Raw genomic sequence first — 288358 nt, 5'->3', positions numbered from 1 at the left:
ATTTTCTGGCAGAGAGTTACTATGGTCTCTGTTTTGCAAACAGGAAACTGGAACTAAACTGCAGAGCAGATCATCCAAGTAAGCCATAAACAGAGCAATACATTAAATTCTTCCTTGGTCAATCAGTAAAGTCCTACTTGGAAGAGCACTTCAGGAAGTGCGTATCTGGTTCTCTCTCTCCTTTTTCCCCAAACACACTTCCCCCCCCCCCCCCCCCCCCCATGGAGCACAGTATTACAAAAAGGATTTTTCACTTGGCCTGGCTTGATAGTGTTTCTGTTCAGGGGCAGATAATTAAGTTTCAGAATTACATGTATTTATATGTCAAAAACAACTTTATGAAAAAAACAAAATGAAGAGCTAACCATATGCCATCTTCTAGTTTGTGTTTTTAGAGAATGTATTTCCAAGAGCTCTTTGAACTTGAGAGCTAACATGCATTTTCTACTCTGCAGATGTTCCAGCAAACTATAACCCAGCACTGCTTCTCTGGAGTGTGGTGTACTGTGACTTTAATTCAGCCAAGTACAGCATGTCAAATGTCAGCTTGTTATGACAGCAATAAACTTGTGATTCCCTTGAAGCAGATGTTTTAATTTGTTAGGTGTTTTTTGGGGAAAAAAGTCTGCTTGCATTTAAATAGATGTTCAGATTGAGAATGGAATTTTCTTGAAAACATTTTTTCCACCTGTATGAAAACTTTATCGGGGAGGCTTATGAAACATATGTGAAGCAGTGCAAGAAATCATCACAAAGATGGCCAAAGTACAGAAATCTCCTTCACACCTGAAAGATGACTTTCTGAAGTCACTTCAGTATAGGAGTCAGAGCTGGACCATGGAGAACCCGGTTTAATGCATCTTATATTGCAAAAGAACAGGGAAATCCAGAGTCTGCTGAGGTATCTTCCTGAGGTGGTCCTAGCTGCTATGAATTACCACCATATTCTTCTGATCTTTCCCTTTTTAGTGTGCTATTGGTTTTACCCCTTTTTTTGTAGTGATCAGTGAGGACTACAGTTTTAAAGCAAGTGCCAAAAGGAAAACCTTTGATGGTTTTCAAAGACAGGGAAGAATTATGCACCTGTTTGAGCTTCAGGTAAAGAATGTTACAGCTGTGGGAACATTATTTCAAATAATTAATTGATCTCACTTTGCAATGAAATATTGGACCTTACTCTGTCCTCAGTAAATGGTAGGATTTTCCCCAGGCATAAATTTGACATTGAAGTTCATATCTTGCTGAATCCACATGGAAAGCAAAAATTTAGGTGACACTTTGCCACATTAAACAGTACACAGATAGATGAACTCAAAAGTTCAGTCTAGAATTCCTCTTTCCTGGGATTCCATGCCTCACATGTGGTCGTTATTGTGTCATATGTGTTGGCAGTTTACATTCTTTGCTCTAGTTCTTTACATGAGCTGGTGAAGCCCCAGTTGCTGAGGGACATATGTTGTTTGAATTTCAGATTTTTTTCCTTCCTAAAATCTGGCAACTACAAAGAAAGTAGGAAAATTTAAGCATAAAACCGGGCATGGACTTTTGTATAATTTCCTTGAAAGAAACATAAAACAAAACTAAACCCTGCTTTGTTTAATGAGTCTCCTCTCTCTGATAAAATTTTTAGGAGTTCACTCCAGTCCACCTAGGGTTAAAACAATTCAGCAGAAGCAACTGTGCAGAGTTAAAGCCCCACAAACTAACATAATTTAGCCCAGCATAGACTGATCCCAAAATCACACACTCAGCAGCATTGCAGGGGCAATGTGGATCCATCAGCAGTGGGAGTACAAAAATTTTTCCACATTATTTTGATTTATCTGTTGATATGTCTGCCTACTAGATACTCTAATAACTAAATAATTGGCCAAGTTACCAAGCTGAATATCTATTTTTTTATGTTTAAAAAAATTCTTGCATGTTCTTTTTATCTCAAAACTTCTGACCATTCATACTTGAAAGGGATAGTTAACTCCTGCAGCAACAGCCACAGAGCCAGAATAGCAGAAGCCTTTGAAAAGAAACTTACATTTTTCTTATTTTGAAACGTGTTTTAAAGAAGAATTTGAGTAATCTGCAGCACTAATATTAACTTAATGCCAATTTGCTTTGGAAACTTCCTTTTCACCACACAGTATGGTTAATAATATGTTTCCAAAGACAGCAGACTTGATGAGAGACAGATTTTAAGGAGAGGGAACTCTCTCACTTCTGCTTTCTTCCCTACCCAGGGATGCCCACACATTTGTGGGAATTTGAGGATTTTGAAACTTTACTAAATGGATGGCATTGCAGATCCATGCATCATTGCTGCTTTGCTGTTAGAGTGTTTATAATTAAAAATCATGACATGTGACCTTTAGTCCATGGCCACAGCATAATTATATTCACCTTACCTTATTTATGAATGCAAATCAGGCCAATTTAACTCAGCATTGTGTTTACTCTGCATATTTTATAAGACATTTCTTGCCACAGCATGTCTTTCTCCCAGCCTCCTGCACTTTGTGGTAATTGCAGAGCATGCTGTCTTGCTGGAATTGCAGGTATGGATAGTTTGAGTGGTGATGGAGTTTGAGTGGTCTGGGGATGCCTCAGATCCATCAGCAGCCAAAAGTGATGAGATAATTTGAATAGCACAGCTTTTTCTTCGAAAAAGCTTCTTGGCCAACAGTACTCCAAAAGAAGCTTTAATGAAACCAATCCACCTTGGCAATAAAACAAATACATCTCAACTGAAGTTATTTGTGCCAGTCAAGGATCTAACTCCCAGCTGTTATACGAGCAAGGAGACTGCAGGTTTCGGAAGGCTCTGCCCCCAGAACTTGTCTATGGAAAGCCATTCTTCACTGTGCCTTTGAACCCACACCATGCCTTGAGGTAAACTCCTCCCAAGTGCCAGTGGATTAAATAACCCTTGTATGGAGGTACACAGGGAGAAGCAAGGGGAATTTCAACTGGTCATTATCAATCACAGAGCACAAACAGTTTGGAGAAGTAATCAGTCTCTCTGTCCTTCATACAAAGAGGTTTACAACACCAGAGGAGTTTATTATTATTGCTGGCCTAAGATCATCAAAGTCATTTTGTTTCATCTTGAACAGTAGTCAGAGGGGTTAAAGGGAGGTTAAACTGCCTAAACAAAATGGAAGCAATTACACAGTGGGATCATGGATGACTGTTTGCTTTAGCCCTCACTGACAAAAAAGGTACTATAAGAAAAAGTTTCCCGACTCTTCACAATCATTAAAAGCATCTGTCTATTTATGTTCATGCCAAGCTTCTTCACCTAAGTCTTCGGGGGAATGTCACTGCTTTAAACACTATCAGCTTCCTCACAGTTCCCCACACAGCCCCCATTGAGTGTCTGATCTTTGCAGCATTGTCATCACTTTCCAAGCCGCTGTGCAGGGCAGGACTTACACGGTGCTAGCAATGTGCCTGTAAAAAGCTATGACTTAGCGTTTCTACTTAGAGACTTGGCAGGAAAAAGCAAAGCTCTGTGGAAGAGCAGTATGATGGGGAATGCAGATTTGGCCCATCTCAAACTTAAAATTGCAAGAGGAGAAATTGCTTCTTCTGGTCCATTCAAGGTTATATCACAGCTGAGTTGTCAAACTTGGCCTTCCACTGACCTGCATCATGTGAGGGGATGAGATCTTCCCCTCACTAGTTTTGTTTTTTTCTGTTCCTCAAATATGGAAAGTAGTAGTGCAAACAACTTTCACATGCAGCATGAACACTGCTGTATTGTGGGGCTAAATGGAGCCTTTATTGAAGTCTATTCCCTGTAGCTCCACCACTGTTAAGGATAAAAACACATTAAAGAGTCCTGGAAACATGACGTGTTTAAAGAAAGCATAGGAAAAATGTTTTAATTCCATAAGCAGGCATTGACACAGTGTTTACTGAAACTTGTCTTTCTGAAAGGTAACTAAGGCTTCTACAGATAACCCAAATGAAGAATTACATACCTAATTTTATCATTTTGTAAGACACTTGCAAAATGTACCCTGGAGGAGTGTTGCTGAAATTGCTTCTTTATTGATGTAAATCTTTGCAAAGTTAATGGTGAAATATTTCTGTGATCCTGTGTCACACCTCCAAACATGAGGTGACTCCTTCAAAGAGCTCTTTGTATCCTGTGAAATGTTTATCTTGTTTGAGCTTGTTGCAAGGCTTAAGGAGAAGATCATCAGGGAATAAGATAGGAGGAAAGCACTGGATTTACAGTTTGTAAAAGAACTTGTAATTATATGGCATATCCTCTGTTGGAAAAAACAAACACCTAAACAACAAACAAACAAAAAAACCCTCAAACCAAACTTTTATTTTTAAATAAAGAGAAAACAATGAAAACAGCTTGTCGGCGGAGCCAAAATGTTCAAGCACAAAAAAAGATTTAACGGAATCACAGTCATAGAAGGAGGTTGCACAGAGATGAATCAGGCTCTTACTTCTCAAAACATTACTGTAAATGGTAAAGACTAAATAATATTCTTAGACAAATATCTGTGCATCTCTGATAATTAACCACAGCTTGCACATGAAGGAACATATTTCAGTCTGTCTTGCTTCAGATTTAAAGGAATGGAAAGCTGTCAGAGTCAATGGGATTATTCTTTGTTTAGAACTCTAAAGCTGCATTGTGCTATTAGAACAGAGCTTATCATTTGTGAGCATCTGCTGTGAAAAGGTTGAAACTATTAATAAAAATACAGGTAAAGTCATCTAAAAGGCCGCTGATTCGGCTGAGATTCCGAGTGGATGGAGGGAAAGATTGGCACCTGTTCTAGGTTATATGCTAAAGAAAATAAGAATATGATTTTTTTTCTGACTTGTTTGAGACAAAACAGTACGAAGGCCTAGTGGAAATGTGCTTTCTGTCACAATTCAGAAACACTTGAACGTGAATAGTTAATACTAAAACATCAGTTGACTGTGTAACAGCAGTGTAGCATGCCACTCGCTTAATTAAGTAAATTTCCTTTCCTTCCCCCAAATTAATAGACTACTGGACCATGCCATGATTTATGCATCCTCTAATGCTGGCTGCAAGAAGGACACAAATGTGATAGTGTAGGCATTGTTTTACAGACAAGCTGACAACTAGATATGAGAACACAAACAGGAAATGCTTCCAGCGTATAACAAACCTGATGTCAAGATACTTGTTTTCATGTCATGCCAGTGTAGTGTAGGGGAGAGCCTTATTCTTTTTTCCTCCAAAAGCAGAATATCCAAAAAATGTGTGAAACTGCACCTGAGCTGGGAAACCTGCACAAGCTCATATTCAGCAGCTTGTTTAATCACAGGATCTTTATGTCACATTTCTATCAATGCTTTTTCCTTGTGCAGTCCTAAAATATAAATTTTATTAGCCAGAATAGAACTGAAGGCAATTCAGTCTGGTAGGGGTCAGTGGTGCTTAGTGATGTTCAGGGTGTAGCTTATTGTCACTGTCTCACTGCTGACAGCAGAAAAAAAAGAGCTACTGAATTGCCCTGCGTCTTCCTGTCACTGCTGTAAGTCCTTCTGCTCAACCCACCTCCCTAGTGCTGCCTTGTTTAGGTAAAAGACTGCTGTAAATTATTGTGCTGTATGAAATAAGCTTAGGTCAGAATAGGATGCACCAGGAAATGCTGTTGTACAGGCTAAAATTCCTGGCAGGAATCAATTCTTGAGGCAAAGATCATCTCTGAGAACAGAATGTGGGTACTGTACTCTAGCCTCACAAAGATGAAATTTCACAAACTTTCACTGAGGAAAGCTGCTGGGTATCTGATGCTGCAAAATTAGGTTACTAACACTGAATGTTACTAATTTTGCTGCTCTGTATGAGCTGGACATCCAACTTCTGTAAGCAAGAGATCAGAGTGGTGTTCTGCATTCAGGATGAGGGAAATATTCTTGTCCTTCATTCTAGCACAAAGAGGATGGATTTATTTAGCAAAGAAAAAGAAGGAGTCACTTTATCATTTGGGTCTTTATTAGTGAGGTATACTACTTTGTGCAGAGAGGAGAGATGAGACTTTTGGACTGCACCCCAATAATTTGTTGGGATTTCATTCTTTCCCCTTAAATGGACAAGGAGGACAAGACTGATAGATATTTGCATGGCCACTGCTTTAAATTAACAGTTTCAGTAGCAGCTATTATAAACAACCAGTCTGAGCTAGGATTTCTGATCTCACTTTCTCTTTAGAAGCTCTGAGATCAGCCAATTTTTTTCTTATTTTCTTTTTCTTCTTTTTTTTTTTAATTTTGTTTCCTTTCACAAACCAATTCCAAAAGATTCCTAAACTATAAAAATGAAATTGCTCCCTATAAAATATAATTGGAGCTGCATTGTAGTTCAAGTGACAACCAGACGCTGGAAAAGAAACCAACAAACTGTCAGTCCAATTATATAAGTTTCTTAGTGCTCACTGCACGAAGTCTGGTCCAAAAAAGATTTGCTGCTGCTAAGACCTTGCTGGTAATTTTTATTCATTCTTAACAGCCTTTTTGATAGCTTTTCTCCTTCTGTATCTACATGTCTTCTCAATACACAGACAGTAAAAAACTCGTGTGTGTTCTGTAGGCTGGGAAGCAAATTCGGAAGTGCAATAGGTATGAGAGCAGTTTATATAAAAACAGTAATGCCTGCTACAGGTGCTGTATTCCCACCATCCCTTAAAACACATAAGCTACCTCACCAGGTCAATGGATTTCCATCCACATCTAATAAATGCAAATTAAAGAAAATCAAGTCACTTATGTTTGCAAATCTGCATCTTTTTATTGAGTAAAAAAAAATGTGGGTTTCTGCTAATTAAATACGGTGGTGCTTGCTTTTGTGTTCTGTGAAGAATTCCAGTCTCTGTCTTTGAGAGGCTGCACAATCCACACAAACTCTGTTAGAATTTATCTAGTGACTTAAGGTGAAAACAGAGTTAGAAAATTTGCCAGGTGGTGGCAACAAGCTGAGTAAAATGGTTGCCCTGACATTTTTAGCATCACTCAGCTGGTGGCAAATTTTTTTCCCAAAGATTTGGAGTTTTTATGTTCAGTTCCAGCATTGGATACAGATATAACAGAAGGCAGCTGAAACAGAGATTTTTTGACTTCCTGCTGTCTTTCTTACTCCAAGTTCTTTCCATTTGGTCATTGTGTGAATTAGTAACTTGAGCAAGGTTAGTGAAGGGGCTGTAAAAACTAGACTCAATTTAAGTACTGGGAACATTTTGATGAGATAAAGCATTGGACAGACATGGGATTAGGCTCTCGCTGCCCATGTCCAATGACAGTCCAACTGAAAATAAATGTCCTTTCTTCAAGTGATAATTTCAAAGTCATGTCTTCCAAAGTTCAGTAGACTTTATCTCTGTTTTTGAATGTCTGAATGTTATGATAGATACTCTAATGATTTATATAAAATCCCCATTTACAGAGATTGTGGGTTTTTTAATTTTTTAATCTGTTAATGAAAGTATTTGTGTATTATGTTTTTTTGACGTTCAGTAACAGAAATATTTCTCACATGACCTAAGAAAGTATGTTTTTTTCTTTGGAACCTCAATACCTCCTTCTATTTTTTGCAGGACAGCACTGTATAAATGACCAGGCTTCTCCAACAACTGGTATTGCCTAAGGTCAAAAATATAACATAAAAGTATAGCCTGGAATACTTCAACTTGTACTTAGCGATTATCAAAGCTTCTTCTGCATTAAATATTTCTTGTACCACTACATTAGAGCAGTTTCAGAGTGCTTCGTAGGCATAGTCAGAGATGAAGAGCTCAGCAATAACTCAGTTTTAAGTCAATATAGACATGAGTAATGGTTGGATGGTTGGAATCCCAAAGCAGGTGTCACATCCTGTGCCTGTGTTAAGCATGTGTGTGCCCTTTGCAACCACTACTCTTTGGATATAGCAGTGCAGTTTGCTGTGATCAGTGGGCAGGTTCAAAGTCCTCTGGAGGGCTCAGGATTCCCTTCTTCTCATTAACTGAGCATTCATACAACCCTCCTGTTTCTCTTGAAGCACACAGAGGTGACCACAGCATCTTTCAGTCCCAGCATGCCTGAATTTAAAATTTTTACTGAGAGAGGAGAAAATGTTAAAAATGGGTGAATGTAAAAAGAGCCTTTGGATGTTTACCTTGGGCTACTTTTGAATGAACTTTAACAACCAGGACTGCAAAACCACAAACATCAAACTAAGAATGAAGATAAATCAGAACCACTTGTTTTCTGGTGACTGAGGTGACTTGGTATCTACTCTCAGAAGTAGCATTTAAACAGGCAGGAAAAATAATTCTAAAAAAAAAAACGCAGAGAAAAAACAAACCAAGAAAAGCAAACTGCTTTGAATGGCCAGCAATGTATGTTTCTTTGCAAGTGTTTATTATCTATATGATATACACCATCTGCAACATGAGGTGAAAACAAACAAATGTAAAATCAGGAATGCAATTGCTGTGTTTTTAACAGTATTTCCTGAGTATTTCTTTATTTCATAGTCCTTGATTCTTTGATCTGAGCAACTTGTAATCAGAAGTGCAGACCAACCTAACCCTATCAAATACTGACAGTGCAAAGGCATCGTGTGTCCAGACATACACACCCTCTGTACCTGGACCTGTCTTCCTATATCCCTCCAAAACTCCATGAGGTTGGAGCTATAACACATTAAGCAATGTGACATACTCTTCATGTCCCTGCATAATTGCCAATGTGTCCCTGGGGATATATCTTCTATAAAACTCCCTCTCATGGTAAGGGTGACTAGGGACAACATCCAACCCCCTTTGGGGGTTGGACTAAATGATCTTTAAAGATGCATTCCAACCAAATCATCCTACGTCTCTTAGCAAACAAAATCAGGGAACTTGGAGTATTCAAAGCAGAAATTGTGATTTATTTTAGGGTGACAGCATCAGCACCTGCATCTGGCTGGAAGCTGGAAATTTATATGTGGAAAAGGATCTTGCTTGACAAGATTTAATGATCATTCTGTTTACTTCCTTAAAGTCTCAGTGGTGAATGGTGGACCTTCTTTTGTTTGTCTTTTCTGATTCCAAATGCTGCTACTGTCTTCAGCTTTCAGGCAAAAGCAACTACTTGCTTTGATATCTGTAGGTCTAAAATAAAAAGTCTCAGTTATGCACTAATGGTTCAGAAGTTTGTATTGCAAATTATTTGGGGCAGGAATTCTATATTCCTTGGTGTGTGTAACATCTGAGTCTCTGAGGACCCTGGGTCTCAGCATTCAGTGAAAACAATTGGAATATAATATTTTGCTTAACTGGGTTTTGGATGAGGCTGTCTTGTTAACTGAAATGCAAAATACAAATAGAATTACTAATTCTTTTTTCACTCACCCTTTCCTAGGAGTGACTATAATCAGAATGTTCTTTGTCTTAAAGTCAGTCATAAATTTTATGACAGCATACATGCCAGAGAGCTTTGCACATAGACACATTTCTCTGTTGTCAATAGTGGTTTATGTCACAGTGGGAAATTTGACTGCTGTCTGAAACACTCAAATATAAGTGGCAGAATCACAATTCACAGTCATAATTTTATGAATAAATTTACCTTCTCTTCAGATCTCAGGGAAATTATTTATCTTGTTTGGACTGAGCACCAGCTCTTTTGGATGGCTTATATTTAAATTCAAGACAGTTCATTCATATGCAAATACTGTGCCAGGGGCAAGTAGAACAAAGTAGCTGAAGTCCTGTTTTGCTACCCAAAGGCTGGTCCATGAGGCCATGTTTCCATTCCTGCTTAACAAAAGTGTTCCTGTAGCACTTGTTTCAGAAGTGAGCATGCCATTCTCATGCTTGAAAAATACCTGTATCCTTCCCTACATTCTGATATGAACCACATGCCATGGACTGATGGCAATCCTCTACACAGGTCATCCTGAAATAAACAGCTTTGGAAAGCCACAACCTTGTCCTTTCCATCCCATAAACTCATAGTGTAGCTGAAACACAGAACAACAGAAATATATCATCAAGATGGTTGCGATTGCCATGAAATACAAAAATATCTTGGTAAGAATCTACCCAGGATCATTTTTTCCCCCTCAGACATTCATGAATGCATCAGATAGGAACTCTTTCAAGTGTTTGCCAAGGGAATATAAATATGAACATCTGAGGCCAGGGAGGGAATCTTTCCTTTTATTTTCCCCTCTGTTATGCATCAGCATTTGATTGGTTTGTTTATCTGGTTTTGGGCCTTTTGTTTTGCTTGTTTGTAGACATATGAATTTTAATGAACAGAGCATTCTGGTATGAACAAAATGTCTGGAGCCAGCACAGAGCAGTGGTTAAGAGACAGTGTTGGTACTCAGGTTGTTTAGTTCCCATTTCAAGTCTTTTCACCTCTAAAAAATCTCTTCATTCTATTATAAGCGTGTTCCTATCACCAGTCTTTGATCTCTGGTTTTGATCATCATGTTTTTGACAATTCTCTTTGTCTGTACTTTTTGCTACATCTTGTTCCACTATTTGGCCTTTTCTTGCCATGCCCAGTTCAAGTATTTTAACCCAAAATGGTATAGAAAATTCAAATTTTGCATAACCTAAGGCTTAGGAGACCACAGCAAAATTGACAGCTAACACACCATTTTTTAATGAGGTATCTTATTGCACAGCCAAAAAAAGACATAATTTGAAGTCCAATGCGACTGGATTTTGAGCCAAATAGGTGAAGAATAAGTGGGAAAAAGCAAAAAAAGATATGGAGATCAGCCCTATCAGCTGTGCCCTCAGAAAATCTGATTGTACTCTGCTGGGAGGATGGTTCCCTTTTTCTTTCCATTTTTCTTATAATATTTCCATAAATGTCTACTGATGTCTTCCACAGAGAGGAATGGGGCTCTTGATCTGAACAGCTATGGCAGCTTTAAAAGTTTAAAGTACAGGAAGATTAGAGAAAAAAATGCAATGATCAAGGTGAGGAAGACATTCGATCTTCATTAAATAGCTATAGGAAGAAATCTTGCAAGAAAAACAAAGCAAAGGAAAGAAAAATTACAAGGCTCCACCACAAAATATTCCAGTTGTCTTGTCACATACCCGGACAACGGTTTAGAATTATTCCTGCCAATAAATTTCTTATAAAGAGACCAAACTGAAACACAGATGTCCCATCTCATCAAATGTATATCATGACTGGCCTTAAGCCATGCTAGAGTCTTACTCATAACTGACTGGGCATTTCAGAAATCCCTGTGTCTCAATTGGAACAAACAGCTTTAGGAGGAAGAATGTGCGTGACCGGGATCTGCCCTTCAAATACGGCTGCTGGAGTTTTTCTTACAGTGTACATGTGAGGCCAACCATAGCCTGAACCTAAAGGCACAGTACAGCTAAAACCTGGAAGTTAAAACCTGCACAGCCCTGACGAAGCTGTGCCTGGATGGTGGAGTTCGATGTCACAGTACTTTTCAATGATAGGTATGAAAATATGTTGTTTGGCTTTCCCTGTCTTTGCTGACGAGTATTTCAGAGAACTTTTTCTCACTCCCACTCTTTGCATAAGCTGGGCCTGAAGTACACAGCTGACTTAGTGGCACCTATGACTTCAAATGTCTTACATGAGGCTATACAGGAGGAGAAAATAATTTTTTTCCCCTTTTTTTCTGAAGTAACGTGATTATCGGGGTGAACTTCGTAGTACAAATAGTGCTTTTGTGGGGATAGAAAATGCCCCAGTAGGTTTCTCTAATCTTTCTTGAGAGAGACATCCTGGGGCAATCAACTCATTTATGCATTCTCTACATTTTTCCCCCCACTTTTTGTTGAAGAAAAGGGCTGGTTTGCTGCCAAGACCTGTTTAAGTGGTAACCTATGCAATTCATTCTAAAAACACTCATTTATCATACCCAAATTAATCTTGTAACAGGATAGCTGCTCTTATTTTCATTGTCATTTTGCCCTTTGGATAAGAGATCACAAACACACAGATATCCAACTCAAAGATTCTAAAAAGCATATATAAAAGAAGGAAAATAGGAATGGCATTACTATAATTATAAACAGAAACAAGTAGCCATACATCTTCATTTCTCACGTATCACATCTATTAATAATAGAATGAAATGTAATTTGTGCTGAATATTGCTCAGAGTCTTGTGCCAGAAGCATAATTGTTTTCAATCAGATTGGTAGTTGGAAGGAAAAGGCTTTTTTTAAACCCACAGTAAACACAATTTATGCAAAATGATTAAAATATGATATATTCCATTTTTTTCTGGAACACAGAATGCATTTTGACATGAAAAATTATATAAACAATGAAGAGTTTGGTATGAAACTACCGTACAGAATTTTAAAACCATATATGCACACTATTGTGAATAAAACATAATAACTTGGCACTGGCAAGAACAGCTTGCTACAATGAAAAAGTTATAGATGTAACTTTTACTGCAAGCACACAGCCTTTTTAAACCTATGTCTTGTAAAAGCATTGCAGACAAATTTAAACGAAGGGTCGAGGTTTCTGTGGCAGGTTTGGACTCTCGATTCTTCCTTTTTGGGGGGTGGGTGTAAAATTTTATGGGTTCTGCTCACACACTTAGAGGCTTTTCTCTCAAAGGACTTTCTTGTAGAGGAACACACTGCAAAATGTGTGATTTCTGACACCTCTCCTGTTCCCAGCAGCACAGGCCTAAATTTATGTTCTCTGTCCTGCATCCCACTCTTCAGGGACATGAAGAAAATAATGTCTTATTTTTCCTTCATTTCCCCACACACCCCCTTTTCCCTTATGCGCCAACATATCTTTTCAAACTGACTTTCCTTGTCTGTGGATATGGAATATCTCTAAGTGTTTTGGAAAGATGGTCCATCTCCTTGCATTGTTGATAGGGTTTGAAATCGTGGTTTTTCAAACAGACTTGAAAGTGGGAAGCATTCATCAAACCCACTAAACTGTGATTCTTTCCATTGACTACAATGAGCTTCAGACAAAGACCTCGATCTTCATTCTTCATCATTAATTTCTTTTAAAAATGAGTTTCCTCACTGAGCTCTGAGTTGTGATTCTTTAAACAATTTGTGCAAACAAATTTAAGCGCGTGGATTTTTTTTTTTTTAAGTGAGAATTTGCTTTCTTTCTCCACCACTGGCTGCTCACTGGTTTGTCTGTGATGGGTCGCTGAGGTCAGCGGTACTTTTTCTGCTCCATGAATGGAATGACTCAAGTGTTTGAAAGAGACTAATGACTCTAATAGCCAACAAAGGATGAATTTGCTTATGTATAAACATCTTTGTTTGTGTGCCAGTTGGGACATTTATGCACAGTACAGCTATTCTTCCAGCATAGGTGTATGCAAATTGAAATAAAGCTGGGGGGGAAATGGCAAATGGAGCTTGCATTTCAGATGGAGAGACTTGGGAGCAGCCCAACTCCCTGGCGTGGTACAGTAGGCGCCTCCGGTCCCCTGGTCTGTGCACTGGGTTTCCCACAAAAGAAAATTGCTGCAGGTCCCATCCAGTCCGCATGTCCCAGCAAGTCCCTAGTTAGGGTGTTTGGAGCAGAAGGACTGCAGGGCACAGCACCACACAGGCCCACAGGTCACATTATAATGAGCTGGAGATGATCAGAGAGATATACTGGACAACTCCAATTCCCGAAAACAGCTTGAGTGTGTTTCTGATGTGCATTAGAAAAAGAAAAAACAAGCATAAAAACAAAAGTCTTTAGAAGTCTCTGCCATACCTCCAGAGTTGCAAATGCTATAAAACATATTTTCCTATCATAAGAGTCTACCTTTCAGTACTTTCTTCATCTTCTTCTTCTGAGCCTTCTTTTTTTACTTCTCTCATAAGAAAATGATCACAGAAACCTTGAAATTTAAAAACATCATCAATACAGAGACGCTTCTGTGGAACATCTTAGTTTAAATATGCTAGCATATATTGACTAAATTTTTTGGGGTGAAAGTGTTCCAATTATATGTAAAGGCAACCTTCTTCCAAAATTATTTTTCAATTGAAAACATTGAAATTATCATTTGTCAGTCTCTTGTGGGTTATTTTCTTCTGTCTTTGCATTGTTTGAATTACTTGTATTGGTTTGTTTGTTTTCTCAGACATCTGATTTCTTTTAATAAGTGTATCCATGCAAAATTACATAAAAAAAAGAAAAAAAAGAGGAAATATCTTACTCTAGACTGGAGGCAACACTGGGGACAGGAGGTAAAATTAAACTTCAAATTATTGCTGCATGTCTGAGGCACAAGCAGCAAACAAAACATTAAACATTTTCTATTGAAAAAAGTATTTGCAGCTATTCTGCGTGCAGTGCTTTCTGATATGTTTTTGTCACATAACACACTTCCTTTGGTAAACCACAAAGCAGTTTTTGGAGCTCACATCTTAGGGGCACACAAAGCTGAAGTGGAAGCAGCAGTGAAGGACTTGCTCAGGTGAGAATATGCCATACCCAACCTCCCTTCATGTCATCAACTGAGGGCAGCCCTGCTGAGGGCCCTTACAGAGGGAAAAATTATGCTTGTTAGTTCTTAAGGTCAAACCTGCCACATCCTAAGATCTGTCTGAAGTCAAACATCTCTTTGGAGCTGAGCAGAAGCATTTACTGAACTAAGCAGGAGTGCCAGGATCTGGGAACATCCTCTCTTCTGTTTCATCAGGATGTCTGTCTGTGTTCGTAGCACATCCGAGCCAGTGGGCTCAACACTCTGGAGCCCATAACTCCAGTCCAGGGAAAGCTTAATGTAGATATTACCATAGAATGTCTTTTCATTCTTCAGTCGTAGTGCTTCCAAGCTTCCACCCACAGCCTGCTTTAATGACAGTACTGTGGAGGACAGTGACGCCCACAGTTTGCTAAGTCTGCTGTCAGCTCTCAAAGTTTCTCACAGAGTTTAGCTCAGCTATTTAGGGCTGATGAGATCATGCTCTTTAATAGACCAGAGACCACATACAGATGATTTACCAGCACTCTGGAGAACCACAGCTTGAAAATTGTTGAGCACAGCTAATCCCAGGACTTGATTCTGGCAGGTAAGATCGGTCACTGAAATTGCTCCTGTCTAAGAGGTGCAAAAAGCCTTGACTAAAGCAGTATTTTCTGGATTTACTTCTGTAACACTGTTATGACTTCGTTGTTGCCTGCAGTAATGTATGGGAAGGAGTGAACAAAACCAACCATGATTACCAACATGATTACTACAGATCCTGTTCTTGGCACTGGTGCTTTCAGAAATCTACACTTCTTGTTCAGTAGCTGTTCTCAGTTTCTCTGAAGATGTCTCCTACAAGCCTCTTCTGTGCCTTGTGTATTAATGAATGGAACTGTGAATTCCCCACAAGAAGGGATCTATCCCTCCTGGCTATGATCTATAGGAGTTACTGTGGTATAGGTGATTTCTCACAGCTCACTGGGAGTGCTGGGTCATGCTGGGTGTTGAGAGAAGGGGATCTGACTGGCCTAATTCTTTCTTGCCAGCTGTCAATGAGCCCCATGGATGTTTCTGCAAGAAGATCAGTGCAGGTACCTGCGCTCCTGTGGGTTTCCTTGGAGAGGTGTGAGGGCTGGTTGCACATAAAGCCACACAGCCACTGTGTTTGCCTAATTCTGCTCAGTGCAGATCCCAGCCAGGGCTTGGATTTGTGGCTGGGCTTGGAGTCTGAATAGCTGAGGATACAGGATTTGGCCTGCATCGGTCTGTGTATTTATATAATGACAGAAAAACCAAATTCCTTACAAGCAAATATGAGTCAAAACAAAAACATTGTGAAGGTCAGATGAGCACAGCAATGAGATGATGTTATCCCAGCCACTCTTCAACTCTTAAACTGCCCTACCAGCCAGAGGGACTCCTGGGCAAAAGTTCTGAGAAGGTGCCAGCTGGGAAACCACCCACTGACACCCAGCTGGCTTCTCAAAACAATTGGAGCCTCAATGTTTGATACTCTGCTCCAGGCACAGCTGCAGGGCATAGCCCAGCCACAGAGCAATACCAAAGGTTTCTCGGTTTCTCATCAAGTATTCCAACAGAAATATTGGACATGGGAAACATTGCTACAAATCCTAATTGGTAAGGATTTCCTTTTTGAAAAAAAAATGAACAGCAACATATTTAAGGCTATTTTTTTTTAAACTAGCTGGCATAATATTAATCCAGCAAGTCAAACTCTGTTTTAGGGCCGGTTGGTTTTTTTTTTGCTTGTTTTCTTTTTTTTTCTAAAAGTGCATTGGTTAGCATCTCTCTTTCAGCCAAGATACTATAAACAATTCACAGACACAGATCCAATCCAGAGTTAATTAAGGTTGATCAAAGCTTATGTGCAGCCCTCAACTCCTAGTGCTGAGGATAAAAGCAGAGGTCTTTGTTAAGGATGTGGTGTCCTTGAAAATATATATCCCCTCCTTATTTGTTTGGAATTAATTTAATTTCATTGTAACCTCGTGTCTATAAACGCCCTTCCATTAAGTAATAATTTCTATGCAGTTCTTCTTGGAAAAGCTTTGAAATTATCTGGAGGCATTCACCCTAAATGTGTATTTCATTTTTAGGGATGTAGTAATGTGTTTGCTGTAGTAATTTCGAGAAGTTACATTGCATTGTGATCACTTTTCTTGTAGAAAGGTTCCAGCTTTGACCAGTTTCATTGAGTTAAGACACTGCACTTAGATACAATATTTGGAAAAGTTTCAGGCTATGTGAACAAGACAAGCAGGAAGACCTGTGCACATTCTACCAACTGAATGTAGAGACATCAGGGCAGAATCTAGAATTAAAATCTAAAGTCCTGACAATTGAGCTGTCTGCCCACCCCCCTCCCCCCTTCCATTCCGGGGCAAAGCCTCCATGTGCACCAGCCACCTACACTTGTGTTTTTCAGGTGAATGAGAACCAAACCCAGCAAGGGGAGGCGAATTTAGCAAACAGCAGCTGTTGCAAATAATTTGCAATTTGCATGCTACATATTTGCCATTCTGTTTAGAGAAAGCCAAATCAGTCAAAATCTGGACTTCTAATAATACCTTTGTTTCTTCAATGGCAGATGGAATAAGTTGGTCAGTGCCTCCAGTATGCACCAGCTTTGTCTCTCAGTTGGGTTGCTTTTAACAGACAGAGATTCTTAGTGCAGATGATAGGGCACTGCAGAGTCCCAGGTAACAAATTTAAGTTGTTTTACTTCCTCATATTTGCAGGAAGCATTACCAGAAGCCAATAGCCTCTGCATTTCTGCCTAAGAGGTCCTAAGCCATGCTCATCTTTATGACCTCCAGACTGTTCTGGGCCTAGGACAGGTTTGCTCCTGGAGGGCTGTACACAGAGAATGAGCATTCTCTGCTCAGGGGAGTAGATTTCTCCATGAAGGCAGAATCTGGCATGGAAAATCCATGTGCCCCATCCTTCGAGAGGACAACCTCTCATGTCCAATAGCCCACAAAAGAGCTCTTTTGTGCTATGTATGACTATGTACCACATATTTTACCCTGACAAAATGCAGATCAGGTTCTGTTCATGCTTACGTTGCCGGACAGATACTCATTAAATTTGTGTGATACAAAGTTAATAACGGTGGCTGCATATAGACCTCTCACAGAAATGGAAAATGGAAAGTTCTACATCCAGCCTTGCTCACTCCTTGCAAATGGGGCAGGAAACCTCTCCAAAGACAGCAAAATTGGTCCATTTTTCTTTTGTGCCCATATGCCAAATTACACAGATATTTTGCTTTATTTTCCTTCACTTTTTTCATGTATGAGTTTCTGCCAATTCAGTTATCTTCTTACAGTAACTCTCCTTACTGTACAGCATGGGTAGTTCCTCACAGCACTTCCATCATGTATAGGGGTAACTAAGTACTCTATTCCTACTATTGAGATTTTGCAATTTGCCCCTGAGGGCTTGATAAACATCCCCAGACTTATTCCAATCAGCACATGGGACCCTGAAGGCCATCTCTAGCCCAAAGCAGACTTTCCATTTGGAAACTGCATATGTTTTTGAACTGGGAATCCAGAAGCTGAAGGATTTTAATTTCTATTGTTCTTAGCCTTTCATTGGTGTTCAATTAGTCTTACTGTCAAGCGGGAAAAAAAGAATATGGTAAAGTATAAAGCAAAATGTCAAATTTTATTTCCTGCCAGGTTATGCTGCTGTAATGGAAGCTGAAGAAATTGGTAATGGGTCGAAGCCTTGTGCTCATAGTTACTAGAGAGACAAAAGTATTGGCCAACTTTGTGTTCTGCCTTAAAAATCACTCTTGGCTATGTGGCTACTATTTTATGTTGCTGTGTAGAAATAATTTCTTTTCCTTAACTGTTAAAGCAACAGAAGTATTCTCCTCTTCCATGGGGAAAAAATTAGAACTATTCCATCACTTTGTTAACATCAAATCTTAAGTATTTAATAAATTTAAATATTTCCCTAAGGTTATATTTAAGAAAATAAACCAACTCCTTGGGTTTGGATTAATTTGCACTTAGAAAAAGTGATTCTATTATCTACTGCATCTTATTCTGAAGACAAGTGAAAAATCACTAGTGGAAACATGACACAACAAAATATCATGTCAAGTTTCAAATTTGAAACAGGAGAAAGTGCCATTTTGTCAGCAGATTTTTTCCATCTAGATTTTTCAGGGAAGACATTTTCTGCTGACTTTAAGGATAATTTCTGGTTTAGTTATCCATTATAAATTACTTATTATCTATTAGTCCTCTCTTCCCCATAATCTCTGAGAACAGCTCTACATACATGTAAATTCTTCTGGTGTTTTAATTGGATGTGTCTCCAGTGTGATACTATAAGTCTCATTTAGCATCAGTGGTTTAACATCCTTTGGAGCAAAGCGAACCAATGACTTAATTAACTTCCACTTGGGCAGTTGTCTGCTCTGGGAACCTGCAGGAAGTATTATCCTATTTGAAGGTGACAAATGAACATACATGAGGTACCACACGCCACCCAGTGGGAGATCTGACAAGAAACATAATTTATTTCATTAGTGGTGCCAAAATGGGCTTTCAAGCTGAAAGCCTAAATATGTAGCAGTGTCTTAGAAGAGGAAACAGCATGGGCTTTGTCTGAAATAATTGATTGTGTACAGTTCACAACATATATTTCTATGGAAAAGTTTAAGTTTTATGTCAGTCTTCATCCATCATACTGTAGTTTGTTAGGTGTCAGCCTAAGTGGTGTATAAAATAAACAGTCATAAATACTTTTGGATTTAGTAATACTTATCAATTACATTATGAAATACAGATTTAAAAGAATATAACTAGCCTTGATTCAGAATTAACTTTGGGGTTTTAGAACATATTTATAATTGCTCTGAGTACTGTAGATTTCAAAACATGGCTACAATCTCCGACATCCTTGGCTTTCTTCAGATTTATTGTAATTTATAGAGTAAAAGTTAGTGGCAGCCTCTAATTACCCACAGAACCAAAGTTTCCTGAATAAAAACTTGAGATCAAAGGGCATGAATAATAGCCTTAAAGGCATCTCCTCTTACACAGGCTACTCTTAGCCTCTCTGCTGTCCTTTGGTATAAATTAAGCACCTTAGGATGAATAAAACATGAAGCACAGAAGGTTTAGATTTCACAGAAGATGAATGGTTGGATTATTGATGGGAAAAGGAGCATGGGAAAGTATAAACCATGTAGATCTAAAAATTTCAAACTCTGTAAGCAATCACCTTTGCTTTAGTAATTTTTTAAAATTTATTTTTCGTCATTTTGTTCAAGTCCTTTCTGTTGATAAGGCTGGGTTGTTCTGTGTCACTGAGCTGCACTTTTAAGCAAGCTCAGAAGCCTTTCACAGTTCATTCTGTTGATTTCAGTGGGCGTATGACCAGGCCATAAAACCACAAGAGCAATCACTGGTTGTTAAAAACCATACAAGCACTTACATTCAATTATAATGAAAAAGGTGCATACCTCTTGTGTCTCATGAAACTCAGACTTGAAGGCTGTTTGATTCCTCATATATATAGCATGAACCCAGTTCCTTCCTGATGTAAAGTTCATTGCCTTTCACTAGTGTTACACAGGCTGAATTTAATACATTTCATATCCCATCATCATATAAATGTGCATAACCGTAGGAATTAGGAAAATAGGATCAAAGCCCTTTCTAAGTACATGTTTACTCATAGACAAAGATTTGCCAGGATGATTGAGTGCATGAGGCAAAAGCCGTGTGTTTGTTTTGAACAAAATTCTGTATTTGGTTTCTATGAAGAATGTTTTCTTTGAAGGAGAAAAAAAAAATGTACAAAAAATCAGTAACAGTTTTGGGAAATGGTAAAATAAAATGTTTCTCCATGAGCTGTGAAAATGGCTGAATCTTCATCTTGGCCTTAATTTGTTAAGAATCAAAACATTAACTTTCTGAAATTTGGACATTTGAAAAGGTATTTATTTTGTGTTTACCTGTATTGAAAGCAATCAACGAGAGCAGTCAATACCCAAACTACCTTCCTTTGTAAACCAGAGAGATGTATATTATATCTCAGTCAATCCTGCAGCCTAGGCATCACAGCAGTCAAGCAAACCCAGGAAAAGGGGCTCACATACTCCTTATACTTCATTAACATCTGGGCTTTGAACAAAGCTCATCTGGTTTCCAGGAGCTGAGTCAGGCTTTGTCCCTCACCTTAAGGCTGTTCCACTTTTTAGAATAGCATTAAAAATTCATTGACCTGGGAAGGGAACCCAAGTGTCTCACATCCCCTGGGATGCCTTATACAGTCATTTTCATGCTCTCTTGCCGTCTCAATAAATATTGAAGTATTTTATGCAAAATGAAGGACCCTCTGTATAAGCAAAGGAGAAAAAATACATTCAAAGTCTACTGTAGATTGTGATTGTTGCAGCAGCCTTAAGGAAGGGGGGAGTCCTTCCTTTGACCCTTGCCTTGAACCAGGAAAAAAGAAGAAGGAACCTATCCCTCCTCATGTAGGACTGTGCTTATTTTTGGAAACTGGATTAAAAAAATGGAAATTTAAACAAAAATGTGGCCTTCAAAGATCTCATGCTATCTCTCTGGCTTTCCTGATTCCAAGTGCAGAAAAAAATAACATTTAGAAAATTGTAATGGTAAGGCTAGGGGTGTGGATTTTATTGTTCTGGGCATGTTGGAATTTGGCATAAAATTTTTTTCAGTCCAGTTTAGGCAAAAAAGTCCTACAGTAACCTAAATAATGCTTCTTCACATTTATATTTGTTTTTCTTTTAAGAAAATAAATGTGTATTCAACTAAAAAAATAGATCAATAATGTTCCCATGCTTTTTATAAGATTTTAAATTTTTTTCTCACATCCATTTATTTGAAGGAAGAGCTGTGAGTCAAAGTTTTTTTTATTATAGCCAAAAATTGTGGGGTTTTTTCCCTGTGAAGTATGACTGGGAAAAGTACCATTTTTCAAGTAGTTTTAATCTTATCTCTGAATAGGTGTAGTTGTGCTTAAATTGTCAGGTTTTGTGAAAACTTTGAGCTCCCAAAGCTGATCCAAAGCCCTCTGAGTATGTGACAGTCTTCCTGTTGACTTAAACTGTCTATAGAGGGGAAGCTATCTGAGTTAAAACTTACACATTGAGAATTTGTGCCTGTGTAATCCAGTTTATTAGGACAGAGGTTTACAGGAAGGAGCGATACCTCAAAGTTATCTTAATATTGCAGAAATTTGATTAATTATGCTTTGAAGTAAGGATACTTTTATTTATTTTGCTTTTGTTTATTTGTTTTTTTTTCTCCCTGCCATATTATGGGTGTAACATATTGATGGTGAGGACACTGTAGAGGCCAATGAATTCCAATCAATGTGAACACTCAGAAACCCTCAGCGGTCAAAGAGCTCTGGCAAGCAAAGCCATTTTATAATGCATTAGCACAGACTTCACATTGCCCTGAGGAATTGAAAGGGTAGTTAGTTTAGGCAATCATGAAAAAATAAATCTCGAGGAGCAAATATTCTCACTTACAACAGTTTTCTGACAATGTTTCTGACGGGAAGGGAGTTCACAGGTCGTTCTTATTGAGTGCTTGACTGATTTATTTTAACACAACTCTCCCTTCTGCTGGAGCTGGGAGAACTGAGGTGTATTTTTCCTCCAGAAAAGCCTACTAATGTTGTGCTGGGCTGCTGAGTGGAAAGGGTGAGTACTGCTATCCCATCGTACCAATTGCAGTATGCTTCCATCAATGCAGCCAAAATGCTCCAGAAGAGAGAGTTCTGCAGCTTGAATCCACTCCCTGACTCACCCTGACCTCTAGAGTTTGCCCTATTAGAAACAGTTAGGTGGCAGTTGTGCTTGTCCTTGCAAACTGGATAACATGTTACCTCTACCCGCTGCACTTTCCTACAATATTTATTTAAGGAATAAAGAGCAGCCCAAATCTCCCTCTAGAAGATGGAATTTTAAACTTTGCCTTAAAGCATTTGTGATCTTTCTCAAAACCAGACTGTACTGAATATTAAAAACATTATATGGGGTGATATTCCTCACTCATATTATGAACTATATCTTTTGGGACTCCAGCTTTGCTTTTAATTACATCATTACCCTAATTATCTTATTAACATCCATCCCTTTATGGAAGAATAAAATAAAGGCCTTTTTCTTTGCCCTTGCAGCAGGCTCATGATCAAATATTCAGAAACTATTACACTGATCATAACCATTTCACTGTTAGCTTCCACTTTGCCCGTCTGTTTGCCCACATCCACTTGCTTCCTGCCATAGCCTCAGACTGTCAGCTCTCTGAGCAGGGTGTCTCACAGAGCTTGGCACAGTGCTGGTTTCTGGCTAGGGTGCATGGGTGGTAGAACTGTTATAGTGATAGATTCGTTTTCCAGATTATCAGTAACATAATTGCATTATATTAGGTTGTAATATTTTTGCCAATCTATTTTCTTACCTTATAATCCTGGAGTACTGTGTAGCATCTCCAAAACAATTGGGAGTAGCAATCTATTTATTAATTAAACAGATTGATAATTAGCAACTAAAGCAGTTTGGGTACAATAAAGGCAAATGTTCTGTCCTTTAATCATAGGAAATCATGAGTTCAACACAGAAATGAGATAGGAAACAATGAAAAGAGAATTTGATTATGTGTTGTCACTCCAATTCATTCTTCTCACTTCTCACAATTAGTTTAGGTCCTTCATCTATTCATGTCATGCATGTAACGTTTCTATGCTTGTTGTTTATCACCTCCCTCTTTTATTCCTAGTTTGCAAATGGGAAATTTTTGCAACGTTGCTTCAGAGGAAATTATAGATCAGACTTGACAGTCACACTTCTTTTTTATTTCCTTTCATTTTTAGCAAGAAGATATATGAATTGAAACCCATGTTCATCAAAGACAGCGTTGGGTTGAGAACACTGGATGCTGGTTGCAGTAGTAAAGGAGTACAAGCTGAAAATATGATACAGCTGTGCAGATAGCTTTGTGATTATTTTGAAAAGCTGGCTATCTGCCCCATCTGACAGTCTGTGAACATGGCAAATAATTTAACATTCACACTGCTCCTGTTTTGGCACTATATAAATGAATCATGTGGTCACCACTTTCCAAATTGGTAGTAGATCAGAAAAGAGTTAATGACTAAAGTTTTGGTCATGACTTGTTCCATTGTTCCATAATAAAAAAATAAAACATTGAAAATTGAAATATCAAGGCTTAAAGGACATTTGTGTCATGACTCACAGGTCATGAAGAGCTTTTTTTTTTTTTAAGCTACATCTTAAGGAGTTATTTCTGACTTTGGAAGTTTCCTGAAGGGTTGATCAAATGCTGAATGCCAGGCATGGTCCTTGGATTCTTTTTTGACTCCATAGGTTTCTACACCCCCAAATAACCAGACATTTACTATCACTTCTATGAGCTGGAAGAGAATGTACAAAGTTGTATTTCATTAAAAAAAAACCAAAAAAACCCAGAACAAAACAAACAAAAACAATCCACCCACACACACACACACAAAAAAAAAAAAAAAAAAAGAAAAAAGAAAAAAACAAAACAAAAAAAAAGCAAACAAAAAAACACCCTTGTTTATAATTTGCCTGAGGTTTGGGTTTGGGGTTTTTTTTTGTGTAGCTGAAATATGTGAAAGGGAAGCCTTCATTTAATTACATGGTGAAAGGATGGTTTTTATCTTGATGGCTTTATTCTCTTTGCTCCAGCAAGGAGGTGGAGGCTTTTTGTTACACTTACACCATTTGTGTTTAGCAGGTTTGAGTGTGAAAATCCCCCTGTGGAGTACCACTCTTGATCCTAAACCCACCTGGGCACTGTGCTTATGTGCATGTCACTTTGGAGCAAAGATGATAATATAATTAGATTAATTAGACGTGCTGGGTGGTTCTCAATACAGCAGTGAGCCAAATCCCCTCACCAGTTCCTCCTCCATGATTCAACATTTTCTCTGAGCACATGGGTGACCACAATAGCTGTCTTGAGGTGAGCTTCTCTCTATCAGCATCAAAAAATTTGCCCTCTTAGAAAATAATGAGTGTCTGCTTATCTGAATTTTAGCTTTAGTTCTTTGTTATGGCTGAACTAGCACAAGCAAAAAACAGGGAATTGTGTGAAGACAGAGCTAAAGTTAGACTTACTGCCAAGTAAACGGAGTTTTCAGGGCAGGGGAAGCACAAAAGGAGAGTGAATACTGATCCAGCTATGGGAGACATGGCCGGTACCTCTGTGCTTTGCAATCAGGTAAGTCATAAGAGCATGAGAGAATATCACATTTACAAACAGGGGCAGGAATAGGTTATCTCTATACCCATTAGTGCAATATCAAATTTCTTTCCTTATCTGTCCTAGAAAGGAGCAAACTCAGTCCATGTTCTTGAATGCATAGAGAACAAGGAGGCAAAAATAGTGTCACCAGCCTTCCTAGACCCCATGGAAGAGCTACCCTGCGTTTCAGACTAAATCTTGTGAGCCACTGTGCAACAGCCTCTTCAAAGGCACTGTGGGAATTTAGATACTGTCTCATCACTACCCAAATACTTGTCTGCTTATTTTGTCACACAAGGTTCCTAGCTTGCTTGCTGTTTGTGCAGAACACATGGGTACACCTGCCAGACTTTTCACGTCAAAGGCATCGTAGAGCTTATGTTCCAAAGCAAATATGCAACTGATAGCAAAACACAGCAATCAAAAGCAGACAGTTCTTCAATTTGATGCAATGTAAGAAACATGAATTTGTATGAACTACGCTGATTTTATTTTTGTCTTCTACTGCTGTACAAGAATATTCTTTTGATGATAATATGAGCAAAGAAGAAGTCTGTTGAAACTTCTGTAGCTAGAATAGCAGGAATTGGATAACAATTTTGGCTTGTGGGGTTGTTTGTTTGTTTGTTTGTTTGTTTGTTTGTTTGTTTTAGTTACTGGTGGCAACTGGAAATGTTCATGTTACCCAAAGTGACAAGAAAAATTGTCAGCATTGCAGACAATTGCAAATTACTGTGCAGCAGTACCCATTGCCCCCCTCCATGAATGAGAACTCTCTCCTTAGCCATCTGCAAAAATTCAGCTTTGATTGGAGATTTGCAAAGCCAGTTGCTTAGGATTAATAACGTTCCTAAGGATTGCATGTGAGGCTTGGAGTCCTTGACTCAGACTTTATCCACTTGATATACCAAATCTGTTTTACCTCTCTCTACATTGAAATTTATCTTCCGTATCTAGGATTAAAATAACTCCTGGGCCATACAGTAGACATTAGAAAGATTTTAACAAAACTGGAAACAACCTAAAATTTAAGGGAATGCTTTAACTTCCTGCTGTAGCAAATTCTATGTCTGACTGGAAGGTTAATAAAAGGAAATAAGGATTTGCATCTTAAAAATTGAACAGTTCTTTGAAGTTGTCTTTGCATGGGGATTTTTTTTTAAATTCAGTAGTTAGCTCTGTCAACATTTTCCTTCCAAAACATTATATTAGTGTGAAAATAGCAAGGAAAAAGGCACGATAAAGCAAAGGTTTATTGCTGTAAAATTAATCTCCATAAAAATATGGAATTCCCAGCTGAAATGAGTAAGAAATCAATAAAAGTACTGAAGTGATAAAACACAATTGTCAGGGCAGGAGGTCTTGAAGTGCTATTTAGTCACTGTAGTGGGATTTTTTTTGTCTGCACAGAGCAGTCAGATGAAAAAGGCTCTATACTATAGATGAAATGCAATTCGTTTCATCTTCAATGTACTGGTTGGTATATCATTATCATACATGCACGCATTAAACTGTAACCAGATCATCTTCAAACACAGTTTTGTAACCCTGGTTATACAGCAGGAGAATGAGGATGATATGGCTTAACCACAGACAGCAACTGAGTACCATGCAGCTGCTTGCATGGTAATATTAAGAACAACCAACAATAAGTGTAAAGAAGAGGATAAAGAGAGAGAAAGAAAACCCAAGACAAGTGCAGCACAACACAAGTGCTCACCATGCACTGACCAATGCCCAGCCTGTCCCAAAGCAGCTCCGGACCAACTCCCCCCCAATTTCTGTACTGGGCATGACACTCCATGGTATGGAACATCCTTTGGGTCAGCTCAGGTCAGCTGTCCTGGCCATGCTTCCCCCCAGCTTCTTATGCACCTCTTCCCTGGCAGAGCCTGGGAAACTGAAAAGTCCTGGATTTAGACTAAGAATTACTTAGCAACAACTAAAACATGAGTGTGTTTTCAACATTTATTCTCATACAGAATCCAGAACACAGCACTGTACCAGCTACTAAGAAGAAAATTAACTCTATCCCAGCTTTGTTATGTATGAAACCAAGATTGGGCAAAAATTTTATTAATGGTCTAAGGAAGAAAAGTAAGAGGTTATCAGTGATACTTCATGAACAATGGGAAAAAAACTCCAGTTATGTAAACTACAGAAGCTACAACCTGAGAAAGTACTTTTGCTGTGCTTACAAAACAGTTGAGATGATGATGATGATCATGATGATGGAAGTAGCATACTAGCATATTTTACTCTTAGACTAAATGCTTATCTTTTAAAAGTTAGATGTAGCTCAATATGACAGTAAATGAAAGGCCTGAAAACAATGTATGAACCAAGTGTAGCCATTCTGGGAGAGATGTTTCTGTATAAAATTAGTGTCTTGAAGATTTATTCTCAGGAATATCAGAGGCAAGAATCTATCCAATCTACACTGCCAGTAATACTCATCAGTGGAATTTAAAGAAGCAGAAACTGATTCATCCTGCACCAAGCAGTTTATCCTGCTAATGCTAATGCTACAGAACGGCAGCTGGAAAAACAATATACCAGGAGTTTGCTAGGGAAGTCAAAGTAACATTTTTCAAATGTTTTCAGAAGCAATACTAAATATTTCTAAAGTTATCAAGGGTATAAGGATTTTTTTTGGATAAGATTAGTTATCTGGTAGACACTATGACATTTTTATTTTCATGTTGCCCTGGTTCCTCTATGCTAATGTTTTAACCATGAATTTGAGTTTGCTGATCTAATGTTTTATGCTTTTCTTAAAACTCACTCTCAGATGGGAAAGACATGAGAAATTATATTGCCCCACCTCTTTATAACTTTGTTACTGATGTATTCCTTCATAATTGCCCAGAGTCCAGATATTTGAGTAAAGCATGCATTATTTAGCTCCAGATATTTTGAACTGAGCAGTACTACTTGTATCAGACACCACGTAAATTTAGACTTAGCTCAACATACATGTGAAAAGACTTATTGAAAACATAGAATCTCATTTCTTCATTTCCCAGAAAAACATTAAAAACATCAAAAATCATCATTAAAATAATTCAGGATTTCAAATGTATATAACCCCCTTTTATTTATATTTTATTAATTATTTGTAAATTATTCAAAGTGACCTGCAGCCTTTGACATGCTGTCCCAGAAAACTTCATGCCTTCCCTTTGGGACCATCAGTTCCGTTTATTTTTGGTTATGCCATGCCCACAGGTTTCATTGTGTCATTTTTCTGCAACTCTTATTCAAGTGACACTTCCTTAGGGAAAATGACCTTTTCAAACATCTCTCCAAGAATTGTAAAGACATAACCCTTTCTCTAAAGTTTGTGTCAGTTTGGTCGTACAGTTTCGCCCACTGGTGACCGTCTAAGTCTCACAACATATTCTCATTTCATTTTAATAAAATGGTCATTTCTCTTGATGGTACCAGGTTGAAGTAAGTTAGCATTTGCATTATTTCTACTTTTAGTGTTGGGTCTGACAGCCTATGAATGTCTTCTATTCCCTCTGGAGGAAATAACTCTTCATATGGCAGACTCATAGTAGCACCCCACAAAGTTAGTCATCCTTGGCATGGTTAGGAGCATGACTCCACAGGTTTTTTATTAGTTTCGAGGGTTTGGGGGTTTCAGTTTGGGTTTTTGGGTGTTGTTGGTTGTTTTGGTTTTTTTTTTTGTTTTTTTTTTTTTTTTGGCACCAGTTTCTTGCTTACTTGTAATATTAGGGATTGCATCAATTAGGGGTTGCATTCTATACCTGTAATGAAACTGCTTAAAATAACATTAACTAAATTCTGGGGGAATTTACTATGCAACATGTTTCTAGTGGATGTAGAGCTGGTTTAGCAAAAACTTACTTAGTACGTGTGGCTACATGTCCAGCTGCAGTATTTTCTGTGAACATCATCTCTTGAGCATCAGAATTATATTCTAACACAAGTATATTTATCCTTGACAACTTAAGAAATATAATCTATGTGTGTTTTCCTTCAAGGTGCTGATTTTCCTTTATCATTAGCAGGAATTTATCACTCTTTCACTTTGTTTTGGGTCCTGTGGTAATCCCTGCCAATGTTCTTTATTTCACTGTTCACTGTGGGCTGTTAATAAAATATTTTTGCCCTTCCTCTAAGGTGTTTTTGGACCAGCACACGACTTTTATGTATCCTTTTGAATACATATATTCCTGTAACACCCTAGAAATTATAAGGTTGTTTCCTTTTACCAAAAGCCCATCTAGAATTGAATAGTCTCCCTTGCAAAGCTCTTGGAAAATTCTGATCCTACCATCCCATGCTGGTAACTTGGATGATTTCCCATAGTTCTGTCTCAGATGTAGTTCTGGCAATTTCAGTTCTCATCTATCCCGAGACATGAGTTTGTTCATGTGTTGGCAGCTCCATAACTTAGTTATAGACATTGTTCCACTGCGTGCTTGCCCCTACAGTGCTACTGTAGTTATGAGGTAGTGTAGTTATTAAATCTTTCCCCTTTTTTTATCAGTTTGACTACGTAATTTTGTATCTGAAAAACTAATCATTTTCAGGTTCGTGAACACTTTTCCAGATCCCCATCTGATAGCAATAAATAATGGCTGACCGATTTCATTTTAAAAGGGCACACAGAGTTAGAAAGAATGAGTTGAAGTTTCTCATTTACATTTCTTAAGGTCAATGCCTTCTATTGAGCAGACTGAATCTCAGTTTTGGTGAGTGGTTACTGTGGTTAGTGTGATTCATGAGCCATTTCTGATCATTTTCAATCACACTACTGTAAGCAGACTTTGCCAGAGCCCTTCTTAGAACTTTCAGAAAAAATTAGATTTCTGCTTTCTGGCATAGCAGCTAGGTATTTACAGTGTCTTTTAATAAACCCATCGGTTTTAGAACCTCTTTAAACTTCTCCTTGATAGTCATTAGATTTTCTTTGTGGAGTTTAAGTTAGTTAGGAACACTTATCACAAATTTCCTGGTATGATTTAGCATTGAAGAAAACTTGGAAAGCTTTGTGTCGCATCAGGCATTTTAGTGATGACTTCATCTTTATTATAAACTGCACATATACCTAGTTGTGTTAAGATCTAGTTGTGTTAAGATATGTCTAATTATGAATATTCAGATTTGGGCCACTATCTCCGTTTCTTTTCAACATTCCAACAGGTCAGAGCTGTTAGTCATGGCTAATGTTTTGTTTTACTTTTCTAAAGCGAATATTACATGGTCAGGCCCTAGTATTGCTTATAGCATGGATGTAAAATTTGTACTGCATAAACCAGCTATGTATAGCCAAAGGAAATATATAATTTAGTCCCTGGCCCTTTATATATTTTCTCTTTTCCAAGATAAGCTGGTAAAAGTCTAATGTGAGACAGAAGGATGTCCCAGATGATGCACTGGTCCAGGTCCCTACCTTCCTCAAGAGTCTCTTAGGTCATTCTCTCTGTCACATCATTTAATATGTGTATAATGAATATAATTACTTTTTTAGAAGTGTTCTGTAAATCCATTTTTGGTCAGAAAGGCCAGTTTTAATGAGGGTGAAGCATGCTTTGGTTCTGCATTTATATAATAAATCTGATATTCCTGGGAAGAGTGTACAGAATATCTGGAGAATAAGCACAGCAAACTGAGTTCTCTCATTGTTCATCTTTTAGGAGCAGGTGCAACATCAGCTCAGTGGTGACAGGACATATATTCAGATGTATCTAAGAAGACAGCAGGGGAAGCAGGCAGACAGCTCCATGACTGTCACCGTCTCAAAAAACCTACTTTTATTGGAGTTATTCTTGTAAGGGTGAAAGGGGAATCATTCTATTTTCACTAAGAAAGTTGATTTTTGCTATCCCATGCCTCTTTGGGGAGGAAATGTTGAGCCAAGCCTTTAGCAACCAAAATATATGAACTCTGATATCAGTGTTGATTATTCTGCTAAAGTTAAAAATGTAGATTTCCTTCCATGTTTACATTGAAAAATGCCCCCTCAGTTTGAAAGTTTTGTACTTTTGCTGCAATATACACGTTCAAATGATTTGTGAGTCTCACTGTGTAGGGTGGGAACATTTAATGTGAAGCCAGTTTAAGAACTCTTCCTTCCTGAGTTTACCCACACCCAGATTTATTCAGCTACTGGAGCTGTTCTGCTTATAGTTATTCCATATTTCTTTGGCTCCATTACTGCACATGATTCCTTTATGTCACGGGATTTAGGGTGTAAGTAAATGCAATACACAGATTATTCAGGGCAGCTTTAGAAGCTCCGTGGTGGCTGGGAGGTTGCCTCTACCTCTATCCTCAAAAATTAGAGGTGACTGAGAGGGCAGGGGGCCTGTTGGATACTGATGACACTATGTATCACAACTTTGATTTTTTTTCTGGTGTTTTTGGTCTCCTTTTCAGGTGTCACGGTTTCCTCTTAAGGCTACTGCTCCTGCATATGGCAGGTGCATTATTTCTCCTGAGTGTAAATAGGATCAACCTTCTAATCCTGCTGTCTTTTATATCCATATCTCAGAGCCATCTCCACATACAAATGAATAGACTGTCCATCTGTTTCTCAAAGTAAAACTGTAAAACAGCTTTTACTCAAGAAGTCAGATTTCCCTGATATACATTATTCATCACTATTTTTCATTGCTTTAGGGTGATACATAGAAATGCCAACCTGACAGTAGTATTCTTTTTTTGTTACATTTACACATGTGCTGGTTCATAGCAAATAGTTCACGCAGCATTTTGCTCTAGTCAGTAGAAACACCAAACAGAAACAGAGAAGCTGGGGCAACATAGGAAGAGAGAATCTATATGTGTTTTTCTTTTCTCCTGAACTGATTCTTCATGCTCCTGAAGTATTGAGGAAACACTTTTACTTTTGACTAATAGGCAAAATGGAGAGTGTGAAATATTCTTCCTAGAAACAAATTCAGTGAACCTAGCATAGTTTTTGAAAGGGAATTTATTACTCACTGAAGAATAACATCATTTTAAATATGTAGTAAGAAGCAGCAGAAATATAGATAGCAGTGTAAACACTGAATCTTGTCCTGTCACGAAGTGTGTTGTGGATGCATCACCTTCTGCTAATACAGCATGAGATTGTGTTTAGGCTTGTGCAGTTATTGTTTCTCCTTTGACAATCAGCCAATCAGTTATAGAGATTTTTGTTGCTGTTGTTGTTATTGTTGTTGTTGTTGCTGTTGTGTGAATTGCTGTCACAGAAAACGCAGAATAAAATCCTTTAAATTATAAACTCCATCTGCTTTGGCCACACTGTAGCTGACTGATGATCTGTAACCCATACTATTGGCTGTTCTTCTGAGTTGAAGTTTGTATTACTTCTTTGTCAGTACATTAACCTGTCCTGTTTCAGACACTGCTGATATTCTCCTTTCCATGTGTATAACAAAGGCTGCCTTCTGGAATGAGAGGAGTCCCAACACAAATTGCTGAAATTAAATTGCAGCATGCCCACCAACTCCCAACTGCTGTAAAGGAGGCAGAAGCCTCATTTTCTCTCTAACACAATTTTCTTGGTTCCTGAAATAATCTTTTATTTGATGCTAACTCTGGTAGCAAAAATTCCAAGTCGGCAGTGGATCACAGCCAACTCTTCCACTTGTACACAACATAAGTATATCATTAACTATGTCTCCTAAAGTTATTTATCTTATGGAAGCAAATGAGTTCAAAGCCTTCCATTTACTGTTAAGTAATTGTAGATATCTGCTGTCAAGTCTTCACTGGTTAAAGCTGGGCTCTTAACAGGGACAGGAGCAGAGTTTGTACTCCAGTATAGTCCACAAATATAGGTTTTATGCAAACTAATATGGTAGCTGGTAAAAAATGTATGCCCTCTTCCTCTTTTTTTTCTCCTCACTCTCTAGGTATATACAAAGCACAGTATCAGCAGCAGCCCTCTCCTGTACAGGTATGTGTCCTGGCATTGTGCTTTCTTCCATCAACCTGAGAGTTCTCAGAGATCCAAGATGGACCAATTCATAGAATACTCACATTGATTTGAGTTTATAGCATCTCATGGGAGAATTTCTTCATCTCTGTTTTTTCCATCATCTGTCTCTTTCACACTTTTTCCTCTTAGAGATAGGAGGATATAGTACAAATATCAGCTCAATGCCATTACAAACCACAACATTCTCCAGAAAGAGCTTCAATTTCTTTTTCCAACACTTGGTCTCGGAACATAGCAAGCTAGGTTTTGGGGATTTTCTTTAATTCCTTTCTGAATCATCTTCCCTTCTGTTTCTGATGAGATTTCCAACCAGACTCCTCAGTGATGGGTAAATTTCTTCTGCACTGTGCTGCATTGACAAGAGTAAGGCTTCAGCAATGAATTGTTACCGTGCAGTAAAGGCAGAAGAAATGAACCCAGAGGTGGTTTTTTTGCATTGGTACCAGAGGTATGAGCTCACACATTTTTACCATGAACTAGGCACAGGCTGTGTTCACATAGTCAGATGATGCATAGCTACTCACAGTCACACAGCACTGTACCTCAGCCCTACAGTCTAAGCCCCAAAACATGCAACCTGCTGAGTAGCCTAAAATGTTCCATATGGCAGAAAAATCACCTATATATAACTATTCCTGTACTAAGCTACCTGTTCTGCTCCCCAGGCTGTTTCCATACACCCAGAGCTGTTCCTAGGCAGGTACTATAAGTCCCATTAAAGCCTGATGTTCAAAGGAGCTTGCTGCACCCCACTTGGAGTGAAAAAATACCCCTGATGGCCCTAAATCTTTCCATGTCTTGCTTTAACCTCAGATTAACTTTTGATAGGCCTTTGGTGCTATAGCTTGCATAAATTATAGAATCATAGAATGGCTTGGGTTGGGAGGGACCTAAAAGATCATCTTGTTCCAATCTAGTTCCACCTGCTGTAGTCAGGGACCCTTTCCACCAGGTTGCTCAAAGCACTATCCAGCCTTACCTTGAGGGGATCTGAAAACTTCTGTGGGCAAAAATCACTGCCATCATAAAGAACTTCTTTCTGATATCCAACCTAAGTCTATTCTCTTTCAGTTTAAAAAAACATTCATCCTTGTCCTACCACCACATACCCTTGTGACAAGTCCCTCTCCAGTTCCCTTGTAGCCCCTTTTGGCACCAGAAGGCTGCAAAAATGTCTCCCTGGAGCCTTCAGTTTTCCTGACTGAAGAATCCCAATTCTCCCAACCTTTCCACACAGGAGAGGTGCTCCATCACCCTAATCATCCTTATGGCCTTCTTCTGAACCTGCTCCAACAAGTCAGTGTCCTTCTTGTGCTGAGGACCCCAGAGCTGGATGCAGCACTCCAGGTGGGGTCTCACAAACTCAAAACAAGGAAAGTTACAAAAACAAAGGAAAGGTTTCCACACAAGGTCCCAAGAGTCCATAGAGAAATACGTATATGTAATTTCAGGTACTGAAAAGAAGACCCTTCCTTATTTCTCTGGTTGCATACAGAGACCCCATAGGACAGAATTTTAAATACCTTAATTCCCCAAATTTAAAACCATATTTAATGCTTTCCAAGAGGTTTCCAGAAATGGTAGCTAAATTTATTTGGCTCCAAATGTAACTTTGTATAAAAAACAGTTTTTAGAACACCCGTTATTCCAAATTCAGGATCTTTTAATTTGGTTCAGATGGAGGCACTCAGAATTAATACATACTTTTGAAGATGATGGTACATATTGCGCAAGAGCAGATGTGTCAAGGGGATTTATGTAAAACATTTCTCAGTTGCCAGCAAGAGGATGTTAATGATATGATTGTCAGAAACTACAATGTTTTAATGTATCTGCTCAGGGATTTTTAGATGTAATATGGTAGGTACAACCATTAAAAATGCTAAGCAAGAAAAAATGTTTGAAATAACAATAACAGTAACGATAATAATATCACTTCAGGTATCTTTATTCCAAAGTCATGAAAAGATAAGATCTTTTCTAGATCACACACACACAAAAGATCTAAAATGTTTAATAACACAAATCAGTGCAAGACAAAATTGGGCTCAAATGTGAAAGGAAGAAATAGCGTGCACAGAAACTTGCAAACTATTTCCTTGTTTCCAGACTTGAAAATGGCAGAGAAGAACATGTGGCAATTACAGAACCACTTTTATTGCTTTCAAACAACACAGTTTAATTGGTTTGATATAAACACTGGAGCATATCTCAACTATGAGCAAAGCAGTGTACTCAATCATGTTACTTTTAATGGAAATAGCCCTGAAAATAGATTGTATAAGGAGCATTTGTCATAATGGCTGGTCTAGCAAATCACGCGAGCTCAACTAGATGAATAAGGTAATGTGTCCTGCTGCTTGTAACTCAATCCCCCAGTGTATTTCATTAGGAGGATCTTAATTTTCTTCTGAATGTCTCCGCCTTAACGAGAATGAGACTTGAGTTTGGCTGGAACCCAGATCAATTTCATGCAATAACAACAGTAACCATCTCAAACTTTGCCTTTCCAGTAACTGAACTGTATAATATGTTAAAAAAAAAAAGAGGAAACACGCAAACAAGAGAACAGCTTAATCTCTATCCTAAACTATACTTTAAGACCTTTGTTTCAGGAGTCTTGAAAATGAGATCAGTGAAGAAATACAGCTTTTGAGGCAGTGGCTGTTTCAGATACAAAATGTTGGAAGAGATTAGTGAAATAGCTTTTGCATTTTTCATGCTGATTTCACTGGAGATGTGCTGAAAGCCATAAAGATATGCTTCTTTCTCCAACTCATTTATTTCACATATACAATAATTTGCGGTCAATAAATCTAGGGTGGATTTGCATGGTAAGGCATTGGTGTGGCAAACAGAATGGATAATAACTTTATCCATAATGTGGTTGCGGTATTTTTATAATCAGTTTTGTAATGTGATATTACTGGAGAGTATCATCAACTAGTGTTCAATATGAAACAAAGTTTTCCAAAGCAACACATGCTATGTACTAATTCATGTCATCAGAGATCCATCTTCTGGTCTGTGAGATTCATCTTGTGTGCACATGGCTTTCATGGAGATGATAGCACAGAGAAATTTGGTTTAACAGTTCTATAGCTGGGCATTCGAGATGGATCATTTTACCATAGCAGGACATCTTACCAAGAAGAAGATAATTCTTTCACAGGCCACAGTTCTGTTGATTTTGCAAGATAAAACTTGTGGAAGGGTGGAAACTTCTGAGATCTTTAATGAGAAAAAATAACTTAAAAATAACTTGCAGTATAAATTTTTAATAAAGAAATAGTTTACTTCTTTCATGTGTTCATTTGTACGCTTAGTGTCTTACAAAAAGTGGAATATTTAAATTAAGGAAGTAATTTCTTTAGAAATATCTGTTATAGAAGGAAACATTGAAATCCAGTCCTTTAAACAAACCAGAGTTTAATATTTGTAAAAAAATAATTTACAGTTCAAATCTCAGTATAATGGTCTACTTAAACATGAAACTTTGAGATTCTAGAAATCTTGGTCCTGCATCTAGCTGAGTTAGTAAGCAGGCTTAAATTTAAGCACGGTCTTCAATTTTCAAGCGCTATCAGCTGTCAAAAGGTAAGGTTTTGTTTACGCAGCATCTGATAACCTGCTTCCCTGGATACCTATTTTTCCCAGAGATCCTTCCTTGAAGTCTGTAAGTGTGCTAGAGGAGAGAATTTGGCTCTCCCTGATTCTGGATTGTGCTGTCTGTCCCACTCTTTATAAAATTTCAACACACATGGGCGGAGATCCAGCAAGCCATGTGCATAATTTGAAACCCAGGAATAACTCCAGTTAAAGCTGCCAAAGATGGTAGGATGAACAGAGAAACCACTGAATTTCAGAGCAAAAATACAGGATGAAACTGTATCCTCAAACATAAGACTGCAAACTTCAGAAGGGTACTCACTCAGCACTTGTCAAGAAGGATGTTGCTTTTCAAGTTATTCACATAAATCACTATGGTATCTGAAATTCATTGAGCAATTCATGAGAAATATATTTGCATTTGATTTTCCTTTCCTTAAGCTTCTGTTTATTGCAACTTTTAACTCCTGTTGAAGACTGGACTGAACTGTATATGCAATGTTTTCTTCTCCAACAAAATCATTAGACTTGTATCACCAAGCATTGGGCAGAAAATGGAAATATTTTTAAAGGACAAATCATAAAACTGTAAAGTCTGGAGGAATTTTTCTCTAGGGAGTTATACCAAATGTACCACTCCCTTGTATGAAAAGTTAATTGATGTCACTTGGTTGAAATTCGTATCTCTTGAGACAAAATTTGATATGACATTATGTAAGGTATCAGAGTAAAAGGCATTTTTTGGATCAGATTTTTAAGCCCAGATTGTAGAATCACAATTGTTCATTGTAAAAATGATTATTATATCACAACCAGAGGATTATGATGTCAGGTGGGGAATAAGTGCAGAAGCAGATAAATTCTTAGGAAACAACAGTGATTCTGTTTTAAAATACCGTCTTCAGAAAAAAATGACCAGAAGAAAATAAGTACAGGGAAGTAAACTGCACAGAAGTGTGCTTGTTTCCAAATAAGATATTTCATAAGTTTGCCATAAGGTGACAGCTGCTTTTTAAAGCACCACATTCTGCTCTCTGTTACATCAGTGTGAATCCAGAGGAATTGCACTTGAATTGTTTTGCTAGGGACTGACATCAGGGTAACTGACAGTAAAATTTGGCTTTAATACATTTTCTCAGAAATAGAACCCATTTATTCCTTTCAAAATAGAGAGGGGAGAATTACCACACATCATATGATGTCATGTATCATTCAACACTTCAGAAGAATAATGGAAGCAAGATTCATTTGAAGTATGGGGTACGGGTTTTTTTTTTCCTGTTTTCCTTCCAAATTTTACAATTTTTTGTGAAATCCCCTGTTGCTGAAGTACAAAATAGACCTTTTGGGCACAAGGCCCCTCTCCTAACAGTCAGTTCTGCCGCCACAATAAAACCTCTAAGGGCACTAATTCTAGACTTAGGCACACTTCCCTGTTAGCCACATCACAGAAGTAGTTTCAAGGGTCTTTATCAGTTAAAAGGGTGTGTTTAGAACAAAATTGTCATTGGCAAACTAAAGTCTGCATAGAGCACTGCTGTAAATGGGTAAAGACTTAGTTTTTGCATGTATCACATTTTGCAGTTTCACGTAAAGTAACCTTCCAGAGTGACAGTGTTTTCCTTAACTTTGTCCTGTGGTGGAGGGGAAGAGGAGTAGAGTGAGGTTTCAGTCACTAAAAGCAAATGACAAGTAGCTTCAGAACCTAAGAACTCACACACCAACCTGCTGCCTTCATTTGTATTCAGCAGATGCCTTGATTTTTTCCCCCTCACTGCCTAGTCTGTGTTGATCAGTATAAACAATGGAATTTTTTGGCTTTATGATGAACATATTTTTGTTCTGTTTCACTTGAAGGTAGTGAGAAACATTTAAATAAAAAAGAAAGAAAAGATAGAAGAAAAGCAACCTTCGTAGACACATTTATAATTTTAAAAGTTGATATGTAAAACTTTAGGAAAGAATTCAGATATTTAAGAATTTGGCTGAGAGATTCATGAAACTAGTACATGATCTAAGATTTAAACAGAAAGGAGAAAAAAAGCAACAAAAAAGAAAATTTGAGGGATTAGTCTGTGAGATATTGTAAAGGGCCAGGGAAAATGAAAATGGCTAACTATACTAATTATGTTCTACCACCAATATGGAACATGTATTGTCTTCTTGTGTATATATAGATACGTAGTGTGCCTATACGGGTCCAGCCTTTTTCCATTATTATTTTGGTGTAATACAAAGTATCTAAACTACTTGGTATGCACAGAGAAGCTGGCTTGTTAGTATATATATTTTTTCCTTCCTAGTCTGATCACAAGTCACTGAGGTGTTCCTAATTCTGGTCCAGAATAAAGAATTTTCACTGCTGTGGGAAATATTTACTGGCAGTACCGGCATCTTTGTGTTTCCCTCTCCTCAGCTGCAGGGAACAGGGCAGGCTCTGAGAGAGCAAAAAGATGTTACCCAGTGTCAGCAGGTCTCTGTTATCATACTACCCCCAGCAAGGGGTCAGGCTGGCTTGGTGCAGCACTCTTCCCTACATCTGGCCATATGTTCCCTTTCCTTTGCCACTTTTACACCTCTACCACTGCTGCTAGTCCCCAGGCACAGGGTGAAATGCTCCAGGGAGTTCTGACCAGCTTCATATCCTGCCTGGAGAGAAAAGAGGGAAGGGAGACTGCAACTGTTCAGATTTGGGTTTGGCTGCACTTTCTCCAAGACTAAGTACTGGTGTAATAATCCTCCTTGTGGAGTCAGGGATGTTTGTTTTACTACCTGATGCTGTTTTTAGTTATTTTCTCTGAGTGCACATACAATTGTCACAGTACCAAAGTGAAGTTTTGAAGTTTTTCTAGAATTCCTGAGAAACAGAAACCAAGCTGGGTTTCCAGTCATTTTCCTAGAAAATTGCTCTAATGGTATATGTATGTACATGTGTCCAACCTAAGTTTGGATTTCCACAAACAAGATTTGTGTGACTGACTGGTTCAGCTCCATCATAACTTTGCTTTGGATTTCAACACTTCAGGAGAGAGAAGGAATCTTTCTTTCCAATGTCTATATTTACCTGCCTAAAATATCATAAAGTCTGATGTCAGAAAAGCAAATAGAAAAATAATGTAGTGTAAAGATTTTCTGAAATAGTCACCAATGCAATCTAGAGGAGGGATAAAGTTCCCATCCCCTGCTGAAATCCCTATTCACTGGAGATTCAGAGAGGGAAAGAGAGTTTAGTTAATGCTTTCTTAGAGCTTGTTTTTCTTTGAATTCCCCTCTCTCCTCCTCCAGCACACATTTGTACATATTGCTGACTCTAAAAGCATTCCCAGAGGTCAAATTATTGAAAGCCCAACCAAGTTTTCCTAAGCTATCACAGTTTACTTACTGTTCCCAGTTTCCACAGGCTATCTGAGCAGTGATTAAATAGCTATCAGTTTTGGAATCATAAGCTATAAACTGACTCTTTAGCCCCTATGTTTGTGTGATATTGTTTGATCTTCCAAAGACAATTTGCACCCACATGCTCTGTTCAACAGAATCTGACTTGCAATTCATCTGTGAACTAAAGTATCCTCATTAAAAAGTTTACCAGTCTAGAAAGTCAAATAGGAAAGGAAGTATATATGAAGAGATGACAGTTGGTGGTTACTTTTTTTTTCAGTTTGAATCTTTGTCATATACTAATGAATCTCTCAGCACAAGAATTAAGGAAAAAAAAAAATTCCAGAAAAGAATTACAATCATAGTAGATGCTGCACATGCTTTCTGTTTGTGGCTTGCTGCAATTCACCTGGACTATTTAAAAACCTGTGATGAATGGGTGGCACAAAAGATAGTGTTGTGTCTTTCAAGCCTTTGACAGTAGGCATTAAATGTAACTAAGCAAAATTACATAGGGCCAAAAGGTTGGGCATGATGGATTCCAGATACAATACAACTGGGGATTTTCTGTATACGGAGTGATAAGGAGGGACTTTTTAGGACTGACAGGAAGGACTTGCATAGTATGACAAATGAAGAGGTAAGGATGTGGCTGTTTGCATAGTACACGAGAAATGCAGGATCGATTTCTTGTCACGTTAAGGTTTTAGTGTGCAGCCTTGAGGAAATCCCTTAGGATCAGACCTTGAAAGGTGTACAGGAGCCAAAAGATGCAAATCAGAATGTAAGATGACTTTCAAAGACAAGCAGAAAATTCTGACCTAATTTGTCTTATTTTTCTGATCACAGTGGTTTGTTGGGTTTTTTGCAGGAAAATATTTCATGTATCATCAATTATTCCAATTTGTGAAAAAAGTGATAAAAGCCAAAATTGGATTTTAAGGCCAAAGTAGCTGAATGTGTAATACATTTGTGTATAATACACCTTTCAAGTTGTCTCTACAGCCAGTAGTGGAGAAAAGGACAGAACTGGTTTGTAATCTATCTTTTCAGTGATCCACCAATCGTTATATCTGTTGGGATAGAGGAGCAAGTGATTCTGCATCAAGTCGTTTGTGAGGAGACCTTCCAGTTTGATTAGACTTCCCCCAACAAGCTGCTGCTTCTTTGGTTTGCCCTTTCCCTTTTCCCTTCCACTTGATTTTTCTTGAATTGGCTTTTTTTCTGAAGAATTAGAACATCAAATATTTCTTTGCATTTCCCTCATGTCCTGTAAAAAAAAAAAAAAACATATGTCCAGTATTTCCTCAGCAAAGGCCCAAAAGCCAATAAGCATAAGCAATTAGAGGGACAGAAGTCTCTGTGCTTGGAAGTTAAAAGACTTAGAAGTTTTGTTGAATTTGCATGAGTACCCTGGAGTTAATCCATTGAAAACAGAAGCTACTGACCCATACCAGGAATTGGGGGAAATAAACTTTTTGTAACTCTTATTAAAGTCACATGCCTGACACTGAACTGTTAAGGTGGGTTTCTTACCATGGCTCTGGATATCACAGGTGCTGTACATCTGTGTCTGAGATGAACATCAGGCAGCAGAGGCCAAGGGAATAGAAAATATTTGTTTAGGTTTGAAGAGAAATCTGAAAATGTTGCTGTTCAGACAGGCATGTAACCTGTCTACAGAACAGGATGCAAAGAAAATTTTTGAAGAATTTAATGAGGTGTTTAATAGACCTGAATGCATTGTGAATAAAACACATCATACAGATACAGATCCCATTATGCTGCCAAAAGTACTAGCATCACACAGAGTACAGTCTCATTAGTTCTGAGAAATGAAGGAAAAGTTGATTGTGACAAGATGGTAAGATGCAGTGTTATTGAGAGAACACAGACACTGACTGGTGTGGTTAGCAACCCAATCACATTTAATAATAAGAAATGTTACGGATTTATGTAGATTGAGGAGATTTGAATAAGGCTACCAAATACTATGTAGCCCAAGGGATACCTGGGATAATACATGTCTAGACTTCTAAAAGCATGACTATTTCCAGATCTAAATGCTAGCCTTTGATTTTGGCAACTCCAGTTTGACAAAATTTTAAACTCTACGCTTGCACATCCCCTTTTGCTGATGCCTTTTTAAATAACTTTGCTCTGTGATTGCTTCAGAACTCAAAAAGTGCCACTGAGCAGAATTTTAAATCCACTAAAAAACAGATGGAAACAGATACTTATAACTGCTTGAGTTAATGTGACAATCACCAGCACTGAGAAAATAATAGTTGATATCTGGTTATGCAGGTCTCGCTACCAGGAGCATTTTTTTTCCCTGTATAGGGATTTTCTAGGTTTCTGTCTTTTTGGTTTTTTTTTTTTCTTCCATGAGAAAAAGAGATCAACTGTGTCAGCTTTTTTGTAAACCAAAAAGCTTTGTGTCAAATAGATTCCAGGTTTAGATTCCTGTCTTACATAGGCAAAGGACATGGATTTCAGAGGTAGAGCTTCATGACATGTTTCCTTCAGGAAAGAGGCCAACATCAAAAGTTCCTCTGCATTGTTGCTTTTCCCTAGCACCACTTCATTTTTTTTTACTCCATTAGCAGGTGCATGCACTGCAACTGTGTGAAAAAAACACCCCTTTCATATTCCCAAAAAGGATTATTTTTAAACATTCTTGTTCACCATGTTTCCAGACTGTTCCCACAATAAATTTGTAGCATCGCACATGAGAGAGTGGCAGCTTGTGGCATAAGGGTAAAATGTGGTAGATGATATCTGGATATTTGTACAGGAGATTTTGCTTCTAAAGTCATTAGGTTGTGACACCGCATTCTGGGTCTCACACACATCACATAAAAAATGAAATTAAAATTGTTTTCTAGACTAAGCCTCCTTTTGGACCAATAATAATTCAGTTATTTGAAAGCACTTTCAGAGTATCATTATATATACAACTGGAGAATTTCAAAGGGACCCTTTGCAGAACTGCAAACATTCTGCTTATCAAGCAATTCACCTGCTATAGACAAAAATAGCAGGGAGTGTATCTGAGTTATGATTTCACATTTCCTACATGACTGTGCTCTCTAAGGAGGTTTTTTAGCAATCAGATGCATAATGAAAAGTTTTGGGTTTTTTTACGATTTTAGAAAAAAAGTTGTTGCTTTTTATTTTTTTCCCCCTGATTTTAGCCAGAAATTGCACACTCAACCCAAGAAATCTTTGTCTGAAAGATTACTGGATTAGTACCAAGTGTCAAAACTGGATTCTGGTAATTCCTGTGTAGTTTTGAGAAGGACCTGATCACATCCATATAAACAAGTAATGACTCATCCAAAACACAGGAAACAATCCTGAAAACAGAAGTACATTTCCAAAGCACACTAACAACTTTCTTAGAGCAGTTAAGCTTTCAAGAGCTTCTAAGCATAAAAATCACAGCAAGCAGCAAGGTTTGAAGTAATCATGAGTCAAGTAATACTATTTCTGTAATGAGAAGCACTAAACGATGCCAACTTGTGATTGTTAGAGTAATTCTGCATGCATGGTCAACAGTGAAAGCCCAGAACCATCCAAGTATAACTTTTTGCGAGATCTATCAATGTGAAGTTGCTGCACATATTGTAAGGTGGCATAAAATACCTCAAAATCATAATGCAACACAGCACAAGAGCAGAAATGTTAAACAGAGCCCACAAGGGCCTATCTGGGGTTTGAAACATAAAACACTATATAGAATGTCTTATAAATGCCATTACAGAAAATAAAATCTACAACAAATATGGGAAGAGGTGCAGAAGAACTGTTATTCCTTTTGAACTTGCTTCCCAATAATGGAAAAATTCATTAAGCTAATAAACTGTGGTCTTCATTTCTTCAGGGGAGAAGGGTATTATCTGAAGATCTGAGAAAGTTTGGATTTTACTTTGTTGCCTCTCTCTAAATTCACCAGCTTTAAAAAGACCAAAGAAAAAAGGTGAATAGATTGCTTTTTGAGAGTGAGTTGTTGCCCACCCTAAATTCCCAGAGCTGACATTTCTGGCACTGGCTGTAAGAGCGTTGGCCAAATCATTCCTTCCAAGCAGAGCCCAGTTTTGCCTTGGCAGAAGCACCATATGGCAATGGATGCCTTTGAGATATAAAGCCTCTTCAAGCACCACTGAAGTGCTGCCATTGCCCCTCTCCTTATAAGGGGGTGTAGCATATGCTCTCCTGACTAACTGATTAGCACTACTTAGAGCTAAATAGCAGAAGGATCAGGTTTTACCCTTCCCTATGTCTTTGGACTGTATATCCCACAGAGGAAGGCAAAAAATGAGTGGTCTCTCACATGAAGGATGCAAAAAGTCTTTCTCATCTCTCCTTCAATAATGCTGTAGTATATGTCTCAGATGCAATCTTGGATAACTTAGTATTTATTGTACCTAATCCACACATTTTCTGGGGAAAATATATATCGACTGGGGATGTGGTTTGTTTATTTGATTGATGTAAAATAATCTGGAGTGTTACACTTTCATTCTACAGGAGAAAGATAGGTTTTTAGTCTTGTGCTATCTTCTCCTAATAAGAAAAAAAAAGAAGTAGCTGTGCCTTCTTTATGCAACTAGAAGTAAATTGAGTGTAACAACATCATCGTAAAATGATGTGCTTTATAAAGCCCTGAATATGGTGCATCTTTTGTGTTTTGTTTCTAATGTTTGCTCAATACAAAAGGATAATTCATTAGGCCAATTCTCCAAATAATCTCAAAGTGACATGAATTCCTTTGCAGAGTGAATGTCTGTAGCAAGCACTCCATGGAAAACAGGCAGGCGTCTCTTGTCATTTTGGAGCTCTAATCCACTGCCTGGAGCATGAAAATGCTCAGGATAACAAGTGTGGGAATGACCAAAATCAACATTATTTTTTTATTTTCTTTTCTTAACAATGCTGCTGATCAATAGAATTGCTGAATCTGGCAGATACAATGCCACAGGATTAATGAATTAAGCTCAGGAAGCAGAAGAATTTGTTAAAAGGGAGAGGGGAAAAGCCCCTTCTTTTCCACTGGTGTGTGAATATCAAGCAATGAAAGCAGCAATGACAGAATTTTTAGCCCTTCTTTTACCATAGTACCAAGCCTTGTTCTGCACGAGTCTTTACATTTTAATTAGAACCATACTGACACCCGCTTTTTCAACTATGAACTTCACTTCTAAATTGAAAACGGTTTCCTGAATGCTGGTTTAGCAGCTAGGTCTGAACACAGAAGAGAGATGCTGTGTTTATGCAATTCAGCATGTAGTGTGGTCACCATCAGTGACACTAGATAACTTTTTTAAACCACAGTAAATAGTGGTAAAAGCAAAGAAGAGACTCTCACTGAAATGGCAAAGAGTGTCACCATAAAAGCACTTTCATGCTCTGGAAAAACACAGAATGAAATACAGAGGGGTCATCACACTTCTTTGATGATACCAATGTTTTACAAAGGTCGATTGCCAGTGTTTCTGTCAATACTGCATTAGGAATGTAACACAGGGTACGTATCTGTGTAAGACACCACATTCCAAAATACACATTACATTGATATTCAGCACAGCATGGAGATTTGAATAAACCATCACTCACTAGAAGGAGTTTGTTCAGCTATGTGGGAGGGGAGAGCTTGAGTTTGCTTATGTGTTTGTATTTACAGTTCCTTAAAGACCTCTGGGGATTTTGTGTGTCCTTTTGTCTAAACAAACAAACAAACAAACACAAAAAAAAAATCTTTATTTAGTTTCATTGCACACACATATATTACAATAATCACACAGTCCTAGAAATTGAAAGGTTTGGAACATTTTCAACTTATAAGAACACTTCAGAGAATACTCCTGTGTAATTTATGAGCCCCTATAGACCTGTCCATGTCTTGAACTGATTGTTGAAGTGGGCTTTACTAGGAATTTCTCTTCCTGAATTGGAGTAGTGCTGGAGGTGGAGAAGGAGGGAGGGTTAGAGCAACCTTCCCTAACAAGGCTTTAAAAGCTTCAGTGGTAAAGTTATGCTGATGGGAGACTTTGATACTTGTTTTTAACTGGGAACAAACCGAAGAGGATTACGCTATGGGTAGGAGCTGCTATTTCAGTGGGCGGCAACGTCGTGGGCTGTGTTGTGCTGTTGTTGTTTTTAAAGTAGGACGTGCATCTTTTGATTAGAACTGTTAAATGATTTAAAAACAACAACAACAACAAAAACAAAAACAAAACAAATAAAAAAAACCACAACCAAAAAAACCCCAACGCCCCCCCCCCCGAACAACCAACCAAACAATCCCCAACAAACCCAAACCAAGCAAAACCAAAAACAACAACCTGGACAACGACATGTAACAGCTGGTCAAATGTCCAGCTCCGTGCCTTCCCCAAGCGCTCGGCGGAGCGGAGGTTTCTGTTCTCTCATCTCTGCCACGACGTGTTTCTTCTTCTTATTATTATTTTTTTTTTCTTTTTTCTTTTTTTTTTTTTTTTTACAGTCCTTGCATGTGCTGTGACAGCCGGGGTGGAGGGGGGGGGGGGGTCGCGCCTGCCGGCGCTCCCATTGTCAGGCGCTCCGGGAGCGCGGGCAGCGCCGCCGTGCCCCGCGCCTGGCGGAGCGCGGGGAGCCGGAGCAGGAGCCGGGGCCGCCCCCGCCCCCGGGACCCGCCCGCCGCGCGGGGAGCGAGCGGAGCGGAGCGGAGCGGAGGGGAGCGGAGCGGAGCGGGACCGCCCCGCCCCGGCCCGGCCCGGCCCTGCCCGGCCCCTGCCCCCGGCCCGCGCCGCCGCCGCCGCCCGCACCATGCCGCCCCCCCCGCGCCGCACGCCGTTCGCGCCCGGGGGCTGCCTCCCTTTCCGGCCCGCGGCGTGTGCGTGAGAGGGGCTTGAAGTTGCCCCGGCGGCGGCGGCGGCGGCGAGCGGGGAGCCGGGGCGGCAGCGGCGGCAGCGGGGCGCGGCGGGCGCGGAGCGGAGCCCACCCCCATCACCTGTTACCTCCGCTCCCCAGGTTGCCTGAAGTTCCCCGGCGGCGCCCGGCAGGACGGGGAGCGCCACGGCTGCGGCTGGCGGGGACCCTACAGTGGCTGCTGCAGCATGGGCTGGCTCAGGGGGATTGCCTTGCTTTCCTTGGGAGTATTACTAGCAGGAAGAGTCAACTGCCAGAATGTGAAGAATAATGTGCCGAGGCTCAAATTATCGTATAAAGGTAAGTCTGTTGTTCTCTCTTATTCTCGGTTTTCCTCCGAACCTCTTTTCTCCTTGCCCTGTCTCTCCCTCCCTCCTCACCTTCCTCACTGCTTTTCCTCATCTTCCAAAGGAGAAACTGACATTGGGAGAAATTTCTGAAAACACTTACTTAAAAAAAAAACAAACCACCCCTCCGTGCTGCGATCGGTACCAGGCAGTTTAGACCCAGACAAAGAAGAGTTACTTGCGATTGCAGACGAGGACTCCGGATCGTGCTGATCCCTGTTAGAGCATTTTTCAGTCTTGTGCTATTTCACCGGACTTTACTCTTCAAAACGATGAGTCGCGTTTGGCCACCCAGCTCACCTCACCCTTGCTGGGCATGCAGTGCAGCCACAATTTCAGATCTGCTTTAAATATCGTGGAATGGATAAAGATTTCTATAGATTTTTCATTATATTTTATATTTTAGGCATGAAGTGGTTAATTTTCAAGTCATGAATATTCAGTTCGTACAAATCTGACAATCAGATGCCTAACATAAGCAGTCGATGGTGGGTTTGCCAAGAAACTATAAACTGAAAGGAACAGATCAGTCCAGAAAAGGAGGAGAGGACTGCTAGGCACCAGAATATGCTGCCTATGGATGTTTAATGCTGTGCGATTTATTTGAACCAGGGTTGTTTTCGGTGTAGTCTGATGTGTGTCATTAGAGATCACAGGGAAGGTGTAACTGAAGAAAGAGAGCTGTGAGATTACGTGTATGTTTGAAATTGTGTAATGCCACTCACACTGCAGTTGTCAGTAATTAACTTTTGTATAATAGTGTCGGTATTAAAGGAGAACAGTGAAGTAGACGGGCTCTTCTCTTTATCAGCATAGTTCCACTCTAAGTACATTTTCAGAAGAATTCATCAAATCTGGAGACTGTACAACTGGGAAAGAAGTTTAAAATGTAAGAGCTGTAGAGTATTTTTTTTTTTTTTTTTTACAACGGAGAGCTATACACCTAGGTACATACACATCTCTCTGAAGAGCTGCCTCCTCATAATTCTCAGGTTATTGATGGCTGAGAGAAGGAGCTGCAGCTACGGTTCTGAAAGGAGAGAGGAAAAATAACACAATGCTTCTGCAGAGGGGGAAAAAGAGAACATGTGTGTGCATGCCTGGTCATAGATGTCAATCTCAGTTTACAGCATAGCGTCAATACTACTCTTGCCAGTAGAAATACATTTTCCTTTTTTTTTTTCATCTTTCTCATGCTGCAAATGAGGGGGGGAAAGTCCTCTCTGATACAGGGCAGGCGTCATTTTCACACTCCAGATGAAATAAGGAATTAAGCACCTGCAAAACTTGGATGCTCTGTGTGAAATAAACGCGTGTGCTGGGTTTTCTTAAAGAACACATATGTGCATATTTGTGTGTATTTAAACTTGAAAATATATGAATGAAAAGAACAGTTTAAGGGATTCAGAGTCTGTTAATGAGAAAAAAAATTGTATTTAAAACAAAATTGATTATTTTGAGTAATAGAGTCTGAAGAAAGCTTCTACAGTAACTACATGTCATGTCAAAAAACTCTTAATTGCTTCCAAACTTCTACAATTATACTGAAACTCAGATTAGTATAGAGAAGCATAAATACTATAAAAATATCCTGTAAAGGGGTTTACCGGCTAATTAATTATTGTTTATTTTTCTCACCCTTTTAAAGTTTATCTGTGGCTCAAGTCTGCTACCCCTGCACATATTGGCTAAATGTACAGAAACTAATTTCAAAGAGTTGCCAAATGTGACTGATGGTGGTTTTCTTTTTTTCTTGTCTCTTTTTTCCTCGTATTATTTTTTTCCCCCTACCCCGCTGGTGCAGTATCTATGGACCCTTGAAAAAATATTTTTTCTACTCTGCTAATTGGTTGTTTTCCAATTCTGCTCTTGCTGGAATGAAGAGTCTAATTTTCATTTTTTTAAAATATCAGATATCAAATTTTGCTATATGGTCAGTTCTATATGAGCAAAACAGGAAACTGAATTGAACATCAAAACTGTTTTATACTTGGTGGATCATTGTGCAACAAAAATGATTTCAAATGGTGAGCAACCCTGTTTCCTATCTAGTGAAGACAGTAAATGCGCACTTAATCCAAAGCAAGTTGAAGTCTGAAGACTTACAGGAATTCACACTGTAGCCTTTGAGTCACATATTTGACTTCAAGCATGTGTAACTCTAAAAATCAGATCAGACTGCTCTCATGGTGAATGTTAAGTACCGGTGTAAATGCTTGGCCAGGTCAATAGGAGAGTGCTGCTGCACTGATCCCCAGGTATGGGGATATCATTATTAGTCAGGGAAGACTAAGTCTTGTCAGCTGATGCTTTTCCAGTCAAATTTTGCTTCCAGCACAGTAGTCAGTGCACAGATCAGTGTTAACACCTTGCGTAGGAACATCCTTAAATGCTGTGGGTATTGAAAATACATCTTTTAGGCACTGACAGAATACCTCACATGCTAATACTTATCTCTTTGGATATACTTCACCGCCATGTGACTACGTGATACCAAGTGATTCATCTCTATTTAAACTGCTTGCAAGTAGAAAAAGAAGCTACTCAGTTACTTACCCATTCTTCATCTCCATGAAGAGATATGGTTGAGTAAAATCAACTTATATTAAAAATAAAAACAAACCCAAATATGCAGGGTGAAAAGAATGACCCAGGTGACTTCACTTTTTGTCGTTGTGCTTTCTTTTAAGACACATGCTTGTTGTTTGTCTGAACAAATACCTGGGAGCTAATTGACGGTACTTTATTTCAAAAGAAAATCAAGGATGTATTTTAACTTCTTGTTTGTCTCGACTAATTACATGTCAAACATGGTTTAAAATCCCAGGCATTTGCTATAAAAGTTAGCAAAATGAGCCATGAAGGGTTAAATCCCCGCCAACCTTGATTTCCTATGGTCACTTACTTTCAAAGGCCTAGTATTAGCTCTGCCATTTCCCCAGTTTCTGGACAGAAGTTTGGTGAACTCCTGTTCTTACTTCCTCTTCTCGCCGTTCAATCTCACAGAAGATTAGAAGCATCCTACTGGGCATGGTATGGATAGGAAATGGCAGAGAAAGTGTATAAATGCACACGTTAAGGCCACATCTGTGATCTGAAAAGGTTTTTTATGTTTATTGTGAAACAGAGTTCTGGCTCTTTGGTTTACATCACCTTGATTCTGCTGGCATGTTGAAGAAAGGAAATTTGAGGAGAGCAGTAGGGAAGTCCTTGTCCATCTGAAATCTGTGGTGAAGCTCCTGTTCAGTAGCTTCTGGGTTTTGTTCTATACTTTATAAAGTTTCCAATAATTTTCATCTTTGTACGTGAATTGGAAAGTTTTTGATCAGGTGATATACATCTCCTTATTTCATGAGAATGAATTAATATTGTTAAAAGCCTGATCCAAAGTTCATTGAAGTCAAGAAGTGCTGGATCATAGCCTGAATGTGGTAAAACCAGCCATAAAATTGAAAGCTCACTTGAGCCCTTCGACCACTGAGCTCCTCTTTTTGTGTCCTTGAAAAACTTTGAGTCCTTATTGTAGAGTAACAAGAAATGTCATTGTTGATATATCAAAAGTAAATGAATCCTCCCTTAAAGAGTGTAGGGACCTTTGTTCTTGCCTATTTTTGTTGTTGTTGTTGTTTTTTGTTGTGGTTTTTTCCTAATCTCATTTACTCCAGTTCTGATGTTGGTTGTAAGTGTCTATATTGTGTCACCAGGTCACAGATTCTTTTCAGGAAACTCCTATTGAGCACAGAGTTCTCAGAAAGATGGTGATCAAATTGAGTGTGCAAAGTTTAAAATAATAAATATATCCTGAACTCCAGATGGATTTCTTGTATCGTTTGTTGTTTTGTATTTTCTTTTGCTGTCCTCTGTATGGGAAGGTAACAGCACAAACAGAGATGGAACCAGCTAAAGTATACTTTAAATATAAACAAATAAGCCCAATGAAAGTTTCTATTAACAATTCCTTGATTTGCAGATTTTTTTCATAAAGCAACCCTGATTTTTGCCTCCACATGAATAAATCATGTCAACCCAACTTTCTCAAATCCATCTGTCACGTCTTATTTGTCTATTGAAAATTACTAAATGCTGCAAGTATGTTTTGCAAGAGTACATGTGTGGTTCTCCTTTGTTATTGTTGCTCAATTGGATACATATTACTTGAGAAGAAGTAAGTGGAAAAGCATTGCACACAGTTTTAGCTCTATTACTCCCTGGCTTCAATTCAAGCCATATTAAAAGTAAGTGTCTTGTTTAAAGTTGCAGTGATAGTGACAACTACTCCATCCTTGATGTGCAGTTGATTTACAATTTTATAGCATGGATCTTTATCCAGATGAAATCCTGGCCCTAGTGAAAGCAATGGCAAAACTTCTGTCTGTTTCAATCTGTCCCTCATGGGGTGATGAGGGAGGAATGGCACCACACTGAATTACCTGCATGTACACTAATGTAAATATGATACCTGGCTTGCAGTTTGTTCACCCAGTCTGGTTGTAGTTGATGACCTGCCAGTGGGTTTGATTGTGGTTTTTCCTTTCCTTCAAACTTTGTAACTCACAATTCAATACCTCTGCAATTGGGAAAGCAGGACAAAGTGGGAGAAGGAAGTGGGGAGAGAAATATTGGCAAGGGAGCATGTTTCTCTTGAGCTGGGACCAGTGTTGGAGTTTGTCTCAGATTTCAAGGTATCTGCTTAAAAACCTCTGCTTAAATTATCTTGTGAGAGTACTGTCTGAGGGCAAAGCCTCTCTGACATGCCTGAAAGGGAGAGAGCAGCCCTAACTTAGGAAGAAGACTGTGAAGGAAAGTAAACCAGGGACATTTACATCTCTGCCTTCCACCATTTGTGACAAAATTTCTGCCTCAGACCTCAAGGTTCAATCAGTGCAGGAGGCTGCAGGACAATGAAGGTACCAGATGCATCCACAGCCATGTCAGGGTCTTTTTTTTTGTTTGTTTGTTTGTTTTTCTTTTTGTTTTGTTTTGTTTTCCCAAAATAGTGAGTCTTTCAGGGAAGATCTGTGTGTTGCTCTTTCTATCACTGGTTGATTGGGGTCTTCCCAAGACCTGGGAACTCTCGGGGAGATGGTAGGACTACCCTGCCTGGCTCTGACAGCTCACAGGCTGACAGGAGGGAGAAGCTGATGAAGGAAGTGCCTAAGCTCAGATCTTGCCTATATAGGGAAATTTTCAGCTAGCTAATTAGGGCCTGAGACAGGCTGTGTAATTGGAACAAGGAGGGTGAAAACCTAGCCCAACATTCTCATTTTGCATTTCCAACTTTGCCATTTAATTCCAGTGGAAAGAGTGGTTTCTGAATTACAGAGCCTCCCTTTTCTGAGAAGCTGGAGTTCTCTATAATTATTTTTACTGTACAGTTTGCAAATGACTGAATTATTCATGGAAGGTGCTTTATTGACAGCTATGGAAACTCTACTGTTTTTCTGCAGACAAGGTGTGCAGCACTTATTAGTATTGTTTGTAACAGCATCTTTAAAACTCTAACCTAGTGGGGGATTTAAATACCCATAGTTACACTGGGCTCAGTGAATCTTCTGATATGTGAAATCTGCCTTCAAATTTACTTCTGTGCTTGAAGCTTTTGATCAGGACTGAGGTATCTATCTATTTGCTTAGGGTTTGTTCAGATGTATGCTTATTCCATAACATCTAGAAAAACAGTATTTAAAATAAGAAACCCAGTCACAGCAGGTTGTTGCAATGTAGAAGGGTTATTTTTTTATAATCCCTCCTGCATGCAACTCTGTATGCACAGAAAGCATTACCTTGGAGTTCTCACCTGAAAAGAAACCATGAAATGACTTGTATTTTTAACTCGTCCTTTTTTCTTGGAAGTGTTTTTCAGTTTTAATTTAATGCATTGCTATACCATGATGCTTTTAATACGTTTTTTGTTTGCTTAATACACTGATTCTGAATATGGCCTTTAATGCCCTCACAGTTGCTGCTAGGGAATCTCCTTTATTTACCTCCTCTGGCCCATGAGACTTTTTTCCCTCATGTGCATCCCTGGAATACTGCAATGGAAGCGCCTGCAATACAAAGTTGTTCCAGTATTTGCAACCTTTTCCTCATCAGCTGGAGCCTGAGTTGACCCCAGTCAAATCCGAAGCAAATTCACATCTTCACCTGAGGCAGTGCCTAAGTGACTGAGAAGAAAACAAATCCTTCCAAATGGTGTCAATGGTTGTGACATTTTCCAGTTGTTTGAAAGCTAAAAAAGGATAAAATTGTTTTTAGGCTCCCACACACTTATTTTTAAGCAAATGTGTGGGGTGGACCCTGGGAGCTCTGTGTCAAACTTTTAAAAGGAGGTACTGTAACCTGTTATGGTGCTCTTGTTAACTAAGGTTACATGTAAAAATTGTTGCTGCTGTTGTGCTGGTGGGCGATTCAGCAAATTCCTTCCCTTGCAGGATTAAAGCTCCCTTCTGAAATGTCTGCAAGTTCACAGTCCTCCCACATACAGCCTTCATCTAGGTTAGCTGCTCTCTTCCAGTAACAGCTGTGGATAGTGAGAATAACTGTGGGGATACTACTTTTACTTGACTTTTCCTATTTTTTCTAACTGGGATAGTGTCTGAATATACGAGAGAGAAAAGGATGGCCACAGCTGTTGAGAGCATCAGAAATCTTAAGAGTCTTGTAACCTTTCTCTTGCACCACAGGAGGTTCTCTGTGGTGTCTTTCTCTTTCTTTGTGACTGACACAGTCAGCCACTTTAGGCTCTTTTCACTGTCAGGGGAAGGAGAGGTACCTCCAGAGAGCTAACCTTGGGTTAGGCAGACTGAATGAGGCTTTAAGGGTGCTCATCACTTCTCATTGACTGTAACAGGAATTAAGCTTCTTGTTCATTTATTTAGTTTCTTCCTCTCTGGGAATGTATCAAAAGAAGGTACTAATTAACTGCTAAGGCAGAACTTAGGTTGTATTCTGATCCAAATCTTCCTAATTTAAGAAACTGTTTTTGCCTAAATGAGTATTTAAAACAGTGTAAAAATCAAGCTGATTAAACATACATATGACCTCACCATCTGCCATCTTGAGGTCACCTGTGGCTCTGTCCAAATTTGCACCAAACTTGCAGTATAGAAAGAAATAAACAGTTCTGCTACATTTTTCATATTCTTAAAACAATTGCCTAATTTACTTCTCACATTTCCCATGTCTCTCCTCCTTAATAAGCTCATCCTAAATCCAGTGACACATGCTGGAAGTGACTGTCTGGGGCTACAGAGCTTTTCTAATTTAATGACTTAATCATTTAGAGCTTTCAATAAGCTGCTCCCTGGCCTCCAATAAGCTGCATTACCTTCTGAATGTTCCTGCACTTTAAAGAGAAAAACATATTTAAGATTCAATTTCTTAGAGTGTAGTTTGCAAATAAAAATCTGTGTGTATTTGTGCAATTCAAAGGACAAGTGTCTTGACCCTGAATCTACACTTTTTCAGCTGAACTATTTCAATAGTGAGAGTGGGAAGAAACCTAATTTATTAATTTCTAAAAATTCTAAATAGATTTACCATTTGGGGTTTCTTTTCTCCCTTTGGGGATTACAGATCCCCCTTGAACTAGACATATCTACAGCAATTCCTTGAAATGTGTGAGCACAGCTCTACTTTTTGTCATATACAGTTTTCATCCTTTGCTGTTTGATAGCCAAACACAGTAAAGTCAGAAGTTTTTGCCATTCTTCTAATGCTTTAAAGTTGTTTGACATTTATTGGGCTGCCTGCTTATCTCTCCAGCTGGATGTTGCAGAAACTTTAGAAGCAAGCAGTCAAATAAAATTCTCATCTCTTATAAATATTTTCATGCAAAGTTGGATCTTGCAGGGAACAATCTGAGGAATGAAGTAGTTGCTTGCTTTCATCTAACTTGTGGAAGGAGGAAAAAGAAAGCCCTCCTTTACTCCTCACTCTAATGAAGCAAAGCTGGTGCTGGTTCTGACGGCCCCTCTTGGCTCCCTTTGAAATTCCAGCCTTGTATGAGAAAAGGACACAAAAAAGGTCTGTGAGATAATTTAAAGGATTTAGAGCTGCCTTTCAAGGGGCATGGGTTGGTGGCCTTTTCTAGAGGAATCACATGATAAATACAGCTCACAGGCATCCAAAAGAGCTGCAGAGAGTGCAGGCTATAGCTTTCATCTCCAGCTGATGCTGGAATGGCAATAACTCTCCTTTGCTAGACACAGATCCCACGTGTGGGCAAGGCACAGAATGAGGTCCCTTCAGACGAAGTGATGATTTCAGGGTGTTAATATTGCTTTGACTTTTTAAATGGATTTCGTAGTGCAACATCATTACTTTTGCATGAACGTGTTCTCTGAAATGGTTCTGACTCCTAAGGGAGTTCTTTTTCTGGAAGCACAACAAAGGTCATACCAGTAATGATTAGCGTTGCTCTGTAGTATCTGTAGGCCAGCTTTGTCTCCTCTCCACCACACCAGGTCCTTTCCAAGATCCCCATCCTACTAAGCCCATGTGATAAATCCAGTTTGTGTCGAGTGATAGGAGAGACAGCAGAAATGATGTCTGAGGATCTGGGAAAAGCAACTTTATCTTCAAGATTACATTTCCCCCCATATTCACTTCTACTACAGCAGATTAATGACTCTATCAAAACTTCTTGCTCTGATGGCCTTGTAGACAACAACATAAATGTGTTCCTGAGGCACCTGCAAATTGCACAGTTAGGAAATTGCTTCATTCTGAATTGCTGCTCTTCCAAGAAGTGTCAAGAGTCCACCCAACAAGACCTAGTGTATATTCATTTGGACAGGAAGGTGTGATAGCATTTTCAAAGAGCTCTAGCTGGCACTTCTCTGCAAGGTCACAAACATCAGCAAAGCAGTATCCCAGGGTGTTGGCTGTTGGGTTATCAGTATGGTAAACCTCAGTCTATATTTTTGTTCCAAATGTGTATCACCACTTGTTTGTTCTCTAGCTGTAGAAATTGACCTGCACCAAGTTGGCAAGTGAGATTTCATCTCAAGTGTAAAGATTCAGGAATCTGTTAAAATTGAAGGAAACTTTTCATAGCTCATTTTAAAGGAGTTTTATGAAGTATTAACAGTAATATTATATGTTGAAAATTTTGCTTTTCTCTGCAGCCTGTAGTATTGAGATAAAAAAATTACATTAATTTCTAATTCTAATTGTTCAGATATTTTTTTTCTCATGTGTAATGGGAAAATACTGGATATTCCACTTCCTTTCTTTTTTTGGCATCCTTTTACAGTTTTATGTGTTTCATCATTCTTTAAACCTGCGTTGTGACTCAGTTCTTTACTGGACAATAGTCATGAATCGGGATAGTTTTGTTAATCTCACCTACATCACCTACAAATGTTAGACATTAACAGAAACCCAGCACCACAGCTGATGATACAAAGGAACTCTGTCCTGTAAAGAGAATCAAAGAAAGTACTATAAATGTGAAATCCTATTAATTCCTTGGCTCTTCTCTGTCAGCTTCTTCACCTGTTAAGTGGTAATAAGTGATTTCATGAGGAATTGCTGGAGGTCAGAGACTTGCCATGCTTATTCAGAGCTGTATTCTACTCTCAGAATAATCCCATTAATGTGTGTATTCAAAGTTCAGTCAGAATTTATTTTTGATCAACATAGAAAAGCCTAACAGGTACTTTAAAGTGATTATAACAGTAATATCCAGAGCTGTGTATGGCTGTGACATGAAACACATCCCTATTATCCAGAAAGCATATCTAATTTAATTCCATTTGGATATTCCAGACAATTTTAGACAGGAGCCCTTCAAACTGTTTTTTTGGAGTATGCACCTCTATTTCAAACTAAACACACAGTGAAGGTGATTACAGATGGCTCTGGAGAAGACCATTTGTGTTTAGTCTTTTCAGTATTGTCTGCCAATGTAGGTGAGTGCTCATGAGATTTTGGCCAATTTCTCTGAGTTTAAGCTAGGATTTTTTTTTAATCATGGCTGATAGTCATATTTTAAAAGTAAGAGGAAATAAAAAGTTTTTTCTTTTGTTTTGTTTTTTTGTTGTTTTTGTTTTTTTCCCCCTTGTGCTTATCAGACAAAATTAAAACCTCTCTTGGGGAAATTTCTCCCTTTCTACTCAGTCTGAACATACCTTACCAAGCCACTGGTGCTAAACACTCCCTGGCTCTTTCAAGTGTATGTGTTTCCCTCCTCAAGAGATTCTGGACAAAAACCTTCTCTTTCTTTGGGCACACATCCTTTTTTTCTGATTTTCCATTCCCTAAATGTTCCCCAACCTTCTCTAGGATGAGGGTAACCTTTCCTAGACACTTGGGGAAGTGCTCAGTAATCAGTTGAGTCAGTTATAATTGCCTATCATTTGTGACTCACTCATTGGAAAACTGTTGCTTGACAGCTCTAGTTCAGACCTAATAATGAGGATAAACTGCTATAATAAATTCATAAGTAGAATTTTGCATCTCAGAAAGATTCACATGCTCATTCCTAAAATAAGTAAGAAAGCACCTGTTCCCTTTGTCAGCCTGGCCTATGAAAATAAAATTGGTGTTTCATATATTCCACATACCTTAAATGCAGCATTTAAATGTTATCTTCAGTGCATTATCTCAAGGAATGCTTTTCTTTGCTTTTATACTTCCTCATGCCACTTACATGAGTAACTGTTGTTTTGAATAGCATTCTTTTTCCATAGTAAGCTAACCATTTTCATACCATTAATTAAGAAATGCAGGAAAAATATACGTTTTGGTGTGATTTTGATGTACTTTTGAACTTCAGACACAAGTTGGTAGTTTAACCTGTTAAGCCATGGTGTCTTACTTGACCACATGCTACATAGTTTTCCTACAATTTTGCAGGTGCTAGAAGAGTGAAGTTCAATTCTTGAGGCTGGCAAACAGACCAGCTGAGAGCAATGGTAAAGGTCCTGTTTACTGGTGTTAAAAGGCTTTTTCTTATGTTTTCAGAGTGACAAATGTCAAGTGTCATGTGTAGTGTTATTTTATATTAGAAATTTTAAGCAGTCATGAACTATTCTGGTGTAAACCAAATGTAACATCATAACTGTGACTGCAGTGCTGCATGTTTAGACCCCTGATTCTGCTAATAGACATTTTACCAAAGGGAATGAGGACATGTCTGAGCAATGCAACTTGTAGCTTTTTAAATACTGTTTCCATAGCTGAGACCATAAAGAGCCCCTTAAGGTTGTTTCTCATAACTGCCACTCTCTTAATTTTTTTTTTTTTTCTGCCAGTATGTAGGAATATGATAAATGATGAATTTTGTTTCACTGTAGGTTCCCCCCCATTACTATGCATAGAAACTATTTTACCTTATGCCAGACATATGGAAGTGATCAATATATGTAAATTGTATGAAGAGAGGTGAAATACAGCTTTCTAGACAAGGAAATGTGTACTTGTTTCTGATTATAAGATACTGAGAGCACATCAGAAAAGACTTTAAGTCTTAAGACAAGTTTTCCTTTAAAAATAACGATTGGTGAGAGGGTAGAACAGTGCTAATTTTTGTTAATCACCATGAAACCACAGTTTTGTCCTGAGCTGAACTGCCCAGTCAGATCTCTTGGACAACAGGGTTTAAGAGGCAACTGCTTGCATGTGCAGGGCCAAGCTATGGATCTCCTCTTGAAATGCAGAGGTGAACTCTTCTGAGACCCACTGTGCTCGGTAGTACAAGTCAAGTTTCTTCAAACAGACTTTAACTGGCAGGGCCATCTTAAATGTCTGCTTTTCATTTTCCTCTTCTGATGTCATGGTGCCCATGGTGCAATGACTTGAGCCTATTCCAAAAATCAGGTTTTGAGGGGCTGAGTTGTTCTTTGGAGGCTGGGTGACCACAAGAGGAAAATCCAAGAGCTTAAGTCAGTTATGCTTTTCAAATGTGTTTTAAACTTACTGTCCCCCAGATGGTGACTAAGAAATCAATACTTATTTTATGACTAATAGGCATTCACCGTGCTCCCCAAATTTTACATTCCAATAAAGTTGGATTCTTTTTTTTTTCATATTATATATTGCAGAATAAGAAACTAATCTAGAGTCTGGCAGGCCTTTATTCTAAGGCATTGTCATATCTTTCATTTTAAGTTGAAAAATGGACAGATCATTGGGTTTCATAAATGTGTGGAGGAGCTGTCAAAGTTCTCATTTGCATGTGAATGGTCAGCTGAGGTAGGAAGGGGGATATGTAAATAATTCTCTAGCTAGCTCCTGGCAAAGATCATTGCATTTCAAAGTACTGTGAAAAGCAGCACCATAAAACTTTAACCTATTCACCGGTATGGAAACTCCCACACCTTAAACTGAACTCTAATAATGACCACTTGGGGGAAAATGAATCTTAAAAAGCAATATCAGGCCTCCAAGTACTATACATTTTCTGCTTCTTTTAATATTTCATAAAAGATAAGCTAAAAAAGCCACTCTTCCTTCTCCCCAAATGAAGGGGGGGGTCGGGGGTGGGCAAAGGGAAAAAAGCAGGAGATCTAAGCAGTAAGCAGATGCAGACATTGAAAATCGGGCAGGTAAGTGTGATAGGAGTGAAAGAAGTGTAAAGGATTTGGGTATTATTCTGTATTATGTCAGTATCTGACCCAGGAAGCACCCAAAAATATCATTGCTGTAATCTTCCTTACAAACTGCCCAGCGTTTCAGTATTTTGTTCTGCTGCCGTACTTCAATACACGCTCAGCTAGATAAAGCTGAATGTTATAGTTTAAAACCAAATGTGTCCTTCAAAATACACAATTCTTCATGTATCCAAAAAGGCAAAAAAAGTAAAAGTAAACAGAATAAAAATTAGGAACACAGAATGAAACAAAATCTTAATAGGCTCGGAGTCAGTTTTCTACATATTTTATTGTGCTCATATCTGCTTAGATAGAATTGGCATGTGTATATATGGAGAGATAATGATTTACTAAGCCCTTTATGCCTGAAACACCTCCAAAACCTGTGATTAGGGAGGCACAAGGACTAGAAAATGTTTCCAAAGTAAAGTTCACCTCCAAAATTGATATGGGTTATGTACCTACCCCTTAATAATGAGATAGCTTGGGACTATTGCTGTAATTTACCAATATAATTTCCTTGGTACGTTTTTGTAGTCTCCATCTAATTACCTCAAAATACCGTGATGTATTTCATTCAACCTCTATATTTCAGAAAATAATTCATGTCACCCTTGTAACCACTTACTGCACACTCTCACAAAACTTCTGTGCACTAATTTGTTCTGGTTACACTGTTCCAAAAAACCTACAATCACTAAATTTATAAAGGACAGTTATTCAAAGGCTCTTGGATTTTCTCTGTCACATAATATTCCTCTAATGAAATATGATTTGTCTTGGCATTTACCACGAGAATAAAAACAACAAAAAACCAGGACTGATCCTACAATCTCCTACTCACATGAGTAGTCCTTTTGATTTCAATGTACCTGGCATTTGTGGTGTGAAGTACCCTTTGGAGAGGCTATGCAAGTTATTCTTCACTTAGAAAATAATCAACCAACAAACCCAAGCAATTTAGGGATCACTTGAAATTTTTGAGCTCTGCCCATTTAAAGGGAAGAAATGATATGAAAACTGTTCAAAATGTAGTTCTACTCAAATTTGAGTTTTCATTCAGTAATCCCTCTTGATCTGTCTTATCCCATGTTTCTGCTGTGCTCTACCACAAGAAGAGCATTCCTTGCCTTGCTGTGGTTCATTGTATCCTCATGTTCAGTGGGACAAAACATCAGTTAAAGTCACTATGAAAGACCCTTAGTCTGGTAGATATTTGAGCATTAATATTAAATAATATCTGATTTTTTGAATGGCCAGGCAATTTTAAACTGAGTTTTTGAGGAAAGGAATGTCATCTCTTGTCCAAGTCTTGTCCCATTTTCCCTGTTAACAGGTCTTTCCATTAAACCCTCTGTGTGCAGAAGCTCATCTGTGTTACTGTACATGGAGCACACATTAGGCAGTTCTACTGATTCAAGAACCGTAACTTTTGATAAAGTAATGGCACAATGTTGGAATATGGTTTCCACAATGCAGCAGTTCTTTTTCAATACCCCTTCCCATCCATCAAAAAAAGGACACAGCACTGTGGAAACTTTTATCCTTTACTGGAGTATTACTTATTTATTGTAGCTATGAATCCAGGCACTTTGAGTGAAAGTTGCTCTGACTGCTTCTCACATGAGCTGGTTGCCGAGAGCCCAGGAGATCTCCCCACAGCAGGAGACTCCAGAGCTTCGTTCCTGCCACTCCAAATAGCTGCTAACAGTAGTAACTGAGCAAGGAATCCCTGCTACTTTTCAAACATCAGTCTGACAAAGTGGGACAGCGAGCACGGGGCCATGTGCTCCCTCACCCCAGACATCTTGTCAATGGGCTCTCAGTGCTCTTTGCAGAACAGCATGAGGAATCTCAGATTGCAGCTACTCAGATGTAGCCACTTGTGCAGACACTTCTATTACCCTAAAATTTATTGTGGTCTGTGTCACATGTTAAAGCAATGCAGGAAGTCTGAAATGCAGCAGAGGGTGGTGAGGTGATTAAAATTTTTCATATTTTATGATAGGTATGCATTTAAAGAAGGAAGCAAAAATAATGTTTTCTATTAAAAATAGAAGCAGAAACCATTTGTGGCATAGAATCCAATAGGAAACACATTTACACAACTTCTGGTTATGGTGCAGTTGGCTGTGAAGTTCTTCAGTCGGCTGTAAGGGGCATAGATTCAATTAATGGGAGATGTTACTTAAATTATGTTAGCAATCAGTGAACAACCCATGGAGTAGCTCATTAGTAAGTCGATGATGTCTTGGAACAGAGGCATCCTAATTCTTCTCTAATGCTGGCCATGGATGGTGCTGGAAGGCAGAAATTGCATTATATATTACCATACATACAAAAGATTCATATATAAAAAAGGCCACGTGCTGTAAGGGAGCCCCTGAGCCTGTTCAAGTGATAACTAAAGGACAGGTGACCACAAGACATCTGTCCAAAACTGTCAGCCCAGTGGGATGATGGAGTACATCACCAGGGTACATGGAGCATACATGCAACATGAGAAACTCTTTCCTTCTCCTGTTTTGTCCTACTGAGACCAGAAGCTTTCTCCCACTTCACTGCTCATGCAAAGGGATTTTTTGGGTCTGTCTGGGATCAGCCTATCCCTCTGTGATGCCAAGCATAGGGAAGAAACTTACCAAATTCTGAACTGTGGAAATATCCTTAGGTGCATGCATGCATTTACCAACATAATGTATACAAATATGAAGCAATTTACTTGGCCCAGATCCACAGACAGTGCAAAATTATGCCACACCTGGCTGCAAGTTATTTTTAGCTCCTCCTCGATGTAAATGTGTAGTTCATAATTAAGTTTCAAAACAATGAATGATGTGTTTTGTGTTTCAGTGGGTATCAACGTTTGTGTTGCATAGAGAATGATTTAAGCATGAAGGGTTCCTAAATCTGTTACAGGATGTGGGTGGGAGGTGGATCTTTGCTCATACCAGGAAACAAAGACTGAATGAATATTTGTCACGATGTTTCATCAAGGCAAAGTTACTGTTAGTTGAAGATACATTGTGGCAAGACTGACAGCTTTCTTACCATGAATTTTTCTGAAAACCGGGATATTTTAGTGTAGCCACCCAACCATGAGCCTTGTGCAGTAGGCAGTTAATTAAGCCAGAAATGAAGATGAAATGCTATTAAACCACCCCCTGCCCCCCCAGAAAAAAAGCCAAAAATCAAACTAAACCAAAGAATAAACTAGAAAAACAGCAGCAAAAAACCTAAATCAAACTAAAACACCCTCAGCTGAAAAACCAGCTCAATTTTCTCCTCATAAGGGCTGCCAGAAGCCCTTCTCTTGTCCTCATGTTCTTTCCTTAATCATCTGTGGCTACTCTTCAGTATTATGGTGGCTTCCTCATGAGGCTGACTTTTGGTCTGGCTGGATATCCCTGTTCTGATGTTCCCATCTCCATGGATATTTTGCCATAAGTTCAAGATTTGTGCTCAGTCCTGTACCTAGAGACAAGATGATCCCCTGTATACCTGCTAAAGAGCAATTGCAAGACCAATTGCAAATAAAGGAAGAAAGAAAGAGCAAGAAAGAAAAGGAAAGAAGGGAAGAAAGAATAATAAGAAGAAATAAAGAGTTGTTTTCTTCAGCAGCATTCATATGTCTTAAACTGGAATTGTAATGGAACATTATCCTTACGTGCATTGCAAAAAACAGTACAAAACAAAACCCACAACAACAAAAACCCCAAGGAGAGCTATTTCTAATAAAAACATTACTCATAGCCCTGACCTTACATTTATTGGCATAAATGCGAACTTAGAAAGCTGTGTGGATGTTTGCCATATGCAAATCCATCCATCCATAAATCAGCATACAGTCTGGAGACTGCACAGCTGAAGTGACTGTAATGGTAAATGAAACCTTTCACCACCAGGTCAGATGCAGTTCAGTGTATGTGGTAAATGGAAAAGCACTATCATCTAGGAATTGATCTGCAGTGTGTGTGAAACAAGTGACTGACCAGTTCATGCTGTTCACCACCACAACAGGCTTCCCAGGCTGGAGCTGGCAGATAAGTTGGAGCTGCACTGGCAAAGCAGTGAAGCAACCTGGCAGAGGATTTGCCTTAAGGGACTGTCTAGTAGTGCATTACAAGGATTAGGCAGGCGTTTTTCATCATGAATTGTCAATGAAAAAGGAAGTTTCCGTTTAATCCAAATTTTCCACCAGTTCTATCCAAATGAAAACATTACTTTGGATTGTGGTGCTGATCTAAGGCACATAATATTATATTCATCTGACATTAACCTCTGTGTGTTCAGGGTAGCAGCAGGGTTTGTAAAGGCTGTGCGTGGTTTTCCTCGTTTCTTGCCCATTCTTTTCTGAACAGGACAGTCATCTCCCATTGAAATACTTGAGAGTGCTCAGAGATCAGCATAAGGCTTATATGATAGCAGGATAGCAAACCATATAGCTCTGTCTCAAGTCCTGGGCAAGAGGTCCAAATCAGGGATGAGGCAGGTTTATCATTTGTGTAAGGCACTGCTCAGTGTCAGAGGGTGCCATGTGAGACAGGACACACCCAGAAGCAGTTCCAAGCTTCTTGATTCTGGAATAAGACTTGGCCACAGCTGAACTGTGGAGTGTATTTTTCCTCTTTACAGCCTATGGAAGTTGGACACCCTGTCCAGAACAAACATAGATAAAATGATAAAAAGCAAAAGTCACACATTCCTGGATTTATTTTTTTCCTTGGTTGTCACTCTGAGAAGTTCAGCATTTTGACTATTTGACTTAATTTGAAAGCAGATGTTGGAATATTGTAATTTCTCTTGAGACAGAAAAAAAAAAAAATCCTTACTTAGCTTTCCTTATTTCTGCTATGAAACCATGCTGTCACAGAAAAACAGTGCTTCGTAAAGCTCCTGTGTGAGTTGTGAAGCTCCAAACCAGCTTGACACGTTCAGCTATGTGTTAATGTCAAAACATTCTCAACATTTATTGCAGCTAAAACAGCATTAAAAATTTATGTCTGATTCTCTGATATAATTTAATACGTTATTTTAAAAATTAATATTGTTATTGGTTATATTTTGCTTAACAGAACATTTGCTCTGCTTTTAAAGAGTAAATCTTTTAAGACATTGATAAGTTGAGGTTTGTGTTTGTCTTAATGTTTCAAGGATGTTAATAATGCCAGGGTTGGTCTTGCAGCTAAATGTGTGAATAGACCTTCTTCAGCTCCAGGATCTTACTCAAACATTTTAAGTAATGACAGACAATATCCCTGTGCCTTGGTTTCTAATCTGTACAGGCTTTTTGTACATTGTTTTATTTTCAGTGACACTGTATGTGTTCTGAAGGCAAGGACTATGCTCTTGTGCAATGAAATTCTATCTGGACTTTTCAGAACAAGAGGTACAACTGATAAGTAATAGAATTATTTAGTTCAAGGCTCAAAACAAAGATCTGAACGCTAAGAAAATGCTTACTTTTGTCTTGTGGTATAAAGAAATTTTTTATAAAGTCTTTGAAAATCCCTTACCAGTGTAATCAGTTTAATTCCAGAAATCCAAGAAATTTAGTTACTTTAGCAGCTTTAACTACGTTTGTTGCCTGATACCTTTCTGACTGCATTGTTTTTTCCACTGAGAAGTGAATGTCTTTAGGAACCTATTCCTTTGGGGGGGTGGGGGAGGGGGAAAGAGGAGTTTTTAGTTAAAAAAGGTCGTTTTCCTCCTGTCTTAAAGATTCCTTAAGTGATAATTCCACTACGTATAAAATGCAAAATACAATTTTCCTCCTCAAAATTTTTCACCTTACATATCTTTTTCATGTTATGCAATTCTCTGGATGTAAAGGCTGCAAAATTATTCAAGTTTGTTGCACACATACATTCATTCCAATATGAAGAGATATGTCTGTCTTACATTTCTGGTGAAGAGAAGTAGTTCCCATTTCATTTTGACTGGTGCTGAAACACTTTGTTTGTGCATTTTCTTTTTTCCCCCCCCTTTTTAATTTTAATCTGTGGTTTCAGGTGTAGTTTGTCATGTCAATTGACTGGAACACTATAGATTATCAGGGGACTTCCAGGTGTCACACAAGAAGAATGACTGTTTTCTAAAACTAGCTGTGTAGTCTTCTAGGCTCTGGCATAGATGAATATGTGAGTGTTACTAGGCATAGAAAGTTCTGAAAAGGTAATCCCATGTTGAATTTGAATGTTAAGGAAACCATCTAGTCATTCTGAGGGACTTAACCTTTCTTCAGGAGGTAAGTCTGGAACAATAGTCCTTATTTACAAAAGGTTTCCTTTATTTTCCATAAGGAATACAAAACCAGAATTTCTCCTGTGCTGGAGTTGCTCTTTCCTTGCTGTAAGTGCGCATTGCTATTGTTGATTCATTCAAATACAGATTATTACAGTAATAATAAGTGACAAGTTATGTGCTATTTTGAAATAACATGCATTATGGTTCACATCATGTCTTCAGAGACCTGAACGATGTGTTGTTTCACGTTGACAAATGCTAGAAAGTGTTTGCACTTATGAATAAAATATTCTCCACGCATCTTGACTTGCAAGTGTGCTTTGTGCAAGAGCATTAGGGTGTGGCCTCATCACAGGCATCCCAAACCTCTGTCGCCTCCTGCCTAGATTACTTCTCTCCCTTCTGTGAGACTTGTTGCAAGCTTTTGGAAAAGCACCAGTGGACTTTGATCAGTCCTTTAAAGTGTTGTGCCTCTGCCTTGGTCTGTTTGAGGTTCTGGATGGGGTTCAAGTCCTCAGTGCTGTTCTTCAGAGGTGCAGTCTGAAGCCTATTGAATTCAGTAAGAATCTTCCTATTGATTTTGGTGCCTTGTAAACCAGGCCAGAGTATTTAGTTAAAGCTGATGTTCCAACATGCCTTCTGCTTCTGAGCTCAACCCCAAGAGCTTGCCTTACCTGCAGGGACAGCCCAATGTGTGACACTATTTGCTTGCCTGGGCTTTCTGACAAAATCTTTTAGGTGATACATCAACAGCTATGCAAGCTGGAAAGTGCTTTAACATACAAGAATGATGCAAGTGCCAATTTTTGCACATTCACTTGCCAGCTGAATGCAGCCCTTGCTTTGTTCCCCTCAAACTGAGCTATTAGGTGTGTGTGACAGCTGAAAATTAAGAATGGTAACATAAAGCAGTTCAGGACCTGGTGTTACACAAGCTACCTCAGGCCTGGAGTGAACTGTGTTGTGTCACTGTGTCTTTCATTAGACTGCTCAGGATGCTGCAAGTCTGCTGGGGCAGATCAACATTCAGTCCAAGCATGGCCAGCGGAGCCTTTTCCATTGGACTGCTGGTGAATTTGTTCTCACACAAGAAATATCCAGGACTGTATTTTGTAGCAAAATCCAGAAAAAATGTGAATCAAATCATCAGCACATCTTTTCCCATTCCAGTACAATTTACCTCCTACATACTGTTTCGAATATAGAAAGCATTTCAAGAGGAAAATCTCACATGGATTAATGTTTATTGGTTGCTAAGGCAATAGTTTGGAGACCTCTCTAGCACAAAACAGATAATATTATAAGCAGAAATAGATTAGTATGAGGACAAAATGTATTGATGTTAGGAAAGACAATGCTCTGAGTGTCTGTTATACCTTTTAGAGATCATATTAATTTTGCTTTGGTCAGTTTTCCACTCACTGCCATACTTCTGTGCTGTTACATGAATGTCAGGAGAAATTAAATCTCTCTATGAAGTCTGGATGCCACTGTACAATGGAAAACCTGACCGTCCATTTAACAAGTCAGCCCCAAGGTAGGCTGGGAGCTGAGATGCTCTTGAAATAATGGTCATGCCAAGGTGACTCCTTGGGAGACATGGGAAAAGGACACAACCACATCAGTCCACCAGTTATTCAATTTTGAACGGTCAAAAACTAAAAAACCTGAACTCAACCAAAACCTTAAAAAAATTACCCATCTATTTTAATTAGGAGGAGTAAAACATTAGCAGATGCTACAGAGATTGAAAGCTAACAAAAAGCAGTTGATATATAAAGATGGAAAATAAACTCTGAGAATGTATGAATTTATTTATTGTTAGCAAATTGTGTCTTTAAACTCTCTTCTATAAACATAAAAGAGCATTAGTGTATTGAACTTTTCCTAACCAAACATGACCAGGGACCTAACTGAAAGAAGGCATCAAAACAGCATTCACTCTGAATCATTTCATGCCAAGCAAGAGATTACAAGGGCATTTCTGTCAGGGATGGGAGCTGTATCTTGCACAGTTCTGTTCCAGAATATGTCTGTACCAGCTTTTCCTCCCTTTTTTTTTATAGCCTCCCTACCATCATGATCCAGTGCATGTTATAGAAGAAGGTGTAAAGTAACCATGTTCCTTTATAGCTGAATATCCCTGACTCCTTGCCAATTACTGCTTGGTTTTGTCTCTGCCATCATACCTCTGTAGCTCCCTTTACAATTCTTCCAAGCAAAGTCAGGACAAAGTGATAATGAATTTTTATATTCTTTGATTGACTGATTTCAAATTATATTCAGTTTTATGTATACCCTTTGATATTTCTAAAGCAGCTTGGAAACCCAGTTTTTCAAAGGTAGCTCATCAGCAGATGTGTTGGATGTTTAACGCCTTTGAAAGCACTGTCTTTTGAAGGGCAAACCATATCAAAATAATATTGTTCATTCATCCTTTAAAAGTTATATGTTCTTCTCATCTTGGCCCCACACTATAAATTTTTAAAATCAAGTCCACAGTTCCTAGATCACTTCTAATCAGATGTCCCAGTAGTCTCTGTAACTTGTAATGCATATATGCATGTTTATATTCTGATATATATATTAAAAAGTAAGATAAAAATATTGCAAATACATTGTATTGCAATGTCTCCTGGATACTAGAGAGAGGTAGAAACAAAAAAAGAATAAAATAAAAAAATTATCTTGAGCCTTTTGCCAGAAATCCAAGCCAAACTTTTCAGACTTTGAAACGTATGAAGTACAGTTTTTTCTCCTGTAGTAGTTTCTTTAACTTGCCATAGTGGTTTTCACTGACCTGAAGAAGTAGGCCATACCAGTTTTCTAATATTTTTCACTCCAGTGGATCAGAGGGCCGCTAATCTCTCTTGCCATGAGATTCTATTTGCATCTCAAGTAAGACTTTTCTGTCTTGTCATTTTAATTATTTACCTGAGAGAATTTCAGGTGATATCATCTCACTGCCTTCATCAGAGACATCTGGCAAGGCGCTAATGTTGTCTAGCATTTTCCAAGGATGATGCACAGACAGTATACAGAGTCTTAACACGTTTTGATATGTAATTGTCAGAGAACTCAGATATGGGATGCTTTCTAACTCAAGAACTAAGAGTTTTACAAATTTTATTCTGTAAGGAGGTTTCTTAATTGTTCTTTACTGTGGTCCCCTACTCCTCAACTGTAATTATGTTGCACCAGTGGTGTTTGTTTTCTCCTGCTGCTTCTGCCCCAGATGAATTTGACACATTTTTCCCTGGAATGCCGGTGGCTGTTTCTGTTTCCATTGTGGGTTTGGGTCAGGGTCATATTTGGTTAATCAGGAGACAGTGGCACCAGGCATGTACTGAAACTAGAAGTATTTGCACTGCATAACCCAGATGTCCTATCCCTAATCGCAATACTTTTGTTAGAGGAGCCTCCCAGCATGAATGTCTGTTTTGGATTATGACTATTCAGTTTTTTGCTGGACAAGTAAAATGGTATGAAGGTCACAAGGATTTCAGACAGGGCTGCCAGAAGAAACCTGCATTTTACAGTGGTCTGGGAAAGCAGTTTGGTTCAGGATCTGCTCAAGCTGCTGTTAAGATCCTGTGTGTGCAGTGAACATTTTATTTTCTTGCATGAGGAGTAGAAAATTACCCTAGATGTTAGTCTGTCATGCGCGGTAGGAAATGTATATAGGCATGTTACAATATTCCCTGTGATCACACAACTCCCAGGAAATGTGTAGGATTATGCCAGCTGCATTTGGTGCAGCTGCAAAATGTACTCAAAGATCAGCCATGAGGTTACCAAGATGGCTCATACAATTGTCAGGATGTTTTTTGACTACAAAATGATCAAGAATAAGGAACTCCTTCTACTATTCTTTGTGTGAGCAGGCATACTAATCCAAGAGTTTTGGAAATTATTACAGTTATCCTGGAATGGTGGTCTCTGATGAAGTTGACTAATGGTTAGGGCTAGCAGTACATATGGACTGACATTGATTACCCCATCCCTGTGGGGCATGAGATAAGGAAAAGCAGCAAGAATAGGCACCGGTGATCTGCAATAAGATATACAGGCCTAAAATATTCCTATGGATATGAACATAGTTTTTCTACATAGGTCCTGAAACAAAATAATTTTTAAGAAGTAGAAATGGGTAGTGTAAACCTTAGGAATATGGTCCTATACTGTAAAACTCCAGAAGAAAGTGAAACTAGACACTGCATTCTCCATATCTCTATTAAAAGCAAGTGCAAAAGGAGTGTGTGGGCTTTACAATATGAGTTTTCCATAGAGGTTAAAGCAGCAGGCTCTCAGAAGCAGAGTGCAGAGCTTCAGAGCAGTTTTCAGGAAGAGGAGCCAAGTCTCAAACCATGATTTTTACCTTCAAAACCAAATTATACTTCATGTTTCAACTGTTAAGTGTAGCTAGGGTTACCAGGTCATCTTTGAACGATCTCTGGAGGCAAAAGGGTGAAAAGTATTGATATTTTTAATAATAAATGATTACAATAGACATTACAGAGGATTTGTCTTCACTAACTTAACTAAAATTCTCTTGAGGCGACTACACTGATATTAGACTCTGTTTGCCACATAGTGTTGCAGTTTGGAGGAGCACTAAGTTAAAGAAAGAGTAGAACATTGTGAAGCCAAAGACTTTACAATATCTGAAAATTAAACTTCTCTACCACAATTGATGAAGTGCCAAAGTGCCTGCGACCTAACTTTTGATCAGATCACATTAAAAAAATGAAAATATTATTAATGAAGAGTTAAACTGTGAAGTCATGAAAAGTTATGTATCTCTTTACCAGGACAAAGTTTGTCATTGTAATTTTGAAATTAATTGAAAATAGGGGTGCCTTGCACAGCATTCACATGAACACATCTTACACTTTTCTCTGAAATGCATTGATTTTTAACAGTAACAATTTATTGTTTCCGAAGTCTAAAGATATAAACAAACCAAGTTCTTGACACAAAAGAGAACTTCTTTAAAAAAACTGGAAGAATTGGAAAATTATATTAAGGCTTCAGCCACACACATAGACCTTCATATCTGCAGTAGGAAATAAGGATTGTTAAAAAAAGAGAAGTATGAAGGTTTTGATTGATTTTACAATACTATACATTTTAGAATATTACTAGAATATCTGGCTTGTGGATGAAGACTATGAAAAGGGCACATTTTCACTTTTTTTGCATCTCTTTAACATTGCCTTGGATTTCTGTTTTGAATTTGTGTCAGGATCTGTATTGAAAATAGAAGCTCTAAAAAATAGAATATAAACCAAAATAATCAGATATTAACTTCAACAATATGAACCTCTTATACTGGGTGTAAGAGCCTATTTAACAGGATTTCTGTTCATCATGCTTTATAATTCAGTGTGATATTGTATTCCATCACCAGCAGCTTAATTTATTTCTTTCACCATCTGCTCTTTTTTTTTTTTTAATTCTTCCATGCCAAAAACTCAATAGCACTCAATGAGCAAAGCGAAACTATTCTGTATTTCAACTAAACTGGTTTTATGCTGTTGTTATTCAGAATATATTGGCCTATTTCTTACACTAGTTTTGTTTGGCTAACCAAGCCTTTTGTTTTCTAAACCTGCAAAATGTGAAACAGTAAATACTGTGTGAGCTATTAGTGCCAGCACTTCTGTAACCGTTACTTTTTGAGACAAATATCAGGCCAGTTGGTTTTTAATTACAGGCAATAGCTGAAGCTTAATAAGTGTGACTGTCCTTGCCACAGCTCTATCCAGCCCATCCCTTGCACAGAGCATGCCGAGCCACTTGCACAAACACAGACCAGTAGCCAAAGCACTCTCCATGCCAAGCCATGTTAATCTATCAATATCTCAAAATGTCCTTGTGTGTTTCCTGAGCCGCCAAAATAATTATGTAAGTTTTGTGAGCTCCTAGGACTACAACTGTGCTTTCATTAACACCTTCTGTTCCTGGGGAGATAGAGAGATGTACAAGCTTTCAGAATACAAAGTTTTAGATCAGACCACTTTGCTTAGTACAGGACCAAATGAAAACTAAAATCAGTCACACAGAAACTTTCTTGGAAGTTTGAAATAGAGCAGTGGTAAGGACCACATCAAGGTGCTGTCCATCCATCTGTGATAGGCTTACATAAAGGGTTTCATGCCACATATTGCAAAGAAAGGATGGAAAACTAGTTTAGAAACTTTGCTTTGGAGCTTCCAAACTATGGTGCTGTTCTGGTCTAAATTGGAGTATATTGTATCTAGGTCATTTAATCACTCATGTCCCACAAAACACTATAGTATTTAGGCTGGGTTGGACTTTAAATTCTGTAATCTTAATCTTGTTGCTTCTTTCACATAACATGATGCCATTAAATTTTACATCACATTGTCTTTAAAGTTGGTACTTTTAGCTGACTAGTTCTGGATGACATGCAAATGATGGAGTATATGATCAGCCAAAAAACGCCATGGCAAAACTCTCATAGTTCTTCAAAGATAGGACTCATGCTCTTTTGTATAAGAAACAAAGGATAATAAAATATGTTTTACTAGGGAAAATAGAGCTAGCTGCACAGAATTCCTTTCCACAGGCACTTATAATTTAATACAATTCTTTCTTCTACTAAATACTATTACTATAATGCCAGGAATTATGTTGGATTTTGGGTTCATATCCCAACTGTACAATTCAGGATATGCTTCAGACCTGTTTATTCAAATAATTTTATTCAGACTGTGGCTAAAATAAACACAGAAGCAATTTAAAGAAACTTGACGCAGGTTATTCTGAAAGTCTAGCAGACATTATGATTAATATTTCCAGGAAGGCTGATGATTAGACAAAATAATGATATAGAGAAGAGCTTTCAGGAAAAAAAAAGGGGGGGGAAAAGACGGAAAAGTACTCTTACTAAAAATTATTGGTAACCTAAACCACCTGAAAAAATAGTGTTTGCAGTAGAAGCCCTTAAAGTTGTAACAGAAGTGAAAATAATACAATTATTAAATTAAGGATAATTGAGAGATAAAATAATGTGATTGATAAGTGTCTGTTGTTTTTCCTCTCTGGTTTCAAACAGAGCACAATATTAATTTAGGATTCATCAAATACATGTGATGAAAGACAAAGAATTAGTAGGAAAAATATATCATGCCTTACACAGTCATCATTATAAGATGCAGCTCTTTGTCAGCTACCAATTTATCAGCACTGATAGTGCTTGCCTGCTGCACCTAACAACATCCTCATGCCAACAGTGCTGTTTTCTCTTGAAGTCTCATTTATCTTCCTACACAGGTCATTAAAGTTTGAACCTGCTTGCTTGAAGTTGTGTCTATGGTTGCCACTTTCTCTGCATACACCCCCACAGTGTTCTTGTACTCCTGAGATATCTTTATTTCAACAACAGCAACAGCAGCAAAATTACTGCCATTTTCACTGACAGAAAACTGGGGTAAGATTTCATGTTAGTTTTATCTCAGTTTGCAATTTTAACTAGTTGCAACAGTTTTCTCTGAACTACAAGATCTCTATTTTAGGGGACTTGATCAACTTAGATTTTCTATTCCCAGCTGCATAACAAAACACACGGCACACACACACTGCTATTGTCTTGGGTGTTTTTGCTTGTTTTACCCCACTGATTCTGCTTTAGGTGCCTGTGTGCTCTGACAGAAAACCCTAATTCATCATTGTACTTGTTCCTTCTTACTCGAGGAAAGAAGTTTACCATGTAGACTCCTGTAGAAGTTGGGGGATATATATTTTAAAAATATAAAAATTAATGCTTGTGTGAAAACAACAGCAGCTGTTAAAAAGAGGATATAAGTAAGAGCCTTTACCCTTATTGATGATGACAGTGGGCAGTTGTACCATTACAAAATCAGAGTGATTTAGTTGGAAGGAGCTGCTGAAAATCCTTGGATTTAACATCCAGCCCCTGCCCAAAGCTGACTAAATCAGGTTGTTCAGGGCTCGCTCCAGGCAAGTTCTGAGTATCTTCAAGTTGGAAATTCTACAGCCTCTCTAGCCCTCTGTGCCAGAGGCTGACCATCTTCATGCTGAGGAAGCTTGATCTGGTTGCTGTTGACTCTTACCACTGGGCACTTCAGGGAGAGTCTGTGTCAGTCTTTTCTGTAGCCTCACATTCAGGAGTTCAAGCCAGCAATATGATGTTGCTATAGTAGACAACCAGTGTATGTATTTAGGGATCAGTATTGCAATATAGTCTAGCAGAAAATAATTGTAAAGATTACAAATCAGCTAGTACAGAAAGTGCCAGCCCAATTTCTGTCTGGGAAAGAATAATTATACATGTTCTGTACTGATACGCTGACTCCTGGATAACATACAAACTAAATTCCTTGACTTAAAAGCAGACAGCATTCTAATACAATCCTAATATATATATTTTTTTTAATAAAAAATGTAACTGGATTCCTGTAAAACTTATGTATTTGACCATTTTCCTAGTCCTCCCTTGTTTTTATAGACACAATGTGTATTTTGATTCCATGCTTTTTTTCCTAGTATTGTGCTACTAGAGTTGTTCCAAATGACTGGCTACCTGTATTCCATCTCTGGATCACATATACTGTATATATGAGATCTGATTATTCTGGCACTGCTGGGACTGCGTCTGGCTTCTGGGTAACATCACCTCTTCCTGAACATAAATTGTATGGAGTGAAACCAACAGTCCCTCAGTTCCTTCATGCTGTCATAGCTCATTTTGACTTCTCTGTCTGCAGTGTTACTTTTGATACCAATACCTGCTGGGTAGACAGTAGGGTTATTGTAGCTTATGTGTCTAGTGTGGAGGAGCTTAATTCGTACAGTTTTCTCTTTTACTGCACTGCTTAGTTAGGTAAAATGAAAATAAATCTTATTAATAGTAGAGACAGGTTTGTTTCTCATTCTGGCTCAGTGTTCTGGAGATGCTGAAGGAAGACAGCTGGTGTAGACATACACTCCAGTAAGTCAAGGAATTGAGGAAGAACATCTGTAGGAGATCCGAGAATATTTGATTTCAACGAGGCAGACATAGCAGTGTCATCTACTCTTCTTAGCCAAATGACTTAAGAAAAATTTGAGAACATTACTATATGTTATGCCCTTTGGAACAGTATGTAGGAGTATTTCAGAGGAATCTGAACAGGCAAACTGAGTGCTCTGCTCTCCTCCACATTAATGCTTTTTTAATTACAGGTTACTGGAATAGGCAAAAATGCACAGCAAAATCCAGCTTCTGTGGCACATGTCTTTAAATGTGGTAAAGAGGAGCTCAGGTGTGCCTTATTAGAGCTCTAAAAATACTACATACTCAAAGCATTCCAAGATTTCTTGGCATTATGAGACCACAGTTGGCACACATCACATGGAGTCAGGCTTTATTTCCTCCTTCCTTCATTTGATATCCTTTGTTCAGAAACCCAGCCAGGAATGCTCATCGCTCCTGGAACTGCAGTGAAAATTTTTTTGGTAAAAGAGTTTTTACTCTCTAGCAGTTTGCTTTTTTAATACCATGTATTCATTGGGATTTCCTTTTTAGTAGGTAAAATTATCACTTGAAGAGCTATGGAGATTCCTAGTTTCTGCTATGATTCTAATGATGATGTTACTCCATGCTCTATTCTATTTCCCAACAAAAAGTCAGAGGTTTTGATTTTTATTGGGTCATATACTTCACATTTTTTGCCACAGTCATGGAACTTACTTCCCCGTGGGGAAATCAGACAGCAAAATTGTATTTATTGTTAAAAATAGTTTAAAATAATAAGACATCTTGAGAGCTTCTTCAGATCACTCATACAAATCAAGTTGATACAATACTGATGAAGTACGGCTTGATTGCATTTATTCCAGGCAAGGCTAGAACTGTGAGGGCTCACATTTTGAGAAGCCACTGTCTCAGAAATTTTCAGGGGAACTCTGTGTGAATCAGTCCTTTCCACCTGATATTGTGCATCATCAGATCCTGCAAGCTTTAAAAAATTTCCTTAGGATCCAGATTTCCATTGTGAGGATTTGCTCATCACCAGAACCACTGGCCATGGAAAATGACAGTAGAAATATTTATTAACCTTGAATGAATCTGTTTCCTTCAAAACATGTATCTCTAACTGTTGCTCTGTGCCCTGCTTCCACTGCTACAGAATCTATCTGGAGTCTGAACTGTCAAAGGAATTTAAGACTGGTTGAGCCTGCTCTTCCCTGTATACCTCTGTGTGTGGGAGTCAGGAGAGAGTGAGATCATTCAATGCACAGCAGAACCCCAACAAAGACTCCTGACTTGCAGGGTCTGAACTGACATTTGTGGGTCTAACACACACCCCAGAGTGAAACTTCGAGAAACAGTCTCTTCTTAGCTTCTTTTGCTAAGTGATTCTTCTTTTGGTATCTCTAAGGTAACCGGAATCTTCTTGTGCTTCTTATCTTCTAGCACATCAAATATATCAGATAATAGTTAAGTCAGAACAATAAGAGATGATATGCTGCCTCAGCGTGTGGGCTGCAAATGGAACAAAAGAGTTTTCTTAAATTCAGTACGTTCTGAAAGTACAAAGTAAGTGGCAATGTTCAGCCATGCAGTAGCGGACCATTAACGGAGAAGGAGTTACTCTTAACACTGCAGTTCTTTTGTCTTTCTGTGTCAACATTCCCTTGTTTTTTAAATAGCCACAACAAATTACACTCTGAACTCTAAGTACTTTCATTATTTCTTCCAGACTATTATTCTGCAAAATAGACTGTGAAGCTCTGTTTGTTAAGTCTCATTGTGTTCTTTATGGCTGTGGTGCACATGGTGTCCAGCAGCTGGAGTGAGATTTGAGGAATGCTGAAGTCAAAAGGACACAATTTTTTTTCAGTATGTTGAGATTGTTACTTAATCACCATTAAGGTGATGTTTACCTGTGCCCTTTTTATTTGCTATTTACCACATTGTCTCATGCAAATTTATCACAGGGATCTTTAATGAGGTCATGTAATAATCACAAACAGCACTAACACATAAAGGACTATTTTGTGGAAAATATCAATCCAGAGGAACTATTGCCTGTTCATGTTTTCATGTTTTAGAAATGCTGTTACTTAAAAAGAGATTGTGTTGGGAATATATGAGGGTACAGCAAATGAAAACATGATAAGTAGATTAATATCTACATATCTGTATTACCATCTATTATGCTATTTGAGAATCTGGCCAAAACTGCATCTGAATTCCTGTGTTTGACATATCTAACACGCATAAACTGCAATACATTTTACATTTCAGTCATCTGTCTTTTAGGGAAAGCTCATTTGCTCAGTAAAGCAGAAGCAGTAGTATTTATGCTCCACTGTAGCCCCCAGCTGCTTTACAAGGACCAAAGTGTGCCATATCTCCTGTTTCCCATTTGTTTGCTTTCTGCTCTTTCTTACTGTAAGGGAATTCTTACCCTTGGGAATACCTCAGGAAAATACCTCAGCTTTAAGAGAGATTAATAAGTTTTGGAGAATTTTTTGGTTTGTTTTAGTAATAGGAGTAACTTAGCAATGATGTCCTATTTTTTTTTTTTTTGTTAGGTCCTAAATCAATATATTTAATGCATAGGGGGGAAATTATGATTTGAAGGTTCTAATTCAACCTTCTGCTCAAAGCATGGCTATATTCATAATTAGATTGGGAGTTTTGTGTCTGATTGTGTCAAATTTTGATGGTATTCAAGGGTGAAGACTCTGTAAACTCTTTGGTTATTGTTCCAGTTAAGAATTTTTTCTGTGTATCTCATTCAGTATTTCCCCTGACTCAGCTTGCGCATGTTATCTCTTGTTCTTTCACTGTGCCCAACAGGTAATCAAAGACAACACTTAGATCACCCCTTAGCCATCTCTTTTTCTCCACAGACATTACTCACTCAGGCTCACTAGGTTCCAATCTTCAGGTGCTGTGTCAGCCTGAAATGGCACTTGGTTTTTGTGGTTCTGCATGGTTTAGGTCAGCAAAATTTCAGGAGTTTTTTTTCTTCATGTCATGGAGATAATCCACAATTAGGATAGTACAAGAAGGGTTTAAACCATTTATTTCCATCTTGAAACTCTTCTACACCGCCCAAATAAGTGACTGACAGTGAGACTTGTGTCCTGTTGTTTATTAGATTGTGGTTAGATCTTTGCATGAAGGGTAATGCACAGTGTAATTAGTATTATTAACTGTGAAAATACAGTTGTTTACTAAACTGGCATCTAATATACCTGGACTATAAATTATGCTTTCTTTCTCTCACACAAAATTCTCATCTTCATATTTACACTTAATGGGTAGTGGTAGTACAGATAAACATTTCATTGAATCAGACTCTGGAGTGGAGGGATTGGACACAATTAGAGTATTAACTTTAGACAGTAATTACCAGCATAGTTAAATGTTGGTTTATTTAAATATAGCCACCAAATTATAATGGGCTCTAATGCATGGGAATGAATCGTAGTCTTGTTATGTTCAGTGAATACTTAGCTATATCCTTTATGTAAACATCCTACTCACAGTAATCCAGTAAGGACATAAGGTAGAGTCTGTTTATTTCAAGAGGTAAACCACTCAAGGATTATACAGGAATTAGGATGTGTATGCATATATGGAGGTTTCTGATGTGTGGAAACTACAGGTTGTCCATTTCACTCTGCTTTTGCTCCATGGTAAAATGTGGAGTGTGTTCCCATAATTATCAAACATTCCATATTCCTGACTTGCAGAAACATTTTAGTGTGTAAAATCTAAATCAGGATTTAAATTCTGAATTCAGAACAAAGGTACGTTAAGTAAGTTTTAAAACTAGAAATCATACATTTCTTCACAGTAAATGTTTTATTATTTGAACACTAATTAACTGCTGGGTATTTCCCATGATAAATTGATGATTTTAGTTTCTCAAAATGTGTAGCACTCTGGAATGAAAGTTTGTATGGTGAGTGTCTTGCTTTTTTCTATTTGGAAATTTTTGGCCAACACATTCACTTCTGGATGTTAATCTGTGCTGCAGAGCCTGGACTACTAATAAGTCTGAATTCCAGAGAGGAAGCCTTTCTCTCCTCACACAACTGGCGAATTCAGCAGCCCATTTCATATGCAGAAGTACCTTGCAACCTTTAATTACACATTTTTCCCTGTTATTTCTATGGCACTTCTATATCTCTTGAGGAGAATGGAGCTGAGTAAAGCAGCAAGATGAGATCTGTTTATAACACCCCTACTTAATTTAGTGCAATCTGTGTGATGGGTGAGACAGGGGACAAACAGATTCCTAGTATTCTCAAAGATCAGGGTTTGATGAGTCAGATCAAATGCCAATTAGTTTAGGGTACTTTTGTTTCCTCTCTTCTTGTTCCTACATAATTTAGGAATCAGAACAGCTTCTTTTTAAATTGAAGTGTTTCTGACAGAGATTTTTACCTTAGTATAGGTGAAAAGCAATGTAATAATTCCCCAATCCAGACCAGCATTTGAAGGCTATGTTGTTATTAGGAGAAATACTGAAAAGCTCACAAAGAAAGATGAATTTGATGTTTCATCCATTCTGCTCAATGAACAAAGTAAGGATAACATAGAAAACCCCATGCATTTTAATCTGTCATGATAATAAATGAATACCTACATTTAAAATTCTGCATTCCGGCTTAATGCTTAGGTCTCTTTTTGCAGAATAAAATGGTAGTTGATTAACTTATGTTCTTAAATATAGGCTGATTTGATCTCTTTGTGGAGATTCTCAGGGGCACCTCACGATTTCCACTGACCTACATTAACACTTATTTTCAGCAAACTGCTTTGTGATATAACTAAAACTTGGGCCCAGATCAGGTATCCAGGTTAGGTGTAGTGCACACCATTTGTTATTTTAGCATTATTCTGAAACAGAGTTCTCAGCATGGCAGAGAGTGGGACATGCAAAGTTCTACATGAACCAACACCAAATCCTGCTTCCTAAAGCTCAGATGAGTTGGACTAAGGCAAAATAGAAAATTCCTACTGCTTTTATTTTTCCTACAGAGATCATTGCAAAGCATGTCAGCTTGAACATTTAATCACAAAATAAGGAATGTATCTGGAGCTCTGTGCATGAGTGTTACCTAGTGACATCCATTGGGACCCTGTGTTTCAGCTTAAAGTACATACTTTAAAAAAAAATGTTTCTGAGGTTATAAGGGTAAATGTTTTGGAGGAAGTTCCTGAAAACATAGGTCCTGTAGGAATCATACCCTTAATCCATTGGCTTGATGCAGTTTTCAGCGCAATCAGTAAAATCCCACTGCCTTTGCTTGGCTTTGGATTAGACCTCAGGGGTCACAAACTGGTTGAACTAAGCAGTGGAGCAGATGCGAGCTTCCTCAACTTGCAGACCTTTCTACCAGATTCCTGTTCAGACTTGTTAGCATCTGAATCTCAGGAGTGCTTTCTGGAATATACATCTGCAGAAACCAGCAAATGTGTAAATTATTCTCTTAAATCTCAAAGTTTTACTTCTAAAAAGGGCAAAAGTAACTTTCCTTTTAAGGAACTCAGTAGTACATTCACTTACACCTCCAACTTGAAGACCTCCTCTTTTGTGGGGTGTTTATGCACTCCTTATGCAGCTGTCATACAACATTTTAATTAAGCAGTACTCCACTTAAACTGCAGTCAGCCACTATGGCCAGGGTATGTTTCCTCTGCCCACTGCAGAGAGTTGGCTGTTCTAATATCATTTGTTCAAATTAATGTGTTAACTCCCTCTGAGGAGGTAAGTAGTGTGTCACAGCTTGAGGCAGGACCTCTGCACACAAATCCTTTTAGTTCATAGCAGGATTCAGGCATGCAAATGTTGACATTTTGAAATTGTTTCCCCAGAAGGTCAAATTAGTATAACTGGCTACAAAAAGAAAACACATCTACCCTGATGCCTTTCATAATTAGAGTAGCTAGAAATAAACCCAAGTGTTTGCCATTATACTCAAAGCCATGTCAGCTGCTACTGGAATTACATTTGTTTATGGAAAAAAAAATAAAACAAAAGACTTGATTTTGAATATTTATTTGACCTTACAGGAAACAAATGGTTGAAATAAGTTTTGAAAACTTTGTAAAAAGTAGTGTAATTTTGTACACTGATGGGTAATGCACCGTTTTCAAGACTGTGAGATATGCATTCCAGAAGGTTTTCAAATATGTATGCATCAGTAGGAAAACTCTTCTTCATCAGGACAAGGAGTCATTTTCCCAGCTATCTCAGAAGTTGAACATTGTCTGCAACAGAATGTCATGGTGCTGCTTTGTAATGTCTTTCTAGGGTATTACTTAGTCTTCAAATATTATAAACAGGCAGGAACTATACCATTGCATCAGTTTATTCCAAATTTAACCAAAACCTTGCAAGACGATAAGAAGTTTTAGACATGTTTAGTACATTTCACTTAAAGTGTTTAAGTTATATCCACATCTGCTGTAAGTTAATTTGGGTGTACTAAAAGCAATAAAGCAATAGAGCAATCAGTTTCTAGTCTGCTGAAATGTGTCTTTAGAACTTATTTAGAACTACCCAGTGCTACTTTAATTTGGAAACACTGAATACAAGTCCTGTTCAATTTTAGGTGAACTATAACTTCAATTTTTAATTTTCCCCCCTTCCCCCCCCCAAATCTCTGGAGTGTACCATTAACCACAATGTGTTAGTATATGAGCATCAAGGAAAAATGTGAGTTCTCCTTTAACTTTCAGCAGGGATTTTGTGTGAATGTTCCGCATCTGTCAACAGTGAGTCATGGTATCTTGGATCAATGTGGGCATTTGGAAGCCTGTGTGGCAGTTGACATACACATGCACTTGAATATTGCACCCAAAGGAGCGTTCTTTTGGAGGGAAATTAGTAGAGTAACCAGTGGAGCTGCCGAGAATGAATAATATCATTGGGTCTGGAAGGGGAACTGGAAAGTTCCCTGCCTTTTCCCCCACAACATTCCAAGTTTTAACGCACCCTTTACATGAACCAAACTTACACTAAGGCTACACAGTGTGTGTAAGAAATTAATTAAATTCACATTGTGCTAGTGTGGCAGTATGGTGCCAGTGGACAATGTTTCCTAAATCCAGGTGAAAAATGGCCCTGCTTCAAAAGCACATGAAGTGCAAATAAATGCAGACTGTGGAAAAACAAACTAGGTTAAAATTTGCAGTCCATTTTGAAAAAATTGTTACATTTTGATAATTCTCATTTTACATAGTGAAGATAAGAAGGCAAACCCTGCTTTCCATTTCAGTGTTCCTGGACCATTTCACTGATACCCTCAGTCTACAGATCATTCTCTAAAGGTTTCTGTTCTGACAGGGACACAAAGTAAATGATACGAATGTGATTGCTGATTTCTGTTCTGGTAAGAAATGTGCAGTTCTCATGACTTGAGCAAAAATGATATAATGATTCTCATTTATATTCCACTGGAGCTTCAGAAGTAAAAACTTCCATTATTTTTTCTTTCCTGTTGCTAACACTGAGGATAATGATGCCATTGTATTGATGCAAGAAGAGCTACCATTTATTTAGACTGATGAAGCACCTTGGATCAGTGGTGTAGACTAGATCACACTTCTACTAGTTGAGAGAGAGGGGAAAAAAATAAAACTTCTGGGAAAAGGTGGATATTTAGCATGGCAGGCAGCCACACCAGTTTTTTCCCTCTCCCCTTCAAGGTGATTTTGTTGAACGTAACATTACTTGGTTTTTGTTACTTTTGGAACGGTATTTTCATTTTTTCAGTTCTAATTTGTGTGCTTGTCACCTCCCTCTTACTGACACTTGCTGCAGAAGGTGGGAGGAGATGTGGCTGGACATGCTGCAGTTGGGCCATGTCATCTGAGAGCGGCCACCAGGAACCTGCTATGAGCCAGTTCAGGTGGGACTGGCCAAGTGGTCTTGGAGTCAAAACTTTGTAAAGTTACTTTCAGCTCTCTTTGGATCCCCTTCTGAGGCTGCTCTAAATAGAGGCTGATGTACCACATGATTTGTTGTTCAAATAAATCCAACTGTATTTACATTGACATGTCTTTGAGCAAGTGAACCTGTGCTCTGAGGTCAAGTACCCTGAAGTTGGATCCAAACCTCATTGTGCATTAAGCACAGCCAGACAGGAGGTGCTACCTGAGTGCTGTTGATAATCCTCTCACTTTTCCACCTCTACTGGAAACTGCTGATGGGTCTTTCTGAAGTTCACTTAAAAGATTGAATATAGACAAATTACTTCAAAACAAAACATATTTAGAAGGAACTAGGGGTTGAAATGCTGTTACAGAAACTGAATTCGGTCAATGTGAAATAATGCTGTTTGCAGATATTTCCACTCACCCAGGGAGGCCCCAAAGGCTTTGAGGAGGGGAGATGGAGTGGGAAGGAGGAAGGGTGAGGGAGGCACCATGACCAGCTGAGAAGGCAGTCACAGCAGTCATTTTGCTGAATTAGATTTCAAGTTTTGCATCTTTGTTTTCCTTGTCAAAACTCAGGTCATGCCTGCACTTTTATCCACACACAATTAGGAGGGGAAATATATTGTCTCCAGCCACAGCCAAAGCAAACACATAATATGGTATTTCCATAACCAGGGTTCTCCATAGAAGAAGATAGCAGGGATAGGTCAATCAGAGAGTGAGAGTTCCCCAGAATACTCTCTACATTTTCTACAATTTGAATTTCTGGAACTTGGTGAGCAAGATTCTGTGTCTCTAAATTTAACAGCCTCTTGTAGATTTCTCTTCTTTGTTTTTGCCACTTTGCCCCTTGAAACCATAATCAATTTTACCATTTAAAACCGCCCATGTCAAGAATTTCTACAATGTAACTGTGTAGTGGGTGAAGTGCATTAAGACAAATTTTGGGTAGTTTTAAAACTAGATAAAGCTCTTCATGCTATAGTTTCTTGGTGTTATTAGCATTACAGTTGCAAATTTGCTTCTATGTAGTAAAATTGTTGGTAGAAATGCATTCCTCCCAGCCCCTTTAGAGTATGCTCAGAATCCAAAAAATGAATGTAAGAATTTTATGTAAGGTTAATTTCCATTTTGAATGTAGCAGTTAATTATAAATTTCTTGTTTCTTATTTGAGTGTGTAATCATTATAAAAATAGGGAAAGTAGCTCTAGTTAGGTTTGTGTAACTTGAAAGACATTTAAAATTTTGATTGATAGAGCAGTATCAGGCATGAGAGAATTCACTTTGATTTGAGAAATGGGGGGTTTGCTGCTGAATCATTAATTATTATGTTTATCACATTTGGATGGAAAGGAAAAACTGGAAATTATTTTTTGATGCACAGATGATTGTGGATGCAACTGGAAACATTTGATAAGTAATGTTTACTAATTTGTTCTAATAAACAGTAAATATATTACACACATTGCAGAACCACTGCAATCAGAATCTTTTATCCATGGTGTAAGTCCATGGATTTTCATTAGGATGATTTAAGAGCAAAATTGTGCATTATCATTTTATTTTGGTATGGAAGTCCATGCAAAGGAGGGTCAGGGGTTAGAAGTCCCTGCTGTATTTTGCTGCAATTAAATTGCACAGCAGAGCTGTGTGTTTCTGTATGTGAGCTACACAGGCTGCTTAACTGGAGTTGTTACTTTCAGCCCCTTTCTGAAACTCATCCAAAACCTCACTTACAGATTAGAAGAAACAAGAAGAGAGAAGGATGTAAATCCAAGCATGAATTTTACTCATCCATTCTATTAATATTAAAAGACAATTCCTCAAAGTGCTGGATATGTGATCCAAGTGAAGGGTGGAACCATTCTTGGAAAAACAAAATTTTAACAGAAGGAGTGTTGATAGCTCTGTCTGAAATTAAGAATATGAGGTCACTGATATGTACCCGTATACGAAAAACTGGACACAGTCCATATAAGCCAGCTGCTATATAAATTATAATGATTATAATGATTTACCTACTAGCAGGACTAACCCAAAGCCCTTTTTGCATCTTATTAATTAGAGGACTTTGAAGAGTTGTTACACAGATAGAGACAAGAGTTTCACACATGATTTTCAAGCATAAAAAGACCTTTTTTTGAAGCAGGTCAGATGCGTTTTCCATCACAAGTCTGCTGAAAACACAAGTGTTACTTATTCTATTTTGCAGTTTTGCAGATGCAACTAAATTTCCAGGGAAGGTTCCTAATCCTATTGTTCATATTAAATAAATCTCCTTAGTAAACAATTTGTGCAGGTTTATATTGTCAGTTCAGTAATAAAAATAAAATACATCAGAGAAAGCAGAGAAGGCAACTTTATAGAAGCATAGAATGGTTTGTGTTGAAAGGGACCTCATAGGTCATCTAGTTCCAAGAGTATGGGACACCTTGCCATGAGCAGAAACAACTTGCACTAGACCAGATTGCTCAAACCCCCATCCAACATGGCCTTGAACTGTTTCAGGCATGGGTCATCCCCATCTTCTCTGAGCAACCTGGGCCTGTGTCTTACCACCTTCATAGCAAAGAATTTCTTGCTCCTATCAAATCTGTACCTGCCTTCCATCAGTTTAGGCCTTGTTTAATTTCAGATCAAATCTACCTCTGCTGGATTTCCTCCATCCCAGTGTTTGAAGCTGTAGAGCCACTCTCCCTTGCAGCCTGTTATGCCAGTGAAAGCACTGATACTCTCACTGATGGCTCAACCTCTGCAGGTCACCCTCATTCTTCTCGTGTCTCAATTTTGACATCTAAATCCTTTACAGACCTACCCCATTAGTTTTTCCAAGAGTCAATGGTAACTTGCTTGTCAAACAACAAAGTTACACTTGAAAATAAAACCACTAATCTTTTTTAAAAATTCCTCTGATATCCCTATGAAACTTAACAGTTCATATTTGCTAGTTCTTCTAAATGAGCTAATTTATTTTTGAAGTACATTGATTTAGTACCTGAAAGCAGGATTTCTTTACAAGTTAAAAATACTTTAATACTTTTGCCCTGGGAAAGGGATACACTTGCATGAGGAAGGGTATTATCATAACTGCAACTCTAGTACACATATGGACATTGTTGTTACTTTTGACTCCTAATAGTTCATGGTGTGTAAATCACAAAGACACTGATTGGATTTTTGACTTTGAGGTTCAATTGTTAGGAGGTTCCCTTTTCAGAAAGGAATTGTCTAAAACACCATTGTATTTAAGTAGTTTTTTACATAATAGTCCTCAAACTTCATGACAGCTTCTGGCATTATTCAGTTTTTCTCTCATTGAATTTTTACTCAGAAATAATGATTCTTTGGAAGATGAACCGACTTTAATGATAATTAAAAAATAAACTTAAAACTTCTTAAATTGTACTTGTAAAAGATTCATCGTGTAGACATTTTGTCCTTGCATTGTGTATCTCTGACTTCTATTGTCATGATTATGACAAAATATAATCATGTCTTTTGAGCTAACTTCAAAATAGCTTGCCTGAGTGTTATAGTTTGGGTTTGCCAATTTTTAATAAATTTACCTTTTGTTGTGAAATGGAATTAGGAGTAATAGCAAAGCAGGCTTAAAACTTAACAGGGGATAAAGAAAAACTTTATTAATAACACAAGGAAAAATAATAATAAATTCAGTGCAGATCTTCAGACCAGTCCCTTCCTCTTTTTCATATCGTAACAACATACAGAGACACTTCAGTCAATTCCTTGCTTAAATAATCTTTTTCAGTTCACTTTATGGAGAGGAGGTTCTTCTTGTTTTGCTAGAAGGATCTTTTTCAAGAGAGGAAATAATCAGTTCTCTCCTGACTCCACTTTTTTCCACGAATAACAGTCATCCAGGATCTGGAATCATGAAGCTCCTCACACCTTCACAGCCTTCCCAGAGCTGTGCTTGTGGACCATGTTAAAGTCATGGGGTATTACTTTTAAGGATGAGCTACTCAAAGGCAAAAGTTCTCTTCAACTCACTTCTCTCTGTTCATACTGCATTCCCAGGAACAGAGATCCCCCTTTTTCCCTCAGGGCAAAGGATTCTTCAAACACTTTACACCACACCCCACCCCATCATGTCTTTCCCCATGGTTTAAAGGAATTTTTTTAGTGTAGTACAGTCTACCCCTATAACTTACAAAAAAGATTTTTTCAGCCAACCTTCATGGCATCCCCTCATTCTTCTTCCATCTAGAAACTTAGCTTTTACTTCATTGACTTTGGTGTATACTGTCTGTTCTTCCTCTCACCCAAGGAAAGATGGAAAGTCTGTAAGTCTTATCTGAGCATTGGAAAAGTTAAAATCTTACACAGAAGTTGCAGGAGTTGGACCAGGTCAAGCTGGAGCTGTGTCAGGATCTCAGGGGCAGGACGAGAGCTGCAGAGTCCATGCAGAGGAGAAATGGGTGCCAAGGCCGTGTGTCCATGGCTTTCCCCCGGCGCTGCCCGCCCCCAGCTCCAGCCGCAGCCCGGGGGTTCTCCCTCTGCCCTGCCCAGCACACAAAGCCCTGGGGGCTCTCCCGAACCGGGCCCGGCTGCCTCCCCCCAGCCCGTGAGGGCGGCCGGGCGGGCTCGGCCACCCCAGGGCTGCTCCGAGCCGGGGCAGGGCAGGGCAGGGCCCCCCGAGCCACGGACACACCGGGAAAAGGGCCAGGATCTCAGCAATGGGCTCGGCTTCTTTTGGTTATCGGGGCTCCTGGTTGGAAACGGGGCCCGGCAGCTCCCGAGCCCAGCCTTGCCTGGTCCCACATGAGAGGGGCCCGGGCCAGGCCGGTGTTACCTTGTAAGAGGATGGAAATGAAAGAGGTTTTTCCTGGCGTTTACTTGCTTCAAATGTGATTCATGGAGCGAATTGACTTTTCCAATTGGCTTCTCAGGCTGTCAACAACTAAACCAGCCTCCAATTGGTCCCATCAATCCACAGAGGATGTTCTCTTGGAGAAAAACTTCCTAGTACAACCCCCCCACCCCCCAGGTAATTTCAAGGTAAAACCAGCACACTGAGAAAACATCCTAATAATTCAACATGCAGCTTCACTGAGTAGCAATTAGATGAAGAGCAAAATCAATTAATCTTTGCTGGCTTCTTGGCTGGTGTTGTTGGACACTGTGAATACAAAAGTGAGTTTCAGGGTAACTCGGGTGCATTTACACTGCAGTATGGTCAATGCCTGGAGCACGTACCTGTGCCTATAGAGAGCAGCAGCTCTTTTCCTGCCTTGCTTTTGTTCTGGCACAAAAAGCTCATGAACTGGAAATCTGTGTCTTGCTTTATTTGGGAACAGTCAGTAAGTAAGAATTGTGGTCCATGCTATACTTGGACCCTGCATGTAGCTCAACCATGCAGAGGATGGGTTGTGACAGTCTTCCCACCTCATTCCTGCTTGGCCAAATTAAATACATCCCAGCTCTGGCAAAACAACTGTCTCTGTGTTAGTCCCTGCAAAGGTGTTTGTGCCTCTGCAATAATGATATTTAATGAGCCAAGGCCAGTACTTTCTATAGATAAGGTAATCAACTCCTTGAAGTTACAACTAACCACAATTTTACTTAATTGATAACCAGTACCAGTTCTGCTTGCTGGAGACTAACTTCATAGAAGTATCATAGAGAGAGGTGAAAATTTGATTCACTTCTAACTAGATCTGATAACCAAGTTATTTAATTAATAGGATTTAGCTTAGGATTTCGCTGGCTGTTTACCTGTGCTAGCTCAGATGGTGCAATTTAAGGTCACACAGTGGCACATTGGGCTAACCAAACTCAGAGGGCTGAGTTAGTATGTCTGCAGCGTTTTTAGTATTTGTGTTAGCTCAAATACTGTTTGTAACCTTTGTTTTAATCTGTTTTACTATTTGTAAACTTTGCATTCGATCATTATTTTGCTGTACTATTGCCACATTTTAGAGAACCTTCATAGTTGTAGATCGCCTTAAGAACTGGGTGCTCATTAGTATGATGCATCACTTTAATTATTTCTCATGAGCAGTTCTTATACCAGCACAAGTGTGAAGTAGCAAAGATGTTACATACTCAAATCTCAAGAGAGATGAATTTTCTCTTAGACAGGCAACATCTTAGTAAAACCAGATTATGGTCTCCTTTTGCCATCATGTATTCCTATCTGATGCATCACACACACACAGAAAAATGCTCTAGGTAGTATGGGTAGTGGAAGTCTGTGATTTTGTAACAATGTTGGGCTTAAATACTTGTGAAGTTCATGGTTAAATGTGTGCCATAACCTTTCTCACAAAGCCAAATTCATAATATGAGATGTTACAATAATTTTACAAATGTATGAGATCAAGCTTTACAAGTCTTTGTTTAGCTCATAGGTTAATATTTCTCATGTTTTATAAGAAAACAGCTCAGCAATAGGGATAATCTGGATTCACTTTCAGAGACCTAAAGGGCAAATAATACAAATAATAAAGGGAAAACAGGTTGGTTTTAAAAATCTAAATGTTTTATATCTTTGAAATATCATGTGACCCTTTCAATTACTCAAACCAAAAACACTTTAAGGGCTGTCATGTAGCTAAATAGTGCTGACATTAATGAGCTAAAATCTTCTCTCAGTTTTACAGTATAAAAAACATATGCATCAGTATTTTGAAGTCAAAAGATTCCATGCTTATACTGGTGCAACTGAAAGAAAACATGGGTGTAACATTCCTCCTTCCAGGTATCTGGTTTTAATCAAACTATACTCCTGGCCCTCAAGTTTTCTTTGCTGCAGTGGAAGGTAGGCAGGAGTGTTTCATTTGAAATGCTTGTTTTTTATCAAGATTGCACAAAAATCTGTATATCTTGTCCTAGCTACCTCTAACTGAAAAATTGTAATAGTTCTCTGAACTGTGTTTCTCAACTATGTCTTCTCTCAGAAGCAAAAGTTTTGCTCAAAAACAAGTACTTTACTGTGTTTTTCTCCTTTTAGCAGAGTTCAGTGAAACCAGGTGGTTGGCAACTGTTCCAATAAGGTAGTTGAAGAGGATGAAAGCTAGGACTGATTGAACAGCTGTGAGGGGCTCTGTTCCAATTGTATTTTGATTACTGATAAGATAACCTTCCCTTTTTTCCCAGTGATTTATCTCATTCAAATTACAATAACACTGAATTGCCATCAACAACAAATGCTGTGTAGTTTCAAGTTTCTGTGACTAGTGTAGCAAAAACCCAAAGGTGCTGATTACAAGTTTTCATGTTACATTTCTAAAAATGGATAAATCACTTATTGCACTATGTGATCTCATATACTCCATAAGCCTGTTTTGTGTTTCATTTGAGATAAAACTGATCACTTTCTGGTATTTCCAAGCAGCATAATTCTAAAATTATCTGAAAGCATAAGTTGTTGGGTTTTGGGTTTTTTTTTTGGAGGGGAGGTTGTTGATAATTTGTATGTCTCTTTATTCTTCTGCGCCTAATATGATATCAAAGACTTACTGGTGAAAAGAGTTTGGAGATATTGGAACAGTTTGAATATGACTGAAAGCCAAATAATCTCACCAGTTAAATTAAAAGATGTAACAAAACAAATGTTTCTGCAATTATGTCCCGTTCCCTCCCCCACCCCCTTTTCAGGTGAAATGCTAAAAGGACAAAAAATAAAGGTTAATTAATTTTCCTTGTTTTGTTTCATTATAGAAGTTTGAATTATACCACAGACTGTTAGCAAGTTATTTTTAATTAGGATGGGTGACTGAACCATCCTCCTCACTAAGGGCTAGATCCTAAGGTCCCAGTGATGTCTGAGGTGTCAATGAAAGAAAATAATTGTGGCAAAAAGTAGTTAAACCCTGGATGGGGGTAAAGGAGTTGCTATTCTTCAGGCTATTGGCCATTTTACTAAGCATTATACCTTGCATGGGGTCGAACTAACCTGATTTCAGATTAGTGTTTCCCATTGTATTTGGAAATACTCCATTGAAGTATCTCACTGTTTGACAAGGCCGTTGTCATGTCTGGGTGGGGACTGGACTCCCAACAAGTACAGTGCCTGTTCCATGCTTATATTGCTGGTTTTGCCACATAGCTCTGCTGGCTCATGGCTTTGAGGAATTTCTCTTGATTTCCTGCCAGTCCCTGCCTTTTCCATAACTGTTTGACTGGGGCAGAAGTCACCATCTGCACTCATAGCAATGAAATGGGGAAGCTACAGGAGAAGCTGGAAGTTAAAATACCCACTCCTTTCCTTGCCTGTATCTAAGAATTCAGCAAATAATTACTCAAAGAGTAATGACTAATTTACACCTGGGATTATTTAGAAAAAGATACACATGCTGATACACCGAACAGGCACAATATGCATCTGTGTAAGCAAGAAATGCATGTGCAAACATGCAGCCACCTGATCCTCTGTAGCCAAAGTAGAGGCCTGGCGAGAGAAAAAGGAAATGTTCTAGCATGACGTTGTGGGAGGCACTGCTCACAGTTCGGCAGAATCCCTGTTTGATGGCATAATGGCATTGACTCATCTTTTATCTACTGCTGGGAGACCTACAGCGAGATCTTATCGCTGCTGGCAGAGGAACGCAGGTCGAGAGTTTTGTGCAACCAGCAACCCACTCATTGGCTTGGGGAGCGTGTTGTGACGAGCAGCACTGCCTGTATGAGCCAGTCACTGTGCAGAGTCACCAGGAATAGGACAGGGCCAGATCTGAACCCTGCTGAGGGAACTAGGAAACCTTCCCCCTGGTTTTTAGAGAAATTGATGTGCCCTTTTGACCCTTATCAACAAAAACAGTCTTGGTGTGTGTCATTGTGAAGTCTATTACAGGGATGTAGGCCAAAGCCCACAAATTTTCTAAGTTGTTACACAAACTCCCTCTTGCTAAAAAGATTAAAGATAGTTTGCCTGCTAGTAGATAAGTGAAAAATAAGATGGTTTTCTTTTGTTATGTTCTCCTCCTGACAAACTCCGCTGAGGGATCACAGACATAAAACAAGATTTACAGTGGAATACATGGATAAAGCAAACTTCAGGATCTGCAAGACTTTATTCATCTCAGCTATAGCTGTGGTTTTCTGGCTTCTTCTTAAATAAGGAAGTGTGATAAAAATAAACCAAATCTACATTCCTTGCACATGCATATCTCCATGGATTTCACAGCAGGAATTTGGCCCTCTGTGTGTATATATACTATTAAGTTACAATTCCATTAGCAAATTAAATAACCACATATTAAAATGAAGGCAAGAGTTGGGGACTGGTTTTCTTCTGTAAATTTTCCAACTCTGTCTGGCAAAGTGAATGTTCTGACACAAGTCAGACTGGATCAACAGACACATCAGTTAATAGAAGCCCATGCAGGGTCTACAGAAAAGCACACTGAAAAAGGTCAAATACTTCAAGCTTGGACACTGGCAGAGAAAGGAGACTAAGATGGAGCAAGTAAGTCAGGAATGTTAATTAAAGCTAGTTGAAGTGGTTATTAGGGGCATCTAGCCCACAAACCCTGAGAAATTCAACCTCCGTCTTGTTTCAGCGATCATCACATTCATTATATTATGATTCATTTTAAGATATGGTGCATTTGAAACACAGGGTTTGGGTCTCCCGAAACACTTAATAAAAGTGGGAATGAAGCAGCAATAGCAAAAGCAATGACATCTCTTTTACCTTCAAAATACTACCACCCATTTTAAATCTACCTCATACAGCATTTCATAGTTACAGTGTGCAGTGGTTAGCTGTATAGGTCTCATTCATTCCTGTTCAAAGCTACAGACGTGACTTCAGCTGAGGATGTGTCAAAAGGAAATGAAAAAATTATCTCAGGGCAATTACTGAGGAAATTCTCTGGAAAATTACTGAAAAAACAGTGGAGTAATATTAAATCTTTGCAATAAAAATAACTGCATAGATCACAGAGGAAGTAAAAATAAAAACAAAACAAAACAAAAAACTTTAAGAACACAGGCACAGGTCATGGCTAGGCCAACATTTAATAATAAGGAAAAAAAGGGAAAATATTTAGGCTATGCTAGTAGACAGTATTAATTTCATTGGTTGATTGAATGCATTCATCATTTCCTCTTGTCATTACAATGCAATCTTTGTTGCAAATCTTGGTTTATGTTATCACTGATCATCCACAAACCTTGCCAGCATGAATGATCAACTCTTAGTAGAATTGATGAATGCCAGTGCCCTTCTGGGATTGAGCCCTGTCTTTGCTCTTTCTCTCTGCAATAGTCACTCATTGGATTCTGAAGACACTGGATAGTAAACACTTTAAAACTAATGAATTTGAGGAAGGGGAATACTTAATTAGCATTGATTGTGCAAATGCCATTGCTTTGCTCTTCAGCACCCTGTTCCATAATGGCCTGTAAAGCCACATTCATCACTGAATGAATACATATATGTTAGAATAAACAGCAGAGGAACTGCAAAAATATTTAAGATTTCACTTCCTACTTGTGATGTAGCTCAAACCTACTTAAATTAGTAGTGATTGAGAGTCATTAACACACAAATGACATTTTTCTCCTCAGCCCATACTCTCAACCTGATTCCTGACAGCGAGAAACCTGATGTCACATGATTTAAAATACACTGCTTGGAGCATGTCTAGGCATACTCTTTTGGGCAACGTGACCCTGGAAATCCAGTTGTCCTCTGAAAAAGTCAGTAATGTGACAATATGACACATACTGAATTGAAAGAAGAAATATCCCATTCTTTGAGAAGGCAATAGAATTTAGTTTGACTTTGACTTTAAATTGCATGTTCATAAAAAATCCAACAGTGTTTGTGTTGCATGCTCTGAAAGTCACAGAAAATTAACAGAACAAAACCCTTTATATATTTCCCTGCACAGCCACACCTGGTCCTTTTAAGTTTTACTGTGGAGACTTAGGAACAATGAACATGATGATGTAATTTACTCTTGGCCATAATAAACCTTAGACTCCAATGCTCTGATCTCACATTTTTCATGAATATTAGAAAGAAAAGAAAATGTCAGTCACCATCAGTATATGTGAATACTTAGAACTGTGCATTAGCAAAATCATATAAGGCTTCTTTTAAGCCAAGTAGCTATGTGTCTAACTGATCTCATTTTCATTTTTATCAGTTTTACCTTTGTGTAATGTCGACTTCAGCAGACAATTGTCTTTACACTGCAGTCACAAAGGGCAGAATCATACATATACGAGTTCAAACCAACAAAGATGAAAAAATTACAAAGGTTTTTGACAGCTGTATTATAAGAAAAATGATCAGATACAGATGACAGCAGAGCATTTCTAGCCAAGAGAGAGTTTTAAGACAAGTTAAGCAATCAATCATCTACATCACTCACTATTCAGTGAGTCGACATTCAACATCTGAATCAGTCATTACAGAGTAAAGAGAATTAGTAAAGTCTCTTACAAAATGCAAATAAGTGAACTGGAGGACAATAGAGTCAAATTCTAGAACTTGGCAGGAAGCCATAAGAATTATTTTGACAAGTCTGCTTGAGGTAATTTGATTGTTACATTTAAAAGAAAAATAATTTTTTAAAAGTGAGCTTCAGTGTTGAGCAGTATAAGTTTGTGATATAAATGTACAGTTGTATTTAATGACCAAAAGTCTAGAATAAGGAACAAAATATGGTGTCTGGTCTGATGCTTTGCTACACTGCTACTATTAACTATTTTTGGTGGTATTAAGAGTTTTTCCAAATAAATACAAAGAATGCTAACACTAAAAGTTATCCCAAATGGTATGCAACTAACAATGTTTGTCTTCCTTGAGTATGTTGCCTACTAATGTTTTTGCAGAGTTTCAAACTGCTTCAAAATCCACCTGGTATAAGTGAACATCAAAAATAGGTTTAACATCTGCAGAGCTACAAAGCTGCAGGTGTGAAATTCTGTAAAATCCTAAGCATCACTATTACCTAGGTCCAAAAAAAATCCCCACCTAACATTTTCCTTGTTAATACAAAAAATAATGAGTTAGAAAGAAAGAAAATGAGTTGAAAATTAGGCAGAAACTTTTGTTTTAACAGTGGTTTCTCCTTGATTTCTGTCAGTATATGGTATGGAATAATGGTGGAAAATGGGAGTGATCTTACTGAAAACTGAAAAGCCATAGAAGGTAGCTGCACTGTTAGGTGAATCCTAGACATACAGGCATTTGACATGTGGTCTGAGAGGAGTTACATACATCTTTGGCTTGCACACGTGGCAGAATTGATGCAGACATTACATACCCGAAGCTCAGGCCACGCCCTCTGGCCATCAGCCCTCGGATGTTGATGTTTTCACTCCCTTTCTCGTCTGTCTTCAAGGCTCCATCAATGGAACTGCTCCTGCTCCTGCTCCTACAGCTGGATGTTTGCCTTCATAATTCACAAGATCACTCAGGGCTTGAACCATGTAGTATTTGTCCTCACCAGGAAACTTTCTTATTGGTGACTTACAAGTGGAGACATGCCTTTAAATTATAGAGATGGTTTGGTTTTGGTCCCAATATGAATATACATAGGCATAAAGAAAGCGCGTTCTCATGAATATTTATACTTTTATGGTCTATATTAATTTATGGTAAACATAGTTTTCAGAACAATGTATATGACTTTGTTAATGTTTGAATAGCCAAGATGATTCTGTGGATGCTTGTACTTAAAAAGATCCTGTCCATGGTAAATGAAAATGAAGAATATCAGAACTACAAAATAACCCTAGAGTTAAAAAAGAAGCAAGGTTACTTTCTCTAGTTAAATTCTTGTTCCCAGAAAGGGAACAACATGCTGCCTGTGTGAGAAAGTTCAGAATATAATACATTTAATAATAGGTGCTACATTTTATTTTATCTCATCAGCTAATCATTCTTATCCCTTTTCTCATAACTTACAGATCTTTATGAAATAGTTTCTTCTGCTGGAAATAGATTTTGTGTTTAAATGTGGTTATCGCCCAGGTATCCCTAAGTTTATCCTTGCAAATCTCATTGATTGCACAAAATTGAACTCTGACCGAGAGTTGATGAGCTACATGAATAGAATTTTGCTACCTAAAAACTAGGTTTTTAATTGATTTCACTGTTGTTTTGACCCCTTTGTAGAGCTGAATCTCGCAAGCAGTTTGGGTGCCTGAAATAAAAACATTCAGAGGCCCAGCATTCACTTGTTTCTACACCATAAGCACAAATTCTTAAAATGAGATCTGTATAAGTCAAAATACAAGTCTCTATTTCATTTGACCATATTAACAACAAAAGTATTACCTTTATCTTACAGAAATGTTGGAATCCAACAATATAATAAATTTCAATGGACTAGCTAATAGCTCCAGTTACCATACTTTTCTCTTGGACGAAGAACGTGGTCGGCTGTATGTTGGAGCAAAGGATCACATATTTTCTTTCAACCTGGTTAACATCAAGGAATATCAAAAGGTATGTTCATTCATGTTCTGTACAATGTAAATATGTACTTTGAATTTTAAAGACTTGTTATTACTCAGACTGTTGTGCACTGTTATGTAGTAAGTATTTGGATGTCAGGAATACTGTTACGACAAAAATATTTGCTGACTCTATGTAAAGAAATTTATAACAAGACTGTGACCTTTGACTATCTAATCTACAACATTTTTTTTTTCAGACTACAAAAAAGAAGTAAATGATAAGTGAATAATCCAGCTATTCCCCAAACAAGACATACTTTCATGGCAACTGCTATAAAAGCCAAGCATCTGTTATGACAGTTTAACCAGAAAGGCCTTACTGCTCTGTATTTGCCTGCAGATAAAAGGAGCTATTTGGGAGTCCAAGTTTTGATTTTTCTTCTTTAACCCAGAACTTGTAGGCACTCTGTTCTGCTGCTTTTGAACCAAAAAAGTTCTAGTATTAATAAAAGAGAAACAAGTCCGTAAAACATTGCTGTTCTTGATGGAGATTGTAATTTTCCAGTAAAAGTTGATGACTAATTAAAAGCTGTCAAGTAGTTTAGTGTCATTCTTCTGCTGGAGTGCAAATAAATAATTTTCTTTTATTTTATTAAGACAAAATGCTAAGAAGGTAAACAATGAGATAGAGGTTTGATTTGTTATAGTAATTATTTTGATGGCACATTTTAAAATCTCCCTTTTGTGAGCGATATATTGCTTCGATACCCAGGGATTATTTTTTTTTCTTAGTGTTCCTGACCTTTTGGCCGTTTGACTATTAGCTTCCTAAGATGATAGCAATAAATACCTTGTGTTTTCTGTTCAGAGAGAAGACAGGCTATTCATTTGTATTCTCTAAGGATAAGAGGATAAAAGGAAAAATGAGTATTTTCTTTTCTATTCTCTTTAGAGCAGCTATAAAGGAAACTAGCTATTTATTTGAATTCTCTGAGGGATCAATAGCTTAATGTGCAAAACATCTGGAATAATTAAAGGAAAGAAGGTGTTTCCATTGCAGAAAACAGCTCTGTAGAATGGGAGTGATTGTATTTTACATACTTATGTATCTTTTTAGAACACTATTTGACTTTATATACAAATATTAAAACATTAAATAAAGAATTGCTGTCAGTAACATGGAAATGTGTGTTAGCAACAGACATAGAGAATTTAGACTAGATTTAAGAATAGGCAAAAGACTTTACGAGTTTGGGGATCTGTTTATTATAGACAGGAGAGTCATGTAAGAAATTTCAATCAAAATTACAGTGCAGACAGTACTGCACTTGAGCTCAAACTGGACTGGTTGTTGCTTCTACTGTATAAGAAAACTCCTCAGGTTTCTGTCTAAAAGCTGATGGCAACATCAAAACTCAAAAAGCCAAATTTTTCAATGCACTTAAACCAGTTTTACTTAGTTGTCTTTTAAACCGAATTAGAGGAAAACATTTTACTGTGAAACTAGAGAAAAAAGAACATCCGGCTTGAAATACATCGGTTTGAAAAATACTGAGATTTTAGCCCAAAACTTGAACTAAACTTGAACCGGTCCTTTTGGGATATCTGAGAAGTTTGGTTAATGTTTTTCAACCTAGTAAATTTAAATTTTCACATCTCTGCACATTTTGAGTTGAGAATAGCAACAGGAAGTAGTGAGAATCCTCTGAGAGAGAATGTGCTCATAAAATTTTCAGCTTTATTTTATAGACTTATGATGTTCGATTGCTGTTTGGATTTCATTAAGAAAATTTTATATTTTAAAAATGGTGCCAACTGTATTTTCAAATATCATCAACAGCATTTCCTTTGGCCCCTTCACTCATCCAGATTCCATTTCTTTTTTATTATTATTTTGCCTTTTGCTTTCTATTAACAAACTATATTGAGCACCAAGACTATAATCCAGACTTAAGGCCATTCATATTGCATTATCTGAGGCTCCCAAATGAATAGCCTGGCATTTTATGGGAAGATCATGTTTTATTCTATATGTAATTCCTAAAAGCTTTTCGAAGAAACATGAATAATTGACTGTGAGGGTCTCTGGATTTTCTCTGTATGAGGTGAGATCCATTTTCTGTTAAGCAACCACTACAGAAAACTTAGGTTTAAGATTAGTTGTGTTAGGGTGGTTCTATAGGAACAGCATAAATATTTCTAGTTTGTTGGTGCGATACTCGTCAAATACCATGGATCCTTTTTTATTATTTAACTGAACTAGCAAAAGAGTGAACTAGTAGATACACAGAAGAGGCAAACACCTAATTTCTGATGTGAGATTGTATTTCCATTACATGAGATTTAAAGGATTAAAGGAACACTCAGTCAATGGAGAGTCAACCCTCTTATCGTTAGGACTGGAGATTCACAGCTGAAATTCACAATGCAGACTTCAAGACTATTTTTATTATGATGCCTATTATTCCTGCTTTTATTCCCAGTATTTCATTTCTTTGCTGTCAAATTTTAAGAAAGAAAAGGAAATAAGGAAAAGAATGGAGGGAAGATAAACTGGATAAGGGGATTCTCTAAGCATTTGGCCCGCAATTTGTGAATGCTGAAGCATGAAATAACACAATGTGATTTTTGTTTTATGTCTTTAGATTGTTTGGCCTGTATCACATTCCCGAAGGGATGAATGCAAGTGGGCTGGAAAAGATATTGTGGTAAGTACAAATCTTTTTAGCATTTTTTTTCCTTTTATAAAACATTGTAAATATTTTATTATGTCCTACTCTGTTAATTCTTAAAGTATTTTTCCTCCTCTGTAAGGTCACATGTCTGATCATAACTTCACTCTTGAGTTTTGTCAGTGATTTTATATTTTGTCTTCATTACCAAGGGTTTCAATTTATAAATGGAAATCCTGCAAATGAAATAGAATTTGTATACCAAAGGAAAAAAAAATCAGTAAGAAAGAAGAAATATCAGAATGAGAAACATTAACTCTTGCATACTCCTCTACTGATGAGGAGGTACATCATGCTCTGACACATTTTTGCCCTGCTCCAGGTCCCAGTGCTCAAGGGAGTTCCATGAAGTGCTTTCTCTTTGTAGCATCTCTCTGGAGCCAGTGAGTTCCCCAGAGCCCTTTCCTGCATGGAATTCATAGCAATATTGAGGTCAAAGTGGTGTAAACATTCTGCATCCGTTTTGGTGCCTCAGGAAAGACACTGCTACACCAGGCATCATTTTCTGAACATTCTCCCTCTTTCCTTTGTACATCGTATTCCTTGTATTTATGAGGTAAGAGAGACATAGGCAGTAGCCCCCAAACAACAATCATTCCACACTGACAGTAACTGTCATTATAGGAACAGTGTGGGAAATAGGGCTGCAAAAGGGGGAAAACAGATAAAAAATGCATGCATGCAATAAGCCAAACAAATACTCGCACAGCAAAGCCAAATGGGAAATCATCGTGGTTGCCAAGGTATAAGTGAGAGTGGAACTTGGCCCCATGTGTGTATGCTATTGGCCTGATTTTCAGAGATGATTCTGTAAAATATTCATAATGCCAACTATATGCCTCTGGAGAGCTCCATTTGAATAATTTCCTAGGTCATAATAAAAATAGTCTCATCAGTCTTTACTTAGGCCATAGAGGACAGTTGTCTTCAAAAAATGCCATCTGGGAGCAGTAGAGGTAGATTGGGTAAAAAGTAGGAAATATGGGCTAAGCTAAATATGTGATGGGACAGCTGAAATGCCAGATACCTAGGCTATCTCATTACACAGAAATAATGCATTTAAAGTAATCCATGCTCATGTCCACAAATAATTTTCACAAGTACTTTGCAAGGTGAAGCCTAGAATATCTGATATTCAAGGTTAAAAAAGGGGCTGGTGTTAAATATATGAGCAAATTAACTAACCTTCCTACTTCATCTCATGTGAAGCATTATGATATTACATTAAGTAGATTTCTTTCATGACTGGAGTAAAAACCTAGAAAACTAATAAGAGATTCAGTACCGAGCATGAAAGTATATTCATGTTTTTAATAATTATTTTTAGAAATTCACCATAGTAGGAAAGAATATGCTTTATTCATTTCACCAAGCTAATTCTAATTCAGCTTAGTTGTTTAAAATTGTAGAGACACACATTCTGGAGTAAGCTGGGAAGGTCAAGTCCCCATCTGACTGGGGTGAGCTTCAGAGGACTGCTTATACTGTAACTTTTATTCACCTTGATTCTTTTGTTTGCAGTGATACTAGAACAGCTATACCTTCTGATCATGAGTAGGTGAAGCCCACACCACTTTGAGTGCAGTGTGTGGCCCTGGCAGTAGGTCCTGTAATGTTGTTTGGGGTGGGGCTTTTTTTGTTTGTTTTTGGGGGTTTTGGGGGGTTTTGTTTTGTTTGTTTTTTCTAATTTTAGAGTTCTCTATAGGATTAAGTGAGAAATAAAATAAACACTTAGGTGACTAGAAGGGGGAATACGTATCTTGATGTGATCAGAAGATGTCTTTAAATATTTACATCTACCTTGCCATAAAACAGTCCATTACAGGCAACATATTTAATGCAACTGCTTTAACTCTTAATACAGATGATTAAAAAACCCCTTATTATTCCTCCCTTATTTATTCCTTAAAGTCACTGTCAGTACTTGGGAGTGTCAAATATAAAGGCCAACAGACTCTCATTATAGGAAACAAGAGAAAAAGAGGACAAATCAAGTGACATATAAACCAGGCTTTATATAATACTGTTTTCAGCATGTACCACTGCTAAGATATTATATACTCCTCACTTGTGATGGGTCAAAACTTTCTACATGACAGCCTATACTTCTGCATTGAGGTCTTTTTTTAAAAATACCCTCCTTTTAATTATTGATCTCCAGGGTAAGTCGGTGCTGAAAATACAAGTCCCCACTAATGGGCCAGGTGCACTGCAGCAGCTGCAGCACGAGCACAACCCCAGCCCTGCCCCACTGCTAACCTCAGCTATGACCTCTGAGATTTCCTCTCATAATTGTGAGAGGTAATTCAGCCTTGTTTTCACTCCTTCAGAGGGATTCCTTATCCTGATGCTGTCAGTCATGTCTGTCCCAGCACAGCAGGTTCATGGCTCAGGATGGTCCACACGGGATTTGAGGAGAGCAGCCAAGGGGGCCTGTTCCTGCTCCCTTGCTACCCCTTTGTCACTTAAACAGTCATTTCAATTTCTGCTTTTAAAGGGCTTAGTATATGCTAATTACTTAAGCTTTACTCACTATTTAGGTCGATAAAACTTTTAAAGTGTGCTTTGGAATTTTTTTCCGCATGAGTAAGCTGAGAAGAATTGCTGAAAGACTCCTCCCCAGCTATGCAATATTTACTTAGAGCAGGACCTCTGAAAAAGGTTAACTGCTATGCTTTCCCTCAAAATGTAGATTTTTTCCAATAAAATTGTAATTACTGACCCATGTAAATACTTAGTATTACAATATATTTCCATTTCCTCAGTACAGAGTATCACAAGCACCAGAGTAACATTGTTCATGAATAATTAAAGGCTATAAATAATAAATAGGATATTTGCTTACGTAATTCAACTAAATGAGCAATTCTGTGAGGATTTCTTGCTATTCTGGACTTCAGTGTCTTATTTGATCTATTCTGGTTTCTATTAGTCCTGTGAATATTTCTCATGATTCCTGGCCAAACCTTGCTAATGATCAAAGAAGACAAAGTCTCTACAGAATAATTCTCAGCTTTTATACTAAGCTTGCACAACAGTCATGCTGTTAGTCCTATTCCTCACTGGTGAGCCTCAATATTTCATTTAAAAATAGAAGAGTCACCAGGGCCCCTACAAATGCACATGGCAACCTCTGCATTAAATGTAGGATAAATAACAGGTAACTAATAAGAAAAAAAGAAAGTGGCTACAAATCCATTCTGACATTCCTGTGATAACATGAATCAGCAAAGGTAATCTTGGTGGTTTACAAAAGTCATCAGAAACACTAGTTCGTTTTTCAGGTAGGCATTGGGCAAGGTATGTTCCTGGTAGGAAACATCACTGAGTCCTTAAACTGTTAATTTGCTGTTGCTTTGAAAATTTTGGTGCTTTGGCTGTTTAGTCAATACATCTCTGAATTATATTTGCACTGTAGCAGTAGTTCATGAATTACACAATTAATCAGAGAAATTCCTATCAAAGGGTAAAATAGGTTTCTATGACCTGAAAGCTTAAAAAACATGTTTCTGAAGGGCACCTTAGGATGTTATTTTCAAGTGTGATTTGGCTATCCAATTTATTTAGCCACTTTTAAAGATTCCAGGTCAAATTAAATTGTCGAAACAGTCCCTTCTGCCCTTGACATGTATAAATGTATAAAATTTCAGTAGGTGCTTTGAAAAAGTCACACAGGACAAGCTGCACAGTGGCAGACACACAGTTTGCACACTGTAAGATATCAGCTTCTCCCTGGGTGTTTCTGGTGAGAAATATACATGGATGCACAAACAGATACGAAGAGTTCCGAGTACTTTTACTTGGCACCAGCAAGTTTGTACATCTTCTCTGTCACCTGAACACGTTACTCCGTACAGGTTCCAAAAAAATTGCACTTCTGTGTGCACAGCTGAAGCATACCAGCACATTCCTATGTGGGTAAGCACTGACTGCATTAAAATTTATAGGAGATAGGCATCTACCTGGGCTATTTAATTGCAATTATATTTTACCTAGTTATTATTTCTCACCTGATTCCAACTGTGCTTAGCTTTTTTATATCTAATAGTTCTCTTGACAGAGATTTGTAATCACTTTAGATCAGAAACCTATTTCCAGTGACAAAGCAGCAAGGCTCTTTACACATATTTTATGACATAGCCACATTCTGTGCATGCTTTTTTGCATTCAAGTGTGGCTAGCACTTAATTATTCAATTTATCGTTCATGCAAATAGAATCACATGACTGTAATTTCATTCACCATTTTTTACACTAATATTTAAAGCAAAAATGTTCATATGCAGTCTTAGTTTGTGCTTTCTTTAAAGTTTTCCATCCCCTCCCTAAAATACAGGAAGGCAGAGCATTGGTCTGTAGACTTGTGGATCTATCAGTGTGCAATGATTTAATTTGAAAAGAATGAAAAAAGCAAAAGAACCCAGAAGGTAAAAAGTGACTCAATAAGTGTCCTTCAGCCATATCTGCTGATACTTTGGAAAAAACATAGTTGGCAATAATTGAACATGAGTCCCTTTATCTCATGTTATTACTGTTGTTGCCTTAGGGAAAAAAGAAGAACATAGAGGCAGAAAGTAAAAGTAATTATTTTCGTCTGTTATTGTAAACAAAGATCTGAAGAGGGAATCTGAAAATTAAATATACAACGCTTGGCTGGATCTAGAAAGCATGTTCTAAAATCATCTGACAGGCACAGTTTTTCCAGTCAAATTACTTCTGGCCCTTTGGGTGTGCCAAATACAAGTTCATTCCTTTCTGTCAAGGTCCTTCTTTTGGAGGACATCTACAGCCACATTTCCAGCTTTTCTACCCCCAACCTTCATTGCCATTCCTTTTTCCTTTCTGGCTTCCTGCCTCCAGCACAACAGTAAAATTCTTTAGAAAAGCCAAAAGACCCCAAAATGCCCATCCAGCCTGGGGAAAAGAGAAAGACAAATATCTTCTGGGAAAAAGGGGAAAAGGAGTAAAAATCCAAAACAACAAGTCTCAAATGAGTTTGGGGACAGAATTTACTCTCAGTATGACATAATACAAGAAGAAAAGTGTTTTTTGTGACATGTGTAAGATAAAGAGTGCCAGAGCAAATTCCTTCTTACTCTATCAACTGTCCCAGTTTTAGTAAGCTGAGTTTTTCAGCTTGAGGGCTGCTCACACCCCTTCTTCTTGTCTGTGGTTTTTAATGTGGGCACAATTTCCTACCGAAGCATTCCTTACCATTTTGGAGATGAAAGAGTGAGACATTTGTAAGCAGTGAGCAAATGTAATGCTGCTGCAGAGAACTGCTGTGCATAGACTACAAACAAAAGAGAAAGATGGGGGGGAGAACCCTTAAAACCTGCAACCACTTCACTCAAAAGTGAACTGGGCTTGGTGAAAAATGAGTTAAGGACATTAGCATCTTTCAAACTCCTATGGAGCTCTCAGACAGTCCCCCCCAGAAACTTCTGGTTGTGCCAGCTCCAGTTTGTGGATGGACCCCCACAAGACACCAGCATAAAGCCTTATTTATGGCATATTTCAGATGTTGAACCTACAGCTTGTATTCATTTAGGCATTTGCATATATTTCTTTCTATGAACTGACCAAGGAAAATCAGTTACTGTAAGGTAATAACTTGCATCCTTATACAGAGTAAGAATTAAGTTGGCAGTTCTTCATATTTTCATTTTTTACCCATTTATGTATCATGGGAAGTCATTTAAGTCTTTCAGTATGGGGGACAAATTGATATAGATCAAGGAGAAAGCTAATTTTCCAATTTTGGGCTCATTTTTAAGTTATAGGTGTGACTATAAAAATTTGCTCCTGAAGGAAATATAATATTCAGCAGATTTAACGCAGTCTTGCAGAAATGTTTTCTTTGTTGCTTTTGAAATAGAAAGAGTTAGAAAAAGGGAAGTAAAAGAGACATGAAGGACAAAAATCTTCCCAAAATTATGGGGTTTAATTTTCTATCAATATGTGTTCCTCATGAGCACTCATTTGGCCTTGGCAAAGTCTGAGAATTATTTATGGCCAAGTTTCCAGCTATTGCTATTTCAAATGCTGTTGGGTAATTCCATGTTATGATTTACTGCACCCCAAGATAGAGTAAATTTATTCTTCATACATTTCTTTCCAGAAAAACACATTAACTGGATGACTGGTAGAAATGATAGATATGTTTAGTCCCTGCTTTGTTTCAGGGCTTCAGTCTGAAGCTCATGAAGTTAAAGAAAAGCCTTTTCTTCGGTGCCACTCCCTAATTGTTCCCTTAAATTTGTTTCATATTATGTTTATTTTCTTTGTGATTATCTATTGTTTTAATAAAAGTTAATTTAAAATTAAGGCTAGGTCTGCTCTGAAAGATCACATATCACAATTCCTCTACACTCAAGACACAGTCACTATATAACTATTAACCTAGGCCACAACTAATATTTTTGGTAGTTCTCTTGCTTGCAACTACTAGAAATAGGTCTACCAAATCTCTCCCTGCTGCACATAAGTTAAAATATTGTCTCTTTTCTTTTGGAGTAACTGAGAGAACTAAAGGTAAAGTTCTTAAAATATCCTAGGAAATAATATGGTATGTTTTTTCTTACTTTTTTTGTTTGTTCAGTCTTCTTCTGACTGGATGGTGGAATCTCTGCTGTTTTAAATAGTCTATTCATCTCTTATTCCCTTAGTTAATTCATTTTGGATTAACATTTTCCAAAACCTGTGGGTTACTATACATGTATCATAAATAAATAAATATATATAGACAGAAAAAAAAAATCCAACCAACAAAAAGATTAAAAATCCTCACCAAAACCGTTCAACAAATTCACATTTCAGCAATTTTATTTGAGTGCCAAATTTTTACGGAGTGGGAATTTTAAGCGTCTGTCACTTAAGTTTTCTCTGGTTCAGCATTTCTCTGTGATGTGAAAACAGTTTAATATCCCCACAGAAATTTCCAGCTTCCCACAGTAAGGCACATGTAACCTCCTAGAACAGCTTACACAGGGTATTTATTTACAGTCATACACACTGCTAAACAACTGCCCCTTGAAGATGCCATGGTCTTTTATTTAATTTCAACACTTCATTCATGGGTTTACCTTCACTTTCAGCACACAAATTTAGAGTATACTTATCTGAGATGGTTGTGAGTGGGAGTCATTAGAGGATATATCTGTACGGTGAGGGGAAGTGATGGAAAGAACGTGGGCGGCGAGGGGGGGGTGGAAGGGGGGAAGAAGAAAAAAAAAAAAAAAAAGAAGGCAAGTTGACTAATCTGGAGCCTTAGTATCTGAGGTGCCTGTAACAAGCTTGGCAGCCCCTTTGTCTGAAATACTCCACCCAATTAGCAGGTGTTGATCCAATTCGGAAAGGCGGGGTGTAATCTGATTTCTTCAGAAGACAGGTGATTACTCCTCCCAGATGGAAGACATAGATGAGAGAGACTCCTTAGATCTAGACTGTGGTTGCAACTTAAATTGCTGCTGGGCATAATGAGACTGCCTGAGCTGAAACCCAATGTTAGTGTTCATTTCTTTGCTAATAAAGCTGTGCTCATATTGTGGAGCAAGTTTATTCTATGGAGCAAAAGAGATTTTTAAAAGTTACAGTCAGAAAACAACTGGCTTCTGCTTGACCTCAAAGCTTCCCAATATTTTGAGTTATTTCTAAAATAAAGGAAGTGTGCTAGAACTCATGGAAAGGTTTCATGTACAACAGTCATCCTATGCCTGCAAAACTCAAAAACCCACTTGCTTGCTGGACTGCATCCACAGAAGACTTTGGTTTGTCTTAACTGTGCATGAACCAGATATAAAAAAATATGACATAGCCATTAAATCGGGCATTTTGTGCTGAAGCCTTTTCTTGGCATCCCTCTAGCTGTTCACAGGTCTGGAAAATTTATTATGTGCATCTTCTGAATAAAAATTTCAGAGCTTGAAATATGTCTTGTAATCTGAACATATTGAATGCAGAAAACATTGTAGAAATTTTACTTCCAAAGATCACTAGGTCAAATGGTTAGTGCTAATGACAAAGGTTTAGAGGTCTGATGTGTCAAGGGAGGCATCTACAAAGAATGGCTTCTAATGACTTCTTTTAATGGCTTCTGGATTAAGATTGTTTTCAGGATGGACCCAAGGGAATATCCCACCCTGCTCAGCCACCTCCATGCTTAGCCTTAGTGGTAAGCCCTGGGCCAAATACCAATACTGACCCAGATTTGCAGGTGGGTAGGTAGAGAAGCAGGGAGACATTTGGTGTTTTGCCCTCACTAACACAAAGGCAGAACCAGAGAAGCTTTCCATCTGCTGTGCAAGTGTGCTGACAGTACAACTGTTTGCTAATATGGCTTGCAGTCTTGTGGCTTGAAGAAATCAGGATATATCTGCCTTTGTTTTTTTGCTGGCTTTTTTAATCATCTGCTTTCTTCACTTCTCTTTTTCTTGTCATTGCTTTAATGGTTTAAATTCATGCAGACATCCTGCAACGAGTAAATTATACACTTTAAATATTCTCAAGAACTCTTGTCATATCAAAAAATCAGACAGATAACAGGCATAACTTAATTGGAAAGATAACTGGAAGCACAGTAATCTGTACTATGCAACCAAAAATGTCTTATCAACTCTCATCAGTCTGAAGTTTCTCAGGGCATAGCTTGTCAGCAGAGGAAAATTTAGGTATGAAACTAATCAATGGTTCCTGTGCAATTTTGGCAGTGGTCACCATTCATAAGAGTAGAGTCATTTATGACATCTCCAAAGGAGTCAGATTCCCCAAATCACAATACCATATAAAGTCCTGTAGATCACAGCCCTGCATAAGGGCCACTGAATCTGAGGATCTGTCAGCTTTGAAAACTTATGTGTAATCTTGGTTTGTATTGGATTTGTGTGTGTGTGTGTGTGTGTGTGTGTGTGTGATAAAATGCATGCCGCTTGTAAGGCTTTGAAAAATGGGGGATGGAACTACCAAGAAGTAAGTTAATAGTGACCCCTTTCTGTAACACAGACCCCAATACTTCAACTGCTCAACTTGCTTCACTCAGCACTGCAGACTAGCTTTTGCAGAGGGTAAGACTATAAAACATTGATCCTGATAATTGCAAGGAATAATAATGACATAAAGGGGATGTAAATGATGGTATTGATCCCAGCTGCAAGAGGTACACAGTCATAAATCATGGTTTGCAAACATTTTCATGCTAGCTGTCCTCCCCCACTCTAAAAATCATGCACCTGCCTATACAGGTTCAGCTGGAAGGTTATCTCCTGGAGTACAGGTGCCAGGCAGGATTTCCCCACCCATTAGGGCTTGCACACAGCTCCCAGTACTTGGGGACTTTCCTGTTCTTAATATTAACACAATAGCTTTGCAGCACTGTTGCCAACCAGCTTACTCCAATAAAATAAAATTTTAAAAGACCATTTCATTTTAACAGGACCCAAATAATTTGTTTTGTTTATTCTGGGTCTGTTTAAACCAACTGTGCACTTGGACCAGTATTTTCCCAAATGTTACTGTAATAAAAAGAGGGACACAGAAATAATGATAATAATAAAAAAATGTTACTGCATTTTACAAAACCTTTCACCCAAAGAGCAGGAGCTGTGAAAGCACACATGATGCAGAGCTCACCCTGAAGAGGCTTCCTCACCCATGCTTACTGACATGTTGAAGTCTTTGCCGGGTCTAGCTGAGAATCCATCATCTGTGTACATGGCAATCACACATACATTTATTGCACTAACACTTCAGAAATATTTTCCTTGAAACAATGCTGCTCCATGCTGAAAAAGATATCTGCCAATACTGACTGAACTGATGGCAGCCAGCAGTAGCCCACCAGCAAAAGAGAGAAGTTAAAAAGCTCCCTGATAAGTTGAGAACATCTTTCAGCCATGTGATAAATTTGAATGACAGCAGTAATATTGGGGATTACTTATTCTCCATGGATATCCCTGATCTCATCACTTGAAAATTCAACTAATGGGACAGAAGAAGGAAAAAAAAAGCAAACATAATAATTAACCTCATGCATGGGATTTTATATGAAAGCTGTCCATCCATTTTGATTTAAGACACAAAACACATATTTATTTTGCTTTTCCAGCTGTCAGATAGTTCTAAATCCTCTTGTCCATCCAGTTCAGACAAAATCTTATGATATTTTAATCACTTGGCTATGTGGGAAGATTGATATAAAGGAAGAATGTATTACTGGGTCTGATGCTTATCTGGATTAAATCAGCAGAAAACTGTTGAAGCTAATGATACTGTAAAGGATCATTTAGCCTCCTACTTATTGCCCTGCATAATCTGACCATTTGCATTTGCTGCAATATCTGAGAAGTAGTATGGACATCACTATTGGTTTCAAAAAAATGAAACCACGTTCTTAAACTAAGAAGAAAAATATGGATATTAGTCACAGGGACTTACCCTTCAACTTAAAAAGATGTCATTAAAAAGTCTTTGCTGCATTAATAATCCAGATCGAAGGACATAACTTCCAGGCTTCTGGAGGAGAGATAATTACTGGAAACTCATAAAACCCACCTAAATTCTGTTTTAATTTTCATACACGGAGCAGATGTTTTGACAGATGGATGGACTTTATTTTTGTAACTGTCCAGGAAAAGTCTGCATAACACAGCCTAATCAGTGTTACATATCTTTACTGTTTGTTTTTCAATCTTTCTGCATTTGGCTCTTATTCTTTTGCTTGCAGACATTTTCTTTGTAATTTATTTTTTCAGCCTAATCTCTCTCAGCATAAGCCCTTCTATCAATTTGATATGTAAATATTAGAAAACTCTTAAAAATAAATCTGTATGTTTGATTTGTAAGTCAGATACATTGATCTTCATATAGTGGGTGCCTTTCTGGAAAACGTAATTAACACTTTATCTCCTCTTCAAGACAGGCCCTCTGCCCTTATAGCTGGTATAGTATTTGGATTTAAAATTTTGAGTTAAGATACTTGTCCAGACATACTGGACCTCTTTGACTTTAATTCACACTCTGAAAGTAAGTGACAGTCTTGTAATTTCTTAGCTTGTTTTACAAGTAGGACTTTAGCACAGGAGAATTTGCAGCTGAGTTGGTGCTGTGGCTGCATTACCGTAGTATGATGCAAACTCTTGTAGCCACTTTCATTTCAATAAATCATCAGCATGGAACTGAGGATCTGAACCCCACAACTTCCTCAGTCTAGTCTAGAGGAAATGTAAACACATTCATGGTACCTGGAGCTCCATCCTTTTTCTCACTGAGGAATGCCCAGTGAACATCTGGGGCATGTTCCCTCAGGTGGCCAGACATACATTTATCTCCTAGATGCAAGGTAGAATGGCTTGAGTTTGATGCCCTGGTGCACTTAATGCACCAAACCCCAGGAAAGCCTGTAGGAGCTGCTTGAGCTTTGGTGAAGGTTATAGTCCACATTCCTTCAAACAAAGAAGCAAACTGGATTGTGCCTGAGGTTTGTGGTGAGTGCTTCAGCTACTGCACGTCACCATTTCTTGGCCGTACCTTGTAGGTTGTTGGCAATCGTGCCATCACAACTGTTTGCAGACACAGATCCAGCGGTCATATACATAAAAATGCAGTTATCTAAAAACATTCACCGTGTCAGAAAAGAGAGAGGAAGACCTTTCAGGCTGTGCTAGAAGGTCTCAGATGTGATGGAGGGATTTAGTTTCTTGGATTTTATGACAGAAGCACTTTTGTACAAGGCCAAAGGCAGAACCTACAGCTCTTGTGGAAACCTTAGAGCATTTATTGAAGTATAAATGAAGATTAATCCTCTCCAGGTGTAGGTAGATAAATGAATGGGTATTTTTGAGGACTGCAGTAACTCCCACACGATGTACCTAATTTTCCCTTTGCATATCTACTTCAATCATTCTATGCCATATGCAAGCACTTATGCTTTCTGCTCTATGTATGTATATATAAACTCAAGCTTTAGGGCATAAACCAGTGTTTAGCTTCATATAGACAAGAAAAGCTTCCTAATATTAATGAGCAAGATTATTAGGAGCAAGAATTTAAAATTATTCACTGTGATGATCCCAGTGCTTCTCTTCTTTAACATTTATTTTCATAACCCATCCAAGTAATACTTTCCTGCCTACAGAGCAGAGAACTTTTTTAATCTTGCATTCATTTTCATTCACATTATTAGGCTAAAAGTATTTAAATTCCCACAACACCCTGCTGTCATTTGAAAAAATCTTTTTTTCCTCATAGGAAAGAATTTTTTAAAGTTTAATTTTCTTTCTTCATCTGTTTTACTACAATATCCAAAGGGTACGTATACGTCCAGAATATATTCCTTTTGAACAACATCACTTTCTTGGGGAAAATAAAAATGAATACAAAAGCACTGGGCAGCTGAACTCACATGCAGCCAGAGTATTGGACATTCCTGAGAATTTGTTCCTTACAGCTTCTGCCTCTGGGTTACCTCCTCTTCCTCTGGTAGATACTTTCTCCTGTCTGCTGTGTTTTCTGAGATACTGCATGCCTTTTGTTGTCTCTGTCTCCCTTTCAGTGCCTTACACTCTGCAGTCATGCAGTGGAATGCTTTGTCCTGCTGGCACAGACCTCCACACCAACAATATACCACTAGCCTGGGGGTCTGGCAGGGGAAGACACTGATGCCAAGTGGGACAAGCCCAGCTGGAGACACTCAAGTTCATTCCAGGCCTCCTGCCAAGGGGTCTGGGGAGCTGCTTTGTGGTGGAGTTGATGTAGGCACCAATGTTGGGACCAGCAAAACTCCCTGCCAGGTTTCACAACCGATGGTGCCAGAATGCCACTAAAGCAGCTGTCCTGTGAGGGCAGGAATGGGGAAAAAGAAAGGGAATGGGAATCAGTCACCCAAGTCTCATGTAGTGGCAGACCCAAATTGCATTCAGTGCGCACACACTTTCCCTGATGTCTTCTTTGTCATACCCATACCCTGAGATTTAGACTCTACAAATCACTCAAAGCTGTTAAAGATGGTTTATTGCAGGTTTGTGGGAAGCTTTTTTGTCCCAGAGTCACATAAACCAGGAAAACCCAATATTCACCAAAGCAAACTCTTGCTAAGTTCAGAATATCAGAGGACTAGATATGACATTTCCACACATAATGGTGTACCTGTCAGCTGTGCTTGAGCACAATTAAAGGAAGGAGTCTGAGATGGAAATCAATGTGCCTGTTGCTATTGTTCCAGGGAGAATAGCACTGTGTCCCAGGCAGGGCAGAAACTTCACTTTGAACTTCCTGAGTTGACAAGGACTTAAATCAGAACTGTAACTTCACTTTGATGTCATTTATTGTAGTTTAATACCCCTCTTTATTTATTTTTTTACTACCATGTAAAATATATAAAGAAACCTAATCTGGTAGAGAGGTGTATGAGAATTCACTGAATAGACCTTAATGGTTCCTTTATGCAGCTATAAAACAGAGGGGAGCTATAAGAGCAGTCTGAACTAGACTAGGAACTTTAAATGTTATATAAATTTATTCATCATAGTCAAAGGTTTATTGCTGTAGGTATTTACCTTCCCCATTGTTTAACTAGGTTGTGTATTTCTCAGACATCTAAGGTAAAAAACACAAGGTAAAAAAAGTAACAAGGAATTAGGAGACCTTGTAAAGAGGCATGAATAGGCTAAATCTGCTTTTGGAAATACATTGTAAATTTGAAGTCACTTGACTGATATTTACTCATTTACACTACTATCAGTCCTGAACACTGGATGTTCAAACACGGCTATGATAGGGTTAATCCACCTTCTCCCTCAGGCTGATCTGGAATAATTCAGTGAAGGTGGTGATAGAACTTTTCTTAATTTCGTCCACCAAAATCAAAGAAGACTCCTGCCCCTAATCTAAGTAGGGTTTTTCCATCCCACCTTTAAAGCATTAGCTATCTAATACCTTCTTGCTGTATGTTACAGATAAGCAGCTGAACAGTCTTTGTGGGTTGGAGAATGGTGTTAATAACACCAAGGCTGTGTGCTCAGTCCCCCTGTGGGCCATTCACTGTGGAGCTGGACTTGATGATCCTTGTGGGTCCCTTCCAACTCAGAATATTCTGTGGTTATGTGATTCTGAGTGCATATACAGTCACAGGTGGTGTGTTGCTGTAAATCAGAATAATTCTTCTGAAATCAGCACAATTTATTCACACTGGCTGTAGGTCCAGCCCATCTACTCACAGCATTTTGTCTGTGGCTACCAGTCTCTAACACTTCATGTTCTTCAGGTTGGTAATTTTAAAAGCTTTAGTAAAGTGTAGTAGTAGACCATAAAGACATTTTTAAAATCATGATACATTACACGTAACAAAGAAAAACACTGTCCTAGTGAAACAGTGTTGTGTTTATATCAGGTCAGATACAACTCTTAAGTGAGAAACTTCTGATGTATTTAATAATACATACACATCATTGCTTAATTTTAAATTAAGTGGAGTCAAAGTCAGATGCTCCATCTGAAACACAGAATGTCAGAATTTAATAAAGGATCTTTTTCAATTTTGTCAATGTTACATGAATTTGGGGTATTTGCCCATTTTACTCTTGTAGGCATTGAATTTTTAATACACTTTCATGGGTTTTCCATATTTCTTTTACTTAAAGCAAAGAATGACAGAATTAATGAAAATACAGAAAATATTTTTTATGATATATGCCCAGTGTTTGCTTAGTACTCTACCATATGACAGTGGAAAGCAGTCCATGGGTAAACATAAACATAATAAATGTATGCTCATGCTTATACTTGTGTGTGGGAAGAATAAGAATGGACCAGAAATTGTGTATGTTTTTATTAAGAAAAGTCAGAATGGAAAGAATTAAGAGCAACATCGATCTTTATTTCTTTCAATTTCCTGTTGGATTACCTTAACTATCTCTATATTTTCCATCTATGTTGAAGAGATAAGCTAACAGCAATAAGTCAGGGATACAGTAAGATTCTGGATGTTTTTCTCTGAGTGCTCTTTTGAATATATTGCCATTATCTGTAATGCAAATATACAGTAAAATTGAAAGAGCAATGCCATTCCTGTACAGTCCTTTGTGTGAGGCAGGGAATCAGTGTTTCATCTGTGTAAGTTCATTGCTTTTCCCTGTGGTGGCCTAAGGCATGCCTCAAACTTCACATGCATTTTCCTGGCAGAGCCTTTATTTTGTGTCTGGGAGTATCTGGTTTAATTAGCAAGCAAGTTACAGAGGGAGAGGATGGCAGTCAAGGAGAATTCTGTGGGTGCAATAGCTCAGGTGATGTTTCCATGGGCCCTGGTCTACTTGGAAAGGTAGAGTTGAGCACTGTACCAAAAAAGTTATCAAATATGCAGAGAAAAATCTTCCTCTTCTTAAACACAGACTTTACTGGAAATACTTAATTTCATTGTTCTCATATTCCTTCTGTTTGAAATCCATTTTTTTCAGTTGTGTTGGTAGACCAACTCACAGGCATTGACATATTTCTTTTCCATGTTAGACCGGATTGAAATAAAAATATTAAACAAATGGAAAAAGTTGTCATCTTGACTATCCATTTTAATAACATTAGGCATAAATAATGACAGTCTTGTTAACAGAAAACAGATAATGTTTGTACTAGGGACTGTTAGTGTTGCTATTAAGCTTTTATTTGCTGAGAATTAAAGTAACTCATGATGGATAATTTACTTAGGAAGAAAACATAAAGTCCAGGTCTTGCAAGGCTTGTATTCTAGGGGCTGTCAATGACTGTATGGAAGTTTAACATATGTATTCATATGTGTAAGACTGGCCTGTAGACACAGGCTGTGGGAGTGAGGCAGCATTCATATGATTGTTAAAAATGCTGTATTAATGATTTGGTTTTCATCAACTCCTTCCATCTGGCTCATTTTTCTTCTAATTGTTACATAATTGAATACAAGCAAACAGTTGGTTCATTTTTCTTCATTATTTCATTCTGACACATTTCTATAAATGGGTTTTGTCTTACAAACACAGCAATGGCATAAATTACAAAGATGAAGCATGTCTGAAACAAAAATTAGGACTATTTTTCTGTAATCTTTTCTTCGGGGTCGGATGCTTTATTAAATAGCAACCAAAGATATTTAAATGAGAAATTAAATCAGGCTATTTATTAAATGCTTAGCAGTAAACAATCTTATGAACAGCATGAAATTATCACACTTTACAAATCTGTTCATTCAGCCATATATCTCTAACGCAGAAGAGCTCACATTAGTCAGAATCACTGAATTAATGCATAATTTTTTATAATAATCAATCTATGCATGATTTTTTTTCTCCTTTTCTTTGCAGAGAGAATGTGCTAACTTCATCAAGGTGCTTAAGGCTTACAACCAAACCCACCTGTATGCTTGTGGAACAGGGGCTTTTCATCCAGTCTGCACCTATATTGAAATTGGAAGCCATCCTGAGGTAAACTGTCCTAAAATATATTTTTCTTTTTCCTCTTTTTAATCTTTACTGGTGTTTAGCCATGATCCCTTCATGCGAAAATGCATTCTCACCAGTTAGTTTCTGTGGCTTGGGAAGTGGATCTGGTAAGACCTGCTCCTGAATCAGGTGCTGACGTGCTGATTGATAAATCACAGCAGAATCTCTAACTTCTCTCCCCTGCACTACATCTCTTCCCCCAGGGGTTTAAGTAGGTACAGTTAAGCCCATTCTACTGGGTATATACTTATGCTTCATTCTGGCTCATGAAGTTAAAAAGCGCTCTTTTTTATGACTGGGACAAATACCAGGTATAAGAGGGTTAGTTCAGCCACTGTGTTTATTCTGGGCCAAACAACATCTTTAGTTTCCTCCCAGTCTATAGAGTCTGACACCACCTCAGCTTTCTCCCAACTGAGAATTAAAATAGTATCACATCTTCTTAAATCTCCCTTCTCAGATTTGTCCTAACATACTGACAGTTTTTCGTATGTCACCTAGGTTTTGTTTCCTTAGTTTTTTGTGAACAATAAATCACTCTCTTTTCACCCATTTCTTTAATCTCTTGATGTTTTTTTGCTTATTCTTGCAGTAGCTCTTGTACCATTTTGTCAGTAATCATCATAACTAAACAGATAAGCAGGATCTTCCCTAGTAATAGGCAAAATCACTCACAGTAAGCCATGGGATTAGGCTGGTTTTCCTGGCTAAACATTTGACTAGAATGTCTCTGTGCTGGCATTCAATACATTTTGTGTCCAGAACAGCCAATCTCTTCATTTTTTTCTGTTGACTATGTAATATAAATTAGTCCCCTTTACTGTATTTTCTGTCTGGCTTACCTGACTGTTGCTCAGTGGACTGTTTTCAGTTTAGCAGTCAGACTCCTGATGTGCTTTCAGCATTTATGGATAATTTTGCTAGTGAATCCATAATTTTGTTACTTGTAGCTTCTGTGATCTTAGGAAAGAACAGCTCTTTCAAGTTATCTTATACTATTGCAATTCAGATGTGTAGATTTCCTTGAAAATAAAGACATCATTGTTGAATGAATGATGACTATTTATTCTCGTAGAAAAATTAACAGACCCTTTGAGTGTTGACTTCATAGTCTGGGAACTATTTTTACCTATGAAAATGTCTTTTGATATTTGAAACATAAGTCATTAAAATGTTCTAAGGATAAGGTTTTGAAGGGATAAGGGAGCTGCAGAGCAGAAAGGGTTTTGTTCATATTCTTTAATGCTTTATTACAATGCATTCTTGGCAATTAGTGATTGTCTCTTGACCACACACAGTATGTCATTGCTTACTGCATTAAACAGATTCTCTGCTTCCTGAGATCCATTTGGGAATTGGTAGACATATTAATTAACTCTAGTTCCGTAAGATGTGTGTCAATCAATCCTTGGCAATCTGCCAAGGGAATCTATCTGCACAGAGATAGCCTGTATGAGGTCATTTACTTCTACATTTGGCTGGTTTATTGCTGTACCATAAAACTAACACACACTTTATCAAGGATTTATAGAAAGGATGATCAGAGATGAGAGGCCAGATCTAACCTTGGTTTAACATTCTGGGTTTTTAAAGTATTGAATCAGTGATATGTTTGGCCCTGGAATGAAAGAGGACTCTTGTTTTAGCTTCTTTTTAGCAGTTCCTAACTATAAACAAAGTCTAAATTGTTGGGGGATCTTTTTGGTTGGGGTTTTTTTTTGTACTTTTTTCATTTATGCAATAAGTTTGTAAGTCTCCCTTAGCCTGAATCATTCTCATGACACTTGGTTTCATCTTCACAAATGAGGGAAATCAGGAGTGTGTTTATCTGAATTGCCTTAGACACCATTGGCTTTTGTTTTCCTTTTCATACTTAAGATATGAGTGAAATCATCTTCACCTGCCTTTCCAGTGGCACAAGTTTTTGTATCCTCAGAATAGCAGTGCAGGAGCATTTACTGCCTTCCCTGGTCAGATCTGCCCATGTGGAGAGAAAGTGAGGCAGGCAGGATGCAGTGTACCCACCTCTCCTTGGGCTTTGACAAATCTAACAGTCAGCCTGGGTTCCGTCCCTTGAAAGGGTGAAAATCACATGAATAAATTAATTTATTATATCTGCAATGAAAAATAATCTGTTCTTTCTTTCAGATAGAGCCTGCTCCTTCCTTTCCCATACTACCTAGCCAGGAATTTCAAATGTTCTTCTGTGGGAGATGAGGAAGAGGAGGGTGCTTGATTGACAGTAGCTATTAGAGACACCATGAGTGAGGGGAATACAGTCTTAACCCCTGCACCCCTGCACCCCTGCACACTGCATCTGTGAGAGCCAGATGGTTTATGTTCCCATGTCAGACAGCAGCACTGCATGTGTCAAAGGGCTATTGCTTCTGTATCATGTAGAGTTTATGCCTCCCTAGCATATGAAAGAAGGTAAAAGTATAAGCGGAGACAAGCAATTAATTATGAGTTTAAAATTGCCATCTAACACACTTCCTGAAGATTTCTTTTCTGCCACAACACTTGTGGAAAATTAACTGATTTCACCATCTACTTATTTATTTTTCAAGTACTTAGAAAGGTAAATGTGAACTGATTAGGGGTATAGTCAGGGAATGCACCCAGTCTCTAATATGACTGCTTGTTTATCTGTGCTCTGAATGTAACCCACCTGCCTGAAGCCAAAGAAGACAAAAATCAGTATGTGCCAAACTGGAGAGGGTGGAGAAGTGAAATTTAAAGAAAAGAATGCCAAGTGATAGAGGAGACTCTGGAAGCAATTGGAGCAGGCTGCTGGAGGCTGGAACATGGTACAATTTTTATGACTGGAGAAAGGAAATACATTACTTTGTGTGACAGTCATAAAGTAATGGGAATATGAATTGTTATATCTGTTGGATATCTCTTTGATATGAAGCAGTGTATCACAGCCCCATTCCATACCTGAAGAAAGTAATTTCTGATGATGGAACTAGGCAGGTTTAATTGAGTCTGATGAAGTACAGTATCAGAAGTAATAATAAAACACTAAAAAGGATATGAATGGCATGCTGTGCATCTGATTAAAAATGATGTGCACAAATGTATACAACCTAATATGTTGTGAATTACACCACAGTCTGAGGAGTAAAGCAGACTAATCTTCTCTTAAATCCATTCCAGATGTGCAAGCAAATAACCACAGCATTTAGAGGGAAGAATAAAGTTAATGTTTCAATAGGCTTTAAGCACGTAAGCCATGAGGAAGCAGGAAAGAATATATTTAGAGAGAACATAGTGTGTGGATATGCAGAAAATACCTGAGGGCAGCCAAATTTAAAGCTTGATATCATCCATTTCATGTGCATGAGTTTAAGGGAGATGACCTAAAGCAGACACCTACACAAGCTTCAGGGTTCTGGGGTTAGGCAGTATGTGGCATTCTGTCCTCATAATGCAAGAGAATACAAGAAACCAATTGCCAGACAAAACAAGGAAGTGATTAGTAAAGCTGTGTTTTGCACCCACTGACTTCTGAGGAAACAGGGCTGGATGTGTAGGAATGTTGTACTTAACAGTTGCAAAATTAAACAAGTCAGATCTGTGCTTGAAAGGAACAAATCTAACTTCAGGGAGACACAGAGGTGCATTAAACCCCCTAGAAAATCACAACAGGATGCAGAATGCACCTGCCTCTGCATGTCTGAGCAGGGGGAAGGAGCCCTGCTCCCTTTCCCCGGGGTTCCCTTTAGGGTAGTTTGAGTGAACCAGTAGGGAACAGTCCTGTTTCAGTAAGAACAGGATTTTCCATTTACTTAACCCTTGCACACAGGTGGAGGTGTACAGAATACCCTATAGTACCTTTAGTACATTTTTTTTTCACAATGCTCAGACATGCATTGCAAGAGCTTTACAAAATTGTTTGCCAGATCCTCAGAAGGAATGCATTAAGGTTTCTTCAGCAGAGGTAAATCAATAGGTGCTGTCTGAAGAACTAACCCAGCTTCTTTTATTGTCTCCTAATTCTGAATTTCTTGTCATTGTCCAACAGATTAAATCTAATTTTTAACTGCATGAACTTAAAAGATCTGGGATCACTTTACTTGCAGGCTCTCAATCAATAAAGAAGGTTTAAATTCAGTTTAGATTTATGATGTACATAAAACATTAGGTTATTGCATATGAAGGTATATTATGCTACCACCTGTAACATATTTGCTTTTTCCGGACTCTGTGTATTTTAAAAAAATCTTTGGTTCAACTCATAAAATTTTGCTGAAATATACTTTCCACTCTTTTTTATCAATTCTTTTCTTCATATTAGAAGAAGTCCAGAGTGCATTTCCTAAGTAATGGATATCCTGTTCTGACACATTTATGCATCTATCATGTTGTCTTTCAGTATATATTGCATATATGTAGTGATAGAAGAGCATTTTTTTTCTTGAATAAATGACTTTGAAGAAACACACTAATTGAAGGATCAATGCTACTGCTCTAATAAACATGGTGTATCTATCTGATGTAAAAAAATCAGGATGAAACACTGATTTCAGTTGTGGTAGATGTGGCATAGTTCATCAAAGACAGCAGACCTGTGTCAGTTTACATCAGTCAAGATTCTGTGCTGTGGCTTTTAAGTGAAACATTACAGCAAATGTTTTTAGAGTTAAAAAACACGTGAGGCTGGTGTTCTTTCCATCTAATCAACTGTGCCTTTATATAGTATTTTTTTTCCTATATGGAGAAAGTCTGAAGGAAAAGGATACTGTTAAAGGATTATTCTAATTTGTGATGGAACTGTTACGTGTGACATACTCGCTCTAAGCATCACTGTAATTACAGAGAAATGCCATTAAAAGATTATCTAGTTTACAGACTGCAATAGCCTTCTTTAGTTCATAGGCGCCTTAACCTTTCAAACTTTCAGATATCCTGTTACTATAGTACAGGAAAACAAAACTGAAGATACAGAACTCTAGCTTAGGCACAGTGTTAAGTACCTTTTGAAGCACTTCTTTCCATTGCATGAGCAGTTTTACCACAGATTAAAAATAACATCTCTTAGATCTTTAAAGACTGATGCACTTCACCTGAAGCTGAAAAGTGATTTTTCTGCTATACAGAGAATTCCTAGGCACTAGAACATGTTGCTGTAGTGATGTCCTTGTCTGTGGAGGATGGCAGGTAACAGGACAGTCAGTGCTATGCACATATCTATCCAGGCACTTCACAGGATCAGTGGCCAAAATCACAAAAAAAGTCACCACCTCTGGAGGTGATGAGACTGTAAACCATCACTTCTTCTGCTCCACATGAAATCAGTTTCCAGTCCCTTGGGTACCCTGTGTGAAAATGCTTCACACAAAATCAGGCTTTTCGCAAACATACAATTTACTTCTTCTTGTTAAAAAATAATAACTCTTGTTGTAGCTATCACCTTCCTAGCCTTATTTAAGTATATAGTTTTATATACAGTTATATGTACCTATATATAGCATATAATTATTTTTCCAAGCCATAATTCATTATGGCACTGTTTGGGAAGGGATGTGATATGTTAACTTTTCAATGACCAAATTTACAAGAGCAGAGGGAAAGGGCAGAGAACATGACAGTCCTTTCTCATACGACAATCTTAGTGAATCAGTTGTTCTGATAAGGTCTGACTAATATTTCAGTAAGGAAACCAGGACGTGTTGCTGGAAGTTCTACATGTTTTTTAGCACCATCATGCAGAAGTGCACATTTCTTACAGGCTGAGTGCTATGTCCTGAATGGCACCCTTTGTAATGTCACATTATCGTGTGATAAAGTTACAGAAGTAGAAGGTCACCATAAAGAAGTAACTTGATTCCCATTTAAAAGACTTTTTGAAAAACTCCATAAACCCCTTTGTAAACAAATATTAATCAGTTTCATGGTTAAATGCTGTTATTTATGAAGGCCTGTCTTTGAATACATTGCAGATCTCCTTTGACTTTAGCTGTATTTTGAACACTTGCTTTGCTGAAAGAGAATTAAACCAGGAAAACTCAGATTTTTCAAAACTTCATCCTGTCATCCCCAAGCAAAATATATTTCCAATAAACATTTATTTCCACAGCAGATCCTTTAAAGTAGGACTATTAGGCTTTATTTGATAATTTAGCTGTCGGAATAGTTTAATTTATGAAGTAAACTTCTCTCGACTGAATAGCACACATGGTAGCAATGGCTGATATCTTTCCTACCCCTCACTGTTGGGAAAGTCTACACAGCTGCAGTGGATATTTCATCCTCAGCAAAATGGGACACTAAAAGCAAAAATTTAATTTTTTTCCCCCCAAGTATCTTATTTTATCAAGATGAAAATCTATTTTCTAATAAAAATTATAATGCATACTTAACTGTTAATGTAAAAACACAATGAAAGTATGATAAATTAAATATGTAGCTACTGTTTTTTATCCTGGTATATTCAATTAAGGAGGATGTGTCTTTATGACAGCTGAATGCTTGACAACTAGCTGATCCATTTGACCTTCCATTTACCTATTTAAAGGTGTATTTGTAAGAATATGGATATTCCAAATCATAAGTATGCAGAGGATGTGGCTCAGTATCTTAAAATTCAGATGCAGTACAAATACCATTTTTGGAAGTAAAGTACTTAGCAAAGGGGTCATGCTTTAATCACTGACAGGAAATACGAACATTGTAGGTTTTCAGCTGTCATTTAATGCATCCAGTCCTGCCCTTGCATATTTCATAATTACACCTAAGCAATTTGGAATATATTTATGTCTAAAGTGACAAAGTCAGTAATTATGTCTGAGGCTCACTCCAAGATTTACAAGTTGAACATTAACATGCAGGAAATGAAATCAAGTTTTAAACTAACACAAGTGAAAACAGTGTGGTGGCTATTTTATTTCTTCACCTTTATTCCTCAGACTACATGGCAGAGGGTAAAATGGAAGCACAGTTCTTTAGTATGTCATGCTGAGGAGAGGTATAAGATATGATGAGAAACAGAACAAAGACATGGAGTTTACAACTGCAAGGGCCATTTGTTGCACAGTAGAAACCACTAATGAAACTGTAATCACTATTCAAGTCTGATCATTTCAGCTATTCAGCAACTAACTTTTGTTTAGTACTTGATAAATATATCCAAATTGCTATGGCAGACCTCCCAGTTTATTCTTAACAAGCCAAGCCAAACCAAACCAAACCAAACCTAAAAAAAATTAACGCTAGAACCATATTAATTTCAAAGAAAATGTAAGATCTTTCAAAGAAAATATAAGTGGAAGTCACTGCAGGTGATGTTCAAGCATTCTGCAATTTGTTTTTAATTGAAACATATAAAACCCTGAGATGAGGGAGAACTAGTGAGGATATGGTCTGGAGACAGTGCCACTGTTTCCGTGGATCTGGTCTGATCTTTACAGGTATGCAGTGGCACAAAATGAAGATTGGAACCATCAAGGTACTTGTTTTGTCCTGCACAGTTGGAAAAAAAAACTACTCTAACAAAGTGATTGTTAACATAGAATTTTTTGTAATGTTTTCCCAATGCAAAAGGAGTCCAGTGTGAGTAATAGTGTCAAATTTGAACCCCCAGCCTCCTAATGAGAGGAATCAATGCACTAGTATGCTTCCAGTGAGATAACTGAGGAGACCATTGTTCCCCCACCGTGCATGGCTTTCGCCCTTGGTTGATTACAGTGGAGAGCTGTATACAGTGTGCCACAGCTGAATGGCTTCCATGAATAAGAAACCAAAGCCAGTCGACATATTCATTAGGTTCAAAGAAATAAGTCTCAGAACTGTGGGAAAACTTTTGTTTATGTTGCTGGAGGGGAGAAAAAAAATACCAAGATAGAGAGAGACCTCCATGGAAGTAAATTTGCAGAGTAGAGAGTGCACATGTGCACACACAGAACCACTGGGTGGACTTTCACTTATACCACATGTGATGTCTTGTTTTGTGAGTCCATGTCTTAAAACCACGGGTAACTTTGAATTTGCTCAGATAATGAGTGATTCAAGTTAAAGACCCTCTTGGGATCTGGGTTTAATTTATTCTTTTAAAGTATGGGGTGTTTTTTTCTAGAACTGTTTGTCTTCAGTGGAGTTCCCTATGACTTATACTGGGTAGCTAAAACTGAGCTTCACTTTTCATTTTCATAGTCATGGAGAAAAACACAATAATTTCTGGCACTGTTAGAAAGATTACTTAGAATTTTGTGACTACTTTAAGGAAATTAATTCTAGCGGTGACTACCAGAGGAGCTGAAAATACACCCTCTGTTTGCATTTGGATGTTCATTATTTCTCCTATCAGTTAAAGGATGTTATGATTAATTATTTATTTCCATAATGTAAATGTTCCCATTGACACATGGTTACCTTACTTTACTGTGAGACAATGCAGTTTTCTAATTCATTACAGACACAGATTGTACTTTTAAGGGGTATGGCAGACACATTAAGATGTCGATCCAATTTTCTGGGTGGGAATATTGTGTTGGCTCATCAACAGAGCCTATAATGTTTCTAGTAACACAGAAGTTCAGCATTTGCCTCTTGTTAGAGGAACAATTGAAAACATTAGCCCAACTTCACAGTCATGCAACATATGCAAAATTTCATCCACTCACCTCCTGAAACAAAAGACAAGTATGGCTAAACCCTTTGATCTCTTGACCAACATGGGGGAGAAAAAAATAAAATAACAAACCACCATCTGTTGGGAAACTAATGTAATAAAAACAGTGGAAAGCCAGCTTATAGTATAGACTGACTTAATTGAGGAAATGACTTATAAATAGAATTTTTTCTTGATTTAGAGGCACAGGAGGAAACAAAACTGAAAGGAGTTACTGAGCTCAGGTTTGGATAGATCAGCATCAAAGCAGCATTATTCATTGTGGGATTCACGTCACAAGGCTTCAGTTGACGGCAGCTGACCTCATTGAAGAAGAATTGTAAATGTCATTCTGCCACTGAAGGAAGTGACTGCATTGTGTTTGTAGCTCAGTACCAACATCTTGTCAAATAATCTTTAAACAGCCAAGATCACAATGCAGCAGGTTATAGCTGTGAGTGATACTCTACACACAGACCACAATGCTGTGTAATGCTGAACAGCTAACTAGCCAGTTATATTAAATACTCAGACATGAGAATCTAAAGAAGGCCTTATTGATGAACAAATTTCACTGGTCTTTGCCTAAAATTTCATGACAGCTGGCATGCTGTGAAGTGCCTTTCAGGCCCCTTTTAAAGTCTGTGGGATATATTTAACTCTCAGAGACACATGAGTCTGAAAGCAATGCCTTCTCTCATGCTTTCAGACCAACCTAATGATCATAGTTTCTGCGTGTTCACATTATGAGTTCGTGGTACCCTGGCATGGTGACTGGCCTGCAGTTAGGCCCAGGGAGGCTGTGCATGGCCATGGCACAGACTGCTCAGCAGTGATGGAGAGGCTCATGCCTCATCTCCTTCTCAAACCCTGTTCCTGATGTTACTTCTGACCACTAGACTATTGCTGATTCAGAATTCCCAAAAAAGGGGGAATTTTGCCGAAGGAAAAATGAGAACACTCATGGATGTAGAAGCTTTCAAAAAGATTCAGGAAAGAAAAAGTCATTTTCTACAATGGAAGGCCTCCTTGGTGTGCTTTCAAACCCCTTAGACATCTCTTTCTTTCATCAGCAGCTGCAGTCAGCATGACAGAAGTGCCTTCTCCACAATGATTAAATCTCACCTCTTTTATAATAAAAAACAAAGCAACTACAGGTGAAGCTGCTATTTCTGTGAGTAAACAGCAGGACACAGGTATTTCCAGCGGTTGCCTGGTGGAACAGGAAGTAATTTTGTTCTTTTCCTGCTGTCTTGACCATCCTCACTTTTATGTACAGACTCATGTTGATATAAAAAAAAAAGCTTTCATAATACTTTCCAGATGCTTCCTTACCTTTTAAAGATTTTGAAACTGAGTCTCTTCTCTACCCTGTCATATGAGGACTGTCTTAAATTTGTTGCCATTTAAATTCATTCAAATCATTAAATTACCACTCCATAGTTCAGTAAGACAACACTACTTGGTTGACTAGTAATTAGTACTTTCCTTCCTGACAAAAAAAAACAAAAACAAAAACAAACAACCCCCCCCCCCAAAAAAACCCAAACAAACAAACAAAAAAAAACAAACCCTGAGTCATGTAGGAAAGTGAATCAGATTTTATCCCATATATGCCAGACACAGATAAAATGGCTGGAAGAGGAAGGATATCTGCAAAACAAGAGCAGATACAATTTACCCACTCTACACTTTGTAACTTTGCTAAATACCCGTGCAAAGTATAAAGAATATATTTCTTTACCTTTCATCTTTCTTGCATTGTGTGTTTTGCCAGCATAAGATGACAGAAATAAACTAACAGTCAGTTATTTCAAGATCTCGAAAGTCTTACAAGAGAAAAAAATCCGTTCTTTAAGCAATACTCTTGTGAGTAGAGATGCCAGGGACAGGAATGTATGCTTGATTGCTGCAGTACTACCTGACAGAAGGAAGAAAACACAGCTTAAGTAACAGGTCATGGCTTAGACAAACACTGCATTTTGGGCATGGAAAGAACATGGGACTGTGCATAGAATAATCTCAAAATAACAGATGAAAATGCAGTGTATAGACATAAATAATTATCTCCCTTTTGCATTAGTCCATATATCTTCTGCCATGAAGACTTAATCTATTTACTGCTGAAATGCTCTGGGAGACTAAGAAGTGCAGGGAGTGTTTTAAATATTTGTGCTTGTCCCATATGCCAGCTTGTGTGATGCTGGAAATCATACTAAGTGATTGCAGCAACTCTTTCTGTTCTCAAAATCTAAGAATAAACCCACTGGAAGTCACTTAGAAAAAAAATTGTTTACTCTTCCATTCATGCTGAGTTCCAGTTTACATATCTTGTAACAACTTGTTTTCTGTTTGTGGCACTTGGTAAGTCTGGAAATGTACTGACTTCTCCTGGAGCTCCTGAGCATAAACCATATAGATTCTCTTCATGTTCCCTCAAATACCATTCCTGTGAGGGAAGTGTTCGGTGCCCTTCTGTTCCTTCCTTCACCTCTCCCTTGCTCATGGAAGAAAAATAATTTAGTGAGTATGACCTGACTCAGATGAAATACATGCCTCTGACTCGTTCATGCCTCTGTGGACTTGGAGTAAATTAGTTATTTCCTAAGTAACTCATTTCATTGGAAAAGAGTGAGTAACTTTGCAACATTTCTTGGGAGCTCAAGGAAAGGTTAGTTAATGACTGCTTTTTCTTTCTCTTCAGATTCTGTGTTATTTGTTGTAGACAATTTACATATGGTTATTTTTATTTTTCCCAGAAAAAAGCTTTGTTTTTAAAAATATTTTTTCTGTAGCTCAGTGAGTCAGAAAATAATGTGAGAAACATTTGCATGAAAAAACAGTCACCGTTGGAAAACTTAGCTAAAAAAGAAGTGTTGTGCAGAATAAATAAATAAATGTTATCATGATGAATTCATGCCTATTAGAATTGGCAATGACTTGCTATGTCATCTAATCTTTTCTAATTTGTGTACATTTGCAGTCATCTACAAGTCTGGACTGTCTTCTCACCTGTAGTGATATAAATCACAACGAGTGATTCTTGCAGTGCAGCATTAATTTGCATTTTAATTATTTCAGTTTCAAATATTGTACTGTTAATTGTAATTGTACACATTGTCCATCCCTAAGCAATATCCTATTTAGTGTTTGTATCAGATAGGTCCAGAAGAACTGGACTATTGTACAACTTCTCTCCTGTATGATTGTTTATAGTTCAGTTAAGAAATGCTTCCTGATTTATGAAAATCTATGCATTCCACCAAGTTGCATGGTCACACTCAGAGAGATATATTAATAAATGTTTGCAAGTACATAATCAGATGAGAGCACAGTACTCTCCATTAATGAAATATGATCCATAATGAATTTTGCATGGGTGTGCTAATAACTACCTTCAGGTTAAAGTGCTCAGATGTCACAGTATAACAGTATCTGTCTTAGATGTGTATCATTATGGCAAGTAATTAAAGGTTACTTAGCTGTTAAATGGTTACCTTGGAGGAATCCTTCAGTAACATGGCTTCAAACATGCCTTCACAATGAAATTAATTAAGTAAATTAAATATCAGCCTTGTAGTAATTATTATATGAGGCATATAAATATATCAGGCATATAAATATATAATTGGTCAGAGTACCTGAAGATGTATCCATTTGCTATTAAGTATAAAACAATCTTGCTTGTTCTTATATGTAGAATAAAGCTGATGCATGTTACACAGAACAGTGACAAGACTGATGAAGAGAAATGGAATGTCAAAATTCTCACAGTGGTGTTCCATGTGCTTCATAAGTGCAAAGCTCAAATAGCAACACTCTGATGAGAGAAGTATTGAAACTCAGTTGGTTTTTTTCACACCTCTGCTGCTACATGGAGTTAAAACCTGGTACCAAATGTCTTGAGTTTGGCTTACAGCTCAGTCTGACTCATCACAAGGATGCTTTCAGGGATTACTAAGTTGCTGCTTTCTTCTGTATTTAATATAAACCACACCAGAAAAGTTGAGCAAGCGGCTTGATGTGGATATAAACATTTTTTGCCACCTCTTAAAGTAGAAATATGACATGGGCTACATCAGTGACAGATTCTGACTTAAAAAATAATTTCCTAACATTATGTAAACTGGCAGTGACAAATACAAATAACACAGTACATTCTGCTTTTTTTTTTCTTTGTTTAAAGAGAAACAATCCACTAGATAAATAGATCCTTCATCTGAGACCTTTTCACATGTAAGCAAGAAAATGTGAAGTTCAGATCTCTGCTGTCCTCCTGATGCATTGGCTTTGCTCCAGGCAATCACATTATTAACATACCTTAAGTTTACTCTGTAAATGTTTTGCCTAATTATGTCTTCTGATGAAACAGAAAATATATTTTAAAAGTGTTATGCTGCAGAAAACTTTACTCACAACACAGCTCAGAAACTATTAACAGGAAAGGAAACATGAAGAATTTGTGATAGAAATCTGGGACTTCTTCATGTTCTGATATGTTTTTTTTTTTTTAATGCCAGTGAGATAATTAACAGTGGTGATGCCTTCTTATCACTGATGCAGAAAACTGATGCACATTTTGGTTCAGGATGACAACAGTGTTAGGGGTTCTTCCCTAGTTCTCAGGCTTCTGCCCAGGGCAAGTTGTTTGGCTTTAATTGGTTTTGCTGTCTGCAATTCAGATTTCTTAAAAGTTGAAGCTTCAGTGATTGTCATGTGAAAATGGTCCTGTGTCCCCGGGGCAAAAATAGTCCCCAGAGAAGGTAACTAGAAGTGGTGGAGCTGTTTGTCCACCAGATAATCTTTAGATGCTCCTCTGCACACTTATGGGCCAAACCTACACAAAGTTATCATATATAGGAGTGAAAAAAAAAAAAAAGTCTTAATACTCAGATTCTCAGAGGATTGGTCAGTTCTCTGTGCTGTAGCTTCTCAGATAGTACAAATTTTTACCTCTAAGGCATAGCAAAAATATACTGACTTGATTCAGCCTGATTCTAAACCTGGAGATGGTTTTTGAAGAGGGATTAGAAACAAACAATGTAAGAGAGGAGGGGAATTCGAAAACAAACAATGTAAGAGAGGAAGATAATCTTCCAGTGAGTTCTTTTCCCTGAGGTATGGGTTTGGTTTGTTTTTTTTTTGTTTTTTTTTTTGTTTTGTTTTGTTTTGTTTTGTTTTGTTTTTTATTTTTGTTTTTTTAATTACAAACCAGTAAGTGCATAATCAGAAAAACAAATGGCATTGATTACTTTTTCAAAGCAGTGACTCTGATCATTTCATCTATACTTCCAGCTTGTTTGAAATATGGAACCCGAAAGCATTTGCCGTTTGTATAAATCAGCATTACTCTGTGTAGCCAGTGTTTATTTACAAGCTTGCAAGGGGTTTCATAAGGGATATTCATGCACCTACAATACAAACCATGTGTCAAACAGCAGAAAACTGCAGAGCACTGTTGTTTTTTGCCTTTACTTGATCCACATTTCATTTTCTATTTGCCTAAGCATCAATGGTCATGAAGGTGGTATATCAACAATAGTCATGGTGGCATATTTGATTTAATTATAGCTGGTTGACATGCTTAACTTCATTTACTCTGAATAACAATTTATTTTATTCTGTTTTAACAAACCTTTCTGTTTATGCATTTTGTCATCTTTTGTTATAAGAAACAGGGATCTCATTTCATTATTTAAGTGTGGGAGTGATGGAAAATTAGGTGTTCATCAACTTACTGTTGCTGTACCAAGGGTCTTTTTCTGGAATACTTACTGAAGAGCAAATCCCTTGAAGTCTGTATAGTCTAGACCATTAATTTTGATTCCAAACTAATAATCTGTGAAACTCAGTGGATTTAGAATATGGAAAGATTGGGCATCATTTCTTATATAATGGTTTGGGTTGGAAGGGGTCTTAAATATCATCTGGTTCCAACCCCCATGCCATGGCACCTTCAGTTGAACCAAGTTGCTCAGATTCCCATTCAGCCTGGCCTTGAAAAAGAATTACTGCTATTCAACATAGAAAAAAACCACATTCTTCCAACAGGTATAATATAATAGTAATGATTCAGACTCAAGTACTGGATTTACATATTCTCTTAAAGACTGGTGGAGATAAACAGAAAATTAACGGGTAATGTTGATTTTGTTTAATCTCAGTCAAGAAAGAAAACTAAAAAAAATGAGAGTTTGGACAACAAAGTGGAAGCTTTGATTGTGAAAGAGCTCTCTGCCTGACTTTAGGCTTGTTGGTAAGGAAACTTGTGAATGTCTCACAAATTCAGTGCAAATCCTTGCACAGTCATTCTCATTTCAGTTAAAGTAGCATTTCAGGTCTGGTCTTAGCTGCCTGAAAGTAGCTGAAAATAAGCTGCTCTTAAACTGAGCTCACTGTGTCAACACAGAGTGCATGTGTTTACTGGAATCTCATTACATTCAAGCATAGGGATACAAGTCTGCAGATTAGTGTTTGCCCTGAAAAGGCTGCTTAGCCTTTCAAAGGATTTTGCAGGGAAGCAAGCTGGAATACAAGCCCTTTCTTCTTGTCATTTGTAGGTTTGTGAATTTGGCTTTTATTTCTTTGTGCAAATGTGTTTTCATACAGACAGTGAAAAGCCATGACCCTCTGTAAAAAGGATTACCTTGAAGGGAGATAGGAAGACTACAGTGTAAAGGATGGTTAATGCAGAAATGCTAAATCTTGCTGTACAAAGATTATAGAACTATAAATTTTTTAACTCAAGGTACTTTCTTGACATTATTAAAACAGTCACATATCCAAATCACAAAATAAAAGTCTTTAAGAGAGGACTAAAAGAAAAGAAAGGAAAATATCTGCTTTTTTTTTTCTTTTTTTGTAGAAAGATGATACAGTCCCTTAAAAATGTGTTTTCTTTTAGCTGATATTGTAGCAAGTAGTTTAGATAACACTTAGTGACTTAGATATTATTTTTACAGTCCGTGTATTTCATGGGGTATTAAAGATAATAATTAAGGAAATACTTTAAAACAGATAATAGAAGAACGTAAAGAAAGCTGGCAATTTCAGTTGCTTACAAAAACCTTGGCATGACCTACTGACACATGACCCATTTGAATAAGAGGAATCAAATCCCAGTCCAGAATTAAACTTCCCAAAGAGATAACAGCAATATACTTTGGGGCTAACTAGGATTTCAATTACTTCAAGAGTTAAACTGAAGCAGTAGTTAAATAACTGTGGTGGGTTGCCCAACCTTTCATACCTGCTTTTTTCTCTTTTGGAACTTCTTATGCATCAACTGGTCTCCTCCAGGCTAACAAAGTAACATAAATTTCCAAAAAAGAAAGGGTCTGATATACTGCAACAGCAGCTGCAACTGCACCCGAAGTCTTCACCTAAAAAGCAGAAATGATGTTGTAGTAGCAGCCACTTCGTTCAATGGAGGAAATAAAAGGTTGAATTTGAAGGTCCGTCCTTGATGTAAGGAGAATTTTAAATGTAGTAGCCATCTAGTGAGAAGTGAGATGAGATGTAAGAGAAAGCATACATAGCTGCCACTCTTATTGCATAGGTGGAGGAATGAAATGTAATCCTGAATTTAATTGCAATAGCTAAACTTTCAGATTATTTCATTAAAAAGAGATTGCAATATTTTTTCAAGATATTTCAGTGAACAGTTGAAGAAAATGAATATGAAAACTGCATATTTGCTTTAAAGTGGCTTTTAAAGCCGATGCACTGTTATCACTGACTACTTTTTGTTTTCTGTAGAGCTAGCATTAAGATTTATGAGCCAATGTCAAATCAGAGCATTAATTACCTATGCAGTTAAGTGTCCAGTAAGCTGCTTTTATAAAAAGCAGTCTCAAAACCTCATTCAGAAGGAACATGAGTAAATTTTTACAGTGTTTTCAGGGAGAATGCTCATACATGTGAAGTAAAACTGACACTGACAAGTTTCAGCCTTTAGATGCTTCAAAAGAACAGCTTAGTTTGGAGTTTTATAGGCTCACCATAGGCAGCATCACAGGCAGGACACTCTGAACAGCAAAAGGAGAGGGATTTGGGGTTGCTTTTAGCGCCAGAGAACACAGGTCATGAAATGGAGGGAAAAAGGCAGTGAGAAAGTTGAAGAGATGGCAGCAGGGAAATATGTTGGAGGATTGGAGATTTTCCAGATTTTGCTCTTTCCTGATGCTAAGGCAATTTATTCCCTACAGACTTAGATTACATCTTATTTCAGAGGGTGGAAATAATTTTACCTGATTTAATTCACTTGAAACATACTCAGTTCATATAGTCATCCAGCCTTATCCTTAGGCAATGTAGAGAATTCTGCATCTTCAAAAATAGTGCTTATCCTTCACATCTACCATTGCACCTGAGATGTTCATGACCATGAAATAAAAAAGACAAAATAAAATGAGGCAGGCACTCAGAAGCAGTGCATTTCAGAAAAGTTCCTGGATATTGATTTATATTTCTCTGAGCTAGAAAGAATAAAATTATGCATATTGAATCCAAGAACAGAACTCAGGAAGAAGTATCGAATTTCAATTGCAATTTAATTGTACAAGACTTGGGGCAAATTATTGTCTATTGTACAACAATCCACACCAGCAATCTGAAAACAACATGGACTTCGGTATTCTGTCAAACTTGGATTTTAAAATTCGTACTCTTGACATATAAACCTACTAGAAATCTTTGGAGTTCTTCTGTAGACACTGTCACCTAAGACAGTAGGTCAAATCCCCATGCTGAATATCATATAAATAGCTAAAAACTGATAAGATGGCAAGGTAGACAGCAGTCAAAAGGTGGGAATGCAGCAGAAAGAAGAAAGCATATGGCCATTGTAAGCAAGCCTGGTCTATTTTGCATCCTGTTCTTGTTAGTTCACTTTCTGTTTGCAACTTGCAGTTATTAATTTTCTACCAGTAATCTTCTACTTTAGCTGCTCTGTGAATATTCTCATCATGGTGCAATCTGTAATAAGTGAGTTTTTAACTTCTTATATTTCTTAAGAAGATTAACAGTGCTGAATTTAAAACCTGTGACCAAAATTTGATGAGGCGACTTAAAATGAATGACATTTGAGATAGAAAGAGGCTTCTGAAAACCAACAGACAAAATCCAGACAGCAGGAAAATAAGGTTAAAACATTCTATCTGAAGCCATTTCACAAAAAAAAAAACAAAAAAAAAAAAAAAACAGAGAGAGAGAGGAAATGTGTGACATATGGTATCAAGTAAGGCATTTGAAGTTGAGTCTAAAATTGTTTAAAAAGACAGCTGTTAGTATGCATGATTAAAAAGGGAAAGGAAGGATATTATGATACATCAAGAAGCAAAGAAGTTATGAAACCAGAGGTGGACTTGTTGGATGTTTGTTTGCTTTTCTTATCCAGTGTTTTCTAATGTTTTTATTAAATTTATCTTCAAATTCAACCTCCACCTCTATCTTCCGTTCAGTTTCTCCCAGTGACATCAGTGCTGGCTATTAACACAAAAAACTGGGTGGATCCTTGAACCCTGAAACCAAATCAAAGTACAGTTTAGGGAAAGAGATAATTACATATCAGCTCTTCTTTCCTACAATATGTTTAAATAGATTAGATTATTTTAATAAGCATTTAATAAGCAAAGTGATGGTAACATTTAGAATAATATTGTCATGTGAATCTCCATGACTGTATATGAATCATAGAAATAAGTGAAAAAAAACCACAGATTTTTCTCTATGAAATGTTGTATACATTATTTGATCTTTATTCTAAGCTAAATTACTTATTTCTTTAAAATCCTTGTTTATGTCATAGTTTGGTTAATTCAGTGGCTTTAGAGCAGGAAATCTGTGAGAGGGATTCCTTTCTTCTGCTGCTAGTTCTTGTAAAACTCTGGTGAATAGAAAACAAGCAGCAATTTGCATATGGCAATTTGTCCATGCATGGAGAACCCAACAGAGATATTCCTTGGGAATCACAGGGAGACTAAAGGCTAACTGGGCACAAAAGCTGATGTACTCTCACCATCACAAGTGATCCTTACCAATTTTACTTGGCACACTGTGCATAGCTTTGCATGTGCTGAGTAAGCTCAGTTGCTATTAGCTTGACTGGGATTTGAGGCAACACTATATACTTTTGTTTATGGCACTGGGCAAGGCTCAGGAACTAGAACATTAGCTTTTTGCTTTGGCATAGATTTCCTGGCTAAATTACCTAATTTCTCTCCGCCTCATTTCATAAGAACAGTCCAATCTGTTCAGACCAAAGGCTCATTTAGCCCTGGACCTTGGTTCTCACCAGGTCCCATAATGAATGTCAGTGGAGGAGAATGAGCAGTGAGCAGGCAGCAGTGCTTAGTGATATCGTCTCCCAGGCTCCAGCACTGGTTGTTCAGGGATTTCCTGAACCAGGGGTGGAATCTCTGTGTTTAATGCTTTTCAATGACTTGGTTCTGATAAATTAGAAATGAGCTCATCTATCTTTTAAGTATCCACATCATTCCAAACCCTACAAATTGCAACATAGGAAGAACATCCCTTATTTTATTTTAAACCTTCTGCCTGCCAGTTTCTCATTTTGGGAAAAAAACCCTAATACTCTTCTTTTCTTCTTATTTCCTTCAATGGGTATGTTCTCTGAGTTAGAGGACTGAAAATGCAGGAGTGCCATGCATTTAAAGAGGCATAGAGACACTGTTGGTTTTGTTCTTTATTTAATTCCAAAAAACTTGTTTGTGAAATTTGCTTTTCCTGATTGTTAGCAGGCATTGACATAATTCTTTTATAAATTATTTTTTTTAAAGTAATCACAACTTTAAAACCTTGGATTTGTTCTATAAAATATGTACTGCGCTACTGCTTCTAGAATTGCTTTATGTGAAAAGATACAGAAGGAAACCATGAACACAGCTTTGCATAAAATGCACAAGTTGTTCTGGTCTTTTCTAGCTGAATAGAAACACTGAAACATGAGAGGAGAGTGCCCTGGATTGAATGGCTTTTGGGGAAGATGCTTAGTTATTGAAATGAGAATAAAATGCCAGTCTTGCAATTTAACTTCTCTGCTACCGCTAACACCTCCTGAAACAGGAAGACAGCTGGGCTATTATATTTCAAATTCCATTTGGGTTAATTTTAATGCCTTCATACAAAATGAAAGGAAAGGGGAAAGATGCATTTCCTTCCCCCACATTTTCTGTGCATCTCTAAATGTACAGTATGGCCCCAGTGGACCTTTCTGGTCCTATGAGACTTGTCTTACAAGGGATCTCCAACATGTTTCAGGTTTTTGGTCACTTTTCCTACAAGGCCATATCTCTGAGTTCTTCACCTTCAAGGGACTTATATTTCAGGAGCCTGTTATGGTTGACAATGTTTCAAAAACTGTCTCCTATTTCTCTGGGGCCTGTAATCAGTGCTCAAATCTGAGCTAAACAAAGTTTCATCTCTAAAGAGAAGATAAGCTTAGCAGAGTTCAGAAGGTGCCTCAAACAGCGCAAACACATTCTCCTGTTGAAATGTTTACATCCAAGGTGATAGAAAACTGAGCAGCATTATCTTGCAGATGGTCTGAGAAGATTTTATGAAATAAATATGAAGGCATGTGTTTTTAAACTACCAATTAGGTTCAAAATTTCCAGATTCAGGGCTGCTAGAGTAAGGAAACAGTCTAATTGTAAAACTAAGACAAGAAGCAACCAAATAATTTAAAAGTTATGCCTGTGCTGTGGATATGCCAAAAACATATGTATCCTTCTGATATTTGTTCTTCTTGATAATCTTTATAGCTCACTTTTTTCTTTAGTTCTGTTGGCTTTCACTGAGGTTGTACAAGCATTGCTGAGGAGGGGACCCAGATCATTGTCTAAAGTTGCCTTTGTTCATGAATAACAAATAAAAAGGATGGTTTGGCACAGCAGGTGAGATGCTTAATATTTCAGGTCTTATTATTTTTGTTTGTGGATGTATGTGTTTGTGTGTAATTATACGTTTCAAGGATGAAAAGCTAAATGCAGTTAAACATTTGACATATATCTGAATAAATGCAAATGAAACTTGCATTGTAAAGCAAGTAATTTGTACAGATTAAGAACACATATGATTTTTCTTCTCAGTGTTTATTGCCATTACTTTAATGATGACAAAAAACAGAAGGGTGGTGGTACAGATGCAGGTTTAGAAATCGTATATTCGTCTGTTCAAACCTTTTAAATTGATGGTGATGGAGAACAACTGTTTTAATTCATAGTCATTTGGAAGGATTTGCTGTGACCTCGAGTTAACATGTAAACATGGCAAGGGATATAAGAGAGATTCCTCTGGCGTTCACTGAACTTGAAGGGAAACTTTCTGTGACTTCAGTGGGCTCCATGCTGAAGCTCTGAGAGCAGGGCCACAGAAGATCCCCATGAAAGTCTCAGGGATCACAGCACATCTGGAATGGCACCAGTCTGTGGTGTTTAGTGCTATGATACTTAACCCTGTGCAGAACACAGGTCCTGCATAACTCAGTTCATTACCGTGACCACTCCTCACCATGTCTGTGATCTGGTGGTGGGGGGTGAAAAGTGAAGTAATCTGAATGACAGCTTTCTTTGTCAAAAAAAAAAAAAAGAAAAGAAAAAAGAAGCAAGCTAATGGTGTGTTTGCTTTAACCAACAAAGTCGATCTATATTATGCTCTACTAAACCACTCTAAACTATACTGTACTACACTACATCACAGTATATAATGAGCCTGGATTTTGAGCCAAAGTTCTGTTAAATAAAAGGCTGCATTTATTCCTCAAAAATACAAATATCAATAATTGGGTTACCTGGTTGGATGCTGGTTAGCCTTGCTGACACTGTGCAGTCCTATTTTTGAATGTACATATATAGAATTACGAGCTGAATGCATCAAATATTCTTGCCAGTGTCACTGACTCTCTCTCCCCTTCTGGGGACTCCTGGGTGCTAGAAAAGCAGGAAAGATAGTGAAAAAAGAGGTGAATTTTAATGTACGTTTTTCAGTCACCCTGAATCAAAACCACTTAAATCTGTTACTGTGTCAGCAAAGTTTTTGTTGCACTGGGAAAAGAATATCAAACATTCTTGACTTTTTTAATAAAAAACCACCCCAACCAGTACGAGAAATGTATTGCTCTTAGACACAGTGCCATGAGGAATAATTGCAACTTGTCACAGAGAGAGGTTATAATTATGTCTACTGTTAGTTATGTCTCCATGTGCACAATAGAAGTTGCCTTTTCAAATGCATTGTTCTCTAATGCAATACCAGTTATTAAATTTTGACGATATTATTACTTGCTAATGAAGAAAAATGAAATGAGACTGCAAAAAGGCTGGGTGCTGTAACACTGAAAGCATGTGGAGGGAACAAAGAGGAAAGAGAAGTGCTTGTTGCAGAGATTTCAGATCTAAGCTTTGCCTCAGGAAAAGCAAAATTGCCCAAAGGGTCAGAATTTCAGCTTCTGTATTTCAGAGTTTATGTCTTTTTAAAAATCTGAATATGTATCAAACACCAGTCTAGATCTGATACTTCATAGGAACTTCTGCATGAAATGCTGCAAATAGATTACAGTGTCTTAGAGACAAAAACAAAGCTTTATAGTTGTGGCAGTAGTTGCTGCAGTGTACTTCTCTGCCCCTTTGTTACTTGCACAAATTCTCTGAAAGTATGCTCACAAGGTCTTATTTTAGGGAGAAAGAATTAATTGTATTTTTCTAGGCTTGTTCCTTATTCTGTCACTCATTTAGAGTCAGATTTTTGAAGTCTTTAATTTAGGTCATGTGTTCATATTAGAGACTTCTTCCTGGGAATTAAAAGGCAGATAGGATAAAAAGTAGTGCAGACATATGCCTTCATTTTCAGAATTGACTAACAGCTCCACGTATCAGAATTTTAAATTGCCCAAGAAAGTATTTGCTGAAAACCAGAGCCCTTGAGCAAGTTTTAAATTGGATGCCCAACTTGTGATTGTGTAAAATCACTTGGGAAATTAGAAAATCTTGGCCATATGTTTATATGTTAACGCCACTTGACTAAATCCTTTCTGTTTGTCGCTTCTCCAATTTGCAGTTGTTTTTGTGTTGTAAATAAGATATCCTTGACTCAGACGTGAAAGTTCCCCAGGAAAACTGGAGAACCCTTCACCTGTTAAACAGCACCCTAATTACAGAAGCAATTTTACAAACAATCCCCTGGGCAAAACATTTTTGTTCTCATCAGGAAGGCTCTTGAATAAAATAACACCTTTGCTAACTTCATTTTTTTACAACAGGACACAAGACTGAGGCTGGGTTAGATTTATTGGCATTACATCACTGATGCTCAGTAATTCATAAAACATTGGGTCTAGGAGTCAGCACTGCTGTTATTTCCTCTGATGCCTGACCTCACCACAGTCTAATAACATACAGGAAATCCAGAAGACAAAGGGGGAAAAAAGTGGTCTTGAATGCTAAAAATAACCATAGAAAACTTGTACAATCATGTAATAGAGTATGGCCCAATAATTTATTTAACATAATAGTAGAATCTGCTAAAGCAATTAGAATCTATTCCAAATGTTTTTAATGGAAAATATGTTGGGGGTAAGAATAAGAACACTTAAAGAATGGAGACTTTTAGGTTATGTAGTTCAGTTACATGTACTGGGTTTAGGTTTGTAGATCTTATTTCTTACATATGCAGACCACTTAATAACTTGAGTAGAACAGACAGTCATTGTATGGTGGTTATATTTCCAGAGGTCATCCTATATGAGCCAGACAGTCATCTTAGGTGATGTATTACACTTGACAACACAGAAAGTTGTAATACAAAGGCATTCTAATTCTCAGTGTCCTCTGAGAATTGTTCAATATCCTTGATGGTATCTAGTGTCTGGTATGCCATTGGGATGACATTTTTGGTGCCTTTACTAATCTGTCAAGGTTAACACGTCATTCATGGTAGCTGTGCGTTTGGTTTGTTTTGAGTTGTTTTCTTTTTTCTAATCACTCCATACTTGCAAGAATTTCTAAAGCAATAAATAGTATAATGAAAATAAAACAAAAATGAAACTCATGTCTGTTCATTTATTTGCTGTAGCATTAGAACACATTATCCAAAATCGGCAGATCTTTCAAATTGGTGCAAATAGGTAAATGATATCATCAGGGAAAAAACAAAACTAAACCTAAAAAGCTCTTGCATGAAACTCAGGTAAGTCTGGTGAATTTGGTTTGTAAAATAGTGCAAAAGCAAGTTCACAAACATACATATCTTTTTTGAACAGATGCTCAGTTTGACTGTGCCTGTCCTCCTTTTATTTACATATGTTGCACAGTGATTTGAAAGAGGCTGTTATTCATATAAATACCTATATTAGTATGCAGACTAGTGTGTTCAGGTGTGAACAAGTCTTCACCATTTGACATTGACACTTGGTTTCTCTCCCAATCAGAAGCAGAGGCACTTACTGTTCGTGAACTAGGAATAATGAATAGATTGAACCAGCTGTTCCTGAACAGCCCAGTTGGCTGTCTTCCCTTCCATTAAATTAATTGGATTATTATTAATTAGATAGATAGATAGATAGATAGATAGATAGATAGAGAGAAAACATTTCCCTTTTTGCAAAGGTACATGGTAAATTAATAAGTATTGATAGATTTAATTTCAGAAGAAGGCAAAGTAATGTGAGGTGTTTGATAATTGACTGAAAGACAGGTATTGAGAGGGTGAGTTGTCCAGATTTAGCCTAGGGAGTCACATTTTCAAAACTTGTGCTTTCCAGAACTGTCTACTGCATTTTAAAGTACCTTCTGAAGACCAGAAGCTGGGAAAACTTTCCAGTAGAAGTGATATATTAGAATAAAAGAAGAAACAGAAACCAAGATCCCTGTTTTTCTTTGATTAATCTGCAGAATTGAAGCATGGAACTGGTTAGCATCACAACAGCTCTTTTATCTTGATATCGAAAGTAAGATTTTCAGGCATCAATATGTCAGTGAATATCTACAAGTATAGAGGAAAGAATATCTCTTGAGTCTGAAGAAGAGGACACAGATTAATGCAGAGACTGTTTGAGAGGTCTTGGAGTGAACAGGAAACTGAGCAAACTGCCTGAGGGAGGCATGGAGAGGTGGGCAGATCTTCATAGCTCAGGATCAGTTTTGCAGGTAAATACTCAACAAAGCTCCTTCTCTGTGCCCATTAGCACAGTACAGCACAGCCATCCCAGAAAGTTTCAGTTCCAGGTCCTACAGAAGCTGGAGTCCTTTCTTTGGGAACACCATTTCACTAAAGATCTGTCACTTAGAGTGATTTCCCATAGGATTTCAAAACTTATTTTCATAACTCAATTCTGCTAAGCCTCAAGTTGGAAAAACAAAATGTAATAAAAGTGTTACAGAGCCCAGTGTCCTCCAGATGTGTGCAGGTAAACCCTACAGCACATGGAGCCTGAAGACTAAAAGTCAGAAGCTCACTATGTGTACTTATTTTCTTTTTTCTTCTTTTTTTTTTTCTTCCTTTTTCTTCTTTTTTCTATTTTTTTCTTCTCATAATTAATGATTTAAAGCAGTTGCATTATTGCTTCAATCACTTTTCACCTATTTCCCTAATGGTTACCACTTGCCTCAACATTTACATTTGTTTTAATATTTGTATTTTTTGCATAATTTCTCACATTATATTTATTTGCACTTGCACTTTTTTAAAAAAATAAAGCATTCCATGGGGATAAATTTAATAAAAGTTTCTCATTAAAAGTTCTGTAACAGCATGATTCCCAAACCTGAAACCAAAGTCCTCATATTTAACGGTTTTCATGACTCAATAGATTAAGTGTGAAATAGGAAATATAATAACAATAACAACATAGCCATATCCTGCACAGTTGTTTCACTTAAAATGATTCTTGAAAAGTAACATAATTCATAAATAAATCAATTCTCACAGAGTGAAATTTACTCAAAAGGCTCCTCTCTGAAACAGCCTTGATATGACATTATAAACTGTGTGCACAGAAAGTTGTATGGGCAAGAGGGCAAATCAAAAATTCACTGATATTATTGTACTGGAAGGCAGGAGAAAAAAAAAAAAAGCAGGAGGGGAAACCCAAAGAGCACAAATCATCAAATTTCTGTTTTGCAGAGTCAGGTGTCTCCAATCAGCTGCCTCTGCAGTGTTCATTTCAGAAAGATTCTTAGCTCAGACCTAAATTTGTATGAAGGTTCCTCTGTGGTCAATGATGAGGTCCTGCCCTTGGGGACTGCAGTTGTGAGCTGCTCTGACTCCTCATTCAGAGGAACCTGTAGCCTTCTTCTGTGACCAGGGAATTCAGCCCCCCAGCTAATGTCTCTATGTAGAGGAGATAAATCCAAACCTTAACAAGTATGAAAGTTTTTCCCTTGAGTGGGAAGTGGAGCTCTGCATTCTGTACTTTCCAATACTGAATAATACAGAGAACAAAATATTTCCTGGCCAGCAACTTCTTACTCATTTCCAAGATATTGCCACTGGCTATACAGTCTTCCATTGCAATAGATGCATTGTTATACTCCGGGCACTCCAGAAATCTTTTGGAGCTATTTTTTCTGGGGTTTTGGGTCAGGGGTGTTACTTTTAAGGTTTGCCTATTTTTTTCGTCTTGTCAGTTTTATTTTCCTCTTTGTCTTGATCAGATCTTGATTTGTTTTATAAAATACTTCATCATAGCACAACTGAGTCTGTGTAAATAGCAAGGGGAATGTCAATATCAAAAATTCTTACAGCTATGGCCAACTCTACCTTATTTATTAAACAAAGACTGTGATAGTTCCTAAGGCTCTCGGCACATTGCATATTTCTGGACTATTCTTTGTTCAGAAGCTTCTTGTGGAAATCAGTCCCTGAAAGATACCCCGGAGATGTGCTCCTTTGTATTTATGGTTTGGGGGTTATGAGAGTAAGGATATGAGTTCATTCCATTTCAATAGAATGGCTGGGGAGCTTCACTGCTGTCATTCCATGCCTAATAATTTAAACCAGTAGTAACTCCATAGTAGCTGTACACAGTCCATCAACAAAGTCTCTTCAGATCATTTGCTTGCACTGTATTTATTCATTATTAACAAGCAGTGGTTTCACTGCATTTCACTGAAGTTCTGGGATGATTTATGTGAGAATCGACAGAAAAGTTTCAGGAAAAAATCCCCCTGAAATTCAGCAGTCAGTGCTGTCCAGACTTAGTGCTTCCTCGCTAGCCACATGTTCGCCTGCAAGGCAGTAATACTAAACTGGGAAATAAAATGTACATTTACCAGTAACAGCTAATTTAAGTTTTCATCTCCCTTATCTTTGTTATGTTGAGACAGTTCTGGATGGGCTAGGTACAGGCAGACATACAAAATATACTGGGTATGTGTGTGTGTGTATATATATATATATATGTGTGTGTGTGTAGAAAGGTATAGACTTGTTATGTTTATGGATATATAGCCTTATGTTTTATTGGTTCCCTGGCTGACTGAAGCTATTGAATAACAAGATGTGAAATGTCTAGTCACATAGGAATGTCATGTCACCACTCAGTGCCCTGCTACGACACATTGTTTCAGGAGTGTATCAGCTGTTTGAAAGCGAGTATATGGAGCCTGGAAGTGGCACATCACTGGGAATCACAATTTTTTCTTTGGTTTCCAGGACTGAACTCTAGTTCTTTTTAGCTAAGTCTTGCCATCTATCACACTATCTGCTACAGGAAAACATATGTTTTAAGGAGCCAGAAGCATTATCTCCTACCATGCAAGGCATTTACTACGTGAAACAATTCATGTCATACTATGAGCCAGCAGTCAGTTGTTGTCTTTATGGGTTTGTGGAATTTCAAGACCTAGACAATTTCATTTTCAATGGTTTTACTATAGATTATAAAGAAGCATCAATGATATATAAACTTAGTGTTTAACAACCCATAAAACATGCTACAGCAAGGTTTTTAGCTACAAGGATCTGTAGAAAAGGTTTGAAGTACATTGTAATGTCCTTTTGGGCTGCCAGTGTAACTCATGAAAGGGTTTAGACAATAACTTGGACTAATTGTTGAGTTACAAAGGCCTTTCTTCTTTTTGCATATCTAGAAACTTTTCTTCCACCTGCCAATCTTGCTTTGCCATGAATTCCTGTCCTTGATTCTGTAATAGCCCTCATAAAATTTAGCAACATTGAGCATTTGTTTAAAACACAGCGTGTTTTGCTGTCTATGGCTCAGGCATTTGCTGACTCACTGCAGTACTATTCTTTGCATTCAATTAACTGCAAAACCCAAGAAGCAGCAAAATTATTAACTGATGAGAATTTTTCTGAAAACAGTGTGCATTCTTTCCATCTGACAGCTCTTGTCTGTAATACTGTGCAAAAGAGGGCCACACTCACATGGTCCAAAGACTCCCTAAATCTCTGAGCAGAGCCTTGTTCTTTGCTATCTCCAGGCAGACTGGTTAAATGTGGGTGGAAATGCTGCAGACAAGTGTGATCAAATACCTATCACAAGTCATATTGCTTCCTAGGCTTTAAAAATGGCAGGTGGTATGTAGAAAAGAGTTTATTCCTCTGTTGCCTGTATGTTCTATTGGTTTGTAGATAGAGATAGTTTGATTTCAGCACCCAAAAACTCTGGGCAAGTTGCCCTGTTTGTGACAGGTTGGACTTCCTACAGCATGTTTATCAGAACTGCCTGGGGCCTCAGACTATCCATGATACATTTATTTGGCACTTAATGGTGATGTACTTATTGTCATTATTACTCACCCATAAATTTGGAAACTACGTGTCTCTTCATTGCTTTTTAACTGAAATGTGAAAACACTGTGGGATTTCCTTTTCAGGCCTCTTATTTCAAATGTTTTATAGCAGAAACACAAAATAAAGGGTAGATCATCTCTGACTTACATTGACCTGGGTCTCCACTTGTTCTTGCCCTCTACACACCAATATCAGTAGTGGTACAGTGACATAAACCAGAAAAATACAGTCAAAAATCAGATCCTTCCTACACCAAATCACTTTTCACATCTGTTTCCTATTTGTCTTAAAATGACACGTGGGATTATTTTGGGAATATATTCTGCTTTAACTGTCATGCCACTGACTCTCTAGCCTTATCAGATATCCATTGGTGTGCAGGTTGAGCAATTATAATCTACTACGGAGAAATGCCAAGAAAACATAGATTGTTAATAACATTTTTCAAAAATAGCTTGTAGCATTAGTGCTACATTCTATTATTGCAGTTGGGATTTAGCATTCTCATCAATTTACTACTTTTATTTATTGTGCAAGATCTAGATATGGACCCTACAGTAGAATTCCAAAAATGTTTTTCTGTTGGATTATTTATTCATCTCTGGTTAGAAGGAGAAAAGTTAGAAAACTGGTGAGAAGCAAAGAATGTGTCTGGTTTATTAAGAACCAGAAAGACAACAGGAAAGAGAGAAATGCAATACTGTGTCAGATACTACAGATACAGGTTGACTTTATAAACATAATCAGGCAGGCTACATGTACAAGAACATGCCTTAGGAGATTGAGCTTGAATTCTGGGATCAAACTTCATGAAGCTGTGCCCAACCATTTTATCTTACAGTGCAGTAAGCCATGGATGACTGTCCTCCTAACAGTTCATTTTCCCTTCATCTTTTTCTTCAGTGAATGGAAGGAAATGTGAAGTCCATCTTATGTTCTTTTGAAAATATGTAATAAATGCACAGAGATATGCGCTTGCATGATGCAATTGAACAAGTCTGTAATGAAATCTCTAGCCTGTGACTTACAGAATTATGGACACAGTGGGTTTAAAATAAGAACATCTGGAAGTATGTTTGGTCACTAGCCTGGCCCATGCCTGGATTCAGTGTGGATGAGCAATATAGGGAAGGCAGGGTGCCAGGGAGGATGCTGCTGCCAAGGTGGAAGTTGATCTCTTCTCTTTGGGGTTCCTTGCCTTAATTAGGTGACAGTACAAATTAACTACAGGGCAGGTGGGAAATGGAAATCACAGGTTTTGCTGATGTCTTCACAGGTGCAGGTGAAAGACTTCTATGCAAAAAACATCTATTCTTCTAGTTTTATCCTTAGTGCAAAATGTAAGATAAACATGCTATTCAAATTGATTGGCAGACTTGGTCTCCCAGTTAAAATTAAAGTAATTAAATGTCCTAAAAGCCCATTGCTTTGGATTTATTTACCTTCATTTGACTTGGTGTTGACTGAGGTCCTTTTTAATCTTGGCTTATATTCCCCTATGATTTGCCCTCAGCCTGTATATTTTTAAAGGGTCATCACAAGGTACTGAATAGTAGTAGTAGTAATAATAATAATAATAATAATAATAATAACTATTATAAAATACAATAAATATAGTAACATTCGTGCTTTTATGATGCAATTGAAATTGGATTTAAGGTTGCATTTAAAATAGCAAGTCACTCAGGCTAGGAAAAATGGAATTTAGCATCATGTTATGTACTAATATACAGTGGAGGTGCATTTCAGAAAATAATAGTCATTAAAAAGTAGATTTTATCCTTTTTTCAGAAAAAAAGCTAAAAAAAACCCTAACCCTTTCAAATTCCTGCTTCTTCAGTTATTATTACTCAGATATATTCTCAGTGAAAAAAAAAAGAATTCAATAAACCCATGAAAATCAACATGAAAATAAATTATATTTGAACTGGAACAGAAGAGACACAAACTGTTTATGTGTATTTTTGCCTTTGACCAGCATTCAGCACACACTGATTAGGAGATGGGCACTTTTACCAGATCCTCACCCAGTGCAGTTTGACTTCCCTGAAGCCACAAACCCCACTATGACTCACAGACACTGCACTCTTTTTAATTCAAGTTACTTCTTAGTGGTCTGTCATCAAATAATATTGCTTTTGCCTTCTTTTTATTTTTTTTTATTTTTATTATTTTTTTATTTCACAGGACAACATTTTTAGAATGGAAGAGTCACATTTTGAAAATGGGCGGGGGAAAAGCCCTTATGATCCCAAACTGCTGACAGCTTCACTTTTAGTAGGTAGGTGCCACATAACAAGTTTGATGAGATGTACATTCAATGTAAATAATTTACCAGTTTTCTGCTTTTTTAAAAAAATTCTCCTTGCAGCACCTATGATAGGCGGGTTTTTTTATGCAATTTATTTCCAGGCTAAAGTAATTCTGGTTTACTTTCAATACAGTTGACCCAAGTGTCCTGAGGTGTAAACCAAGATTCAGGTGTTACAAGAGCTGCTTTCTTCTCCTGCAGGACCTGCTAAGTGTTTTTCCTCCTCACATCTTGGTGGAGGCATTTTAATCACCCAGTTTACAGACTGACCATACTGGTGGTCACACAAGCACAGCTGAGAGCTAAGTGAGGCAGGAATGAATAACTCCTTACAGCAGTTTTTCTGCCAAGGAATGTCTGTCACCCAACTTTACCTTGCTTGGGAGCTGGAGATTAATGAACAGCCACAGGTCTAGGCCCTAAGGTGATGTTTCAGCTGAAGAGATCTGTCTGACAGTAAATAAAATTAAATTCCTGGTCAGAACAAAAAGATTTAAATAAATTAAGCGTTTCTGATTTGGTAATACTTCATTTAATGAAATATGTAAATACAGAGCAGCTGGACTGTGTCAATCTAATTGAACTAATGCAATTGATTGACTTTATCTAATTGATTTAACTTGTCTAATTAATTTAAATATGTTCATTGTTACTATTTCACCTCCACAAGAAAGGCAAAAAGATGTTTTGTGAAACTTAATTAGGAGGAAACAGATTCTTCTTTCCCTACACCTCAGCCTAGGTATAGCCACCTTATCTTTAACATCCTTAAGTGTAACTTTCTGGCAATTTATTACAACTTCAAATCCAACAATAGTTTCAGAAAATTGGAGATTCACTTATCTCAGAATTCTTCAGGAAATGACACAGAATGAGACACATTGGTTTCTTCAGGCCTTTGTCCATATTGTTAGCCTAAGGCCTTGCCTATCGTCTGCCCTTATTCTATTTACGTTGCATTTAAAAATTAAGCTATTCAAAATAGACAGCAAGAAAAATTTAGTCCTAAGTGTGCCTCATTTCCTGATCTTAGAAGCCCATAATGATCCCACATGATGAACTAACCTGGGGACACACACTTTTTAACAGGAAAAACAGGAAAGACATCCACATCTTGCTCCAGCTTGTACCCTGTACAAACAGAACAGAAAAAGGAGTGTGTGTAAAAGGTCAGTGTATAAATTAGTGCCTGGAGCAACTTGAATTTGTGGCAGAGCTACTCTCAAGCAAATAGCTGTACTATTTACTTTAATATACAATAAAGAAGAGAATGATGACAAGCCAGTATTACATGGTATACCCGGTATGCAACTGCACAAAGTCAACAGCGTCTAGCTTTTCACATTCCTTTTCTTTTTCACTCAGTCCGTCACAAATATGATTATCTTACTTCCCTTGGCTTAGATTTCATGTATTTAAAACATCTTTGCTTTCTTGAGCCCACTTCCTATCGCTATAATTTTCACTCCATGTATATTTCTTTCTAATAAAGAATAGACTGAAAATGATAATTTGTTTTGAAACAGGCCCCAGTTAGAGCCACTGGGTGTAATAACACAATAGAAAATGGTACAAATCGAGCATTCACAGCCAGTGACAAATTTCTACTTCAGTCACTTACACAAAACTCAGGATGAAGCTAAAATTAGCATTCCTGCATCCTGAACACAAGCAATCTTCTTTCTCTGCCTCCTTATAGTTGCCTCACAGCCACACTCTATTACTGATTGTGATGTTTCATTTGCTTCAACCCTTTTCTGCAGGGTGTGTATTGGAGAGCATGTATGGCAAATTCACCACTGGTTAAAATAACTCCTCTTTGCCAAAAAACCCTTGTTTTTTATGGCAAAATGATGACCCAAGACAAAATAATTCCACACCCCCCCCCCCGCCCCCCCCCAAAACAACTGAGAAACAGGGAATGAACTGGCCAAGGAATGACCGCATGGAGAGGTTTGATCCAGCTGCTCTCCAAAGCAGGGAGCACGGGAGTGAAGCAGTGAGTGTGGGCATCAGGGCCAGAGGAGAATCCTAACCACAAAGGTGACAAAGGTGTCACACCAAGGCCATGGATACACTGCTGCTTCTCTTCTCCTGGGCTGAGCTGTAACTCAGCTACTCCTGGCCCTTCATGTGGCAGAATATTTGTCTTTGTAAGTGACCATGGTTTATCTAAGATTTAAGAGGGTACCTATGCAAAAGAATTCCCCAGCATTCATTATAATGCAGTGTTATACTTAGTAATTCAAAGTAACTATCAGGAAAGTAACAAAAAGGCTGAGAAGAGTAATTTAGATAGTTACATGCAGAAGGGAAACATTATCTCTCTTTGTCAGAAACACTAAACAGGTATTTTGCAAAGTGTGGGAGGAGAAAACGTTTTTGACACCCTAACTACAAAGTAAGTTATAGGTAAGTGAAATGTAGGAATTCAGGCAAAACATGAAGGTTAATTTCCAAAAAGTAACTTCAGGTCTTTAATAGCTGTTAGTACCCAGGAGACCTATTCTCTATTTCAGCTGAAACAAATTCTCACCAGGCTAAAAGAGGATCTTCAGTTTTCCCTCTCTCCTAAAAAAAAATCAATAGTATTTGAAAAAAAAGAAAACACACTAAAGCAAGACGAAAATAAACAGTTCATCATTATTAAATTGTTCCAATATTTTCCCAGTATACATTCCTTGTTCCATCCACCTGCAAACATTTTTCATTATTTTTTTAACAGTTGTTCATTAAAGTTGGTTATTGCTACCCTACTCTAAAGTAAATGCCAGCTGGGAACATGATATAACTGGTTCCTAGTAATGTAAGACTGTGCAGCCATTCCCATCTATGTGCTGCTAACTAAACAGTCTCCATTTGAGTGGGTTAATGCATGAAATGTAGAGACTAAGAAATCCCTGGGCACCAGTCATGAGTATTCCAGCACAGGAGGAAAATGAGAAGCAGCATGGTTTCCAAGGAATGTAATCACAGGAGAAAATATCACTGAATGTGTTAGACTAAAGAAATTGTATTGGGATAGTTGGAAAAAAAACCCAACCTTTATTTTTTCCCTTTGATAAATGTTTGTCAGTTTTCAAACTGTTAATTTCCACTTTCTTCTTAAAGCTTATAAAACTCCTTTTAAAACTACTGACAATAGAAATAATGCGGTGAAGACTATCCATGACAAAAAAGAATCATTTTCCAGACTAGCAATGAGTAAATTTCAGTCCAAAAGAAGGGATATGCACAGGGAAATAAAGATGAATGTACTTCTATCTAGACAAGAGGCAAAATCCTCATATAGCTTTTGCATAGTACTAACTAAAAGGATGTGCACATCTGGGACATGACTTGAGGCTCACCCTGAATTTTGCAAAAATTATCTAAAGCCTTACAAAAATAAATGGTATTCCTTGGTATTTCTGTCTGGAAGAAGTCAAAATCCCCTTTTTGCATGGCTACAGCAGATCAGTTCAAACTGCAGGCTCTGGTCTAGGTATGCTGGAACTTGGAGGGGCTGTAGTAGGGATGATAGAACGGTCAGACAGTTGTCTACAGACCCTTCCCCATTTGAAACATGCTGAGGCCAATTATTGGCAAAACTTTTATCCTGTCACCACTGAAGAAAAAGTATCAGCCACAAGAGCCTTGTAGTGTCCTCTTGGGTTGAGCCTAGTCCAGCCTGGAAAATATGTTCATTTCCAATGGTGTTCATGTGTCAAGCTAGAAACAGAGGTGTCAAAAAAACTTACAATTCTAAATATTTCAAATATATAATTTTACTTCATTTTCAAATCGTATTTGGTTAATTTCAGCACTATAATGTTAAATATAGAATTTTTTTTGTGACTGATTGACCTTTAGATCTGTTGATGACTAAGAAGAAAAATAGGCCTTGGTTTTTCCATTCCCCTTTGATTTCTATTGATTTATCAGAACTCGCTAGGGATTGAAAGACGAGAAAATGAAGATAAGGTTAAAGAAAGGTTAAGCAAAGCATCAAAGCCCTTTTCACAGGCAAAAAGGTTTTATGATCTTTAAAATCTCAGCTGCATACTCTGTACATAATAATAACTATAATTAAGTGATTGTCTGCCCTTCAAAAAAAGTTGAAAATGACATGGAAGAATGGTAAGTTGTTAATTAATGATATGCTGTTCTGTTTCCCTTCTGATTACAACTCCTGCTGGGCATGACTGGTCTATTTGCTTCTAATCTCTGCTGTGAATTCATTCAATTCCACGCCTTTCCACTATCACGTTTTCACCCTTCCTGACTTTCATGACTACCATATGGTACAGATCCACTGTAGTAGGTTCAGTAGGTGATTTCATGGTGTCAGTGTTCAGGGGAAAAGACGCCAGTGATATCCAATGGACATGCTTGGATCTGGTTGTCTCGCCATGGAAATACCTAAAATTGCCATGAAAATTATAAACTTGTTTCCTAAAAGGCTGTTTTAAAATGAGGATATGGTAGAGTTCATCATGACCATGAAAAATGTATTACCTTAGCTAAAGAAAGCTTGTCTTCTTCACGAGGTACCCATGTAATAAGGGTAACTTGAAAGTAGTAGTTGGAAGGAATAATGCTCTTTAATTCCATTTTAACAGTATAGGGTAGGTTATCTCATTTCACATACAGATATGGAACACAGTCTTAAAAATGCATTTTTAGCATTTTTGATTCAGAGTGATTTCATGGACAAGCTCTAAATTAATGTCAGAGAGATATGTGTTGTACTTTGGTCCCTGGTTCTTTTCTGTGGGTCTCATTACAATGTCCTTATTATTATGACACTCACTACCAGCTGGCAGGTATTTAACTTGACCTATTCCTTAGAATTTCTACAGTCTCTCTCTCTCTCCCTCCCTCTGTCTCCTCTGTGGCACTTCTAGCTGGCTGAGAAGGGACACACTGGAATGAGTTTAATCTCCATCTAGGCTGTGTATATGCCAATGGGCTGAAGTACCATAGGTCAATTTTTCGTTCAGTTTTTCACTGTGAAATGCATGGGGGTCAAGGTAGCAGGGAATGATCTTGTTTATTCTCTCCTTTAGCTGTTGCCCTTTGCCAGTACCACAATTATAAAGGTGGCCAAAGGAGAAAGGCATGTTCTGTCTTTCCTGTAAAATATACTGTTTTCTGAAGACCTGCTCAGGAAAAGAAAAAAAAAAAAAAAAAGAGAGTAAAAAAGAAAACCAAAGCAAAGCAGCAAAAAAGAACAAAAAAAATTCCAACAATTCCAACAGCAATCCCAAAACAAAAACCCAAAATAAAACATCAAAAAGCCCTCAAACCAACCAAAGTAAAAACCATATAATTTCTATATGGAAAATTGAAGGAACCTAAGGACTTTCTGAACCAAAAGTGACTGAGCTGAACTCTTCAGTTCTGGGAGTCAAATAAACCCAGTGGGTTGGAAGGCACCTCTGGAGGTCTCCAGACCAAACTCCTGTTCTAAACAGGGTGATTTCACAGTTAGGTAGGTTTTCTGAAGCTGCATACTCCTGCCTGCCAGGGTAGGTGCACTGTTTGCCACTGTTCCAGTCTAAGAATTCAAATATTTTTGCAAAGTGCACCAGCAGTCAGCAGATAAAGCTCATTTGTGAGAGGTTACAGTTAAGCTCTGCAGTGAGAAATTGAGTCTAATCTCTATTTTCAATGACAATACATTGCACATGGGTTGTTGTTTTGTAATTTACTCATTATCCCTATTAGTGAAATATGAACATATGACAGCTTTCTCTGACTTACCATGACTGGAAAATAGAGGAATGTTGCTTACAATTATGTCCTCCCACAGATGGAGAATTGTACTCTGGCACAGCAGCAGACTTCATGGGCAGGGACTTTGCCATTTTCCGAACTCTGGGGCATCACCATCCCATCAGAACAGAGCAGCACGACTCCCGGTGGCTAAATGGTATGTAAAATGTACATTCCACTGGTTACACTCATCCAGCCATTAAAGACTGGCACACAGCTCCCTTCCAGCAACATCTGTGACAGATACACTCCTCTTTCATTAGGAGCAGAATTCTTCTTAAAACAGTTAAACTAATCAAAATTTACTTATAAATAAGCATTTTTGGTTTAATTACACTGAAATTTGTGGAGTGTGATTAAATTTAAAACACACAGAGACACTATGAGCAGCACAGTCATGCAAGTTGGACAGAAGCTCAAGGCTTGAGGCATCAACCATACACGAACACAAAGTATCTCCAGAGGCTTGGGCAGGATTATGCCTTGAACAAGGATTAATTTTTACTGGGTTGAAGGGGACAGTGGCCACACCCAGCAGAACATCAACCAGCAGAACTTCATGATCAAGCCAAAGTTGTCAAGAGTTTGGAAAAAGAGAAAAGGGTCCTGGGGGATTCCTAGTGATTTGTTTTCAAAATATCCAGTAGTTTAGCAAGGCACAATGGCTTACATTATTGTATGGATATTAGTAATCAAGCCTTTCGTTGTTTATTTGCATGTCTGAGGAGGGAAAGATAGTTTCAGACAAAATCTGATTTTGGGTTAGTGTACCAAAATACTTTAGACTGCATCTGAGTACTCTATCCAATGTTCTACTGAAGTCAAATTTCCAATAGCTCAAATGGAATTACACTTGGCTTTAGCTATACAAGGATATAAGCAATTTGGAAATGAGAATTCATTGTCTGAAAAAGCTGACATTTGATTTAGGTAATACTAACTGTAGTTGCTGAGTTAATTTAAATTGTAATTTTTAAGAGTTAACTAGCTCTACTTTTGCTGTGCATACTGCTTGCACCTGCACTCCTGTTTTTGAATTCACAAATTATTTTATTCTTTGACTTTTTTTGCTCCTAGCCATATTATTTATGTCTCTGCTGAGGTTCAGGTTCTTATGTGGTTTTGCAATTTAGTGCAAACTGTTCACACAAATGTTAATGTGTAAGAGCAGAGTAAGTTTTAAAACGCAATGTGTGATTAGCTAGTCAAGACCTTCTGGTATCAAACTGAATATCACATCAGCTGTATATACAATCCACAAAAACATCAGCCTCTGACTCATAATTAAAACCATAAGATGCTATTGCAAGTTGGATTAATTCTATATATAACATACATTGGATACACGTATCATGTAAGTGTGTATATGACAAGTATGGAGCTGTATTTTAATATGAAAAGTTTATGAATCTGATGTATGTCCTATTAAGTTTATTTTTGCTGCAATCCATGTGGACTACTATCTGTCTGGAGAACCGTTTCAGGTCTACAATGTTTCAGTTCTACATTCTGTGTTTACCCAGTAACACAAAAATTGTATTCATTGGGTGATGTTATTATGACAGTAAACATGATTTCTGGACTTCAGGAAACAGAAAAGTACAAGGGTTATAGACATCCCCATCTATCTTGACACCTGTTAGAGTAATAATGTGTTAAAGATGACCAACATCAACTTTTGTTATGATAGTCATGATGACATTTTAAAACTCAATCATGCAAGCAAAATCTGCTTTTGTGCAGTAGATTTGCACAATGACAGCTGAGTCAGGAGGATTTATGCAGTGGGAAAAGGGAGTCATTGTCCACAGGCCCTGTACTTCACTGCTGAAAATGTGTCATTCCATTGTGGATTCGGTTATCAGTCTTTCAGCACTAAATGTGAGAACTGCTTTTCTCAAATTAGCACTAAGGTTCCATCTGACAGGGTGCAGAAACCCCAACTGCTTCGTGCTCAAGGTGGGTAGCTGATGGACCTCAAGCTTTCTTGAATTTAAGTATTTCACAAAACGAGCATAAAAGTAGAAAGACAGCATTTTTTGTATCACAGGGTGAAGGAGATTTCCAACTCTTGAGTGAAGTTCTTGCAGTATATTCCTGTATGAAAAGTTTCAAACTTAATTTAAAACAAGAACCAATTTGAAACCTTTAGAAATTATTCTCATAACTGTCCATAATTTAATAGAGAATGATCCTTAAGTACATTTTTGAAATCTCTCTCTCCACTGCAACTTAATGCATTTACCTTCCTATTATGGAAAGATTGGCCTAAAATCTGCACAACATTCCTATTAGAGGCTCTGAGGCTTTACTGTTAATTTCCCAGTGATAAGATCCTGGCAGCGTTTCCACACAGCTCTCCTAATTTCAGCATCCAACATGGAAGTCCAAAAATGATAATAGTTTGGATTTGAAACTCTGCAGGCATGCCAGTCCTTTGATTATTGTTTTTAATTTGTCATTTTTTTACAAATATAATTATAAAAGAAGCTCTGTGTTTGCATGTCTTTAAAGTGGACATACTTTTAATGAAACAATCTTTCATTGTAGAATGAGGTGTTCACTGCTTTCTTAAAGATCTATACAAACTATTTGTGAACCTTAAATTTGCAGACCCTTACAAGTTTTTTAGTTAAGACATGGATTTCTACATAGTTGTGGGTTTGCTTTCCTAGTTGCTTTTTACAGTATACTTAGCCTCAAGTGAAAAAGCAGTATTCTAAGGGACATATCCTGAAAGCTGCAGAACAACAGTTCTGCTAAAACTTAAGAGAAAAAATCTCATCCATGAAGAGTTTATTAGTTAGGTGGTGAGGCATCCAGTTCTAAGACCTTGCTGGTGTTTACTTCAGTCAGAGCAGGAGCTAACCTGATTTTTCCATACTAAGGTCAGTGCAGAAAGCACAGCGGTTTGGTACCAAAAATGGAGAGGAGAAGACAGTTGCACGTGAAGAACTTGCAAATTTTTCTCAGAAATTGTCTTGCCCTGAACTGGCGATTAAGCTTTTGGATTTAAGCAGGAACAGAGGGTTACTACAGAGATTGCACAGTCACATTCTGGAGATGCTCAACCTTCTTACAGAAATTTTATGTTTTGGGGAAGAGAACCGTGCCCAGCCCAAGGGAAGGTGCTGACCAGCAGCTCTTAAAGACTTCTTAAGTCTCTTAGAGATATGAGATACTCACAGACTTCTAAAGCTTTCATTTTGTATAAATAATTAAACAGTCACCAAGCCAAATAAAACAAGGGAGACTGATTCAATAGCCATGTAGTCAGGGCATTCATCTAGAAGCTAGGGAGCTATACATCAGTCACTGTAGCATTGTATACTTAATTATTGACACAGAGTTGGCCAGATGTGACAAGGAAGCATTTGCAAAAAACATAGTAAAATAAGCTCGTGCTCAAGGAAGTCATGGACATGAAAAGCTGCAGTTCAGTGCCCCAGACTGAATCACATGCTTTGTTACGAGCATGTTCATGCACACATCGGACGTTATTGGCTTCTCTGATTCGTGCATGGAGTTTACTCTGCACAAAAGAAGCTTTGGTAATCTAACTTGGTCCCAGTGAGGGTCAAGAATTGTTTTTAACTCTCAGAAAAAAAAGTTCTGAAGTTGAAAATCTCTTCTGTACTGTTTTACTCTAGGCAGCAATGACCTTGATGTTATATGCATATATCTTGCAAAGTCTTGCCTATCAGTAAGTACATGATTCCCTTTAAATGTGCTGTTGCCTCTTGCAGTTCAGATTCACATACTTATTTTCAAGAAGCATGGGTCATGTCCTGCTTCCATGAACTGCTGCAGAAGTTTAAAAAAAAAAAAAAAAAAAAAGAGTCACCTGAGCAGGTGGGAGCCTGGTGCCAGGGAGATCCCTGCTGCACAGCAGGCAGTGTTTGCTGTACACCATCCCCACACTTTCGTGCAAGGGCTGAGGGCATGGCTGGAGGCAAGAGGGCAGAATTGGCAGTGCAGTCTACCAAAGCAAATGCTGAGCAATCAAAGGCAATACACCCAAGGCAGTTTTCAAGCTGAAGATTAGAGTGGAAGGAAAGAGCTTAAAGCTGCTCTCATCTTCTCTGACTTGAGCACAGGGGATCTGGCCTTAAATTGTTAACATTTTGTAAAATGAATAACCATAAACATTTATTTTAAAAGCAAAGCAGGATTGGGCTGAGCAAAATCTGAAAGGAAATGAAATCACAAAAGCTGCATTAAGATAGTATTATGAATCTGGTTTGCACCCCAGAAATACTGGCCTTGCTCACCCTCTTTACTAGACCTGGGGTTAAGAGAGATTGTCAGTCTGGATTTCCAGACTTGGCTTGGAATTTCCTTGCTTTTTATGGGTTTAAACCATTCTGTGATATTATTTTAGCATACTTTCCATGGTTTAATTTTTAAAGTGGAGTAGTAATTGTGCTTAGTCCCCTGAGGTTATTGTCCTTGGTAATCTTTATTTTACGGTTACATAAACAGCTGAGAGTTATAGAAGCTGAGCGACTGTTCAATAAAAAAAAAAGAAAATGCCCTCTTTAATTTAACAAGGTCCAAAGCAGGAAACACAGACTTGATACTTTCCTGGCACTCAAACAGAACTGTAGACATCACTTTGTGTTGTTTCCACTTATGACACTTTGTTGAGTGTCCCAGCATTGGCATTACACACATGATTTTGAGTATATATGTATTGCACAGGAGACAAATGTATGGCAAGAGAAAGAAAAGATTGCACGTAGTTGACAGGATTTTTACCTCTCTAATAAAATACATGAATGTGTCAAAATGTTAGAAATTAATTACTCTTGCTGAGACTTGGGTGTGTACATACTCTGATCCTTGATCCTATACTTTTCTTTGGTCAGCCACACCAAACCCTTTTCCTACCTATACATAGCCACTGATGGCCCCCTCTGCTGTGCCACTCCCTTTTCTGTAAATGCCTTCCTAGTTTCCCATTTTCCAGCTCACCTCCTACACATTCTCAATGCAGACACACAGCATGCAATAAAATACACAGCATGCAGTAAAATACATGGATACACAGCATGCAGTAAAATACAGGTATCAGATGTGGAAAGGGGACACAGAACCCAACCATCCTGCTACCTGGGGGTGTTTCACAGAATGCATCTAAGATCTTATCAGAGGAAAGAGGTGATGCATGCTAGAAATACAATAAATCTCCATCAAGAGATGAGCTATTTAAACATAAGGACATTTAAAAAGAAATAGTGTGAACTGCGTATGAATTTATTTAGTCTTCAAATTAGAAGTCTTAAACTATGATGGGAATGACATTAGAAAAAGCTGCCCAATAGAAATAGTCATTGAGGCAGCCTAGCTGGTTTTAAGAGGAACTCGGGTAACATTTTATGTGTTGTTATATAGCACACTTGCCTGACAACCTAAGAGGCTACAGTGAGTAGACTATGTCTCTTCCAGGTCTGCATTACAATGGATTTACAAGGACATATTTAAACCACCTTTTGAGTGAAAACAGTGAGGGAAGTTTTTATGTATGTCATTGTTTGTTGCTGTTCTTTTGGTGTTAATTTTCCTGCGAAAGGATCTCTTGCATTTAAAATACACATTTCTATATTTGAACAGCTGATGCGTCCTATCATGCAGGCTGTAGTGTGGACTGAGTTTCCACTTTCCCACCACCACTTACAGAAGCATGAACAGCTCTGACCCTTGCAGAACTAAACATGTCCATATATGCAAGTCTCATTTCTCACTCAATAAGTCCTCCCACCCCCCCATTCCCACTATCTTCATTGCTAAGAATAGTAATAAATAATTTCACAGTGATAAATTCCATGTGTGACAAATGCTAATGTCACCTAACACAATGCTAGGAAGTGCTCAGAAACTATGGTGACGGTGGCATAATACTGTGAACAGAATGGCACACAAACTCAATTTACAAGGTTTTTTTCCCGCTTAAGTCTGTAGATCCATATTTGAGAGATTGAGTGTGAATTTTGAGTTGTTTTTCTCATTGCAATCTAACAAGCTTTTTCTATACATGTTTTTTGTTACAACCCATTCTTTTTTTTCTTGGAAGAAATATAGAATTTCTGAAATCAGAAAATAAATGGCTCTTTCTTATTGTTATTACTTGACATTTATCCTGTCACTAAATTGAAATGGTTATAGATCAGGAAGCCAAAGGCCCTGCTGAATACTGATCTGCTGACCAGAAGATTGAACCAGTATTTGAACCAGTTGATTCAGTTGAACCTATCTGATAACTGTTCCCTGTATCTTTTTACAAATAAGAGAAGCATTTGGTTCAGAAATCAAAGACCAAGTAGCAATTAGAGAATGTGCTTAACAGTTCCTCTGGATGTGAGAAAAGACATGAAGATGGTAGGTGGAGGCAACCAGAAATAATAAAATCTTCCCATCAAGTGGCCTAAATTAAATTATTTTAAATCATTCTAGGAAAAAGATCTTCTCAGTCTCTATCCCTCCCATGCCTCCTAGGATTAGATCATTTTCTTCATTAAATATCAGTGCTGTGGACAATATTTTGTTCTGTATAGCTTGAAAAGATGGTAAAAGTAGCCAAAAGACAGGTTCCAAGGTTGGAGAGGAAAAAGCGAGTAGGAAAGATGAAGCAGCAGAGAATGTTCTTCTGGTCTGACTGCACATTTTGAAGGCTTCCTGACACTGTAGAGAATATGATCTGGATCAGGAAGACTTGCATTAGTAAACATATTGGTCTGAGCTGTAGCCACAGTATGCTTCAGGAAGTTAGGATACAAATTAGTCCAGGAACCTGACTTAGGATATGTGTGTATTACATGGTTAACCATATGCTCATTTCTGGGATTTAACTTTATCAGCTTTACTATCCACACCAATGAAATGTAATAGGTGGGAGTGTAGATTAGAAGCCATGCTTTGCTGCAATTCATTCATACTGTGACTCTCTTTATAGTGCATGTAAGATCAAAAGTAATGGTAGAGCTAAGAGTTCTTTGTTCACTGTTTCCACTGGACACCAGGGAAGTTTCTCTGCTGCATAAAGTACAATTTTAGAAAAGAAGTTCATAGTACTCAAAACAAGCATATCTGTGGGATACGACCCCACAGATCTCTGCAGCATAGTCCTTCTAAAAAGAGGCTTGCCAATGATGGCCAGTTTGAGATCTGCACTCACTCTTGTGCACTGAGTTGGTCTCTTAGTGATGTGCCTTAAAATTACTAAATGTTAAGGTTTTTATTTCAATTGTGATTTGAAAGGTCAAAATATCAACGTGTATCAGGTTAACAACCCAGTAAATCCTGATGAGTCTCATGTTGGGGTGAGATATGAGAGTGAAGCCGTTCCCAACACCATCTGGAAGGCCATTGGATGAAAGAGGCAGAACAAGCTCTGGGTAGATTCTGGATGTGGATAAATCAATGTATCTCTGTACTGGGCAAAACCGGTGATCTCATTTAGGTGTTCAGATCCAAATTTGATGATGCAGGTGAGTTGCTTTCTATAGTCATCCTTTATAAAAATAAATCTAAGTCTCATCTGCTTCTTTCATCAGCAGCAAGAGCTGTGTAAAAATCCATCAGCATGAGCACACTCTAGGAGCACATTCAGTTGGAGGAGTAGAGCTCTGTGTTTTCTCACACTGATAACAAACACTTGTAATTTTCCGAATATCAGTAGTCCCAGTGATATTCTGTCTCCTCTAAAAAGCATGTTTTTCTTTTTTTTTTTTTAACCCTAAGATGGATTATTTTTTTCTATGGATTTGTTTCAATGGATAACTTATAGAGTTGACAGTAGATGGCTTTGTAAAGTGATGGTCTGCCCACTTAAGGTGACAAACTTAGTATTTCATTCAAGCAGTGGCAATAACCTCTACTAGAAAGCTTTTTGTACTACTTTCAATTAATGTATTATTTAAAAGATTATTTCTATCAATATATCTATCTATCTATCTATCTATTACCCACATGCATCAGTTCATTGGAAGACTCCCCCTTTTGCCTGGAGATAAATCTCAGTAGGAAAAAAGTAGGTAGGAAAAAAAGAGTCATTTGTGCAAAAAGGAGTAGTGTTTAGGTTCTAAGTTTGCATTTTGCTTTGCTTTTTGTATAGAACCCACTTTAAATTACACATCACCGGTTTCTTTGTAATTAACATTTTTGCAGAGATCCAAATCAGCTTAAGCAAAAGGAAAGTTCAGATTAGGTGGTGGGATTCCAGAGACAAAGCCTCTGTGTTATAGACCTTGCAAATTCAAGTAGGTTTCCCATGATCTCTGTGAGAGCTCATCACAGCTCTGATGCTTGAAAACCAGTGACTTTTAACTACCAAACTGTGCCTCCTTTCTTGTTCACAAAAGTCACTAACCAGTTTTTCAGAAAAGTTAAGCAGAAATCTGTTTGTAGGAGTCACACAGCAGAATACTAATTGATTTAAACAAAGGAGGAGTGGGTCTGTTACAGCCCCCTTTATTGGGATATGACATACATCCGAATTTTCTTTTTGCATTCTTGTGTTGTTTTGTGTTTTTTTTTCCTTCTGCTCTAGCCATCAATTTAATGAGTGTTGACCCTGTCAATACCAATTTCCTCTTCTCAGGCCACCACGTTCTGAATTTAGTGGGCATTCAATAGAGATTTACTGTTGACTGGGTAATTTGAGTTCATGTGTGTGGTGAAAAATTAGTGAGGAGAATTACCCAGAAAAGTGGATGCCATGACAATGCATGTCACCATGGTGTGACCAGCTCTGCTGACATAGGTTTCAAAAGCTCTCCCCCTGTGAAAATGGGGCCTGTTTGCAAATTAATTAGTTTCTGGCAGCAGCTTGATTGTTGACCCAAAGTTTGTAGAGTGGAAAAACAATCAGATTAGTGTGTTCAATATAAAGGCCCAGCGCGGCGCTCGAGTGCAGTTTGCCAAACTGTTGAAGCCATGAATAGAGTGAAACAAATTCTTTTTTGAGAAGCCAAGGCAAAGGTTAAGTGTGATGTGACTGGAGCACGCTGGCCATGAGGCGGTGTGGAGAAAATTAAAGGTTTCAGCCACACAAAAATAGAGAGTGCTGAGCAAGTTGCATTGAATTTAATGAAATTCACAGCTTCAGACGCAAAAGTGTTTGGCAATGTTTTAGTCTGTGTTAACGGGAGAAATAAGATGGCTTTGTTTTAAGAAGTTTCCTTTGTACATCCATGTGGGACACCAGGGACTGAGCCTCTAAAGGGTATTAGAGAGACTTCCTGAGCCTGCATGCTGTTTCTAAGCACCTGCAGACTGAGGTTTGTACCAGATCCTCCCACTCCCCACCACACACTAACTCCCTTTATCTCTAATGATTCAATCCAAGCTCTCCATTAATCACCTCCAGCATTTGGGCATTAATAATAATCAAATAGTGCTGGAGTGGGGGCTCATGGACAAATATATTAGAAATCCATGCTTATGAATAAATGACTGGCTAAAGCTTGTTATCAAGGTAGTGAGTCAAAAAGATAGATACTAAAAAATACAGCAGGCCACATTTCTAGCTGATAAGATCTTGTCTGCATAGGGGTCATTGTCATGTATTATTTCTACTCATTATTGTGCGTATCTCATTTCATTATTACTTTACATTCCTTCAATGGCTATTTTTTATATATGTTTGCCCTTCATCATCCATTTTTTGGCATTCAGTGTTATTATCATCCTTGTAATATTTTCTTTATAGCAAACAATGCTCATGCATATTTAAAATTATAGTTTTCCCACTAGGAAAAATAGAAAGAAAGAAAATACCAGCTATTGTGAAGGAGTCTATGTTCATGGCCAGTTGAGGCATCTTCAATTGTCTTAGCCCTGTGAGCCTGGATCAGAATGCCTGGCAGACCCAAGGGAATGGCAGGACAGAGCTGCCAAACTGAAAATATGAAGGACTCCACAAAAACCACCATATAGCCTCCACCCCATCAATTAACTGAGATGCCCAGCAGAGTTAATGATGTGAGGATACAGCCCCTTAGTCTGTTCCCACCTCTTTCCCCCATTCCATAAAATTCCAACTCTTAGCCTGCGACCTATGCAAACTCTGTGATTTGTTCTTGGTAATGGGGCTGAACCTACCCCCTTCACACTAACATTCCTGAACCGTGAATTGCTTGTCCCAAAAGGCATTTAGTGTTGCTTGCAATTAACACAACTGATTGCTCAAAGCCGGCACCTGAGGTGGCATGGAGCCAGCTGGAAGCATAATTGGCTCCTTAGCTGGAGAAACATCCACTTCACAGTGGAGTCTGTGATGACGGAATTATTAGTTCAAAGTAAGCCAGGTATGTGAATACCTGTTCCATACATTAAAGCCTCCACTAGCACTAGACACAGATGAATTATCGCAGACTCAAAGCCTCCCTTTCTCTCTGTCTCCGGAACTTCCCCTTCTCTTTGTTCATGAAATCGCACACATTTCAGCCTGAATATTTCTAGACCTGAGTAATTGCTTTTGTTCTTTGGGTTATTTAATTACAAATCTCAGTAGATGACAGGTCCTCTGCTCTAAAGGAAGACATCACATTTGCACAGTTACAGAATCCCAACACAAATGTGTGTGGCAAATCAGTGACTGCAGATTTATTCATGCCCTCTGGGACCTGCAGTGCCTTTTCAGCTTAGCATGCAATATGATTTAAATTACAGCTTGTGCAGAGCTGTGCCTTGGGATTACACTCCATGTTTCCAACTGTTTATAGTTCAGTGAGCTTTAACCTCTGTGATTCTGAAAATTAAATAATGTCACGGCTGATATCAAACTTATGGCTGGTACTAGATTGCTAAATACAGTGTAGTATTAAAAGCCTATTTTTAGAACAAAGTGGAAATGTCAATGTATTTAAAACATTGATAGAACATTCAGGTAGTTCAAGAACACAATTCAAAAGTTACACTAGCAAAGAATGGCAAAGCTAATATTAAGCTCCATTATCAAGGATATTGTTTCAACTCCTGTATTTAGCAGAGTTGTGGATGTGGACTTCACTAGAGCAGGACTGAGCCTAGGACTGAGCCTTTGTGATGAAACAAAGAATGTAAGATCAAGAAATGTAGATAGAGCATCTGTTGTGGTTAAAATCACATTTGTTAATTCCTTGCAGAAGTTTAATTATTTCTGAAATATTGTGATATACCAAATGTTTCATCTTGAAGACATTTTTGTGCTGCAACTGTGGACATCTTAATATTTCTGTAGCCTTTGAAGAGGAGCAAAGGAAGTACTTAATTAGAAAACTCTGTTTAATGTGACGTGTAATTTCTTGTCAGATTACATTTCATTATTTGCAGGGGTTTAATTGATGCAAAAACATTAGATTTTTTTTCTCCATTTAGTTCTGCAAACACATGTTTCCAGGATAGAAACTGTTCCAGTCATACTTGAGCCACTTCACCATGGTCCTTCCCAGGCTCCATCAGGCAACACTGCAAAACAAAAGGGTGAAACTGATGTCACCAACAAGGTCATTCAGGCCACAGAGCCTCATTCATGACTGTGGTGTAAGGAAAGGGGAACAGGAAGAGAGAAGGACAAATGGGAGAGACAAATGGATACTTATTTTTCACTTGTAAAGGCAGCATGTTGGACTAAATAACAGAAAATAAAGAAGAGTTCACATAATTTCAGTTATCAGATATGACGGACAGATCACAGATACACAAAATGTTTGACAAATGGTTCCTTATTTGATGCCTTTAAATTTTGACAGTGAAATAGATCCTGAACTTCCCATTTTGCTGCATTGCCAAAGTGATGCTTCTTCCCCCTTGATCTTTAGAATGTCCTATACTACTTATTTCAGGCCTCAATATCTAGCTCTTAGTTATCAAAGTGGTGTCAGAAATATCCCATTCCTTGCTATTGCATTGGATTCCATGGGCTTGTATAATTTCATCCATTTTAAAAGGTGGCTGTTAAATTTGATTCTTTAAACATGCAGCTAATAATACCATACCATATGGTGAAAAAAAAATTTAAAAATATTGTAAAGTCTATAGTAACATCTAAGAGGTCAAAGTATGAAGGTGATCACCAGCTAATAGTTGGTAGTCAGAAGCAGTGAATGCCAGATGATGTGCTGGTGCACAGATAACATACTGTTACTGACATGTGATAGCATTTCTTTTAAGAATCTCAATTCCAGTCTCAAATGTAGCAATGTTGAGAGTGACCCCCCAAAACTGAGGCTGATAAGCCTTTTTTAGCTCTTTCTCCTCTATTCTGAGATCACTGTATCACTGGTGTCTATAGGCTGTATTTTTCTGTTCGTGAGCTGCTTTGTGGTAATATCATGGAAAATTACCTCTTTCAAAGGCAAGGGTTAACTTGTAAATCTTTGAGACTATTATTTATTGTACAACATCCAGCAGAATTTGATGTTCCAGAGCACTTCGAGCTGCCACAAACACACTGAGTAAATGAAGACAAAATAGTTCTCTGTCTGAGTTACCTTTTAAAGTGATAAGCTTGCCTGTGTTTTCATTAGGTTCCTGGATTACGGAAAAGGGTATTTTTAACATATCTCTTTATATTATAAATTTAATTTCCTTTTGGTAGGCTTTAAAGATTTCTGTTCAGATAAGTACATCAAGATTTGTAGGAAGATTTTGTTAGAGAATTTGGTATAAGCAGAAACAAAATAACCTTTCAGAGACAGATTTTTTACAGATGATCATTCAGAAAAAGCAGAAGAAAAGTTACTTTGAAGACTGGATTTGAAGACATATTTTTCCCACTCGCTGCACAGGTTTTATGAAATACTTGCAAGCATTCAGTGATAATATATTATATCCATGAGTATTGCTGCATATCTGAGGATTGGTGTTTATTGATTCTTTTACAGCTATTTAGGCAAAATTCAATATCCTTGTAAGTCAGATGTGTTCCGCTGATGTCAGTGAGATTATTCATATTTCCTGAGCTCAATAATAACATTTGTCACACTGTAAAATTTGATAGTCATGGGGCACAGCTCTCTTCAGATACCTGCTCCTTCAGTCTCTGTGTCCTGTTCTCCTGTTTCTCAAAAGCAGCTTCCAGTAAGGGCAAAAAAAAAGCTCCATGGTACAGGAAGGTACAAAACCTTTCTATGTGGTATTTTACATGGACTTGTGAGTCACCAGCTTTTTCACAAGATTGTGTAAATGGGTTGTCATTATCAATACTCAGTTCTGTTCCCTGTTTGACATACTGTCAGTTTTAATATTTTGTGCCAGACCTGTTGGTAGAAAGCATTCTTTTTTAAAAAAATCCAGTTTCCCACTTATTACAGGGAATTTTTTTTAATGAAATATTATTTTTTACTTCATTTCTTTTTTTAATTACTTTTTAAATACTTCTGTTAAACTTTCTGCCAAATCTTCTCCCTATGATTTATGAATCACAAGCAAGCATGCTTCAGTCCTCCCTCACTGCATTTAATAAGCACAAAATTTTTGAATCTCATAAAATAAAATTTTCATTCTTAAAAGTCACAGAGATTACATCAAATATTTTTGAAGTGCTGTTAATGAATAATAATAAAAATGAGAATAATGAAAGTAGCAAAAGTAAAAAAAGAGTTTGCTTGTACAGAATTAAAGTATAAACCAGTGAAACTATGTTTGTGAAGAAAAGCTTTCAAGCAGTCCAGGCACTGTTGCAAAATTTTTCTATCTGAAGTATCTTCACAGTTTTCATCTCACCTGTGCTATTAAATACTTTTTTATTTTTATTTTTTAATGAACAGAACTCAGTTTCACATCCACAATAAATGAGTACATTATTTCAGTTGTGTAAAACCCTGTTAATATCTGATGTTGACTGAAGCTAGATTAAGTTGGAAACACACAGTGCTCACATGACTACTGAAAGAGGTTGCCATAACTGATGCTATCACACTGAATACCTCAGGTTGTGCTGAGGGGTTTTGCTTCCCCTTACAGATACCTCATTGCATTTTGTGTTGCTGCACTATACTGACACATGAGCTAAAACCAGTCATTCATCCAGCCCTTTCCTCAGTCTTTCTGCCACCCCTCATTAATCCTACTGTAATGGATTTTGTGCCAAGTTGCTTTACACTAGCTGTAGAAGTTCATTATACCAACAAAACGTTTCTTGTAGTTTGACAAAATCACCTCAGTTCTTTAGCCAAATATAAAGGTTTTAACAAAGAAATTAAATTACAGGAGACCGGTAAGGTTAGGAAATTGCTGCAGTAGAGTTCTCTACTGGATGACTCCTTGGGAACTGGTGTGGGCTGATGATCATTTCCAAATGAATGAACATCCTTCACTGAGAGTTGAGACTGTGGCAGAGTCCTGTCCAGTTTTTGATGTGACATCACGGAGGTGGCTTTCATTACAGCTACACAACCCCTTCCACACACTTCAAATTGAACCTGCCAGTACAAAATTTGGAGTTTTTCTTCCTGTTTTCAAAATAGATTATTTTTGATACAAAGGACATATTTGTTTACTTTTTAAGAAAAAAAAAGTAATATTTAAATAGTTCTGGAGACAGGGTTGTGCGCTGCATGGAGCTGACAGAGAAATATTGGGAATTTAGCTTTCAGCAGACAGAGGCTGAAGAAATGCTTGTCAAGCCAGTGCTATTCAGCTTTTGCCAATCATACTGCTGAGGGCTGTCCCATTTTGCCTACACTGTAATATATTTGCCATGTTAATCACCAGCTATTCCTCACATTCAGCCAGGTATTTGGCTCCTGCAAAGTCCTGTGACAGGAGTTTGGCTACAGCATGTTCCCTCAGCCTTCAGGACACCTTCTTGTACCCTTAATTTCCAGGTGGCAAAGAGGAAGAATATTCCACCAAGACATAAACACACATCTCTCAGTGTTCAAAAAGGCCTGAGAAAATCATATAAACAGAGAGGAGCAGGTTTTGGTTTCTGACTTCTAGGATCAACTGCCATAAACTGCTTCTGCATCTCCAGGGACTTGTGCTCCACCTGTGAATCTTCAGAGCATACAAAAGGCAGGCCTTTAGCATCACTCTATATGCCTAAAGTCTGTAACACCCCAAATCAGAAACATCTTTTGTCTTCAGTGCCTCCACGCTCCACTTCCTCCCCTAATACATCACTTCTTAGCATAAAGACTCTGGTATTTAGTTCTTGTCACTTATCCAGAGCTCTAAAGATGTAGGCTACACAGTTATGGCACAGGCTTTCTAATGTTTTTATTTCCAAACATCAATGTCAAAAACTTCAGATAAATAACTGTGAGAGGAAGAAATAGGCTCTTAGCTGAACTCTTATTACCTTTAAGAAATACAGAAAATTGAGATTAAAGTTTTCCTAAATGGACACAATGTGCTGCAAGCCTCACTTTGTGTTCTGTGATGGACACTAGTTTTCTCAGTCACCCAATTAATCTCTCTGAGGGACTAGTAAATAAGTTTAAAATTAATTGTGTTGATAGATATGCAACAACCTTAAAACACAGTCAGTAATGAAAAGAGGTGTTAATTTTGCTTGTTATTCTGTAAGGAGATAATAATCACCTCTTTCAAATTAAATAGGGTGGATAGATCATAAGCATTGTTTTGTGAGAAATCTAATTTATGTTGAGCATTAGGCTATAATTTTACTGAACTTTTGTATTCACTTTTCTTCACCATATAATTAGTCTTTAACAGGGAATCAAAACTATTGTTGTCTCAGAAACTGATAATTACATCAGAGATCAACATTTTCTCCCTTCTTTTTCCTGTGGGAGCTAAAATGTTATTCCCAAAATATGGTCATGCTGAATTATGCCTCTAAGGCAGAGGAGATGAGGGATCTTGGGGTGGTGGCATTGTCTTGGCTGGCACTCAGGGACTCATTTACACTACTCTAGACATGCTGAGCACCCCAAACTGAGGTTGTACTCCTCTTACTGTCATTTGGCCCTGCATCACTGCCTGCCCCTGGGAGGGCACTCCTGGCTTAGTCCCCAACCTGGCCTTGCCAAGTTTTCACTTGTCCACCTTTGCATAGAGCCTGAACTCTTTAGGATGTTACAACACACTTGCCCTTTTTTGCTTTTGCCTCAAATACAGGTCAGTAATTCCTTAAAAATACATCATTTAAATTCACATTTATTGTTTCTCACAATGAGAAATGATACATGGATAACATTCATGGTTGAGCCACTGTAAAAGACACAAGGCCTAGAGTCATATTGCTGTATGTGTAAGTGTACCATTGAGATGTAGAAGAATGTACGTGTATAAAAATATGGTGTGACTTCTTTTAATGCATGTCTCTTAGTGTGTTGCATTGCTGCTACACACATGTATTGAAATGACAGAAGGCTGATATGTTGTTGCTACTTTTAATATCTTTCATCCTTGAAAGTCTGTAATCTCTTTATGTCACACAAGTCACCACTGAAGCATAGCAGTTGTATTCTGCAGAGGAAGGGTTTGTAGGTTTGAGGTTGATTTTTTTCTTAATTATGGAAAGAGTTTAAAATAAAATATATTTTTTAAAGTACACTGTTGAAATTGAAAGAAGCCTTAGTTAACCTTACACTTATTAGCATGTTTTATAATCTAATAGATTATATAATAATTATAATAATCTAAAGACAAAAATTGTCTTTACTAATCTTTTAAAAATTGATAAAAAACAAGCTATCACTCCTAAGAAGGAGAAACTAGCTAACATAACTAATACACTAAGATCATCTTGACTCAAAGATAAACTGCTTGATGAATATCATCAGTCTTTAAAACTCTTTCAGATTGGAATTTCCATTGCAAAATCAGTGAGGCACCATAGGGCTTCTTACCTTGTAATAGCTGCTGACAGCTTGATCATGCATGGCCTGCGTGCCACACATCCTCCTGACTTTGTAAATAGCATCTTTAAATGACATCTCTACTCTGTGGTCTGTCCTTTCTATGTTAGCATCTGACAATAAGTTACCACAAACCCTCATATTAGTTCCATAATAGCCACAAGTTATCCCTTGTGCAAACAGTTCCCACTTTGAGGATGTGGTCTGATGCCATCCATGTTATTGAGGAGCTTCACTAGAAGCAATGAATCCATGAGAGCTTTGCTGCATTTGCCTGAGTCAACAGCAGCAAGAGGAATGTGAAAGTTGAGGAATTTAAATGAAGGGACTTTGAAAGAACACCACTAAAAGCTTTGGTGTTTTGTAAACTACATTCGAGTGTGTAAAACCACAAACCATCTTAGCCCTCTCATCACCACATATTAACAGTTTTGTCCTCTGGTGACCTTGCTGAGGGAGAAGCTCTGCTTTGCACATTTGTGACTGGAGCTGCAAGTCTCCTCTCTGTGGGTAGTAGGGCTCACAGTGAGAGCAAGTCCAGATTTTGTGAGGACAGTGTTTGGCTCTCTGCACTGGGGTCTCAGTGGATGGGTGTTGTATGTGCTTATGAAGTCTTGACTAGCTGTCTATTTTTGTTGTTAAATTTTTAATTTCATCTTCTCTAGTCTTCCTTCACCTCATGGTCCCAGTCACCCTCCAGTACTTTTCATTAAATTACAGCAATTGCAGTTTTGCTGAGCATAAAATTTCCCTAGTTTCTTAGAATTTTCTTGCTGTGAACTGATAAATTAGTCATTTTGACTATAAATATACAATAATAGGGGCATCCAGTTCAAACTCTTTACAAAGCATTTCCTAAGAGAACTGCCCTTTGGCTCCTGTCAAGTAAAGAGATGACCCCAGCTTCTGTTCCTTCAGCTTACTCTGTCCTGACAGCTAGAGGTAATTTCTATGCCTTCAAGTTTATAGATCTTCATTAAAATGCTAATACAATTCACTTAGAAAGCCAATTTCTGACTTTTATTGTTTCTTGCTCTTGGGTGTATGTGTGTATTTGTGTGGTTCTTGTTGCTAAAGAGTAACATTTGTTAAAGAACCAGTGCAGATCGATTTACCTTTGCTTTTCCTCAACCTGAAATGCTGAGACAGGCAAAACATGTTTCCATTACTTAAATAAGCAAACAATGGCAAATAAATCATAGAGGCAGCTGGACAAAGGTGTCGTTTTCATAGAGAGCCAGATTTCTCAGGAAGGACAGTTTAATGGGCTGCTGCCAGTGAGATATCTGAAGAGCTGGTAATTGCAGGAGAGCACACAAAGTGGTGCACAAAGGTGTCATGTGGGATCTGAGAAGCAGCACCACAACCAAGACAACTAGCAAAAGGAGACTGAAAAAGGTGTGGATTTTAATAATTTGCCTCTTAAAGGCTGATTGTTTTAAATAAAAATCTAAGTTTTTATTTTTAGCTTGCTCACTTTGGCTGCAAGATCAGAGAAATGTTTTTAGCTGTAATTTTATTTTGATCATGTTTATGCTGAGGCTTTGTTTCTCCTTTGATCATGCTTAAACACGTTTCAGAAATGTTTGTTTGATGTATGCTGGTTTTTTAAAGCAGTCTTCCACATTGTCTGCCTGTGTTTTTTAAAAGCAATGAGTCATTGCAAAATATTTGCTGTCAAATTATTTCTTAAATCCATTTTCCCAAAACAAGCTTTCTGGACTTTTAGCCAATGGGAGACTGCTTTCAAACAAATGCTGAACTTTTGTAACAGCATTTCTGAGGGCTACATGGATTTGAGGCAGTTTTAGGGTTGCAGGATACTCCATCATTCAGAAACTTTACAAATTTCATACTCAGAAATTTGGATTTATTCCACCTACCCCCAGTAGCTGTAGTGCACTGACTTTTACATTTGTTACTGGTGGGTTTGCATCAAAGTCCTATTTCCCATTCAGTAAAACTTCCAGCATTTCTTTTGTGGCTGTGTTGTGTTGAATGTATGAAATAGGTCAACCCTGACTCAATTATTGCAAACTTCCCATGGGGACCCCTTGATACCAAACCTGTTTAATTTTGCAGGGTAAGGCAGGGTAGTCTCGATACTTGAACATACACATTCATGGATGACATTCTTTCTTCTGCTGCATGGGTGAGCAATTAGGAGAGTCAAGGAGAAGTCTCTAATTCCCTCATCTGTGGATATCTCCCTTCTAATCCTCAAGGAAGAGCAATAAAAAAGTGCTGTGCAGTCCATGGAGAGGGCTGTGTTGCGTGACTGCTGGCCATCTGGCTGATTCATTCATCAGGACCCTCACCAGCCAGTAGTGAGCATGCTCTGAAGCCCTGGGGTTGAATGAAAGTGTGCATCAAGCCTCAGGCAAGTCAAACAGCCCCCATGCTACCGAAACAATAAAGAACACACTACAGATTGATGGTTCTTAGCTTTATAACCCATGACATTACCAACCACTTCTCTCTCCCTCTCCCCACACATGGTATCATGATGTTGTTTCTGTAATCATTACATTCATTCTGAACAGAAATTAATCTATTTCTATATGCAGCAGACACATGTAACCTGCTCTTCATTTATTTAGTTCACTGCGTAGACATAGATCTGTTAGATGCAAGAGGGGAAAAACCTAAGCTCCACCAGGTAACACCAGCAAGGGCCCTATAACATGCAGAACCACTCTTTTATTGACTAAAACATATTGATTTAACTAGATGGCAAAACAATTTGAGTTGTGCTCAGTAGGAAACATCAGTGTTGTTCAAGAAAAGTTGTTCTGTGATGTACAATGGAAGTGTTTCTAATATGAGGTTATGTGACTATTTCATTTCCAGGGATGTAGATAGGATTATTAATCACTCATGGAAAATCTGAATCCATCTCAGATGAGCACTGGTGAGAAGAATATGCAAAGAATACTCACACATGCTCTGGCTGTGGCATTAATTTTATCTGCCTGCCTCACAACCCTCTTCTCTCCTCTCACGCTGACAGAATAATTTGAAATACATATTTTCAATTTATTCAACTATTTTTCTATCAGTGTTGTGTCAATCCTGCTTTAATACTAAACTGTCTTACTATTTCCGGTTCACTTGCAAAATTATGAGAGGGAAAGAAAAGCATAACAATAACAATACGCTAACCGAGGGCAAGTTTATATAACCAGTGCTATATCAGCAATATTTTTGACTCAAATGGGACTCCCCACAGTATCTTCATAGGCCAATGTAAATTTAGATTTTTGATGCCTGATAGTATAGTGATTTATTTTAGAACTTGATATCTTGTGATTTACAAAACCCATTGCACTAGAAACAAATCATTCAACCTTTTGGGAGTGTGTTTAGGTTTTGGTGGAATATTATTTTTTACCCCTTTTCATTAAGACCTCAAGAATATAAAAACAACAAAAGAGCTTCTCTAGATCCAGTAGTCAAGAATGGTGTCTTGTAATGGGTGTCCTCTTTCTCTGATGAATGCTTCCCCAGACTCAGTGCAGAAACTTTCAAACTGTAACCCTTGTTTCTTGAGATTCAAGTTGCATGCAAAGCCCTAATATATCATATAAAAAATAGCTGAGATATTATTTATCTTGGATCTCTTGTCAGTGTAACTTGAAGGCTATTAAATGCACACTAGAAAGATAGAAAGGACATTTAATAGCTTACATTACTGTGTTTGGGGTGGAGATCTTAAGATCTCAGATTTTTTATGTTCTCAGATGTCTAAATATGTTTATTTTAAATAGAGACAATAGGTGGTAGACACAGTTTCACAGAGATCTGTTGTGTAGCCTGTGTTGTTCAACACGTTCATAAATAACCTGAAAAAGAGGTTGCATGGGAGGTTGGGTTTGTTTTTCACATGAACCTAAGTTATTCAGCATAATAATACAAAGCAAGACTGTGAAGGATAACAAAAGGATCTTATGCAACTGGGTAGCTAAGTAATCAAATGACAAATCAAATTATTCTTGATGAATAATGTAGTGATAAACCATGGGGGAAACCATCAGGAAAACATGCATATATTCACAGATAAAAGGATGGTCTATGGACAAAGCACCACCAGTGAAGAGTGAGGTTCTGGGGTTATGGCACGTAAATTCCATGGCAATTTCAGATTACTGTTTAGGAGCTGTCAAATCCATATTAACTGTTAGGAATGAATAGGAGAAAAATAAACAAACAAACAAAAACCCAACAAAACAACAGAGAAAATTGCTCCAACCCTTGTTAAAGAGCAGAGTTCATCCACATCTTGATCACTAGGCAATTTTCCAATACAGGAATTGAGAGGAACCAAATTAAGTTTTAGGATCAATGTTCAAAACACAAAATCAGAAGTAAATTTTAGTTCATTACATTGTGTAGGTGAGGAACAAATTCCAAAAGGACGTGCTGACTTCTGGAAATTTGCATGGGTTCAAGAAGAAACTAGACAGATAACTGGATGAGAAGTCTATTGAGAGTTAACCAAGGACAAAGAAAGCAACAAAGCCCAGGGAATCAGCTACACTGAAAGCAACTGAAGGAAGGGACTTCATTCTTGGAGAGTATTATTTGTAATCACCATAGTCATTCTTGTCTAATAATTACTTCTGGACAATCTTAGAGGTTGTGTACTGATCTAAGTAAATTTTGGTCTAAGCCAGCAGGGTCATCCTTCTCTATTTTTGTGAAAATATATATATATATATATATGTGTGTGTGTGTGTGTGTATATGTATATGTGTGTGTGTGTGTCTGTGTGTACACATGTATTCACCTACACACACAAGTACGTGAGAATGTATACATGTGTATACATGCAGAGTACACGATAATGCACACAAAATTATACTGTATATGCTCATACAATAGGAACACCTAAACTTCTATGTTCATAACCTATCAAAGTATATTGCTTAAAAACAATGCCATCCTTAATAAGGCAATGGGTTGCACAGGCCAGCTAGTGCAAACTGGCAAAACATAGCAAAGTTCGTTATTTCCATGACTCTACAGCAATAAACATACACTGAAAAGATGTTAATACAGACACTGAAATAGCTTACAATTTCACACCAGAACAGGACTCTGAGTAGTTAAATATAGTTCACAGTTAATTATCCCAGCAGGATGTAGAATGGTTATAAAACAGATTGGTAAATCTGTTGGATATGCCTTCTTTTTCCAAATATAGTGAAAGATACCAGCTGAAGTATCTCTCTAAAATACAGCGATGAGCCAGATGAACCACTTGTATGAATTTATTGATGTGAATTCTATAAAATTCTCTCTCCCAAAACTTCTTTGCAGTATTTTTATATAACCCATCAGTATGTCAACATTATATGTGTTTTCATTTGTTGATATATCTTTTTTACCACCAAATGAAGTTGTCACTCTAATCACTAAGAAATAAAGTTTATGTATACAAAAATAAAAAAAAATGGCAAGACAGACTATTTTAACAGCTTGAGTAGAAATTCTAGAATACATTTCTCTTCTGAAAAGAAGACAAAAATTGGGAATTTGGGATATCATGTGGTAGTAGTATCAATCAAAATGTGTTTTTCAACTTAACTTTTTTTAACAGTAATGCACTAACTGTTTTCTAGGTGAATTTTTTTTTAATTTGTAAAATGAGAACTTTACATTTGTTTCCATAATGCTTTCATTTGAATTGTGACTTATACATCAAGATTAACCAAAGTCCAGACATCCAAAGAACAAGAAAAATGTCAGTAATAAATACATGGAATTATAAAACCATGCTGTAATGTTATACAAACATTTGTAAAGACATTTCATAAACATTTAATTGCTCCAATAATAAAGTTAGGAAGTGTTCATTAAATGCCTGTAGCAAGCACCTCTCTGTATGAAAGATAAGAGAAGTGTAAATACCTGTCACATATTAACAGGTGATGATGTACCTAATATAGAAATATTTGCCATGGGATGCAATGATTTTGTCTTGGGAAGAAAAATGACAGTTCATTTATGTAAGGAAGATAAATGATCCAGTTCTTGGAGTAGTAACATGCACAATGTCATTGTCTTCTCAGATCCCAGATTTGTCAGTGCTCACCTGATACCAGAGAGTGACAATCCAGAAGATGACAAAATCTATTTCTTCTTCCGTGAAAACGCAATTGATGGAGAGCACACTGGAAAAGCCACTCATGCCAGAATAGGGCAGATCTGCAAGGTAAGAGGATGACTTCTTGGTGTGATACTTGCACTTGTAAAGCAATTTTAGAAATTTGGTTTTCTCACCTGTGAAATATTCAGTATCAACATTGGCATTGTACTAAAGCAGGGGTCATCCCAAGAGACAAATAGTGTGGGGATGACATACAGAAATTAATACTAATCAATTCTTTTTTGGGGAGAGAACTTTACAAACTATTAAGTTTGGCTTAAAATGCCATAGGTATCTTCTGAGGCTTAGAAAGTGTCTGCAAAAGAAAGTCTTTTGCAGGAAATGTGACACTTCCAGGTAGGCCAAAAACGTTTGAAGTATTTGCTTTTTAAATGTTAATACCTTTCCATTCCCACATTAGTGAAAACATTTAAATGAGAGGCAAAGGAAGATGCAGCAAAATAATTGTTTAAGGTTAGCTGTAGAAATGGGCAGTCACTCCAAAGACCCTTAGTGACTGCAAGATGAATCATTTGTCCACACTGATGAATGCCCAGATGGTTTTCTGATAGACTTTCAAAAACATTTCTGCTAATGAAATTATATTTAAAAATGTTGTAGTTTTGGCAACTGTGGTGTTTACAGCCAATTTTTCTGTTAATCCATAAGCACAACTTCAGTTTACCTCCTTGAATTCAGGGGTTCCTACTTTAAACCCAATTACCCCACAAGTATGAAGTCCTCAGGGCCATTTGTTCCTACATTTTGTGGCTGTACAACTTATCCCATTGTTCTGCCTTTTTTGTCTACTTTGTTCCATTGCAAGTTTCATTTCTAATTTGTTGTTGCTACCCAGTTAAGCATAACAAACACCCTCAGCTTTTCCAGGACATGGCAGACTGGGAGCTTTGGAGCAAGATTTTCTGCTCATTTCTCTTTTTTCCAGTGTTATATAAGTATAAAGGTATATAAGTAGATTTGAGGGATTTGATTTTTAAATTATGGACTGCTGTGAAATATGATACAATACAATGTAAAATAAAAATAATTCAGATTTTGTGTCTTTGCAACATAATATTGCTTTTGTATATAGAGGGTGAATTCTTCTCTCTTGTTTTCTCTAAATGTCATCTTCTTTGCTGCATTTTGTCTGTACTCTGATGATACTTCAAACAAAGACTGTTGCTAAATATTAATACAAAATGCTTTTGTTCTTAGAATGACTTTGGTGGACACAGGAGCCTTGTTAACAAATGGACAACTTTCCTCAAAGCACGTCTGATTTGTTCTGTACCAGGACCCAATGGCATTGACACGCACTTTGATGAACTACGTAAGTGGCAGAAATGCCTGGAATATAGAAATGCCTTCAGGCATTATCTGTGTGAATTTAACTTAATTTTCTTTTCTTTTTCTTGTTGTCATTACAGAGGATGTGTTTCTAATGAACTCAAAAGACCCTAAAAATCCAATAGTCTATGGAGTGTTTACAACTTCCAGGTACAGAGCATATCGCTTTACTTGCATGGAAACTTGGGTGGCTGCTTGTTTTAAAGAGGTCTCTTTGTTAAAAGTGTTTTTTAAAAACACAAAATTTTCTTAACCTTTGAACTGAGAAGTCAGTGGCAGTAAGAAGTAATGAATTAGGTTTCTTTCTTATGAGCAATGTACATCATCACTCTGAAGCTAGCAAACACAAAGACTATCAGTTTCTCAGGCTGTTCGTGCAATTGAATTGGCTTTTTATACCAGGGGTCAGCATTTGTAGCCCTTTCCACACAGATTTGGAAAAAGAACACAAGCATAAATAAACTTTTTGGGGAGCAGTGAAAAAAAAGGAAATCGGTGGAGTGAAAAATCGGCTACTCAAGGAGATATTAGTAAAAAATATTGCTGAAATCTGGAGAGTCTAACGATCTTCCAAAAGTTCTTTTATTGAATCACATAACTGTGACTTTAATGTTTTTGTTACATTGTGCTTTCACCAAGAACAAAATATACTTGTAGCTTTGGCTTGAGGAAGGTTTGCAGTACTGGTTGTATTGCCACATTTATCTGTGAAGGAAACAAGTTTTAGTTTCTAACCAGAAAGAATGCTTCTAGTGATACCAGGCATAGAGGAGGGGGATTTACAAGTCCTTACTGTCTTCTGTAAAAAATGTCGGGGTAAGAAACAACACTGAAGTTTGCACTTGTGCTGCCCAAGTGACAGAAGAGACTGCTAAAAAAAATAGAAAAATATGGAGTGTAGGAAAGAATTGAATAGTTCTCTAGGGAAAGCCTTACTAAAATTTACGCAGATTTTGGCATTGGCCTTCTGGGGACAAGATGTTTTAAATAGTGAAATAGCAGCCATCTGCTTAGGAAAATGTCTGTGAGATCGTATCAGTTTTGCTGAACTTTCAGAGGAGGTGAGAGAGGATTGCTCTGAGACCTGTCAGAGGTTTGATAATCAGCACATGCGATAAATTAGAAAGCATCAAGCTGCTATTCCCATAGCTCTAGCACTTGATTAAATTGACTGATAATTTAAAGAAACTGATTTGATTTCTTCTCCCCTCATTTTCAGTAATATCTTCAAGGGATCAGCAGTGTGTATGTACAGCATGACTGATGTGAGGAGGGTGTTTCTTGGTCCCTACGCCCACCGAGATGGCCCCAACTACCAGTGGGTTCCCTACCAAGGGCGAGTGCCGTATCCACGGCCAGGAACTGTAAGTACCCTAAGGAATCTGAACTGGGAAAACTGTGGAAAACATTTTCAGACATTACATGGTCCTTGAGTTGAGATCCAGGAAAGAAACTGACACAAATAACAAAATGGATAGAGTGGCAGAAGGGAAAACTAACAGTTCCTCCAGGTCCAGAATGTACTGATTTTCTTGTAACATATGAAACTGCAGTAACAACTACACTTGGATTTTAATTTTAGCATTCATATTAACAGCTTCAAAAGAAGTTTTGGTAATGGCTGGAGAATTTTACTGAAAGTCAAGTGTTTCATAAATTATATTGCTTTATCCTTTCATTGGAATTTGGGTTTTTTTTCCAAATATTGGCTGAGCATTCTTAGTGAGAATGAATGGAAAACAGGGAATTTGCCTGACTGTTAGGAACTTTCAGTCAACATTAAATCTAAGACAGCAAAACAGATATTTCTGCAATAAATTATAGAATGACTACAATGGTTTCTAACTTCCACTGGGAATTTTTTAAAATGTCTGCTTTTACCTGATTATCTGATTCTAGTTTATAAATTAGTAAAGTATCAAGGTATACAAGACATCCATCTTTCAACTGATATAATCACATTCAAGAAATATTTAACTGCCTCTGAAACTTCCAGTAGTCTAAGAAGATGGGACATTTATGAAAAAGCATTAATTCTATGCATTGAGGTCTCTCTTTAGTTTTTATAAGTCAGTTTGGCTCATTTCTGTTGAGAACTGTCATTGCAGAAGATCATATATATATATATATATATACATGTATACATATAAACATATGTGTAAATAATAAATATGTCTACAACATTCTTATAAAAGTCTTCTTAAATACAAGGCACAAAAGAAAGCAGGATAGTTTTACTTCCTTAGTTCATCATATTTTCTACTTTTCTCTGGTATGCTTGAAATTGTCCTTTCAAATCTGATCTTTCAACTGATATATATGCTCAGCTAATGAAAATTACTTCCTAAGTAAAAGAAAACAGTGTCTCCCTGACAGCCGGATTCCTCAGCACTCCTCACTCCTTCACTGTGACTAAAGGAATTTCTAATTTTTTCCAGAGTTAAAAGCTCTGCAGCATAAAAGAGGTTTCATTTCTTATCTGATGGTGAACCTTTTTTCTTCAATTATGACAATTCTGTTATGTCAGGGAGTTTTGTTTGGTTTGGATTTTTTTTGTTGTTATTTTTTTGTTTGTTTGTTTTGTTTTGTTTGTTTTTTTTTAAGTTCTGTTGTTTTACAACTCTGTAGAAAATGTGAATGAGTAGATCTTTTTGGTATTTCTTGCATAGCTATGCTCACCTTTTCAGTTTAACAAACTTAGCGTTCATTATTTTGTTTCTTTATATTCCTCTTTGATTCCAGTATCAGTTAACCTTTCTGAAAAAAAACAGATACTAGATATTATGTAGAACTATGGACAAAGAAGAATGTCGCATGTTTCTATTACAGAAATAGACTGAGGTAAAGAAATGACTACTGCACACAGGCTCTGTTGTATTCCTTCCTCTGCAGAGATCAAATGCAGCTCTGTTGAGATTCTAAATGAACAACTCAAATATTTCCTTTTACGACTGGCAGTTCTGTGTCCTGAGACACAGTTCTGGCCTCAGTTCTGCCTGGGTTTACTCCAAGGCTTCTCTGAGGGTCTTGATCTGACTTGCATATGAGAAAAGAATAACTTGATCAACTTCCCCACAAAAAGCAGAAAAACAAGGACCAGAACCCAGCCCTTAAGTAGGAAAGTGAACTAAGACACCAGAACCTTTGTCAAAGTAAGGAAATGCAGTTTGGTTACAAATACTTTTGTTTCTGGCTGCCCTATCAGAATGGAGTTTACCTTTATAATTCCATTAGAAAATGCTTTTATGAAGATTCACAAAGTGCAAAGAAGTTCAGATTCCAACATAAGCTGTTTTCTTCCCTAAAGGCAAATGTAAATGTTGTTAGAGTGGCTGAGGCCAGCAGTTTGTCCTAGCCCAATGCCAGTGACTCTAATGCTGGGTTCTGCCACTCTGAAAAAAGAGGGGCACCCTCACAGTTGCTAAAATCATTCTGTTGTATGAATAGGATAAAACTGAATTTTTAAAATGAGGTGCATTTCTAGCTAGAAAGAAGGTTTTTTTGTTTATAAAGTGATAAAGTTGTGTGTGTTTTCAATGACTTGAAGATCTGATGAGAATAAAGAAGAAAAAGATTTTGGAAGTTCTTTAGATGTCAGACCTTTGGATTCCTTTTCCAAGAAATGCAGAAAAAGATGGGAGAAAAAACCCTGATCTTAGAATAATTCATTTCCAGATTGCACTGCAGTTAAACAGCATGAAATTATCTCAGGAATTTAATAGGTGAGGTGCCAGTAAACTTCTTGAGCATCTGGTGATTTGCCCAGTATGAGTAAAAGAAAAGGAAAGAAAATGGTTTTTGAAAAACCAGAAAGCTTTATAAACAATTCTACATCAGCTTCACGTGTAGCAAAGAAGTTGCCAGAATTTTTCCTGTAAGATCTACAGGACTCTTCCTTTTCTTTCCTTTCCTTTCCTTTCCTTTCCTTTCCTTTCCTTTCCTTTCCTTTCCTTTCCTTTCCTTTCCTTTCCTTTCCTTTCCTTTCCTTTCCTTTCCTTTCCTTTCCCTTTCCCTTTCCCTTTCCCTTTCCCTTTCCCTTTCCCTTTCCCTTTCCCTTTCCCTTTCCCTTTCCCTTTCCCTTTCCCTTTCCCTTTCCTTTCCTTTCTAAAAGTATCTGGGAGAGGGGGAAGGACTTTTGTGTATACCCCATCTTAACTCAGCTACTTTATCCTAAATTCCTATTTGACTTTCTGTGAATTCAGCTACTGAGCTCAGGTTTTTGCTGCTTCATGGCACCAAGAATTATGGCCAAAGAACTTTTTCTTCCTACCAAAATGTAGATAAAGATTTGTTCTATTGGATTCCTTACTGGGCCTAGTCCAGGTAATGCACTTTAAACTTCACATGAAAAGATTCAGGGTTACAGTAATTCTTTTATCCTCAGAAAAGCAGGGGCTCCAAGGAGTAATAGGGGTCTCAGAATTGAGAGTCTTATTCAAACACATAGAATTATGACTCTAATTCTAGTTTTATGAATTTTCTGTGCAAAGTATATCTTGGTCCCTAGAATGATAGAATATCCTGAGTTGGACAGGAACCACAAGGGTCACTGAGTCCAGCTCCTGGCTCTAAACAGAAAAGCCTCAAGAATTCCGCCATGTGCTTGAGAGCATTGTACAAATGCTTCCTGAGCTCTGGCACTCTTGGTGCTGTGACCACTTCCCCTGGGAGCTTGTTTCATATTGCTGCAAGTAAAATCCTTTGTTAGAAAATGAGCCAGAAAGTAAATACTCAACCAGTTGAAACACAGCTGAAATTCATTTGCCTAAAATTGGAATGAGCATTCATTTAGTATTTCTTTCAGTGTTTTCCCAGCTGCAATTAACAATACTTAGTTCTTGTGTAGTGATTTTTATACATAGAGTACCTTACCGCTATTATCTAATTAATTGTTATCTAATTAATCCAAGTAATTAGTGTTGAACTGTAGTTAGAATATTAATTGCTTAATTAATTAAGCAAACCTAAAATTTAAGTGTAGCATTTGAAACACTATTTTTGAGACAATGATTTGACCAATAATTATGAAAAGTCCATCTGATTTTCTCTTTGTAATATTTTTGTACAAAAGAGCAAGAACATATAATAATAAGAAATAGGATAAAAATATTGAAAAACAAAATAGATAGCTAATTTGCTTTCTGCTTTGTCTGCTCCACATGCCTTAATCAAATATTCTTCTTCCCTCCATTCTTTCCTTCCATACAAACAGAATGCAGGAATTTGCTTACTAACAAATATGCCAGCAAGGGACAATTTACACTTTATATGTCCATGCTGGAAGCATCCCTTTGCTGAGTACAGCAACTACTCTTTTTGACCACATTGATTTTTAAATTTCATTTCTGTTGAATTATTAATAATTCGGATCAAGGTGATAGGAAAGACAATTGATTTCTTCTGTTGAGCATCATGCAGGGTCTGGATTCTTGCTTAATAAGATCTTGTCCTCTAGGTTTTTAATTTAATTGGAAGGTATTTTATACCTGGAAATAAAGGGCAAATTATCTCAGGCATTTTAACACCAGTCGTTTATATTTGAAGTTCAAATGCTGCAAAATAATTATTTTCAGCTGGGATTCAGTGTTTATATCTCTTCAAGAGTTATCTCAACAGATCAGCAGTTGGGGTCACCAAGATCTTTGACAAGTGTCTTTGGCCTGATGTCATTGCGGCTCATTTTCTTCACCCATCCAAAAGTACTAATATACTAGTAATTCTTATGTTAATGTTACAGCTAACGGTTCATAAAATACTTACCAATTCTACAGAAGAGATGAGGGCAAATGGTGGTGATCAACCACAGTTCTTGAGTCTCCTGATGGGGATATGTAACAGCTGAAAGTGGAGAAATAGTTTTGTGGCTACCAACACCATGGTCTTACCTCTCCTGTCCTTTCCAGCCTCTGTTTTTTGTTTACAGTGGGAGAACATAAGCTAAATGTGAAAAGTAGAACCCTGCAGTTCTCACAGATGAGAGGCAAAACTGTCTGCCCCACCCCTGGGTATATAGAGGGGGAAAGTGACTTTTCTTATGTCATGGACCAGATTCATCCCAATGGGACACCAGCTGTTCTGTCACTGTGCAGGAAAGTGAGGGGTTATTGCAGTTCCTTAATGAGACTCGTCTCACCTAAGTGTTCACGTGGATGGTATGATGAGTAACACTCACAAAAGGCTTTCTTTAGAAACTGAGGGGAGAAAAAAAAGTTACCTTTAAGACCTGACTCACTAGATTTGTTTTCATGCAACAGGATCCACATTTTCAGGACTACATGGAGGACACAGAGCTGTTGAGACAAGCAGGAGTTTGAAAAGTCAATAGAACAGGACATTTTCCCAGGATTTAAGGATTTGGTTCCTCACGTAGCGATTTGGACTTCCAGTCAACTTCTAAAGACAATACTTTAAAACAAAGATTATGGCATAATTAATTAATTAATTTTGTGTTGTATACATAACCAAGCACTGAATTGCTTGCCTTGTATTGAATGATTTAGATATTTCAGGATTTCTTCCTTCTGACAATTAAAGACTAATACTAATCACAACTGGAATAAGTTAAAATAGTTTTGCACTGAAAAAGAATAAGAAAAGTGATGTACAAGGATCATTTGCATTCTGTTTACCATATTGGTTTAAATCCAAAATAATTTTTAAAATAGAGACTATGAGTGACAGAATTAACTTTCGCTGTCTGTCACAAAACACTTAGATTCCCTGACATGTTTAATTATAGACTGCCGTAGATGGGATGATAAATAATAAAATGTAAAACATTTCCTTTTTTTTTTGTTTCTAGTGTCCCAGTAAAACATTTGGAGGTTTCGATTCCACCAAGGACCTTCCTGATGAAGTTATCACATTTGCCAGAAGTCATCCCGCCATGTACAACCCAGTATTCCCCATCAACAACCGTCCTGTCATGATTAAAACAGACGTGGATTACCAGTTCACACAGATCGTGGTAGATCGAGTAGATGCAGAAGATGGCCAATATGATGTGATGTTCATTGGCACAGGTGAGACATCTTGAATCTACACTGCATGCTCCTCCAGGACTGATGAAAACCTAGAGCAGATAAAAACTCATACTCTGAAAGACAGAACATTGACAGAAGAACCATGCAAACCTGTGAAAATTTGGGGCAGGACCCAAAACTGTGCTTGTGGGGAGGTCTTTATTACAAACATTCACTCTTACAGCTTCAGGCCATAGCCTGCACTGCTTAATTCTTTAGGAGTTTTGCCAACTGGATTAAGATCAAACCACCCTCTTTCCAGCTACTACTATTAGGGATTTTTATTAGAAATGTCTTGCCTTATTAATTATAATTTAGTATTAAAATGAGGGGTTTGAGGTACCCATTTTGACGTGCAGCATAAAAAGTATTAATGTGAATGAGGCAAATATCCAGGTATGGTAAATGTCTTTTGTGCCTTTCAAGTATTTCAAGTATTGTCTTAAGATGCTTGGCTCTTCAGCATCATTTTACTTGAGACGAAGATATCTGGCACAAATAGAGCATTCTCAGGAGAGCTGGTATCCAGATAGAAAGATGATATCCTTTCCAAAGCATTTGCAGAGTCATACAGCTTGGGCACCTTAGGAATATGTAAATATACACTCAGAAAACACATTTCTTCCAGAAAGGTAATAATGAGAAAGAATGTCCAAAAATTAGCTGATATGCATTTTCCTAAATTCAGTGGTTTCAAAACTGTGCTGAGTAGCAATTGGTGGATCTGTTTCTTCATCTCTGGAAGTTTTATATTAGTTGGCTGATGTTGCATTGAACAAATGTATTTTAAACTTCTACTGAACATAATTACTAGTAATTAGACATTGGCATCTGAAGCCAAACCAAATCAAACTGAAACCCTACTGCTTCTTTTCAGCATTGGACCAAAAATACCCCTCTATGTCTGTCTTAAAACAGTCCAACTTTTTACATGTTTTAAATACAGTTCTGGTGCTCTAGACCTGGGGTCAGATTTCCAAAGCAAGAAATGTAAGATCTCTTTCATGTTGATGCCTGAAATGTATATGAGTAAACTGAGAGCTGATGAAGCTTTGTGTACCAAACACAGTGCAAGCATAATAATTCAGAACATTTACTGCAGAAAACACAGCTCTGCAGGAAGGGTTAAAGCACTTCAAAGCTGTAAACCGAGTTACTAGATACCAGTGCTACAGTATGTCCTTGCATAAAACATTGAAAAGTATTTTCATACGATTTTACACAACATATATATTCTCCACCACACATTAGAGACTTCAATGTCATCCACAATTCACAGTGTTTGGAGCCTTTCAACAAGTCCTCTGTGACCTGATTCGGCTTACAGAAAGCAAATTAGTGGCATACATGGTATGATGCTGAACAAACATAAGGAACTTATTTAAGTATGTTTCTTGAGCAAAAAAGGTGGCATTTAACTCTGCAAATCTTGACCTTTGGGCTAAGAAAGATGCGTTAGTTTCTGCAAGGGAAAGCAAAAAGCTCTTCCAGAGACTCACTGTACTTTCTTCAAGACTTCTGTTACAGTAAGATGAGAAGACAATAATTTTTGTCTTTTCCAGACAGTGCAGGAAGATGTGCTTAAAAGAGCTTCTAGATAGTTACCATTGCATATACTGGTTATTTTGTTATTATTTATGTCTAGCAGTTCTTATATAAATCAGTCAGGCAAGTTCTCCCTCTAAAAGAACCTAAATGATAATTTTTACCTCTGAATTGGGCAGTTTAGTGTTTTCCTAAACTACTAATATGTAGGTAGTAAATGCTCAGGATTCCCTCCAATGCTGGTGATAGTCCTGCCCACAAACTATAAGAAAAGTGTTGAAACAAATTTTACTTGCAATTGCCAAAAGATATTTCAGCACCAAAATCCCATCTTTCTAAGTGCAGAGTGTTACTATTTTTTGAAATACTACTTTTGTCCGTAGCAACCATTCTTTTTCCAGCGGGAGGTCATACCCTCATGGGACAGGTACAGGCATTGCAGCACTGATGCCTGGAGCTGGAGCACAAAAGATGCTTCATGCTCCTCTGAGCTCACTGTCCTTATTGGGGTTTTCAGAATCAGGAAAATGGTGTCTTCCATATGGGGGGGAAAGGTAAAGAGGCAGTACTGAAACCCTGTCTGCCTTCTGCCAGAGAACTGCACTGGGCCAGCTGCTCAGAGCCAGAGGAATCAGAAACAGATACACAATCAGCATGTATTACTTATTCCCAAGCAAAGAACCAACTGGGAAGCAGATTAGGGACTCCAGTCACAGTCCATTTTCCCACTTGGTGATCTGAACCTATGACAATGCCAGACTTATGCTCCCTGGGGTATGACTGGGTTTTTCTGTGCAGGTCTGTCCCATCAGATTAGATAATATTTCTCTATATTTTCCCATTGCTGTTTGAGCAATCTACATTATTCCCATGTGCTGCTGAACTGCAGTATGTTGAAGAAATACTTTTTTTTCCCTTTTCATTGAATAACTGATGATAATTGAACACAACATAATTAATAGCCATCCAGTGTGGTCACATTTTCCTTTCCTGTGGGGGAAATATTGAGCTGAGCAGTTTCTTTCCCACTGTGATTGTACCAGTGTGTTTCACAATGAAAATAAAATCCTATCAGCATGCTTGAAAGTAATCAAAAGAAACAGGATTTCATGCATCTCCTGATTGTCTAATGTTTAGCATCCTTTGGCACAAGTACTTTGGTTAAAGTACCTCTGTCAGTAAAGCAAATTAATAACAGTAATCTTATCCTACTAAGCAGAGCTTATTGATCCTAAAGGAGACCCTTGATTCCATTTGTGTGAAATTGTTCGAAATGCTACCCTGTAAAACTCGATGTAGAGCTCAGATAAAGCCCCACTTTGGTACCTGTGGCCTGACCAGAGTCTCTACAGTGATTAACTCCGTGTAACTTTGACCTCAGAGGCTTTCTTGAGATCAGGCAACTGTAATTGTTGCAGGAGCCACTTAAAAGTCTGACCTTTTGTTGAAACAATATTATGGGAAACTTTTGTCTGCTCAGTGCCCACTCAGACACTTTTATGAAAAAATCTCCCTTTATTTCTAGGATATGGCAGTTAATGGATTGTGACTGGACAGTCCTAGTCCAACACAGAATAGAGTTGTGACACTTGGCTACTTTATTAGGTCAGAGTTCCCTGTTTTTCGCCCGTAAAATGTGTTTTCCTCAAAAACACAGTCATTATCAAGACAATTAATGAAATTACCTTATCAATTAAATTGCAAATATAACTACTGTTAGATTATCTCTTATTCTGAATTACTCTATTGTAGAAAGTGGATTTTTTCCCTATTATTTTTTAAGTTTATATTGCATTTGTTCTGTACCCCTCTTAATATTTCTTGTTTTAAATATAGTCAATTAGTAGCAGTAACCATAATGAAAATCACTCCAAAACCACTTATCTAGTATCTTTTACTAGCTTCATTTGAACATGTAGATGCTGAAATAAAAAGTAATATGTGCTTTGCTTTGTTGTTGCTTTTAAAAATGTTAGTTTGTGTTTTTGAAAAGAATATATGATTTTGTGCGTAGTGAAAGAAAACAGTGATGTACATATTCTGGGGGAAAAGAAATTGCTTCTTTCTAAAATTCTAAAAATACATTTCTAGAAACCAACATCTGTTTAAAGGGAAGCTAATGGAAAAAAATGAAAAATCTCAGTTCTACAGGATATCCCAGGTTTTCTAGAGTATTTAAACACAAAATCATGTATAGAAGTTAAATATTAGAATTTTCTTATTAAATCAGTAGCTTTTAGTCAGTTGCCCTATAAAAACTATTTCTAACGCATGTGTTCTCTTCATCTCAGTTTTGTGTGCATTTTTGATATAGAAGTAGAGAGTTGTCATCTTTTTATTCAGAAACACCCACAAATTATACATATTTATAAATATATATATATATATGATTTTGTGTAATTGATGGTTAAATCCTTGTTTTAAGAATGTCAACCTTTATACTTATTTGAAAATTTTATTCCCTTAAAATGCCTTGTATTTTCCTAAACCATTAAAGCTGTAGGATGTGCAACATGAAAAGTCCTTAGGGACATAGTTATTCTACCTGTGATACATTTACATGGCACTACACTTGGCTGGCTAAAAAGAAAAGTCGCATACAGATTGTTTCCATTTCAGAGAGTCTGCAGTGATATGTGCCAACCTAGAAATGGTTCTTTGTGTTTTTGTTGTTTCCAGGAAATTGTGTTCATAGAAACAAAGAAATAAATCAGAGATGCAGAAGCTGAATAACAGAGATGGTCTTTAGTTTCAACCATGTTCACAGAACCAAAGGCTGTGGCTCTGGAATTTGAAGTGCTGGCCTTGTTAATTTTAAAATTTTTGCAAAACTCCAAAAATGGAATTTAATTGAATACTAAAATGCTGGTACACACCTATTTCTAAACCAAAGGCACAAATTTTATATTTTTTACCCCTCAGTGACGAGCCAGCATCTCACACACAGCAAAATACAGATGCCTTAAGGGGCTTATACATCTTAGGTACTTTGTTTGACACAGCAAAGATCACTTGTACTTAAGAGACATAACAGCTTCATCTGTCTAAGAATGTTTGTCCAGATGGTTTTATAACCATAATGCAGTGTCTTCACATGCATTTTAAGAAAGACAAACATCATATTCAAAATAGACAGTAAAACACACCTGGGTAAATTTAGAGCATTTCCTTCCCCAGTAATGAATCTGTTATTTTATACTGTCACTTAAATAATATTTCAGTCCTGTCTGTTCCTTAATAACTATAATAGTATGTATTTTCTTTGTTGCATTTTGATAATTGAAACACTTAAATATGCTACTGAAAATCGTTGTTTTCTGAGGTTATTTTAAATAGCAGTTCTTTTGAATGAGCACTGAGAGATACGTGGCTTCATAGTCTTTATACGTGGTATAATTATATACTACAAGAAATTCCGGCTGCTACAAAGCAGAAGTATTCATCTTAAGCACCTTTTTTTCCTCTTTCTTTTTTTTCTTTCTTTTCTTTTTTTTTTTTGTCTTTTCTTTTCAAGATATTGGAACAGTTCTCAAAGTGGTTTCAATTCCTAAGGAGACTTGGCACGAATTAGAGGAAGTCTTGCTGGAAGAAATGACAGTCTTTCGGGTAAGTGCAGCTAAATTTCAAGTGTCAGGTTGTAGATTTCTCTGTGGACAGCAGCAAACTCAACTTCTTGCAGTCTAGCCAAGGAGTAGCCTGGCATGCCCCTCTAATTAGCTTGTCATTTAGAGACCCAGACACTAGTCAAAATAAACCTTGAAACTTTCAGTGCGAGCTGGAGGTTAATGATAAAAGAAATGACATTCTGGGCTCTTGTTCGGTGGTTTAAAAAGCAAATTAGTATTTCAGAATCTTACAGCTCTTGTATGCTGGAGTTAAATATCTACCTGTGCAGGTCTGGGAACAATGTCTGTCTGTTTTCTCCCACAGAGATACACTATATACAGATTTATAATTGCATCAACTCTCAAAACCATTCAGACTATCAGCATATAGTAACTAGGAAGATGCTTTAGGTAAACCAGTGATTTGCCAGATTTCTTATGCTTTATAATCTGAGGAACAAAGTGTTTATATTTTCAAAGGTCACTTTGGGGTCTCATTTTCATGGTTTGACACAAGGCACCATAAACACCCCCTAACTCTAGTACTTTTTGGTGAAATCAATCTTTTCCATTTTTCCTGTTTGAGCCACCTAAAAAATACAGCATCCCGTAGGCAGCCCTGCAAGGCAAGGCTGAGTAAACCTTTCAAACACTTCCCAGACAGAACCCAGGGATGTCTTGTGTTTTGTACACAACAAGGAATCATTTACATTCCCCACGTTATTCTTTCTGTCAGTGCCGTTTTATGGCACCATTTCCCCTCTCCAGGCAGCTGGGGGCTGATCCCTGGCTGGGAACACAAGGCTGGTGTGACAGTGTGAAGATGCTGCTGGCATGCTCCAGGAGCCTCTTTTGTGCATGTCAGTCCAGCCCTGCTGACAGGGACCATGCCCTGGACGTGCCAGGGGGGCCCAGCCACCACGTCCTCATCAAACTCCAGTGCCATCCCTTCACCTTGTTTTTCTGAGCAGAGACAAGGTAGCTAAACAGAGCTTCTTATGGGCATCCCTGCCATTACTTGTACCAGTCTTGCTCAGAAACCTCTGTTTTGAGTGCAAGATACCTCTGAAAAATGTGTGTCCCTGTTCATGCAATCCATGTGGCTTTTTGGGGACAGAAATCTAGGGTACTTTTTTCTTTCTTAACATTTAAATAAAGTAGAAACTATGAGAAGAAAATGAGACTACTTTTTTTTTTTTATGCATGCAAAATTCATTGCATGAAAACAGGGTAATTTGGAAATTGTTGATAATGCATGAATCTCTTCCCTGAAACTAGTAGAAGTGCCAAGCTGAAGGAAACCAGAAAAATATAATAGTGAAAGAAGGAAAATAAATGGTACTAATTTTAGTTCTGAAAGGTTTTACAGAAGTAGAATAGTTAATGGCAAATTCACGTTTGGAATTTTACTTTACATGTGTCTTTCTTCATTGCATGAAAGTATTTTGATGTTCTGATTTAGTCGAAAGCTCAATTATCTCTTTAGGCATGTATTTAAGCCTTAAAGAGGGCATTAATGAACTTCAGTGGAATAAGCAGAATTTGTGTGCTTAAGATAGGAATCTTTCAATAGGGAATTTCCAACAGATTTTGCATATACCTCATCCAAATGTAAGTTTTCTTTAGTTGTAAAGAGTATACATGCATAATGAACAATGCATTTTGATGTTAAGCTGCAATATGCTGAGTACAATGCTTTTCATTTAAAATTCCACAAAGCTGAAAGTCTTTAATATCTGTTACATTGATACCAAATGCCTCTTTAAATCCCATTTGTGCAATATTTCTCTGAACAGCTGAGCAAACAAACTAATGAGTTCGATTTTCATTCAAATATTACATTTAATTGATGCTTTCTAATATAAGGTCTATTAACCCCTCTGTAAAAGCAAGTCCATGCTTACCATCCACTGACCCATATCAAATTCTCTCAGGATAAGCAGGTTGAAAACCATACAAGTGTAAAAGCTTGAAAAGGACTTTATTAATGTACACATCCAAAAGTATGGATTGATTGTAGGATATCAATAGCAGATTTCTAGATGGAATAAAGTTCATAGAGAATTGAGTTGCACACTGTGTATTATGCCACCTTTTCTCTTAAAATTAAATTCCATCTAAGAACCTGGACTTAAAAGTTGAAGCAGTTGATTAAATAATGGGTATTCCAGGGTGCAAAGAATCTCTTGCTCATTTTGGTTGTGTTTTCTGAAAATGCATGTAACTTCTTTGTAAGTGAATAATGTGGAACAGTTTAAAAGATTATTCTTGGGATTAAAAATTGTTCTTATGAATAAAATTTCACAGGAATGGGGTTTTCACCTTGATATACTTAAAATTAGTTGCTTATTTCAGTATAATTACCTTTAATAGATAGTATCTGTGAATTTTCATATAACCACTATTATTTTCATATTATCTGGGAAGTTCTTGAAATGTAATTTTAGTATTAAGTGTAGATAACAATTTCAAGATGTGGGACTAGTGACAAAGTGATCCAAATTATACTGTAGTAATAATAATGGGTAATAAAATATCTACAATGAACATAGCAGTCAAAGATGCATCCAGATATGTACATGCATTCTAATTCATTTTCAGCTAGAAATTATTCCGCTGCAAAAGGCAACAAGAAGGACTATTACTAGGGAGTATCTAGTTTAATTTCAGAGTTTTATACCTAGTGCAAATTGTATTGTAATAGAATTTTTATGTTTATAACTCATATTTTAACTCTATTTTTCCCTAGGAACCCACTGTTATTTCTGCGATGAAGATTTCCACAAAGCAGGTACTATGTGCACAAATGTTAAATCACTTTCAAATATTTATTGGTCTCTGTCTTCTAGAGACAGTAACTTGGCAGTCAGCAGAGACATATTAATTGCAGCAGCAGCATCCCATCCCTTTACATAAACAGCAGTAGTTTCTCAGGAAAATGTGACGTGCAAAAGAAAGGAAAAGCCTAGGTTGTGTTACTTACTGGTAAGGTGGAAGCTAAACACAAACTAACCAGCTCTCTGGTGGCTCTCTAGGAAAAAAAAGAACTAATTAAAATCTACATTATAGAATCCTTCCACGACAGAGACACTGTTCAAAGGGAGTGGCCAAACTTGGTCCCTTTCTTTCATGGGACTAGTTCCAGTTACTGTAGAATAGTCTGGTACAAAATGCAGATGGTGGAAGCAAAGGATGGAAGTGAGACATCCTCCTGTCTCTCTGTCCTATGCCCATTCCATTCCTGGGTGTGCATCATTCAGCTTTAAAAAAAGATCAACAAATCTGATGCTGTCCAAATTTTCCATGGCCTTCTGGTTGTGGTTAGAATAAGGGTATCAGACTCCAAAATTCATATTTGCTACTTTCTGTTGAGTACCCTAATAGCTAACTGCTTATGGAAAAGATACGTATTATAAAACCAGACCATAACTAAAATGAACTGAACTTCTTGATAGATAGAGGTAAAGTTTTGTCTGACTTACAGCAAAGGTGATTCCTGCATTTCTACGCAAATTTGTGAAGCAGTTGATAAATTACATGGTTGTGCAAAGAACATTGGTTTGCAGTCCAAGAATAAAGTGGATTTGAGGGGCCTATCTTCCAGTTTTGCCTGGAATTAGGTGGATGGATCCCAGCCACTGTCATTTCCTGTCTCAGGAGTCTGAGACGTAAAATTTAGTGTCAAATTTAATTTTTTTCTTTTTCATATATGTGCTGATCTGAAGGCTAATTTAGTAAATATTAGAAACTTGTTTTCGTTCATGTCATGGTCAGGAAAGAGGAGATTTGGTATTAGTTTCAGGTCTAGGTGCATTAAAAAATGTCCACGTTATAAGTAAAAATAAGTTAATTCTTCTACCTCACTCTATACATTATTAAACAGAAGTTGAATTGATTCTGTAATGGACAGAGACAAATATATATTTAAATGCTGCATATTTAACTCTGAATTCACTGTCTTTAGGAAAGTTGTCTGAAAGCATTCATGCATTTGACAGAAAATGTTTGGGGGTCACTATTCTAACAGTTTACCACCTAAACCAGCAAAAATGGCAGGGCAAAGAAAAAGGTACTATTGAATACTGGGATATTTAAAAACAGACCTGTCAAGTTGTATATATGTTCACATCATACCAAAATGCTCTGCTTTGTATTATTTTTATGAGTACATTCCCTTAAAGCAGCCAATCATATTTGAAAATTGACCATGCATTTTCATACAGCTTTTTCACCAAAGTATCTTCAGTTATTCGGGAGAGATTACAATTTTCCCTGAGTTTTCTGAAAACAAATTTACACTGCTAAAATTGTCTAAAGCTAAAAAAGAGCATAAACCACGAGTTATTCAGGCAGAGTAAAACTCATGAAAAATCAACCAGCCTCAGGCTAAAAATGACAGAATCATGATACACTATGACAAGCTTTTGGCAGGATGTATGAAACAAGAATATGGCAACATGTTTCCATTTTACATTTATGATTTAAAAATACTGTAGTTCTATAACTCAAACACTTTACTCATTGTGTTCTGATAAGCAGGATGGTTTTCATATAAACAGCACGATAATTCTATGCATTGTGGAAAGCCAGAGCATGAAATGTAAATAGTAAAACCAGCATGTTCTATCGAATGCCTTAAAAATAATCTCTTCGTTTTGTTTTTTCACTAACAAATCTTTCAACCAATTGTAAAAACATGGTACAGGGAGTTTGTTCTTATTTCTGAATGTTTTACTACTCTGGTTGTTCAAAGCTACCTCTTTTGCCATCATGCCAATATCTTATGTTACAAATTACTCTTCCTAAAGACCAAAATCGGGAGCGGAACTTAGCTTAAGTTTTAAATTATATTAAGCTCTAAAGCTCCAATCTCTCTTGCTCTCTGAGTATGCATTTGGCCCTTGAGCAAGAGTGGCTTTGAGTAAGGAAATTTAGCTTTTATGTGTAAGACTAAGCCTTAATACGTTCTTTCTCCACTCTGCTGTCTTTAACTCACAGGAATTTTGTCTATATTTTCTCACTGAAACTTACACATTCCTCCTGATTGGGTTCAGAGCCCTAGGCTTGTGTAACTTTATCACTTAAACAGTTTATGCTTCGTTAGCAATAGACACAAACCTTCGGAGCATCCTTAGCCACTGCAACACCCTGCAGCTGCCTCAGCTCACAGTTCTGTGGGAGACATGGTACCACTTGGCTTTAAGCCTGCCAGGTGAAGCTCCATAATTTTTCCCTTACAAACATGGAAGCAGGCCAAAAAGTCCAATCTGGGTTTCAATCAAAGGTGACTTTTTGCAGAGCAACTTCTCACCTTTTTCTTAGGATCAGCTTTGTGATACTCCTTCAAAAAGCTGTTGGATTTCTGGTGGCACAGGAAAAGGACAGGGAGATCCTTAGCTGAACAGGCCAAGTCTTTGTCTGGGGAATTGCTAGAAAGAGCTCTGTTTCTCTTGTATAAGATTTTCAAGGAAAGACAAGGCAGATGACTTCAGAAATATCTTACTGACTACTTTTATAGTGTATTTCACCAAGTACTGAATTCTATTCACAACATTTCTGTCCATAGTGGGCATATAGAAAGGACCAGCTCAAAATGAATATGTCACTTAAACAATGTGCTAAATTATTCTGCATCACTTTTCAAGACATTAAATTTATCAAGTGGTACTTTAATCTCATGCTCCCTAAAGTTCCTTTAAAACTTCTGCTTAAGTTCTTCCTCTTAAGCGTTATATTTTTCCCATTCTGTTATCCCTTTGTCTGACTTTGTCTGGGGAAAGACTGTTTTTTTGGGCAGCATGGTGGGGCGAAAAGAAACCACTGGATTACTTAAAATATTAGTTTTCTCAGTTCTTCTTGAGTTCCAAGACCTCTGCAAGAATTTCTAGAGTACAGATTTTTTGTTTGTTTGTTTGTTTGTTTGTTTTTCTCTCTGGTTTGATCTGATAATCTTATTCATTAAATTAACAATGTCTTGGAAGAGACAGCTGAAAAGGCAGTTTGACTGTGGTATGGCGAAGTAAGGTCAGAACACCGATGCAAATAATTCTATTTCTATTTTCTGAATTTGATACTGCCTGGATTTTTTATATTGTTAGTGTCCAGAATAATGATGACCAGCTGGAGTCTAAAACCATGATCAGAAAAGCAGCAAACAAGGCAGCAGCCTTAAGGCTGTGCAGCACCTGAAACATATGCATGAACATAGTTCACTGACTGAACTATGAACTTATGTACAAGGAATATAATTTTTAAGTAACTCTATTTTGGCCTCTTTTTCTTTTTTTCTTTTTTTCTTTTTTTTTCCTTTTTTTATTGTTTCTGGTCATTCTTTAATTCTAAAGACATTTATTAGAAATCAGGGAGGGGACTTTTGCAAAATGAAATTTGTTACAGAGGTACATAGGAAACCATTACACCATTCTTTATTTTCCCATGTGCATTCTCTGGGTTGATTTTTATATTAGTTGCACCACACGTTCCTACAAGCTTATACAGATATTAATGCCCCAATTACATAGGACTCAGATCAATACCATCTGGACATTTACGATACTTAACTGAAGCTCTAATTTGACCTATGCTGCCTCCATAACCAGTAAAGAGAAGAGCCTTCCCTTGAGAAGCAGTTAGGTCACCTAAGATTTGAATTGCTGCTCTTTTTACTGCAGGATGTACCCCTAAGGTGGGTACTTGATTAAGTCACTTACGTTAGGGAGAAGCAGCTCATCATGTCTGTTGCCTGTCATCTCTTCTCAAGGCTTCAGCACTGACTGGGACGGGTTTGCACAGTTCAGGCTTTGTGTAAAGCCCTGTGTGGTCAGAGATTTTTGCCTGGAGAATATGGGTTTACAACCCAGCTACGAAACTGTAATAGATGGAAGCAGCTGATTAGAAAGGGTTTAGTTTTCAATTTGCCGGTGAATTTTCCTTTGGGGGCTTTCCTTGTCATATTTTCTTTGAGAAAATACTGGTGTTTATGTAAATGCACGGGATGTTTCTGTTACAATTAATATGTCTGTATAAACTGCCAAGCTGCTGTCTCTGAAAGAAGTTAACACAACACCTCTTGTGAGTGTTTTTTGGTGTTGCTATCTCCTGTGCTCATTATGTCTAGTAGGTAGGTGACCATAGCCATCTTCCATCCCTAAATTCCCTGAAAATGGTGCCTCTTGAACATTGCAATGTAGGAGATGAAGAATTTTGATAGCATTTCTTGAAATCCTATTTTTTCACACCACATTTATATTTTCAATAAAGAAAATGGAATACAAATTTGTATTTTCTTCATGGGACTGCTTGGAGTAGGACCTTGAAGAAAGGCATTTTTGGGTCCATTATGGGTGCTGAGTGACAAGGTTTGATAGCAAAATGTCAGTGTTTCCAAACCAGAAGGATTATGCCCTTGAATTTTTGTGTATCTATTTTTTTCATGTTCCCTTAGTTTTGCATCCCACTAATATTTGTTTTTTTGTGAATTATTCCTAAACTGAAGTATCTCTCTTTGGACTTTCACATGGGATCAGAAGTTCCTTTTTTCTCATATCCCTCTCAGGGCTAACTTCCCTAGTGGGCCACATGAATTTGATATCAGAGAGGAAATTGAGAGAGACAAGATATTCTGTTGTGAAGCCATGCAAGGCTGTATTTCATTTTGTATGCATGTCTTTTTTTTTTTAATTTACTTTTGCGTCTTCTAGTCAACGCTGGTTTTTATCCAAAATAAAACAAAACCTCCCCTTCATTAAAGATATGTTCCAGTTAAATCATGTGACTACAGAAAAGAGTACAAAACATTGGAATTACCAGATGTGAAAAGAAGTGTGTGCATAGCAGCACCTCCAAACTGAAATATCGTAGCATCTCTCCGAAATAATTTACTTTTGGGTTTCCCCCTCATATACATAAATTGAGGCAATGCTTAGGAAATGTGTGTTGAAGTTTTTCTTTTTGTTCAAATTCAATAGCATGTTCTCAGTTGTGTTCTGCCACTGACTGTAGGGCTTTCCCAGTGTGAGAATCTGAATACAAACAAAAAAAAAAAAAGAGTACGTTATTTTTTTTCTTACTGTTTAGGGACCAACCCACCAAGACCTTCATGAAAAAATAGAGTTTTTCCTATTTGACTTTTTTACCCTGGGGACAATTCTGTTCTCATTCCTTTAGCATACATCAGGATCTTGATCCTGTATTGTATTTGAAGTGATCCTAAAAGGTGATGATATAACATTTCTTATGCTTTCCTAGAAAAATAAAGTTGTAATTTGCAATATTTTTAAACTGGGTTTTTGTTTGTTTGTTTGTTTGTTTTTTGTTTTTCAACTTTTACAACAGCAACAGCTCTACATTGGCTCAGCCACAGGAGTTTCACAGCTTCCTTTGCACCGCTGTGACGTGTATGGAAAAGCTTGTGCTGAGTGCTGCCTTGCAAGGGACCCTTACTGTGCCTGGGATGGCTCCTCCTGCTCACGTTACTTCCCCACTGCGAAGAGGTAGGGACAGTTCTGGATGTCTGCATGGTTTGCTATTTGTTTTTACTGATGGTCTCAGTATGACCAGAGGGCTTTGGAGATTTTTCAGTGGATGGTTAACTGGAGCCCTTTCTCTTCCAAAGAAAACATCCTTGTGGGAGCTACATGCATGACAACTTGGTTGATTTAAAGTGACTACTGCTACTTCTTGGGCTGGCTTAAAAAGCTCCTGTAAGAAAACATTCAGACAAGAGTAGTCTCTGAAATTAACTCCTAACTTTATATTCATTGATAGACAGTGTGACGAAATCCCTAGTGAATGTGCAATACAACAAAACAGCAAAAAGAAAAAAATTCATTTTCTCTAACATGGAGGGGGCTCAAAATAAAAAAAAAAAAAATCACTACATACCCATGTAAATTATCCTAAATTTTCATGAATTCTGATTAATGAGAAATATTTCTAAAATCTATTTCTGAAATATATGGACATTCATAGAAACTTATCCTTTTCAGTGACATATAACATTGTTGTTATTATTCAAAAATGTAACTTGTATGTGCTGATGTGTATCCAAGTATCTATGTATACAAGATCAGAAGACCACAGTTTTACAGTCCCTCTGCACTGAAGACTTTACAATGCAAACATTGGTGGAAAGCTGACTCCACAAGTCAAAAATATCAATTGTATTAAAAATTTACAAGTCTAGTTGCCTGATCTGAAAGTTTAGAGTACCTTCTTTGCCTCCCTTTATCTTTGAAACTCTTTCCTTATAAGTATACAAACTAGTTACAGAAGAGCTCCTGGCTGTTGAAGTAGAAATTAGTAATAACTGAATAGGTAAGCATTTGCAAAGAAGCAGACATTGCTGTAGTTTGAGATTCCCTTGATAAATTGATTAAAGTTATAAAAAAGTGATCACATTAAATTTAATGTGCCATACTTCTTGCACGTATGAAGAAACAAAGAATTCAAGGGTTTATATACATAAGGGGTTATATATGCATGAAAATAATTGCAGCAAATACTCAGCTGAGAGTGGCAGAATTCCAGATTCCAGGTTTAGATTGGTCGTTGAGGGAGATGAATGTAATAAAGGGTGAGAAGTTGAATAAGTGTCACTGGTGTTTCAGATGGAAGGTTTGCATTACAATTTATCTATCCTAAACAAATACTGATGACAGAAGATGCTCATGGAACATCGGGTTCTATTTTTGCACCAGGAAACAGAGTAAATCAGAGAAAAGCTTTTCGTGAAATTCTTTAGAAAATAATTAAAAACCGATCCCAAGAGAGGAGCCAGTCAAATTTGCTCAGCTACATGTGTTAAATTCTTTTTTTGCTGATAGCATAGCAGCTTCTCTGGAAGAAGAAGGAAAGGAGAGGGAACAGTGAGATTTTCAAGGAGAGTCTAAAAGACACCATTGTTCTGAAAAGTTTTTAGTATTAGAAATCAGTATGGTTGAGCACTGCCGCTGAGTTGAAGGAGACAGTAAGATCAGGAGTCACTGAATCACCGTTTTCTGCTACTTCCCTCCTGCTCTTTATCCCTGAACCTCATCTTTTCTCAGCATTCCTAGCACACATTCCTATTCCCAGCCAATCTCAAGATCCATAGAGCACATCATCCTGTCATTCCTCTGCTTACACTGATGGAAGAAATAAGGCTCTTTGTCTTTTCCTTATCTCTCCAACTTAGTGCTGCAGATGGAGCTCACCTTGCCACCGGGGTAAAGTGACTTGGGCCTCCTCTTACAGGGTTAAGACGTGGTTGCTACTGGGTTGCACAGCTATAGGAAAAACTTGGGATGCAGAATTTACTTTTCTGGCGGCCACTGTAAAAGAAAAAGTTAGTGCTGGGAAGCTGGGATCTGAAAAATGTGTAAGAAAAAGCTGCTGTCTCTACCACTTTCTCCCAGATTTCCCTTGGCAGCAGCAGCAGAGAAATGAGTGTGTTACTGGGAGAGATGGTCCTCTGTTCACATGGTACCTGCTGTATCCACTGCCTCAAGGCAATGATAGAATGAAAGAATGCATCCATGACAAAATCAGCATTGCTGGAAAGAGCTTAAATGTCAACATTTTCCTAATAATAAATTATTGTAATTTTAGGCTCCAGAAATACTGGGAAAATGGATTCATAAGACAACTGTACAGATGTTTACTAGTAGCTGGGTTAACAGTTTGGGATTTTGTGTTTTTTTCTTTTTTTTTCTTTTTTTTTTTTAATGAGATATTATAAGCCATGATTTTATTGTTTTTCTTTCCTTGTGTATTTTACATGTCTAAATGACAGTTCAGAGCTCCTGTAGTGTGACCACTTCACTTTACCCCGTGCAGATGTGTTCTGGTTCATATTTCATAAATGATTGTGTTGATACAATGGTGATATGTGCCACATTTTCCTGAGATTCCAACTAAACATTTCATTCAAACTCCATTGACAGTAATATGAGTCTTTCCACAGACCTCTTTTTCACAAATTGCATCCTATAAATTTGCTGTTTCAAAATTTAGTAAGGGGTAGCAAAATTTTATGGTTCCTTATATCTTGGGTGTGTTTTTGTCATTGGTAATGAGTAATATGAAGTTATTGGAAATTATGATTCATACATTTTTAAAATCATATATTATTCAGCAGAAGATTCCTTCTTACTAAAGTGTGCTAAGATGTCCTAATTCATAATTTTAAAGAAGTTTAATTCAGAAAAATATCTAGAAATGCTCATCTAACATTCTTTTTTTAAGAAGGCAAGCTTTTACTGTACTTTGTGTAATTAGTTTCATGTTTAATGTTTCAGTAGCTTTCAGTGGAAAAAAGTATGGCTAAAATCTTTCAGGCAAGAGGACTCAGCTGTGCAGCAGTGCCTCTGTGAGAGCTCTTGCTATGTGCTGATGCTGGGCTGTTAGAGCCTGCAAATAGGGCTGGTGTAGAGTAGAGAGGGATGGTCTGTGCTGCAGAACAATGGCTTTTAAAAATGTGGGCTGTTGTCACAAGGGAGTGACCAACAGGGCTTTTTACAAGGCTACTTGACTTCTGCATATCCGTTGCTGGATACCATAATCTGAAATCACAGCATTGTTCAGCAGCCTAATCCTCTTTGCTCTCCTCTAATTTTGCAAGCCCTCAGGCTTTCTCCGATTCCTAAAGTAAAGTACTCACACTTGAAACACATCTTTGTTTGCCTCGTTCTTTTTTTTCTTTCTTTTTCGCATGAAAGGCTTTTCTTTGGCTCAGTTGAAGTTTCTGTCACAGCTATTTAAACAAAACTAGGAGCAGACAAAGAGAGAACAGCATATGCAAAACAAAACTGTATTAAAAAGTTCTCTTCAATGAAATACAACTTTTTTTAGCATAGATCGATATGTTTTTCAAAAGAGACAGTCGAATTCAAACTGGGAGAAGAATATGCTGTGTCAAAAAGACATGCAATCAAAGGTAGAATTCAGACTCAAGCTAAAAAAGGTAGAATAAATGGTATTTAAATTTTTTCTTTTCAAGTTTTCATTTTGTGTTTCTTTCTAAAGACAAAACCTTTTTGTAGAAGATTTTAGCCGAAATGTTTTGGTGAAATCCATGGTGGCTGAAATTATCTATGCCTTTTAATTTAGATTTTGTAGAAATCAGCACTTCAGCATTCTTTCAAAGCCACCCATCTTAACATTTCATCTACCTAAAAGATGCACTTGCACAAATGTGTTATTTTGATGCATGTTAAACTCTACAGTATGTATTTTAATCCTTCAGCAGTCCCTGTATCTGTGAATCAAGCAATGGATTTATCTATGACAAGTATTGCCCACACAGTTAAAATAAACTTCATATTTTATTTTATTTGATATTTATTTAATGCTAATAATTATCATTAAATATTATCTATTTATTTAGTAGCTCAGTGCAAGAGGTTTGCATTTACCAGTTCATAAGGACTTCACCTGTAAGAGTAAAGCCTGATTCTACAAAATGATAATGCACAGAATATAGCAGTAACAATATGATTTCCCTCCTAGTGTTGTTTAGGTGCACCTGTGGCCTCTGTAATTATATAAATGTGCCACTGGTTGCTGTTGAGCACTGAGAAGGGCACTAACAGATTTCAAATGTGATCTCTGCAGGCGCACCAGGAGACAAGACATCCGAAACGGGGACCCGCTCACCCACTGCTCAGACCTGCAGCATCACAGTGAGTTATGGGCACCACTGAAGTGCAGCTCATTTGTATGTAATTTACAGACTGCACGAGTGCTGTAGGAAGCACGTGAATGATCTGTTGGGGAAATTGTCTGGAGCATCTGCAAAAGATGAATATAATACATCATTATCTCAATTTAGATAGCTTACAATGGCATGGATCAGACACTGAAGTCTATTTGGGTTTGGGGTTTTCTTCTTTTGTTTTCCTCAGAGAAGCAGTTTAAGCATTTTAATTTTCCTGCTTCTCTTTCCTGATAATATCATACCATCACATTAGGCATACCATATCAGAAAAGAATTGTACTTTCTTCATGGCATCAGGAAATATGTCCATATTTCTGTACATAGTTTGTATAAGATGATAACCAAATCAAATTGCAAACCAAATGTGTTTGTAACTTGGCAAAATATGGAGTCGCCTTTGTTCTAAGTGTGACACTAAAAGCTCTGAAGATCAGGATGTTCTTGCAGCAGGCATGTCCCCTTGTTCTTTCAGCATGAGTTTTCTTAGACATATTTTGGTTTTCCTTTTTTGTCAGCTGTTTCATTTTCACAGTGTATTGATCCTTTCTTAACTGTTTGACTGACAAACTTCTCTCAGTTACTAATTTGTTGCCAAACTTTTCAGAAGACTTTCACTCAGAAAATTAAAAATGTCCATTTGCTGTAAGTGAAGAGAATACTTAGGCAATGCTTCCCTCTGCTGGTTTTTCCTCATGATTGTGGCATGTCTACAAGAACTTCTCGCACGGAATATTTTGAGTTTGAAGGGACCCATCGAGTCCAGCTCTTAACTGAATGGCCCATACAGGGATCCTCAACCCCTCAACCATGGTGTTATCAGCACCACGCTCTAACCAACTGACCTAATCTCAGGGTGAAACCACTGTGAACAATAAGGAGGTGACTGAAAATGGAGATACCTCAAAACTCTCTTGTCCTTCCAGTCCATGTAATAGCAAAAATAATAAATAGTCCTAAGTTTTACTTTTGTGTTAGCTATAAATCACTACCAATATGTTTCAGTAATAGTTTTCTCTATCTTCATTTCAACCATATGAAACTCACAGCTGATATTACTATAGCTTCCCTTTTTACTTCTGATTTTCAGACTCAGGCCAAGATATTCAGAAGGAAAAAGGAGTTTTAAAAATGCAGCTGTCACATTTTGAGAACTCATGAATGTACAATGAGTTTAGATTTGAAGTAGTAAATTGTGATTTAGTAGAGAGCTCACAAATTTCCCATTTCATGATATCAAGTGACACACAGTGAAGATAAGACCATTCTTATATTGAGAATGAGATTGTCTATTCCTCAATCAGAAAGGAATGAGACTATACTTATACTGAGAATGAGATTTTCAGTTTCACCAGGCACTAAACATTAATTTTAATACCAGCAGAAGCACATCTTAGATTTACATTTTTAGTCTCTGAACATTTTACTCCTGAGCAAAACTGTGAACTGGTCTACCACTGGTCTGTTGTTTCTAATGTTTTATAGCCTCTGCTAGTTGTGCTTTATACAACTGTAGGCTTGTTCTTTATTTTCATAGATGAAAAACTAATTTCAAAACACTTTGGGTTTATGTTTTCATATATTTGGTAGACATATTTGTCTGAAAAAGATACTTTCTGTCCAAAGGGAAGAAAGTAATCCAGTTTTGCAGTAATCCAGAAAAACAGTTTTTTCATTAATACAATCATGAGAACTCAAGGTCAGGACAAAGTTATTATATGGTAGACATGATTAAAAGGAGTTTTAATAGAGCTTTGACAAAATGAGTGGAGCAAATACAAAACAAGATAAGATAGTGTTAAAGGATCAGTAAGTTACAAAAAATAATGAGGGAATGCAGTTCTGGATCCTGGACTTGAAGGATGCACTGCAATAATACTTAATGAATAGTTTAGATTGGTCTTAAAAGAAATTTTCTGTAAGTCACTTGAGTTGTAAATCTATAATATCTTCCTACATTTATTTGTCATTTACACATGATCATGCATAGTACAGATGACTGCATGGCCTATACATTTCTTATGCCAATGTATGCTGAGTTTTTTCCTTGTTTGCAACTAGTAGTTCCCTGGACAGCAGATGAAGAATTGGGTTTGTCCATAGCCAAAAAAAACCCTCAAAAATAGTTTGCTACTTGTCTACAGATTCATTTGCAGGAAGTGCCAATTGATTCTCCATATGAACCAACAAAACCATGAAAGAAAATACTGTCTGAATAACTTATAAAGATATTGCAGAAACCAACTTTGCAATCAGTCTGAGGGAATAATATTTTTAATAAGGTTTTGTAGTGTTTTCAGCTGCTATTCGGTGCGAATGTATAAGAAGTATAAAATGACTGCAGAGCAACATTAGAGGGAGCTGAGGATCCTTCACTGTACAGCTGTTTGCCCAGATATTAATGTTTAAATCTAAAAGCATGGTTACCTTTGTGTCAGTTAAAGGAGAATTTTTGTTTAAGTGTAACATACTAGACCTATCAAAAAATAGTCAAGTTTGGGGGTTTTTGAAGAAGAACTTGTTAAAAAATAGGTACTTTTTTTTTTAGATGATTTATCCCAGGGGAAGTTCAAAGAATCACTCTGAATTAAACTGTATTGTGAGATTCATTCATCTGCAAAGCAATCTTGGTATAAGTACTTAGCCTTTCATACTTCTTCGGTTATGTAAGTAATTATGTACTTACAGGATATTTATCAGGGTAGTAAGCTGATACTGCTGTTGGGTTCATTTTGGGAATTACTGCTTTCAGACAGGATTTTGGGCTGAATTTCATTACCAACTTCATGACTTCTATAATTTTCTAATTCCTCCAGCTGCTTTTCTGAACTTCTTAGACTTCCATTCTTCCATCCAGTCTTGTCAGCTTCTCAGTCCCAAAGCTGCACTCTGATTCTGTGATTATTCCATCACTGCTTAATTTCTTGCACTCCATGTGCTGAATATTACATGAAGTTTTTAGACATTTCTGGACCTATCTTCTGTTCCTTCAAATCATGGAAATGGAAATTGAAGGATTTCTAAAAGGCTTCTTCTCTCATTGCATGTCTGGCAGCCACACTGTGTTTTCTGCAGCTGTGAAATGCAAAGAGGACTTTGCCCATTTTCCTTGGTGTTCTCTAACACACTAGAATGTCATAGACCAGATACAAGGAAGCAGAAGTTTAAAATGGTGTCAGAGTGCACAGTTTCTAAAAACTTGTGACTAGCTTCTTAAATATTAAGAATATTCTATGTGCCTAAGTTTTCCAGCAGAAACTTCTCTGTATACTTAAAAATATGCTGCTACTCATGAGCCATAGGACTTTTACCAAAGAAATACCTAGTTTTGTCCTTTATACTGATATTTATGATTTAGAAAACTGCCTCCCTTAGGTCTAATGAGAACAGCGTAACATGTGCTCTGCCCCTGTTAAATTCACTTGAACTAAACCATATTCAGGAAAATATGATGAAGTGGAGCTGCAAGCCCCCTGATGAGTAATATGCTGGTTAAATAATATTTTTAGGATGCTGGAGATGAGGACCCAAAGTTCATTTAGGCTTAGAAATTTCACCTGATACTCCTACTTCCAATGCAAATACCCAAACTATCGGATTGCTGTTGTAGAGATGAGCTATTCTGCAATTATGGTTCAGGGAATCTGCAAAAAGAATTGAGACAGAGCGTGCATCCTAGGATGAAATCCTTGTACTTGCATCCTTCATTATGGAAGCTTGTAAATCACTGTTTCACAGAAACACATCACTGGAGCAGTAACATATGTGTTCCAGGCTATAAAAGGGGATATTTTCTACTAAGTCTCTTATGCTGAAGGCCTGTATGTGCTGTCTGATGTGGATCTCAGTTCAGATATCAATCAGCTTCTCTCTGTGTGAGGATATCTGACTGCCCGCTCAGCCATGTGAATTTTGTTCCTTAATTAGAGCATCTAGCTTGAAACATAAGAGTTCAGCACATCAGTCAGCCATTCACAGTGTTAAATTTGGACCCATCAGTTATAATTTCCAATCTTTAACTTTATTCAGTTAATCTCTTCACATACTTCCGGTTTCTCTGTTTCAATGACACAAATTCACCTGTGCTCCTTCTCAGGCCTCACCACCTTGGCTATATTCTGTTCTAGCTGTTCCACCCTTCTCTTGCTCCTTTGCTTTCTAATTCATTCCTCCACTGCTCCCTATCTTCCTGACCCATAGCTGTACTGACATTCTTCACGGGAATGTGGTTTGAGAGATGTCATTGTTTCACTCAGCTTTCAAGAGAACACCCCATCCACTTGCTTAAAAGGTCCACAGTCCAGCAGAGGAAGGCAAGCAAACCCATTTCCTATTTGTTTAGTGTTAGGCCATTGGATGTCTTCTGAGAACTGGGCAAGGACCAGTCCTTATTCTGCTCCACATCTGTTCTGCCATCATCTCTCAGGGCTGAAAGTCATTATTGAAAGTCACGTGTGATTCTGTATCAGTGTAATCCAGGAGCTCAGTTTTAGTTTTACCTTAGTCACAGTCATTTAACAAACAGCCTGTGTTTGCTAAACATGGCCAATTGGAGAAAGGCGCAGTTGGGAGCAAATAAAACTGGACAAAATATTTCTCTGATGGGGTTTTAAATAGGCATAATTTTCCTGTTAAAGCATATCAAAACTATTTCCTTAAAGATTTCCAGTGCTAAAAATCAAAGATGAAAAATGGAAAGAAGTAGCAAGGATTCAGGATACCCCATGAGATCAACACAGTGTTTAACAGCCTGCCCACCCCTTCCTCCTCATTTGCTCTTCAGGGTTGTTGTTCTGTTGCCACTTAAGTCCATACCAGCATTTTAAAGAGCTAAGGTGGAGAGTTGAAACACGATGCCTTAAAGTCTCTGTGGTATTGGAGAAGAATCAAATACCATATACATCCTATAGCTATGTGATATTTCCAGCAACTTGATGAATATCTTGAAACATTGTTGTTACAAAAGGAAGTAATTTATTTAACTTTCTTTTTCCCCTCCCATAATGTCTGGCTTATTAACCTCATTACATTTCCATAAATTATATCAGTATGAGAGGAAATGATTAATTGAAGATCGTTTCCTCAAAAACATTATTCCTGGTCATTAACAGCTTCAGCAAACTGCAGTGCCACATAATCCAAACACATTATTCTACTTTTAAATAGCCTCATGTTTTTTTACTTTAAAGTATTATGATCATAGATCCCAGGAGGCATAATTACAAACATTCAGCAAATACACCCTGAGTTTTCTCATTGCATATAGTTTGCTGTTAAAAATTCTTGTCATGTCCTAGATGCTTTCCTAGGTGAATAATAATGAGGCTTACACAAAATTCCACAATTAAATTCATTAACTTCACATATTGAGATGTTAACAGCTGTTAGGATTTAAAATACAATTAAAAAAAAAAAACAGTAAATCAAAACACCTACCATGGGTCCTTCTTACAAAGATAGAGGTGTTGATGGAGATCTTTCAAATGGTATACTGATATGGGGAAAATTTTTTTAAAAGTTTTTATCTTTAAACACTTTAAAGCCCAAATTCTAAATGAAAAAATTACTTGGCAATTAAGGGTTAGTTTACTGGTAATAATTTTTTTTTTCTTTTTTTTTTCATGTTTTACAGATAACCCAAGTGGTCACGCCCTGGAGGAAAAGATTATCTATGGAGTAGAGAATAGCAGCACTTTCCTTGAGTGCAGTCCGAAATCTCAGCGTGCTGTAGTCTACTGGCAATTCCAGAAGCAAAATGATGATCGCAAAGAAGAGGTACAGTAGAAATAAAAAAATAAAAAAAGATGCAGCTAATTTTCTCTGTAAAGATAGACTTTAGTCTGAGTCCTTCCCAGAATAATTTTAGATGAGAACTTTTCTGTAATATATTATTTTCATTGTTCTTCTGCATATTCTAACTCTTACTACCATAAAATCCTGTAAACTCCCTAATAGGTTTTACAGATTGTTACAGCAGCAAACATTATATCCTCTCCTTGTTCAGACTCCCTGCAAAACACTCTGGTTTGCATCAGAGATTCCAGAAACAGAAAAATCTAGCATTCTATCTGTCACCTGAAACATCATACAAAGATTATACAAACTTAAATATCATAAAGCCTTGAAACTGCCTCCCCTAATAATTTTTCTTGACTGGAGCACATTCTGGCATAACCATCCCATGTGTTGCATGCTCTGAGACTTTACTGGAGATAACAGAGTCAGAATGAAGATCTGAGAACTGTAGTGGACATAAGAGTACAGAAACTTTTATTTTCATCAAACACAGTATTCATAGAGGCAGAAATACTTACTTTCCCAGTTTGCATTACACTAAGCTGATACTTTATTTTTCTTCTTTTCTTGTCACCAACATTGTTATGCTATTAATCACCCAAGTTTTCAAGTCATATCAAGCCAGGTCACACATATCTTAGGAGAACTATTTACTCTGGTAGGTAGGGAGGTCAAGCTAGGGAACAAAAACTTTTTTGTTGCACTGAAATATTTGTAAGTGTGCATCCATATATTAAAAGCATGTTCAGAATAGTTATGTTAGCTGCTTTAAATAGTTTTGTTTTGTTTGCATAAGTAGTAAATTATTAAGAATTTATTCTCAGTAGTGAGAGAGCCGCAAACGGGTTTTTTTGCCTTTTCTGTCTGCAGCAACATGTGCATTTAGAGAATTAAGTTAGGTTCTAGATATGAATTCATTCAGAAAAGAAACAGTATTTTGAACAGCTGCTTTTTTGAATGTTAGAATTTTTAGATTTGATCCTTAGTTGCTTGTTTGTAAATTTTCCACTTAGGCAGAACCCACTTCTATGCATGAGGATTTTTGTGGTAAGGAGCAACAGGAAGGCAAAGAACCTTTCCTGCAAATGGATCTAGATTTGACTAAATTATGATGGTGAATGAGACCTCAGGAATACAGCCAAATGAATCCATGTTGACTCTGCTGATTATAGGCTCAGATCTTCTGTAATCTTTCCAGCAGCTCCATCTGACATAATTGAAGAATATCTTTGTTCAGCAGCAGTAGTTACTAAGGAGTAAATTCCTAATTCCCCAAACTCTTGGCATTATATCTGTTTTTCAAAAATATTTGAGCCTTTCATGATAACGGGTGACTGTCAAAGGGTTTTCCAGTTTTGTGGGTTTGGGAATTCTTGGCCAAGTCTTACCAGTTAAAAGGAGCAGTAATAAAGAAGCAGCATGATTAGAAGATAAACTCGTACATATATGAAAAATAACTATTGAAATTATCACTTTTTCCCAATACAGATAAAAGTTGATGATCACATGATCCGAACTGACCAGGGCCTATTGCTACGAAGTCTTCACCGGAGAGACTCCGGTGTTTATTTTTGCCATGCTGTGGAGCACGGCTTCATGCAGACCTTGCTCAAGGTGACCCTTGAAGTGATCGATAATGACCACCTGGAAGAGCTTCTCCATAAAGAAGAAGATGGTGATGGCTCCAAGATCAAGGATGCTACCAACAGCATGACCCCCAGCCAAAAGATCTGGTACAGAGACTTCATGCAGCTGATCAACCACCCCAATCTCAACACGATGGATGAGTTCTGTGAGCAGGTTTGGAAAAGAGATCGCAAACAGCGCCGGCAAAGGCCTGCCAATGCGCAGGTGAACACAAATAAGTGGAAGCACCTACAAGAGAATAAAAAAGGTAGAAACAGGAGGACCCATGAATTTGAGAGGGCACCACGTAGTGTCTGAGCTACATTACCTCTAGGAACCTCATCCAAGTAGAAACTTGTATAGACAGATAACTGGAAAAAAATGCAATATTCATGAACTTTTTCATGGCATTATGTGGATGTTTACAAGACTGGAAAGTTCAAACAGTTTCCACTAGGTTTAAATAAAATCAGTTTCTAACTTTCCTAGCAAGTCCTTCCTCTCTGCTCTGATTCTAAGACCAGAAAGACCAGAGTTTCAAGGATGATAACTCACCTGGACCTAGCTTACTGCTCAGAAACTTCTGCAAGTATTCAGTAGGCGAGTTTTGCTTTCTCTTTTGATGGAGATACAAAGAAAATGCTGTATTTCATGCTGTCATCTTACAGAAAATTAAAACAAGCCCCACCTTTTATCATCAGCACTACCATTTCTAGACTTATATAAAACTGCATGAACTCATTAAGCTGATGAATGTCTAAACACGTGATTGGACACAAGGATTTCGTTCTTGTTTTGTCTACCAGTTCTCCTGTTTATATGTGCTAGAAGAGGAAAAACAATACTGAATGAGATTGGTTGTGGAAATCTGAACAACATAAGCCATCCATCATCTGGAAGAAAAAAATGTGGAGTACACTGGCCTACTACTGATGACTTCTTTCAGCTTTGATCTAAAGATGTATTTTATTAAAAGTATAATTTAAATGTACCATGAAAAAAATATGCAGCAAACATTAGCTCCTTTCTAAAATAGACTAGACTTTTTGTCTTAGAAATATTGTGCTTTCTAATTATTGGTTTAGAGGAAAAAAGACAACTTCCAATTATGACTGCTTTACTCTTTTGTTTCGGAAAACTTCCAGGGGAGCTGGTCACATTGCAGTTAACCTCCTTCCCTGTCAGTAATCTGTATGACATGTAACTTCAAAGAGATTTTAAAACTAAGCTATTTTAACATAAAAGTCACTGTATAGCATGGAAGTATTCTGCATTCTGTTTTTCTAAGTATGGTATTTGAAATTATTCAACTTGTATAATATCTTGCTATAGATTGAACCAATGAAGAGGAGAGCATTGATTTTCAGTTGTATATTTTTTAATTAAAAAAAAAACAAATAGCATTAAAATACCCTCTGCTAATTACACTCTTGTGTTCTTGGTTCGTATTTGTGACTGCTAATATTTAAATACTGATGCTCATAGACTGTCATATATCAATGAGCAAAGCTCACATTCAGTTTAAGGAGTTGTGTTCCCAGCTCTGTGGTAGAGATTTGTCCACACTGCTGACTCTCAGTGCTCTGTTCTTCCTGTTGGCCAGATCACTGAAATGCAAAGAAACAGCACTAGGCCACATAAATAACAACCCCACAGCCAGCTGCCTGTTTTAAGATCTGAGGGACATTTTTTATCTGTGGGTGAAATCTGCTGAAATAGTAAATTGTTGAAGTTCAGCTTAAGACTAATTCATGCTAACAGAAAATTTGGTCCTGCATTTCTGTTTTATTCTATATACAGGAGAGCAATAGGGTTAAATAGACAACGTATTTGCATCACGAGTGTCAGTTTAGAGTTATAAGTAGTGGATTTATTCACCTCAGCACAGATGTGCCTTTGGTCCCCAGTTCTATGGTGTCCAGTTATTTTGAGATCATCTTTCTCCAGCCTCCCATAATTTACCTTGGTAGAGTCTGTAAATGACATAGTTTCAAGTAATGTCATTGTGGGGGAAATTACTAGAACAAAATCCTTAGTTTGCTAAAGGAGCTTTTATATAAGTGTGTCTGCACTGATGACTGTTTTGTTGTTATTCACTCTGTGGTATTTAATTTATCAGTTTATTGCTACACTATCAATGAGCCTTATCAAATACAAGATAACACAACTGCTGTGGTAGCTCTCTCACAATGTGTCCCAGTCTCCTTGCCACTCACTAGTTCAAGTATCCTTCTGCTTAGTGAAGCCTTGGCTTCTTGCCTCCGTAAAATTGGATTTTCACTAACAGCCGAGTTACTTCAGTCCCGTTTGAATCCTTCGGAGGGGATAACTTGCAGGATTTTTTTGTAATTTAATTCTTCAGAAAAAAAAGTCATTGAATAGGCTAGGACAAGGCTGTAGGGCCATGATTTAAGAAAGCGCTTGGGAATTTATTTTTAAAGCAGCTTTAAGTCTCTTTTATATTTAACCTGACTCTTGTGAACTCCAGTATGCTGGTAAATTCACATTATTTCATGATGTGCTGAATATGGATGAGTTAAAACATATGTTCATGTGCTTTTCTGCACAGAAGTACTAATTTTTCAGCTCAGCTTATGGTTAATTTCTGAGCTCTGTTGTTAAATGAATCTTTTTAATCACAGAATTTTAATCATAGAACATTTTTTAGCCTTTTGTGAAGGGCAGTTGTGTACCATCTAGTTGCTACAATATTCTTTCTTACAAAAGTAAACAGTTCTAAAATGAACCTCAGAGAATTCAGTGGGAAAAATACAAATTGATTTCAATAGATCCCAAATCACTTTGTTTCCTGTTTTACAGATTCATGGAATTGCTATGTAACTTTTTTTTTTCTCTTCCATGTTCATAGCAAATAGTTCTATAGCATTTTGCTACAAAAACACCAAACCATCCTCTTTCACAATGTCTGAAGAGGAAACATGTTAAATAAAGTCAAAATTCTAAGACATGTTTTTTGTTTTTCTATACTGAGAAAGATAGTCTGTGGGAACAAAATTTCAGAAGTTGCAACATTTTTACCATGATGTGGCAGTTTCATTGAACAATTGATATGATCATATCTTACAAACTTCAGCCCAGTCCTCACTGACATGAGTAGGCTTAAGCTTTCGTATTTATTTATATAATGAAGAGGGCAAAAGATCAAGCCAACAATGGAAATATTTGATTTTTAGGTTCATGTTATGGTCAAGTTAAAGCAGCATTTAACACTGATGTGAAATGAACTTTTTTTTTCAAAAAGCATAGTCTTAATGAATTAATGTATAGAAGGATGCCCTGCAGCTTCAATAAGATTCATACCCCCATTTATGTCATTATTGTTTAAAGCAACATAAGGTTTGAAAATAATGATTAGAATGGTATTTCTGTAATTGGCCAATATAACCCTCTAAACCTCTAGTTATGGACTTTAGAAAAGTAAGTAAAAAGTTGTGTTTAAGCTGGAGAGAAATAAAGGATTTCGTTTATAACCAGAAATATCTCTTTTCATTTGTTTTAAGATATCCATCTGCAAGGAACAAAAATGTATTATTCTTACTCATCTGCTCTTTGCACTTGCACAGATCACTAAAATGGGAATTAGTTCTCTGGCTCCTGAAAACTGTATGGTTGCATTACACTATAACACCAAACTGAGAAAATGTTCATCTTTGCAGAAAAAAGTTATATCTTCATGACCCAAAAAGTCACTATGTAAAAAAATTAAATTAAATGCATGTGAATGCGCATTTACTGTTCCTTTTTATGTATTATTTAGTGAATATCAATGGTATGTGTTCAATAGTTCAGTTTTTGCTACCTACACATTAGTCAAAAGAGGTGTAAATATTTTTGACTAGATAAGGAGGTACAGTGTAAAGTACTGTTATCTAGAGGTACTCCATTTCGGTGTGTTTGGCAAAATACTAAAATGCAAGATTTTGCCACACAGGTGATAAGGTGGTTGGTTTATTTGCTAGGTCAGTGTCTGAGTTGTGCGCTTATTCTTTAAAACGCATTCCTCACTGAGTAGTAAATAATTCCACTTCTGTATTTATCACTTCAATTCAGATGGGAACTAGAAAACTGGAGAGAAAGTGTAATGAAACTGCTGCTGTAAATTATTTCTTTTAGCATGTATTCAGTTGTTAAATAAACATTTCTTCCAAATATTTGAAGTTCAGTGTCTTGACTGTTTACACGGAAATGTGCCCTGTAACCTTCATGAGCATATGGAGTGCATTGTTGCCAATATAATACTATCAATGTGTATGAGATCTGTTTATTAGGCCAGAAGGATTGCTATTTGCATTAATGGCATTTTTTTGTTTCTTTTTTGAAGGCTGCAAACTAATAAGCCTGAAATGAAAGTCATGAACTTATCTTCAGCCTATCTTTTGGCACAGCTGCTGAGCTTGTGCAGATAAAGCCACACATATACCCACCCCCACTCTCTACTCTGCCCATGAACCAACCCGTAAATCAGCCTGGAAGCCATGTGAATATGAGCAAGTTGCTGTACTTGATGAAATTTCACTCTGTGCAATGCTAATGGCTTAGGACAGCTATGCTGCTTCCCTTTGGAAACCAGCTTGCACAGAAAGCAAGTGGAATAAATCAGGTTCTGTCTGTTACCAACATACCCATGTATCCTTAGGTAAACTTAGCAGCTGTTTGGAAGTGCTTAGGGACTCCATCCACAAGTAATATGTTGTGGCACTAAGCATTGTGCAAACAGCTATTCTGGAAAGCATGATACACCAGACAAGAAGTAGAGGAAGGAAAGTGTTGTTTCCACTTGGCATATACAGAATTAAAGAATCAACCACTAGTACTGAGCTGTCACTAATCCATTCAGCCTCACCTGTGCTCCTTCCTGTAGAGCAAGGATAAAGGAGTCTTGTTCAAAAGGATGCTGTAAGTATATTTTATGGTTACTACTGTTTTCTAAAAATTGAAATAAGCCCTCAGCAGCAGCCAAGCAACTCAGTGGCTTACAAAAGATACTGCAAATACAAAAAGAACAAAATGAATATGGCAAGCCATTAATCCACTAATTGAAAAAGCAGTAATTTTGTACTCTGTGACCAGTGCACAGCTTATAAACAGAGGAAGACACTTGTTTCTGGATGCAGCTACACTGTGTCCTTTGCTAGAATTCCTCGCAGAGCACAGCTAAAATGAATGTCCTCTATTACTGCTCTGTACATTGCCAGGAATGTACAAGGCCTAGGGGTCACCTTCAACCACAATGAGTGGGAGGAAAGAAGAAACATTTCAGATTTTATGCTTATTTGTTCTTATATACAAATGCACACATAGGTAGATACACATTTAAACAGCCAGCTTTCACTGAGATGAAATCCTCTTTTCTCTGAAGGATTTGAGGCTCTAGATGTAATTCTAGTACATCTCTGAATACATTGAGCAGCTTCAGCTATAAATTGTTATAAATGATTCCTCTGTGAAGACTGAAACACACTATTTTGTTTCCTTACAGGTCACATTCACTGAGCTCCCCATCAAACATCCATTTAATGGCAGACAAAGTTATGATGTTTTTTTCCAAAGCATAAAACAAAAGGGCTATTATCCCTAGAATGCTCAGTAACAGGATGCAAGCAGATCAGAGTATTAGTGACTCAGCCAGCTTTTTGCTCCCCATAAATACTTCCATGAAAGGTTGGAGGACCTTTATTAAAAAAATAGAAACTGTGAAGAAGAGGCCTTATTTGGAACCTTTTTGTTCCAGAATCTATAAAAGACTGACATTTTGGAGAACTTCAGGATGATCCAAGCTAAATCCCAAAGCCCTAGTGAAGAAGTATCCAAACTGAAAAATTTCACTTAGGTTAAGAAAGCAAACACCCATTTCTCTCAGCAATTTTTCACCCCTCAGAAAATGGGTTAACCCAAAGAAATCATTATATGGTTTCTACAGGTTTTATTGAAGTCCTTGTTGCTCTCTTCTTCAACACACCTGGGGAACCCCATTTCTGATGACCAGCCCTCCTTGAGCTGTTTTTGTGCGCAGGCACTCCAGTCAAATTATCACCCCATGTACTCTTGTGACATCTGTTAATACGAGGCCTAAAAATGTCCCGTTCCCATGCACAGGTATAAAATCAGGGCTTGGTGGGCAGCAAAAAACATGTCTTCACTGAGCTATGAGGCACCGTGCAAGAAGTTCCTGTCAGGAAGTTTTAAGGAATGGAAAGTTTGTGGTGTGGGGGCAGTAAGGGGTCTCTGAAGACCTGCCAGCCAGAGCCTGACCCCACATCCAGGACAGGGCAGGCAAGGGGACATCTGGGGCAGCTCCAGCCCCTGGCTTCAGGCACATCCCCTGGGCATCAGCCCCCAGGAGGGTCTGGTTTGGCACAGCCCATGGGCAGGGTTCTGTGGGATTGGCGATGGAATCCTGCAGTCTCTCTGGGGCAGGCGCTGAGTGCCAGGGGCTGCAGCCGGGTCTGGGGCTGTGGGCAGGGTGGGATGAGCCCTGGAGGGGGCTGGGTCAGTGGGACTACTGAGTGCAGTCACATGAACCTGCTGCTTGCAGCCAAGGAGGCTCAAACACCCTTCCTGAATTGCTTTCCTTTTTTTTTTTTTGCTCACCTGAGGTCACTTGTCTTCCACATTCAGTCAGTTCTCTGCCTTCTGAAAGCCTACAATAAACCAACAGTAGTGCAACAGCACAGTTTGCTTCCAGTTGGATTGGCTCAGTTTAGTTGATGTTGAAATAAAAAGGTAAATGTACACCAGTTACTAAGAATTAATGTGCACAGGATTTTAACACTTCTTTAATCAGAGATCTGGCCTTCTCCCCACATGTGAGCCTGCCAGGTCTGCCTGTGCACAGCCACATTCCACAGAGCTGCATCTGAGGCACCTGGGACAGCTTTTGAAGGGTGAATCTGATTTCATGAACTGGCCCAAAAGTTTTTCAGGCCACTCCACCTTACAGCCTGGTGTAAATTAAATCTGACACTGTCTCCTGGGAGCAAAGCTCTTCTTTTCACCTCTCAACATGGGGTACCCCTGCAGTCTGTATTGCTTTTATGCTTTATCCAAATACATTGTATTCATTTCTCTGTGAGTTTCATGGTCATCATTTCTTGTAAGCATATTATGATTTTTTTATGCAGAGGCAAATGGAGATACATGTTTCTGCATGGAAGAAAGATTAAAAGACTACGGTAATTCTGTTAGATCTGCTACATCATGGAAATATCAAATATGACTTGATCTTCTCATTTCTTGCTATAGCTGTAGGCAGCAGAAGAAAAGAGCAGACAAAAGAAATACAGACATTTCAGAGAAGTTTTGCAATCATCATTTCCTTAAGCCCTTCCTTTAGTTCATTATGTCACTTTTTTTCTGGCCTTTAGCACTACATAGAAAGCATGCATTCCTACAAACTGCTTTTGCTGAACAATACTACACTGAATAGCTCCATAAATCAGAGCAAACAGATGGACTATGCCAGTTCCTCTGAAGAAGGCTTAACTTACCTCTTCTGTTTGTTATTTTTATTATTATAGCAGGACTACTGATTCTCTTTTTGTAAGGGTTTTGTTAACACATTTATTCTAAAGTTCTACTTTTAGGGCTTTATAATTTTGTCTACAAGTTAAAGATTTAAGTGTCAGCTTTCAATCCACAAAATATTTTACTGTACCTTAAAATAAATTGCTAGACTGTGATCAAAATTCCATTTTGAAAACAAACTAAAAAATACTACAACATTAGCCATGCCATGAATTTGTTTTAATGACTGTGACTGGGGTAAAGCTCAGTGAGCATAATGAAAAACTGCTCAACTTGCTGGACTTTGTGTTTGTTTTTGAAACATCTGTGTACTTATCAGAGATCCTGAATGAGACAGCATCTTAAGTACATTCTTCTCTAATTATTTGCCACTTAATCACACGTTGCTGTTCCTAAGTATGTTCTGGATTGGAACATTTTCTCACTTCATGCCTCTCTCTTCATTTAAGCTGATTTTTTAGTTGCTGTTCTATGTGAAGATAATGTAAGCTCAATTCTTTGCCCAGGTTAACAGATGTCTGATGTCCAGTACCAATGAAAAAGACTGATTGTGCTGTTTTGCATTCTAGATAGTTAAGGAGAAGTGATGGTTTTTTGTTGTGTACTATTTGAAATTTAAAGGATGGAACTGTGCACTGTTAGAGCACTGTGGAATTTTCCCCTTTATTAATGAAAGATGTGAACACACCACTCTTATAAACATGCCAATGCTTCTAGAAATCAGCAAGTTGTATTTTTTGTCTTTAATGCTAACCAGTATACTTAGCTAGATCCTCACCCAAATAAATAAAGCTGTGTGCTCCACCACCATTTCTGTTGACTGGAATCCATCAAACAGTCAGGGTACTGAAAGGCACGAATTCAATCCTTGTGCTTATTCACTATGGCTCAAAATGTTACTTATGAAAGCTAAACAGTTCGATGCCAATGTAAAGCAATTGAATATAACAGGGCTTCAAGCTATGATAAATGTTTCACATATGTATTTGTGATCTTCACAAGCTGGAGGGGGAGAAATGGCTGAATGTAGAAAAATTAAACTACTTATAGTTAAGTTCATGGTTGCATGTCAAAACAGCAGACATAATGCAGCTGAAAAAATCTTCTTTGGACACAGAGTGGATCACAGGCATGCTTGGCATATAATGCTTTTCTCCTAAAAATTCTCCTGTTTGGCACCCACTGTGCTTTGACAATATGTTGGCAGTTGTACATACTGTTGCATGACAGAAAAGTATTTCTGCAAATATTTGGAGCTATTGTTAGCACTAAATCCTTTTTTTAGCTCTTGGATTTGGAAGAAGCTGAAATCTTAAGTAAAGCTCCAGGGATACTTCCAGGTATGGTACCATCACAAATTATAGTTTGCTAGTAATCTCTCTGTAAATCATGACAAATCTTTCTAGGGCCATTAAAGAGTTGGAGATGGTCTGTGGATGGAAACGAAAAGTAGCACAACATAATATCTGGATGCTTTTTATTGGGAAAAAATGAAAAAAACCATCATCTTAGTATAAATAGGAAACAAGAACAAACAGTGCAGTTTCCCTGTCAAGTCTCACTGTCTTCTATATTTTATTTATTTATTTATTTATTTATTTATTTTTAAGTTAGAAACATTATTTTATATTTTGTCACAAGTATGAATGTTGCTTCTATTACAAGCATTGAACATTTTTGGTATTCTTTGCAAGCCAGTTAAAAATAAATGTCACTAAAAAAAGAAATACTTATCAAGTCCATAAAATGGACTGTATAAATGTTAAACCTTGACTCTTACACTAGTTGGGTCAGTTAGATTGATATAGTAAAACCAGTACATATATCACAGAGGCAATGTGATCTGTTAAGGAATACTCACTCATTTTCTCAAGGCAAGGCAGTACAATACTATTTCCTCCATTCAACTGACTTCCCAAAGTGGAAGTTAATTTGTTAGTGCCAGGGAATTGCACCCCTAATCCTCTATTCCAATTACTCCTACCAGACAGCTGATCCTGAATGAAGCCTGCAATATTTTACCTCACTCCTTCAAGCCACGATTTTACCCCAACACCAGAGATCACCATAAGGATTTATCCAAATCATCAAAATATTGTTAGAACTACAATGTTAAAAGAATTTAAAATATCAGATATTTCCATAATAAATATAAGAAGCAGTAATAATTACTGGTAATCTCTCAAGATCCAGTTTTCTATTAGAAGGATGAACGGGCACATGCATGTGCACTGGGCTCTTCCAGTTCATTCGAGTATTACAGGCATAATGAACTGCTAAAAACCAGGAAAAGTTCTTAGAAATTATTGAAATCTGTTGCCATCATAGCTTTTGGAAATTCCACCATTATCTTTAATGGAATTGTCTTAAATCAAGCCAGGATTTGCATTTCTTTCCATGAGTCACTAAAAGCAATGACTTGAGGCATTCAAAGATAGGCTTTGTGTGGAAACCTGTTTTGGTCGTAAATTAATTAGGTAAAGAAACAGTGCTGCATTCCTAATAACATGAAGCTGCTATAGATAGGACATGTTTTAGTCCTTATATTGCATTTGAATTTTACGTACAATGGCAAGAGATGTTAATTTGAATTCCCTATTTTACTCACATGAAAGTCTATATTTCTTTTCTCACTCTGGCATCATGTGTCAGCCTGTGGTCACTCAGAAAGGTGACTGACAACACTTTCAACACCATACAATGACCCCCCAGATCTCTGCAGAAGATCTTGATATTTGAAATAAACTTGGAGAAGAAAACTAAAGAGAGCTGTCAGTTTTTCATATAAACACCTCTAGGGAATATAAGCTTCTAGTATTACCAGGAAGGATATATTCATATCTTAAAAAGGGCTCAGATTGAATTTTAAACCTACTGTTTCAAGTGTGGGTTTTCTTTTTTCAGCATCTTCCTGTGAATGATATTTTATAAGAATGGATTAATATAGAAAGTACAATGCTTGCCTTAAATAATTGATGTGTGTCACTCAGTTCCATGTTTCAGAAAATAAGTATACGGTGCCTCAGAGAATAACTGTTCTTCAAGGGTAGGAAGAAGATAAGCTGCTCACAGGGAAACTTTGTTCCTAGTTCATCATACAGATACCTTATGATTTAAGTTTTCAAGGACAGTTTTCTCTTGCTGGAGGAATGTGGAAATGTAGGTTCTTTGGATATGTTCAGGGCTGTTCATTCAGTTAGAGTTAGACATCGCCATGTTAGAGATTTGAGAGGCTGAAATAAATCTGCAGCACATTAATTAGTTCATGGGTTATTATGAAAGTGCAGTAAACCAAAGTTTCCTCATGCTGGACTGCATATCTTTCTGGATAACATGGTAAATTCCTGTATTATTTTTATGAAGAATGTGTGTCTTTGTTTATCTGTTTCATGAGGTAAATGGTGGTTTAGGCTGTATATTAGTAAAATTGTCTTCACTGAATGGGTTGTCAAGATTCAGAACAGGCTTCAAAGGGAATTGGTTGAGTCATCATCCCTGGAGGTATTTAAAATATTTGTAGATGTGCTGATTAGGGGTGTGGTTTAGTGGTGGACTTGGCAGGGTTTGGTTTACAGTTGGACTTCAAAAAAAGACAGTTTCCAACCAAAATTACTCTACAATTCTATAAATTCTAAGTTGTAAAGCTTCACTATTAGGATCCACAAATTCATTCTTATTAACTCTTCATAACATAAGAGCATAATGATCAAGTGTGCTGGATCAGACCAGAGGTCCATCTTGCCCAAAGACCTGTCTGAAACACTGGTAGAAAGTCAATGTACACATAAGACTATAAAAGAACCAAACCAAAACAACAACAACAACAACAACAAAAAAAAAAATCCCAAACAAATACAGTTATAATTGCCCAGAAAAATCTCCTAAATTTTCAATTGTTTGATATCTGATAAATTCATGTAATGCTCTCCTGTTACTTTTACTGGGACAGTCCTTGACATAAAGTTTGCCTCCTTTAAATAATTACATTAGAAGATTCACCTAGGCTTAGTTTTTTACCCCACATACAGTAGTTACAACATCTACTTTCTTATGAAGTTTGCTAACTGCAGTCTGTCTGATATTCTCAATGTATTTCTGTTTAGGTTAAATGCTAATTTGGTTCTTGTTTCACCATGAATAATATTTGCTGTAGTTTAACCATTGTTCTGCTTCGAGTTGAATAATCTGATCCTTAAATATAAGACCCCAAAGTACACTCTATGTCTTGGCATTGAGAAGTATTTTGCAGGTAAATGCATAAACATAACTATCAGATATTAAGAGATAACAGATATTTAAAACTCCTATGTAGCATTCAGTGCTAGTTTTCATTTACTGTTATTACCTTATAAGAGTGTAAAAAGACATGATTTACAATATTTATTCATACAGTACACAAGTAAGAAGATGACCCTTACAAAAATGGTAATTACAGCCTAGAGCAAGAAAGAGCAGATCAATACAATAGTCAGCTGGGAAGAACCACCAGACAGTACTGAGATACTACTGATTAGTCTAATAATTGCTTTATCACAACACCTAGCAAGCTATTGCTGAGCATTGTCTTATGAAATGGCAAAGACATTTTCTCTGAAGACTGTGAGAAAACCAATTGCACATCTGAAACTCTGTAGAACAATGCAAAAAAATGGGATTATACTTCTTTTATCATTATCTGTTTTATTTTTCTAAGCATGATGGGAAACTAATTATGATGACAGCTGTGATAAGTCTTCTTTAAAAGTCATACTGATTACGTCTTGTTTCCCATTACCCATATGAGGAATAACTAGAAAGAAAAATAAACCTGATCCCACATGCACAGTGCAGCCTAGTGTCTTCCTAGTTCTCTCTAACAGCTGCTTAAAAACAACTGAATTTTGTGAATAATCAAGTTGAAACTATATGAGTAATACTTTGTTTCTAGAAGGGTGATTCCAATCAACAAAAATTGGGATTATTTTATGTTGTTTATTATATGCATTGTTCTTCCTACCTATGCTACTTCCAAAATACCCTTAGGGATTCATTGTTTCATGTATGAGCATGTGTGTTTTCCATGATGGGGGTGAAGGTTGCAGTGGATGTCAGTGTATATATGTGAACATTTAGCACATTGCCCACAATCAGAATTTGGGATTGGAATGGAATAACAGATGACTGAAAGAGGAAAGACATCTGTATATATTTGAAACCACAGTGATTATTTATCTTGGCGTTTGTTCATAACTAGTAGATTAAAAGTACCTCTTCCATAAAAAGTCAACATTTTTTAAACTAAATTGAAGGATTATTTATTAGATTCTTATCAAGCATTAGCTTTTTTAATTTATTATAGAGACAGCCAAAATGACTTCAATATTTTATTAAAAATCATGCATGTTTTTCTTCTTTTATGAATGGTCTTTCATTTCATGGGCTCTCTTTAATATTAGAATAAATGACACAGCTTTTTTTAAGGAAAGAGTAATCAACTGAAAAATCCCTTTGTAAAAAACTTAAATTTCTCCTAGAAATCTTTTTAGTATGTATTATTTTCCTCAAACTGTTTGGAGCTTAGAGTAATAATATCTTGACAAAGCTAACATTAATTTTTATTAATTATAAGCAATCATAACAAATTCTTCAGACATACAACCAGAACGGGATTTGATCTATAAGAACACTTACATATCCTATTTTGTCAGGCCTTTGGTAACAGATTCCTTTCTTCCTTGTGACACATGTAGGAAATTGTGCTCCCACTGCCCTACAGTGAGAACTCAGGCCGAGGGTGACCCAAGTGGCTGGGTAACAGTGCTTGAGTGCCTCAACCAGAAAATGAACTCAGCTTTTCCAAGCCTGAAACCACAAAACTGTTTGTTCTTCCTTAGTAAATGGGCTTGCAATATATATTTCCACATGCTTTGTGTTTCCACTGCCCCAGAATCATTCACAAAATAACCTAATCATCTACAAAATAACTTAAATTCCTTACCACAATTTCTGTTTTATATGAAACTAACTACTTTTTTTTTGTATGTAATATAGCCTTTCCATTTTTTTTTCATATTCTTATTTATTTTATAACATATCTTGTTCCATAGCAAAAATTATATGTGGTCTGAGTTCAAGCCAGCTCTGTTTAAACTACTCGGTGTCTTTCAAACATGTGAAATATATTTGATCAACTATCTGGGAAACAGGATTTTTCCATATGGCTTAGTTTTCACATAAGGGAGTTTAATGTTTCTTTGGAGAACATAATATGCTCAGACAATTATAATAGGTAAAGAGTTGCAAACCAGAGAGTGGGAGAAGCAGGTGTCCAACTGGATTTTCACATAGGAAGGTCTTGAAGGTCACTGATAGTAATGAGGTCTCAAAGATTCCCAAATCCTCATAAAGCCACTCCTTCCTTTCCCAATACACTAATCTCCTACTACTCTTGATAATCCAGTGACTCAGGAAGCAAGGCCTGTTTTTTTTCCCTTTTGTTTGTCAGAAGCAGACTGAATGACAACAATTTTCTGAATTACTATTTATTAGGGTAGAATGAGAGCATTCACAAAGGTCATCACCCAGAAGAATATTCATTCATTGATGTATCAATATTTGTCTTCCTGCTGTCAGACTAGAGTCTCCAGAGAACAAAAACATAATGGCAGTAAAATTTACAGCCAGGTATGACTTTCCCCACTGCCCTAAAATGGGAACACGAACAATTTGATACCCTTGTCTGGCAGAGAACTGAGTGATGTCAGCCCATTATAAAGGGAATACTTGATGGTCACTTCCTTCTGCTTTCCATTTCCCACCAAGTGATGACTTTCATCCACATGAGTTGCTTGATCTTTGTCAGTTGTGTTTTATTCTCTCTTGCCTTTCTTTCTGTTTATATGATTCAGCTTTGGTTATGATCCAAAAGAACATATTGCATGTTGTTTCCCTCTACCTGTTCTCTTTATAAATTACCCTTCCCCCCCATGATGTCCTCAGCTATCTTCAGCTGAGAATTATTCCCACAAAAGAGAATGCAACCACTGAAGGGAATTGTCTGAGGAAGAAGAACCTGGAACAAAAAATATGGCCTTCTTTGATAATTTTAATACTGTTATTTCTCATTCTCAATGCAGCAGACTTGGAACAACTTGTGAAGATTAATGAATACTAAAGTTACTATGTTAATTGAGCATTGTAAATAGTACTACTTTTTGGTTTCATAGAGGTAATATATTAAGAACAATATACAGATGCACAGCACTTTTCAGAGAGCCTCAGTTAGCAGCACAGCCATTTGACAGCCTTTGATGTTTTCAGATTCAGCCTTTGGCAAATCTGCATCTTTCACAGTAAAAAATGGCTAAAAGAAGGAACAGTGACTATCCTTTCTCACATATAATAAGAGAACCCACATCCCTCCAGAAACACTGCCTTTTGAAAGGAAGATGAGCAGATAATCCACATCTCAAATCAACTGGGATTTCAGGAATCACAGACAGGGACACTGTTGGAGAAGAGGGAGCAGATCCAGGACATAAGAATCAGAAAGATACTGCTCCATCTGATGTATGGGATTTACACAGTGTCTACTGTTAAGAAGTTCTGCTGTTAAGCAGTTCTAAATAGCCACAAATGAAAGTACAGCATCAGGTGGAGGAATAAATTCAACCTCAAACCAGAAAAGAGCTGAAGTGGAACAGATGAGCCACCAGATCCCTGTAAGGAAGAAAGCTGCAGTGATGAGGGTCTTGGCTTTGTGTGAACAGACCTCAAGAAAGATGTGCACGAAGGCATTTTCTGTTTCAGAATGTTTCTTGACTTCCACTTTTTGTTACAGGGTAAGTATAGTAGCAGCCTTTCCCTTACAATAAAAATAAATTAGGAAAATTAGTTCACTTAGCCAGACAGCATAAACAATTTCAAATTCTACCACATAAAGAGTGGAGGTGCATACCTTTGCCCAAAACAATGGCATAGTAAAGACATCTAAAGGTCTTGGCACTGATTTTCTTAAGTTTTCTCAAGTTTGACTCAGAAATCTTATAAGAAACACTAATTGCTTTCAATGCTGTATGTGGTATTGTTTCTAATCATTTAACTCTTGTCCCATTGTGGAAAACAAAGCTTTGAGCATTCTTTGTAGATTATAATTACATTTGAAGACACACACACAAAAAAAATAATGAAAGGAAAAGAAAGGAAAAAGAAAGAAAAAGTAAAGAAAAAAGGAAAAGGGAAAAAGAAAAAATTTAAGAAAACTTCTGTAGTGTCATTGATTATTCATTCCACTCAAGAGAAATGATGGCTCCTGCACTGGTGACCACTCTAGTAGTCCAGATTGAGAGGCCTGGCCTATGTTAAATGAAGGCTGAACCTTGATGCAAATGGTTAGCTGCTTTCACAGATTCCAAACACTGAGCTGGCTCAAAATTTGAATAAGTAGCATTTCCCAAAATAGAAATTTTCATATTTTGATAGTCATTGTATTGTAAACACATCTCATTATGAGGTGAGAAAAACGAGACCAATGGTCATAGCTACTATTAATAAAGTCTATTTTATATTTGTTTTACTCACTTCTGTGTCCTTTATAGTCATCATCACTGCCCTGAAGGAGAATTTTATTTACTAATGACTTAAAGAGCATTTTCACTATTTTTGAAAAAATGTTGAAAAAGTTATCCCTTGTAACTGCAAACCTTCTTCAGCTTGGCCCAGCTGATGTTTACAGTAATCTAGGATATTTAGGGTGGAAAGTGAGTGTTTTGGTATTTCTGTAAGATTTTATCACTTATCATTTACAAAGAGAAGGTTTGCTATGAGACAATGGCACATAAGATCTGATGAGATTTTTCTCTAGCCTTAGGCAGAGTGCAGGGTGGGTGATAGATTTGCCTCTTCAGATGAAGTCTATCAGCAAAGTCAGTGAGAGTATGGACCTCTTTCACCAGGCACGACAGGCATGAGCCTAAAGCAGTGACAGGGGCTCAGATTTCCTTTAGCACTTCTTGTGCACCTTACTTTGTTGGTGTGCTGAATGCTTGCAAAGAAGTTGGTATGTACTTTGGAAATGTCTCAGTGAATGGTTGCTGCTTGTCTGGGGTTGTATTTCAGATGTGGTAACTGCCCTTTAAAAAGGGTATTTTTGTACTCACTAATGCTGAGTTAGGCTCCAGGGTGGCTTGTGTTCAGATTGCATTGATAACGTGAGAGAGGATTGTTTGCTCTCAGTCTCAGCTGTGCTGAAGTGTTGTAGTAACTTGTTGTGGAGGATTTTATATTCATCTGATTTTGTTTTCTGCTGAGGCTCCCTCCGGAGGAACAGAAGTGATAGCTGAATATTTTGCAGACAAATCCAAAGCTCTCAAGAGGCAGCCACCTGGCCAGGCTTGAAGTTTTGAACATGTTACATCTGCAGCACAGTACAATACTTTACTATGTGCAAAACAAATGCACAGAAACGGAAAATCAGTAAGCATCACATAAGTATGCAGTATGATTTGGATAGAAACATTCAGATCTTGACATCTTCATAAAATATGTGAAAAAGGAAATAGTCTTCACACTGTGGTTTTAGACATCCAATTTAGGCGACTAAATAATACCCTAGGCACTCTTCTCCACTCAGAAGAGGTCTGGGTCACCAGTTCACTGCCTCAAGCACCTCATCTGCATAGTTCAGCTGAAATGGTGTGAATTCTTTACATTGTCTCAGGCCTTCACTGCGTAGGAAAGCTATGAGATACAGATACTGAATATTTTTAAAATTGCCATGTCTCTTTCCCAGTAACAGACAATTCATTTTACAGGCTTAAATGAGGGTAGAACATGTAGCACACACATTATTTTGTGAAAAATTTATTTTGCTAAGAATGTTGCTTCTATGGCAGAGGGTTGCCATAAAGTGAAATAAGTGTGCATAAAATGCAAAAAATATTTTCTTCCGTAGACTAAGACTTGGAAACCTGGATGTCGGTTCATTCTTTGATGAAGATTCTCCTTCACTGGGAACAGAAGAACTGAGATTTTTGGAGCAAGGCTTTTTCAGGGGTTCATAAACAACCAGAAACACTTTTGCTTGGGATTTTTCATGAGCTTGCTGTGTGTGCTGGCCTTGTTATGTGGGTATCAGCTCTGGAATTACCACCAGTACTAAAACATCTAATGAAGTCCCCATTACATGCCACACGCAAACAAAGGAGGGTGAAGAGCTCATTCACAAGCAGATTACTTCTTCCTGCAGTGGGAAATGAATGGGGACACAGGGCAGCAGTCTCCTTACTAATCCTCACTGATTAAGCAGTGTCCTTGCTCTGTTGGGAAAAACTTCTGGTAAGTTCTAAATTGCAAAGTGAGGCCACACAGGAACATGTAGAAACCTTTACTGACCGTGGATTTGCTCTAGTAGTTCAGAGAGGTGAGAAGATTTAGGAACAGGCTCTAATTCCTTGGGGCTGAAATGCCAAACTCCAAAAGGTCAGCAGACAGCAGCATGGTAAACCACAGAGTGATAATATTGCTACTTACAGGGCGACAGACACAACAGGGAAATCTTCTGTGCCAGCTGGAAGAAGGAGGTCATGCAGGAGGCTATCTTGGCCTCTGGCAAGGGAAAGCAACTTGGGAGGGGTAACTGAATACACCACGTGTCCAGGGCAGTAGAGATGAGAGTTCCTCAGCTATAATCTTACAGTCATGCTGAGAACTGCACCAAGTTCACATTTATCGCTGCGGTGCCTGGATCCTACAAAGATTTGCATTTGTAGTATGTTAATCTGCCTGCTCTGACCTACTCAGTGCCCCCATTTATCCATCAGGAGAAAGCAATATCACAGAAACCTGAACAAATCTAACTATTGTAGAAGCAGTAGATGATTGTTGTTTCAAACCTTTCTCGTACAAAGATTCAATGTCAAACTTAGGAGGGTAAAGTTCCACATTGATGTCAGCAGGTTTGTGGGAATGACAGCAATAGCATACGTGGCATCTTGGCAAAACTCCCCAGCTACTTCAAGGAGAATGTGGAAGGGAGCCTTTGGTCAGTTTTTCCAAGAAGTCTGGAGAACTTATTCCCAGCTGGGGGAACTTGGTCCTACCAACTAATTTGGAGAACAGGAAAAAGGAAATTGCACACTGGCGGGGTTTACGGTAGACAACGGAGCAATCTCCTTATTGCTTAAACATTCAGGCTGGATACTTTTGACTCTGCCTCCCTTTTGTTTTGCACTGCCTTCCTCCCCCCACACCCCCCCCCCCCCCAGAAAAAAAAAAAAAGCTGAATAAACATGAAAAATCAGCGGAGGTATTACATTTTACACAACAAAGTGTGGCTTTATAGGGCTTTGTTACAGCTTGAAGAGATTAAGCTCACCTGCATGTGAAGAGTCTCCATGCCAAAGGCACCTGGGTTTCAGGGGGCACGGGCCAGGGACGCGCTCGGGCTGGGCAGGGTAACAAAGCCGGCTCGGCCAGGGATGCAGCCTCTCGTTTGTGAGGAGCAAGGCTGCCCTCCAGTGGCTCCTCTCCAGTGCCAAAATGAATTCAACAGCAACAGGTTCGGAGAAAATGCCGTGTTTTCTTGATTTAAATGAGGATCTGTGAATCAGCTAATTTCTCTTTTCTTTTAATCTTTAACGCAGATAACGCACCAGCGGCAAACTGCACGGAGAAAAGAAAGGTTATGAGCTTACTTTAAACCATCGCTAGATTTTCCTCTTGTGGATTTGGACTTTAAACACCTTGATAATCGTTCTGCTAACATGAAACTGTAGATAAGCCCAAAATAATTTTTTAAAAAATGCCTTCCTGTGAAATAATAGTGTTCTTTTAGTGTGTACATCATGTTTTAAAATGGAAGCCACATTTATGCATAATTCAAAACTGGTAAGAATAATTTCATTCTTCAACAGGCTTTGAATCAGGCCCTCTTTGACTAGAAAGGAAATTTGAAGTTATGCAGTATGGAGGAAAATTATCATGAGTATTAAATATATTCATCTCTGGGGACTGACAGATCTACAGGTAGCATTAGAAGGAAATTTCCTGAAGTTTATCCCCTTGCAGATCCCACTCAAACATAAATGTTTTTATCTACTGAAAAGCTGAAGCTCAGGCTGGTGAATAAGGCAGAAGGATAATCTGCTCCTGAGGCAAATCATATAAATTCCCTTTGCCTCCATTTCCCCCTGTCTAAAACAGGGATAATGCTTGTCTAACTTCCAGGCAAGATGTGAGATTCAATACGCTGTGAATTACAGAGGATTTCAAGCTCCTCAGAAACAAGAGAGTATTTGTGTACTTCTTAATACTGTTTATACAAGACAAAAATCTATCAAAGGCTTGAAGGGGCTGCATTGCCCAACTTCTTCCACTCTGCCTCTCCCCAGCTAATACTTCTTAGCAGACCCCCTGTCTCCCAGGACACCAGGGAAGATGGGGGTCTGTCCTTTTTAAGTGTTATTATTAACTTTGAGAACACTTGTTTCAATAAACTCACCAACAATCTGTTTAGTTTAATCAAAAGAAAGCAAAGGCAGTTTCACCACAGTTCAGGGGCTCTTTATTGGGAGACAGAATTCAGCTAATGAAGAGCTCTCAACCACAGACTGCGAAATTATAGTAACATTCAGTTCTAAGATGAAATGGGATAAATTCAGATGCAAACAAGGGCATGAATGCCAGCAGTAAGAATGCTTAAGAGCCAAGCTAGAAGGAGTTGTGGTACATTCAGTGTCAGAGTCAGGACAGATGCTTAAACCAAATGTAGTTTGTGGTGTTTTTTTTCTTTTTCTTTTTTTTTTTTCTTTTTTTCTAGAAATCATTCATTTGGAACATGAATTTACTGGTAGAAATCAGATAACCTCTTTTATCCCACAGATCAAGCCAGGCTATCACAAGGCTTTGTATGTGTTAACACATGGGACAGTTTATAAAAAAGTGATTCATTGCTAGAAATACTTGTTAGGAATAGAAGAAATTGTTACAGCTGATGAAAGGAAAGAAGAAAAATATTTAAAGTTTAAAAATAGAAATACAGTCTAAAGAACAGCTGTTGACTTATGGGGAATTAGTAGAATGTTCACAAATGCGTCATATGTGAAATGTCAAAATATTTCAATCAGTCGTATTCAGAAACACTATTAGGAATGCAGGTTTTTTCATTGGGGAAAAAAAAGTTACTCTGAAATATTTTTACTTTTGTATTTCCTATAGAGACCCCAGGCTATCTTAATATATCCTTTTTTTTTCATACAAAGGTGGAAGATTAAAACTTCCAACATTTTCTGGTTTTGAGCAGCACTCCTCTCCCATTTCCTCCACCTTTTGTCCCAACCCTTAAAATGGAAGAATCTGATTAGAGAGTGAATATTTCATAGCTGAAATGAATGTTTTTTTTATTATTATTATTTCGGCATAATGGGGGATAGAACTTTTCCCAAGTCATTTTGAGTGAATTAACCTTGCTTCTCTTTAGACATGTGAAAATCGTGAGGCAGTTGCCCTTTACCTTCTCTTTCCAGCACAGTCTAAACTAGAATCCTCCTAGGATAAACACAAATGTCTTTCTTTACTCAAGGTAGGTTTCATTCATTCAAGATAGGTTACTTTTGAAAATTTTAGTCTATTTTTATTCAAATCCTATCAAAACTCATCATTTGTTTGTTTGTTTGTGTTTTTTAATGTATTAAACTTATTAAACATAAAAGCAAAGAAAAAAAACATTTTATTTCTCATTGGTCAAAATCCACTGGCAATCTTACTAGGGTGTCAATCCTACTAATGAGCTTGAGGTCATTTAAATAGGGAGCCTCCAAAAGAGCCTCATTTGTTGGAAAATTTAACCCAGACGAATGAAGCAGTTCCATCTCTCTCATCCAAAATTTACTACTAAAGTATTGTTTTACAATTGCTATACAAACAGAAATTAATGCCCATTTCATATATGAGAAATTAGGAATCTATACAAGTTGTCAGGTGCCAATACTGCTCTAATTTTGAAACATAACTTCTATCCTTAAATACAGAATTCTCTCTAATAACATGCTCTTATGCATATTGTGCATTGGTTATCCTACATTCATGTTACAGTTACCTGAAATGAACAAGTTCTTTCTTAATATATAACAAATATGTAAAAATTATAATGTTTGTTCAACATATAACATCACAGGCACTTGCTGCCTATATTAATAACAAAAATTTTAAAGTCAGTGATTTTGAAGGGCAAGCAAACAACAAAAATCCAAATCAAACCAAAAAATCTACAACATATCCTGACTGCTGCAGTATAAGGAAGGTGCAAATGGGCTTTTATACATGAAGACCAAAATGGCAATAATGATCTGATTTTCCTTCTAACGTTTTATGAATTGTGAAGCATTAGCCTATCTGTCTATTCCAGCTGAGCTCTGGAAACAAGAATGTGCACCTGAATAAGGACAGCAGACCCTGGTTTAATAGCGTGGAGTTTTAGCTGGCTCGTGGAAGCCTTTCAGACCTGTGCAATGAGAACAACTTGGCAAATGCAGCCACACTGAAGTAACTTTTATCCTGCGCTGTTTTTTCCTTACTACTCTGTGATTTGTATTTTGGATAGTCTCAGTTGGAAATTATTTCAAGGAGCAAGAACACCCTCTAGTGGGAATCTATAGCCCCAGACAGACCTTTGATTGGTGTTCCTTGTTTTTTTTCATTATGCTTTATTTATCTATTTAGCACCTGGGGACCTTTGGTTGTTTAGAGGCACAGAGCTACCACATCCGAGACTAAACTCTTAAAACAGCCTCTGCCTCTGTGGTGCCTCAGGCTATTTCTCATGCATGGGACACATTCACAGCTCTCATCCCCTCTGCATGCACCTTCTGACCCGGGTCCTGGAGCAAAGGGTGCCCTTTGATCTGTCCTCCTAGAGCTGGGAATTACACATATATGTGTGTATAAAAGGCCTAGTGGTCCTTTGTGATCAGAAGAATCTTTTTAAGATGTGCCTGTGCCTTTTGCTACCTAGAACTAAGCCTTTTTATTGCGATATGATCCAGTATCAGTTTTCTGCCCATGACATGACCTATTGTGTGACAGTTTGCACTCTAGAAAATTAGGTATTTAAAGACCTCTTAGATCTTGGTCACAGACTCAAAAAAACTACAAGTGTTGAAGCTGATCAGACCTGCAGAACATTGAAGATATCAAATACTAAATCTGAAAGCCCATTTTCATATGGGCTGTCATAAATCTCCGTATGGACGTGACATTTTCCTGAGAGGTTAGCTGGTAAGATGCTTCCTAGAACAGATCTGTGACCTATCAGGGAAAGAGCATGGATACCTGAGAGAATGCTCCTCTCCTATTGGTTTTCCAGGGGTTTGGGTGTTTAACTCGCATGGTTCTATAGTGTCAAATGCCATCTATAGGTAGTCATACAGCCCTTGACACCATAGTGACCAGAATACTCAGGTGACTTGGAAGGAAATTCCACACATCAAAAAAAGTTCATAGAAAAAAAAACCCTTGGAGTAGCACATGTGAAACAATCCAAATGTCTTTGAAATGTAAAGCTATTCCAATACATGTAAGTGACAATAAAAGAACTATTTATCTTTGAATAAAAAGAGCAGCTGTGAAAACATCTGCTTTTCTCAACAGGGTCTTCTTCCAGGTGAGCTCAAATATTATCCATAAGCATATCAGAGCTGAACATTTATTTTTTTGAGATTTACCAAGTAATTCCTGTGGTTATTATTTATTATTTTTAGACCTACTTGAGTTTTTAGATTTTTTTTCTTAAAGGCTGACAAATTTCAGTCTCTGTTAAACTGAAAAATGAAAGCTCATGTATGGGCTGTTTTTATTTTTTTTAATATTATGTAAAATATCTTAAGAATAAATTCTATAAAAACATCATTGCATCAGTTTTTTGAGTTTTTCTAGAAATCCTAACTGCAACCAAGTGGTAAATCTATGAAAAATACAAGTTTTATAAAGATTACATTCTGTCCAAGTATGTCCCTCTTAATAAAAACTCGTTTTTATGGAACTGGAGGTTTGGGCAATTGTACCCAGTTTTGATATTTATTTTACAGTATCACTTAGAGAATATGGCTGAAAACTGAACTCTTTTAAAAACTTATACCAGTTTAGAGTAAATGGTCTTGATTTAAAAAACAAAAAATCAAACAGCAACAAAAACCTATGTCCCCATAACCCAAGGAAGGAAAATCCCTGGATATCTGAATAGCCATGATGTATAATACAGAAGAGATGGCAGAATCATTCACAAACTGGGCTTCAGAAACAGTCCAGTCTCACTTTTCAGAACCTTTGAGCACACATAACCCTCACAGACCTGAAATAAAGAAAGGCACATTTTTTTTTCAAAATTAGCACATGGGGGATTTTACCAGTTCCTTTCAAACAGCAGAAATAAGTAGAAACTTCAGTCCATATTCTATATCCAGTCAAGTGCCATATATAAATTAAAAAAAAAAAAAAATCATTACTCTCTAAGAATAATGATTTATCTCACACTTTGGCCTGATCCTGCTTTGTACTCTGAGAAGCTGTTGCTCCTTTGGTTTATGTACTTGAGTTAATAATTTTTATTACCTCACAGTGCCACATCAACTTTCCCCAATACTGTAGTTTGGTTATTCTGTTCTATTCAGAAATATCTTGTTGACACTAGATTTTGGCTCAGTGGCCTAAAGAGTTTTACTTTTCTTTCTCCCAGTTTTCTAACCACACTGTGAAGAAGAGATGGGATGTAACTGAATGCCACCTGGCTTTTGAATGTCTCCAAAGCTTTTATCTGTTCATCCAGATGGCTCAATTTGCATTGACAGTTTTTGTGGCCACTTCAATTAGCTTAAGCTGCTTCATGGTGCATCCAATTATCTCAGTATGCATTTAAAAAGAACCTTAAATTCAAGAGCAGATTCTAAATGCTGGAAGGAAAAAAAAACTCACATAAAAAAACCCAAAACCCCAATTGTCCCTAAAATGTGGTAATAAATTTCCAGTCCTGTAGGCTACATAATGTTAGATGACTTTGTAGCATATTAATTATATTATATTATATTATATTATATTATATTATATTATATTATATCATATCATATTATATTATATTTTATTTTATATTATGTTAGTGTATATATATAAAACTTGCTGTGGTACAGAAAATATCATTAATCTTTTTAATGTTTTTCTCACTTGTTTGTTCTTCTGTCCTTTAGATTGTAGCTCATTCAGCATTCTGAAAAGCAATATTATACATATGCCATTGTTATGTGAATACTCATATGGAGTGATGTTTTTTTTTGTGGAGGTTAATGTAAAAAGATTCATTCTAGATCAATTTTTACTAATATAGAGGAGGTTATTGTTCAACTGTGGTGAAATATATTTGCTTTTTAAAGTTCAAGGAAAATGCACTGGAATTTTTATATTATATTTTGAAGATTAGCTTAATCCCAAATAATTCATGAGATAAATTTTGTATGTAGTAGGAAAACAGTCTTCTTCATTTTTCATGTCTTAGAAAATAACATAAAAAAAGGATTTGGGTCTGATTGATCAGGAAGACACTATTTCATTTTTAATATGACCAACAAAATGTTTTTGGTGTGTCCCATGCAATCAATTTGTCATCAGCCTGACCATGCCCATCTACATTTACCAACACTGACTAATATGGCACTTGTTATACTTTGTCAAACTTACACCATGTCAAACCTGATGCAATCATGTAACTGGTCTGCATCACAAGTCCATCAAATCCTAGAGACTTCAGATTTACCATACATTCCAATTAGCCAATTTTGTAAGCTATGTAGAGGTTTCTCCTGGAGTTCTGATTTATCAGCAGATAGAGATTCCTGCTCAAAATGTTAGCTTACCACCCAAATTGCTAGAGGTAAAATGTTGCAGTGCAACTTCAGTGTGTCATCCCACAATCTCTGCTATATTGTCTTATTTAAACTACAGTTGTCTGTTAGGTTTACCTTAATTGTGGAGGTGCCACTTGAAGTTTTAATGAAAATATACAGCTTATTTTGTATTCATAAACAATTGGAAAAGTAGAATGGGGAAATGTAAATGGAGCAGGGAGAAGAGATAATATAGTCAAATTATTTCAACTTTATTCTGGTTTAAGAATAAAAAAAATTGCAGCAAGCCACAACTTAAATGGAAGGGAATAGTCTGATTTGTAATTTGATTGGTCTGAAAGTAGATTCCACTGCCTTAAAGTTTTGGTTTTTGGGTTTTTTTTGTTTTTTTTTTTTTTGTGGCTTTGTTTAGTTTTTATCAACCATGACTGTGTCTGTTTTTTACCCACATAAAATGAAAGATGTTATAATAATGAACAAAAAAAATTAAAGTGGGCAAAAAGAACACCTTATATTCGTAAGAGTAAGGAACAAATGGCATGACTGGTATTTTTCTCCTCTGGTGTTGCAAAGTCACTCCAGTACTACTGTGTCATGTTATAGTTTGTGATGAGTTTGACAGAACTCCCTGACCAATAGTTTCCACTAGAAGGTGTCATCTCCTTAGTCATGTCTGTGTGACTATTGATGTATATGTAAGTCATTATTGAGACCTACTAAGATATTGTATTACTCCAGCTTTTGGTACAGAAATCAGATAAACACATTGGGACAATGATTATTTTTCAGGAAAAGCCTAATGTAACTGGAATTAGCTTAACTAATACAGCTATATGATTTTCCCAGAGGTTTCTTTTGATGATCACATTTCCTTTTAGGTTTTGATTTTTAGAGCCCTGCCTTATTCTTTAGACGATGCAAAGCTAGTAGAGGGTGCCCAAAGGAGGGTCACAGAGATGGTGAAAAGACTTGAGGGGAAGCCATATGGAGTGTCTGAGGTCACTTGGTCTGTTGAGACTGGACCTCACTGTGGTCTGAACATGCTTGTGAGTGGCAGATAAGGGGTAGAGATTGATCTCATCTCTGGTGGCAGAGACAGGACCCAAGGAAATGGCCAGAAGCTCAGTCAGGGGAGGTTTAGGTTGGATACTAGCATGAAGTTCTTCACCCAGAGGGTAGCTGAGCACTGGAAGAGGCTCCCCAGGGAAATGGTCACAGAACCGAGCCTGACAGAGCTCAAGAAGCATTTGGGCAATACTCTCAGGCATGTTAAGGCAGCATATATTTAATAATAGTATATCCCTACTTAACATATCAGAAAACTTGTTCCCATAGATTTACAGACAAAAGTGTGACAACTTTAATCTGTTTTTAATGTGTAAGCATGCTGCAAAAACAAAATAATGCAATTTGATAGGCCATGCAATCAAAATGAGTGAGCAAAGCTACTGGATGTTTTGCTGCCATAGGCTAAGAACACAATTACACTGGTTCATTGCATGCTCAGAAACTTGTTGAGCAGTGGGAATTTGAACATGTGTCTGAGCCTTCTGTGCAATTATTTTATATCTCACATTGCTGATTGATTCTGACTCAGCAGTTTTCCTTTCTGTTATTTGTCATGTGCAGCAGTACATGTTCATTCCTCTGTGTTTCTATGCTACTTTCCTTATTCTTCAGAATTCTTTTACTCTTTCAAGGTCCACAATGTCCCTTCTGAAAATTCCTGGGTTTTAACAGTGAATTCACCCCAGCAACAGACAAAAGAAGTCCACATCTTACATAGCCAAATTGGAAGAAATCCCAGAAAAAAGAAAATATTAAATAGAGCAGAAAAAGAAGTCACCATCTGGATACTATTGGTGCAGGAGAATAGCCAAGTGCACTGTAGAAATTCCCACTTGGAAGATACAAGGAAGCAGTGTTTGTTTAGCTCACAGTGCTGCCAATCCAAAGGACCATCATGACCTGTAAAGTAAACCCAGGAGGTGGAAGGATTGTCTCATAAAGGGAAACGCAGATATTGTAAATTCAGTTTTCATTGTGACCAAATGTACATGAAGAATGAATTAAAAATTTGGACAATTCCTCTCAGTGCTACCATATGTGGAAGCACAAGTCAGCCCAAGATCCAGCTAACTCAAGGTTATGAGGCACCTCTAGTGACAGACATCTTCAATCTAGAAAGAAGTTGTAGAGCCAACAGCTGGTACAAAGGCAAAACTCATATCAATTTGGACTGGAAGAGAGACCCATATATTTAAAAACAAATTAACCATGGTTAACTACCATCTGACTAGCCATCATTAATCATATTTTAATAATACTGATACATTTGCATCTCTGTGGGGATCGCATTGAGTTCATATAGGTTCCGTATTGAATTTCCTAACGAAATATGTAATGAACTCTGAAAAATCACAGTAAATTGCATCTTTCAGATATAACATTAGGTCTGTAAGAGGATGGAGTAATGAATGAAGTATGAATCCATGAAGATGACAGATTCTGCACTCCAGTGAGGAAAGAGTTTAAACTTTAATTTTAAAAATTGTGAAAGAAAATTGTCCAGAGAAAGGAAGATAAATCAGAACAGTCTGTGAAGATGATGGTTGCAGAAGGAAAACTTAATCTTTGTCTACAATTTATCTGGGAGATTACTTTACAGTAGAATTGACTCATTATCACATCTCTCTTCTGTACTGAGTTGGTTTATTGCAGTGTCAGAAGCTGATGGAAGATAAAATTTTGGTCCTTTCAAAGCATTGTTACTTTTAGCTCAAATACTTATTTGCCATTAATTTAAAGATGTGTGTTTCTGTCACAGTATTCTCATTTTATAACTTAGGTTTCTTGTAAATTGGCTGAGAAAAAGATTTAAAGGAATGTTTTGAAGCTGAATATGTGTTACACTAATTGGGGATACACTTACATATTCTACCATCTTTTTTCACAACTTCAAAACTGGTTTCTGGTATTAAGTAACACCTCAAAGTCTGGTGCTGATCTACCTGAATACCTGAGCATGATCTTCAAAAAGTCTTACACTTTTTTGATGAGGATCAAATAAATATCTCACTTTTGCAGTCACCAAAGAAGTAAAAGTGATTTTTGTAAGTACAAAGGTACTGCAGATCATAAAATAGTGCAAAAAAACCCCCAAAAACAAACAAACAAAAAAACCCAAAAAAAACAACAACAAAAAAAAAACAACAAAAAAAAAAACCCAATATTTTTTAAGCTTTTAATGATCAAAACTAAATGCAATCTGGTAAAAAAAAAATCCTTAATATGGATTCTAGCATTCATGACTGCATTCTGTTTTTTCATTAATTGTCAGACTATGAAGGTCATCTGTTGAACTTCCCTGCAGTGAAAAATAGTCACAGGACCAAAATTATTCACAAGCATTTGTGCATTGTCCATTTGCCTGAGTAACCTGTAATCCACAAATCATCCCTGCTGAGCAAGGATAAATCTGAAACTACTTAGGTGTTCTCCCAAGGGTCAGGCATTAAATAAAATCTGTGTAACCTAAAATTCACCTTCACTAAAGCATATGCATAATATATTTCAGTCTTTGGTACTGAAAGACCTCAGCTTTGAAGAACTTCCTTAAAATTTGAGCATATATCATTTGCATCCTTGTATGCATTATTGTATACAAGAAGCTGAAATAAACAGATCAACTAAAGCAAGCAGCATAAGGAATCACTCTTGCTTGACAGGAGCTGCATATAAGTAGTATATGGATAGGCAAAAGAGCACAACAATTTATATTGTGTTAATTCTGCCCACCAAATGCAGAACAGTTTTAAACTTGCTTTAGTTTTGGTTTCTCTTTCTGCTCTTCTGATATGATGTAGTAGTTAGGACATGCCTGTGCTAGTCTTGGTGCCTACAAGAACCCTTATAGTCCAGGTATAAATGAATTTGGAACATTTTAATAGATTACACAAATAGTGACAACTATACATCCTTTCTTCAACTGTTGTTAGTGAACTGTATAAAACTGTAATTTAACCCTCTTTTCCTGGACTTTGTTACTCCATTTGACTTCATCTTTGCCACAGTTTCAAGTAAAGCAATATCAATTCCATACCAACTATGAAAAACTCAGCATATGAAATTTTTTTAAGTTGAAAATTAATTTCTGTTGTTCTAGAAATAATTACTTTCTCACCTGGGGATATACCTAGATCTTAAAACTTGAGGAGTTCTATGTCTTTCTGAAGTTGTATAGGAAATTCACTGTGGCTGCTTTGGCATTCTGATTTAAATAAATGCCAATCACTATTCGAGGAAGTTTATTTTACCCACTTCCTGTCTGTCAGCTGGAAGTCAAGAAACCCAACAGTTCTTTGAAAGATGAGATTTAGAAGCTGTTCCAGTTTAAATGGTTCTGGCTTCATGTTCTTTTATTATATTAGTCAAGAATGGTAATAATTAAACATCTATGTTAAATATGTAACAATTGTGCTATCAGAAACATGGTCGAAATTCCAACTGAAAAATGTTATTCCTTTGTCTAATGTAAACTGTACTGATTGGAAAAATATTTTCTTTAAAAATGTCATATATTTCTAAACATGTCTATAATTGTAATATACAGCATACTGCCCCAAGTCTATTTTTATCAGACTAGTTAAGAGGCTTAATTTGTTTGCCAAAACTGGAGTTCTGACAAATGTTTCCCATTTTGATTCAAATAACTTCTTTCAAAATAAGGAATGAACATTAAAACAAACAAACAAAAAAGCCACAACAAACCAAAAAAACTTTCAATACTTTCAAACCATGTCTGATTTTCTTAAAAACACTTTTTCTTGTTAGTGACAAAGTGGAGATATTAAATCTCCAACCAAATTTAAATGTACATTCAAACATATTAAGACAAAATTCAGTATCTGTAATTGTAACTCAGTGCACATGGATCACCTATCAGAGTGTAAAGTGGTTTTATTTGCCTTTCTTAATTCCATCCATCAGGTGTTTTTTTGCCTGAATTTTAAAAAATTCCTGAGAGCAATAATAAAAGAAATGACATCCCAGGCAAAGTTTCTGCTTGTTTATGGGCCTTTTTGAGGAAATAAGGGGGGCTTTGACGTCTTGAAGCCATACTTGTAAAAGTCAGGGAGTAAAACAGAAAAGAACTTTTCACAATCTGATGTCAGAGTTAAACATGATGTGGCTGATCTGTGGATTCGGGTTCCTGCTTCCAGGGCTGCACACAAAACTACTGCTCACTGTCATTCAGCCTCCAGCCACAGTAACCACAGGTAAGGACAGATTTTCAGAACTTTCCCAACTGGGAATGTCTCCCTGTGCTCAGCAAGCAAGGGAAGATGAGCATCCTATATTTGCTTTCATCCTCAAGGGAAGAAAGTTTTTTACCTGGATTCAGAGTACTCAGAACCAGGCATGTGGCTCAGGAAGAGAAAAAAAGGCCTAAATCATCAGACCAATATCCAGAACAGCTTGTGGCTTTCTGAAGAAGGTTTGTTGCCTTTTCTGATAATTCTGCCACAATCTCTCACATAGAATATTTAATGTTAATTATCCACCTCGAAAAAATCCGTAGATAAAGAGATCCAAAAAAGATCAAAATAGGCTAAAGTTGGTACAATTCTGCCAGAGAAACATGTCTAAGACATATGGACATTAAGAAGTAACATATTCAACTTTATTCTAACTCCAAGAGAAAAATTGAACAAAAAATTGTGACGGCAGCAACAATTCCTGAGTAGAACTAAAAAGGTGATATTATTTTTATAGTCTTACATTTCAAGTTAAACAAATTAAAAACTCAGTGCAATGTTCATCATGTCTGTATTATTGCTTGGAATCATGGAACAGGCTCACAGAGACACTGTAAACACTGAAGGGGAGCAAGGTTCACAGCTTCTTACCGAGTAGTGTAACTGAACAACCATCCAAACAAACTCATATTAAACTGCCTCAAGCCAGGTGAGACACAGAAGTAAGGTTTTAGCTTCCACAAAGAGCACTGACACAGCTTAAATAATCCTCAAATGTGCTGAAGAAATGGAGATAAGGACAGTGTAAATGCATTATTCATTCTCAAAAAACATAACATTTCTGGCATTATCAAAAGGAATTATTTGAAAAATTATATTCTGTGAATAAATTTGGTACAAGCAATAAATCCAGTGGCCATCCATATTCTAGTTTATAATGTCAAGAATTCTGGGAATTCTAGTAGAATCTCCTGGGGATGTCAGAAGGGCAAATCTTGTTACCATGAGTTTCCTTTCAGTAAGAAATCTTACACTCTTATCCTTTATTTTTGCTTAATATCCATACATACACACAGACAAAAATATTTTTCTTGAGTTTTCAAAACATTTAAAATGAATATTTTCTTCTAAGCAGCTGGATTACTCAGAAGTCATATCTGTGTCTCTATTGACAGCTTTTCCACGTCTCAGAGATGCCAGTATGCAGCCCACAGTCCAGCAGTTGGTGGCCCAGCAAACTGTGACCCAGAAGCACAGTCTAACCAATATCTGCTTGGAGAAAGTACTAAATTAATCACTGCAATCTTTCTTTTAGGGCTTTGAAGGCTTAAGAAATAAAAATTGTTTGGTGGTCTGTTTTAATGCTTCTTTTTTTCTGCTCTTTTTAAAAGTCATGATTTACTTTGAGTAAAAATATCCTACGGTCTGTGTTAGGAATAAAGATACATTATTAGAATAAATCTTTTTACCTTGACAACCTCTGCTTATAAAGTACAGCATTTAACAATGCACATATCCACCTCTTTCTCTTGACAATTATAAACCTGTGATCTATTAGTTCATGCATTAATGCAACAAAATACACTGGTTTCTAGATGTGTACAGCTTAACTTTCTCTTTTATTATTCATTAAATTTCATTTTCTTTCCAACCAGCCAGTCTCTTTTCTTGATTATGATGGACTCCTGCAGTGCTGTGACAATGTTAACACAAAAAATATGTCATTGCATGAGTAATATTTTGTAATTCATTGAAAAAATTGTATATGATTTATGATTTTTCACAGTTCAACTACAGCTTCATATTAAACCAAACCTACACTCTGGAGGCGTAGGGTAGAGGACAATAGACCATTTCCTTTCAGAATTCTGTATTTAAAATTCTGGATGAAGTTGTTGGTCTGTTTCTGAAAAAGATGAAACAGAAGCAAATTTGAATCTACTTATTCACCAAAGACTTTGAGATCTCTGATCTGAATGATAGTAATCAGAAACATATGTAGGATAAACATAAAGGGCAATTTGTGACCAAGTGTTCAATAAAAAAGTTATTTCAAAAGATCAACTTTCATAATTCATGCCACTGTATGCATAAAAGTCCCTTAAGCAGCCATCCTTAGTATAGTATAACCTGAAAATACCGTGGGTTTTCTTTTTACAAGTAAAATAATCCCATATTATTTCTCCCCAGTCTTCCTCAGCAGTTTTAGACAAGCCAGTAACACATTTTTTTGAGCTACTGTGAGAAAATCACTTAATAAATAAATAGTGGGCAAGTATTATTAACTTTTTGACATTGAGTGCAAGGTACATAATTTGCAATTGAACCTTTCCAGGTCACTTCTTCTGTCTGTACCTCTCTTGGTTGTCAGTAGTATGGGTTACCAAAGTGTTGCAAATGCCTTGCACCAATCAAGCGAGTATCTCATGTGAACTAGAATGGGAATTATTTTGCCTTTGTCATTTGTACTGTTTCTTCCTGCACCTTGCCTCTAATGCAATTTTGTGACATAGTGGAAATTTCTGGGGACAGCTAGACTCTTTTGGGTGTCTGATTTCCTGAAGTTGGTTCCCTCATTCCCCTATAATGTCCAAATGCAGCAGGCATTGAGTTATTTTTTTGTGTTCATGCTTGCCAGTGTTTTTTTCTGAGGATATAATGTATTTCAAGAAAACTTCTGGATATTCAAAATCTTTAAACAAATTATTTATTACTATCTTGCAATGGAAGCCAAACAGAAATGCAAATCTTTTCTTCTAAAATTATGGAATAATCATAGTCACCAGAGGTTTGGATCAGCCAGGGGCGGTGTTGAAGCAGAAACAGGCAACTGACCAAAACTGCCTCGCAGGCCAATTTGCTAAGAGGTGACTTATTCAAACTACATTAATTGGTGATGAAAATCAGGGCTGTGAGGCACTGCAGGAAGAGATGACAATTAGGGTAATAGAGGGAAATCACAGAGAGGCTGTAGTTCCCACGAAGTACTACAGCAGTGGCTTTTTGAATAAAAATTTTACATTAGCAGTCTTCTCAAATCCCTGGGTAAACAGCATCTCAGTGCAATGATGGAGCTACTGTCCCGAGTCTTGAGCTCAGGAACTCACCACATTGAGGGACAGTACTTAAGCACAGCCCAGAGGAGGATACATTCCTGGAGGCAGACTTGTCCAGCTCCTTACTCTTTGTATGTCTGCAAAAACTCCTTCTTCTTTGCCAGTGTCAGCCTGTAAATGACAGCATTTCCCACTGAGACCCCATGTTTGTATGTACAAAGTATGAGTGTACCACATTGGTTGTGATGGTTGTGTGCTGTATTTTTGTTTTTCATGGAGCAATATGGGAAGTGGCTGGATAGCACAATGAGTACCGAAATTTTCCTTTGGTCCAACCAGACACTACTTCAGAACATCAGGCAGCTACACAACACAAGCTGTAGCTTGAACAATCTGGCCCAGTGGGAAAGTGATCTTTTTCTGACCAGTTTTATCTAGTCCAGAAAGAAAGAAAGGTCATGTTTTCCTCATATTATCTGCCATTTCAAAGTAAGCATCAATCACAGAATTTTCTTAATTAGGACAACAATATTTTCTGCTCTCATTTCACCTTATCTCTTTTTTGTTGTTGCTGTTGTTTTTTAGAATTATTGGATGGCTTTTCTTTATGTAGTTGGATTTTTTTTGGTTGCTGTTTTAGTTTTCTTTCCCAGTTTGATCTAACTGGAAAATCCTTCTTTCAAAGTTGTCTCTAAGCAATACTCATCAGAGAAACCAGTTTGCACTCCTGAGTCAAAGCACATAACAAAACACAGCTTTCTCTTGAGACCACAGTGAAAAACAAATCACCTTTCATACGCTAACATTTGTTTCATTCAGATTCTGTCTTGGAGAGACAATCCTGATCTGATTGCCTGTTAAAAAAAAGTTGAAAAAAAAAATCCAAAGAAACCGGCAAATAAAAGTAAAAGAAAAAAAGCCAAACTGCTTTAGATGTAGTCTGAGCGAGTCATGTGGAAAAACAGTCACACTGCCCTGGCAGCCATCACTTTGCTGTCCTTATGCACCATCCCAAAACAGAGAAATCCAAACCATGACCAGAGCAGCAGTGCACGTCTCTTTGCCAATGTTCTTCCTGAGTGTATCAGTACATATGTAAGGATAAAGTGCACTGCTATATCCATACATAACTACAATTTCACTCATACGTAGCATAGAGCCCATATATAACATTTATTATACATCTCCAGTGTTCATTAGAATTGGCTAACTAAAATTTGTGCAACTGATTGTGACAGGGTCAACGTATTTCAGTTCAGCTATAATAGAACCCGTACGTCTAGCAAAGAGTGAAGATTTTTTTTTAACAAAAAGCATTTTAAAGTGCTTTTGATGCAGTTAATGTTTCTTTCATTACTGTTCTTTCCTGTTTCCTGATATTGATTTACATCTTTAGTGACCCTCATTTGGTACAAGTCAGCTATTTTTTGCTGCAGCTGTCATTTTACAGGAACTGTGTGTCACACATCACAGATGAATCACTTTTCCAAGTTATCTATACACTGCAACTTAATACGATATCAGGCAGAGGAGGATACATAGGAAATAGACTTTAGGACTCAAAAAAGTCTTTGGATTCTTGTCACTGCACATAGATGTCATGTTGATTTATCTGACACTTTATTTCAGACACAGTGATTTTTCTGCTTGCAAACCCTTACTTCATAAGGTAGCTCAGCTTGGTAGCTCAGAAAACTCAGGCTGTTTGCACTAAAAAGGGCATTAGATGTTCTAACACATCCTAAGAGTCACAGTGGGTAATGGTGAACTTCAAATCTTTTAGCATTTGGCTTTGATTGAAGTAAGAATCAAACAGCTTGGGTAGGTAACGGAACCAATCTGACATCTTGAGTTAGTGATTTGAGCTTGGGAGTCACCATTTTCAAGCTTCCTCAAAATATTTTTATCCTTTTGCTGTTTTCCTGGCAGAAAGTTGCAGAAGAATAAGCTCTATTCAAACAAATGACAAGGCAACTGTGATTTCTCTGCAACAAAATATTACTGAGGCCAAAATATTGCATGACTTAAGATTAAACATTTATATACAAAGCAAAAAAAAAATTGAGTAATCTTTCTAAAAATTAGCCCAAATATTCTGTAACATATTAAAAAATTGTACAAAAAAGGTGAATTCTAATGAATGGCATGGATGATTGCTTTTTATAAAGTGATCAGCAAGAGTTGCCAGAGGAGCCATTAGGAAATTCCACTGGGTTATACTGTAAATACCCTACTGCAACACTTATTTTTCTTTCTTTTCTCTGAAGCTGCTTAAAAGGTTGTTGGAATATTTTCCCATCAAGGTTCATGTGTAAGCAACACTAATTAATGGAGAAGGTGAGTAGGAAGAGCTGAGTAGAAAAGGACACATCAACTTCCCAAGGCAAATCCATCAACAAAAATCCAAATGAAATTTGCTCAGGGAAGTTTCCTGAAGGTTTTACCTCAGGAAAACTTCAAATATGAAAAAATTTAGGAAAAAGAATACACACAAATAAACAGATATTGTTCAAATAATCTTCATCTATTAAAAAAATCAAAACAAAAACCCCTCAGAACTTACTCAGTTCTATCGAATTAGTCCCTTGCATTCTTTGGGCACTATATAAGCATGAATTCTTTCTTCATTGTGTTAAATACTTTCTCCTTCTTTACACCTCTAATATATGTCACATATCAATCCAAATAGTATATCACAACAGAAACAAAACTTCAGAGAAACATAATGAAATCATCACTATATGACTCTTACCTTGTGATAATGAAGAGCCCAAAACTGGATTAGTAAAAAAACTTTTAAATTGTCAGGTGATGCAGAAAGGAATAACCTGGGGAGTTTAGAATAAACTTTGTCCTTCTCTATTGAGTCAGCAAAGAACCCAACTCTGTTAGAGTGTAAGGTTAGAACTCTGCACTTTGGTGATAATTCTGACCTAGGCTATCATTTACACTGTCCTGTTCAGTGTAGCTCAGTGAGAGTTCAGTGTGAGACTGTCACCCCACAGTTCCCCTGCAGCTGCAGGGAATGCAGGGCCTCTTGATCTGCACACAAGTCCCTGTGTGCAGCAGCTCTGTGCAAAGCTGCAAAGAGAAATGTGGCCACAGATCCTCTCTTCACCTTCTTCCTCCAGAGGCATCACCAAAGTCTTCATACCTATACATACAGACACTTTACATCATTTACTAAGGAGAAAACCTATGATTATGATATGTGCAGATATTATTTTTCTAGAAAAGGGGCTTAAATTGGAAACTGTTCATAGATACTGAAGAAATGAAGGCTGGAGACATTTGGGTGCAGAAATGCCAGACTGAAGTGTTGCTTTCTATCTTCTAATTTTTTGATTGTCAGCTCCACAATGAAATTTCTGGTTGATTTAAACAAGTAATTGGGTTAATTTAAATGCACAAAAATCTGGGATGAATATCCAGAAAAACTCCTGAGAGTAAACCAAGAAATCAGCAAAGACTCCCAAGGGAAGCTGTAGGAACTCTGTTACCTGGGACTCCTAAATTAAAAGGTACTCTGGGGAACAGTTTTAGGAGATGTGCTTAATAACTTATTGCGACTTTCCTGTCATTAAGCCTGCAAAGGCAGTCATTATCACCCAGAGTAGGAGCACGGTTCATTAAAGTTTATAACAAAAGCTGAAGTACCCACCCATGTGACATGAATGCCAATGAAACAAAACACCACCAGACACTGAGAGAGCCCCAGCTCTCCTTTAAAGAGTGGGAGAAGAAAGGTGCAAGGCAAAGTTTTGCTCCTTTGCTGGCCCATGTTGTTCCTGTGCACCTCACATGCAGACTGACCTGAGGGTTAAGGCAGTTACATTCCACTCACCTTTGAGGGCACACAGGGCTGCATGTCCATATCTTCATATTTTCATGTTCCTAAGAAAGGTAGCATTTTTTGTATCAGTGATTTATAGCCAGCTCAACAGGCTGTAAGACACCCTGCAAAAATTATGGTAAAGAAAAGGGGGGGGAAACAAAGAGCAGATATGAAACCAACTTGGTGAATCAAAGTTCCAGAATAGACATTCATGTTTTCAAAAGTCACATTTTTCTACTCTGCTGGACTATCCTCTCTTCAGATTTAGTCTTTCTCACCCAGGACAGCTGATGCTGGGGCAATTAGCTGACAAAATGTGGCAAGATCCACTTCCAAGACAGAAGTCCCTAGTTTTGTCTACTTTAAAGGACTCTAATGTATTTCTGGACTAGGACAGGTGGATAGGGATTTGGCTTAACATTATAATAATACAACCATCACAGCTTTTGTAGACCTCATAAATCATTAAAGTATAGGTCCACAAAGACATGTAAGAGCCTCACTTCTATAATTTCAGACAGATTTAACTGTCTAAAACCCTGAATGATCAAATATTAATTTCTTTGTGCCTAATTCTATATGCAGAATGGGAATAGTAGTACTTCCCACCTCACAGGATATATGTCAAGATTTAAGACATTTCAGCCCTGTGTCAATAAACCCATATAGTCCCTAAACTAGCTAGGTTGTGCAGTACATGCTGACAGTAACACACCAAAATCTCTGGCCTGGTGACTCTAATTCTGCATTGCAAATTGTGATAACAGACTAATTTAACTCAAGGAGAATTTTACTTAGACACTGTCATGTTCTTACCATGTTACAGAAATACTGAGCAAGACTTGAAGAGGATTTAAAGCAGAAAATACTACATTTTGAATGACTAATATAGAATTTTAAAAATAAATTAAAATACCTTAAAATAATGAGTTAGTGAACCCTGAATCCTTCACTAATTATAGCCACCTGTCACTAGAAATTCTTCACTGTCCAGGTACCGTGAATAAAGTACATAATATCTATTTTGATTTGATTACAGTTCAATTTTCTACCTTGATTATATCAGGCAGAGCTAATCTGACAGTTAGAAAGCTCTGTGCATAGTAATTTTATGCAGGGGATTTAATTAAGCCTAAGGAGTGGTGTTTTAGTTAGCCGGAGTTGGAGTTGTAGTTAGAGTTGGAAATTCATAAATTGACTGGTTCCAGAATCTGTATGATATTTGTGTTGTTATCAAGAAAGAAGAGCACGGTACTTGTTTTGGAGCAAATCCTCACTGAAATAAAAAGTAACTCAAAAATCTGTGCAATGCTTATTCAATACCTGTGCCTAGAAAGATCCAGTGACAAAAATCTTTCCTGACTGGGAACTTAGTGAGATGAGGAAACAAGCGAGCAATAGGAGGCAGATCTGGAGTGTGAGCGTTTAAATGTTAGCATGCCAAATGGCACTCAGTGAGACAAAGTCCAGACACAATTTAGGGTATAGCTTGCATTAGGGACTATTTAGAGCAAGCAGTATGGAAAAACTTGCTGTGCTGATTTTGGCTGGAGAGAATTCATCCCTGGCCACATGAATGTGATCTGAGCTGCTTCACTTGCTCAGGAAGCCCAAGAACAGACCTTGGCCTGTTTTCCTTACAACCATGAATGCATCTTCTAGATGTGTTCTCTGCCTCCTGTCTCCACTGAGCCTGGGGAAAAGGTGATGACACTAAAAGCATATTGCTAAGTGAACCTGGCCCTTGTGAGGTTTTGGTAAGAGAGAGGAGGAAACTGGCAGCAGTGGCAGCCCTGACTTCACTGCCCTTATCCTTTCTGGTAGACAAGGTGCCCTTTCTGCCAGCAGCCCACTGCAGACTTGCAGACATCCCTCCCCGCTATAGTTCCTCAAACTGTGCCCACAAGACCTTGCTACTGCACCTCACTTAGTCTCTCCTTGTTTTCCCACCATCTCTCCAGTTTTGCAGCAGCTGTTTCCAGATCTCCCAAGAGCCCGATGCAAGTGCACTCATTCCCCATCACTCTTGGGGATTACTGGCACCTACTCCACTACAGACATCTTCAGCAAGGAACAGGACACCTGGAAGATATTGGTCTATCATTTTTACTGTCTTTGGGTCCAGAGAGCTGGAAGAGCTGGTAGTTCTGGTTTATTTTGAACTCGGTAAACAGGTTTTTGCAGAGGTTTGCTAGAGGCTTACAAAAACCCAAGAGTTTAACAGTTGTGCCTCAGGCTAAGGTGAAATAAAGCAAGGACAGTCAGCTATTAAAGCTATCAGTGCACCTATCTGCTGTTACCAGCTGTATTTTTCAAGTGAAACTTAACATTAAAATGTTTGGACGCTACTCATTAAACTCACAGCAACAGCCTTGACCTGACCACAAAAGCCACACTTTTCCTCCAGAGGTTGAATTGTACATTCAGTTATGAAAAAGGAGATATTTTTGAACTTATTATCCAAGTATTCTCCTGCTTAGGAAACGTCCTTCTGTAGACATCTATAAAGACCTGTTTGAAAACACTCCCTGAAATTGTAAAAATGAAATGCACTCAGAAGAGCTTCAGACTTTCTGGGCTGGCACAAGGACAAACTCTGCAGCAACATCAATTTCAGCTGCCACCATGGTAGACATCATATCTGAAATCTAGTATTTGGAATAGAGATTTATAAGATCCAATTATGTAGGAGGGAAATTAGAGATTCAGTAGGTAAACTATAACTTATTTTGCAGGAGATGCTAAGAAAGCATTGTTTCTAGTGTGCCATCTTTCAGGGAAAAAAAAAAAATCTTGACTGAAAAGCAGAAAAGAGCTCAGGGGAAATATTTGCAGAGTCTTTTCCTTGATGACCCAGCTAAATTACCTTTGAATGATCACATTTTTAAAAATGAAAATGACCCTGTAATTTCATTGTTTTACATTGCTCCTAATTTCCTTTCCTAAACATGGCATGTAAATCTGATTGCAAGAGATGTCACATTCACTATCCTCACACATAAAGGGAGATACACAAACAAATTGTGAAGTGATTCATAGTTCTATTGAGTGAAAGATGTCCAATAAAAATAATGCATTATATTTTAATGTGGTTCTTACCAAATGTGACTTCCAGGAATGATGTCATTCTTCTAGCCTGAAGATCTTGGCCGACCTGGTAATGCCATTTCTGGAAATTCAAAAGTAGAGTAAAACATGCAAGACTACAAACAATTCAGCAGCATTTGATGATTTTGTGATACAGGAGATAGATCATGCATATTTCCAGACTATTTCCTGCCAAATGTTAAGTCATATTGATGTTAGGTAAGATACAACAATGGACTCATAACTCATTGTTTCAGAGGATTATTTCTGCACTTTGTACAAATTTTGTGTGTGTCTTTGTGGGAAATATAGTTCTTGGGAAATGTGTGGCAATGATCACATCAGACATTGTTAGTGAATCCTGCACCATTCAAATGGTTCCAAGCAAAGTCTTCTATTCTACAAACAAGAAAAATTGTTTAGAAATATAATTCTGTGGTATGTCTCATGTTTGTACTGTCTTTATGATGAACGATTACAAGTACATAAAGCACATATTATAAATAAAAGTAAGGTTGGAGCAGCAAGGTGTCTGTGTGACTGTCATTGACACTGAATACTGCTAATAGTTTTTGTTAATGCTATGGAAAAAGCTACATAATGAGTAACATTTCATAATCTGGCTATGAAGAAATTGTATTCCTGGTTTCCATTAGTACACTGAAACTTGAAAGATAGTACCCCACTTCTTCATTTACTTGGTTTTCATATTATCTCTTCTAAATAAATAAATATTTGTATAATATGTTTTCATTTTATTAGTTGGATTAGTTCCACGATAACTTAGAGAGAATAATGCAAATACTAAGATTTTGGAGAGGTATCTGAGAGGTATTCTGCTGTAGCTTGAGGCCTTATGTTTATTAGAATTTTTTTTGTTCTTATTTGAATACTTATTTTTCTTCCTATTTGCTTTGGAAGTTTCATATTATTCTGTTATACAGAAAGAACAATTTTAAAAAAATTGTTATTGTTATTTTTATTCAAAATAACTTTATGGGAAATTCTCAGCATGAAGACAATCTTATCTCTACTGCAATAAGGTTGGTACATGTCTGGAATCCTGAGCTTCTTCATTTGTAAAGGCCTCTTTCTTCTAACAAGATTCTTTCTTGTGGAAATACCATCTGATACACATTAAGCAAAAGACACTGAAAAAAAACACAAAAAATCCTGACCATCAGATCCAGCTGTAAGAATAGGCCAAAAAAAAGAGAAAGCTATTTGCCTAAAAAGAGACCTCTGAGAGCTGTGAAACACCCCTACATTTTCTAGGGAGCTGGAGTGACAGGTCAGGGTTATCAAATAACCTGTACAATCAGGTGGAGATGCATTCAGCCTCTATGCTGAGATTCAGCCCCTACGTGATGAAAAGGCTGAGCTGTTTCTGTCCCAGTATGGTTTTATCCTGTTGCTGCAATAAAAGCTTTGCTCTTTTTAAAAGCTTGGCTGAAGAGCAGAATGGCACGCAGCAACATTCTGGTGAAGACGCAGCTTCAGTCTGCAGAGCTATAGAGAGTAGGGTGAGAGGCAGAGATGCTCTGTGGTGTTTTCAACAGGACAGGGCAATGCAGGGAATGTACAGGAACACCACAAGGCAGTCGGGAAGGGGTTAATGTCTACCTGCTTGGTGAATGACTCATGTCTGGAACTAAAGCTGGCCTCTTTCTCTGGCTTGTGAAGCACAAGAGAAAAATTGTCTGGAAAACTGCTGCATCATTTTGTTAGAGCAATAAATATTTTTCTGAGAGTAGAGTCTGAACCAGTGCCAGGTGTGGCACTGATACCTTCCTGAGTGAGTGTCCTGCACTCAGCAGAGCCAGAAGTAAGTAAGAATGACTGCAGATTTGGGAAGGGCAGACAGGAGGTGGACTGCAGGAGGGAAGTCAAAATGAGTTTTTTCCATGCAGAGGACAGATTTATGCATGACAATGGCAGAAACATCTTGATGATGTTTGAACTCCAATCATAAACAAATGGGGAAGTTTGATCATATTTGCTCCTATGAATATTTCATATGCTTCAATGACCTGAATAGTTGGTGTTTGCATAAAACATAAAACTCAGCCCCTTCAGCACATACATGCTTCTGAAACCTTTGAAGATTTCAGCAGAAGTGACCATGTCTGTTTTTAATCAGGGTCAAGGGAGCAGATGTGTGCATTAAAATGTCTTCAGAGGAATCAGCCTTAAACTTTAATTTCATTGAATCCTGCTTGCTGCTTAGATTTTCTTATAATGGTCATAAAGGTCCAGGAAATCACCATTAGAATGTCCCAACCTTGACCTAATTATTAGAGGAGACTTTTCTTTTTTTTCTCTTCAATCTTCTTTGCACAAGTGGTATGGTCTCTTCTGTCTTTGTCTGTCCTGTCCTTGTCTCAACCATTTAAGTAACGTGGGTTACTCAGCACTTCAGAAATCCTTCCCAAGTGCCTGGCACCTGTAGTCACTCTGTTAGTGACTTGTAGGATATGAGGAGATCTTGTAGGGTATGGTGAAATCTTGTAGGATATGGCGACAGTAGTCACTATGAGTTTTGCTGGGCTAATTCTCTCTGCATCATCAGCATCCTAAGACCAGATGTCATCCCTGCAGAAATCTGCTGATACTTGTACCATAATGACTTTTTGATCAAGCACCCACTGTAGCCACCTCCTCAAGAGAGTTCAGCAGGCTAACAAATGCATCTTGTTAATCCATGTGGTTCTTATACCATCAGATGGATTGGTCCAGTTGATGCTACTCTTGTAGTATAAATACTAAGCCTAATATTTACAAATATTTTAGGATCATTAATGTTTTCAGAAAGTGCTAAAAATTGCTTCACAGCAAAAATTGTCCAAAATTTAGAGTCACGTTTGAAATTCTTTTATATAAAAAACAGGATGGAAGAAACCGCTTCCAAAAGTTGGGGTATCACAGAGGCTAGAAGTGAAAGTAAATTAAGTTATTGCCTTTGTCAGGCCCACAAAAATATGATCATAGCAGACCTCCCAAGAGATTGGTTGATGTTAGTGGAGGCAGCCTCCCTTTTGTTGGTCCAATTAGCTGAAGGGGGAGCATTTTGATTGGAATAGTCCAACACAGACACATCAACATTTTATCACAGAGTGGTAACTACATATGGATTTAATCTGAAACCAAAACCTAGAATGCATCTGCATCAGATGTTAATGTAATTCACCACATCAATCCTGAGTTCAGTGAAGCAAGTTTCTCACAAAAACTATATCTTCACCTCTCTTCCTTTTATTTTTTATTTTCTTCCTCGCCCTTACATGATTTTAATCTGCCTCAGGTTTCAACACCTCAGTCAAGCAGTCCTGTGATATCTCAGCTTTAATACAATTTTGCTTCAAATATAACTACAGAGGTATTAGGTTTAATTCACTAAGGTCGTCTGATCTATGTGATTGTAGCATTCAGTTAACCAAAAGCAATGCTAAATGGGGGGCATTGTTGGTTTTTTATTGATCCACACAGTTCTGCCTTAAAATAAGGAGAAACACACTCTTACCTTCAAACTTGTACTGACACATATTCTATAGTTTTACAGCTTCAAAATTGGAACAGGAAGTAGGGAAAGCACTATTTATTTATTTAGTTAGTTAGTTAGTTAGTTAATGTGATGAGATTGACTGGTTTGGTTGGAGTAAAGAACATGACTTGAAGTATTCTGTAGAAAAGAACCAAACCCAAAAGCCTTTTAATTAAAAAGAAAAAAAAGTTTGAAAGCCCTCAGTTAATTTTTTATTGAATGAGTTACATTTATACTTTGCTATAAGCAGGAACTCAAGTTTCAGACTGCCAAGAGCACAGGATGGGATCATGTGGTTATTGGCTGGACTACCCTTCAGTACAACAAAGTCGTTATTGATGCTTTCACTTTTGAAATGGTTCCGTGTATCCGCATCAACCAACGCTGGTTTGTGTGAATGGCTCTGTCTGCCCACACATGCCACTCACAAAATTCCAGACACTGCTCCTCCCTTTCTACACTGTGCTTGGTTTTACTCAGGATATTTCATTTTTAATAGCTTTTTAAGGAATAAAATTATATTGTGTTCTGTTTCTTTTAAGTATGGTGTTTGTGAAGAATTCTGAAGATTCTAAATGAAAGTTGAAATAATTTCAAAAGGCACCCAATGCAGAAGAACATATTCTTACCAATTTTTTTTCTGAGTTTGACAACTTCTTAGATATTTTATTTATGATTTGGGAGATGGAGGCTCATATCTCTGTTTTGCTGCAAAAATATTTGCATTATCTTAGGCAAGTCAGTTAGGTATGGTGAAAAATGAATATACAACTGCAAGTATAAACTTGCAAAGAATATAAAGGAATTAAAATGAAGTGAGAATAATTATGCAAAATATAGTAATATATCCCATATTGTCACAAACATAATATTGTAGCAGTTACCAATATAAACTGTGTCATAATGAAGACAACATTATAAGAAAAAAATAAAGATTATCACTGAGAAGCTATTTGAGTACTAATCTCTAAAAAAAATATTTTTAATCAAATAAATTGCATCTTTCAGGGTTAACTGCATCAAATCCAACTGAGTTCTTAAGAAAGCTGCAATGTAGTTGATATTTTAAATTTCTATCTTTGCTACCTGTTCAAACAGCAATTGGAGTGTGACACTGTGAGCACACACTGAGCAAACTGGTTGATCTAATAAAGTTATATTTCTGTTTAATGGTGCTTTTCAAATGATAGAAAAGCTCTGCTGCAACTTAAGATACTGCAGAGCCCTCTCATTCAAGTAATAACTCCTGGACTCAGCACTGCCAGAGAGGTTGAATGAGTGTGAAATATTGGCATCTCCTGTATCTGGACTCCAAGGATAGGATTCATCTCTCCAGATGAAGACAACTTGAGTTGTTCTGCTAAGCTGGTTTCTGGCTAATGAAAGACACAGGTACTACTGTCTCATGTTGTAATAATTTTCTGTGGCTTCTAGACCCTTTTCTCTCTGCTCTCTTTGAGGGGTAATACCAAGCTCAGACAGAATGCCTACATTTTAGATACTTAGAGTGGAAATAATGAAATCCCTTGTTCTCCTTGCTTACACATCAGAAAAAGACAACTGGAACCTACCACAAAAAGGTTTGCAACCGCCCTTCACTGAGCTGAAAAAAAATCACAATTTGTGTACTTGTGCTAACAAGGTCTCACTTAAAGACTCTCAGATGCTTTAATTGATGCTCTTGGGATAGTCCAAGAGCCAGAAGTATTACTGGAGAATAACAGCAGAAAATGTCTCCAGAAATGCTACTTGCTGCCTCTTGCGTATCTCATTTCAACATTGCGTGATAAGTCAGTGTTGCAACTCTTGTAATGTCTGTTTCATCTGAAGCTCTCATAATACTTTGTGACAATGGATTCAGTTCAGCGGAACTGAGAATACATCTTCCTATTTTATTTGAAGCATCATGGACTTGGAATCACTGCTGTCCTGGAGAAAATCTTCCAGGGCAGCTGGAAGGGAGTCATGCAGCCTCTCCTTCTTGTCTTTGTCCAACAGCATGTCTGTTGTCATGTCTGCAGGCCCTAGAATGACTGCCAAGGCAAGCAAACTAACTCCATCCAATCTGACAACCTTCAAGAGAGGTGCAAAGACTTCCTTTAACTTGCCAGGAGGCTTCCTTCCAGGCTTTATCCCAGATCTTTGGCCAAATGAAGACATGCCAGTTGATCTATAAAGAAAAAATCATCGCCGTGAATTTTTTTTTTTTCTGACCAAAAAACGTTCAACACTTTAATATTTTTTAAATCTTTGCTAGACTTAAGGGTCTTTATTTTGTCTGAAATGAGTTTGTTCAGATGGCAGTTCTGTGGAATAAAGGACTGAAGACATAAGCAAGTAGGAACAGGCAGAAAGAAGAGTCTTTTCAAGAAGTGTTAAACTGAAGGGAAAGATAGGAGTAAGTTTTTACTAACTAGTCATACAGCAAAACTCTGCAATTCTTTTACACCTATTTTCAGCTAGATAGGTGAATAAGCAGATCTGGCAACAAAATACCTCAGAAGGATCCCAAGGTGAAAAATGAATTGCAGTTCAATCTTGTTCTCACTGGAGTCAGTGTCAGACTGCTACAGGGCTGCAGGGAGGTGATAGGATGGGTTCTAGCTATGCCATTAACATGTTCAAAACAACCTCTCCTTGTAAAGGGAAATCCTACTGAAGGAAATGTGTCTGTCTTCTGTTCATTTCAAATAATAAGAGGTTTTCCTCCATCTGTCTCCAGTGATTTATTTAATCTGTGTGAATTTTCAGTCCTTTATAGGCATGTGAACAGAGTAATTTTGGTTTAACTTAAATTTGGTTAATGTTATCCTTTAAGGTTTTGAAATACCTTTGAAAATCTGTACCAAAGTAGAAAAACAAGAAGAGTTCTGATTGAATAGTTCTGATTCTTGAAACACACATAAACAAAGAAATCCTGATTTCAAAGACAAACCTGTTCAGCAACATTTTCTTGATAAGGAACTAAGTTTTTAGTGTTTCCTTTAGATATCAGTTGAGTTCCTTTTGGCTGCATTTTGTAAGATTTGGACCCATGTTTGTTTTTAAGTAATGTGTTGAATGCCTCTTGGTTACTTCTGTAGGCATTAAAAGAATGTAAATCATGAAGAATAATGATAATTATTTGCTGCTCCCTGGAAAGGTTCATGAAGATAATTTTGTTGAAAAGGTCTATAAATTATTTGTTGAAAAAAGTCTCTAAGAATAACAGCCAGCATCCAGAATATGCCTGGGGACTATGTCATAGGAGTAACAGTTTCCACAAACTCATCAATGAGGTTCTAATAGCTGTTTTCTGTTCAGCAGAACACTGCTCCTCTGTCTTTTAAAATTATTTAAGCTTTCCCTAAGCCTGAAATTTCATTCCTTTTTTTTTTTTTCATCAAACAAACTGTACTTTGTTTCCTACATTATAAGACTCCGTCATTTAGAATCAGAACTGGATCACTATTTTCTCTAAAATGAATCCCACTTATAAAGTTTTGTGTATGTATATAAGAGTTAAATTATTTCTTAACCCCAGGGGTGAAAAGTTTTCCAGAGCTTCAATGTAGCATACAAATCAGAATCAGTTCCTGAGAAACAAAAATACTGTCTACAGCTAATTAATAAAATAATTACTACAGTAAGTAATCTAAATTTGATTTTCAGCCATGGCTGGCTTCAGCATAGTTGTAGGGAGACATGCTGTGTTTCAGTGCAAGGTATTTCTTTCTCCCTCATCTGAATTGTAGAAACATTTGGCCACCTACAAAGTGACTATTCTGTTCTGACCGATGTGGTTCTGTCCTTAAATTGCTGTAATAAATCCAAACCTATGTAAGGGTACTGAAAAAGGAACTTTTCTAGTTGGTCACCTTTCATTTGGAAATACAGTCTCAATATTTTGTAGGCGATGCTACATGTTTTACAGAAAAGTCTCATTATTCTGGAAATTAAACTATTTGAAACTTGTACAGCAGTGTTGGTCTCCAAAAATATTACTGTCAACACATGAAAACCAAGGCAATTTGTTCTGTACATAAATTCATGGAAGAGCTTCAGAGAAAATTACAAAGGAAGTAAACATCCTTCTTCCTTATACACTATGCTTCAGCAGTCTTTTAAATTCACAAAGAACTCAAAGAACTCTTTCAAGTTTTCTGCCACATAAGCTTCTCTAAAGTGCCTGAAAATGTCTTCTTTCTCTTATTTCATAACTCTATGGATAAATTTACTGGATGGAATACTAGTTTTTTTTAATTGGATTTTCAACATTTGTTTTGATTCCCAACAGGAATACACTTCTTTTACACATGATAATCTTTTAGTATTTCTCCCCCCAGTTCTTGGCAGTAAATTCAAGCTGTTCCTCCAAAGCAGTATTAAAGAAACATGCTTTGTATCAGTTCTGACTGCTCCTTTCTATGTCAGTTGAAGAGAAATTTCATTGGAATCTCTTCATTACAACCTACAGATAACCTGGACAGAAACTTGCGACACAAAAATGTGAAAGCCTGATCTGATTTCTACCAAAAATGTGAAAGCCAGATTGAATTTCTACCAAAATCTTTGGGCTACTGTGCTGAAGACTGTAATAATCTCTTACTTTTTATGTTTTATTCTTACTAGCATTATTTAAGTTCCCATTTGCTGAGCATGCTGTGCAGTATATTGAAAAGAGTTGAAGATTCCTATTGACAATACAGGATAAAGTCTCACTAATGTTCAACCAGTTATTTTTAATGCAAGTATAGCAACTGGCAATCTTACCAGAAAAGATATTACATTGCACAACATATTTTTTGGTACCTGAAAACATTAAACAGGCAACTTCTTTATAAAGTGTCTGGAACTGCAATTTCTATTCTTAATGGTACAGTATTTTTTTAATTCTATAAAATTCTATAGAAAATAAATAAAAGCAGAAGTTGTGTTTATAACTGAATATTTAGAAAAATTGAGTCAGACCAGACTGTCACTAGAAAATGAACACATTGCTAAGACAAAGATCTTATGTTAGTTTTTTGTCACGTTCTTCTGGGGAAATTCCTAGCTTTGAACTATCTTTCCCATTTTAACCTGTCAAGATGAATTCCAGAGATGTAAACAAGAATAATTTGAAATGATTTTTTTTTTTTTTGCACTACGGAGTTACTCTCCCTATCAATGTGGGTCTGAAAACTAGTCATAGCAGAAAGATTTGCTCTAAAGTATAAATACTTCATAACTCCACCATTAAAATTAATAGATCCGTAGCAATTAAAAAGTCATTTTGCAAAGTACCATAGGCTCCTTTGGGTTAATCATGAGAAACTCTGTTTCAAAGAACTTAGAAATAATATGTATCCATGTCCCATCCTGCTGAAAGACTGGAAAAACCCTATAATCTCAACAAGTAACTTGGTCCTGGGCGGAACTGAATCAGGTTGAAATCATATTTGCTTCTTAAGACATAGTTGCAGTATTAAATGTGCTGCTGCTTTCTTAGGTACCAGTAATTGCTGAGAAAGGCAAACATGTAGACCAAGTGATAATAACAAACCTTACTATGGTGCTGTGTCACAGAGACAGAGCCATGCTGCTTTTGAGGCACGGCCTGGATGAAGTCCTTGAATTAGCATCCACTGCAAAGCAATTTTGGGCTGCAGTGTGAAATAACTAGAAGTAACCACTACTACTACTACTACTACTACTACTACTACTACTACTACTACTACTACTACTATTATCCTCCTCCTCCTCATCATCATTATTAATTGTTGCTATTATCAATAATAATATTTTAATAGGACATAGAAGGAACAGAAGAAAAGAAAAATCAGTTTCACAACTGAATGCAGCTAAAACTCTAAAGAGAGATATGTGATTTGATAACATTTAAAATATACACCTAAAATAATACCATATTTTTTGTTAGTTGATTTTTATTTACCAATACGTCTAATCTGCTCCAATAAAACTTCCATGAAGATTTTGCACTCTGAAGGTCTTTAAATCCTGAAGATTTGGTCAAATTTGGCCTAACATCTCTCAGATTTGGATTAATCCTTCCATTTTAGAATTGGACACATAGATATTGTTACCCAAGGCTGACACCCCTGATCTCTTCTTTGTTAAAAGAGAGAAGTGGGGATCTCCAGGAAGGATTAAAATTTTTATCCTAAAATAGGACTAAATTAGCTAGGTATCTTGCCCTCTGCATTTGCCTCTTTCTCTCTACCACTCTACAGTACTAAATCAAATTCTTGCCTCTACAGATTCAGCTTGGAAGTGTGCTCTGGCACTGCTAGGATATCTTTTATCTGATGTGTGTTAGATGTCTTCTTCAGAGTGAGATGAACCATGCCCTACAGATATATACTTCTCTCCATTGACTACAAACAAGATCCAAATGACTGCTTCTGTCAGCAGTTACTCTTGGCCAGATGATTGCCATAGCACACATAGCTGGAGGCAGAGTTAGATCATTTCAGAATAATGAACATCCTCAGTTGTTTACACATCCCCTCTGGGACTACATATAACCTCACATTTATTGAAGCTCTTCTTATAGATGTTAGCAGCCAAACTGGCACTAAGATAAAGCCAGAGCAGTGATACCCTAAATCAAATCTCATATTTCTACTTCTTGCCAGTCCTGAGAACAGGTCACATTCATTGAATCCATGCTTTATGAGATATACATCTGAACTCAGGATAAACTTTATCCAAACTCATATTTTGTCACAGGATAAACTCAATGTTTTGTGCCAGACCCAAGTTTGGTGGCATTCCAGTCTGCAGAACCCAAGGATGATTTTATGCAAGTTTGGCCAAGTTTCGGATAAGCCTAGACAGAAGAGACATAAAATATAAGTTTGTGGTGTTTTGTGAGATGAGGGGAAATTTTGGGGGAAACTAGACTGTCTTTTCACAGAATTGCTTGTGAAAACTATCAAAGAGCAGTCTAGCCATTATGTACTTATTTTCATAATTTGCTAACACTAAGCTGTTAAGGAAGCTTGAGACAATGATTTACTAGTTTCTGGGTTTTTTGATTTCCCATCCCTTATTAACTTCATCTGTAGTTCTTCAAGCCGCATAAAAGAGAATAGTATGATCTTCATCCTAGGCAGATAGAAAACAGAAGGCATCAGAATATTTCCTAAGGATAGCAAACAGGCCCTGGAAAAATCAGAATTGCAAAACCTGTTTTTTTAAGCTCCAGGCCAGGCTTCTTTACGTGAAACAGCACCCCTTACACTGTAACTAATATAAAGTGTGTGTACATGCATTCGAGCATGTCTGAATCTTCAGGATGTTGACATGGCAGCATTTAAATTTCCAGACTAAATTATATTCTATTTCCATTGCATGGTGTCATAAAAGCTGGTAGAGAATACATTTTCAGGCAATGAATTGCTTTCAGTGACGTAGTAATTGAATATATTCCTGAAAAGTTCTATAGGTTATGAAGCTGAGCAGATCCCAATGCTGCTAATTGGCCTGAGTTGTTGCTGAATTGTTCTAATCAGTGCTCCAATTTATTGCATGGCAAAATGTGATGCTCTAGGCTACATTTAGGCTGCATTTACATAGGCTAAATATTTTTTTCTTCCTATTACAGGTGTAAGCATAGATACAAAATAATATAGTATTGTGACTTGACTCCTCGTTTAAGTTGGCAGTATTCAAAGACAAGAGAGGGAATGAAACCCCAGCTATAATTAAGTGCTTAAAAATGAGTTCTTAATGAAAAATAAATAAGGGGGCAACTGAGAGCATATTGGTTTAGACAGAAAGATTACTCTCTGAAGAATGAAATTATTTAAGTAAGAAGCATAGGATACAAATCATATAGTACAATGCCAATAAACTCAGACAATCACCCAGTAAAAGAACAGGACTTAAACAAACTATGTGTATTTAGGGGGCTTCAAAGCTTCTGACTTAACAACTCAAGAACTTTGTATTTTGCTTTTAGACACTGCTGAACTCATTAAAGGGGTTTGGAAAAGTATCTTTAAAGAGCATTTAAAAATGAGAGTTTGCATCTGCCAAGCATTACTCCATGGGGACCTGGAAAAGCAGAGCTAGGCTCTGCAGAGAGACCCCCTTGCACTGTGGGGAGCTCGTGCTGTCCCCAGCCCCTGCACTGCCGGGGACAGCTGTGCCCATCCTGCTGGAAGAGTTACGGGAACTGAGTTGGGCTGGGGCTGTAATACTTTATTCCTTCCCTGGATTTCTCTTGTGTGAGATGCCGTAAAACAGCCATGAGATGTTTACTGCTTTTACTGCTTTTCACCTGTCTGTATGACCTGAAGCAGCTCAAGGAAGATGGACAGAGCACCTCCCTGTTCACATATGTTCACTCATGTTACAAGGCAGTAATTTAGAAGTCATTCTGTCTAAGGTAGTACAACTACACTGTCTTTAGAATAGACTGACTTGCACTCCAGGTTTGATTTGAGATTTTGAAGCCAAGTGGCTTGAATATGTATAACTGTACAGTCTGTGCAGCTAAAGCTTGACTGGGGACATTCTTGGCTTTCCCAGAACAGGGTTAGGACACAAACCAAGGCATGGGCAGAGGAGGAACAAGGAGTTTGCACCTGCATGTGAGCTGTAAACTAAGATCTAAGCTAAAATCATAATGCTGATCGATTCTTACCTCTTCTTTGACACTTTTAGATTTATAAATAAAAAAAATTTCAAAATCATCTTTTTGTTACACTGAAGCTTTAGATACAGTTTTCATGAGGGTTAAAATGTGATTATTTAAAGGAATTTAAAATATATAAATCACATATTTTATATCTTGTTAGTGTAGAAAAAATATTTTCTTTCCAAGCCAGAGATATATCTAGACAGATATAAAGTAAACTAATGTGCAATCCCTCCTTTTCTCCCTCAACCGTGTTGTCCTCAACAGCCTGTTCATTCTGTTATCCACCGGCTTTAACATTGTCTCCTGTATATTGTGCTGTGCAAACCCCATCCACAAAAGCAACAGCCTTTTTCCAGTGAAGTTACTCAGCCATTATTGCTGTCAAGTCTAACATCTCCAGTTGCTTCACTTACTCAGCTGTGTTGCACACAAGCACCCGTGGAAAGGGTACATAATGGCATCAATGTTTTTCCTGCCAGGTTCTCCACTTTCTCCTTACTATTTCTTATCCTTTTTGATTTATGTTGACCTTCTACATTACTAGGCTAAGGATTGTGTCGTTTGCAGTATTGCTGACCTCAGACACTCAAAAGAAATGTGTTAGCTCCTGAATAATAATGAGCATGGTATTAGAAATATGTATTTGCATAATCTTGTATACATATTTATTTGCCGTCTTTGATTTTACATGAGATTTTACAGTTAACATTTTAACCATGAGGGCTAAGGTGAGGTGGCTTTTACACAAAGGCTGAGATTTTTATGTAAAAATATTACTCCAGGAGCTGAAGGTTAGAGAAGATAGCGCATATACCAAAATCTGTGATTAAATTAAAATTCTGTATTTATTTGTGTTGAAGAGACATCTGTTTGAATACCAAGATTTTTTTTTCCCATAATTATTTATCCTCCAGGATCCTACAACTCAAAGTTCCTTTTTTGTCTGAATGCTTTGTCTACTGATCAAGAGATGATAGATCCATAAAAGCTGACCCACTGAAAAAGTTCTTCACTCTTTGAGGATGAGGAAGAAATGCCAAGACTATCAACTTTTCAAAGATATTCTGTACTTTGGTAATTAGATATGAAAGGAAAAGTTCAGTGCAAGTTAGCAATCTTTTGGCCTATTTTGTTACTGCAGCTGAAAAATGTACTTGAAAATGGACCACTCACAGAGTGAAAAGATGTTTGTTAGATAAGACTGAAATGTTTTTCCATGAAAAAACCTGTGATGCAGATCTCTGAAAGGAGACTAAGTGTTGGACCTGGACCTCAGACATGATAGGAAAATTTTGTGGCATCTGGAGAGAATGTATGAAAATGGGAAAACAAATAGCTCACATGCCTGTATCACCATTGTATATAGAGGATTCAATACTGGAAATCTGGTGTTTTGGTGCTAGCAAGAAGTGCAAATTTGATTGATGGTTTTCCTTTTTAATAGCAGAAGGGAGGGAATCTAACACAGTAAATTCTTGAAAGTGTCTAACTTAAAAATTAAAGCCTGGTAAATGCAGCTGTAAGAAAATATATTTTCTTGTTTCCCTCTGTCCATCCAAATAATAATGATAATAATAAATTATGGAAATTTAAATTTGGACTTTTCTTTCAACTTTGTCAAACTAATCCCATGTATTTCAAGTACCTATGATTAATATATGAAATAATACTGTCATTAATTTTAGTAGCAGTATGCTTGCACAACATCAAATATCTGCAGGTTATAATTTTTTTTAGGTACAAATGAATAAATATTAGAGGTCAAATCCAAAGGGACAGATTTTAATTCTTGGTCAGAAAAATTTACAGGAAAATCAATATAACAGGTTTAATGTGATTTAAAATATTCCAAATATTGTGAAATACATTTAAGGTATTGTATTTAATACCTTGTTAGTTTTGCTGTGTGATGCATTGAAGGTTAGTGAGGAAAATCAGTGTAGTGCAAAGCTATAGAGTAAATTCTTCCAAATAAAGATCAAATTGTACCATCAGTGAAAGTCCTTAAATTCACTTCTCCTATCAAGTTATGCAAAGAAAACCTCTGCTTGAACACTCTAGATGCAGCTCTGGCATGAGAACCTACACATAACCCAACATGATGAACAGTGAAGTGACTCACAGTACCAGAAAGAACATCATTATGTAATTTCAAAGAAGAATGGGTAACTGATGTTTTAAATGATGATATGACAAAATGATTAGGCTGAGTGGAGGTAAGTTACTTCCAGCATCTGGCAGAGGAATGCAATCTCAGTTCAACAGCAGCAGTGCTCCTGTGTTCTTGTGAGTACTCGAAAAAGATAAAGATCAAAGGACAGGACGGTGGGTTAGGCTATGGGAATCTTGTAGATAAAATTCCAAATCTGCATGAGAAGCTTACAGTTGCTCTCAGCTTTTTGGCCTCTTTTCATTCCATCCAAAATACATCTGCAAATATTTTCTATCTTGTTCTTTCTTTGTTTCCTTACATATTAAATTCAAGCTTCTCTTCCTCATTTTAAAAGACTTCACAGGTCCACCCCTGTTTGCACCACTGCCCTCCTCACCTCCTCCTCTCTCTGCAGCCTGCCAGCTCTCCTCTTCTGACTGCCCTCTTTGTCTTCCAAACCTACTGAATGTTTTGTACCTTTATTACTATGCCACCCTGTAGCTCTGGAACAGCCTGCTGATTATTTCAGGACAAACAGCTCCTCTGCTGCTTTTAAAACCTTTTTTTTTTTTTTAAATCCCCCACAGTTATATTTTGGTATGTCAGGGAGCAGACCTTCTTCCCTTGATTTGATGTATAGAGGGATAACTTCCTTGTATAATTCCTGGCAGCCCACAAACACGTAGGGCAGGTTCAGGAGCAAGTCAGAGTTCATGAATGAAGGTTTACAGGGTCTCAGCAAACTGCCCAGGAGTGAAGGCAATTTAAAAAGTGGAGTTAAAACAAGATGAAAGGGTGTAGGGACACGCTCACACTATTTTTTTCCCTCTTGATTTTATTTAATTTAAACCATAACTTGCTTGGAAGCCAGCATAAAGCACTCTGATCAATATGTGACATAAAACAACTCCTATAAATTAATAAATTACTCTCTTACAGGACTTTTCATCAGCCCATGTGAGAACATTATACAGGACTACCATTCCTACTTTGAAAAAGGGAAGATTGAAGCACAGAGATGTGAGATACATTTCCACAGACACATCAGTCTGTGAAACAGAAATCAGAGAAAGAGAAATAAATCCTGGTCCTCTGAATTCCATCTTTGAGGCTTATCCACCACAGTATGTGGTCAATTGGCTGGTGCATCCTACTTCCTAGGAAAGTTTTATAACTGTAGTAGGTAACAAGAGAACAAAAGTCAGTGGTCAGACCATGAGGCCAGTTGTCCTATCAGGTTAGAAGATGTTTAGAAACTGAGAAATAAGGTTCAGAATAGTCTTCTAAAGTAAAGCACACAAAAGATTTTTCCTTTGCACCAACACCCCTCACTGCCTGAATTAATATTTTCACAACATCTGGGTAACTAAATCCCCTAAATAGGTTCTTTCCTCTAAGAATGAAATGGAAGTCAGAAGCATTTCCTCATAAAAAGTTAAAAACAAATATTTATCTCTTCAAGGATGAAGAGTCATTATCCCCAGTTAGTGGATCCTGCCCACTGTTTTCTTGTTTGGATATCTAAATTCAGTAGGAAAATTATTTTGATTTGAATGCTATTGAAGCCATTAGGAGAAAAATATATTTGGAACATGAAAATATCAGGTAATGTACTCACTTGCATTCATTTATTAATTCCCCTAACATGGGCAGAAATCTAAAATGAAGGCACCCATTTTAGACAGCTATAAATAAACTGGAATTGCCACCCTGCTGACAGAAGAAACACATGGGGCTCTTTTTTTTTGTTTGCCACTGAAGAAAAGCTCCTGCCTTTCACATATGCTTTACAATGAAACTGTGCTCAGGCTAGATAGTGTTATAAGGTATATATATTTTTGGAAAATAAAACTTGTGGAAGACATATGAACAATTTCCTTTGTTTAATACAGTGGGTTTTTTGGGATCTCCTAAGAGAATGTATTGGTGGTTTGATTCTGAGAATGAATAAAAACATGACCTTTTGAGAACCAGAGGTTAATCTAACACAACAGCATCCAGAGGAGAAGTTATAACTACTCAGAATACACAGAATAGCCTGAGGCAGTAATTGGCAAACAGTGAAGAGAGTGGACCAAGTAGGATAAAAACATTTTATTTTTGATGAAAAGTATATTCCAGTCTGGTATGTAACCTTGAATTAAGTCGAGGTTACACACACTGTCAGGAAGTTGCATACAGGTTCTGTGCTTAGGTCCCTCATGTTCTCAGGCAGTCAGGAGCAAGAAACAAGTCATTCTATGACTGTCAGGCTTTTCATTAGATGTTAAGATGGACATAAATAGTTTTTTTTACATTAAAGACATGGTTATTGACTTTTTGCTGTTGGAAGTTTCTAGAAATACGCAATTTATGCCATAATTAACACAGAGAAGTGAGCAAAGTCCCTGTAAAAACTAAAGAAGTTGAAGTGCAATTGCAGCAGGTAAATCTGTATCCGTGGCTGTATTACAAGAAGCGTGGCCAGCAAGTCAGGTAAGGTGTTTCTGTCTCTCTGCTCCACTCTCATGAGACCCCATGTGGAGTTCTGTGTCCAGCCTTGGGGCCTGCAATCAAAAAAAATTGTGTACAGGCTTGAGTGGATCCAGAGGAGGCCACAAAGATGTTCAGAGGGCTTGAGAACTGTCCTATGAGAAAAGGCTGAGAGAATTGGGCTCGTTCAGACAGAGAAGTCTCTGGAGGGACATTAAAGCATCTTCCAGTACCTAAAGGGAGCCTACAAGAGAGCTGGAGAGGGCCTTTTTACAACAGCATGTAGTGATGGCACAAGGGTGAATGGCTTTAAACTGCAAGGGGCAGATTAGGAAGGAACTCTTTACTGTAAGGGTGGAAAAACACTGGAACAGGCTGGGCAGAGAAACTGTGAATGTCCCATTCCTGGAAATGTTCCAGTACAGTCAGACTGGGCTTTGAGCAGCCTGGTCTAGTGGAAGGTGTCCCTGCTCTGGAGAGTTGACCCTGGCTAGATGCCAGGTGCCCACCAAAGCCACTGACAATGCTGAGGGTCATGGCCTTGGCCATGATGGGTCTGTCTTGGAGCCACTGGTGTGGGCTCTGTTGGACATGGGAGATGCTTTCAGCAGCTTCTCAAAAAAGCCACCCCTGTGGGCCCTCCCCCACAACCAAAACCTTGCCACACAAACCCAATACACCTGCCCATGGTAGAAGGGTTGGAATCTTTAAGGTCCCTTCCAACCACACCATTTTATGATTCCATGAAATCCATTAGATTATATTTTTAACTAATGTTAGTTAATTATATTTGAAGTAATATTTAACAATATTAAATTTTTGTGATTCTGAAATGTAATAACACCAAGTTTGGTATTGTGATTTACCAGCTAGCAATCTTAATGCTCCTAAATCATTGGCCAGAGCTCACAGCAATAGTAATAATTTAATCTCTAAGTTTATCATATTTCTAAAAAGCTGGATCCTTTTCCTGCATTTCATTTTAAAGGTTTTAGGTTTCTACCAGACTATCTTTTGGTATGAAGCCCATAGCACTGCTTTAAAACATTTATCAGTCTGTCACATTCTGTTAAAATTGGTCATTGTATTCCAGGTTATTTAGAGGCCATATAGGCAGACAGATATATAGAACTCTCTCTTCAGTTTCCTTAGAATTCAGCCTAAAATCAGGATCTGGAGTTCCTTAGTTTCTCTTTTTTCTAAAAATTAATGACCTAGCTATGAAAAATGCTTGAGTAGAGAGCAACCTACATTATATCAGAAATGTGATGCTCAGGGGAAAAGAGTAAGAAATATTTCTGAAGAAATTGAATGTCTAATTTAAAAGGAAGTCCCTGTTTTGCATCCACATTTAAAGAAAAATTAAATCTATCAGTACTGTCAAGCTAACTGTCTGGGATTTAATGTACCTTTAATAGTTTTAATTTTATAGATAATTCTCTCTGTAAGACCTCTTTGGTTGGCTTCTCCTGGAACTCCTGGGATAATATTTATTACAGCTTTCATTAGGCTGTGCAGCTTTGATGCAGATCATTATGCTTTTTCTTTTGTTATATAAACAAATCTTCTGTATTAGCACTGTACAAAATAAAAATCTCAGCCAAAATCTCTTTTGTTAGGTAAACTAAATAGCAGAGTGCAGTTCAAGAAAAAAAGTCTAAATCATTTGCTATGCTACCTTAAACAAACTACTTCCATTTTATCCTCTCTAACAAGGGGATAACGAAAAGGATTCCTCTGTGAAGCAAATTAGGATTTACAGATGAAGTGCAATAAGAAAAATATGGTGCATGTTTATGAACTTATTTATTCAAGCGAACAGGATTAATAAATGATTACATTATTGTTATTGTTATTGTTATTGTTATTGTTATTGTTATTGTTATTGTTATTGTTATTATTTAATTTCATAGAAATTCATGGAAGGTATTATGAATAGAAGTTGGTCGCTTCTGCCAAGACCATCATTACAGACATATTGAGACTTGGCACGCTGGTGGAAAAATTAAGAATCAAATACGTGAAAAGTGCCGCATTACAAAGTTTTGTGAAGATTAAAATGTTTTGATCCTTCCAGCTAGTAGCAGGTGAATTTAATAATCCAATACTATTACTCTTTATATATATGTTGCATTAAAACTTAGAAAACCACACAGTCTGAGTGGAATGAGCTTGAGAACCACTAGAAAGACTCATTCTCTGCTGGAAAATCTAGTGCAGCCAATTTTCCATGCTTTGGCAAACAGTCATTAATTATACTGAAGACCAAGCAATATAGGATAAACTTTTAGTTTAATGTGTCTTTTAAAAGTAAAGGTAAGTAAAGGAAAAAATAAAAAAAAACCCTGTAAGAATTGGAACTTAATGAAATAGGTGGGAAATGCTTTGTGCCCAGGATCAACTTGGCAACAGAGAATGCTGGGGTCTCTGCTGACTTACAGACTTTCAGGAGAGAATATAAAAAAGTTTTTTATTCTGGACAGATGACTATTAGAGGATTTGATATCTGTATCATTAATTACTTTCCACTTCCTAAACTTTCTATTATACACAAACAAAAAATTGATTCCTTTATAAACCACTAACCTGTCTTGAACAATGAACTGTGAGTTGATATTATTCCATGGAGTATCAAACTCCACAGATATTGCTCATAGTACAAAAATTATTTTACCTTGATTCTATTTAGGAAGAGAAATGAACTTCCATTCCAGAATGCAATTTTCCTTACATTTGACTTCAAAGTTTTCATTGGAACTCCCCTCTCCCCACTCCAAACACTAATATGGAAAAAGAAATAATTATATATAGGACCAGTAATCTTTGAAACTGCCTTGGAAAGTAGCATTTAGTTTTAATGTCACTTTAATATGTTTCCAAAGATGAAGATAAGACAGATTGTTAAGTAAGAAAGCTGGAGTTGCAGGATAAATGCAGGCTTTTCAATGAGGTATTCCAAATAGGTCTTCTTACAAGCCTGCAAATTAAGGTACTCACTTATCTATGAAAGTAAACATTATCCTAAATACTTGTAGCATTAGGTGCAAAAATGCCTTCTAAACACTCTAGAAAAAACCAAATCATTGACCAGAAGGCAACTTGAAGTAGGAATTCTTAAAACACACTTACAAAACATTCCATACATTTCAAAGATTATAAGTGGAATTTATTTACTCCACATAGAGAAAAATCTACAGCTGAGTCACAAAAGATACACCTTTCCCACTTAAAGGACACTGATACATTCATCATTAATGTTTGATTTAAATCATTAATTTAAATCTTGATTTCATTTTTATGTCCTTTGATTGTAAATGTCATTTTCATTGTTTTATAGACATATTGATAATGATGGCAGTTTTATACTACCTTCATATAACAATCCAGGAAACATCAAAACTAGTGGCTAACTTCAGTATGTGCCATTAATATTATCACCTAATGCATTTTAATGAGGATTATTCCTAATATTCTAGTCCTATTCAGACAACTTTGAGGAAGGCAAAGGGATATGAAGGTCCTTGTAGTCCTCTCATTAGCATTAGAGATTACTGTATTTCAGATTTTACTGTGGGACATGGGAGAGTCTTTGTGGCTGCACTTCTTTTCCTAATCAGATTAGGGATATTCTTGTCTGCATTTTTAAAATGTTGAAATAGAAGATCTCATAGTGAATTTTATTTTTGTCTTCTAATGACCATATCCACACAAGGTAGAATTAAACACTGTACTTACAATTAATTTGAACAGATACTTCTTCAAAAAATGTGAAGCCAGATTTCAACAATTATCTTGGCAGCCAACTTTAGTTTTAGGTATTTAGAAATGATGGAGCTACCCATTAACTGCTCAGTTACTTTATTAGTTATGTAAACATTTTTTCAAGTATTTTATTAACAAATATTTATTTTCTAGCAGAAAAGCAAAACAGAAAAACTAAACAAGGAGAAATAGTCAGGAATAAATGGTGTGACTCTCACAAGTGTAAATGAATGACCAAATCAGGATCTACACAAATAAATTTTTCTCTCAAATTGCTCTCTGATTTGTTTCATGACCTCCTTGTTAACCAATATCCAGTACCTTCATAGAGCTACAATTTTACCCTGGTTTGTAGTTGCAACTTTATACTGGAAAGCAAAAAGGCCAGGAGATGGGAACCAGGAATAGTCCACCTGATTACATCCAGCTCAATGTTAATAGCTGTGCAGTTATTTGTTCCAGTTAAGCCTAGGCTTTTGAGACATTTAAATTAAAATTTAAAAGCCAAGTGTCTCAAAGCTGTTTTTATGATAAAGGGGAGAGGTGCGAAGCCTTTCCATGACAATATAGATTGAATTTCTGTGAGGTCATTAAACCCACATCTTACCTATAGTACCTTCTCCAGGTGCCTGTTTCTGTTCCCTGAGCATGGATGCACCTGGGAAGATGTTAAATTAGACCTGCAGCTGGAAGGCTCAGTCCTGTCCTCAGTGACCACAGCACCTGTGTGCTGAGGCTGCAGGTGGGACACAGGGAGGACAGAGAGCTGGAGGCTCCTGCAGTGCTTAGGGAGAGCACCTTCTTCCCACCTTTCTCAGTTCACTGAGGAAACTACGTAAAATGCCAGCACAGTATAATGTCAACCTATCTTCATCCAGGGAAGAAAATCTTCCCACTTCACTGATTTCCAGTAGATTTTCCTATTTTACTGATTTCCAAACTTCTTGAAGAACAATTATCCTTGTTCTTGGAATGGGAATTGTGCCTTCCTTTTCACCCAAGAAATTATTATGACAATAAGCAATAATTGCCCAAATGCATTTGGTCTCGTGTTTTAGAAACACAATAAATTCAAATTTATGTTCTTCTCAAATGAAGGTATTTCTGCTGTTTCTTATCTCTCCAGTCTGCTGCAAGCGATTATTTAAACATGAGGTTTTAAAAACCAAATTTCAAGTGCATGAGCTATCAAGAAGCTGGGAGTAAATTTTTAACAAATTATATTTATTGTATAAGAAAAAGAGTGAATTTTAAAAAGGTTTTACAATCTGATCTTTCATTTTGTGAATGTTCGCATAATGTAACAGGAAAATTGTTTGGACTTATCAGCTTCCAGCCTGTAGAATCTTGATAATTTTCTATCTTAAAATTTCAGCAATAGTAATGATAATTTGGACTATTTGGAAGATGGATAAAAATTATGAAATAATAGAAAAGACCAAGTTTGTTTTGAAAGGGAAATGATAATACTGATGCTTCAGTCTACAAGGAAAGGACACACTGGCCTGATTCTCTGAACACAGGAAGATTTGAAGGGGCAGTAATTCCTGTGTTCATGCTCCTTTGCCTCTCTTCAAAGGCTCACTGCATCTCTTGGTTTTGAAAGTGGTACCTAAAGGATGGGTCCCTGTTGGACTTGTGATCTCAATTTAGTCTTTGGAACTTTACCAGAAGTCAAGAAAATGAAAAGATCCTTAAAATATTTATGTCCATTTTAAGTGTAATGAGCCTAATTTGTCATTGCAAATGTATGGGAACTGTCAGAGTCTGACCTGTAATAATTTTATATTATACTTAAAGATAGGATTTTGATTGAAGCTGAGGTAAGAGACTGTTTAGTACAGAATAAATTACATTTCAGGAAAAATAACTTATTGTATAATGCAGGAGTCAGGAAATGTGAATTTGCAATTCAACAATAAATTTAATTTTAAATCTCTTAGTTGTCACTAACAAGAAGGAGACATCTAATGCCACTGAAGTATTTTTAAATCTTTGAACTAACTGATAGTAACTACTACTTGGATCTTTGTTTACCTTGACTTGTACAAACCAAAAGATGTGGCTTTTAGTACCACACGAGGGAATTTTACTGTCTATCTTTATACAGATTGGTGCAAGCCAAATGTGTCCCCATGTAATTATTAGTTATGCAAATAGGTACTAACTTGATCCAAGGAGTAAATATTTCCAATGTTTACACAACAAATAAACATCTGGTCTCCAAACTGGCTGAAGCCAGTTGAAAAACATCCTCTTCAAACTATTCATCGTTTTCTCCCAAATCCCTTGCAAATTTTGGTTCATTACGCTCACAAAATACTCAGCTGAGCCAGCAGCTGCTGCAAGCTGAAGTGTGTGTATACTTTGAAGGCAATTCACTGCTGGTGGCACTGAATAAGAATGTTTTTCCAGTGGCTAAAGGAAGTAGGGAAGATTGCAGCACTGGTGGGTAGAGAAGACCAGAGACCTCCAATTAGCAGAAGCAAAGACCTCCTTGGCTCTTTGAAGACTGCCACAAGTTGCTGAAACTTGGCAGTGAGGACTTGGCACTGCAGGCTTGGCGTTCGTGTCTGCTGTCAGGGATGAAAGGTACAGGCATATGGTGAGCACTTAGAGAGATGATACTTGAGGGTATGGCAAGGAACTCTGCAGAACTGGTAGCAGATGTTCCTTCAGGATTCACTCACGTGTATTTAGGCCCACAACTTTAATGATAGCTGCTACCATTTGAGCTGTGCGGGTTCCATAAACTCTGCCTCACCTGTAGAGCCTTCTGTGCAATCCAGCCATTTCCTCTACATCTCAAGATAGTCTTGGCTTTTTCATTCAATTAGACAGCCACAGAAAAGGTCGTAAATCTAATCTAATTCTCTAACCATCTAAAATTATATGCCTCTTAATAAAAGAGTTGGCTTATATAGCTAAAATTGGCTTATATAGCTAAAATTGTCCATTTATCTTTTTTTTTTTAATTATTACTTCTCTAAAAACTCAAATTAAGAACAGAGATCTGTAGAAAGAGATTGGAAAGTTTAGAGAATGTTGTTGGGCTTTAGGGTAAAATAGCTCCAATTAGAAAATTATCCTATGAAGAATAAATTATTTTAAATATCTAGTGTTACTGTTTTAACTATTTCAGAAATGCAGGCATAAACCATTCTGTCCCATTTATTTTGGACTTATATTGTGATATATTTAATCTCTTTTGCCCATTTTTGCACTCCTTTACATTTGTCTTAGCAAAGAAATTTTATTATAAGGAAAACAATTATTCTATATAATCTATGATGCTCTCTTGATTCAGTTTCTTTATACTAATTTTTCACCCTTGTCTATCCTGAAAATTCTCTTCTAAATAGAAGAAGATATTTAAAAGTAGGCTAATGGTAATATAGACTGAAACAGAAAGAAGCCATCTATGTTCAGAACTGTGTTCAGCTCTATGGCAAGATTTGGGGAGAAAGCATTAATAGATTTGTTAGATTCCAACTTCCAAAAATGTTTGTTAGCAAAGAAATAGGATATATTTTCTTTCACGGTAGTATGATGTTAACAGATTGGAAATTTCAGTCTTCACATATTCTCTGACAAAGTACAGCTTTTACAAAATGAAAAAGCAGTATGGCACGGTTTTATTTTGGCATAAATGGTATTTTAATGTATTAATTTAATGCCTAAGCAATAGCATTTTCTTCTTTAAAGCATGGCAAGAAGATGATTAATACTAACTATTGTTTATCTTCTCTTTTACTAGGAAAAGTAATGGAATGGAAAAATGGAATTAATTAATAAGCATGGGTGTTGCCTATTCAGTAACAGATGAAGAATATAAGAAACAGAACTTTTTGCCACAACTTGTTGGTGGTAAATTCTGCATTAATACAGAGCAAGACTGAGGAAGTCCCTGGAAGGGAAAGCCATTAGGCACATCATCTTAACCTCAGGAAGACCCAGAATCCAACTGTTGAAAGTATTACAGGGTTATAAAATTTTATTTTTACTCTTTTATATTGTTTAGGCATTGACATCCAGACTTTACCTGAGGTTGAATAGACTTGATCAGATGAAATACATCTACTTTACCTTATACTATAAATTATATACAAGTTTCTCAAAGACCAGAAAATTACTTGGTAAAACTTTTTTGAAATTATATATTTAAATATGATAATTATCAAAACTTTTAGCAAATATTTTCCCAGAATTTTTAGATATTGGACTTGACTTCACTATATGAAACATTCAAAAATATTTTAAAATTATAATAAAAAAGTAGAAAACTGATTATCCCTCTGATAAGTTTACAAAAACTATCATTTCACCTGAAACTATACCAAAATCTTGAAAATACAGGAATAAAATTGAAGTGTAATGGAAAGATGATTTTAGAAGAAAAATTTTTTCTATGAAAAATATTTCATAGATGTTTCTCTTTTTTGGTATATATGCCTTATGTGCTGTATTCTCCCTTGTGATTCCCTCCTTTGAAGTTCTGAGTTAAATCCACAAGTGCAGTGATCAGAGTGATGCATTCCCATTTCAGTAACAACTTTGGCTGTTATTAGTTGTGATTTGGTTGAGATTTCTTTGGTCTTGCTTTGTGAGGCCAGCTTTACTGTCCCAGTGTGAACAGCTATGAAGTGTAAGGAGTGTGATTACAGCAGCTGAGAAGTAATTGAAAAATAGTCACAGTCTCTGAGATTCACAGTAATTTGCATTTTTTTCTTTTCAGAGAAGGTTTTCTATTTCCCCAGTAAAAGTCATTGTTTGCCACGTTTTACTTGAAGAAATTTTCACTTATGGAAATGTAAATTGCCGGAATAAAACCCAGAACTACAATGTGTAAGTTCATGAAAACCTCACAACTTCATTTCTTTTTTTTTTGTCCGCTCCTAGATATTTTCAGTAATTTAGGATTATGTATGGCTAGATTCCAAAAGAGAATTATTGTTTACTATCTGTATCGCTGATTTTTAGGTTATTTTTTCTCTTGGTGGTTATTAAAATCCATTTCTATTTATTTCTTCCATTTAAACAGCCTACTGTAAGCTCCTCTGCATTAGTGGCACACACCTTGCAGCCAGAGGGCCCCCTGTACATAAGTTAGGCAACAAGGATTTCTCTAATTCCCCTTCTCTTTCCATCCCCCATCTGCATGCTGCATTACTGTGATTCCCCTCCATGGAAACAGATTTTTGTCTGCACCAGACCTACAACAGAATTTCCATAGCATTTAAATATGAACTTTGAGCTGTTGAAACACATCCTTCTTTTGAAAATTGACTTAATAAAAGCCAGGACTTTTCATCCCTGAATTTTCCATAAATTTTCACTACGTCACTTGTGTGCACTGGGTGGAAGACTTGGCTTCTTAGTCTGTGCACAGAGGAATTCAAACAGTGTATTTGTTACCCTGCAGCTCACCCAAGTCTTTGTAGCAGCAGTGAGAAGGTTTTTATCCTGCAATGGACCACACAGGGTTCACAACCAAATTGCCTGCTACATAACACTGTTCCATCTTTCAGGAGGAATCCAAAGACTAAAGGAAACTCAATTATAAATGCTTATTAATAAAGCACACCTTTGTGAATGATTTACTCATGGGCCAGGACTGTGTAGCTCTACAGGTTAGGATTATTCCAGAAGGAAACTGAAAGGAGTGCAGGGGTCTGAGTTATATAACAAGAAGTAGGAAAAGAAATGAAGTTCAATAATTAATCTAGTATAAACTCTCTGCAGTATAAATAATGAATTAACACTTCAAATATTTTTCAGCCAGTTACTTTCCTGATTCTGTTTTGGTCTTTGTAGGTATAATTAATTCCTCTGAGATCAGTTAGGCATCTCTGGGACCCTACAAACATTAATGAATGCATCCATAAAACAGACCTTGATGTTTAGATGTGGGTGCTATGGCACAAAACAAAGGCAATTTATATAGACTTGGGAAATCTGTGGCAGAGCTGAAAACAAAAGGAGTATCTTACACTTTTTAAATTTTTCTCTACTTTGCAGCCACGGGGGATCAATTTTAGTGATAAGAAACTTAAGCAAAGCTGTTTAAACAGCTTGTATATCATTAGTATTTTCATCAGAAGTTTTCATAAGATTCTTGTTTAATGAGCATTTAATTTAGTGTGGCCACCCATTATGCAATGCTTGCTCAGAGGGGTCATTATATCATGTATGTACTACAGCCTGCCACAGCCCACAGCTCAAACCACTGCACTCCCAAAAGCATCAGAGCTCACCCCAGGAATGAACCAGCCAGAGCCTAAGCCTCATGAAGTGGTCTATTCCTCTTGGTGAAGTCAAGAAGAATGAAAATGTGTCTTCAAGAGGACATTAGAATTTCTTATGTGCAATACAAAGTTAGCAAAGTTAGCACAGATCTCTCTTCCTTTTTTCCCAGTGAAAGAAAAATGCCTAAAGGGAAGACTAAGAAAGGGTGGCTGAGCAGATCTTGGCAATCTTCAAGTTTGACAGGTGAGATGCTGGCAGAGACCTTTTCTGCTCCACCTTAATTACTTCCACTGAGGAGTCTAACTTCCATGTCTTCACTTGTCATACAATGGCTTCTACATATTGCAGTTACACTGAGTGACAGTGATAAATAAAAAAAAAGGTGAACCTCAAATATAATTACCTAAACAGCTGTTCAGTGTACTTGAAAACCATTATTCTTTATATTAGGCAAACAGAAAATGTGATTTCAAATTTCTTATAAAAAAGATTTTGCTGTCTTGAAGTTGAAATAGTTGAGGAAGCACAAACTCAGAAAATACATTGCTGACTGATTGATTTAATCACAATATGGATATGTAATTATAAATAACATCTTCATCAGTATGCCTTTTGTACCTACGTTTTCTTGAAGGCACTGGTATTCTTAGCTGATACATTTCTGGAAATAAGTTTTCCTTTTTGTCTCACCTTGATCCAAATAAAGAAGATATATAGTTAGATTCCAGGTGCATTTAATCTTGAAAATTGTTTATTATTGTTTGATATTATTTGTTTAAAGAAAATAAAAATAATACCAACTCATTCTGATTTCCTTGGTGCAAACATAAAATTAAAGAAAAAGAGCACTTTTCTAATTTGCTGATGTGCTGTGAAGCTAATGAGGACTGATCTCTCATGGATTTGTGTTCCTTATGACCCAAACTTTCCTCCAGTAGTAACCATGGCAGGACACAAGCAACAATTGGAAAAGATTTAACATGTGCTGCCGATAATCCTGAGTACACATGCTCTTTGTTGCCATGCTGGCAGGCCAGCCATCTGTCTGAGTGCAATATATAGTTCTGTCTGATCTAGGAGCCTTATCTGTCTGAATTTGATCTGTCTTTCCCACAATGGGACTGCCAATTCAAATCTCTTTCCGAGAGGCAGATGACTGTTTTCACAAAACTTGCAGGAATTTATTTTTTTTTTAGACTTTCTGCTTTCAAATTTGTTTGAAATGTTCAAAGGTGATTAGGAAGAGAACACAGGGAGAGAAATTAACAGATGGATAGGGAGGCAGCCAATTCAAATGTACATACCTTTTTTCCTGGAGAAATAGCAACACTGCAGAAATGGCAACAGAATTGTCAGGTTTTTTATAAGATTACAGAAAGAACCAAACTTGTTCATTTCATATCCTGTAGGGCATTTCAGGAGATGATGATCAAGGCAGATACCCAATGACACTCAGGAAAGAAGTGCAGTTTATGGAATATAAAAAGTCAAAATCCTCATGCAGTGAAATTGTTTCCCCTGAATAAGAGTTCAAAGATTTCACATTTTTGGAATTTAACAGTAACATCAACATAACATCATGTTTGCCAAATAGATGTGTAGTGAGGGGGATGGAAATCACCCCTCCCTAACTTACAGGGATCAAAATACAGAACTAGTTTGGTCTGTGTTAGGTACATCCTGGATAATGAAGTTTTGATCCATGGCGATTCCTTAGGAAGAAAAACTGACTGAATGTAGTGTTCCTCATCCTGCAGAGTTCCCAACACACCTATCTAAAGGAAGATGGATATTGAGACACATTTGTTGTATACAATCAGACAAGTTCCACAAACGTTTTGCTTTATGAAAAGCCCTAGGGAATCTCTAGAGTTGGAAACATTTGAAGGAATGTGTTTTTCCCCATAGAAAGTAGTTTCCTGGTCTTACATACTGAGAACAAGCTCTGAGCAGTCTCTGTAACCTGAGGCAACTACCCTTGACTTCCTCAGCTTGCACCATATGCATAAACATTCGGGTGGGCATGGAACAAAGGCTCCTAAATCTCACTGGTGACTTACCCATCTTAAACTTAAGGTGACTACAGCCTTTAGACTAAAACTCCTAAGACTTTAAAAAAAAAAAAAAAGTGCTAGTCCTAGTCATTTCATGAAAACTTTACTATATATATCTTGATCTGTGTAGCTGATGCACATAGCCCATTGTCTCTGAAGCTAGTCGTAAAAAGTGACTTTTTATTTTCTACTCCTTTTTTGGGTTGTTTCATTTTACTTACACTTTAATGATTAAAAAATAATCTATTACCTTAAAGGTATCCAGGAATGGGGCATACAACATCTCTCTGGGCAATTTTTTCAGTGTTTCAAAACCTTCACTGTAAAAAAATTTCTCCCTTCTTTCTGACTTGGATTTACTCTCTTTTAGTTTAAAACCATTGCCCCTTGTCCTACTGCTACAGGGTCTACTAAAGTGTCTGTCCCTATCCCTGGATATCTTGAAGGTCAATTGAATGAGTTTCTGATCTAGCTGGAGCTGTCCCTGATTATTACAGGAGAGTTGAACTAGATGACGTCTAAAATTCCCTTCCAACCCAACCCAATCTACCATGCTCTATGTTTCTTCTAAAAGGCTCTTAAATAATTTGGAGCATTACATAGCATTATGTACTCTTTCTTGGCATAAATTAGGATAGTCCATGTTATTGTGATTTATGCCATCTGAAGATTGGTAGTAAATATTGATGCTAGACATGCTAACTCTGATGACTCACTAAGACAGCTGCTACTTAAGATTTTTTTCTAGGGAGAGAAGGAAAAGCAAGAAAAGATTTTCAAGTTAAAAAACCCCAACCTACTTAAGATCTGTCACACCTAGAGAAAGTGGTTAACCTGTAAGTTATTCATAGTTACTCCAAAGACAAATCCACGGTGAAGAAGGCAGAAATTCTGACCCTCCGAAAAGAGAAGACTTAATGCTAAATCATACTGGAAAGATAGCTGCTCAAAGGCCTTAAGAAAGCTATTGTATGTGAATAAACCTGTTTTCAAAGGCCCCAGTTTCCCTGTGGTATTCTGAATTACATGACACTGCTGAAATACAGTAAAAGAATCCAGGAGATCAGAATCAATTGCTGTTTATGATGATTTGCAAAGCCGATGAGGTTTTAACATTCTATTTATTAGTCACTATGAGTACCTGTGCAGCACGAGAGGAAACAGCTCATTAGGATTGTCCCTACTACGTATTTCCTCAAAAAAGGAGAATAGTAACAAACTGCTTCGCAGTAGCAATTTTTAATTTAAAATTAACATATTCAAATATTATTCATTAGACCACTGTTTCAAAATTCCTGTCGAGTAGGATTTGTACATAGACAATAGCTGGCACCTACTTTAAAGAATTCTTTAAAGAATTCATCCAATGTAGTGGAGAGGAAGCTTTAAAATTTCCTGGATTTTCTGTTTTACAGTTTTCTAGACTCTGGATTTCCAGCCCAACAGATGGTATAATATTTGACACTGAAACACAAAGACACATATAATAATCTTTGGCTTAAATAAATAACAACTTCTAATCAGTTCAATAAAAATTCTGTGTCTTCATCATAGAAAAAAAGGTTTTCTGAGAATACTGGTCCTTGTGACACATGCAAATGGCATTCGAATTTCAAATCATTCATTGGACTTGAGAATCAAAAAGAACAAGCTCAATCTCCTTCAGCTGCATTAGGGATGTGGATTCTCTATTCATATTTGGTTTCTTAATAAAGCATCTCTATCAGCAGCTTTGTATTGCCTTGGTACTGTAATGTAGCTGAAATAAAATTAAACCCACCAGCTGTGGGGGAGCAAAGGCTAGCGGGATAACAACATCTATCCTCTTCACAAGCCATTATAGGTGGTAGCTAATACTTTCTGTTACATGAAAACAAGATTCTTGGCCTACTGGATAACTTATGGTAAATTTTTTAGGACCCTGCTAATGAGTATAAATTGACTGTTCTGGATAAGAAGCTGATTCTTTTATACTTTCGGATTCAGGACGTCACTCATAGTCTTCATAGGGAATGCTATGCAAAATCTTGTCTTATTCTGTAATCATCTGACAATTCAAGGTTCTACAGTTAACATTAGCCAGGTGTATCTTTAAGGCATCCTTCTAAATGCATTACTGACTAAGTTTGCAGAGTGTTGTTTCAAAATACAATTTGAGATTTTTTTCTTTTTTTTAATGAAATAACATATATCTAAGTATGAGTGTGGTTCTCAGTCCAAATTTATTCCTCCTTTAAATGTGCTGGGTTTTCCCCTATAACAGTATTTTGGATTTTTTGGGTTTTCCTCCATAAATCAGAGAAACACCTAAGGATTATTTTATATGTGGTTGGAATAGAAGACTTTTACATATTTAATGGAAGGAAGCAAGCCCAGCATCATTTATTTAACTATTTTTAATCTCAGGAAGTATTTTCTACTGTACTGGTTCTACTTCATAGAAATAATTCCCACATGTCATTAGTTTCTTCCAGAAAGACAAATGAAGCTACAACTGTTAAACCCTTTTAAAGACCTCAGCTCTCATCGGAGGTCAGTGGAAGTCAAACTGGACATTTTTTAGACAATCGAATAGGAGAATATTCCATTATAAATGTCAAGATGAGATGTGACTGATGTCACAAAAGTTAAAGGTTAGGGGCTAATCCACTGAGAAGTCATTCACGGATCATATTTAAATTGCTTCAGACACTTAAAAAGTGCTCCCTCATAAGGTCTCTGCTCTCTTACCAGAGTTGCAGCTAAAGATGAGAGCAGACTTCCCTTAATATCTGTGCCAGCATTTAAATTCCTGAACTTGGCTTTTCCTTAAAAATAGAAGGAGGACCTTTTTATATTTTTTTAAAAAATCTCTTCCAAACTATGTTAATTTAATAAGACCAACATTTTTTTTAAAAAAAATCATTTAGACTTTCTAGATTAAAAGCAATTCCATTAAAACACAGATCTGAGAATGTTAGTATGGTAAACAAATTCTAGTTTGAGAAAGACTATTTGCTTATTAAGAAATACATTTACATTTAATAAAACATCTTCAAAGAGTGTATCTTGAGGGAAAATTTTAAAAGTCACATGTAGACTCTTTTCCTAAATAAAAGATGCTAGAAAATCAAATTAAATAAACAGTTGGCAAAAATGTAATGAATCTAAGTTCTTTTTGGTTTGGGGGGAAAAATAGTATTTATTTATATGAAGAAGACGCTGATTAAAAATAGCATCATGCCACACATTTGAGGACTAAGCCATCCCTTAAATATCTTTGTGCTACTGACATGGAAGTTTTAGTGGGAAGAATATCACTGCATAAATTGGGTTATGGCCTACATACAACAGATCCATCTTGATGCATTGTTACAATGATTTTGTGAATAAATACTTGGATTCAATGAATAAATGTAGATTTGTTTAACTGTAGATGTATGATCTCATCACCATTGTTATGTTTATAGACAGCAAACCCATACAGACACATAATTTGATCACAAAATATGAAATAATAGTAAGTAAATCCAAGATATTGACCCAAAATTATGATAACCAGGTTAAGTAGAAATGATGGAGTGCTTCAGCTGCCTTTCTACAGCCTAATTATTGCCTTTCCTCCTACAACCTATGCAAATCTGACTTCTAAAAAAGACACTCAGACAAAAGACTGTAGAGAACTGGAGGATTTAACTCCTAGTGAATATCATAAAGAGACTGGAAATTCTTTGGCTTGATCTGTATAAAAGAGAAAATATAACTATTGATTACAGTAGTGTCCAGACAGACAGATATATGCATATTAAGCTATAAATTTTAAAATATATAAACTGTATTTTGAGGAATAACTCCTGAGTTTGTATTTGGGAAGATAAAGAAAAAACTTTGTTTATACCTTGGGTATTTTCCTCATCTTTTGTGAATTTACAAGTTTTCTGAATATATTGCAGACATGAGCTTTGAGGTTAACTGCTAGAAGACAAATAAGTGGAACAAAATGCTTATACAATAACAGCTCTGAGTATTTGATTTGGAAAGAGGGGGAGGAGCCTATTTTCTCTTTGGGGAAGTAACTATACTAATATTTATGGCTGTTTGAAACCATGCAGCTGGCTTTTTTGTTGCCTTTAAGCTGCACTGTCATAGAAGAGCTAAGGGCTGCATGATACCTCATCTATTTTCATCTTCAGTCCCAAAATGTGTCATAGCAGTGTTAGTAATTGTTTTGATTTTCAAAATACTGTGATATTTCATATTAAGTTCACTGAGTAAAATATTTTTTGAATACTCATTTTTGACAGTTTACAGACCTTGTTCTTAAAAATATAATCAAAAGCTGGAAAAGGCCTTTGGGGGTCATCTGGTCAGCCCCAACACTCTCAACACGACTAATTTTAACTCCATAGCTCAAGGTATCAATAAGATGTCCTCCCTGCTTTCTCTTTCCACAGATATAGTGCAGTTCTCTGAGCTGCTGCTCAAATATCACATGCTTAAGCCCCCAACCATTTATGGCCTGACCTTAGATTTGTCCAAGTGAAAGCACAAAGAAAATTAACGAAAGACTAACTTAAATGCTTTCAGTGTTTCCTAAATGTAAACTGGCTGGGGAAGATTTCTTCATCACATAGACTTTAATTTTAATATACTAGCTCTTTTTCCCTTGGAGATTTCAGTGCTTCCATGAGATGGGAAGCAAAGAGAACAAGCAGTTAAATGCACTGGGGTGAGATTTCTGCCTGGTACTCTGAACCAAAATACATGTCCCCACATTATCTTCCTTGTGCTTCCATGTATTTCTTCTGCTTTCTACAATCTTTTGAGTCAGGATTGTTTCATTCTACCTCAGCAGCATCCACTACAACGAAGCCATGGTCTGGCAATGCTGATCTTGGTGCCATGGCACTGCTTTCCATCCCCCTCTGTCCCTGATGCAGGGATTAGAAGTAGAATTAAGTAATGTTCCAGAAATGTGTCCTCTCAGCCATGGTGTCTCCCAGAGCTCTCCTGGCTTCCACGCCACACATTCCAAGTGCCTTAATGCACTCCCCAGTCTCAGCATACAATTAATAAAAGTCTACAATTCCTGCTATGAGCAATTACCGAATCTCTCTGCTCAAAATGTGCTCTGTTCAGCTGGAGTACCCCACTCAGAGTTTATTAAGACTTGGCTCTGTTATCATCTGTTTCCCAGCCAGGAACTATGAGAGTTATGACACAGGAGAAAAACTGAAAAACAGAACTGACATTGATTTCCATGTGTGCATGATCTTGCTCCAAGGACTAGTAACATAGCAACAAGGGTTGGATTTTCTTTTCTTCCTTTTTCCTTATTTGTATAGCCCTATTTATCTTTTCTAAGACTATGGTTTAGGTTGCATGATTTCTTCAAGGTATTGTGCTTATATTCAAAATAGAGGATGAATTTACAATATTTTGTTCACTGCACTGACTTCCAAATGTATTTTGCTTATGATAGTTAAATCCTGATGTAGCACCTGGTTTTGATGGAGTTTCTGCTTTTATTCACTAATGCTGTCGGTCTCACCAGGTCACCACGTGTGACTTCATCTGATATCAAACAACATGGTTTAATTGGTTTATTTTACATCCAAACCTCAACATTTTCATTTCACTCTTTACAACACTCTTGTGTAACTTACTTTAGTAACTTCAATCAAGAGTAAGTCACTTCCCTTTTCATGTCAATACATTATTATCCTCTCCTAACCTTAGCAGTGGAGCAGAGATTTCAAGTTATGTATGAGCATTAGGACATATAACATGATAATAATGAAGTCTCAGCCAAATGATTTGATTTCCCACTAAGGGTAGGCATCAGGTCTCATTAACCAGTGCATGAGGCTACTACAAAGGGGAATTTCTGTGTAGCTTCATCCTCAAGAAGCTGAACAGTCAGAAATTGTAAAGAAGCATATGGTGATTTAACATTTACCCTTCTGACAATTTGGCAGGTACCTGTTTCAGCTTAGAATTGAAAACTAAAAATTCTCTCAAAGCTCTATTTCCTCCAAGAGGAAAAAGTGAAGATCATATCTTTGACAAGATAAGATTTTCTTCTTATATGGAGTATTTAGAGAACCTTGTGATAGTGAATCTGAAACCTTTATAAAAAGGAAAAATGTTGCCATGCATAGTATTTTTAACATCCAAATTCACTAAAATCCCTAAGCAGCTCTTGCTGTGAAAAAGAGACAGGATGAATCAGAGCAAAAACATAGTTACATATTGACCTAGTTATTTGTAGCAATTTTGGAATGTGCTTGTGAGAAAAATCAAGCTCCTGAAAGGAAAGGTCCCTAACTGTAAGTCCCCTATGAAACCATAATCAGGTGAAATACTCCGTGGTAAAAAAAGAATTTAGTGCTTTCTCCTCAGACACATAATACAACTGTTTCAGAACAAAATAGTTCAGCAGAAGCTCAAGCTATCAATCATGATCTTTCCATCAACTCGAACCCTTTCATCAGAGCCAGACTGAATATTCACATCTCCCCCTCAAACAAATTTCTAGGAGGCTTTTATGAGGTCCAGGTGATCTTCAAGGTATTATTTGATCCCTGTCTTACATGTATAATCAGGAAGAAGCTGATTAGTCGCAGATGGAACTGGTTTAAATTTTAAGAACTTTAACAACTATCACCATTTATAGTACCTAAAGCCAGATTTCAAGTGCGTGCCAGGGCTCTGATCACTTATTTGATCTCCAGATACACCCACATTCAGTAAACTGTTAATTTCACAGTTTCTAACTAAAGATCTCCCAAACATGGGAGAGGTCTAAAAGCCCCTATACTTTTCAGTTAGCTTAATTATACCATGGTGACAAGAATCAGGAGAACAAAAGAAAAAATAGACAATAGATTTAAATGTTACTGAATTTCAATTCTCAAAGAAAACATGCTTAACAACAGAAACTGTTCACATAATTCTCTCACTGCACCTAAGCACAAATACAAAAGATACTCTTTTGTGGTGCTATGATCAATGAACCACTTAAAGAAGGAAAACAGAACTTATTAGAATTTGCAGGTAGCAAATTTCATGTTGCACCCAAGAAGAAGGTCTATGCTAGGTCTGCTTTGGAGCCACATATTTTATAGGTAGCATGTGTTATTTTGAAACAACAAGCAAATAGTAAAACTGATGAAACATTAATACTTTGTGTCTTTTAAAGTGTTTGGATTTGTTTTGTTGGCGAAATTGAGTTACTGCACCCAGTGATTATGCTGTTTTCTATAAATTAACAATCGTATTTAAAAGGTTCTCCTATCTTTTAATTCCCAGGAAACTGCAATATAAACACCAATGAGGAAGAATACACTGATAAATTCAAACAGACATTTCAGCATTTTAAATAATTTACTGATACTTAAAAAGGAACAGATAAATACACAGGTGGCTAACTTTTAATGTGAGCCTCTCAATGATTTACTAAGAACATCTGCCAGATGGTTTATATGTGTTCTATTCAGTACTCAGATGCTCATAAAGGAATTATCCTGGAGGAATGAGAAAGCTGCTTCAGAGTAGGCGTGATGTATACAGTGCAATGCACATGCCAGTGCTGATAGAGAGATTAAGTTTCTCTCAAGGATTCTTGAGTATAAATGGACTTCTTTCCTTCTTTGTCATGCCAAAGTTCAGTCAGAGGGTGAAAAATATGGATAAAGGATTCAGTGGAGATTTTGTGCATACATAAATTGTATAAATACCTAAAAGATTTTTATGAGCTAGTGAAACTTTCTTCAAGAATCTGTTGCAATTTTAGCGAGGTATCTTTGGTACAGTTACATATTTACTTTGACCACATATGTGGTCCCACTTTCTTTAGCTGAATTTATGCAAAAGCCATGAATGAATTCAGTCTATGAGGGAAGCCAAATAAAATTGTGATGTTAAGTACACATGGCTGAGGACAGCTCTCTTCAAAGTAACATTCATATTAATGTGAGTTTAACAGAGAAGAAGTGAGCCTTTGGAGCTGTCATATGTCACTGAAGTCAGTCTCATCCTGGAGCACATGATCTTGCAGTGGATTAAAGCTGTCACATGCCTGTATCTCCAAACAGGACTACTTATTAAAGACAATCTGGGGACAAGTGCTCCTTGAAATGCAGATGCTTGATGGTAGAATTGAGGAATACAAGCCCTGCCCAGTGGAATGGCAGGCACTACAGCAGAGCACTTAAATACCTCTGTGACTTAAAGCAAACAGGGCAGTCACCATGACTTCCAAGGGAAGGGACAGCCCCTGGAGGAGCCCCATGTTTCACCACTTTGATACCCCTGACAAAAATAGCCAAGTGTAATTTTTTAACCTTTAAATGATAACTAAGCGATTTTTAGTATATATTTTTTTCCTTCACTGATATTCCTGTTTGGTTGTTTACTTAGACTGGGTAGCCCATTACAAATCCAAGTACTAACCGTAATTATCCAACTAATTCATTTGCTGTCTGTGCAATTAGTAAGTAGTAGCATTTCTCTGCCAACATTACTGTGCTGAAATACTCAAAGGATACTTCAGAAAATAATGTAGTTTTGCCTCCAATGACTGAAAGTTATTGTAAAATTACCATCATCACTTTATTAATATTTAATTGTTTTATTTTTTTTTTCTAAGCAAAAGAACTTACCTTGTCATCACTTGGCCTTGATGTGACATGAAAACTAATTTCCCATTGTACCAAATATATCAATGTGACACTATTCTTTATTAAAACTATGAACTAAATTAAAGAGTGATTTTCTTGATGATTTGTAAGGGTGGACTGAGTTCATCTCTCTCTTATGTTTCTTTTGCCGAAAGAGATTTATTTTTATCATTATGTCAAGTAGAACTCACTTGTTACAGGCTTGGAATCTGGACTCTTTAAAAGTGAAGATGAAGAATATAAATAACTCTCAGAATCCAGACCACTGATCTCACTGTCTTTTGTGTGTTGCTTTAAAGTGTTGAAATACTTCTGAATTCCTTGAAAACAGCAGAGAAAATAAGTAAACAATAAATTAAACCATCCACCCACAAGATTCTTCTTCTCTACTCTCTGAAAAAAAATAAAAAAATTCTGTCCAAATCTTCCAAACAATATGAAGAAACTCCAAACAATAAAAAGAAACTATGAAGGTGGAAGACTGAAGAAAAAAAATCCCAAATGGACACTGTGTTTAGTGTATCTTTTGTCAGTTAAGCCTACAGCTATTTACTTGACTAAAAGGAAGCAGAGCTACAATGCTTATCTTCCTATCTTGTCATAAGTGTTCTCAGGAAGATATTCCAAGCAAAATCATTCACAGCTCACTGTGGATGAAAGGATGATATAAATAGGACATAGTGATGGTGCTTCTGCTCTGTAAGATTCCACATATTCTAATATGTTTTCACTTTGCATCCACCTGGCCTATTGTCTTGAGTTTTTTTACATTTTTTGACCACACTTACTCTCATTCAAAAAAGAAAAAAGAAGTCTCAGGTATTATATACAGGATTGTGGAACAAAGGGAAAAAGAGGATTTCAGTGTGCAAATCAATGCTGACAAAAAGCACTACTTCCTTGCACAAACAAACCAAAGCAATTAAAAGGAAAGAAAGTTTAAACTCTATAAGCCCTGAGCAGAGATTTTTGTCTGCAGCAGGTGTAACATTTTAAATTTTTCTTTAACATTCTTGGTAAAAGAGTCTTCAATAAAGCAGGCCTCTCTACCTTTCAAGCTGAAGTTAAATAAATAAAAAGCTATTTAATGGTAGCTCTTAATGCATGTTGACATAGTAGGTAATGGCTGATTCAACATTAAGAAGCTAATGAAAATCAATGTAACGATGATGCATGATCTGAAAAGTACACCTTTGACTTTCTACTGTATAACTTTGTATAGTGAAGTCTTGAGAAATTCCTATCTGTCAATAAATCTGAAAAAAAAAAGGATTAATGAGGTGGCTTTGACTTTAACACTTTGTCACTTCTCTTTAATCTCTAGCTAGGCTTTAAGTCACCAAAACACTTAATCAAAGCCCTAACTATAAGCATAACAGTGTTAAGCAGATATTTCAAGGTAAGCCAGCTTGCCACTGTGCTTTGTCAAATTGGAAATGGATTATCAGGTAGCATGAAGTGATACATCATCATCCTGCAGTCAGGGCACGCAGTACGAGACACCTGTGCCTTTGCTGCAGTGCTGTTAAACAGCTGTGCAACCAGAAAAGTGCCCATAGATGGTGTGGTATCCCACTCAAAAGGGGAAGGGACCACTCAAGATTCAAAATGTTTGTGATCAAAAAGAAAAATGAAAGTCAGAGGTTCCACAAAAGCTTACAAAGTTTTATTAGTGAATCACACACTTGGCGTGAAAATGGGTATAATCCAGTCCCTGATCTAGTACAAGCACAGAGCAGCCAGTTTTGAATAAAAGGAAGAGAGAGAGAGCTGTATTGAAGAGGGGGAGAGAGAAAGGGAGAAAGGCAGGAAGATCAC

At 37.3% G+C, this 288358-nt stretch overlaps 1 protein-coding gene across 2 annotated transcripts; it reads left to right on the top strand.

The window, feature by feature from the left end:
- Positions 1 to 46803: 46803 nt before the first annotated feature.
- SEMA3A (semaphorin 3A) lies at positions 46804 to 208694 on the top strand. Of its 2 annotated transcripts, XM_062491661.1 has the most exons (17): positions 46804 to 46930; positions 96034 to 96191; positions 98788 to 98850; positions 115196 to 115315; positions 145902 to 145995; positions 151820 to 151939; positions 174665 to 174807; positions 175960 to 176074; positions 176172 to 176241; positions 177311 to 177455; positions 182894 to 183113; positions 188173 to 188264; positions 191013 to 191054; positions 196598 to 196755; positions 200855 to 200922; positions 206587 to 206729; positions 208239 to 208694. In XM_062491661.1, the coding sequence occupies exons 1-17, from the start codon at positions 46819 to 46821 to the stop codon at positions 208692 to 208694; spliced, it is 2319 nt and encodes a 772-aa protein (XP_062347645.1). In that variant the 5' UTR covers positions 46804 to 46818. The 2 variants fall into 2 exon arrangements, with proteins under 2 accessions (XP_062347645.1, XP_062347646.1); XM_062491662.1 differs by lacking the exons at positions 46804 to 46930; positions 96034 to 96191; positions 98788 to 98850 and adding an exon at positions 114098 to 114134 and having other exon boundaries at positions 115200 to 115315; positions 200855 to 200926; positions 206597 to 206729.
- Positions 208695 to 288358: the final 79664 nt, after the last annotated feature.

This window comes from Cinclus cinclus, chromosome 4 (assembly GCF_963662255.1).
Source record: "Cinclus cinclus chromosome 4, bCinCin1.1, whole genome shotgun sequence".
Lineage (NCBI taxonomy): Eukaryota > Metazoa > Chordata > Aves > Passeriformes > Cinclidae > Cinclus > Cinclus cinclus.
This window is presented reverse-complemented; position numbering and strand designations above follow the sequence as displayed.

Bases quoted from the DNA above. Each gene is read 5' to 3' on its own strand.
- SEMA3A (XM_062491661.1), top strand. From the start codon at position 46,819: ATGGGCTGGCTCAGGGGGATTGCCTTGCTTTCCTTGGGAGTATTACTA. The intron at 151,940-174,664 runs GTATGTAAAATG...TTGTCTTCTCAG, and splicing joins CGACTCCCGGTGGCTAAATG to ATCCCAGATTTGTCAGTGCT. The intron at 174,808-175,959 runs GTAAGAGGATGA...TTTTGTTCTTAG, and splicing joins GAATAGGGCAGATCTGCAAG to AATGACTTTGGTGGACACAG.